Consider the following 283,122-nt stretch of genomic DNA (forward strand, 5'->3'; position numbering starts at 1 on the left):
AGTGCAGCTGGACAGCCTCTCGAGCCTCTCTGCTGGCTGGGAGTCTGAAGACTGGAGGTCCCCCAAGGCCACCCAGGTGGCCGTCAGCTTAGGTGCCCAGGCAGGATGGGGCCCTGGGTGTGGGAAACCAGCTCCCAGAGCTGCGTGGAGCGTGTGGGGGGGGAGCCCATGTGTGCGCGGTTGTGAGCTTGTGCTTGTGTGTATGTGAGCTGACACGTGTGAGCCTGTGTGTGTGTGTGTGTGTGTGTGTACTCATGTCCTCTGTATCTCCGTTTCTGTGGTCTCCTGTCTCAGGTATGAGGCTGCGTGTAGTGGTCTCGGGGTCCACGTCCACTGTCTCAGGTTGAGTGGATCTGGGGTGTCTGCTCTGACCCGAGCTGTAAGGGGGTGTCAGTCTAACCTCAGGCAGGGGACCGACCCCGGAAGTATCACAAGGCCCACGGGTGCCCGTCCCCTGCGGAGCATCACGCATTCCGCCCTCACTCCGACGTCCAGCCAGGTTAGGTGGCCTGCCCAAGGCCACACACCCAGGAGGTGTGTCCATCCAATGTGGACATCACGGTCCTTCTTCAAGTCCTGGCCACGAGGCCCCAGGTGAGGCTCCCTGTTTGAGACCATCCTGCTTTATTTACAGGGAGTTCCCAAGGCCCAGGGAGAGGGGTCCCCAGCCAGGAGAGAGTCCTGAGAGCCCGTCCAGTTGCACTGGGTGTTCCTGGAGTGTGAGGATGTGGGCCCCTGAGACCCATCTGGAGTCCGTGTAAATGTGGGGTGAGCAGCTGCCCGTGGGCAGGAAGTGGGGCCTCCTCCCTGACCCCACACACTCAGACGCCCTTCCACCTTTGATCAGCCTGCCCTGGCCCTCCCCGGTCCCTCCCAGGACCCTTCCCGCCCAGACTGGTGCTGGCTGGCTGAGCAGTGTGGGGACTCAGGCAGGGTGAGGTGGGGTGCTTAGTACCTGGTAGGTACCCAGGTAAGCGGTCCCTGCAGGGCCATGGTCGTCCTCCCCTGCGAAGTGGGACGATACTTCCCCCAGACCACTGTCACTCAGGGAGGGGCTGGCCCCTGATGTTTAGCAAATTATGCACTCTGCTCGTCCCATGCCCCGCCTCCCGCCCTCCAGGCCCCGCCTCCCGCCCTCCAGGCCCCGCCTCCTGCCCTCCAGGCCCCGCCTCCCGCCCTCCAGGCCCCGCCTCCCGCCCTCCAGGCCCCGCCTCCTGCCCTCCAGGCCCCGCCTCCCGCCCTCCAGGCCCCGCCTCCCGCCCTCCAGGCCCCGCCTCCCGCCCTCCCAGGCCCCGCCTCCCGCCCTCCAGGCCCCGCCTCCCGCCCTCCAGGCCCCGCCTCCCGCCCTCCCAGGCCCCGCCTCCCGCCCTCCCAGACCCCGCCTCCCGCCCTCCAGGCCCCGCCTCCCGCCCTCCCAGGCCCCGCCTCCCGCCCTCCCATGCCCCATCTCCTGCCACCTGCCGAGGCCCGGTGAGCAGCTGCAACTCTCACCGCATCCCCTGCCGCTGTCCATTGCCGGAGCCCCAGCCCCTTGCACCTCTGTCTGCACCTGACCTTGGTCCTGCCTGGGCTCCCAACTCCCCTCCAGATGTCTACCTGAGCGACACCCCTCGCCCAGCCACTGCCCTACCTTTCCTCCACTGACCACACAAGACTGAGCCCTGTGGGGCTGCCCTTGTCATGCCCACAGAGTTGTGAAGATGGCATCAGACAGCCAGGTCTCAGTGCCCATAGCAGGGACACCGACTGCTGGCTGGTGAGTTAAAGCTGCAGGATGAGTTGGCAGGAGCCAGAGGGCACCTGTGCATTGTACCCACCACATGGACACACGCACACACCTGCTCCTACACACATGCTCACATGGGAGTACACACCCCATACATGTTCCCCTGCACATGCATGTACACGTGCACATGGGATGGCCCCACACGCTCCCTTACACCCAAGCACACATGTGCACACTCACACATTGTAATACACATGCACTGCTCACTAACACAAACTCAGACCCACACTCACACGTGCACATACATACACATTTTCATGTGCATACACATGTACCCAGCCCCATGCACAATGTGGACACCCACATGCATCGACACAGTGCTCACTGGCACACACATGTTTGCACACACATGCAGTGGGCCCATAGCTACTTCAGTGACCTCAGGAATAAAGGAACCGGGTTGTTTTTCATCCAACACGTGTTCCCACGATAAAGAAAACAGGAAGGGACTTGGGGGCAGAGACAGGAAGGGGAAGCGCCTGTGCACAGGAAGCCGCTCCAGCCGGGTGGACACTGCGCCTGTTTGGGTGGGACGCAGGGCAGACAGATGGACGGCTGCAGGCTGGGTGGTGGAATGCCCTCCAAGGCATCTGGGCCCTGGTGCTCATCCCCACCACAGCCCCCGAAGGTGCCACCCCTCCTGTTTCCAGGAGAGAAACAGGCTGGGACCAGGCTTGTCCCAGGCACCGAGGAGGGCTGGTGGAGATGGCGGTGGACCCAGGCCCGCCTGACACCACGCTCTTCTGGCCCTGGTCTTGCAGCCCCTTGGCCAGGGAATCCAGAACAGGTGCTGCAGGAGGTGACACCCAAGACTGGCCACAGGCCCCTGTGGGACCGGGCATGCCTGGTAGCAGGACTGTGAGTTCCTCCTGCCCGGAGCCTGGCCTGGGCTGGGTACACGGGAGGTTCTCACAAATGCTCTACAAGTGTGGAAACAGGCAGAGAGAGGGCCGGCCACCTGCCCATAGGCCACCAGCAAGGCAGGTCTGACCCACCCCTGCCTGAACCTACTGCAGCTGCGGGGAGAGGGTGGGGAGCTGGGCTGGTGGCTCCGGGTGCGCCTTCCTGGTCCCACCTGCAGCGGCATCTCTGCTAATCCCATAAACCTGAAACCCGCAGGTGAGACTCCTCCCATTTTGCCGGTGAGGCGGCCCAAGCTCCTTCTTGTTTCTTCCCCTGCTCCTGCCCAAGGCACAGGGCAGCAGGGGTTTCCCCTCACTCACCCCCGAGAGGGCTCCTGGGAGCAGGCCAGGCGGTGAGGAGCAGGAGGGGGCACTGGGGGGGGGAGCTGGTGGGGTTCTAGGGTTCCAGAGACTGATCCAGTCTGGCTTTGTCTTTTATTTTCTCACTTAAAATATCAGTTAAGAGGGACCCAGGATGACCACCAGGCCTTCAGGCCTTGCACCGAGGGTTCCCAGGATGCATGCGGGACTTTCAGGGCCAGAACAGGGGAAGGCTTAGGGACACCAGGACAAGACAGTGGTCCGAGAGGGACCCCAAAGCCATTTAATCTAACCCCACTTGATGCTTGAACTCCCTCCACTGTGTCCTCACTCAGTGGCTGCCAGTCCTGCTTACATACCTCCAGTAACAGTGAGCTCACTACCATACAGAACAGCAAGAGCCAACCAAGAGGAGGACACAGCCAGGACCATGCATTGACCATAGTGAGGTAAGAGTGAGCGGAGCACAGGGGACCCTGACCGGCCTTCAGGGGCAGTCACACAAGGCTTCCCAGAGAAAGAGTTGGGGGAGGAGGAGAGGGAATTCCTGACACGCAGGGAACAGCACAGACAAAGGCCAGGAGGCCTGGAAGCACCTCATGCTGTTGGTTCTGATGGCCGCTGTGACTCTGCACTCCCTGTCTCCTGCCTTCTGTCCCCAGATCTCTGAGCAGGTCTCCCAATGCTGCTGGCATTGCTGCCAGATGTCTTGGAGTGCCATTCCACCCCCTCGCTTTCCTGAGGCCCAGGGGCCCTTCAGCACCAGCCTCTGCCCCCTCCTCCAGTCATACCCGTCACTGGCCGGGTGGCCTTGGGTGGGCTGCTTCACCCCATCTGTGACATGGAGACAATGGACATGGCTGCTGCGGAGAGCATAACCCAGAACGGGCACATACCCAGTGGGTGGTATCCCTTGTTCTTTCTCTCCAATGCCCATCCACGACCCTCGCTGGCCTGGTGGAACCATCCCAGGGAGAGAGGATGCAGGCATTCTGGGGTCCCCAGGGCTGGGGCTAAGGTTTGGGGGACTGACCAAGCACCCAGGGGTGCAGCAGTTTCTCAGACACCATTCGGAGGCTTCCCAGAGAGGCCTGGGCAGGGAGGGCAGTGCCCAGATTTATCCACCAATCGCGCGGGCTCCTGGCACTGGAGTGCGTTCCTATCTGCCCAGCCCAGCATGGGGGGGTGGCGGGGCGGGACGCTGCCTGGGGACTGGACTCCAGCGGGGCCGGCAGCCCCAAGCCCCACCAGGTGGGTGACAGCCGGGAGGGCTCCGAGCGTCCCGCAGCCGGTGGCTGGCTGCCCGCGCCCCTCCTGCACCATGTCGGACGGCGAGGGCCCCTCGGCCGGTGAGTGGCAGCGCTATATTTACCCAGGACAGGTCCGGTTGCAGAGTCAAGGCCACGGGTCGCACGGAGCACTGCCCCCCCACCCAGGCTGCAGGCGCTGTGGGCTGGACCCCCTTCCTCCCAGCCTGATGTCTGGAGGGCTGTGCTCCTGGAGGGGGAGCTGACTTTCACCCCTGAGCTCTGCCCCCAGCCCCGCTTCCCGGCGGGGCGCGGGCAGGAAGCTGTGTGTGCTGTGAACTCGCTGTCAGCGGGCGTCCGGAGCTGAGCCTCATGCACCGGCCGCCTGGGCTTTGGCCGGACGCCTGGTGGGCTCAGGGTGCCACGGGCCCCTGGGACGGCAGGCAAATGAGTGTGTGTGAACCTTTATCGGAAGGGGGACCCCACCATTTCCACCAGATCCCCTGAAGGTCTGAGACCTGTGGGAAGTTCTGAGTCCCTGGTCGGCCAGCACAAGATGGGTCCTCCTCAGACCCCCAGATCCTCTAGGCTGGAGATGGCCGGGGACACAGGCAGGCAGAGGATGGTCAGGCGCTGGGGTCTGCCCCTGTGCCCTCCATCCCGCCCCTGGTGACGGGTGGTGGTGGGGACGGGCTGCCCAGGTCCCTGGCCAGCCCCTGGCTCCTTCTGTGATGTGGACAAGCCCCTGAAACGGCCTCAGGTGGGACAGGGCAGGTGACAGTTTAGTCCCAGGACGGCCAGGTTCAAATCCCAAATCTTTCACTTCCGACTTGGTGACCTTGGGCAGGTGGCTCGGCTGCTCTGCACCTCAGCGTCCCCGGGGAAGGGAGACGGTGGTAACAGTGCCCAACCACAGGCGGTGGTAGAGAGCGATCGTAACCGCGTGTGAGAGCGTTTGCGGGGTGGGGTGTGCAGGGAGCACTCTGTGCACCTTCGTGGAAGCATCCGGTGGGGGTCTGGGCAGGAGTCCAGGGGTGCAGGGGCCTGTGTCCTGGTCCGGCCCCCCAGCCGGGCCCCCTGCCTACGCCGCTGCATGGCGTGGATTCCTTATCTGTCAGTCACCGCTGGGGAGAATCGTGGGCACGTCCAGCTGTCCCAGGGGGTCCTGAGCTGGGTTGTGGGTGTTGGTGGTGCAGCCCCACCCTGAACGGTGTCTAATGGAAAGTCCCAGTGCCTGGACCTGGCAGAGTCAGGGACAGTGTGTGTGTGGGGGGGGGTTGGGGGGGCGGACACCCACAAACCTGGCCTGACCTCGCCCTCTTCTGCCAGGCGCCAGTGCGCTGGCTGCCAGGAATTGTCCGCCGTGGCTGTGAAGGCTGAGGAGCCAGCATGGGGAGGGGGGGGCGGCAGACAGGCCCTTTCTGGCTGGCTCTGTCCACACCTGACACGAACCCGGAATAGCTCTTTCCCTCCACCAGGGACACGGCCCTGCTTTTAGCAGCTTGTAAAGCCACCCCATGGGCATGGGTATTTCAGGAAGGCCTGGACAATATTTAGCCTGCCGAGGCCATGGAATGGGCCCCGAGCCTGTGTGTGTGTGTGTGTGTGTGTGTGTGTGTGTGTGTGTGTCCCAGGCGGCTTGGAGGAGACAGCCTTCACTGTCCCTTTACCGGTTAGAAGAGGGTCACCTGGGATGGGGCCTGCAGGCACCCTCCTGGCTCTGCCCACCTGGCTGGGTTTGTCGCCCTGGGCCATGTGATGGTCGCTGGCCTCAGATGTGCTGGGCTTGCAATAGGACCTGGTTGGTAGAAGTGAGGATGGCCCTGGGTGCAGGGGTGTTTGTTTAGCGGGGGGGTCCCCGGAGTGAGCTCTCTGAGTCCAAGTCTTTCTAGGATTCCTCCCCCTCAGAGGTGATGGGGCCCAGGAGGCTGCTGTGAAATACTTGTACCTATTTTCAGGAACCAACCCCTGGACCTGTGTCAACAGCTGCAACAGTCTCAGCTCTCCACCTGCTACCTATGTGACCTTGGGCAGATTACTCAAGGGCACTGTGCCTCAGTTTCCTCATCTGTTAATGGGGACAATAATAGGACATTAGCTCCTCAGGTTCCAGTGCCAATGAAATGACCTGAGGCATGTGATGCTCTTAAAATAATGCCGGGCTTATTGTGAGCAGTCGTAGGTGTTAGTACTCAGCCAACAGTGAGCCGTGGCCCACCGAGCAAAAGCAGGGACCGAATTACCTGCTGTGTCCTGTGACCTGTGTCCTGCCATTTTGGACACACTGTCTGTTCAATCCCTGGAGGGGAAGTGGCATGAACCCCACTGTGTAGCTAAGGAAACTGACGCTCAGAGGGGCAACAAGCGTGTGGCCCAAGCTCGCCCAGCCGGTGAGTGGTAGAGCTGGGATTCGAGCCCAGCTCCTCAGACCCTGTATGCACAGAACCCAGGTTTGAGCCCCTTCCAGAGGGTCCCACCCTGCTCGCCTGAGGGGGGCTGGTGGCCTCGTAGGCCTATGTGGCCCTCAGACCGCCTCATTCCCGAAACGGTAGCTCAACATCGCCTCCAATAATGTGGGGGCTGTGACAGAAATGCGGTACCTTCTTGGGGTGTCAGGAACATCCCACAGAACAGGAGCCCGGGGGTCGGCAGTCGGCTCCGGGATGTGTGGCCCGGTGCCTGGGCCAGGAGCCTGCAGGCTAAGGTTACCGGGAGTCAGCATCGTATTTATAGCAGGAACTCGGCTGCACCACAGCTGGCAGCCCACACGCCGTGCCTAGCAAAGGTGCTGCCCTGCGGTCGCCCAGGTTCTGGGCCTGGCTCCACCCCTCAGTGAGGTGGAGCAGGGCTGGGGCACCCCCATCAAGGCTCTGGGTCCTCATCTGTAGGATGGGGCCCTGTCAGTCCCTCACTGGGCCTGGGGACACTGTCTGAGGGTGGGCACTGCTTGGATGGAGGGCCCCAGAAGGTGCTGGCTCCGTACATCCTGGGTCTGCTGATGGTCTTTTCCTGCCTTTGACCTTGGGACCCACCTGCTCCCCTGTGGGCAGGAAGAGAATTCCAGACTCTGGGCTGTCAGTTCCCCCATGTTTGGGAAAGTTTCCAGCAAAGCAATTAAAATTCCAAGCACCAAAGACCAGGCTGCTATATTCTCAGCAGGTCCATCAGAGCCCAGGGTTGGAGTCTCTGTTCCACCGCTCCCTGGCTCTGTGGCCTTGGGCGAGTCACTTAACCTCCCTGAGCCTCAGGTCGGTGGACACTGGCGCTGCCTGGGAGGGTGTGGTGAAAGGATGGACACCCCTAACCTGAGCACGTGCTCAGCCAGCAGAGTAACTCTCTGTCTCCCCTCTCCCCCTTTGTCACCTCCCACCAGCCCCCCCACTCAGTGGGAAGTGGCTGCCCTTGCTAGTGCTCTGAGCTCCTGGGTGGGGGAGGGCTGACAGTTCTCTAGAGTCCCCCAAAAGGCCCCCACACTTGGCTCTCTAGGCATCTCCCCCTGCCTGAATGCAAGGTTTGCCAAGGACGGGGGGCCTGACACCGGCGTGGGCCACCCATATCTCGCTCACTTTCTCCTGGCACCTCAGGGCTCAGAGAGAGCCAAAGCTTCCTGCCCACCCCCAGGCTTCACGGGGAGGGGGGCCTTGCCAGGGAGCAGAGCAGCCTCTGCCTCCGTCCTTGTGCTGTGTGGGTTTCTTCCCCTTTCTGGTTACTGACCAACCTCAGGGATGGGCCTGTGGTGAAGACTCTGAGGAGATAAAAGCAAAACACTTTCCTTATTTAGGCCGCACTCTGGGGAAGCAAGTCTTCTCCCAGCAGGGGGCTTGGTCTCTGGGCCTCAGCATCTTTCCAGGTGGCTCCCCTCTTGTTGCTGAAGGCTGCCCCCCTTTCTAGACAGGTAACTGGGTTCAGGTTACCTCTCTTGGGCAATAGGGAGCCAGTGCAGACTCTGGAGCCAGGGAGGTACTTGGATTGCTTCAGCGCGGGGGGCAAAGGGACCGGAGCTTTTACACCTCTGACCAGGAATACAGGTTAGAAGCTGTTGGGAAGTCAACAGGCAAACCACAGTCACCCGCTCCTGCTCTTTTAAAGTATCTTGAGTTTTCCTAACATAGCGAGATAGGTTTTACGTTTTTATGTATTGTGTTTTTAAAAAGGAAACAAAGCTGTTAGCGTTTGCCACCACTTACCTGTTTTTTCTTGAAATGATACTGTCTAAATAAAAACATATCCCGAGACGGGTCAGAGATCCCCGTTGCGGTCTGTACCTGCTGATGGCGTCCTTTTGTGTTTATTGGAACAGCCCCTTTGTGTTTTATTGCCTGGATCGCTCAGGACGAGCTGGGTGGGCTGTGGGAAAACTGACCTCGGTGGCTTAAAGAACAGAGGACTGGCCTGTAGTCCCGACAGCGCTCAGGCGGCTCCTCTACGCGGGGGCTCGGCCAATGCCTCTGCGTGACCCCGAGGCAGAGGAGGCAGGAGGAGATGCCACAGGGGCAAGTAAATGTTCCCACCGGGCAGTGACCCCTACGGTCGCCACCCGCATTTCATTGGCCCAAGCAAGTCACCTGGCCACACCTAATGGCCAGAGGCGGAGCACAGCCCTCCCTCGGTGAACAAGCAGTCAGACCTGACCCCACCGGCCTTGTTTCCCACTTGCCTTCCTTTCTTAAGCAGCCGTCTTAATTAGGGGATGCTCCGAGCGTCTCCCACGAGCTGTGGGGCAGGCATCTGAGATGCATGTGCCTCAAGGAGTCCTTCCGACACTCGAATCACAAGGCGAGGGGCAGGATTTTTCAAAACGTGCCCCCCACGGGCTCGAATTTGCATTTAAAAGCACAGAAATACATTCCTGAGAAATTTGGTTACAACACCAGCAGGAAGAAGTGTCACCAAGGGAAGCAAAAGTTGTTAACTGCCAGAAAGCTTCGTTGATGGATTATTTGCTAAGGTGCAGAAGAAGGGGTTGGGATGGGTAGTTCGTGAGCCTGTTTAATCGACACAGTTGACACTAAAAAATGGGGAAGGAGCCCTGGCTGGCGTGGCTCAGCGGGTAGAGTGTCGGCCTGGGCGCCGAAGGGTCTTGGGTTCGATTTCGATCAAGAGCACATACCCGGGTTGTAGGTTCCATCGCCAGTCCCGATTGGGGCGTGTGCAGGAGGCAACCAATCAATGTGTCTCTCTCACATCGATGCCCCCCCCCCCCCCCGCCCTCCGCGCGGGGGGTCCGACCCGCCTGCAGCTCCACCTCTAAGCCAAACTGTTTAGAGAACTCTACCAAGTTTAAACACATCTTCTACTGTTTATTTCTGGTGGAAAAGCATGTCAAACGCTGGTTCGGCTGCAGAGAACACCCTTCCTGCCACTTCTCACTGAAGGCACGAGCTGCTGGGCCCAGGGGATGTGCTGACTCGGCGGGTGCTTACTAAGCACCTACTGTGCGCCTGGTGTCCCTGTGGCCTGAGGGAAGAGCTGGGGGACTCGCCTTCACCTCCCACTTCAGTTTCCTTGTCTGTAGGGTTAATAGACTGAAGTGACTAGAGCAGTAAACTGGGGTGTATACAGTAGGCACTAAATAAATGCGGGCGCCCCTTCCCTGGCGCGGGTTGCTGTGTGAGCGGATGTTCTCACCTCTCTTGGGTGTGCGCCTGAAGGGGAGTTGCTCTGTCATGTGGCGGCTCCATGTTTCACCTCCTGAGGGCCCCGGGGACGGTTTTCCGCGGTGGCCGCGCCGGTTTGCACTCCCACAGTCAGCGTGTGAAGGTCCCGGCTCCTCCCCGTTCCCGCCAACACTTGCAACTATCTTCCTGATTCCATGTGTCCTAGTGGGTGTGTATCTCACTGTGGTTTCCACTTGCATTTATTTCCCTCTTGGCTCATGGTGTCGAGCATCTTGTGCTTATTGGCCATGACCTCTTAGCTCTGGGAACTTAAGCCTCAGTGTCCCCATCTGTAAAAAATGGGGACCAAGACATATTCTGGGGCCCTGACACGGGGTGGCCATCCAGCAAACAGCTTTGCTGCTTGACGTCGCAGGCTGGGCTTACAGTGCCTCTGAAGGCTGGTGGCAGGAGGGAGGGACTCGGAGAAAGCCGGAAATCTGGAAGTTTCTGCAAGTTCCAAACCCACTTAGAAAGGGACACCATCACCAGAGCGGTGCCAACTGACACTGGCCCGGCCCTGGCCAACTCCTTCCCAGCTTCGAAGCTCTGCTTGGGTGGGCAGGCCAGGTGGCCCGGCCACATCGACACAGCCCCGGTGAGGCATGGACGGTGGGTGTCCGGGCCACGCGCTCAGAGAAGACAAGCCCCAGCCTGTCAGTCAGGTTCCCGATAAAGAGGCACCTTTGCATTTTCTTATCTCGAGTTATTTGGCATCCTCCCCTGGGCTGCTCCCGAGGGGCTGCCATTGTCCTTCCTGGACTCGCAAGCTTGTGTCTGTCACTGGAGAGCCCTGGACATAGGCCAGGAGCATCCTCCCCCGAGGCTGGGTGGGAGCCTGCGGCCGGTGGAGGTGCCGATGGTCAGGCCGATTGTGTAGCCGCAGCCTGAGCCAGAGCCGCGCGGGACCCGTCAGCTCACCCGGCCACCTCCGCGGGGCCCACCTCGGTCCTGCCCTGGAGCCCAGCGGGGGACAGGAGAGGCCACCCGGGGCCCTGGGTGTTGCGCTGAGTCTGTAATCCTGGGAGGGCAGGTCCTATCCGAAGGGGACTCCAGGCGCCGGCTGGGTGGAGATGCTGCAGCTCCTCCTCAGCCCGCGCCGTGTCCCCAGCCCTCGGGCAGCAGGTGAGAAGCGGGATGAGTGACTGGGACTCGGACTGGCCTTGGCATTCGGGCTCTGCCACCCGGTGCTGGCCATCTTCGCAGTCATCTAATCCCTCTGGGCCTTTGTTGTGGCCTAGAGTGCAAACTGAGGCCCATGACACCTGTGGGATGGCTGCCGAGCGGGGCGGAATCAGACGATAGGACCCTCCGCAGAGCCCGACCCCCGGGGAGCTCCGACGCGTCAGTCCCGGGGGCCCCTGGCTCCTCACCTCCTCCCGGCCCCCTCCGCTCCCGCACAGTCGGGCAGGCGCTGGATTGGGCCCCTGGGCTGCTGGAACAGCCACCGCAAACTCCAGGGCCTAAAGCAACAGGCAGCTGCTCTCACAGCTCTGCAGGCCGGGAGTCGGGAATCAGCATCCCTGGGCCGAGGTCAGGGGGCCAGCAGGGTCAGGCTCTCCCCGGGGGGATCAGTCTCCGCCTCTCCCGGGCCTGTGGCTCCAGATGTTCCTGTCTCGTAGCCACGTCGCCCTCTCTGCTTCTGGCGTCATATCTGCTTCTCTCCTGCCCTGGCCAGTTTGGCTCAGTGGTTAGAGCGTCAGTCTGCAGACTGACGGGTCCCGGGTTCTATTCCCGCCAAAGGCACGTTCCTCGGTTGCAGACTCGATCCCCGGCCCTGGTCGGGGCTCGTGTGGGAGGCAACCAATTGATGTGTCTCTCACATTGACGTTTCTCTCTCTCTCCCCCTCCCTCCCACTCTCTTTGAAAAGTAATGGAAAAAATATCCTCCGGTGAGGATTTAAAAAAAATATCTGCTTCTCCCCTATGAGTGTCCTTGTGGTGGCATTTAGGGGCCCCAGACAATCCAGCAGAATCTCCCCAACGTGAGACCCTTAACTCAATCACATCTGCAAAGACCCTTTTTCTATCTATGGTAACAGTCAAAGGGCTCAGGGATTAGGGCCTGATACCCCTGGGGCCACACTTGAGCCCCCTACAGGCACCAAAACAGGATTACTCAGAGAAGCTGTGGCTGCCTCCCCTTCCCCCGAGGGGTCTGTCTGGGGACCCAAGGAAATAGCCAAGGGTCTCAGGTACCCTCCTCCAGGTGGCTTTGCCCAAGAGAGAGCCCGGCACCCTCCTTGCCCATGCCCCCTGCTTTTCTCCCACCCTCCCGGCTCCTCCACACCCACTTCCCCATCTCTGTGCCCTCCAAGGCACATCAAGAGAAATCATGATGTGGAAAGAGAAGTTTTAGGATTTAGAAACCCTTTTTGGTGATGAAACCTGGATTTCAAGTCTCCAGAAGGACTCACTCTAAACTGAGCATCCCAGAAAGCCATGTCTGTGGCCTCGGTTCAGGGCCATGACCTCTGCCCCCCAGGGAACGGCCACCGAGGGTCCCACAGAAGCCAGGGGTGCCCAGGGGAGGAGCCACTCTGCTCAGACATAAGTGCCTGGTTCAGAGAAGATGCTGGGCAGGAATTAGTTCCCACGCCTTCCATCTTCTGGGCCTCAGTTTCCCTGTCTGTGGAATGACCCGTCTAGAGCATGTCTCTATAGACCTTCCTGGTGAGGAGACCATGCCGGCAATCATCTACGTGGCCGCCAGTCACGCTCTGAGGACCTGCTGCTGGTCAGGCCGCAGCTGGGTCCTGGAGCACAGAGAACAGCCTGTCGCAGCTGGACAGGGAGACAAACGAGCAGATGGATAATGAGAACCCAACGAGTGTGTGCTGTGAGGATTATGAGGGGTGGGCAGGGAAGGCTTCCTGGAGTAGGTGACCCCAAGCCAGGTCTTGAGGAATGAGTAGGAAGTGACAAGGGAGGAACCTTCCAGATCAGAGGGCAGCAGGGAAGGTGCCGGACACAGGAGAGCACAGTGATCCAGGGCCCCGGGAGACGCCGAGCCCCTGGGGTGCGGGAGACAGCCGTGCGCGTGGGTCTTCCCGTCACAGACTGAGTCCTCTGAGCGAAGCCTGCTGCGTGGAAGGTCCCGGGAGCCCTGGCCCAGAAGCAGGGGTGGCAGCACTTACACTCGGAGGTGGGGAGGGGTCATACGGACAACGGACAAAATAAACAATCCGCGCATGTGCAGTGGTGATGGGGTGGTAAGGATGGAGGTTAGTGAGTCAGGGAGGAGGGAGAGGGCTACTGTGGAGAGAGGCCGGGGAAGGGCTCCCTGGGAAGGTGACATTGGAGAACAACCTGAGGGACGAGCCCTGGGAACATCTGAGGGAAGGTGCTCCTGGCAGAAGAAACAGCAGGTGCAAAGGTCCTGGGGTAGGACTGCCAGGTCTTTTTAGAGAACACCAGTGGGTCAATTTGGGCAGAGCAAAGGGGGGAGTAGGTCGTAAGCTCAGAGAAGACTGTGAAGGGCCTTTTTGTAGTCCCAGCAGGAACGTCGGCTTTGACCCTAAGTGAGATGGGGCCGTGGGAGGGTCTTGAGCGGAGGAGGGGGTGAGACCTCACTTGGGTTTTACTGGCAAGTGTGACAAGTGGGGATGTTAATTTCCAGTGGTTCCGGGTGTCAGGAGATAAGAGATGTCAGACCCGAGGCCTTCTTGCCCAGTGTGCCGGGGTCATTAATCACAGCATCCGGATGGAGTTGCTCCCGAGGCACCGTTACTGGACCCAGTGAGCAGTGGCTGATGTTTAAACTGCCATCCAACCAGCCCATTGGTTCAGATGTGCTGGGAGCTCCGAGTTCTTTGCCTTGAGACGGTGCAGACAGCACAGGCCCCAGGAGACGCATTTCTTCTTATGGACTCAGAAAGACCCTCCCAGTTTCAAGCGTTTGTCCCGATGACACAGGCACAGTCCCCTACTTGTAACTCATGTAGTCAGCACAGGCTGTCAGACAAAACCTCTAAATTTCAGACAATAGATACATTGTTGGTATAAGTGAAAGTGTAACCCAAGTGTTGCTCCTTATGAACAACTAAAGAGTCCCCACCCCCAGTAGCACCTCTGATGATGCCAACCCCCGCCCAGTACCTCCCCGAGCACTGTGGTCTGAGCCCGAGACTCTGGGGATCAGGCCCCCGAGGTTCAGGGCCACAGAAAGTGTCTCCGTCCTGCTGGTGCGGAAGGCTGCCGGTGAGGCGCAGCCCCGAGGGGAGGGTCATCTCCCAGGGAAGGGGGTCCTGCGTCAGGGCTTGGCCACTCTGGGCTGCCCCCTCGGGGCCTCCAGAGCCCGGACCTGAACCCTCTTTGGCTGGTGAATGGCAGGTCGCCAAGTGCAAAGGTCAATGTTCTCCCCTTGGTGTCCTGGCCCCTTAGGAAAGTGATTTATGGTCCTGAGAAAACAGGGTCAGTGGGAGGGTCTGCACAGGGCAGCCTGACTCCCAGGAGAATCAGCTGCCCCCTTTTAAAAATGCACATTTTTTTAAAAAGTACGCATGTAAAAATCAGCAGGTTTTTGTTTTTTTTTTAAATAGTGAAGCCTGAAAAAGGAAAGGAACCCTAAACTGTGTGGCTAAAGGAAGAACTATTCTGGGAAGCTAAAGGCAGGGCCTGCAATGGAAAAAACAGGGTTTTGGTGGGAGATGGCCCTGGCTGGGCCCCTGCTCTGTCACCTGTGGGCAAGTGACTGCCCCTGACTGCGCCTCAGTGTCCCTGTCTGTACCCGAGGCTCCCTCGGTTTGGCTGTGAGAAGTGGGGGAGGTACAGTGGGCACAGAATGTGGGGAGAGGGCTCTGCCTGCAAAGACCTGTGGTGTTTGGGTCTCAACCCCCAGGAAGTGCACCCATTCCCCCCACACACACCTGCCCTTCCCGAGGGACCCCACTCTCGTCTGAGCCCAGTGGCCCGGCATCCTCGACGCTCAGCTAGCGGACCCTTCAGGGTGGATTCTCCTTTGGAGTTAAACCTGAGCCAGCCAGCCTGGCACACATGGGCCCTCCCTGGGTGGTCTGACCCCACGGGCCACCCCAGGCTCCCTGCCCAGCACTGCCAGCACCCACCCCACCCCCAAGGGCAGCCGGGCAGATGGAACTGTGCACGTCCCACGTGTGTCTCCCCTTTCAGTCCCTCTTTCTGGAACAATTCATCGTGCCCAGCAAAACCCACCTCCCCTCCACCCTCGCCTTCCCGCCAGGGAGGGGCCCCCTCTGTGCGCCTCCACTGCTCCGTGTGTCCCCTCATCAGATGGTGACTATCTTGAGGGCAGTGTCTGCATCTGACTCACCTCTGTGCCCAGCATCTGGCACATAGTAGGTGCTCAACAAACGGTCCTGTCATTTCTCTGATGCTGCTGATCTGTGCTCCTCAGGATGGGGACCTGGCCGCAAGGCCCTGAGCACACTGCCTGTGTTCTCCAAACCCCGTCAGCTAGGTATCGTCACTCCCATTTCATGGACAGGAAAACTGAGGCTCTGAGGGGCTGAATCACCACACAGCTAGTCCAGGGAGGTGTGAGGATTCAATAGCAGAGTTGCCAGGGGACAAAACCAGAGGGCTTTCCATTAAATGTCCCCACACGCGGCCCTGTGTCTGAAACACTCCTTGGCCCGGCCCTATGTCACTGGGAGCTCATGGATTAATTCTTTCCCCTCCCTGTGCCTCAGTTTCCCAATGTGTGAAATAGGGGGGGCTGCTGCTGCTGGTCTCTAAAGTGCCCCACCACTGGGGGTGGGGACACAACATCTCCACACCCTGGCATGCCAACCATCTGAAGACATCTATTCGTCCCCGCACTAAGCTCTTTCCTTCACGTCACCTCAATCCTGTGACTGGTGGAGTCCCCATCAGCCGATGGGGTCCGCCAGGGTGGGGACGGGCCCCCATCTCCCAGCCTGGAATGCCTCCCCCCCGCTCTCTGCTTCCCCCCAGGGTGGCACCCAGGACACTTGGAGGCCAGAGACCGTGGGAATGGGTCCGACCTCTGCATGGGGCCTCGACTCAGCTCCCAGACCCGCCTGTTGTCTGGTCCGGGTGCTGCAGAAGGAGGGAGGGTGAGGCGGGGCTGCAGGCCGACCTCCAGGGCGCCCTTTGGTGACCTTGCCTTGGTTTCTGCCTTTGATTTCCACTTGACTGGCTACAAAGTTAGAGGCAGAGGTGGGGGTTTGCACACACAAATTCACTTCTTCCAGGTCCTGTTTGGGGACAGATGAATCAGCTGGGCATCCAACACGGGGCAGGGAGCCCCGATCGAGCCCTTCACCAGCTGAGTGGGCCTCGGTTTCCTCACCTCTGACGTGGCACGGGCATACGGGGCCCAGGAAGCATGGCACATGGGAGCCGATGCCCTCCCCCACCCCCGAGGCCCCTCCGACAGCAGGCACCGGCCCCTCGAGCCCATGCAGAGCTGCAGGAGGGGACAGGTGGCCATGAGGAAAAGCTGTAAATCTAACCGGCAGCAATCCTGCTAATGGTTTATCTCCCTTTCATGAGAAGGAGGACCAGCTCCCGCCCGGGGCCGGGAACAACAGGCCTTTGTGTGCTTTCGGGAAATCGAGATGGAACCCAGAAGACTGCGAGTCAGGTGTTGGCGCCTTATCTTTCCTGGCAGAGCCAGGCCTCTGGGCCCGGTCCCCGCTGGCACCCAAAGGGAGGTGTGAATAATAGATGGGCTGGCGCTGGGCTCCCAGCCACCCCGGCTGTGTCAGGAGCTGAGGGGAGGAACCACAGGGGGTGAACCACAGAGGACAGGCCTCAGATGGCTCGGGGATCCTAGAGACCCAGAGGAGCTCCAGCTGGGCTGATGCCCCTCGGAGAGGCGAGGCGCCTCCATCAGCATCACTGTAAAGCCCTGGGCTTAAACCTCAGGTCTCACAAGCTGTGTGTCCTTGAGCAAGACACCTAACCTCTCTGAGACCTCATCTCCTCACCTATGGCATCTCTCCCTACCTCTCATGATGGTTTCAGGGGCCCCCGAAAACAGCGTAGCACACAGTAGGGGCTTGGCAGTGGCAGCGATGAAAGCTCTCTGGGGGTGGGGTGGCAGGAATGTCTGTTTGTTATGGCTGCAGACCAGCGGTGTGGGGCCGGGCCAGCCTCCTCCGCACCCTGGACCACTCCCCTTCCTGGGAAACGGGACCTCTCCTGATCCCCGCCCCCCACCCCTGGCTTTCGAGACTCCAGTTCTAATTTTCACTGATGTTGACTGGTGCCTCCATTCCCGACCCTCCACCAGGTGCTTCTGGTGGCCAAGGAGGGGGTGTGGCCAGAGGGAGGGCACAGGGCAGGAGCCAGGCCCCGGGCCAAGGGTCCGCACAGGGAGAGGCTATTTCACAGGTGAGGAAACTGAGGCTCAGAGAACTCAAGTGACCTGCCAGGGTCACCTCACCCATCCATGATGCGCTCAGTGAGGGGACAGCGTCTTGCCCCTGGGATTACTTGCTGTGAGAGGAGCCTCAGAGTAGAGTTATCCTGGGTGAGGTCAGCATGTGCCAGCAGTTTGAAGGTGGCACCTGCCCGGCCCCTGTGCTTTCAGAGGTGGCACACCTGATGGCACTGGGGGTGGGGGGTGCTGATCAAAACGAGTCACCTGTGATTTAGGGTGAGTCTCCAAGTGGCGGGATTCCAGCCAGGAACACAGGCAAGGGTGGGGCGCTGGGGAGCAGGGCCCCGGGTAGGGCCCACACTGATAAATAGGAAAAGCAACAGGGTAGCGGCTCTGCGCCTGCCCTGCTGATGCAGGAGGTAGGAGGCGGAGGGCTGGCCACCAAGGCCACTTTGTCCCGCTCGGCCATGAATCACCGCTGGCTCGGGCCCAGGCGGCCAAGGGAAGCCTCTGGCTGGGCTTCCCTGTAGTTGCAGCCTCGGCGCTCAGCAGTTCCTCGGTGTTGCAGGCGGGCTTCTGCTCTTTTAAGAATCCAAACTTCAGATAATAGGGCGGGTGTTCTGAGGCGCAAGAGGTTCTAGGCCTGTCCTTAAGGAGTGCCCCTGGTGTCGTCACCTCAATTATCAGACCTAAAACCCAAGGCCAGGGGTTCTCAGACCTCACTGTGCACTACGGTCACCTGGGAGGGGGGCTTCCTGAAATCACACATCCCTGAGCCCCACGCAGGCTGTGGAATCTGCACCTTGGGGCTTCCCATGTGGTTCATGTGCCCCCGTCTCAGATGCCCTCCGGCACATTCACGAGACCCCCAATGCCCCAACCACATCCACTTTCTCGATTCCCCACTCCCACCGTCCTCACACAGGCCTGCACCCCACAGGGAACACACACCCCATCTGTGAGGACTCACACTCATATTCCCAGGACGTGTCAGGCTCTGGCACCCACACAGACGTGCAGATACACACACACATGTACACGCAGACCCACCCCACGATTTGCAGGGCCCTGTGCATAATGCTCAGGAATTATTAAACATTTCGAGATGGTAGCAGCAGAGCCCTGAGCCCGGCTGGGGCCCTGTGTGACAGCGTGGGTCACCCGTCGACAAAGCCAGCCTGCGGACACTTGGGTCACACACCCCGGGACCCTCGTGCATGACCTTGCCCACACCGTGTGTGCACACGCACTCAGGGGCCCACACTCCCGGGGGTGGCCTGTCTTTCAGAGACTGTTTCCTGGGACAAGGAGTGTGCTGGTCAATGTTTAATTAGCACAATCAAAGCTGAGTCCTGTGCGAATTGCTTGTAAGCAAGAAACACCATACGGAGTATTAAATGAATCACCGTCTTGAGTTTCATGAGTAACTTTTTGGTTGGGTTCTGACTAGTTTGGGAAAACTTTCCGGCTCCCCGACTCCCACCCAAGTCCAAATTAAACCAGCACCGATTTAATGCTTCAAATGCCGTGGAGCTCGCAGTCAGGGGCTTCCCGGACAGACTTCTCTGCCAGACAAATTCCAATGGGTGGCGCACCCTTCGCGCCCAGGAATGAGATGAAGGATTCTCACACTCACTGAGCACCTACTATGTGCCAGCCCCTGTGCTGTGTTACCTCTGCAGCACTGTTTGAAAGTGCCAGGCACAGTCTGGACCACAGCAGGTGCTCAGCCGTATTTCATTAGAGCCCAGGATCCCACCACCTGTGAGATGCACAGTGTCTTTCCCTGAGAAAGAGCAAACACTGCCATCCAAACCCTGACACCAGCCAAGACGCCGAGGAGAGGTGGCACTCCAGTCTCAGAGGTGCTCAAATGAGGAAACGTACGTCTTAGAGTTGATGGAAGGAGGCCTGTGCCTCCCCAGTCAGCAGATGGGAAGACTGAGGCCCAGAAAGAATTAAATCCTGCCAGAGTGACGTTTTGGCTCTTGCCATCGCGTGACCTGAGGCGTGTGAGGGCTCATTACTGCGTTTCACCCGCCGTGTATGCAGAGTAGCATTGGGAAAGGACACCTGCCTCAGTCTCCCTGGAATGCTGCTGGCGTGGCCCCAACCTGCCGCTCAGCCTGGGAGCTGAGGGGTTCCCCAGGGTGGAGGCTTCATTCTCTGCACCGCCCCCTATTTGACCAAAGGCAGGCACAGTGGGGAGAACGCTCTTCAAAGCAAGGTTTAGAGATTGTTGCAATTCTGAGGCCCGGAGGCCTGCCCTTAACCCAGGACCTCCCCTCAGGCAATAATTCATTATGCGAGGATTTTTCACAGACAGCGACTGGCCTTGGAAGGCAATGAGCTCATGAATATGCATAGGCCCATCCTCATAAATTATGCATTTATACAGGGCTTCCTGGGGAGGCCGGGAGGGCTGGAATGGCTCAGTCGGGTGACAGAAGGCTGCGCACAAGGGCTTCTTGTAGAGCTCACATCCCTGCCCGCCCCCTCCCATCACAGTGAGCACAGAGCTGGCCCCAGCTCACTCGCGCGGGATTCTGGCTCTCAGGGAACCTGGGCTCCCTTGGCTGTTACAATGCCGGTGGGTCTCGAGGGCGGTCGGGGTCAGGCCTGCGCTCGGCCTGCACTCGCTGGGCAGCTTGCTTCAGGTCTACGGATCTGGAGGGCAGGCTGACCTTACGAGGCACCAGCAGCTAAAAAAGCTGATGCCCAGGCATGTGATTTACATGTTTCGATCTTTATTAAAGAGCTCATGTTCCTCCGAACTGGGGCCTGCTCGGGTCCAGGTGGCCCTAACATCACCCAACAAGCACTGGGCGGGGAGTCAGGCCGGGGCCCAGGTTCTAGGAGGGGACGGAAGGGGCTCTGTTCCTCCCCCCCCCCCGGTGTCTGTGGCCAGCAAGGGGTGCCCTACTCTCCCCAAAGCCATCCTCAGCCTCTTCCTGGTGGGCAGGCTGGAGTCCGGGTTGGGGGTCCCCTGCAGGGCCTGCTTGGCTGGAGGCTGCCTCTCCCCTGGGGCCCTCCCCGCTCCTGCCCGGCTGCTGCCACACATGCCCACCTTCCCGGTCGCACTGGCCCTGTGGGTCTCTGGTGGTTCCTCGCCCCCCGCGACCACACCTCAGCCAGCCTCCAGTGCAGCCTGGGCCGGCCGGCCCCACGTCTCTGTGCGTGTCCTGCGACTCTCAGCGCCTTGGCTGCTGTCAACAGCCGCCACCCGTGGGCACGTCAGCCTTCTCATTTACCCTCCCAGCTGCCCGGGAGGGAATTCGGGGCACGGCTTACAGTCCAGGCCTAAGCCAGGGAGGCGAGAGCCCGTCCTGGTCAGCGGTAGGGAGGTGGCACTGTGGGTTGGAGCGTGTCACCTACACTTAGTCACCGTCTCCAGTGCGGTGGCTCTGGGTACAACCCCAGGGAGGTGCTAACTTGATGAGACCAAGGTTAATATTATGAGACGGAGGCACTGCCCTCTGTGCTAAGAGGGCAGCTACCAAGATTAACATTGACGTGTGTTTGGGGCTCGAGCCCGAGCAGGGAGGTCGGGAGGAGGCTGGAGGAGGGACGTCGGTAGAAGCCCTCCTCTGGTAATGTGACGTCAGAATTAAGTTAACAGGTGGCTGACAGTCATTTCCTTTGAACAGTGATGTAAAAACCCTGCACAGCAAGGCCTAAGGCAAGGAGCGGTCCATGCATGGCGTCACCGGCCCCTTCACAGGCCGGGCTAACGACACCTTGTGGGACACTTGCCCTCAGCCAGCGCAGAGCCGGGATTTGGACCAGGCCCATCTCCCGCCAGTGCCTCCTGTGTGCATTTTGGTCTCTGCTGCCCGAGGGCCACAGAAACTACCAAGGCCTGGCCCTGGGGGAGCCGCAGTCAGGCGGGGAAGGAAAGAACCGAGGACTCGCAGGCGGGAGCCAGAAGCCCTGGGACCCTAATGCCCGCAAGGCCTGAAAAGCCCTTTATCTGTTTGAAGAGCTTTGCGAGTGTTAACTCGCTCGGTTCTCCCCACACTCAGGGGCACCACTGTCACACCCGCCTCACCGGTGAGGACGCTGAGGCTCAGAGGGGCTGAGTAACTCGGGCAGAGTCGCACAGCTTTCCCGGCAGAGTCCGGATCTGCACTCAGGCCACCTGGCTCCAGAGTCCATAATTAAACCACCTCACTCCTGTGGGCTCTGGAGGGGCCAGTGTCCACCCAGCTCTCGCCCCTTCCTGTCGCTGGCACAGGGCCTTCCCCGGAGGTGCTCAATCAGTATTTGTCAAATGGAGGACCGCTGCCCGATATCCCGCTTGTGGGTAACACGGAAGATAACCGTGGCAGGCGGGCGGGCGGAGCCACCGGGGTGGGGTGCGGGCTGGCAAACAGACGACTGGCATCGGCACCGGTCCATTTGGGTCCCGAGGCACTGCATCCTGCCTCCAAGGGCTACAGCCGGCCGGAGCGCATGGCCTTGGGGAAGGGGGGGGAATGAGGGGGTCAGGCAGGCTTCCCGGGGGTGCCCAGCGGAGGCACTGCTGGAGGAGAGGAGGGAAGGCCGACTGAGGAAGGCAGGAGAGAGGCCGGCACCCGCGTCGCGGCCCAGGCACCCACGTCGCGGCCCAGGCACCCGCGTCGCGGCCCAGGCACCCGCGTCACGGCGCAGGCACCCATGTCGCGGCCCAGGCACCCGCGTCGCGGCCCAGGCACCCGCGTCGCGGCCCAGGCACCCGTGTCGCGGCCCAGGCACCCACGTCGCGGCCCAGGCACCCATGTCGCGGCCCAGGCACCCGCGTCGCGGCCCAGGCACCCACGTCACGACCCAGGCACCCGCGTCGCGGCCCAGGCACCCGCGTCGCGGCCCAGGCACCCGCGTCGCGGCCCAGGCACCCATGTCGCGGCCCAGGCACCCGCGTCGCGGCCCAGGCACCCACGTCACGACCCAGGCACCCGCGTCGCGGCCCAGGCACCCGCGTCGCGGCCCAGGCCCCCGCGTCGCGGCCCAGGCGCACAGCCGAAGCAGCAGGGGCCGGCTGCACGCCCGCATGGTGAACCGAGGCGTAAACTTTCCCGATAGACCTTTGGGCGGCCAGCGGTAAGTCCAAGTCCGCATCCGGGGACCCCCAAACCGCTTCCTTGCCCACTCCTCAACTTTTTTATTGTGACAAGACACACACAATGGAAAAATTACCCTATTAGCCATCTCTAGGTGTAGAGTTCAGTGGCATTAAGTGCATTCACGTTGTTGCCCGACCATCACCATCGTCCATCTCCAGAATCTCTCCATCCTGCGAAACTGAAATTCTGTCCCCGTTAAACGTTAACTCCCCATCCCCACCCCCCAGCCCCGGGTTCCCCCCATTCTGCGCCCTGTCTCTACGCCTTTGACTACTCTGGGGGCCTCACATAGCTGGAATCTTACAGTAGTTGTCTGTCTGCGACTGGCTTATTTCGGTTGGCATGAGGTCCCCAAGACTTATCCGTGGTGGAGCACGTGTCAGAATTTCCTGCCTTTTGAAGTCTGAATAATATTCCATTGTGTGGATGGACCACGCTTTGTTTATGTTTCCTCCGTCCATGGACACTTGCTCTGTTTCCACCTCCTGGCGGCTGTAAACAACGTTGCTAGGAGCGCGGGCGCGGGATCTGAGGGAGCCCCTGCTTTCGATCGCTTCGAGTGTTTAGCCAGAAGCGGAATTGCTGGATCAAGTGGTAATCCCGTTTTTGTGGGGTTTTTGAGGAACTCAATCAGTGTCTTATTTCTTTATTTTTTTATCACGCAAAGCTTAACTAACAATTGCAGGGAAGCCTACCAACAGCAGGATAAGCCAGTGGCTGCGTCCTAACGTTACTCAGGGTTTGCGGGCAGAGCCGCGTTCTAGACGGAGAAACAGGGCTGCACCCTGCACCGCTGAGCTCCTGCTGGGCCGTGTTACTTACCCACCAGAATCCGCACCAGTAATTTGTTCCACTTGGCAAGGAAACGTGTTTAAAATTGAGCGGAGCCAGCAGATATCCACAACCCCGTGTTGCCAAGCAGCAGTCGTGCTCGTAAAGGGCCAACGCTTTTCTTAAGAAGAGACCTGGGTTGGCACGGAGACAGCGGGCCCGCCGCTAATGGAACGGGGCTGGCCGCTGCGTTTCTGTAGGAAGCGGGGCGCCATCCATCACCGCCGTGGAGTGTGTGCTTTGAAAATGCGGCAAGTCCGCTGGGAGTCACAGTTTTCCAAAGGTCCCTTTGCTGGTTCTTGCTGATTCATGTTCCCATAATTCCTTCACTGCATAATATTTTCCCATCGCCATGGTGACTGTGTGAGAAGAAGGCGTAGTGAGAAACTTCAGGGTTTATTCTTATTTCACAGAACAGGGGTTAGACCTTCTGCTGCAGAGTGGGTTGTGTGCTCCTGTTTTACAGGGAAGAGTTGGGTTCCACTAAGCAGAGTTTACTCCAGCCGGGAGAGAGCAGGGGTCCGGGAATGAGACCGCTGGTCCTAGCTCCCGCACTTTCTAGCCGGTTCTGGAACTTTCTAGCTGGTTCTGGCACTTTCTAGCTGGTTCCGGCACTTTCTAGCTGGTTCTGGAACTTTCTAGCTGGTTCCGGCACTTTCTAGCTGGTTCTGGAACTTTCTAGCTGGTTCCGGCACTTTCTAGCTGGTTCTGGAACTTTCTGCCTGTTGTTCATGGGCAAGACTCTTTACTTCTCCGAGCCTCGGTTCTGTTATCTGTAAAATGAGATGGACGATAGGAATTGGGATTCTCTGTAGAACTGATGGAGGAAATGCAGGACACTTAAAAATTGTAAAACCGTACCCAGCCCTCAAAAAAAAAAAAAAGTCACAAACAGAAGACAATTACAAAGCCCCTTAATCCAGAGCAAGTTGCTGTGGCAGGTGGCTTTATCTCGCTTTATGTCGGTAGCTTTCCTTACGGCCTTCCCCAGCCCCCCGTTCACACACACATCCGTCGCCTCCCGGAGGACAAGAACTTTACTTGTATTTATCCCGAACCCTCCACTTTGCCAAGCAGACGACTGCACTCACAATAGGCCTCAAGAAACACTTGAATTAAATTCAAATTTGAATCCAGCAAATGCTCACTGGGTCGGGTCTGCACCGGGCTGAGGAGTCGCAGAGATAACCCAAGGGAGGGGCCTCGGTCACCTGATTCTGAGACCTGCCTTGCATTTCGCAGCAGTTTCTCCTGGGTGTGAGGGACAGGGAGAAGCACCCTTACATTAAAGGTGGGCATCGAATGTCAGAGTCAGCCTTATCTCAGAGACCTTCAGAAGCAAAGAGGTGTGTCTCAGAGTTGAAGAAATGCGGTCGTTACAATGCCTCGCTTTAAGTGAAAAATCTCCGAAGGATGTGCTGTTGGCGGAGGTGATTCGGAGGAGGGAAGGAGAGTTTCGGGGAGCAGCCGTCTGAGCCCGGAGGGTGATGTCCCAGCTGGAGGGTGAAGGACCACGGACTTGACGGAGCTGCCGCAGAGGAAGAGACTTGAGAGTGGCTGGAAGAACGTGGGCGGAGGCACACAGGCACAGACAGCTGACGCCGTTCAAGGAGCTCAGTCGTTCCACGTGGCTGGGCCACAGACAGGGAGGAGATGAAGAGCAGGCGGCCAGGCCCCGGGCCAGGAATGACCACATACGCGCAGCCCTCCACTAGCGGGCACACGGAGAGCTGTGCTCAGATCCTGGTTCAAGGGGGGGCTCAGAAATGCCTTTGAAAGACCCCCCAGTGCTGCTTGCGTCTTTTTTATCAGCAGTTTGGGGCTCCAGGGTGACCCCACCTGGCATTGGTTGGGGCTTTGGACATGGAGTCAAGATAGCCGAGCACTGCAGATCCCCCCCCTCGGGGGGCAGCCTTTCTGGTCCTCCTTTCTCAGCCAGCCCCTGGAGACTCGCATCTGCCCGCAACTTGCCGGGGAAGCAGAGTGGGAGCAGCGCTGGGCATCACTCTGGCAAGTGAGCCAGGCTGGGTTCGCAGCAGCGCCAGGGCCCTGGGGGAGCTGGAGTGTGTCAGCACCAGAGAACAAGGCCCGCTCTACAGATGGCCCCCTGGTCACCTGTGGGGACACTTGACCAGGTGCAGGCCCTCCTGTGGAAAGGACTTATTACTGAGATGCCAGGAAAAGCACCATCCTGAAGGGCATGGCCCTGGGCCCCAGCAGGTGAAGGCCCAGGGGCACATGCAGAAGGCGGCCCTGTGGAAGTCAGCACACTCGAGGTCCACGGAGCCCGTCCTCAGTGCTCAGCATTGGCCCCAGACCTCAGTGACCTTGGCCTCCCAGCAGTGGGCAGAGAGACAAGTGCCCCTCTTATTTCTGGGGGTCTTTCTCTGCCCCCAGCAGTGCATTTAGTGCAGATGGCCCAAGCGTCCTTGGTTACTGTGGCCAGTGTGATGTCACTCCTCCTGGGGTCTCACGTCTAGCCAACGGGGTGCTAACTGTTTGCAGGTCTCCACACTACCCATCCCCACCCTTCCGTGCATCAGTCTGGACCAAGGCATACGTGTGTTCTTGACGTTAATATTGCACCACTTTACATAAAACGTAGGAACTTTGCAACCGTGTAGGTCCACTTATCCTCACTCCCACCATTCTTTACCCATAAAACAAAGCTATAATTTTTGCATCAAACAGTCACAGGTAATTTTTTAAATAAGAGGGGAAAAATGGTCCTCTATACTTCCGCAAATATTTACTATTTCCGATAGCCGTCATTCATTCCTGAAGACCTGAGTTTCTCTCCAGCACCATTTCCCTTCAGACTCAAGAACTTCCTATAGCGTTTCTTCTAGAGCAGGTCTGGGGGTGACGAATTACCAATATTTCCTTTATTTTAAAACATTTTTATTTTATCTTTACTCTTGAAAGATAATTTTGTTGGATATAGAATTCTGAGTTGACAATATTTTTTATTTCGTAACTTTAAAGATGTTGTTACACTATTTTCTGACCTCTGGGGTTTCTGATGAGATGTTCCCAGTCATTCAAATCATTGATCCCCTGTATGTAGCGTGTGATTTTTCTGTGTCTGTTTTTAAGACTTTTTGTCTATATCTTTGGTTTTCAGCAGTTTGACTGTGATGTGCCTAAGGCATCATTTTCTCCATTTATCTTACTCAGATTGTGCTGAGCCTCTTGGAACTATAATTTGTTTTTCTCCAAGTTTTCAGCTAGTATTTCTTTAAATACTTTTCCTGTCCCATTTTCTCTTTTGTCTCTTCTGGCACTTTTAGGTTTCTGATGTTGTTTTACATGTCCCCAAGGCTCTGTTAACTCTATTCCATCTTCTCTCTCTCTCTCTATTTTTCAAATTAGAAAAATTTTCTTAATCTCTCTTCAGGTTTACTGACGCTTCCCCCTCTGTCATTTCCATTCTCATTCTGAGTTCATCCAGTGAATTTTTTTCATTTTAGATAATGTGGTTTCCAGTTCTAAGTTTTTCATGTTAAGTGTAAAACTCAGTGGTTTTTAGTATGTTCACAAAATTGTGTAATAGTCGCCACTATATAATCCTAAAAGGTTTCATTACTCCCCAAAGAAATGCAATACCCGTTAGCAATAATTCCCCGTTTCCTCTTCTTCCTAGCTCCTGGCAACTACTAATCTACCTTTTGTCTTTATAGAGTTTGCTATTCTGGAAATTTTCTATTAATGAAATAATACAATATGTGGTGTTTGTGACTGGCTTCTTTCACTTTAACATAATGTTTTCAAGGTTCTTCATGTTGTAGCATGTGTCGGTACTTCATTCTTGTTTTTTGGACTGAATAATTTTTCATTGTATAAAGACAGCATATTTTGTTTATTTACTCATCAGTGGATGGGCATTTGGATTGTTTCAACTTTCTGGTTATTATGAATAATGCTGCTGATTAATTCATTTTTATATTTTATATATCTCGACGGAGATGTCCTATCCTTCATCTAGACTTATTTTTCCTTATTTATTTTTTCTTTTCTTTTCTTAATTAGTTATTTTAAATATATCTTTATTGATGTCAGAGAGAGGAAAGGAGAGGGAGAGATAGAAACATCAATGATGAGAGTCACTGATCGGCTGCCTCCTGCACGCCCCCGACTGGGGATCGAGCCTCAACCCGGGCCTGTGCCCTGACCGGGAATCGAACCCCGACCTCCTGGATCCTAGGTCGATGCTCAACCGCTGAGCCACGCCGGCCGGGCTGGACGTATTTCTCTTGACCTCACTGATTACTGTTATAACAGCTGCTGTAAAGTTCTTATCTAGTAATTCCAATATCTGGGTCATCTCGGGGTTGGTATCCGTCGATTGACTTTTTCCTGAGAATAGGTTGCATTTTCCTGGCTCTTCAGGTGGAGAGGAATTTTGGATTGTGTGCTGGACGTCGTGAATGTCCTGTTGTGGAAACTGGGTCCTGTGGTGTTGCTTTGAAGTGTTGATGTTTCTGTTTGAGTCGGCAGCTCTCTTGGTTAGACTTAAACTTCAAACCCTGTGACACTTGTGTGCACAAAATCTGGGGTTCTCCTTCCCTGGCTCTCTCCTTTATGAGGCTCCTGCCCACGCTCCTTTCCAGCACCCCGGTTGTCCGAGGCTCCTTCTCCCGGGTCCTCTGGAATCGAGCTCCCACCGCCCACGGGCTGCCTGTAGGGCAAAGCCGCGAGAACGGGAAGCTTGCCCCACGCGGGTTGATTCTTCCAGGTTTTGAGGCTGCTCCAACACCGGCCTGCTTTTGTTTAGGGCCCTCGGGGTGTTGTTGTTACTTTGTCTGCAGTTTGTAGATGTTACCTGCTGGAGGGTTGATTTGTGAAGAACTGACTCCTCCATACAGAAGAGGAATATATATTGTAAACATATTTGAAACAGAAACAAATACATGTATACTTGAAACAAAAGGCTCATGACCCTGCTACATATCCACACACGCTCTCCCGGATGTTTTCTGCTCTGCCCCACAACGCTTCGTTTTTAAGACGCTGGTCTTGGTCTCCTGCTAAATTGATTTCATGACCCATGAGCGGGTCATGGCCCACAGTTTGACTCTCGGTGCCCTAATGGCTGGTAGTCAAGGAGCAAGTGCTCTGTCTGAAAGCTCATTGAAAAGATAAATGCAAGGGCTCCCCCTCCCCCACCCAAGGTTTAGAAGGCTCTGGGTCCTGCACATACTGGGGGCAGGGTGGCCACAGATGGAGTGCACATCTGTGTCCCGTTCCCCATGCCACCTCTCCAGGACCTACAGTGACCAAAGCTCAAGAGACGGTCCTTCAGGGCCCAGGCATCGCTGCTGAAGGTCATTCACAAATTGTGACGTGTCCCTGAGCCCCCAGGGCAGCAACATATAACCACCAACTTCTTATTTTGCTAAATAAGGACACTTAAAAATAATCACCACCTACTCTGGCCACCATTTCATAAAAGAAAGGCTAAGGAAATGTCAGATGGACAATCTCAGAAGACGGCAAAGCCCTAAAATTAAATTCATCTTGTGCCACGACACATCCAGTGGGTAGGTGCTGGGAGCCTCCCACCCAGCCGGGCTCAGGAGACCAGGGCTGGAAAGACGCTGGGAGGCCCCAGCGTCTGCCTCCCTCGGGGGTCGGGCCCCAGCGTCTGCCTCCCTCGGGGGTCGGGGTGGGTACCTGCCCAAGGGCACACATCTGGGAGACAAAGAATGCTTTCCAGTTTTTCGACAGGTAGTCCTCTGCCGAAATTCCAAGTTGCCCTGACTGCAGAGCTGTGGACGCTGGTTCCCAGATCCCCTCTCTGCTCCGGGGACTTCCCAGGCCACAGAGTTCATGTCACTAACTGCACCCTGTCCCCCCAGGGGGCCTCCTCTGCCCTACTTGCCACCACCAGACCCGCAGGGTCTCGGGCAGAGAGCAGAGCGTGGACAGGGAGGGGTCCAGCCAGCGGAGGTGGGCGCTGCTCCCCTCTCGGCCCGCCCCGCTGCCCGGAGCCCTGGAGCCCAAGACCCGTTCGTGCGGGCAGGTGGAGGCCTCCTTCGTCTTGGCCATCACCAGCCCTTCTCGCTTAAAGGCCAGGAGAGCAGCCAGAGGCAGGGACTGCTCACAGGCCGGTCTCTGCCTCTCCACCCGTCCTTGGAGGAGGCGCGGTGGCCTGCTGGCCGGGGAGGACCTGGCCTGGTGTCTTTCTTCTGCCCAACAAATGCTGGGTGACCATCTCCCCCCTCCCAACCTCAGGCCTCCTTGCTGTGAGGCTGGGGTGTGGGGCCACGGGGGGCTCTGACCCGCCCTGGGGAGTGGGCGGGAAGAGCCCTTTGTAGGGCTCAAGGAGAGGCAGGTGGGAGGGGTGCAGCCGAGTTCCACGCAGAGAACATGGGGCTTGGGGGTGAGAGGGTGGGGTTCTAGGGCGGGGGCAGGGGGGCTTTCCCTGACTCTCAGAATGACTCTGGTTGCCAGAGACGGCCGCTCAGGGGTGGCCTGGTGTCCCGCGCACTAACACAGTCCGAGACCCTCACCATGATGTTCTTAGGCACCTTTGGGGCCTGGCAGGGCCCAGAGGCAGCTGGTACACCCAGGCTTGGCCACGGCGATTGTTAAAAGATTCAAATATTTTTGTAGTGCTCAGTATTTCTGTAATGTTACCCCACCCCAGTCCTCCCTGGAGGGCACCCTTTTCTCCTCCTCTGGGACCCCGCAGACCTCCCCACGCCTCGCCCATCAGCGGGCCTCCAGCCCTGGCCATTAGGTTGTTGCCCATTTTTAAGAGCTGCTTGGGGGCCCAGCCTATAGCACGCACTCAGCTGCGGGAGTGAAGGCTGTTGTGCAGCCCTGGGGACGTGCCCTGCCTGCGTGTGGGGCTGATCCGAGGATGTCAGCCATGCCCAGGGGTGACCCGCAAGCCTAGGGACGGGGAGTCATCCTGCTGCGTGTCCATGGGGCACCCGTTGTAGGGGAGAAGCTGCAGGGAGGAAGGGCTGGAAGAGGGGGTACATTGCCAAGGTCCCCTGAATGGGAGAGAAAGTTGAGAGTGAACATTTTAATTGCAAATCCCACTGACAGCTTGACTTCAAGGGAAAAGAGGAGCTAAATTTAACCCAGTTAGTTAAAGAGCCAAAAATGCAATTTACTAATTAGCTTAAAATGGAAGCTAGTCCAGTGATCATAAGGAGCTTTTCTGGTTGCAAAATCCAAAAAAAAAAAAAAAAAGCAGGCAGTTGTTGCCCCCCCCACCGACACACGCGGTACATTGTAAGGCTGTTATATAATTAGGAAGGCAGCTTGCTGGCGCGGGCCGAGGCAGGCAGAGCAGCGCGGCCTTCACAGGAACTCGTCTCCAAGTCAAATCTGTGTCTCAGTCACAGATCACCGCGGGGTCCGGTCTCTGTGGTCAGGGAGCGCAGAGCCCACTGGGTGACGCGGCAGGGCCTGAAGGACTCGCGTCCACCCGGACAGAGGACGGGGCGGCCACCTGGCAGGGAGGGAGGAGGGGTCCCCAGAGGAGGCGGCATCTGAGTAAATGGCATTTGAGATGAACCAGAGTAGGTGGGATACATTTTACTTAATATAACTTTAATCCCAATTTGCAAGGCACGCCTCATACACCGGGATGCTCTAGGAGCCTCTGCTGTGGCCCACGGAACCTCAGGGTGGGGACGGCGGCAAGGACTCTGAATAAAACGCCCTGTAGATTCACCCAGGACAGAATAAGTGGCCATAGCACATAGGTAACATTTGGGAGAAAGAGCATTTTCACAGCGTTTTCACGGTACAGTTAATGTCTATCAATCCTCTCGCAACTAAAGCACGTGGCTCCGCCAAACGATGCTGATCTTGTAGGACTATCTTCCCGCTGCTCTCCCGCGGTGCCATCAAATGCCTTACAGGCAAAAATAAAATCCTAGCAGGTGACACAGTTGTCGTGCCTTAAATATAGAGAAGCAGTTCTCCTCGGTGCCCCCGTAGGTGAGGCTGAAAGGAAGCCGTTATATCTGACACAAAGGTGAGACCCCGCGGAATCCGTGAGCTCAGCAGCCCCGTGAGGGGAAGCTAGCACCTGACTGTCCCATTCACTGGAGATGGTTAGTGTTTAATCATTACACGACATCATTAACAATGTGCAAACGATGACACGTGATGGGGCATTTTTTTCCCCTGAAGGATGGATCGTAAGACCCCGTAAGTCACAAGCTTCAGCCACACGTTGTCCCAAAACCTCAACTGACTTGCAAGTGTACAATTTAGGGTTCTTTGGGAAATTCATCTCCTGGGCAAAACAAAGTAAAAAAAGCACAAAAGTCTTTAACCTCCTTGAAGTGTGTGTTTTTTTTATTGAAAGGAAAGGACCTTTAGGGCAGGAACCGAGGCTCGGTCTTCACCTGGCACAGGGCCTGACCTTCAGAAGGGGGCTCACAGTAGCTGTGTGGGGATGATGAGTGTGAGAACGAACGAGGGAGTGAGAGAGACAACTGAAGAACAAGTGAGCACACGGGAGCTCAAGAAGGTAGATTAAGAAGCTCGAAAGTGACTTTAAAGATGTAAAAAATGTGGGAAAGTATCTAATCAAAAATGAAATCTAAAATATCAGATAATTCACAGTAGAAAAGAGTTAGTCAATAATGTGTGAAGACTCTCCCCATAATTTATATATATATTTTTTCTTCTTTCTATTGTACCTGCCTGGGAGATTAGGATGGTTGCAATTAAGATCTAGTGGGAGTATTTTTTGGGGGAAAAAATTTAGATTAAAATGCACATATGATTTTAAATTTGAATTAAAGTATTATTTTTTAAGATCAAGTAGTTCTACAAGGCTTAAATACCAAAAAAATTAGTTACTTTCCTCATTTCCCATGCCAGCCCCACATTCCCACTTCCCAGAAGCAACCACCACTTCCAAATAAATTTTACCCATTCCTTCTGGCACTCCTTTAACGGGCTTGACTAACATGGGCATGCTGGTCATTCCTGATTTCCCAGGTTCAGGACTTTGTTTTCGCCAATGCCCCCCCGGGGGAGGTGAAGGCTTTCACATCACTCACTACACACCCACACGTGCACACACCGCTCCCATCTTTCCAAGAAAGTTAGGTCATAAAGTTTTATTTGATTGTTGTGTTTATGTTGTTATGACTATAAAACACTATTCATGGTTAAGTCATGTAGTATAAGAAAGAATTTCCTTTCTTCTACAATTTGTAGTTTCCTGGAACAAGTAACTGTCTTCTGTTTTCTTTGTGTCATCACTAAGTCATCAGCAAATACTCCGGCCAATGTGTAAATCTCCTCTCAGTGGTTTCTAAGCTCATCTTCTAGGTGGCAGTTCTCCAGAGCCTCTGCCCTCCGGCTGCAGTCTGGCTGCCTATGTGACAATGGTTACAGTATATTAAACAATCGGTGTCTTGGGATCTCTCCTCCCATTTTCCTAGGGGTCCCTTTCACCTCTCTCCGGGGTTCGATTCCTCATTTCCTGGATCCTGTGTCTTTTTCTTTAGTGGCAACTCCCTTGTTTTGGTGGAGCACATCCTGCAGTAACTTCCTGAGAAAGGATGCACAGGAGAGCTATGTTTTTGAGACTCTGCATGACTGAAAATACCTTTAGTCTATGCGTACACCTGAATTGTTGGTTTGTCTGTTGGGCCTGTGATTGATTATCGGTTGAAAATAAGTTTCCCTCAAATATTTAATTTTTGCATTTCTTATTAGCTTCTAGTTCCTCTCATTGCTGTCCAGAAATGCAATGCCTTTCTCATTCTGAATCCTTTGTCTTAGGCCTGTTGTTTCTCCTTGGAAGCTTTCTGAATGTTTTCCTTATAGCCAGTGCTCTAAAGTGTCATAGAGATGTAAATTTTTCTGTTTTTCTTTCTTTCTGCATTGTGCCAAGCACTTAGTAGGCCCTTTCAATCTAGAAATTCATATCCTTTTGTTCTGGGAACTTTTCTTGGATTATTGATTTTATGGTTTGCCTTCCGCTGTTCACTTCCTATTATTAAGACATTGAACTTCCCAATATGATTATTGAATTTTTTCTCCTATATCCTATATTGCTTTGTGTTTTTGTTCTGTTGTCCTGGGGGATTTCCTTAACTCTATTTTAGAGTTTTCCATGGAGATTTCATTTCTACTGTCATATTTTTAATTTCCAAAACCTCATTTTAATCATCTAATTTTAGCAACTCATCCTTGTTTCCAGGATTCAGTGATAGTTTTATTTCTTCCTGTCCTCTGCTCACTCATATCCCCCTCCCCTTTTCTCCTCTTGTATTCCCACAAATGTTTAGAGATTTTTGGCTCTTCATTCAAATTTTGGAGAGGAGCATTCAGCAACTGCCTAGGAGCTCTGAGTCCGCAGGTGAGACTTGTCCACATGAGGCCCTCCCTGGGATTCCTGACCTTCCATACCTCCGGGTATTTTCCCAGGAGTGTCAAAGTCCCTAAGAAAGGGTCTGCAGAGCAGACACCGCAGCCAGGATTCCGGGAGCTGCGGGTGGGAAGGGCCTGGGTGAGGCGTCATCATTCAGCCTTAGGCTGTCATTGGTTCTTAGCTCAGGATGCCCCCCCCCCAGTATTCTTTGCACAGAGAACCCCTTAGTTCACCTGTTTCAGAGATTAACCCTCCACTCTTCTGCAGGAAGAAAAAGGAGATGGGAAGGGGTTACCTGCGTCTCTATTTGTGACCCTGGGTACTAATGACTGAGAGGCAGCTCATAACAGAATCCCCAGACTGGGGGCCGAAACATCAGAACATTCCCTCTCACAGATCTGGAGGCCGCAGGTCCCAGGTCCGGACGGCAGCATGGTGGCTCCTGGTGAGGGCTCTCTTCCAGGCTTGCAGACAGCCGCCTTCTCGCTGCGTCCTCGCGGGGCAGAGAGGGGGAGAGAGACTGGGCTGGAGCCGATGCTTGGACAGTGACTGCTGCGCTCCCCCAGGGTGTTCCTGTGTGCCTGGCCCCTCCCGTGGTTTTCGCTGTGTTCTTGCAGGTTTGCTCCCCTTCTGGACCGTGAGCCCTCAGGGGTGGACTGGCACTTTATTCGCTCTGTGTCCCCTGTTCCCAGCACAGACTGGGCGCCCGGTGTGTGCGAACAAGTGAAACAATGCTCAGCGCCCAGCAGCCGCCTGTGACGGAGAGCACAGTGAGGAAGCCCAGGACTGGGGGTGGGCAGCCTCTCAGCAGTGACCTCTGATCAGCAGACCCTAAGCCTTTGCCTTAAACAGTGAGAGGACTGGAGTCTGGACTCCACAACCAAAGTTTGAGCAAGGGTTCCCAGACATGTTGTTAATTACAAATAAGTATGTGTATCTGGACCGTTTCTGAGGTTTGCCTGGGGTTGTCCCACCACCCCCATCATGGGGAAACCTCAGAAGCAGGTCTTTTACTTGATTTTCCTGATAAATATTCATATTTCCAGCAACTTCTCTCTATTTCTTACAACGTTGATGCTGAAACGTAGCTCAGGACGGCATTTTAAACACACCTGAACGAATCTCAATAATGTTGTCCATGTTCGGTATGGATAGATTCTAGGGCTTTCTATAGTCGCTAGGATGACCACATGATTTGTCACCCAAACCAGACGACTCCCGAGTCTAAGGGGGTTGGCTGGTGGTCGCCCAGGACGCTGGCAGGCACCCGCTGCCCCGGCGCAGGGATGAGCAGCGGACCTAATATTAGCGTGTTTACTCTGTGGTTACCGGGTGGTAAACCAAGGGCGGCCGGAAAACCTCACAGGCAACACCGTGGAGCGAGTGAACAGGGATTCCTGACAATGACATGGTTTGGTGGACAGCCTGGGGTGGACATTTCGTGTGCAGACCACTGGAGTCCTGTGTGACCGTATGAATTAGAGACAATTAAAACGTTGAGTTTCCTAAATGCAACGGCATTTTAATTTGGGGGGGAACATTTTAAAAAGAGAAACCGGCTGAATGTTACTTTTCAGTTTAGACGTATGTCAGTTCTTTCGATGGATGCAAATCATTAAGGCACTTTTGAGCGAGTAACCTACTGGGGGACAAGCCACGGGCTTCCTAGGTAAGAAGGGGGCCTTATGTCCATTTGGACTATTAGCAGATGACCTGTGGAAGGCTCGGAAGTTCAGGATTCCACAGCGTGGACAACTTAGCGATGGGGTAACGCAGGGGGGGAGCCCCCGATGAGGCTGTGTTCATTGCCCAGCGCTTCTCCCCCCCCCCCCCCAGCCCATCCAGGGCAGGGGGCGCCCAGGTAGGCAGGGAGCCGCGTGCATCAGGCTACGAACGCCTCACCTTTGTGAGATGAGCTGCAGATCTGCCTCCACCTTGGGGCGAGGCTCCCAGGGCGGGGAGAAGACGCCAGGTGGCTGCTCCGGAAGGATGAATAAACACACTGTGAAGAGCAGAGCCCTGGCCCCATGGTGTCCACAGTCCAGTTTCTACAGAGCTTCAGAAGGCAGGCTGGTGAGTGCAGACGGAAGGCTGGTGAGTGCAGACGGAAGGCGCTGGCTGCCAGTAGCAATCGGAGGGGGTGGGGACACTAGCAGGACAGAGGGGAGGTGGCATCTGAGCTGAGCCCACAGACTGAGTGGAAGGGTGTTTCTGCAGGGGAATCATGCAAGCAAAGCCCAGGGGCGGCTTGGGGAGTGAAAAAGCAGCGTGGGCCGCTGGGGGCCGGGGAACAGGCCCGCGAAGGACTCTGAACGCCTGTCCGCATATTTAGGACTTTGCCGGTTTCTTTTTCTCCAGTAAAGAGAATACTTTTAAAACTGGAAAGAGTTGAAGAAAAGGCCCTTATGAGAAATTGCCAAGAGCCCACGACAGAGGGAGACGGCTGGGGACTCCTTGGTTACCGCGAATCTGTTCTCGAGGCCTCGGCAAACCATCTAGGATCTTGCCAGATGGGAGTCGCAGAAGACTGGGAAGGAAAAAGTGTCCTAACTTTCCAAAAAGCAGAAAAGGTTGGGTTCTGGAGAATACAGATGATAAGCTTGATGTTAAGGTTGGTTCTGAGCAAAAACGTGAACAGATCTTTGAAGAGCTGGTGCGCACATAGCGCTTGGAAGGAAAGCGGGTTACAGGAGCCAAAGCCACGGTGTTCCCTCTGCTCGCGGTGTTTACCAAGCGCCACGAAGGCTCCTTCACGAACCCCCGTGGGTGACACAGGAAAACAGGCTGGGCGGACGAACAATTGGGCAGATTTCATATTTAGCTGGACGCACATATTTCGGGTACTGACACACGGATCAACGGAGGTGCCTTGGTGAGGCGTCTGGGAGGTCGCCCGGAGCCCCACCCCGTCCTGTGCGGCGCGAAGAAGACCCGACAGGGTTCGCTGCGGCGCACTGGCCGCTGTCGAAGGTGATGTGTCAGATGCCAGATTTAAGAGTTTAAAAGATTTTGATTGGCTGAAAGGATGGATTAAAACCAGAAAATGTCATTTAACAGAGATAAAGAGAAATCCTGTCTTTAGATTAAAAAAAAAATTAGCTCAGTACAGGCTGGAGAAGACCCAAGAGCAGTTCATTTGCAAAGACGGATTGGTTTCTAATTGAGGGGAAGTTCAAGAGGAACCAACAGTATGTATCCCGGCTGCTCAAAAAAAAAAAAAAAAATCAATACAGACTTCAGTTGCATCAAAGGAAACATAATGTCCGGGTTATTAAAGGGAAATGCCACCTCGAGGTTCCTGTATTCAGTTCTGGGCGCCAGGGCTCAGGAGAGGAGAGCCCCCGTTGAGTGGGGTGGGCGTCTATGCCCACGAGGGGCCGAGAGACAGTCACCTGATGGATACGGAGGAAACGGAGAGCTTCACCCGGGGAAGACGGGCGCTCCCTGGGCATTCGGAAGCCGGGTGTGTAACGCGCCACCGACTTTGTCGGGAGGGTCCCCGCCATCCTCCGTTCATTCACTCATCACCGACGCAGTGCCAACTGCTTTCAACGTTACGTCAAGCGCGATGGGCGGCAGAGGCATCTGGTCCCTGGGACACACACGCACACACGCTGGTCCCCGCAGGCAAGGTGGGCTGACACGAGGTTGATACAAGGGATACAGCGAAGCACCAGCAGGCGCGGGCGGGCCCCAGACAGCATTGCTCAGGGCCGCAGAGGCCACGTTCATGCAGACGCGGGCAGCCCTGCGCCGGCGGGCAGGGAAGGCGGGCACCCGGGGCGGGGCTCGGGCACAGGGCCGGGCGTCGTGAGGAGTTGCCGACAGCGTGGTGTGGCCCGAGCGTGTCGGGCGCCAAAGGCAGCATTTGCGGCAGGAACGGGGACTTGAAGTCTGAGCCAAGAAGCCTGCGGTTCCCGGGGTAGCCCCAGAGAATGCAGCGGCCTCACTAAGCCCTCCGGGGGCAAGCCCACCGCACGGGGCTGTGGGAACCGGGACACGGGCTGTGACGGCCACATCTCAGAGCAGACAAGAGCCCGCGCCAGGACACGGGGAGATTAGCTCGACCGGACAAAAGGAGAACCCAGGAAGGATGTTCTGGGAAGGGCGGTTTGGGATAAAAATAACCAACAATCGTTTTAGCAACCCAAGCTCTTCAACTCTGCGCTGGCCCGAGCGACGTGTCGGGGATGCTGAAGGAAAGTGCCGCTGGGGGGGGCTGGCGGTTGGAAAGCACGGTATTGAATGTTCTCAGTCGACGGTGAGGTTACCTCTCATCTTATAGAGCGACAGTCTTATCATGGGAAAGGGCGTTATCTTTTACAGTCGGTGAGGAGTGGTGTCCTGAGTCGGTGACAATACCCGACTGGCTGCGCTGCTCACAACGGCCTGTGAGCTGGGACCTTCAACACAGACACGCGTTGTCCCGCTGTCCTAGGGGCGGGACGTCCAAAATCAAGGTGTGGGCGGGGATGCTCCCGTCGGAGGGGGAGGGAGGGTCTAGTCCAGGCTCCTCTCCTTGGCCTGCCGACCGACCGCCGTCTTCTCCCTGTCTTCACAGGGTCTCCCCTGTGTGTGTCTGTCCTCAGTTCCTCTTCTTTTTTTTTTTTTTTTAAATATATCTCTATTGATTTCAGAGAGAGGAAAGGAGAGGGAGAGAGAGAGAAACATCAATGATGAGAGAGTCATTGATCGAGCCCGCAACCGGGCATGTGCCCTGACTGGGAATTGAACCCTGATCGTCTGGATCCTAGGTCGACGCTCCACCGCTGAGCCACGCCCGGCCGGGCACATTTACATTGTTGCACCACCATCACCTCCAGAACTTTTCAACACCCCAAATGGAAACTCTGTCTCCATCAACGCCCCCTCCCCCAGCCCCTGGGGCCACCTTTCTACTTTCTGTCTCTATGAATGTTGCCATTTTGTGACCTTATTTCCTTCAGCACAGTGTCCGCAAGGCCCACCCGTGTCGCAGGATGTGTCAATTTCCCTCCTTCTTTAGGCTGAACAGTGTCCCATCGTGTGGGTGGAGCGCATCTTGCTGACCCATTCACCGGGCTGTGGACAGTCGGGCTGCTCCCACGTTCTGGTTATTGTGAGTGGCGCTGCTACGAACACAGGCGCACAAAGGTATCTTCAAGACCCTGCTTTCAGTTCCTTTGGGGATGTACCCAGAGTGGAATTTTCTATTTCATTTTTTAAAGTGCCGATGCGATCCAATTGATGTGTCTCTTTCACATCAGTGTTTCTCTCTCCCCTTCCTCTCTCTGAAAAGCAATGGGAAAAGTATCCTTTAAATCGACCTCACAGCCACCTGCAGTGAGTGTGTCCCAGCCCCAAGCGTCTTTTGCAACTATTTTTAGAGGAAAGTTGAGTTAAACAATAGATGATCATGTCTCTGGGTGATTCTATTACTCCTCAGTGAATAGAGGCTTGGGGACTCCGGTTTTCCCGTCTCTTTCTCGCAGGTGGCATACATGTGCATTCAACGCACGGGACGCTGTGGTTATATCGTCCCGGAGAGCGCACATCACTTAGTACAATGGCAACATTCTTTGGAATTGGGCCATAAATTATCTCAAAATGACGTGGAATAACAGTCTGTTAAAATGTTTGGGCACAACGTCTCACATTATTAATTATCAGAGATTTTTCTTGAACTTTCTCCATAGATCTTTTTTTTTAATGCTGTTTAGATTATACCTAATTGACTTAACATGCATATCCTTGTAATTATACTAAGTTTTGCTTTTTTTTGGTACACTTTTATCATTGTGGGAAAACATAGTTGCTCAGTGCTCCAGGTTAAGTGTAATAATGATTTTTATCATCTCAGAGCGAGTGGGCTGGGTCCTTAACTGTTATTTGTCCTTTTGCTCTAGTGGAAGTAAATCTTCTAAGGAAATCCCCAGCTCAATTTTTCTCCTGTCCCCCTTCAGAATTTTCTTTATTCCCTCACCGTTTTTCATTGGAGCCACCAAATATCATACTTTTAACATGATAAATCAACAAAGCGAACATCCTTAAAGAGAACCATCTTAATCATTTATTCATGGTTTTCATTTCCTTTCCAAGTTCAAGAGGCTACAGTTCAGCTTTTTATATCAATTATCCAGTGTGTCCTGATGCACAAAACCGCAAAGTGGAGGAGAGACCGTGTAAAGATTGTACTGGGGGTGGGGAATGAAAAAGCAGAGAAGGGCAACGGTCAAATGACTACCTGTGTTAAGTTTCCCCTTTCAAAAGCCCCTTCTCCACAGCACCAGCCTCTTGCCTTCCAGATGCAGAGGTTCCATCAGTACTCTGGGGGGACCCCTCCCCTTACGTGACCCTCTGGCACCCTGCCCTCCATGTTTGGCCCCACCTCCTTTCCCTGCCAAAGTTCTTGAACATGCACGTGCAGGTGCTCCCCTTTTCACCGCCCAGCAGCCCTGCTGCCGTCCCCAGTGCTCACCAGGACGCTCCAGGTCACCTGCAAGCCCTGTCAGCAGACGGCAGGGCCCTCTCCCAGCCTTGTCTCCCTCGACGGTTCTGTGACAAGGCCCACCTCTTCGCGGCTTTCTGTGCTCTTAGCTTAATGGATAACACCGCAGGCTGATTTTCCTGCCCCCCTGACTGTGCCTTGGGAATCTTCTCTCCTCCCTTTCCAAGGCTCTGCCCAGCCCCTGCCTGACCTTCAATTCTCCCCCTTAGGCGGTTCATTTGCCACCTCTGTCCACAGCTCCCGAACCCCAGGTCTTTCACTGGCCAGCTGGTCTTGCACCTCCAGTAGCCACATGGCACTTCTAATGGGAGGTTGCTGTCCCCTCTTGGCTTTTCTGAGTCTCCAGCTGCGTGGTCCTCTGGTCTGTCCCTGGGTCTCTTTCTGATTGTCCGTGCCTCAGGGCCCCATTTCTGGAGCGATGCAGACACTCTGGGCCGCTCCAGCTCCAGCTCCAGGCCCCGGCCCCTCAGACTGATTTCCCTAACAGGGCTCTGATCAGCCCTTTACCTGCGTGCACACCTCCTGCCTCCCTCCATCCCCTGCCGGGTCTCCGCCTGACCCTGTTCTCTCTGTCCACTCTTATTTCCCTGTCACATCAGATCAGTCCATTGGCCTGTCAGCAGGCCCCACTCCTTTCCTCCACGTTCACTAACATTGCTCTTCCCACTGTCCTCCAAACACCAGGTCACAGTCAAGCCAGTGGCCCAGTGGCACCTGTAGCCCCCAGCCTCCCACAAGCACCTTTCTCCTTAACAATCCCTCCTGTCTTCTGCGCTTGGCCTCCCTGACAAGGACAGGAAAGAGAGCTCCCACCACGCCCTCTGCCTTCGGCATCTGGTGCCAGGCGAGGCCAACCGCAAGCCAAACACGCCGCAGGCAGGCACAGAGCCCCAGGTGCCTTCTGCTGTGCAGCACAGGCCGCCCTCGGGCTCCGGGCCCCAGGGAGGCTCACAGACTTCCTAAGATTAACTTTTCCCTCCGTCTCCGTTTCACCTAAATGTGCGCAACCTACGCGAGTTAACAGCCACAACTTGAAACCACTCAGATTTTGCTCTGCAGCCAGAAGACCGTGGGGCGCGGGCTGTCCTGGCTTCCCCGTTACCCGCGCCTTTCTTCAGGCCCTGGGTGCAGAAGTCGCCCACCTGGCCTGTGTGCGGTGGGCTGGAAAAGTGGCAAACCCGCGGACGGCCGTGTTTCTCCGACGGGATACAATGAATCCTGACTTCCTCGGCCCGTAACAAGTTAACTAAGTGTGCAATGTAACGAGTCTGCGCCGCGGGCTGCTCGGAGCGGCTGTTGGAACTCCTGTAAAGGCCCAGACTTGCCCCTCTTTGGGGAGGGGGCCGCTTCTCTCCCGCCGGGGAGCGCAAGGTCCGGCGGAGCGGGGAGCCCGGCGCTCACCCCCGGGAGGCGGCCCCGCCGCACGGAAGACGCGCGGGCCCGGGCCCCGAGCGGAGCCGCTCCGCGGCGGGAAGGCGGCGGAGCTGGGCTCGCAATTGCCCATGTTTGGTCCTGCAGCGGCCCGCGCGCCCGGGGGACAGCGCCTCCGGGGAGCGCGGGCTTCGGCGTCCGCAGGATGGGGTTCCCGGGGCCGGGAGGGAGGGTCACGTCCGCGGCAGGGTTCCCCTCCCCCTCCCGCGTCGCCGCGGCTGCCGGCCCCGCTCCCCTTTGTCCCCGCGCCCCCCACGCCCGGCCCTCCCGGAGGAGGCGGGCCCGGCCGCGGGGCTCCCGCAGCATCTCGGCCCCGGCGGGCCGCGCGCCCTCCCTCCTCCTGGGGGACCCGGCAGCCCCGCCCCCGCCCCGGCCCCGCCCTCCCGGGCCCCGCCCGGCCACGTCCCCGCCGCGGGCGCCCCCTGGCGGGCGGAGCCGGTTCTGGCGGCGCGGCGGCGGCGGGCCCGGGGTTGCCGTGGTAACCGGCGGCGGCCGCCCCAGCAGGGCCGCCCCAGCAGGGCCGCCCCAGCGCCAGCGCCGGCCGCGGCTCGGGCGCTCAGTGTGGGGGTGAGCGGCGGCGCGGCGGGCCGGGAGCGGGCGCTGCCCCGCGGCCTCAGCATGGAGGACGGCTTCTCGAGCTACAGCAGCCTGTACGACACGTCCTCGCTGCTCCAGTTCTGCAACGGTGAGCGGCGGGGAGGCCGGGAGGCCCTGCGGGCGGGGCCGCGGCGGGGAGGCCGAGGGGCGAGGCCGGGCGGCGGGGAGGCCGCGCAAAGTTGCGGCGCCGGGGCGCGCGGTTCCCGCCGCCGGGGCGCATTGTGCTGGGCCGCGGGCCCGGGCCGCGCTCGCCGCGCCCCCGCCCGGCTCCGGCCGGTGCGCGCGGGGCCGGCCGGTGGCGGCGCCTCCCGCACGGACGCACCGGCGCGGCTGCGCGCGGGAGGCCGGCGCCCGGGGGCTCCGCGGACGTGTTGCGTTGCGCTCCAGCCTCGCCTCCGCTCGGGGAGGTCCGGGCGAGCCGCTCGGCGGGCGGGTCGCGCGGAAACAAAACGCTCCCGCGAGGACGCGCAGTGCGGCCGCGGGCGCGCCCGGGGTCCATGCGGCTCCGCTCGGGCGCAGGCGTCCCGCTCCCGGGCGACCTGCCTCGCAAGTGTCCCCACCAGTTTTGTTCTCAGGGTGATAGATTTAAAATAAATAAATAAATAAAATTTTTTTAAAATTCTTTTAACAGGAAGGAAACATTAATAGCTACCAATATGGTATCTTTTAAAATTTTAGTCCCACCAGCAAGGTTGAAAAAGGTTTCCGCAGCTCGCTGCCTATTTGATCAGAACATGAGGTGCGGGGATCCACGTACAAACATCAGCAGCACAGTTTTTTTGTATATCTTGGATTTACTGCTTAATCCGAGAGCCCCAGAAGTTTGTACAGGAAAAAAGATGCGTGTGTTTTTAGGATGTACCTGTAGCGCAGCTGGAATCGTTGGGAATTCTAGATGCTTTTGAAAACCCGAGCTTTTTATTTTATAATTGTAACTGTGATTTAGGGGAACTTTCCTGGCTGTTCGACACCTGTTTGCAAATAGGAGGTATGAGCTGTGGCAAAAAGGTTCGTGAGCGTGTCGGTTCATCGTCTGTAATGATATTTTAATCTCTGGTGAAATGTATCACCTTTTCAGGGAAGAGGGTGTATTCTGAGAGCTTTGGCAGCTTATAATCTTCATATTAATCACATGTGGCCTCCCCTGACTGAGGAATGCCCTCCCCTCTTCAGTGGACTGAACGTTTCGACTCTCTTCAAATCTAACACCAGTTTCCCAGGGCAGAACCCCTGTGTTTTTTGATCCTCAGAAGGTGGTGAGGCCAGCACAGGGTATTTGGTACTCCGCTGGGCACCGGAATTCCTTATAGTTTAGTCATGGGAACGGTTTTACTCTCCAGTAGGTTGAATAGATTCTTCAATTAAATTTTGAATACTTTCTGTAATCAACTTATAATCAGTCATATTTGAATTACGGTTTTGGATGTAAACAGTAGTACCCCCTCCTACGTGTCTGTGGGAGAATCCCCCGTGTTAGTTGTGCAAGGCTTGTGGCTGAAAAATTATATTAAATGAAATTTTCCAGGCATAGAGGCTTTTAAACATGAATATGCGATAATGTATGTTGACAGCTTGATTTAGGCTATGAAATGAGCCTAGGCGTTTTTATTTGACCAGTTGTTTGGAAGGTCTGGTCATATTGTTGCTAAACAGCAGTTCAGCCGTAAAGTTGATCTAAACATCTATTCATGAATTTTTAAAAATTTTTCTGCCCTCTCATTAATTGCTAGCGTAGAGATATTGGTAAGGTATTTTGCTGGTAATGATGCGTAAAAGAAAATAAAAACCAACCCTTACGTATCGTATGTAACAGTTTAAAGAAAAAATCACTTTAAAGTAACTAGAAGCAAACAAAAGACATTGAAGTGAATGATGGCTGTTGAATTACTTTTCTCGGAAAGTTCTTAGCTCTGTTACTTCTTATTTTGGGGGTTACCTTATGAATACAGTTTAAAGCAAGAGTAGCCTGTGGGGCGGGAATGAATGCTCACTGATGATGTCTTAAGCAACAGATGTTTCTATGTGAAATTATCCATTTTAAGAGGCCTCCATTAAGTGAAAATGTAAATAAATACAATCCAGTTAATTACTATGGTGATTCAATTAGAGCAGTGGGCCACAGAAACACCATTCCACCAAGGAGGGACTGAAACATTTGGATATTTTATTAGCTACATTGAAACACTTTTCTTCTTCTTAAATTAGAGATTTACATTTCAATGGCAAGACTATGCAGCATCCTGTATGAACTCATGAATTTTCATAGGTTGGGTCTACAGCTCCCTGGTTTTGATAGCGACAGGAACTAAAAAGTCCTAGTTACGTATTAGCTCCAGCAAATACAGCCCTTACGTATTTTTCGGGTGGCTTCCCCTACTGAAGATAGAAGGCCGTATATACGGGAGGAGGGGGGGAGAACATTTCGTTCTCGCGCGTGACTTTTCCGTCTGCACCTTGCGCCCCGCTTCTTGCCACCTCTCCTACTTCCTTTGTCACTGGCGCGACACCTGCAGCCCGGCGGCTGGCCTCCTGAGCGCCCGCCGTCCTCATGGGCTCGATGCGGGCCCTCCGGCTGAAGCAGGGCATCTGTGCGCCGGCTTTTCTTCGCAGTACCTAGAGCCCTGCAGGGTGAGCTAGGAATCACGAACTTCCCTTATCGCTCCGAGAAAGACCGTAGTGGGCGAGCGGACAAAGGCCGTCGTTTGTCGGCCAGTTTACGACTGGGAAATGCCAGCCTTCGCTCCCCGTTTCCGTCAGAGGCTCCCTTTGAGGCAGGGGCACCCCCACGCTCCTCTGCCTGTGAGGACCAGAGGCTCGCGGAGGCTGGTGACGCCGTGAGGCCACACAACTGCGAAGCCTCCGCACCTGTCCGAATCTTTTTTTTTTTAATAGCAGTGTTACTGAGATTTTCACATACCATAAAATCTCTCCCCTTTAAAGTCTTCGATGAAGTGGCTTTTTGTCTGTTCACGGCATCGGGCAAGCATCATCACTCTCTGATTTTCGCACATTTTCATCACCCCAAATAGAAACCCCAATACCTTTGAGCAGTAGCTCCCGTTCCCCCATCACCTTAGACCCTGACGACCACAAATCTATATTCTGTGTCTAACTTAGATTCTGGGTGTTCAGGACGGAGGGAGCCGTGCAGTGATCGGCCTTTCGTGTCTGGCTGCTTTTGCTGAGCGTCGTGTTTAAAGGCTCGCTCGCTTGTCCAGGTGGTAGCCTGTGCACTTCGTTACTATTCCTCCTTCCCTTTTTTTTTCTTTTTGTTACTCCCCCTCATCCTCCCCCCAGGATACTTTTTCCATTGATCTCTAGAGAGAGTGGAAGCGGGGTGGGAGGGGGAGAGAGAGAGAGAGAGAGAGAGAGAGAGAGAGAAACATCGACGTGAGAGAGACACATCGCTTGGCTGCCTCCCGCGTCCGCCACAACCGGGACCGGGGATTGAACCTGCAACCCAGGAACGTGCCCTTGACTGGGAATCGAACCCGCGACCCTTCTGTCTGTGGGTCGATGCTCTAACCACTGAGCAGCATAGGCCAGGGCTACTTTGTTCCTTCTTGTGGCCAAATAATATTCCATTGTATGGACAGACCACATTTTGTTTCTCCTTTGCTAGTTGGTGGACTTTGGGGGTGTCCCCACTTCTTGACTATCCTGAATAACTGCTAAGAACATCCGTACAAGTTTTTGTGGGGGTGGGGGGTGTTTTCATTTATCTTGGGTAGACACCTAGGAATGGAATTGCTGGGTCCCATTGTAACTCTGGCTTTAACACTTTTTTTAAAAAAAATCTATCTTTATTGATTTCAGAGAGAGGAAGGGAGAGGGAGAGGGAGAGAGAGAAACATCAATGATGAGAGAGAGCCATTGATTGGCTGCCTCCTGCACGCCCCCACTGGGGACTGAGCCCGCAACCCGGGCATGTGCCCTGACCGGGAATCGAACCGCGATCTCCTGGATCCTAGGTCGACGCTCAACCTCTGAGCCACGCCCAGCCGGGCTGGCTTTAACACTTTTGAGGAATCCATCTGGATTTTATGATACCTAAGTATCAGTTCTTTTGATTTCACCTTGCTGGGAAAAGAACAGGGAATGAAGGACCCAGGTTTCATTTCACTTTCGATGCTCTCCCCAGTCGCGGCTCACGGAAGTGCCGGTGCACACCCGGCTTCCTTGGTAGGTTATAAGGACCGCAGCATCTGAAGGGACCCGGCAGGTAACCTGATCCCCTGGTTTACTTTCTTAAGCCTTTGACTGTTTCTTCCATGTACAGCTAACCCAGGAGCCCAAATGTAAAGCAGATAAACTTGGAGCTGGTCCCACAGAGGTGAGAAGAGGCAGTGCTCTGGCCTCCTCTCCCGCCCACCGATTCGGTCCGCCCACCCCTCCAGGGCTTGCCCTCTCTGTTTGGGGTGCAGGGCGGGGAATGCTCCCCAGGGTGTTCACCCCAGGCTTGAGCAGTTCCAAGGGCCTGGACACTCACTGTCTCTCCATTCCTTCTTTATACAGTTCAGTCAGTTCCTACATACAGTCAAAATTTGGCCCTAGGTCCACAGAGAACAGCTTTAATCTCTTTTCTGTATACAAGGCCATCACATGTTTGAAGACATCATGATAGCTTTCTCAAGTCCTATCATTACCATTTAAAAAAAAATTCCTCCTAAGACATGCTTGTAGACCCTTCACCACCCTGGTTTGCCATAGCTGTACTTGTTTCCTTTTGCCTACGTGCCTTTTAAAACTTGACACAACTGCCCGGCTGGGTGTGGCTCAGCAGTTGAGCGTCGACCTAGGATCCAGGCGATCAGGGTTCGATTCCTGGTCAGGGCACATGCCCGGGTTGTGGGTTCGATCAATGACTCTCTCATCATTGATGTTTCTATCTCTCTCCCCCTCTCCTTTCCTCTGTCTGAAATCAATAAAGATATATTTTTTAAAAAAAATAAAAAATTAAATAAATAAATAAAACTCGACACAACTGAATGTGGTGTCCCAGGCGCGGCTTTTGAACAGAGCAGAGTCGAGCAGGATACTTCCCCTCCCTCATTCCATAGTCTATGTTTCTAATAATGCAGCCCACGGTCATATTTGCTCTTTTGCTGGTCACGTCACATTGTTACCACTCATTGATTTCCATCTAAAATTCTTGTTTGTTTACATGTATTATGGCTAAACCCTTTCTTTTCTTTTCTTTTCTTTTCGAGCACAACCCTTTCAGATTATAAATAACGCAACTGTGATCTGTGTTCTAATTCTGTGAAGCATCCCAGCCCTCATATGCCACATTCCAGCGTTACCATGACTTTAGAAGTTGGTCATTGCCTTAAAGGGTATGAGTCTGCCTCGGAGAGCGTCATGAGAGCCCTTGTCGTGTTCCCTCTGACGTCTAGAAGTCCCGGGTATAGCTGGGCTCCTCCCGCAGGTGCTGCTTACTCGTTAACAACCACGGCAGGCCGCGTCCACACTGCCGGCTGCTCTCCCTCACGTTTTGAAATCACTGTAATAATCTTTTGTGCTGTGGCCACTTACTGTTCTTTTCTAGTTCTGAAATGGAAAATTGTTTTTATTTCCAAGCATTTCCATTTGGGGAATTAAGAAGAATTTATTGAAAATCCGAAACATCTTTTGGCATCTGTAATACGGATGACTTTCTTTTAACTCGGTGGTAGAATTTTCAAGTTGGCCAACAGTCGGATTAAAAACAGGATCGAGACACTCGTGGGGAGGAAGTCACCTGAGCCCAGCCGTGGGAAGTGTCCTCAGGCCCCTTTGCACCCTCACGGGGTGGCAGGAGGCCGCCGTGGCTTTCTGCGGCGGCAAACTCAGAAAACGCTCCCGTGGAAGAGTGCAGAGCAAGCACCTCGCGCGGCGGGGATTTCTAATTGGCGCACCTGGTGCTCCACCCGGCAAGGAATTTATTTTATAGCCAAACCACAAGTATTTATGTCGTTATAAACAAACCCAAGCATTTTGGCGGAAAATTCACAAGACCGTGTTTAAAAAGTAACCAGTCGTTGGTTATTGTTAATTTCTGCGACAGTGTAAGCCTTTTCCTATGTTCTCTTGACAAAGTAAACATTTTAGTTGAGTGGAGGGTGGATCAGAAAAGAGAAATAACCTCTTTGTTTCTCTGTGACAGTCTGTTCGTGCTGTGTGGTTCCCCTAACCACAGAGAAAGCGTTGCGGATTGTACGTTACAGCGTTGCTCTCGTCAGTAAGGCTTCCTCTGAACACCTGAAATCAAGGGTATTTGGTACTACGTGCAAAAAGTCTTTTCCAGGAGAAATATTATTATTCCTCTTTAAAATCCTAGCTCATTAACAGAGAGAGGCTTTCTAGTATTAGCAAAACGTTCTAAATGAAGTCAGAAACGTTGATATTTAAAAGCAGCCTGCCGTGGCCCTGGCCGGCTTGGCTCAGCGGTTGGAGCATCAGCCACGGACTACAGGGCCTTGGGTTTGATTCCGGTCAAGGGCACGTGCCTCGGTGGCAGGCTCCGTCCCCAGCCCTGGCCGGAGCACGTGTGGGAGGCGACCAGTCGATGTGTCTCTCACACACCGATGTTTCTCTCTCTCTCCCACTCCCTCTGAAAAGCGATGGAGAAAATATCCTCCGGTGAGGGTTCGACACGACGGGGGCGTCGAGGTGCCGGGAGGAGCCAGGCGCTTCCTCTTTGGCTGGCTTTAAAGAGAAGAGCTCATCGTTCTTCAAAGTGCTTACTTTTTGACAAAGAGTTAGGTGGACACACTTCCAGTTGTGTTTCCTCCAACGCTGTATCTTTACTGGAAAATACTGTTGGTTTGGAGGCCACGGTTTTGCAGGGTGCTTAGTTGTGTCTTAAAAAAATGCAATGGTATGTTTTTCCTGCCAGCTTTCTGGAAAAGATTGAAAGCCTGTGTTTTCTAAACTACCCCCACTGCGTGGAGACAGATTTGACCCGCAGGCTTGGATGCCGCGGGAGGGCAAGAGCTCGGAGCCCAGAGCCCGGCCTGGGGGTGGGCCTGACAGGGCCCCGGCACCTGCAGAGGGAGGGGAAGCCCGCTCGGTCCGGGACTGGGCGTGCCCTTCATTCTGGGCACCGTGCTCGGTTGCAGATGATCCCCACACACAACCTTTCAGGGACAGCGGCAGCTCCCGGTTAAAGGCACTGAGGACAGAAACGGGCCGGTTTTCATGGAGAGGCCTTTAAATCCAGTGGGCAGGTGGAACCAATATTCAGCAAATCCCTGCAGTGCCGGGCAATTAAAAATGGTCAGCCCTGGTCGGTGCAGCTCAGCTGGTTGGACTGTCGTCCGGTGCACCGAAAGGTCATGGGTTCGATTCCCAGACAGGGTACATACCCAGGTTGCGGGTTCGATCCTTGGTCGGGGTGTCTACGGGTGGCAACCGATCGATGTTTCTCTCTCTCTCCCCCCTTCCTCTCTCTCTAAAATCAATAAAAACGTATCCTTGGGTGTGGATTTTTAAAAAAATGTTCAACACACCATCTTCCCAGTAATTGTCTCGGACGCCTCTTCCCCCCAAACCCTCCCATCTCAACCGGCTGGGTAGACTCTGCTCCCCAAATGCCTGGTAATCCACCGCTCCTGCTTAATTTATTTAATTTTAACGTGAAACATCTCATGAGTGATAGATTTGTATGTATACATCTTGCTGCTTTTCTAATAATTGTGTTAGCTTAGGTTCCTAGCGGTGGAATCGGCGCGTGAAGCTCGCAGGAGCTTTGCCGCACGGCGTTCGAGGGGCCAGTCACGCTCGCCGTCTGCACGCGCCGGACGTCGTCTGTTTTAAACATTTCAATCAAGTAGGTAGTTTTTAGGCGTCTCACAGGAATGTTATTGTTGTTTTCATTTGTATTTCTTCATTCCTCTGAACACTTTCTGTTTGTCGGCTACTTCTGCTCCCTCCTTTCTGAAATATCTATTCGTGTCCTTCGACCGTCCCAGTAGAGAGGTTTAATGTTTTGTTTGCTGACTCGCACATTTATTCTAAATATACATATTTTTTACTTTCAGTATCCGTTTGTATTCGTTTCAGGCGTGCAGCCTGGTGGTTAGACAGCAGGTGCCTCACCGAGTGTCCCTGCGATGCCTGCAGTGCCCCCCGGCACCGTGCGCAGTTACGGCACTGGCGCCGATGATACCCCGCGCCCTCAGCGCCATTCCGCGGCCGCTCTGCGGCTCACTGTCCATCTGTACTCCCGACCCCCTCGCCGCGCTCACCGGCCCCAGCACCCCTGCCCTGGCAGCCACCAGCCTGCTCTCCGCGTCCGTGAGTCTGCTGCGTCTTGTGTGGTCCTTTTGTCCTTTTGAGCCCCCGGGTAAGGGGAGTCACACGGTGCTTGTCCGCCCGACTCACGTCACTGGGCTGGTACCCTGTAGGTCCCCCCTGCTGCCCCCAGTGGAGAACGGGGAGCCCTAGGACGCTGCTGGCGGGGCGATCTCCTTTCCACGGCCGCGCAGTGCTCCGCGGCGGGACTGCCCCACGGCTGCTTTACCCGCCCGCCTGCGGTGGGCCCGCGGCGGCGCCCAGACCGGGGCCGCTGTACGTGGCGCTGCAGCGGGCACGGGGCGGGCGTTCCTTCGGGTCTCTTCAGATACTCGCCCAGGAGTGGAGTCGCTGGGTCATAAGGCAGCTCCGTCTTTAATTTTCTTTTTAAAATCTTCACCGGAGGATATGTTTAGAGAGAGGGGGAGAGGCAGAGAGAGACAGAGACATCGATGGGTTGCCTCCCGAGGGGAATCGATCGTAACCTAGGTGTGTGCCCTGATCCGGGCCCATCCCGCCCCCTTTGGGTGCCCTGGACGGTGCTCCGACCGACTGAGCCACCTGCCCGGGGCCGTTTTTAGTATTTTGAGGCCCCTCCGTACTGTTTTCCGTGGCGGCTGCCCCAGTCTGCGTCCCCACCAGCAGTGCGCGGGCCCTTCCCAGGGCCTCGCCGGCACTTCTCGGTTGCTGCCTTGTGGATGGAGCCGTTTGACAGGCGTGAGGGGCTCTCGCCCGCTGTGCTTTTACTTTGCGTCTCTGATGATCAGTGACACTGGGCGTCTTTTCCTGCGTCTACTGGCCGCCTGTGCTCTTAGGAGAAGCGTCTACTCGGGTCCTCTGCCCATTTTTTAATGTGTTTTTGTTTTGTTTTTGTTTTGGGGTGGCTTTTTTTGTATTGAGTTGTCTGAGTTCTTTATAAATTCGGGGTATTAACCCCTATCGGCTGTGTCGTTGGCAAGTATGTTCTTTTTTTAAAAAAATATATCTTTATTGATTTCAGAGAGAGGAAAGGAGAGGGAGAGGGACAGAAACATCAATGATGAGAGAGTCATCGATCGAGCCCGCAACCCGGGCACGTGCCCTGACCGGGAATCGAACCCCGATCGCCTGGATCCCAGGTCGACGCTCCACGGCTGAGCCGCGCCCGGCCGGGCGCAAGTATGTTCTTCCGTCTAGCAGGTTGCCTTTGTTTTGCCGACGGTCTCTCCTCTGCTGTGCAAACACTTCTTAGTCTGACGTGGTCCCATTTGTTTAGTTTTCCTTTGGTTTCCTTCGCCCAAGGAGACGGGTCAGAAGAAACATCGCGGAGAGAGACGCCGGAGCGTTTGCTGCCTGTGTCTTCTTCTAGGAGTTTCACGGTTTCGCGTCGTGAATCCGTTTTGAGCTTAGTCTTGTAAGTCACGTAAGAGAGTGGTCGTTTCATTCTTTTGCGTGGTGTCGGTGCGGTTTTCCCAGCACCATCCACCGAGTGTACTCTCTCCGCCCACTGGATGTTCTTGCCTCCTCTGTCCAGTATTCGTCCACCGCGCAGGTGCGGGTTTATTTCTGGGCCTCTCCACGTGCTCCTGCTTTAGCTCAGACCCTCCTCGGCGCTCGTCCGCGTTTCTGGGTGTTTTTTTGAAAACAGCAGCCCCCAGGCTAGACGTTCTGCCTCCAGTCTCGGCCCCTTCAGTCCGCTCCTTTTGATTAATCCGGCGGCGAGTGCCCACGGTGCTCAGGTACAGCGATCCGGGCTTCCAGCCGCACACAGTAGGCCTGCGTCCTTCACCACTGCGTCCACAGCTGGCTGTTTAAAGAGCCCAGGGGTGGGCGGCCCTCGGAGACGCCTGCGGAGCGGCGGGCCCGGGCTGGGGGGGGGTGCTCCCTGAGGAGACCCTGCGCCAGCCCTTCCCTCTGGAACGCGGAGAGGGGCTGGGAGAACATGGCAGTCCGCCCAGGGGAGGCTTAGGAGGCCCTGAGGGACCTTTTGGAAACCGAAAGCGTGTCCTACGGTGAAAGAAAAAGGAGCCGAGCGGCCTGAAGTGAGGCTGGAGTGGGGCGGGGGTCCCGTGCGGCTCCTCGGCCGCGCTAGGAGGGGCGTCTACTCTGGAGCAGAGAATGTGGCGGAGGATTCTGAGGCGAGGGAGTGGCGGGGTCAGATCTGCAGGGGTTTTTGAAGGAGGGTGCGGAGGGTGGGCTGGGGGAGCAGGGGAGGGGGAGCCGGGGGCGAGGCCAGGGGATGCTTAGGGCCACCCTCACCCGGCTGTGTCCTTAGGAGCTGGGACAGGCAGGGTCGGCCCGGCCAGTCCTGTGCCCACCCTGACAAGCGGGTGCTGCGCGGGGCCCGCAGGAGCCAGGAGCGCGGGCGCCGGGGCCCGTGGGGCGGCCAGGCTGAGGGGCGGAGCCGCCGTGGGACGCGCGCTCTGGAGCCGGGGAGACGGCGGGACTGGAGATGAAAAATTTGAGAGCCTGCAGTATGCGGTGGTAACCGAATCCGTGGCACAGATGAGCTCGCCCAGGACACGTCGGGCATTTAGATGCTCCTCTGGAAGACGGATCTGATCCTAGCAGCCTCCCGTCTGCACGTCTTCAGTTCCCTGCCCCCTGCCTTGGCACCGGGCCCTTCAGGGAGCAGCTGCCTGTCTCGGCCAAGTCCCAGCTCCGTCCCTGCCGCCCTCCTGGCTCCCCAGGGCAGTGAACTGTGCTTCCCCGGGGTCCGCGGGTTGCTTAGTATAAACCCCCGTCGTCAAGGTTATCCCAGAGGCCTGCCGCTGTGGCCCGTTTTCAGACCCCCCGTGAGACCCTCCCGGGCGGAGCCTCCAGTGAGCGTCTCTGTCTGGGGCCTCGGCAGCGCCTGACCCCGATGGGTCCTCGGGACTGTCGGATGAACGAAATCAGGAGCAGCCTTCTTTTTCTCACAGCGCCGCCTCGAACACGCAGCCGGCAGAAGGCCACGCGGGACGGGCGAGCCCTGAACTGTGGTTAGAAAGAAAGCACCCCCGCTGCCCTCCCGTGTGCTTGAAACTGTGTGTGTGTGTATATCCACATGCTAAACAGCACGTCTGTCTCCAGGCACGCACACGTATGTGCACACGTGTCTCACGGGTGTGTCCACGTGCACATGCATGTGCTGCGTGACTCACCCCCCATCAGAGAGGCAGCAGACGTGGGCACTCGGAGGGAAGCGCCCCAGGCGAGGAGCGCGGTGGGTGGGCCCCGGGAGCGGGGAGGACACAGTGGGACAGGAGCGGGCCTGGGGGCGGGGCCGGGCCTGAGGGGTCCCACGTCCGGCACACGCATCGCGGCGCCCCCAGCTGGACACCGGGTCGCTGCGATCGATGCGTGGAGAATCTGCAGAAGGCCTTGGGTGGCTTAACAAGCCCCAAACAAATTATTTGCAGCAAATTAGCTGACACAGTGAAGTAGTTCTTGGCAAAACCAGCATTCTTAGCAGTAAAAAAGATCCGACTGTGAAATCAGCCCCCCCCCCCCGAGGTTATTTTATGTAACAGGAATTTGACTGTTCTCAGAAAAACGCGTTCCAGCGGGGAACCCGCGGGGCAGAGCTGGGACTCGCCCGCTCCGGCCTCGCTGGCCGTTCAGCGCCCGTTACAGCGTCACAAACAGGAACAGGACGAGCGGGGCTCCTTCCTCTGCTGCCAGGTCACCTGCGATGCCACATCCCGTGTGTGACCCACGGACGCCGCTCCCGGCGACCGCGTGGGCGCCGTAATGAATGTAGGGACCTGTTGGCAGGGCTTTGCCCGCACTCCACTGTCTCACAGGCTGAACGCTGGCTCCGTGTGTCGTTTCTTTGCCTTCCTTCAAAATTTCATTGAGCTGCTATAATTTAATTATATCAAAATATCTGTTCCATCTGCGTCCTGTACTGGATTGTAGCTCTGCCGCCAGCTGGAGCGTGAGCTCATTGAGGGAGGGCCGTGTCTCCCGGTGCAGGTGCCGTGTGTGCGTGTGTAGAATGACGGGCCCGGGAGGAGACACACGGACAGTCCTGCGATTCTCACCAAGCAGCGTCTAGCGTGTCTCCCCGTTTAATCTTCGCCACAGCCCTTTGAGGTGGCGACTGTGATCGTCTCCGCGCGGACGGGTGAGGGCATGGAAGCCCCAAAGGGTGCCTGACGTGCTCGGGCCCCCTGGGCACCGCTGTGCGGGCTGGGATCTGAGCCCAGGCCGCCGGCCCCACTGTCCACGGCATTCTGGGTGCTCATCCTGTTTGACGACTGAGTGATGGATTAAAAGATGGGAAGGATCCCGGACATGGAGGGGCTGGGGCGACGGGTTGGTCTGCCCCTGGCTTCGAGGCGAGGCTGCACACAGATCACTGGTCCAGACCGGAGTTCCTGTCCCTGGTGCTGCCGGGGTCTCCAAACAAGGGTCTTTGCCTTCGCCACATCTCCCTTCACGTCGCACCACTTTCTAGAGCAGAAGTCTCATTTGTCTCTGAGTCGCCACAGCCTCTCTGAAGTTCCCCGGAGCTCCAGGACTCGGGGGCCCCCCCTAGCTTCCCTGACCCAGGCGGCCTCTCCTCCCCGGCGCCCTGGGGTCCCCCACCCTCAGCCTCTGGTGGTGTCTAACGTGCCAGGCTGGTTCCGTGCACCCTCCTGTACGGGGCCCGCCTCCCCTCAGGGACGCTTCCCCAGCCCTCCGCCACCTGCCCGACTCCAGTCCCTTAGAGCCCAGCTCCTCTGTTCCCCTGCTCCGGACACCTCCCGGCCGGGATTTCATCAGGCCCCGTGGGTGCCCGTGGCGCCCAGGCCGCACCTCTCACTGCCCCGCAGACCTGGGTTTCCCTCGGGACCAGCAGCGCCTGGAGGACCTGCCGGGGGCCTCAGCACCTGCGTGCTGACCAGGGGGTGAGCCCGCGCCGAGTGGAGATGTCAGGCGGCCACGTCGGCCTGGTCGTTGCCGCCTCGGCCGGGCCTCCGGTCACCGGGCCGCCGCTGTAACCGAGCCTGGTGAAACTTGTGTTTCCATCCGCAGTTCTGGATCTTCCCGTTTTTCTCTAGCGGCCTTATTCTAATAATTCGTCTCTTGCTTTTCTCAGAACATTTTTATTTTTAGTTATAAAACACACCTCGAATAGAATTTCCCGTCGTCACCGCTTTCAGGCGCACAGCTCAGTGGCATTAAGCACGTTCCCGTTGTTGTGGGACTGTCACCACATCCATCCCCAGAACTTCATCTTGCAAAACCGAAACTGTTCCGTTACACTCCTCCCCCAGCCCTGGCGACCCCCACGCTCGGTCTGTCCCTGAGAATAATGTGACCGCTCCTGTCCCTGACGAGCGTGCAGTCATGGTATTTGTCCTTCCATGTGACTGGCTTGTCCCTTGCAGGACCCTTTTTCCAAACCGTAGCTTCATGAACTTGGAGAGTCCCAGAGTGAGCAGTGCTGAGGGAGGGTGCAGGGCCCGTGCAAGGAGCGGGGTAAGTGCCTAGGAGTTCCAGGCTGTCAGAGCTCAGGGGGGGTGGCCCCAGGTCACACCCCCACACCCCGCCAGCTGCTCTGCTCGCCTGTGGAGTCTAAGCATCTTATCTTGGAATCCCTGTACTAAAAACTGCATTCTTCCCCCGAGGGGATCAGCACAAGGCTGGCCAGGAAGGGGGGTGCAGTCCTGGGAGCGGGGCTCAGACCCCACAATGCCCTTCACACCCAGCGAATAGCAGCAAAGGGCTCCTCTGACACCAGAGAATGGCGACAAGTGTCTGAGCTCTCCTAGGCATGGGGAACATTCAGAGCAGTTTGGGAAAATGACGAGGGACATATGTTTGCTAAAGAAATTCCATGACACGGGCCCTCCGATCACCAATAGCGCGCATTCCCTCGCAGCCAGCCAAGGGGCTAAGAAAGGAAACAGCAGATGTGGGCCTGTGATCTGGGCAGGGTCTGGGCTGGACGCTTGGAATAGCTCTGATTTTCTGTTTTGGTTTTGTTTTTTGTTTTCTTGAGATTACTGTTGCACATTGGCACAGTCCCTGACATGAGTGTCCGACTGGAGCATCTCCTTTGCAGGACTGTTTAAAAAGATGAGCGGGCACAGGCTACCCCTGTTCAGAATTAATCAGCTCCTGAAAACTAGCGAAAAGATTACGTGCATTTCTTTCAAGATTCCCTAGAATCTATCACTGACTCACTTTCCCTGAGGTTCAGAGCAGGGGCTTTGGAGACAGGCCTGGGTTTAAATTTTGATTCTGCGAGTTACGGAGAAGCTGGGGGAGTAAAGGCCCTGGCCCCTCTCGTCCGTCCCTCCACCTGCAGCTACGTGCCCTGGTGGACACGCCCGGGGAAAGCCGAGAGCAGGGGTGGCCCCCAGCACAGAGGAGGGCAGAGGGTCTGGAGGGCGAGCACCGGAGGTCCAGTGTGTAGTGTAAACACAGACATTACTGTTTAGTAAGACATGTTGCCTTCGTGTTTTCATGGTTGCAACTACACTGATCTATCCCGGTTCCTGTGGCCTAGTAGATACCATGGAAATACAAAGAATTATAAGAAAATACGATGAACTATATGCCAACAAATTGGACAGTCTGGAAGAAATGGATCAGTTCCTAGAAACTTACAATCTTCCAAGACTGAATCACTAAGAAACAGAAAATCTGAACAAACCAATTACTATCAACAAAATTGAATCAGTAATAATAACAAAAAAAACTCCCAACAGACAAAAGTCCTGGACTGATGGCTTCACAGGTGAACTTTACCAAACATTCAAAGAATTAACACCTCTAAGCAGAAATTTCCAGAGGAGGGAAGGGAAGGCTCCCAAGCTCATTTTACGAGGCCAGCCTTATCCTAATTCCAAAACCAGATAAAGACCCTACAAAGAAAGAAAATTATGGGCCAGTATCCCTGATGGACATAGATGCAAAAAACCTCGACAAAGTATTAGCAAACTGAATCAGCAGTAATTACGAAGATCATTAAGCAAAACAGAAACAGACTCAGATACAGAGAAGAGACTGATGGTTGCCAGAGGGGAGGGGGACGGGGGGGCTGGGTGAGAGAGGTGAAGGCACTGAGAAGTACAGATTGGCCGTTACAGAACAGTCACAGGGATCTAACGTACAGCATAGGAAATACAGTCAATAATATTGTAATAACTGCGGCATCAGGTCGCCACTTGAAATATCAGGGGAACGCTTTGTAAAGCACATGATTGTCTAACCGCTGTGCGCACCTGAAACTTTTCTAAGAACCAGCTCTTGGTTTCATTGGCCTTTTGTATTGGTGTTTAGACACTATTTCCTTTATTTCTGCTCTGATCTTTATTATTTCCTTCCCCCCTCTCCCTTTGGGCTTTGTTATTTTTTTTTTTCTAGTTCCTTTAAGTGTGAGGTTAGATTGTTTACTTGAGATTTTTCTTGTTTCTTGAGGTGGGCCTGTATTGCTATGAATTTTCCTCTTGGGACTGCTTTCCCTGTGTCCCATAGATTTGGGACTTTCAGAGATTTGGGGATTTGTGTCTTTGTTTGTCTCTAGGTAACCTTTAGCCTTCTTCCTCGATCTCATTAACCCATTGTAACACCGTTACGTTGGGTGTCTCCCCAGGAGTCCCCTCATTTTTTTTCTCTCTGCCGTTCCGACGGGGTGCTTTCGGTTGTCTTGTCATCCAGATTGCTAATTTGACCCTCTGCCTCCACTCATCTGTCATTGATGCCTTCTAGTGCGTCCTTCGTTTCCGACTGGTTCTTTCTTACGGCTTCCATGTCCTTTTGATGCTTACCTGTCTCTTTGTTGAAGTTCTCACGAAGTTTCTGGAGCACTCCTTCCTTTTTTTTTTTTTTTTGAAGTGTCCATTCACATCCTTTTGCCCATTTTTTTAAAAAAAATTGGTCTGTCTTCCTGGTGTTGAGGTGAATCAGTTCTTTGTATATTTGGGGAATTAAACCCTTATCAGATGTATCGCTGGTGAATGTCCTCCCGCACAGTGGGCTCCCTTTTCATTTTGTTGATGGTTTCTTTTGCTGTGCAGAAGCTTTTTAGTTTGATGTGTCTTGTTTTTCCTTTGTTTCTCTTGCCCTGGGAGATGTGTCGGTGGCCATCCCGCTTTATGAGATGTCTGAGATTTTACTGCCTAGGTTTTCTTCGAGGATTTTTGTGGTTTCATGACTTACATTTAAACCTTTTATCTATTTTGAGTTTATTCTTGTGTTTGGTGTAAGTTGGTCTAGTTTTATTTTTTGCACGGACCTGTCCAGTTTTCCAGCACCATTTATTGAAGAGATTGTATTTATTTCATTGGATGCTCTTGCCTCCTTTGTCAAATACTAATTGACGATATAGTTGTGGGTCAATTTCTGGGGTCTCTGTTCTGTTCCCATACTGATCTACATGCCTGTTCTTGTGCCAGTACCAGGCTGTTTTGATGACTGTGGCTTTGTAGTGTAGTTTGATATCTGGTATTATGATCCCTCCAGCGTTGTTCTGCTTTCTCAAGATGGCTGCAGCTTTTCGGGGCCCTTGAGCATCTTTAGAACCAGCATCTTGAACTCTGTGTCTGGCAGATATCTTGCCTCCATCTCAGTTCTTTTTCTAGGGATGTTTCCTGTCCTTTCATTTGGGACCTGTTTCGTCCTCTCCCCACTTTGGCTGCGTCTCTGTGTCTGTGTCTGTGTGTTCGGTCCTCTGCTACGTCTCCCAGTCTTGGCGGGGTGGCCTTGCGTAGTAGGTGTCCTATGGGGTAAAGTGTCCCTGATCGCCTGAGCCAGGTGCTCCAGGAATGTCCCGTGTGGGTCATGTGTCCCGTCTTGTTGTAGCTGAGTCTGAGTTGCTGTTGGCACGTCAGTGGGTGGGATTGACCTTCAGGCTGACCGGCTGTGAGAATTGGCCACAGCCACACCATATGAGCCACTGTGGAGGGGCTGACCACAGAGAGGGGGGACCTGGTGCTGGCTGAGACCACCCTTTGGGTGTGTCGCTTGAGGTGCTAATCAGGTAGTAGGTGCTCTGCTGAAGCCGGCCATTGGGTGTGTTGATTCCAGGGCCTCTTGGGAGGGGCTGCAATCAACACAGGCCAGTGTCTGTCACTGCCAGTAACCAGCCTGGGGCTATGTGTTAGGAGCCACAAAGTGATCTGCAGTGTGCGTGGGAGAGGCCACCCTGTGAACCAAGACCAGCTTCTACCAGTACCTGGCCTGGGGCAGGTCAGCAAAAGGCACCGGCCCCCGGCCCTGTCCCTGCCTGCCTCTGCTGCTGACGGAGCCTCTCAGGTGGTACACGCGTTGGGCGAGGCAGGGTCTCAGGGAGTCACCAGGGTGGGGCTGGTGGTGGTCACCAGGTTCAGATTTGGCTCCAGTGCTGAGCCTGAGGCCACTCAGCAGAAGGGTACGCTGTGGCCAGCCACCTCCCGCCTGGGGCCTGCGACCTCTGTCGGGAGGGGGTGGGGGCCTCAGAGTCATCAGGGCGGAGCTAGTGGAGGTCACCTGGCTGACGAAGATTCAGATTTGGCCGTGCGGGAGGAGGGCTCAACATAGACGTGATGGCGGCTGTCCTTCCAGCCCTCCTCACCCCGAAGACACATAAATCAGTTTCTCTCTGGAGTCCCCCAAGCGGCCGGCCGTCCGCCAGAGCTCAGGGTGAGTGCCTGCGAGCCGGGCCCTTTAGGGGAACACCCGGGTTTCCAGCTGCTTTTCCTCTCGGCTCACCTGGATGGACCGAGTCCCCGCCGATTTTCACAACCAGGTGTTCCTGGCTGGGGAACTCGGTGTGGGGCTGGGACCCCTCATTTTCCAGGGGGGACCTCTGCAGCTGAGATATCCCTCCTGATTCTGAGCTGCCACGGGGGGAAGGGGGCAGCTCCTTTCACGTCTCTGCCTCTCCTTCCAGCCTCCCCCTGGCTGCTGCTTTATATCCTGAGTTATGGGACTCCAGCGGGTTCTCCAGGTTGGTTGGCTGATAGTTTACTTGTACTTTTGACGTGGACCTGGGGTGGCAAGCACAGTGCTCACCTCCACCGTCGGCTGGAGCTCTCAAGAGTCACATCGAGACTCTTTATTTTAATTTCATTTACTGACTTAGTACATAACCCAGTGTAAAGTAATCTCCACTCTTGTGTTTTATAGCTTTAAAAGCAGCTTCAGGCCTGTTTCTTACTTACCTCTCGCAACCAAACCGTAAGGTTAGTAAGATGCTCTTTTACCACAGGCAGACTGATGGATGTTAGGCAAGTTCACCCAGGCCGCCCAGGGAGTAAGTGACGGGTCTCCTGACAAGACCCCGGCTCTTTGTACAGTGCCACATGCCTCGTACTTGTGGTCTTCACACTAGTGTCTATGTTGACCTGGTCACCTGCCTTTATAAGAGCACTTTATTGTATTTAAAAAGAAAATACGATAAAGACAATTGCACTTTTTTGTTCTGCACATTTTTTTTCCAGCACCTTGAAAATTATTTATAGATACACCTGCTTTAAGAAAACCTGACATTCGCCCTGGCCGGTGTGGCTCAGTGGCTAGAGCGTCAGCCTGCGCACTGCAGGGTCGCAGGGTCGATTCCTGGTTAAGGGCTTGTACCTGGGTTGCGGGTTCAGTCCCCGGCCCCGGCCGGGCATGTGAGGGAGGCAACCAGTCGGTGTGCCTCTCTCACGGTGGTGTTTCTCCCCCTTTCTCTCTACCCCTCTGCCTCCCTCCCTCCCTCCCACTCTAAACATCAATGGAAAAAATATTCCTCGTGTGAGCATAAGAAAACAAAACAAAAACACACAAATAAACAAAACCTGATATTCAAAAGTCTGGTGCATAAAACAGAAGCCATGATACAGGATTTACAGGATTCCACGGCATTTTCTTGAAACCGTAGAGTTCCTTATCTGCCTAAATATATTTACCAAACATTTACCGTCTCCTTCAGGGGCACAGCAAGCCCCCGCCCAGCTGGGCTTATCTCAGGTGCCCGAGACCCAGCAGCCCTGCAGAGGCCTGGCTTCCAGGTCGGCCCGCAGCCCCTCGCCTGGGATCTCGGGATCCAGGAGGCTCCGAAACCAAATGCTTTCTGGTAGCTCGTCTGTTAGCCTCGGCCGGATCTGAAATCATTTCGCCGCGGCGGTGGGGAGGCCCACCTGAGTGGAAACGTGGCTTTTAATGGTTTATATTTATTTCTTTCACGTGGAAGTTCCTCTGCTTGCCTGCGGAGGCGTCTCCGTGTGATGGCAGGTGCTGCCCAGGCCCCTCTGGGGTCTGGGGTAATGTAAGGTGTATGATCCATGCGTCCATTCTGAGGTCAGAACCCGAATTCAGAAGCATGTGAGGGGCTTGGGGAAGGCTGTGTGGGCGAGTGGGACCCGACAGCCAAGCTGACGCCGTGCCCAGGGCGAGTCCTGATGAGGCTCCATTGGGTCTTCCCTGTGTCCTACGTTTGCTTCACTGACCGACAGTGGAAAGCCCGGCTTGTAGGTGGACGGCGCCCTGGGGGCACCGAGAGGCCATTGTACCAGTCACCTGTCGCTGCGTCCTCTAGAGCTAGCCCAGTGCCTCCAGCACCACACAGCCAGATGTGCCAAGTTTTGGCTCCGAGAAAGCAAAGTTCACTGTCTTTACGAAATACCTCCCTCCCTTCCATGGGAATTTTTGTTGTTAATCCTGACCGAGAAGATTTTTTCCATTGATTTTTAGAGAGAATGGAAGGGAAGGAGGGGGAGAGAGAGACATCGATTGGTTGCCTCCCCCACGCACCCCGACCGGAACGGGGGATTGAACCTGCACCCAGGAACATGCCCTTGACCGGGAATCAAACCCAAGACCCGCCTGGCTGGTGTGGTTCAGCAGTTGAGCGTCGACCTAGGATTCAGGAGATTGAGGTTCGATTCCCGGTCAGGGCTCATGCCCGGGTTGCGGGCTCAGTCCCCAGCAGGGAACGTGTAGGAGGCAGCCGATCAGTGACTCTCATCATTGATGTTTTTCTCTCTCTCTCTTCCTCCCTCTCTCTGAAATCAATAAAGATATATTTTTAAAAATAAAAATAAACAACTGCGGACCCTTCCGTGCACGGGCCGACACTCCAACCATTGAGCCACACTGGTCAGGGCCCTCCCGTAGGGATCCGGGTGCCTGCTGCTCCAAGGCCTGGCATTTGGCTTGATTCTTAGCAGTTGGAACAACGGTGCTTCACATCTGCTTACTCTCTGCAGCTTACGGTTTTGTCGTTTCTCTCTCTGTCCCCAGCACAGTCCGTGCATAACTGGGGCTGGCCGTCTTCACCGTGGAGGAGCTGGGGGCCGGTGGTTCCCCGGGACGCGTGGCTCGCGATCCCTGGGTCCTCTGCCTCGTGCTTTTCCTTTCTGGCTGCCCTCAGAGGCCCTTGGAGTTATTTGGTGATTAGGACCAGGCTTCTGTCTTCTAGGACTCAGCTCCAAAACCCAGGCCAAGGAAGCGGTGGCTCTTTTCAGAGTCGGGGCCAGATCCCGTGGCCTCGGCGGGCCTTGGTCTTCTTCGCCATGAAGTGGGCCTGGGAGTCCTTGCTGGCGAAACAGTCAGCGGCTGCTTAGCGACCTGCAGAGCTCTGCCCATCACACGGTGACGTGTTCCCCACTCTTTCTCTGCCCCCATCCCAGATAAGCCTGTCTGGGGTCCCCCTGGTGTTTCCCCATGTCTGTTTGGGGTTCACCTCATAGCCTTCTGTCTGCACTGTCCCCTCTGACATCCTCCAGAGCAAAGCCTCTGCTGTCTTCACGTATCTTTGGGAGCCGCGTGGCCTCCCTCCCTCGGTGAGCAGTGAGTGTGCCAGAAGTCACACTCCAGAGACACGCGGGGGCTGTCGGTGGGCGGCCCGGTCCTGCTGACTGTCAGGTGCCTCGGCAGGTGTCACACGTGCCTGACACCCACACAACTGGGTGCAGACTAAGTCAAGCAAATGAATGTTTAACCTAAATTTCTAAAGGGGGATTTTAGGCAACATCCAGCTGATGGTTGCTTTTCGATACACGGTTGGTTTAAGAACCTTGTGGCCTTTTGGAGGAGCCACACAGCAGTCAGGAGTTTCTCGGAATTTGTCCCCTGCTAGGAGCCTCTGGTGACCCCCTCGGGGCATTACGCGTCCCAGGCCACGTCTGTCCTTGCCCTGTGGGCTCCACAGTGTGTCGGCCTCGAGGTTCCCTCCATACCAGAGGGGCTCAGGGTCAAGACTTAGGGCCCTTTGAAGTGGGTGGGGTGGGAGGGGACGCAGGCCTCTCTGCAGGGTGGCTGCAAGTCTCAGGGTCAAGGAAACAATGTAAACCTTTGAATACAGGCTCCTGAATAGTTTGCTGAGTTCCCAGCCACTGGCTTCTCTGTTACCAAGGGCTTTGTTACAATTTGCTTCTCTGTAGCGAAACATTCTTACGTGGCTTTAAAAGCAAGGGAAGGGATAAAGTGTTCCTGCGTGTAATAATTCTCTCTTCTGATCCGCGGGGAGAGTGGGCAGAGGGGCCATAAACCCAAGACAGGACCTGTGGTTGACTCGGCCAGGACCCCGCTGCACAGCCGTCAGCCCCGCTCTCCCTCCTCGGGGCGGATAAATCAGACGCCGCCTGGGCAGTGGAGTCGCCTGCTTGGGCCCTGAGCCTTCCTGAGCCACCTTCCTCGAGGAAGGACGATTAAGCTCACAGAGCTTAATGCCAGCGGAGGGATTAGGGCTGAGCCAGTTCTGTGTGCTTTGAAATACCAGCCTGTCGATTTGGTTTCTGGATGAAGGAGCAACAAATGGCAAGTGTGCAAGAGAAATGCTGGCTGTTAAGTGGGGGAAAAAATAAAACAGTCGCTTAGCTTTTTTTCCTTTTTTTTTTTTTTTTTTATCTTCAAGGCAAAATTTCAAATGCCCTAGCCTAGACATTTATGTGGTCTTTTGGTTATAGAACGGATAATCTGGCAGATTACCAGGACTGACAACAATAACTATCTTTATCTGTTAAAAAATGGGGAGATGTAAGAATGTAAACTTTGCATGTATAGCCCTGAGCCACAGACCGGATACGCAGAGGTGGTCTCATGAGAGCTGACGAGGCTGGGAAATTCCCGCGGCCGCGCAGCGACGCTGGTGTCAACAGGCAGACCCGCTGCCGGGCGGACGAAACGGCAGGCACGGTTACGCGCAGCGTGATGCTCGGGAACGACCGTGAGCGACCGTGTTGCTGGGTTAAGCGTTCACTATGCTGTACTTCTCAGTGTCATTTTAGTGTGCACTCTTCCTACTTATAAAAAGACAGTTTGGCCCTGAAGGTGTGGCTCGGTTGGCTGGGCGCCGTCCCAGGCACCAAAGGGTTGCTGGTTCGATTCCGGGTTGTGGGCTTGTTCCCCAGGATGGGGCATGCGGGAGGCAGTTGATCGACGTTGCGCTCTGACATCGATGTTTCTCTCTCTCTCCCTTTCCCTTCCTCTCTCTCAAAATCAATTTAAAATCTTTAAAAAAAAAAAATACTAAAAAAGAGTTTGCTGTGAAAGCGCGTGCTGCGCGCTCTGGCAGCCACCTCACACCCCTCGTGTTCCCCGCGTCTCTCGATTGCGTCACTGCCCGGCTGCGTCCATCTCTTCCTTACGTCCCTTCTCTCGTGCTTGATTTAATCTTGTTCTGCACGGCGACGTGCTGTGCAGGCTTGCAGCCTGGGCGCTTAGGATGCGGAGGAAACCAGACCGTCTAGTTCTGTGCACATGTTCTCTGCTGTTCACACAACGATAAAATCCACATTTCTTGGAACGTTCCGTGTTTGGTAAGCTGTGCATCGCTCTGATGATATCAATCCAAATTAACTAGTTAAGAACTAAAGTTAATTAAGCCTTAGGCGAATGGAACACTTACGTTTATGCTCTGGAAAACCTGACCCCAGAATCCCACACCTACTGCGAGGCTGCCAACGCCGGGTGGGCTGCCCCGGCCACCGTGCCTGCCACGGGGACCTTCCTTAGCCTCAGGGCCCGCAAACCGCAAACCTAAGGTCTGCAGCAACGGGAGAGTCCCCGTATCCGACGCACCTGTGGCCTTCAACAGTGTTTGTGGTATTGGAACTTCTAAGAGGTGGCCCTGTTCCTTCCCAAACAGCGAAAAGGAAGGGGGAGCGGGACTGTTATTTTCATGGAAACCTGGAGATTAGAGGCCTAAAAGGACTCAGGGCTGAGTTCATCTAAAAAAAAAAAAAAAAAACCAAAAAGAAGGTGAAAGGAACCCATTTTATTACAAATGAACACGTCATGCCCGGCCGGCGTGGCTCAGCGGCTGAGCGTCAGCCTGTGAGCCGGGAGGTGGCGGTTCGGTTCCCGGTGAGGGCGCCCGCCCGGGTTGCAGGCTCGATCCCCTCGGCGTGCAGGACTCTCGAGGTCAGTGACTCTCACCACTGATGTCTCTCTCTCCCCCTCCCTCCCTCTCTCTGAAATCAATAAAAACATTTAAAAAATCAGAACAGCTTTTTAGCTCCGTGTCCCCCGGAGGAGGAAGGGGCTCGGTGTTCTGTCCGTCGCTGTGGCCTCGCCCCGTGTTTGCTCGGAGCGTGCGGCTAGCGTCGGAGCCCGGGCTCTGGGCGCGCCGAGGGCGAGGCCTGCAGGAGGCTTCGGCGCCCGCGGCTCTCGCCGTCCCCCGTCTCGCTTGGTCCCCGGCGGCTGGCGGGCAGAGGACCGTCGAGGACGAAGAGGAAGACTCTCGGCGCCTCAGCGCCTCCCTGCTCGGGGCTCAGCACCCCAGTTTTACTGTTTGGCTTGAAGCAATTCCTAGAAAACCCGTCCTCCGCGTGTCCAGGTAGCTGGCAACACATCGCACCGAAGACACGGGTCGTTACTTCTCCGTGAACTTAACGAGCCCACGAGTCCCTACCTGCAGCCAAAGGCTGCGCCCCGACATCAGATAGGGAGCCCGGCGGGTCTGGAGCGAAGCGCGTCTGACCTCAGCCCAGGTCCCTTAGCAGCTGCGGCCGGCGTGACGCCTGAGCGGTGGCTGTGCTGTGAGCAGAAGCGCACAGGACACGGGGAGCGCGGGGGGCGGCGCCTGAGGGCGAGTGGGGAGGGAGGCAGCACGTGGGGGGCGGGCGGGGAGGCCGTGGGGAGGCAGCACGTGGGGGCACGTGGGATGTGAGTGGGGAGGTGGCACGTGGGAGCTCCGTGGGAGGCGGCACGTGGGAGCTCCGTGGGAGGCGGCACGTGGGAGCTCCGTGGGAGGCGGCACGTGGGGGGCACGTGGGAGGCGGCACGTGGGAGCTCCGTGGGAGGCGGCACGTGGGGGCCACGTGGGGAGGTGGCACGTGGGAGCTCTGTGGGAGGCGGCACGTGGGGGCCACGTGGGAGGTGGCACGTGGGAGCTCTGTGGGAGGCGGCACGTGGGGGCCATGTGGGAGGTGGCACGTGGGAGCTCCGTGGGAGGCGGCACGTGGGGGGCACGTGGGGGGCGGTACGCACAGGCCCCTGGCGTTCTCAGTGGCGAGGCTTAAAAGGCCGCCTCGGAGGCGCCCTGCCCGCTGTCCTTTGCAGGCTGGAGCAGAGGCCGGGTGGTCGCCGGCGTGGTCACTGCAGGAGGGGTTCCTGCTGTAACCCCACTTTCCCCGCGTCTGCGTGGAGCTGCCTGTAGCTGAGCGTCTCGGCTGTGGCCCTGTGAAGCCGGGTCGTTGTCCCTGTCGTACAGATGAGGAAGCTGAGGGTGGGGGTACAGGTCTTCTCGGGGTGCCAGGGTCCTCGCCCGGGTCTCCTGGTCCGGCTCTTCCCGCTCGCTGCCCCCGCCCTCTGCGCGGGGGATGGGGACTCTCCTCCGCCAGCTCCGGGCGCCTGCACCGTGTGACTGTAGGTGGCGAAGTGGGACAGGAGCCGACCTAACAGTCGCTCAGACTCGGATGCGCAGCTGCACCCCCCCCCCCCCCCCCCGGCTCGCGTGGGGCCCCAGGGTGCGCCTGTGGCTAACCACAGCCCCTTGGCAGCTGGTGTGTCTGCGGTGGGTACCCACGCTCGCCGCCCGGGGAGGGTGGGGAGGCAGGGGGCGCAGCCACCGGCGATGCCATGTCGCCGTGGGCACGGGGAGCCGGAGCAGACAGACAGCCGGGGAGCAGAAACCGGACCCAGCTGCTCTTCCCTGAGCAAAGGCGTCTCCAGCCCGCGAGGTGCTTGCACATGACGGAGGCGACGCTCTGGCATCGGACCAGCGGGCAGGGTGCGTGCGTCTTGTATGCGGTTCACACAACCTCGCATTCTAGCGTCTCTCCCCCCCCCCCCTTGTGGACCACAGTCTCTTAATGGGCTTCTTGAATATCGATGGCAGGAGCTCTATGTAGGAGAACCGATGTGCACACGTGTGGGGGGGACCCGGTAGCTGAGGGATAATCGCCTGACGGCATCCAGCTGTTTGAGCTGACGCGGGTAACAGTCCTTCATAAGGTGCGTTCAGTTTCCACGGTGCCCTCCCAGGTGTCCCTCGTTAGGTCTCCGTGACCTTCTGGTCCCCGTCAGGGCTCCGAGGAAGTTGAGCCCCTAGCTGGAGGGTGGGGGGTCCAGGTCTGTTCTCCCCTCACCCCTTATACCTCTTGTTCAATTTCCCTGATTCACAGTCACCCGTGTCACCCCCTGCCCCCCGGGAGACCACCTCCAGGACCAGGGCTTCCAGCCCCCGTGATGGCGGCCGGCGGCCGGCGTGTCTGTCTCATCTCAGCTGCATCTCTTTTCTCTCTGTCGCCCTGCGTGTCCCGCAGGAAGGCCCGGGGCCTCGGATGTGCTCGCACCGGTCGGCGGTGGAGTTCAGGCTGGAGGGAGTTCGCGGGGTGGACAGCCTGGCCCGCCTGCCCTTCCCTCCCCGCCTCCCATCGCCTTTGGCGTTTCCATTCCTTTGGTCCCCTTTTCGGGCAGCTGGCGCCCGTCTCTAGCCTGCTCGTGTTCTAACACTCCCTCTTCTTGGCCGGCTTCGCCCCGCCAGACGTGCTGGCTGTCACCGGTCCAGTCCATCTGTGCTCCCTGGGCTCTCGCTGGAGTGTCAGAGCCTGGACAGGCTGGGTCCCCGCAGGCCCGCGCGCCGGCCCCTCCAGAAGCCACCTCCTTGGGAAGGCGACCAGGACCCGCCCCCCGCCTGTCTGGTGTGAGCCTCGCCCCACGCCGGGCAGTTAGGGGACTGGGGCGGCCGACGCAGGATGTGTAACTAGCGTCTTGTACACTGACTCGATTTCCTGTCATGAAATTGCCGCTTAGGAGCCCCTGCCCCTCCCCGGCCTGTGCTGCCTCTGGGCCAGCACCCATCCGAGCCCGTGACTTGTTTTCCCGTGTCTCCCTGTTGGCCTCCGAGCTCCGGGGCATGGGACCTGTGCACCCTTCGCACCTGGAGCAGTGCCCGCTCCTCCGGGAGCTTATTCCAGGCGGGCTGAGCTCCGGACCCGCTCCACCAGCCCCGCGTGTTTCCACTCCCGGCTCCCAGGACTCTGCTCTGTAGACGGCAGTGGAAACAGTGGAGTTGGACGTGTTTGGAGGGAAAAGGAGGGAAAGAAAGGTCTTTCACGTCAAAGAAATCGTTGTAGACGTTGGGTATCTGTCCTCAGGAGTCGGGACCTGTTTGAAAGTCTTGCCCCCCGACTTCATGGGGAGCAGCAGAGTCTGTACCCGCAGCTGCGGGGAAACCCCGGTGTGCGCTGTACCCCAGGGCACCAGGCGACCGGCAAGTGCGTCGGCTTCGCGAGGCTGCCCCTCCCCTCGAGCACTGACCGCTCTGCTCTGGAAAGTCAGTAGCGTTTGAAGTGTGAGCCCGTCCCATGCTGTTGAGCAGCGAGGGGACACTCGGTTGGGTGGGTGCACCCAGCGGCCCTCGGGAGGGCGGGAATTCCATCTGACCGGTCCCTGGCCCCCAGAGGCCTGAAATCCAACGCCCGGAGCATCGTCAGGTCCAGCAGTGTGTCGCAGTGTCCCCGTCAGTCTCGGGAAACGAGCGCTGCTGCTCGGGTCCCGTCCTGAGTGGAGACGTTCCTTGTTCACTGCCTCCGGCGTCTCCGCCGTAAACACTATGGTTGTGTCCAATTTTAGTATCGCCTGCTTCTTGGAAAAAAAAAGTCTTGGGGCAGAAATGACTGTGAAGGCTGCTTGAGAATTGCGTGAGTGTTACGAGGGGAAAGGGCTGAAGTCCACGCTGAGGCCAAAGAAACGAGTCGGGAACAGAAGGCTGTTGGAGCTCTGTGTGACCAGGATGTTGTACGAAACAAAGGACTTTGTGTTGAGAGGACAGAGCAGGACTGTGGCCCAGGACGCTGGGCACCAATCAGGGTGGCTCCAGACACTGGGTTTGGTCGGCTGTCAGTAACTGCATCCATTTTCATTCACTCAGAACTGGGCGTGGTACACATGGTAGGTGCAAAATAAATACGACAGCGACTCTCCTGCTCCAGAGAGAGCCTCGAGCAGACTGCAGACTCGCCTGCAGAGCTGCGCGGCCGGAGGTGGCGGTGGGTGCAGATCCCCCCGAGTATCGCGGCCTGAAAGGCGCCGGTGCAGTGTCACGGGCCAGATTGCGCCTCCCCCACCCCCAAATCAAAGAACGAATGTGTCATTTTCCTGAAAGCCAGTCATTCAAAATAGTATGGAGAGAAAAAAATGGTACTTATTTATTGTGGTAAAATATATGGAACAAAATTTGCAATTTCAGCTATTTCTAAGCGTACGCATCGGCTGATATGGATTCGCTCACAGCGCTGCACAGCCGTCACCGTCTGTTTCCAAGGTATTTTCATTGCCCCAGACAGACTCTTACCCCTGAAGCGATTAGTCCCGTTTCTCCTCCCCCCGCCCCTGGTGACCTCTAATCTGCTTTCCGCCTCGGCGAAGATGCGCATCCTGGGTATTCTCTGTAAGTGGAATTGTGTGCCTGTCTTTCTGTAACTGACTTATTTCACGTGGCGTGGTGCTTTCTGGTTCTGTTGTAGCAGGTGTCAGTACTTCCGTTTTTAAATAATGTTTTTATTGATTTCAGAGATGGGGGGACAGAAGGGGGGAGAGAAACGGGTGGGCTGCCTCCTGCACCCCCGCGGGGATCGGGCGGCCGCCTGGGCCTGGGCCTGGGCCCCGACCCGAGTGGAACGGGCCAGCTCTGGGTGCGCAGGGCGGCGCTTCCTTTATTCTTACTGCTGAGTAGTTCTCCGCTGTATGGATACAGCGCACTTTCTCTTGGCCATCGCGATGGCCCTGCTGTGAGCGTGAGCGTGGAAGTCTGTCCGAGTCTTTTCTGTTCCCTCAGGCGCACGCACCCTGGGCGGGAGGTGATTCCATGTGTCGCGTTCTGAGGACCCGCCCGCCGCCCTCCGCAGTGGCCGCGCCCTTTCGCGTCCCGCCCAGCAGGGTGTGAGGTGGTTTCTCACGTCGCACCCGGGTTCCCCGTTTTCAGCCTTGCCGACTGGAGCCATCCTGGGATTGTGAGGGGCGTCTCTTTGCAACTCGGATTTACAATTCCCTCGTGACTGACCCTGTTTAAACATCTCTTCTAGTCCTCTAGTTTCCTAGAAGCCTGATTTTAAAGTATATGTAATATAAAAATATAAATGTATAAAATACACATCACATAATGTAAATACATAATGACATAATATAAAAGTATTATATATTACATATTACACATATATTTACATTATATGTAATATATAATAGTATAAAACAGAATACATGTTAATATGTAATATAACAATATGTAACATAAATAGATAATAGGTAATATAAAATATTTTACGTATTATATAAGTATATAATGTGTAATATAAAATATATAATATTATATATAGATGTACACACACATACTTTCACATGCCTCTACCTAACATAGTCGGCCTTTCCTCAGGCTTCTTTAACATGACACAGTTATAATGTTTAATTTTCCTTGTCTAGTAATCGCATCATGTCATTTCTGGGTTGGTTTTGCTAGGTTGGTTGTCTTCCTGATTGAGCCATATTTCCCTGCCTGGCCCTTCTTATGGGATGCCAGACGTTGTGAACTTTGCCTTGTTGGGAGCTGGATTATTTTACCTCCCTGTAAACACTCCTGAGCTTTGTCCTGGGATGTGGCCGAGTCTCTGGGAAGCAGCTTTGCTAGGGGGCCGGAGCGGTGCTCCGCCTCGGGTGAGAGGCCCGAGCTCCCCAGCGCCTGTGGGCTCCGTGGGTCCCCTCCGCTGACAGGGACAGGAACTCGTCCCAGCGCCGTGTGAGCCCTCGCGTCAGTCCTGTTCTCTCTGGGTAGTTGTTCCCCAGCCTGGGGAGTCCCTCCCACGTCAGTGCCGCCGGTTCTCAGCTGAAGGCCGTTTCCCAGGCGCTCTCCGTCTGCGGCCCCTCTCCAGTACCCTGCCTCGGAGCCCCAGTCCTGGCGGCTCTCCTGGGCTTCCAGCTCTGTCTCCTCGGCTGAGGGGATCCCCCTCCTGCGTCGCTTCCTGGGAGCTGCCGCGGGTCCCCTCTTCCGCTCACCACCTCTGAGCGATCGCTGTCCCTCCCTGTCCGTGTTATGCATTTTGTCTGTCAGTTTTAGCTGTTTCAAGTAGGACAGCTGTTACTCTGTGTTGGCTGGAAGCAGAAGCACCTTTTTGAAAAGTAGTGTCAGGGAGAAAGGCCGAGCCCAGCCGGGCGTGGCTCAGCCAGCGGTTGAGCTTCGACCTGGGATCCAGGTGATCGGGGTTCAACTCCTGGTCAGGGCACATGCCCGGGTTGTGGGCTCGATCCCCAGTCGGGGGCGTGCAGGAGGCAGCCGATCAATGACGACACTCTCATCATGAATGTGTCTTTCTCTCTCCCTCTCCCTTCCTCTCTCTGAAATCAATAGAGATACTTTTTTTAAAAAAAGGCCCAAGGAAAAGTTTTACAGTAATAACCACACAAAAGGGGTGTGGGTGGTGGGCGGTCAGCACTCAGACCTTCCTTTAGATTCTGACCTTAGGCTGTGGCAGCTCCACTTTTTTGATAGGAACCCAACAGGGCGTCAAAAAGCTATTTTATTTTTTAGGTTAACATTCAACAAAATTCCTCTTTTGAGACAATTCTTTGTATTTTTAACACAGTATAGTTGCATGTAACTCCCACTACCATCGGGACACAGAACATTTCTGTAACCTCCCCAAACCGCCCTGTGCTGTGCCCGTCTCCCAGCCCTTGGCAACCACTGATCTCGTCTCCTTCACGAGCTCTGTCCTGTGGAAAATCTCATAAATGGAACCATACAGTGTGTAACCTTACGAGACTGGCTTCCCTTGCTCAGTCATGCCTCTGAGAGCCATCCAAGTTGTTGGGCGTATCCATCGATCGCTCCTTTTTTTAAAAAATGTTCAGATCGTGCATGTCTTTTTTTTTTTTTTAAATGTATCTTTATTGATTCCAGAGAGGAAAGGAGAAGAGAGAGAGAAATCAATGATGAGAATCACTGATCAGCTGCCTCCTACACGCCCCAGACCAGGGATCCAGCCCACAACATGGGCATGTGCCCTGACCAGGAATCGAACCCCGATCGCCTGGATCCTAGGTTGATGCTCAACCGCTGAGCCACGCCCGGCCAGGCTCGATCGCTCCTTTTTAGCACCGTGTAGTACTCCACTGTATGGACGTACCACAGTCGATCCATTCACCAGTTGGAGCAACATGTGAGTTGTTTCCCACCTTTACCAAGTATGAATGGAACCGCTGTAACGCGAGTGTCTGTTTCTCTAGGAGCAGTACTTAGGGATTGCCAGGCCCCACGGGGGTAAGTATCTGTTTAACTTGATAAGAAAGCAAAACTGGTTTCCGGGACGCCTGTACCGTTTCGTGTGGCCACCGGCAGTGCAGCAGAGCTCCATTCGCCCTATGTTGTCTGCGTTTGGTTTGGTCCCTATTTCGTGTCTGAGCCATTGCAGCAGGTGTGTGGCGATATCTCGTCGTGGGTTTAGTTTGCATTTCCCGAGGGGCTAATGGCAGGACGTCTGTCCAGGTGCCCGTCTGTGCTTCAGCAGAGTGTTTGCGTAAACGCCGATGAGGGCTTTTCAGCTCCGCTGTTTTGTTCCTTTTGGGTTTTAGTCATTTTCTCCTCTTGAGACCGTGTTCCGGGTAATCGTGGGTTGCACCTGGGATGTGACAAAGCTGGAGACCGTGGGGTTTTCTCGGGTGAGCGCCGTTTCCTGCGTCTTGGCCGGGACCTTTCTCGTTGGGCTTGAACTGCAGGCTCTGTGTCCAGGGCTGCAGCTCCAGCCTCAGCCCAGATCTTTCTAGTTAGCTGGAGCGCCCGCGTCCGTGTGAACGCGTATGCGAATAGACAGTGTGGGGGTCCCCTCTCTGGCTTTTTCCTTCCTGGGACTTCCCCACTGTCTTCGGTGTTCACTGTTTTTGGATTTCACCTAGGTTTTCTTAGGACGTAACGATGCCAGGGTTTTCCACATGGACCCTCACGTACGTCATGTGCACCGCGTAGCTCTGGCCAGAGGCCACCGAAAAGGGGGTTAACGTGTATCGCGGTCCGTCGGCCTCGGTCAAGCGTGTGTAGACGCCCGCCAGGGCCTCTGTGCTGCTGTGCCCGCTCTCCAGAACCTTCGGGAGTAGTTTTGTGCGTCTCCAGGCTCAATACGTGCTTTCTGCAGGGTTGCTCCCCGAGAGGGCCTCCTACCGGGGGGCAGGGCGACTCCGTGATGCTCCCACTTAGCTGGGAGACTAGGCGGCGAGCAGACACGCGAGGACCGCAGGTCACCGCGATGCTGTGAGGAAAGAAACGAGGCTGAGGTGTCGCAAGTGGCCGCGTTCGGTAAGGCTGTTAGGAAGGAAGGCGCCCTGAAGGGCTCCCACTTGGGTTGAGATGTCAGGAACGGAGGACTTCGGTCGTGGGAAAGCTGGCTGAGAAATGTGCCAAGCCAAGGCGGCAGCAGGTACAGAAGCCCTGGGGCGGGCGAGGGGCCAGCATGGCCACCGCGTGGTGCGCGGAGGCAGAGGCGAGGACGGTCACGCGGGGCCTGGCGCCCCTGGGGAACTGGGCGTCGGCGGTTCTGAACGAGGAAATGGGGTCGCCGTGGCCATACGGGTATGCTGACCGGACAGAGGCGACCATCGCCCTGCTCGGTCAGCCTGGCCGGTCCTTGCAAGTCTTGCCCGGTGGGTGGTGTGGCTCCTGACTACCCGACCTACCTGTGCATCGTTGGAGCAAAAGCTGGGAGACCACGCGGTGGCTTCGGCGCGTGTGGGAAGTTGAAATAGATTCTAACACTCCCTGTACCTCCCAGGCTCTCTGATATTATGGACGAGATAAGTGTTTCCCACGTCGATGTTTCTTTCTTTCTCTCCCCCTTTCTCTCCAAAAATTAATAAACATTCTCAGGTAAGGATTAAAAAATACGTAATGAGCGGCACTAGCACGGAGGAGGGAGGACTGGTAGGATGAGTCCTCTGCAGTGAGGCCCGTGTGGTTCCGCGTGGTTCTCTTGGTTTCTCATTATTTCGTTACGGCAACGTGCTGGGGTGTGTTTGTTGGGCTGCCTTCTCTGGGGAGCACGTCACTCACTTGTCCCTTTCCTTGGCTTCAGATGACAGCGCGTCCGCGGCCAGCAGCATGGAGGTGACGGACCGCATCGCCTCCCTGGAGCAGCGGGTCCAGATGCAGGAGGACGACATCCAGCTGCTGAAGTCGGCCCTGGCCGACGTGGTGCGGCGGCTGAACATCACCGAGGAGCAGCAGGCCGTGCTCAGCCGGAAAGGCCCTACCAAAGGTGGGCGGCGGGGGGGCGGTCTCGGGCGGCCCCGCCCCGGCCCACACTGCCCTCGGGCGTCGCCGGGGACGCCAGCCTTAGGAACACGGTGCAACGGCCTCAGCGGGGCCCGAATCGCCACGCCACGAGGGCAGCGTTTCTGGCCTGACGGCGGTGGTTGGCCCGGAGGGGCAGCCGCGGGTGGTCAGTAAACACTGGGTGGGTCAGGGACGGGACTGTCCGCAGTGAGGACGGTTACTTACCCGGATTCTCTGGAGTCGAGTTCGGCTGCAAAAAACCCCACCCTCCTTTGGGTGCCCGAAAGCTGCCCCTCCTGGAGGGGTTTCTGACTCTCGCCGCCTCTGTGCTGACCGCAGTTGCCTGCGCCTGCGCCGCGAGCGAGGCTCCCGGGGAGGCTCGCCTGCTGGCCACGTCTGCGTTTTGAATAATCCTTTTAAATAACCTTCCTCTCTCTCCTTCCCCGTTACCGAGCGATCAGGGTGTTTTAAATAGAAACCGGGTTATTTTAGGCGTTCTTGACCTACTCAGCTTTCCAAAGGTAATTCTGACGAGTGCTGGATCCGAGAGGGCCCATCTGAAGTAGTTGCTTCGTGTAAAACTTCAGACTTCCGCAGATAAATTAGAGGGAGGTAGTGCAAGAGGGCTGTGCAGGAGTTATCGTTTCTTGATTTAAGAGTCAAGTTTGATTTTTATTAAAACTTCTAGGAGAAATCATTTTTCATCATTAGAGCTGATGTTTCTTTGTAACATTCTGTTCATAAGTGAAAGTAAATCGACTCCTGATGACCAAGGTCCCATCAAGGAGTGGGGGGAGGGTGCGTGCAGGGTGTGGTCTCCCCCCCACCCCACCCGCTCTGCTGCTGGAGGGGGGTCTGCCCCCGGTGCTGGGGGCTGCTGCCGCCGAGGCTCCCTGGTGGCCCCGCGTGTGCCCTGTCTGGGTGGCTGGCACTCCGTAGCCCAGGTTTGGTTGGGGGGCCTTTTAGACAAGATGGATTTTAGGGAAACCTCCTTTGGTTTCTAAAAGGCCCCAGTATTATCATCACTTTACATTATTCCAGTTGCCATCCTCATACAGACCTGAACTGGACTGGATGTCTGGCATTCGATTTTTTTAATTTTTATTTTTTGGTTAAACCTCACCTGTAGATATTTCCTCCATTGGTTTTTAGAGCGGGGGGGGTGGAGGGAGGAGAGAGAGAAACATTGATGTGAGAGAGGCACATCGATTGGTTGCATCCTGAACGCGCCCCGACCAGGGATCAAACCTGCAACCCAGGTACGTGCCCTTGACTGGGAATCGAACCCTCGACCCTTCCGTGCGCCGGCCGACGCTCTAGCCGCTGAGCCACACTGGCCAGGACAACATTCTAATTTTTAAATATTTGATGATTTACCTCCCCCCCCAAGGTTAGTTCTCAAAGCTTAGGGCTCTGCCTTGAGCTCAGGTGCACATCCCTGTGCTGTTCGCCCAGTGACAGGGTGTCTGGGCCGCAAGGGAACAGGCACCCAGGAAGGCAGGCGGCACTCAGAGCTTAGAGGAAGCGCGTGGTGAGCGCTGGGGCCGGCGCCGCCCCCCAACGTTGGACTGCCCTGTCCACTCACCGGCCTCGGCGTGTGGCCCGTGAGGCCGTGTGCGATCGTTCCTTTTCGGCTGTCGTGACCTCTGGGCTGTGACTCACTTGGTCATTGTTTGTCCGACTGAACTAGTGCAACGGTGAGAACTGCAGTCTCACGAAAGGAACCCCCTCGTAGGTCAAGTTTGAGGCTTCCTGAGACGGGGAAGACTGGCCAACCCCACAAAAGGCTGTAGACTGTTTATATAGAGGGGGCTGTGTCTTAGTCTACTTTTGTGTGTGTGTATATATATAATTTCAAGGAGGGGGGGGAGAGATAGAAACATCAATGATGAGAGAGTCATTGATCGGCTGCCTCCTGCTCGCCCCCGACTGGGGATCGAGCCCACAGCCCAGGTATGTGCCCTGACGGGGAATCAAACCGCGATCTCCTGGATCCTAGGTCGATGCTCGACCGCTGAGCCACGCCAGCCAGGCTCAGACTACTTTTTATCGATGATACTCTCCTGTCTCTAGAATGGCCTGTTGTACTAATTAGTTACCCACCTCTCTTAACCCAATGGTACTGGGTCGTAGACTGAACTTGGCCTCCACCCAAGCTCCCTCATTGCCCTCAGATGTGTCTAAATGCAGGGACATCAGCCTGCGAAGTGAGCTTCGTCCACGTTGGGTCTACAGGCAGGTGGGAAGGTTGGCTGAGCTGGGGTCCCCGTAGAGCCGAGAAAAGAGAATCGGACAGCTCATGGGGCATACGTTCTAGAACTTGTGCTAATAGTCAGGTTTCGTCAGCGTCGCGGCTGGATGGGGGCGGAACTCGCTGCTGGTAGAATGAAGTGAGCAGACCCTTACATGTTGCCGTGTGGGTGTAAACACGGAAACCGCTTGGCGAGTGAAGAGGTCACTGTGTCGTTCCGCACAGGGGGGAGCCGATGGGAAACGGAGGAAGGCAAGCGTAGGGCTCGGCCGGAAGGCCCACGGCCCGTGACCGAGCTGCGTCTTCACAGCTGTCTTTGCTGGGTAACGGGAAACGCGTGTGTATTATGTACGTTAGGAGTCGAAAGCATCTAAAACTGCATGTGCCGTCATGTCAACTAAATAAACAAAATCTAGGCAAAATATATCTTTTCCTCAGTGGTAGGCTAATGATGATTTTTTATAGTTCAGTTGGCTTCTGAATGTTCCTTGGAGTATAGTCCTTAATACGCAGAAGACACTTGTGTTTTAGAAGGACTCTGTTCTCGCCACCGAACCTGACCTTCACTGCGCGGAGACCAGCGTCGGGGCTCACAGCGGACTCCCAGGTGGATCAATAGTGGATCCCTTGTACATGTGCATGGCTGATTTCCGTGTCCGGGCCACGCGAGTGTTGCAGAGTTTACATGTAAAATGCGGGTTGATATAGTCATCGCCCCAGCATCTGGGTGTGTGCTTTGCTCGGCATTAGCCAGCAAGTAGCTCCTAGTGCTCATTTTAACTTTGCTGTCATTGGACAACTTTAATGTACCTTTGCAGACTTTTTTATTAGTAGCCCCATTAATGATCAGAGACTTAATAAACATAACCAAACACCTCTGCTAGCCATGCTGCTGAGCAAGTGAGCCCTGGTTACCGTTAATAATGGGGCCTCTGCTACATTCATATTTCACCGGATGTTAGCTGGCTCGAGGCTGGGCTTCCCGGGAGGTACTTGGATACAGGAGCTCATCTCACCTCTGCACTGTCCTTTGAGGGAGGGACTAACGTGCCCATTTTACAGAGGAGGAAGCTGCCTCTAGGAGACTAATCCGCTCCAGGTTACACAGCTCGTTAGGGAGGGTCTGGATCTGGACCCCCCAGGCCTGGCTGGACACTGGATGGGTCCTTTCCGACGAATCCACACTGCTTTGCTCTGCTCGCCTCTTAGCAATATTATTTAAATTAGCATTATTCAAATCAAGTCAAATATTTAAGAAATGAGTAACTATATAACTAGCAATGAGAGTTCTTTCCTCAAGGTCTGATTTGATTTGCAAAGTGTCCCAAAGACAGTAGGTCACATTCAGCACGTAATTGTGTGAAATGCTGTGTTATGGTCCCTTCACAAATTTCATTAGATAGATACAACTAGCACATCAAAAAAATTGGAAGGCTTTTGCAGTGAAATTAATGGATAATGAACTTAGTTCTTTATCCTGGTTAACCACAATTAGCACTTCTCCCCTCTCGCTGTGCTTTCTCCTTACCTGTCGGTTCACTTCAGAGCGTAACCCCCGCCGTCTCTGGGGCGGGGCACACTGCACTTCCCCCCATTTTCTCAGTAATTGCCCTCCCAGTTCAGGTCCGAATTCTTTAGTGATTGATAGAAAAGGGTTAGAAGGTATATTCAGTTTTTCAGAGCCTAAGAAAGATTGTTTTTAAACTTCGTATTATGAAAGTGTTCAAATGTATATAACAGTAAAAAGAAAAATACCTCTCATTTTTTACCTGGCTTCAGTATTTATCAACATGTAGTCGATTTTGCTTTGTGTAGTATCCCTCCCCCCCATTCACTTCCCCTCACCCCATTGATTATTTTGAGGCAGATCTGAGACATTGCATCATTTTATCTGTAAATAAGTCCGTATATAGTTCTAAAATATAAGGATTCTCTTTTTTAAAATCCATAATACCACTGCATTTAAAAATGAATAATATCAAGTCAGCATTCAGATTTTCCCAGTTACCTAATGACTTTTTATAGCAGCCTTATTGAAATATAATTCACATAACATAAAATTAATCCTTTTAAAGCGCAGGGGTAGAGAACCTTTTTTCTGCCAAGAGCCATTTGGATACTTATAACATTTGCAGGCCATACGGAATTATCAACTTAAAAATTAGCTATGAAGAAAGCCCCTAGATTTATTGAATTTTGAGTCCTGCCTGTGGTTGCCTTGGCAGAGCCAGACCTATTCGGCCCTGAGGCCCGGACTTTCCCCCCTCATTTTAAAGTATACAATTCAATGGTTTTTAGTTTCATAAAGTCATACAGCCATCCTCACTATCTAATTTTAGAACATTTTACCACCCCCAAAAAAATACCCCACACCCATTAGCATTCGTGTCCCCCTGCCCCCTCCCTCTACCCTCCCTGGTAACCATTAATTTACTGTCCCCGTGGATTTGACTACTCTGGACACTTCTTATCAGTGGAGTCGGGAATATGAGGCCTTCTAGCACTTTCCCTCACTCAGCACTGTCTCCAGGGCTCATGCATGTCGTAGCTGCATCGGGGCTTCACCCTTTCTGTGGCTGAGGAGTCTCTTATATAGATGCACAATGTACTGTTTATTCCTTCATTTTTGGGTGGAAATTTGGGATCTTAATGACTTTTTGCAATCAGTTCATTCATGTCTTTCCCCCCATAAATGTTTCCATTGTATTGAATTTTTAGGGTTACAGGATTCTTGCACTACTAGACCCATGCCCGAGAATTCACATAAATAAGCACAGCACCACAGACGGCCTCGTCTGTCCATCACGCAATATGTTAAAATGTGATTCACGTGCATTCTGACCTTTTTTAAATGATATGAGTTAAAATTTTACATCTGCAGATTTCTGGCACAGCAGGTAAGAGGTAATGTATCTATACACTAGTCCTGACCTTGCTCTTTTCACTGCAGTGTGTAGAGACTGTCCTTGTTCCTTTTACACCGCTGCATAGTGCTCCACGGTGAGGGTGCGCCGTAGTTGATGCCGGTCCCTATTGGTGGTCTTTTGTTTTACAAATAATTTACAAATAACTGTACATATGGCATTTTGTACTCCAGTATATCTTTAGGGTAGATTCCTGGGAGTGGGATTTCTGTATCAGGATAAATGCATCTGTAATTTCGCTGGGTATTTGTGACAGGAATCTCCCCCAGCACGTAACCAGTTATCTGCTTTGTCTTGCAGTTTAGCAAAAGCAGAGTGCCTTCTCCAACTCCAAATGTAGACGTGCTTTAAGTTTTGAAAAAGATCATTAGGAATCCTAGGTCTGTAATGGTCAGATATGCTAAAATTATACCGTAGATTTCACACATAACCACATACATAGTCATGCTTTGCATACTTAAATTTATTTTTAGGCCTAATGGAGAGTTTACGTATCAAACGTTGCACATTGAGTTGTTAATGTAAGTTAGAAGGGTTTCTTGATCTTCGAGTAAACTTAATATCGTAAGCGTTAGTAGGTATGACTAGCCGCCCTTGAATTTCAGTATTTGCATCAGCTGTAGTTTTGAAGTGGATCCTCGTGCATAGTACTTCCTGAAGCCTGGTTACTCCGCTCCTACCACTTAGAAAGATGGAAAAAATGCCCACTTCAGGCTTAATTGTGCGTCCTACAGACCTGACATTCGGAAAACCCCAGAGCCAGTCCTGTCACCAAGCTGCAGTGCGTGGGGACCTTCTGTTACTAGATGAAAAGCCACCGCTGGCCACGGGCCACCCCTGTGCCTGCGCCTCCATCTCCCCCACCCCGGGGCCTGCCCTCTCCTGCCTCGAGCTCCCCCTTCACTTCCCGTGGGCCGAGAGCCCAGGAGAACCTCCCAGGGTGTCAGAGTCGCATAGAAAGCCGCTGTTGCCTCTCTGAGCACTCTCCTCACGCGACTTAGGATCGTAGGTTCCAGAGCAGGAGGCGCCGCCCCTGGAGCAGTTGCACAGCAAAGCCTCTACTTCCCGGACAGGGAAATGGGCCAGGCGTCTGGCCGGCGGTCACACTGCCAGCGGGGTGTGCCAGGCGTGCTGGGCCCAAAGTAACAAACGGTAGTGACTCGGAAGGGGCAACGTTATGCCTCTTCTTCAAAGCAGGGATTTTGTGATCGAAATTGAATGCAGCCTGATCCTCAGATGCACGCTGAATTCCTTCTGTATGGGCCTCGGCACAGTGCCGCCTACGGGAGCCTCCACGCGTGGAGTAGACAGGCCGAGAAACGGGGACCTGTGCTGGCCTGGACCCCTTCTCCCACTTGGTGCTCCGCTCGGCCACTAACGTGGGTCAGTGCGGACTCGTGGTTATTTATTTTACACTTTGGGCTAGAATCCAATGCGCTTTATTATTTCGGTGCTCACACTGTTCCAGCTTCGGCTCCTGCGTCCCCTTGACTTAGCAGCATGGGCGTGTTGTGTGGACTGGTTCACACTCGACTGTGTGGATGCACCAGGGTTCGTTTACCCACCCACCGGCTCAAGGACATCTCGGTTGCTTCCCGTTGTTGACAATTATGGATAAAGCTGCTGTAAATATTAAGTGAAGGTTTTATATAGACGTAAGTCTTCCAACCGGTGGGTAGATACCCAGCGTCGCGCAGTTGCTGGATTGTGTGGTAAGATTGTATTTAGCGACCGCCAGACAGCGACGGCACAGCTCTGCACCCCGCCGGCCGGCGGCGAGGGAGTTCCTGTTGCTGCGCGTCCTGGCCGGCAGTTGGTATTTTGCCTTGTTTTTGGGTTTTAGCCACCCTAATAGGTGTATAGAGAGATCTCATTGTTTTAATTTGCATTTCCCTGGTGACAAAGGGTGCTGAGCGTCTTTTCATATGCTTATTTGCCATCTGTGTATCTTCTTTGGTGAGGGGTCTGTTCAGATCTTTTGCCTATTTTTTAAAAATTGGGCTGTTTTCTTACTGTTGAGTTTTTAGACTTTTTAAAAAAACTTATATTCTGTATACAAATCCTTTATCAGCTATGATTTGCAGACATTTTTTTTCCCAGTCTGTGACTTGTCTTTTCATTCCCTGAACAGTGCCTTTCACAGAGCAAACCTTTTATTAACGTTAATGAAGCCCTCGCTATCAATTTTTTCTTTCATGGCTTGTGCTTCTGGTGTCGTGTCGTATCTAAAAAAAAGTCATCACCAAACCCGATCTGGGACACAGCTTCCTCCTGTGCTTTCACCTAGAAGTTCTGTAGTTTTGCATTTTACACTGAGGCCTGTGGTCCATGTCGAGTCGACTTCTGTAGAAAGTGTGAGGGGGGTGTTTGGGTTCGATGTCCCAGCGCCGCTTGTCTGAATTGTCCCTGCACCTTTGTCGGTGTTGCTGGCGCTGGTAAAGTCGATGCCTTCCTGCATGACTCCAAGAGTTACTGTGATGCCCGGCCGGCGTGGCTCAGCGGTTGAGCATCAACTTATGATCCAGGAGATCGCGGTTCGATTCCCGGTCAGGGCACGTGCCCGGGTTGCGGGCTCGATCCCCAGTCGGGGGCGTGTGGGAGGCAGCCGATCCATGACTCCCATCATTGATGTTTCTCTCTCTCTCTCTCCCCCCTCCCTTCCTCGCTCTGGAATCAGTAAAGACATACTTAAAAAAAAAAGTGTTACTGTGACAAGGGGCAGGTTCTGATTTCCGCTTCCACTTGTCTTACAGCAAGACCGCTGGTGCAGACCTTGCCTTTACGAACCACCGTCAACAATGGCACCGTGTTACCAAAGAAACCCAGCGGCTCTCTGCCGTCCCCCTCTGGGCCCAGGAAGGACGCTGCTGCGCCGGCAATAACCAAAAGGTAGGCCCGGAGCGCCTTAAAGGGACTGACGCTAAAAGCAGGTCCACCTCGGGTGTTAAATATATGGCACTTCACGATTTCTCATCTGATTAAAGCCTGTGAAAGGACAATGTTTGGTCTGTTGCCATAACAGAAACCATATAGATTTATTATTCTGCTTTGCAAAATTTAATCATATTTTTGACTATTTATTCTTTTATTTTTTTCAATTACTGTTGACATTCAATCTTATATTAGTTTCAGGTGTACAGCACAGTGGGTAGACATGTGATTTATGAACCGTTCCCCCTGATAAGTCCAGTACCACTGACTCCATACATAGTTATTAGTGTTATTGATTAGACTTCCTACGCTGTATTTTACGTCCCCATAAATTTAATCGTATTACTTTCGAAATCATATTAGCCAAAACTGGTGTATCATCTTGTATTTTTACTTACAGTTCTCTTTTGAAAGAAAACAAATGGGAGCATAACCTACATACACAGGAACATGCTGTCCCCAAGCCCACAGTTGACACGTAGCAGAGTTCGGGCTACCATCCCAGCCTGAAGGTTCGGGTCCCGCTTCGCGCTTCTGCACGCAGAGGTTGTTTTCCCTGCACCATTTGTTGAAAAGGCTGTCCTTGCCCCACTGCAGGAAGTCACTTGGCCACATCCGCAAGGGTTTATTTCCGAGCTCTGTTCTCTCCCATTGGTCAGTATCATCTGTCTTTATGCCAATAAAGACGCCACACCAGCTTGATGACTGTTACTTTGGAGCATGTTTTGAAATTGGGAAGCGTGAGGCCTCCAACTTTGTTCCTTTCAAGTTCGTTTTGGCCATTTGGGAATCCCTGAGATTTCTTACGAATTTCAGGAATTTTTCTATTTTTATGAAAAATGCCATTGAATGATTTTGACAGGGATGGCACTGAATCTATAGATTACCTCGGGTAGCGTAGGCATCTTAACAACATTGAGTTCCAATCCATGAAAATGGGGTGTGCTTCCATTTATCTTCTAAAAATCTTTTTTAGCAATGTTTTATAGATTGCTTTTTTTAATTCCATGTATTGGGGGTGACATTGGTTAATAAGACTATGTAGGTTACAGGTGTACGGTTCTATAACACATCGTCTGTATATTGTGCTGTGTGTTCACCACCCCAAGTCACGTCTCCTTCCATCACCGTTTATTCCCGCTTTACCCTCTCCTACCTCCCCCCCATGTATTTTCTTGTACAAGTCTTTCACCTACTTGGTTTTTTCCTAAATATTTTATTCTTTTTGATGCAGTGACAAATAGGACTGTTTTCTTAATCTCCTTTTGGATTAGTTGTTAGTGTATAGAAATGCAACGGATTTCTGTGCGTTGATTTTTTTATCTGCAATTTTGCTGAAATTGTTTATTAGTTTTAAATGTTTTGTGTGTGGAATCTTTAGTAGTTTTTTTTACATGTGAGATTATGTCCTCTGCAAACATAATTTTGCTGCTTCCTTCCTAATTTGGATGCCTTTTATTTGTTTTTCTTGTCTAATTGCACTGGTGGGCCTCCAGTACTGTGCTGAGTATTAGTGGTGAGAGTGGGCGTCCTTGCTTTGTTCCTGTTCTAAGAGGAAAAGCTTCTAGCCTTTCATCACAGAAGGTGATGTTAGCTGTGGGCGTCTCAGGTAGGGCTTTGATTGTGTTACGGTAGTTTCCCTCTATTTCTAGCTTGTTGAGTATTTTTAGCAAGAAAGGACGTTGAATTTTGTCAGGTGCTTTTTCCGCATCAATCAAGAGAAACATTCACTCTGTTAATGCGGCGTATTACATGGATGGATGTTCATGTGTCGAACCATCCTTGCATTCCAAGCGCGAGCCCCCCTTGGCCGTGATGTATGGAATTGTTTTAATGTACTGTTCAGTTCAGTTTGGTCTTATCTTGCGGAGGATTTTTTGCATTGATGTTCAACATTGACATCGGTCTGTGTAGTTTTTTGTGTGTCTTTGTCTGGTTTTGGTATCAGAGTAATGCCGGCCTCATAGAATGAGAATGGAAGTGTTTCCCCCTTCAGTTCTTTGGGAGAGTTTGAATAGTTATTGGCATTAATTCCTCTTTAAATTTTTGATAGAATTCTCCAGTGAGGCCATCTGGTCTGGGGTTTTTCTTCGTTGGGAGATTTTCTATTACTGCTTTAATATCCTTCCAATTATAGATGTGTTCAGAGTTTTTATTTGTTTACGATTCAGTCTTGGTAGGTTGTATGTGTCAAGGAATTTATCCGTTTCTTCTGGCTTATCAGTTCATCGGCATGTATTTGTTCACAGCAGTCTCTTATAATTTCCTAATTTTAGTTGCGTCTTCTCTTTTTTTCTTGCTGTAGCTGAGAATTTGTCAATTTTGTTAATCTTTTAAAAATAAATTGTTGGTTTCACTGACTTTTTAGAACTGTTTTTCTGTTCTCTATTTCATTTAACTCTGCTCTACACTTTGTTTTCTGCTAACTTTTGGTTTAGTTTGTTTTTCTTTTCCCAGGTCCTTGAGGCGTAAAGTTAGGTTGTTGATTTGAGATCTTTTTTCTTTTTAATATAAGTGTTTACGGCTATAAACTTGCCTCTTAGTACTACTTTTTCGCATCCCATCAGTTTTAGTATGTTTTGCTTTCATTTTCATTTGTCTCCAGATATTTTTTTAAATTCTCTAGTCATTCCTTCTTTGATCCAATGGTTAAGAGTGAGCCATTTAATTTTAAGATTGACTTTTTAAAGTAGCAGATTGTGAATGGGGAAAAAATGAGATTCCCTTTTTTCTTGAAGAAAATAGAATTTTATTTATACCTCTTTATATACTTGGAACTTAAATTTTTTTCAGAGCAAAGAAAAACTATGATAAGTTGTTATCTAGCTGCCAATTAGAAACACATGGTTTTCTAGATTGACTGTCCAAGACTCTTGGTGTCTGGTGTAGAGTGTAGGGATCCGTGTGTCCGTCCCCCCACCCCGACTTTTACGGGCCCCTGTGGCTGTGCGTGCCCATCCATTTGGAAGGTGGAAACCCGAACAGTACATCTGATTGTCACTCCATGTTTGTAAAGCTCCTGTAGATCTCTCGTTAGGAGAGAATTCTGAAAACACAGAAACCAGGCATTGTAAATATTAGGATTTAAAACAACTTCCAAACACTTCAAATATGTTTACAACCACGCGGAGATTTTCCTGTCATCAGTTCCCACGTTAACGGAGCCGGGGCGCCTGTGGGGTGTGGATGGGTCCGTGTTTGCTTTCCGTCCCCTGGAGTTTCTCAGCCCAGTGCCTAAGAGCAAAGTCCCCTTTGGAAGCCGTCCGGGACCCGGTGGTTGTACTTTGTGTTGTCAGTTCAGACTTCGACTGGGGGCTGGATTCGGACTCCTTGGGGAAAGCTTTGTTTCCGTTAGTCAAAGGAAGAAAGGCAGAAAATCCGGGAAGGTGGTGCAGGTCCCACCCTGCTTAGTGGGGGTGCTGAGCGGACAATCACGTGACGCTTGCTCGGGCTCAACGCAGAGACGCTCACTCCTCCCCACTCCCGAGTGGGTGTAACAGTCGGGCAGGGCTGTGGGAAGCGAGAGCAGGACAAAACTGGTACAGAGAGCGCGCTGCTTTAAAATCGCTCCGCTCGGAGTGTGAGGCAGGATGCTCAGTGGCTCTTGCTTCCAAGCAGCCCGCCGACGGTCCTTTGGGAAATGGTCACACCTGTTAGAAATGCAGCTTTCGCAGATGCACCAAAGGCACATACGTCCGGTACATGATTTTTTTTTTTAAATATATCTTTATTGATTTCAGAGAGAGGAAAGGAGAGGGAGAGAGAGACAGAAACATCAACGACAAGAGAGTCATTGATCGGCTGCAGCCCACACCCCGGGCACGTGCCCTGACCGGGAATCGAACCCTGATCGCCTGGATCCTAGGTCGACGCTCAACCGCTGAGCCACGCCTGGCCGGGCACATGATTTAAAGAATAGAAAAAAACTGCTTTTAGTTGTTTTTTTAAATGGTTATTTCTAATGTTATTTTTATCGAGATCCATTGAAATGTAGGTGTTAAATTCTCAGTAGCAGAATAGAGATGGAAATATTCTGCTGTCAATAGAGGAAGATGAATTGGCTCCTATCCCATTATCAGGAGCGATGCCCTCTCCTCTCTGGGCTCAGGTAGTTGGCTTCATGTGGCAGAAGAAACAACAACTTTTGATCCGTGAGATTCTCTAAGACCACCGGCCTTCTTAGGAAAGCACTTGGGTTTTGCCACAAAGATGTCTTTACATAGTGAAAGATAAGAGCTGTTCTTTTCATTAATTCTCACCTGAGGACATTCTTTCCATTGCTGCTTAGAGAGAAAGGGAGGGTTGGAGAAAGGGGGAGAGAGAGAGAAATATCAATGTGCGAGAGACACATCCATTGGTGGCCTCCTGCATGACCCCGACCAGGGCCGGGTATCAAACCTGCAACCCAGGTACAAACCCATGACCCCTCAGTGTGTAGGCCGATGTTCTAACCACTGGGCCACACTGGCCAGGGTGAAAGATTAAGAGCATTTCTTTCGTTTTTGTTTTTAAAATATATTTTTTATTGATTTGAGAGAGGAAGGGAGAGGGAGAGAGAGACAGAAACATCAATGATGAGAGTCATTGATTGACTGCCTCCTACACACCCCCTGCTGGGGATCAAGCCCGAAACCCCATCACGTGCCCTGACCAGGAATCGAATCTCGATCTCCTGGATCCTAGGTCGACGCTCAGCCCCTGAGCCACGCCCGGCCGGGCAAGAGCATTTCTGAAGCACTGATCTCCGTCTGCCAGATTTAGCTCACACCTTGTGGGACAAAAGTCAGGTGAGTCCTGGTCCCATGTGGACTCCCCAGTGCTCAGCATGGTGCCCAGTGTATGGTCGGTGCCTAATGAGTATTTGTTGAGTGGATAATTGTTTTATTCTAGAGTGAGTCACCCGGCTGCCATGACATCATCAGAGAATCTCTAGTCATGTACAATAGCTACCTGTCAGATTTCTGTTTCTTCTACTGTAAAAAATTTGGAATCGTCTTGCAGAATTTTGGAAAACTAATTCTTGGTTCCAAGTCACATGTAAAAAGAAAGACATAAGTGTAGCTTACTATGCTTAGAGGTATCTAGCCAGAAGAAGAAAGATTGCCACTTCTCTCTGGTCACCAATTTCCATGGCAGAAATTCCATTAAATTGGCAAAAACCGTTGGGTGCATATGTAAGTGTAAAATGTAGAGACAGTTATATGTCCAGAACTTGGGTTTTGGGGTTGGGAGAGTAGCAGAGACCAGAAGGGAAAAGAAGGAACGATGGTATCTGTGTATTTCTGCACCGGAAATCCTCTACTTGCCTTACGCACTAAAAGGATTCCTGTGGGGCCTAGCCAGTGTGGCTCAGTGGTTAGCGCGTCGGTCCACGACTGAAGGGCCCCGGGTTCGATTCTGGCCAAGGGCACGTACCTCGATTCCAGGCTCGATCCCCCGCCCCAGTCAGTGCAGGAGTGGGAAGCGACCTATTGATGTGTCTCTCTCACGTCGATGTTCCTCCCTCCCTCCCTCCCTCCCTCTCTCTCTCTCCCTCCCTCTCTCTCTCTCTCTCTCTCTCTCTGAAAGAGACCCCTGTGCTATTGCACAGCCTTGCGCACAAGCCGGTCCTCCTGTGGCTTTCAGAATAAAGAGCATTCTCTTTCCCTTGCTGTCCAGGGGAATATGACTTCGTTATGGTCCCTGCTGGCTCCTTAAGGAGGCTCCTCGAGGTGGGTGTACAGTGTTACTCCCTCTGGCCCTGTCTCTGCAAACGTCTTCCAGCTTCATTTTCTGTCCACTCTGGGTCCTTGTAAATCCTTTCCCTCGTAAGAGCTCTTGGCTCTCAAAAAGAAATGTCTTATTTTTCCTATGCATACAACAGTGGTAGATTTAAAAAACAAAAACAAAAAAAAACTTTATATTTTAATGCAAACGTGTGAGTGGCAAGCATGCAGAAGGAGCCGTGATGGATCGCGTCCAGGTCTGCGTATGCAAACCGCAGTGTGCTTCCACTTCAGCGTGTGCCGTGTTCTGTAATTTATGGAAGCTTCCTGAGCCATTTCTTCGGCGTTGAGGATGGCACCCTTGTTTATCCCACTGTGTCTCTGCCTCTCCTGCGTAGGTTAAACAGGTCTGCGAGTCTCCTCAGCGCAGGCAGGCGGAGCAGGCCAGCACCCGGCTGAGGGCCGCGTCGCGCTGGGTAACCCCAGCGCCTCCCCAGCGGCCTCAGCTCCCTTGTAACAGCGGCTTAGAGATCTTATCCAAGGCCTCCTGGTCATCGACTCTCGGATCGTGTAGCCGCATCAATTATTGACACTTGTTGGATTTCTAGATGTTCAACAGGTGCTTAAAACTCCTGTGCTTCGGGGTCTCGTAAATCACGGGGGGCTCCACTAGGAGAGAGAGCGTGTGTGTGTGTGCGCGTGAAGCAGCCTCCGAGGGGTTGCCCTGTGCCTGAATCCGTTCCCTTGTCTGTGAAATGGGTTGTGAGGCTCCTGCAGGGCCCTGCTGAGGTTTGAATTAAATGGCATAGGTAAAGTGCAGAGTCCCTCATACACATTACCTGTTGTTGCCGCTGTGGTTTCCGTCATTACTATTCCCTATCAGCTCTTCCAGCCACCAGGTTGAGTGTTAATGACCAGAAAATTGGGTAAAAAGGCTTTATTTACTTATTTACCCAGCATCTTCTGTGCACAAAGGCCTTTCACGGAATGTTCGAGCCGGGAGGGACCATAGGTGCCGTCTCCGCCTCCTCCACTTTGCAAATAGAGTTCACCGTGAAAGGGACTGAGCGCAGGGCCGGCAAGCTCGTGTCTGCCGAGCGAACGTCTCTTCTGCAGGCATTTCTTTCAGGTCATTTCATCCAACGGCGAGGTTGAATTATTTTCATTTTCGATTTTGGATGAGGGAGCTGAGACTAGAGTTTCAGGAACTTGTCCGAGGTCCCCGGCTCCTCGCTAGCGCCACCGGGGCTCGGTCCGCTTGGCCCTCCGCCTCTGAGACGCGGTCCACACAGCGACAGCGACAGCCAGCGACAGACGGGCTGTTCAAGCATCGGATTCTGCCCTGGTGGGTTTGCGCAGTGGTTAGAGCGTCGGCCCGCAGACCCGAGGGGTCCCGAGTTCGAGTCCTGTCACGGGCACGTACCTTGGTTGCAGGCTCAGTCCCGGCCCCCGTCGGGGTGTGGGCGGGAGGCAGCCAGTTGACCTGTCTCTCTCACATCGACGTTTCCCTCTCTCCCTTCCACTCTCGAAAAATCAGTAGAAAAATATCCTCGGGTGACCATTAACCAAAAAATAATACGGGATTCTGCGGCTAACTTGAGCAACTGCCTACCGTACTCTAGGATCCTGTTGCTTTCTTTCCTTTGCTTTTATTGAATGTATTGGGGTGACTGGTTAATAAAATTGTAAGTTCCAGGTGTACAGTTCTACAATCCATCTGTGTATTGGACTGTGTGTTCCCCACCCCAAGTCTCCTCCGTCACCGCGTCTCCCCTCTTTCCCCCCTCCCCCTCCCCCGGTCTTTAATTGCCGTGAACTCACCATGAACTCCCACAGGGACGCGGGGAGGCTGCCCCCCCCGGGGCCCCAGAGCTTCACCGGCTGAGCGGCACAGGCCCGGCCGCGTTACATCAGCCTGTGCTTTCCGTCACTGAGGATCTTGAACTTCAAGCACAAAGGTTTCTGTAATTCTAAGACGTCAATCCCCAAACTTCAGAAATGTCATGCTCTCCTGAGATCTGTAATTTTCTTCTCCCCAAATTGAGAGTTCTAAAAATTCACGTTTTGCCCTTAAGGCACACCCATGCTGCTCGGGCTGGAGGATCCTTGGCTGTAAACTCAGGGCTTCCTCAGGTACCAGCAGGGTGGGGCGGAAAGTGGATTCAGACCCGCACGGTCGGGGTCGTTTTATTTCCATTTGCTTACTCAGAGAGCCTTTTTCAAAAGCCGGTACACCGTGCGGTTTTTAAAAACATGCTAAGAGATTACTTAGGGAAGGACAGAGGTTGCCGAGGAAGGAGGACTGCACGTCGGCCTGAGGGGGGAACGGACTGAGCAGGACACCCGCTGAGAAGGTGCGGCCACAGGAGCCACCCCACCCGCCCGCCCGCGGGCTGAGGCTTCCCGCAGTCCGTGTTGTAATTATGGAAGTGAGGACACCGCAGCTCAGCCCCGGGGACGCCGTCCTGTCCCCCACCCTCCCCTGGAGCTGTGCGCCCTGGCCACCCAGACCTCTTCCCTCTAGCCTCTCCCTCCCGCAGCACCCAGCACCCCAACTAGTCCTGCCGCCTCTCCTCACTCCTCCCTTCCCTGTCCCTCCGGGTTTCTGTGCCACTCAGGCTCCAGTGGCAGCTTCTCAACCCACAGCCGAAAAAATTGCTGTTACCCTGGGATTCTTCTCAGCTCCTTCCTCTCACGGCGATGCCTCCATGTCTGTGGTTCAGGAGCCACCAGAGGGACGGTTCCCATCCTGAACCACCGCATGGCCGCAGGCTTGCCTTATTACCCCCACCCGCACGCACCTCCACCTGCGCCAGACCCCCCCCCCCCCAGTCTGTGCTGCTTCCCACAGCCCTGCCCTAGGCCTGCACCACCACCCACCCTGCTGCTTCCTCCTTCCGTCAGGGGCAGGTGCTAAATTACAGCCCTCGGTGCCTCTTCCTGTGAAAGGGCCACTTATTTCACCCTTTCACTCAAATATTTATGAAGCTCCTGTACCACAAAGTATACATGAATGGTAAATGAGAGAAGATCTCAAGAAATGTACGGCCAATGAAGATTTTAAAACTTTGCAGGGACACCTGTAATACAGTTGCGTCCTCCAAGAACAGGACAGCCAGCCTACGCCCCTGCCATGGTGATTTACCCTCATGCCTGTGGCTTTCCTGTGTGCAGGCATTTCCCCACTGTGTAATTTCAACACATTCAAGCCTTTTATCTTTCCCAGAAATTCAGTCTTCTGGAGTCTTCCCCAGACACTCCCCCCCAGGTTTCCAACCACTCTGTCACTGGAAAGGGACCCGGCCCTGAGCAGGTCAGCTTTGGGCCAGCAGATGGTGTGTGGGTTCTTAACTTCGTGCAGGAGAGATCTCACAACAGGAGTCCAGGCGATTATGAAAGTATGTTTATTAAAGCTGCAAACAGTGAAACAAAGGAAGGGCTTACAATAGAAGAAGCAACAGGAGAACCTAAGCGGAGCTCTGCTGCGGCTCCTTAGAAACGTTGTAGGAAAGAAGTGCGCCACACAGGGCTGGGTGGACTCACTGAGAAGTAAAAGTCACGACTACAGAAATGAGCTAAGGTGGGGCTGCTGTCAGCTCACTGAAAAGTCAGAGAAAAGGGGGCGTTGGAGACAGGTTCAGGGGGTTAGCCTGAGACAAGCTGCCACTGCCCGCCGCTGGTCCCGTTTGCAAGTCTTGTGGGGACCCTTATTTAGGAGAAAGAAAGTTCACGCCCAAGAAAAAAACAGGAAGAGGGATGTGGGCGTGATCCAGAGAGACCCTGCACTGGGTCCTTTATTTTGAGGGTTCTTATCTGTTTTCTGAAGGTGGGAATCCTAGGAGAGGGTGTCAGAATATTCAGCTTTCCAGGTATGCTCTTAATATGCTGATGTGCCAAAGTGAGCACATAGAGGGACTAGAGTCATTTGCTGGTCAGCTTTGCCTCTGCCTTGGATTCTTTTGGTTTTAATTTGGTTTTTTATTATTTATTCCCTGACTTTTATCAGTCCTTGGGTTCAGCTGGCACAGATGGCACTAATTGGGTCTCTGTTATCTGTCTCCCTGACCAGGGTGATTTAAGCTACTCACTCTCTGATTAGGGAAGAGAGGTGTAAACCATTTGCTCTCAAGTTTCCTTGGTCAGGGAAGATAAGATCTTGCGATTTACTAGCCGGCTATAAATTGCTCAAGTTGTTTGGCCCCATCTGTCTAACGATCTGTCTCAGTTTCTCTTTTCCTACTTGTCAGAAATTCTAACATCTAAGTATCCCGCCTCAACTCTAGTCCTCCAGTTTTCCAGAAGGACGTTAAGTGCTTCCGTGGGCACCACCTCTAAACACAGGCATCTGACACAGGAAGGGATATTTCCGCCATGGCCTGTGGCATCCTGTTCATGTTCCTCCCACATGTGCCTTCAGACCAGACCTCTTCAGCATCAGCTCCATTCACGTTCAGGGCTGGAACGTCCTGTTGTAGGGCTGTCCTGCGCACGGTCGAGTGTTGACAGCATCCCCAGCCTCTGTCCAGTAGATGCCAGTGGTCACCCTCTCCCCGCAGTGTGAAAACCAAGAATGCCTCTGGACATTGCCAGATGTCCCCAGGGGGCAGAGTCAGCCCTGGTTGAGCCCCCCTGGTCTGATCTGAAGCCTGCTCGGGGCGGGATCACTTCCCATTAAGCCTCTGGAGCGCTCTCACGCGGTGCTGTTGGGGTTCTTACCTTCAGTGTCTTCTACGACGCTGATCTGCGCCAATCGCCACAGTTACGAAGGCAGTGCGCAGAGGGGTTGAGTCCAGGTCGTCCTGAAAAGTGGTTTTGGTCTCTAGTTAGGACTTGAGAACCAGTCTGTCTTTCAAACATCCATATGGAGCTAGGATGGTCTGTGTGTATACTTCTATGCTCAGCCATAAAATAAGTCACTCCGTTGAGGATTCGTTGTCATCATCATCTCTCTCACTTCAGTACCATCAAGAGGACCAGCTCTTCCGAACGAGTGTCGCCCGGCAGCCGACGGGAAAGCTACGGGGACTCCAAAGGCAACCGGAACCGCACAGGCTCCACCAGCAGCTCCTCCAGCGGCAAAAAGAACAGCGAAAGGTACAGGGTGCCAGGCCCGCTGGTTCCCGCTGGTCGTTTCCCCAGAGATAAGTCAGAGACCCCCCCCGAACACGCAGACGAGCCAGGGCTCTCGCGGGTGGGTGGGCGGGCGGGCGCCGATCTGACACCAGCTGGGCGGCGACTGTCCAGGCGCGAAGTCCCAGCGGAGCTGCGGCACCGTGGGCAGCCGGGAGCCCCCGAGACCTCGCTGGGCACCGCCGCGGGCTGGCAGCTCTGTCTCTAGCGCCCGCTGCCGCCTGAAAGTTAGTGAATCGTTTAAGTTTGTGAGCAGCATTTTCTCAGGGTGGGTGAAAAGTTGTACCGTTAGGATCGTCGGAAACCATTTTCAATACTGAGCTAACGCCAGAAACGGGAACCTTCCTTTACTCCTGATTTTGAATTTGTCTTCGGGGTTCGTGTGTGATGGGTTGTGGCCAATGTCTACGAAACTAACACACATTTTGTGCGTGAGAGCTACTTTGGGCGCTTTGGTGGCTTTTTGTGTTTGGGAGCGTGTTGTGCAGGTGGGGCTGGTTTCTCCGTGTGGACCTGCCTGATGCACTGTATTCTGTCTATTTAAACATTGTGCGTTCGTTTTTCTCTCTACAAGCGAGGCTCGGGGAGGAATTCCAGCTTCACAGGCTAAACTCTCTTGTTTCCCCCCAAGTACTCATGTAAGGAAAAGGCTTAGTCACGAAGCAGCAGCTCCAGCCCACGTCTGTAAAAATCCCAAACCTTCAAGCCCGCTGTGACTCGGTCCTGCGCAGGCCGCTCAGCCGCGCCTTCAGCTCCGCTCCTGAGCGACGTCCCTCGGAGGAGAGGGGAGCGCTTCCCAGCTGGTCGAGTTCACAGCTGAGTAACCGACCCTCAAAACCCCTGACGGGGTTCCGTCTTCTAATGAAGACAATTAATGCTTCTGATCGGGAGATTATGCTAATTAGGTGGTAACACCCCGGAAACCAGGCCAAGCGGCTACAGTGGCAGCCGGGGGGAGTCGGGGGGCACGCGGCGTGGCCTGCGGGCGCCCCTGAGCTCGGGGCGAGCTTGCGAGTTGCCCTGAGAGGCTGAGATCTCAGCAGCTGTTGGAAGCTTGGCCCCTTCTCGGCGCATCTGCGTTTCATTAAGACTTTCCAAAGGAATCCGCATTGTGCAAGCCCCGGATCGGTTTTATCTCCTAGGCCCTATGGCTTTGTCGAATATGGCTAAGTATTTCCCTGAGAGATCTTCACGAAGGGGGTGTTTTTTGTTTTTTTTAAATAAATCCCGCAGTAGGAAATTCTGATTTGGGAATGAGAGCCTGAGTAAGTTTACTAAACATTTTCTCGGAATCAAGCAAGCAACTGAATGTGTCCATTTAAAAATAAACACTCTGTCCCGTCAGAACCTCTGCCCCACACGGGTCTCCCTCCGTAACAGCTGCCACGACGGGGATGCCCATTCTCTCGGTGCCAAGCGCCGCCCTGGGTTTTTCTACCATTTCTTATCAACTTACAAGATTCAAGGGCGTTAGATATAAAATACCTCACTCACAGAGCAAAACACTGAGGCTTGGAGACGCGAAGTGGCAGAACTGATTTACACACCCAGACCTTCCTCTTCCCCCAGGGCCTGTGCTCTTTCCATTGTTTCTTGCTGCCTGTTTCTGAAACAGGGACAAATCCCAGAAACGTGGACAAATATCAGTGAGTGACGGGGAGAGGAGACCACAAAATCTAAAAGTGGTCAGATGGAAGCTAAGTACTGTAGACCTCAGGGTCCTCACAGTCACTAATGTCACATCAGAACGAGCTAGTCTGTGTTCAGTGAGATGCATCAAACAAAAAGACAAATGCTGTGTGATTTTACTTACATGTGGAATCTAAAAAAACAAAGCAACAAATGAGTAAGTGAAGCAAAACAGACCCAGAGAGAAAACAAGCTGCTGGTTTGGGGGGGGGGGGGTGTCAATTTTTTTTTTTTTTTTAAAAAGGAACCAAGGTACCTGGACACTGAGCTCAGGGTGCCAGTCCTAAGAGCCAGGCTTTGAGGGGGAAAGAAAGAAACAAAATAGGTCACATATAAAGGCTCAGAACACAGACTGGCTTCAGCCTGGCCCTCAGCACCCGGGCAGCTGGAGCGGGTGAGCGAGGGGGTGCCATCCGAGGGAGGGCTCTGGACGTGCGCGGGTCTCTAGGAGGAACGAGTTGTTCACCGGTGGTGCTTTAACTCCTGTCAGTCGCCGGTTATTTGCTGTAAAGCTCACACTCATCACGGGCCACGTGCAATGCTGTCATTAGCACATACGAAGCTTTTTTGAAATTTAGAAAAAAGGCTCCTCTTATTCGAGAAGAACAGTTTCACATCTGCATACATGTTTCATAGTAATAGTTACAGCAAGTATAAAGCCAGCCTGTATAAATCTTACTATTGAACCGAAAATACTGTTTTTGAGACCTCAGCATCACATTTTCTAAGATACAATAATTCATTTCAAAATCTTTCCGTTTTGCTTCCTTAGAAACTCTTATTTGTGAGAGTGTCAGTCTTCTTGCTTCTGTGTCACTCTCTTTGGAAATGGTCACTGGATCTGACAGCTTCCGGGTGACATTGTGGATTTTTATCTTAGAACCCAGCTTAACGTTTTACAGTACTCGGCTGGTAACAAGCCACAAATTAATAGCACTTAATCTTTGCACTGACAAAACTTCCAGAAAAACAGGAGCAATATATAGCAATGTGATGTTTACTTTATATATTATTGATGGCAAATAAATATTAACAATTATATAGTGATTTGTGTCATAAAGAAGCACTGATTAAATAGGGAAGAGACAGTAACTTTCTGATGAACGACCTGAACTAGCTAATGTAGCCAGTCTACTAATCCAATAGAATTTTTTTGTAATTAAAAAGTGTTTCATTTCAGACGGAAAAACAGTTACTATTTAGAATGCACAATTTATGTTAGCTGTTAGGCTGATAAACTGTTTCAATTATAAAACTGGTTCCCCCTTTGTAATTCTGATGGGAATGAGGCATCAACTTTTTAAAAAAATCACTTTGTTTCCATCAAAAAGTTGTTCTAATGGGTTGATTTTAACAAGAAATGTTTCAGCCATCCGCTAGAAACCTTGTAACAAACACATAAGCTGCCCTTCTTTGGAGTCAACCTATATGAAAAAACCTGCAAATAATGACATTGTCTCTGTGTGGAAGTGGTCCCTTAGGTGCCCTGTCACCCTGCACACCCTGCACTGGCCGTGTTACCCAAACTATAATGTCCAGGCCACTGGGCCGGACACTGAGCTCCATCCTTGAGTGACACCTGGAGGCCCCGAGCCTTGTGTGTCTTGTCCTTTAGCATCGCCGATGGCGTGACCTCAACCCCAACCTTCCACCGAGGCCTCCGGCCATCTCCTGACTCGCCTTCGCCTGCCTGAGACCCACGCCTCTCCAACAGCAGCGCTCGCTTTTCCCCAGCAAGTTCTGTTTCTTTTTTGAGGAAACTTATTTATTTCACAAGTAACATGTGTTTTAGGAAACCCAGATGTACGAAAGAGAGGAAATGGAAATCACCTATAATCTCACCCCCTCAGAACTCACAGCAAACACTGCATTACATTTCCATCTGGTTTTGTTTCTGGGGTGTAGTGTATAATTTTGACATAAATTATACCCTTCTGCATGTGTTTTGTAACCCTCTTTTTAATGTGCTCTGTGACCACGTCTTTGTGTCGGTAAATACACTCCGCCAACGTTATTTTAGCCGTGGATCATCGTTTTTTTCTAGGCAGATGCACTTTAGTTCGACATTCAGTTACCAACAAGGTTTTTCTAATTCAGTCCGACCCAGCCCGCCGTCTGGCACAATACCTGGCACATAGTAGGTACTCAAACATTTGTCGAGTGAATCTTTTCACCCAATCAACGTAACAAAAAAGGGAGTGAATCTTTTCACCCCAATCAACATAAAAAAGGTTAACCGATGGGCCGAAACCGCCCTAACCGAGTGTCACTCCCAGCTCTGCCGCTTTCTGTTGTGTGGCTGTGGACAGGTTACTAAATGTTTTGGGGGTTTTTCTTGGTGCCAGTAAAAACAGTTCCTGCCTCCCGGGGTTGTCATGAGGATTAAGTAAGCGTGTACGTGGAATCCTTAGCGTGGAGCCTGCCTGCTGTTGGCACTCAGTAGGTGGTGGCCGCAAAGCGTGGGCGCTGCTGTGGGCGCACCTTTGCCAGCTCCGCTCCCCAGGCTCGGCTGGAGGTCCCTCTCTCCTCTTTGGGACATTTCGGAATCTTCCAACTCCTGTTTCTGCCCCCACCCCGCCGGAAAAGGGAGGGATCTGAAGTTCTGGACATCTCTGTCGCCTTACTCAGTTCCACAGCACTGCCTGACTTTCTGAGCACCTGCTCTGTGCAGAACACAACGCGAGGCTTGGTGGTCAGGGAAAGGACTTGCGCCCACAGACTCATTCTTTCAACAAACACTAATGACACATGCAGCCGACAAGGGCCCGTTTCCTTCATTTCAAAGGACTCGCTCGACACAAACCAGTGAGAGAAAAGGCAGCTCAACAGAAAGATGGGGAAAGGGTTTGAGCAGGCGGCTCACCGGGAAGTAAAGGCACCAGGTAACTAACGAGGTGACCCAGCGCAAGTCTTCATTAGAGAAATGCAACCTAGGAGGACAGAGTGAGCCCGGCCGGTGGGCCCGCGGCCAGAGATCCCGGGCAGCCGGGGTGCACGCCCGGGTTCCGGGTGCCATCCCCCGTCGGCGCGCGTGTGGGAAGCCACTGACCGATGTTTCAAATCAATGGAAACATTCTTGGGTGTGGACTGCAAAAAAGACAGCATGTTTAGAAAAATCTTTATTATAAAATACAGAAAAACAAATGCATAGCTTAGTGAATTCCACTCTCCAGCGCTCTCTCCCGAGTGACGTGTATGTGGAAGTTTGGTGGGGAGCGTGTCGGATGCATTTGCAGGAGCCCCAGCTTATCCTTCCAGACCAGCGGGTGCCTCTTTCCCTGGGAAGCTGCCCTGGCCCTCGGGGCTGAGTCCGGTGCCGCTCCGATGGCTTTGGACCTGCCCCGTTCATTCTGCCGGGAACGGTGGGTGCCCGCTGTGCCCACGCCCACACCCCTTGCGCTCCCTGAGCTTTGGGCAGGAGAAGCCGTGTCACTCGCTGTTCTTTGTGTCTCTAGCACTTTGCACAGTGTGTGGGGTTCACAGTAACTGCTCAGTACATGCTCGTTGACGAGTGAAAGGATGCTATCTTGTTAAACCCACTTGAGAGGTGTGTAAACGGCACCCCCTACTGGTAGTTGGTGGCTTTAACACGACATTTTCGATTCTGAAACATTTTGCACTAGAAATTAGGAGGCTCAAGTTTTCAAATTAGGCTTTTTTTTTTTTTTTTTTTAACTGGAGAGATTGTTTCATTCTTCTGGCCCTGGGGTCGCTTATCCTTTAATAAATATAAAAATAATAAATGCTAGTATTCTTTATGTTGAGTTTTGAGGCTCTTAGGTGAAGAGCCTAGAAATATAGAGACGCCACAGAGACGCTAGTTTTGAATAAGTTAAATAATCTGTCTGAAGGGCACAGGGAAGCAAACAAGCCTTTGTACACGACGGGCAGGGCTGTTCCCATCTTGATGAGCCTCCCTCATCACTGATTTGCTCATGAAGAGCACAGCTCAGGGGTGATGTGGGGGGGGGGTTGGAGAGCCAGGATCATAGCCTCCCACCTGGTTCTGGGCATTTCTGCCCACGCTTGCTTCTCTTTGCGGTTACGTGGTTCTGTTTTCCTTGTTAACGTGTCACTCAATCAGCACCCGTGTGACAAACCAGCTGACAGCTGTGGGGCCTCAGGTGCGGGGGATTGGCCTCCATTAAAATCTGATTTTCTTCTCTCCACAGCAAACCCAAGGAGCCCGTCTTCAGCGCAGGTAAGTCTGGCCCACCCTGTGGCTGCCCCCACTCACCTCCGGAACTGAGGACAGATGAGAAGCGGCTGTGTCCGGGGCCCGCTTTCTACACGCAAAACTGGGGTGTCTGTATGGCGGAGATGACTGTCCGCCTGACCCTGGAGGGCCTTTGGCTCAGATCATACAGAGACCCCCATAAAATGGCCATAAAAACTAAACTGTTACTGACCCCCTTTAAAACCCAATTTAAGGCAGGTCCATAGGAGGGAGGAGATGCCACCGCGGGTACTGCAGGGGGTTCTAGGTTCTCAGACCTCTGCCGCCTCTGTTCGCACCCACAGGGCTCCTCCCACCAACGTTTGCCTTTCTCTGGAAAGTAACGTTTCTGATGCATCAAGTTATAACTTGTCTAAAAGTAGCTTTTTCCCTTTTTCTCTCTTTGATTTCCTGATCTGCAAACTAATCGTTCATCTAGACCTTTCTGTGGATCTCTTTTTAATACATTTCATAATAAGGTAGATGCTATTTTTAGGATATTCACCTTATTTTAAAAGCACATTTAAAATGCAGAGTAATTGACACACGTGTCATTGGGTAAGCCCATTCATTTGGTTTCAGTTTTCCCAGCTTTTCCCTTCGATTCGGAATTGAGACATAGAGAATTCAGAGTTTCGGGTGTACCAGCGGGTGCTCCTGTATTTATTTCATCGTCAGGAAGCATGAAATTGCTCACTGACAGTGTCGCGACCGTAAGCCTGCAGGGAGAGCCAGGCTTGCCTGTGGGGACCCCCGAAACGTGCCCGGGATGTCCGCCGGGGCGGGGGGCAGTCAGCGTCCCGGGGGTGCTAGCGAGCTGTGCAGCAGGACGGCCGGCCCTGCAGTTCTCCCGTCTCTCTGTCCAGCCCTTCTGTCTCTGTCTCCGAAATCCCAAGGGAAGCGCCGGGTGACGCACTGCAAAGGTAGGCCACCTTTCTGCAGCCTTGTAGCTCTCTGAGCGACGCCGTGGCCCGGGCTCCAGAGATGTTTTCATGCGGGAGAACGGATCCCCTCCTCGTATGAAAACATTTTTGCGACCCCCACCCCTTGGCTTGAAGTTGAGCCCCTGAGCGTTGACTCAGGTGGGTTTTACTAAGTAGCTGCCATTTGGGTCTTGACTGATCATTGGCTGATTACAGGAACTTTCAAAAAAAATCTATCAAAACCTCAAGAGAGCTACAGGTCACGCCCTGGGTGCCCACCGTGTGAAGTGGTCCCCGCACCACTGCTGTTACCCTAACATGCCTGGAAAACCACTGCTTTCCCTGCCACGGTCTGACTTCAGATGTAGGGTGTCCGAGTTACCTGTGCAAAACCCCGCCAAGGCTAAGTTCGGTGCCTTTTGCCTAGTCCGGTAGTTGAGATTGTGCGATAAGGAAGCCTCAGCCGTAAGGACTGGGTCAGCGGCGCCCAGCGACGGGATACGCAAGGGGATGGACCTGGGTTGCATTCGTACACGTTGGTTACACACGGCCACACACGGCCACGCGGGCTTTGCGTGTGTGGTAGAAGTGGCACCGTGTTCTTCTACCCCTAGCCTGCAGCCTGGTTCCTCTCCTACAAGGAGAATGGACGGAACCACTCCCAGTTAATTTAAGCTCTGCCGTGCTGGCCCCTCTTTTTTTAAAAAAAAAAATCCTAACCTGAGGACATTTTTTCTGTTGCTTTTCAGAGAGAGTGGAAGGGGGGGAGAGAGAGGGAAACATCGATGTGAGAGAGGCACATGGATTGGTTGCCTCCCACACTGAAGTACGTGCCCTTGGCCAGAATTGAACCCGGGACCCTTCAGTCCGCAGGCCAGTGCCCTAACCACTGAGCCAAGCCAGCCAGGGCTCGGCCCCGCTCTTCACGGCTGTCAGTCCGCTGGACGCTTTTCGGTCCTTCAGTGGGGGCCACGCAGTCTCATGAGCTTGGATCTGGGTGAGGGGCTGAGGAAGGGAAGAGGTTCGTGGCCAGGAGAGCCCGGGGAGGGGCCCGGAGCAGGACAGGTGTGTAGGGTGGCGAAGCGACGCGGCTGGCCCGAGAGGAGAGCCCTCGTGGGGGGGGGGGGGTGGCCAGGCCGTTAGACCTTGGCATCCAGCAGGTGAGCGACAGGCGCAGGATTCCGGGTGGAGACTCGGTGAAGTCCAGTTGGGGCCGCCCTGGGTTCCGCTGCAGAATGTAAGGTGGCTTAGGGGACGGCTAAGAGAGCCTGTGACTCGGCTTCAGATGGGCTCCCCCAGGGGTCCGGGAGGGGAGGGTGCAGTGGAAGCACCCTAGCAGGATCCTAGAGCTGGGCGCCCTGCAGGAGTGAGCGCGCCTGGCTCGTCGGAACGTCCAGCTTCCCGCGCAGAGTGGAGTGTGTCCCGTGCATGCGCTGAGGCCCCGCGGGGCACGCACAGTAACAGGCTGAGCTGGCCCGCGCCGTCGGGCGGCACTGCATGCGGCGTTGCTGGGCACCGTGGGAGTGAGACTGACAAGACTAACTTGTAACCGTGGTACCTGACGGAACTGTAATGGTTTTGTGGCGTTTCCTCACCACCTTCCGCTGTGCATGGTTTTCCTGTGGCGTCACCTACGGATCTCCCTGGGCCCAGCCGCCCGATTTAAGTGCCATGCGCCAGTCCTTCAATCTGCAGCGAAGCGTCCGAGGGCAGCGAGCTCTGAACCGGAGCCGCGTTCCACGGACGCGCCAGAATTCCCTCTGGTCTTATGTCCTGAAAACGCTGGCCGGAAACCCCAAGTTATTTTTTCCCAAAGTCCAGGAGTTGCCCCAAGTCAATATCTTATTGGGTTCGACTTTTGTCCCCATTATTTATTAAAACACTGAAAGTTATTTTACTCTGAAAACGTTTACTCTAGAAAGTTTTGTTTCTAATTTTCTCCCTCTACCGGGCCTTGCGCTCCTTTGCTCTCCATTCCTGGCCTGCCTTCGAGCGTTTTCCTTTCCGCGTGCGTCCTGGCACCGACTGCCGCTGACCTGGGCTGCTTTTCGCCCGGAAGAATTGTCCAGTGTGAACGATACATGAGGATTCATTTTTACAGTGCAGTGTAACAAACCAGCTTAGATACTGAAGGATATCCTCTGAATTTTACATAGAAATTACTTAAACATTGAACTCAGTCAGCCGTTCCAGCAGATTTCTTGGTTAGTTGTAATTTGGGAGGGGACGGTTTTCCCTCCTGATTAAAGAAAATGTAAGCACTGAAATCTCTCGTGAAAAAATAATGGAATCCAGTTCTTTCCTGCTTTTTACAGCTTCTCCTACATTCCCGGTACTTGAGTAAGCAGGATGTCCAAGCAGACAGGGTGAGACGAGACGTTAGTGAGAAGTGGCAGTAACGGGGAGACGTCACCTTTCCGGGGAGAGCCTAGAGAGCAGGTGGGCTGTGGGCGCCCTGACCGGCCGCTCTGTTCTTCTCGTAGAGGAGGGCTACGTGAAGATGTTCCTCCGCGGACGCCCGGTCACCATGTACATGCCCAGGGACCAGGTGGAGTCCTACAACCTGGAAGCAAAGGTGGACCTGCCGACCAAGAGACTGAAGCTGGAGTGGGTGTATCCTCTGTCCGCTGCTCAGTGCTCTGGGCCTGGCGCTTAACTATAGAGACTCATAAAACTTAAGGCCTTAAGCTTCTAAAAAAATATATTCTCTCGCTTAAAAAATTAATTTAACAAGATTGGCCACAAGTCAGCACCCCGTAGACTAGCAAAGTCGTTCCCTAAGAGCTACTGATTGTGGGGGACACCCACTTGTCATTCCTGCAGGAAATATTTGTGGTCCTCGCTCAAATACATATACATCACCTTCCTGAAAAGAGAATTTTAGAATGTCCTATGGTTGTATAAATGATTTTTTTTTTTAAGTTGTAGGAAAATGCATCAGTAGTTTCTGGCCTGGATTTTAATTTTCTTTACAGAATAAATTTAGTTTAAAACGTACATAGAAAAGCAAATTTAGCAAAAATATAATCACAATGGGTGGAATTTAGGAATCTGATGGAAATGAAAGTGCTGGTTATTTTTAACAGTAGCTACTATGCACTCAGCTCTTCAGGGAGATTTACACTTTACAAGGAAATAGCAGTGAAATGCAAGCCAATACTGAACTCATGAATGAGATGAAACTAAACTATGCTGGAAAAAAGTTTCCAAACCTAAAGAAGGAAAGAGCGACACTGCGGAAGGAAGGACTCGAGCCCCCCTCCAACCAAGCAGGGACTCGGCCGCGGGAGCCTGACTCCCGGGCCAACACGCCTCGCTGGGGGCTAATAGCAGTGGATACCCACATACTAAACGAAATCTCCATGTGGAATAGCTGTAATACCACCTTAAAAATATAAAAAGCCCCCCCCGCCCCAAAATCTAGGCCATAAAAATGCAAGTCAGCCATGTGATTAACGTTCTTGCAATTAAGCTGCTGGAGCCTGCGTAGTGTGAGGTTTGGAAAGTGCAGGCGCTCCCGGGGGAGATGCTGAAGGACTGGAAGGCAGAGCCTGTGGAAAGGGGGGAAATGTGTTCGATTTTTAATTTAATTCCATGCAGATTTTAAGACAGAGGAAAAACCCTTCCTTCGCCGCAGATATTTGTTGAGTACCAGTCTAATGCAAAGGCCTAAACACAAGTTATATAAAGTAGATTTAAACGGAAGCTGTTGCAATTTCACTTAGAAGACGTGCTGCTGTACTTGAAATTAGGGAATCACATTCTTTAAATATTTTTAAGAATTATCATCTGTACCTAAATTTCTCTCGCCAAAATATATTTTTTCAGACCCAGATGTCATAAGTGTTTCCCTGCCCCTATCTTGCCATCTATTTTAGCGCATGGAATTGAAGTTATTCGGTTCTTGAAGCGTCATTGTTAAATTGGCTAAGTCTGATCAGAAAGCATTATTGCTCCCAATAAGTGGTTTTTGGTGTGTTTTTTTGCCAGGTTATTTTTTCACACCCAAGTTCATGTGTTTTGCTCTCAAAGTAATTTTCAGGGTTAGGAAGGAGCTGGGAATGGGTGCAGCAAGGACCTAAATTTTTTACCATATACATATATATATACACATATGCATGCGGTTTGCACGTTTTACAAGTACTTTTATAATGTAAAAGATTTAGCTCCAAGGTTACAATAAAAAATAAACTTACAATTGACTTAACAGGCATGTTGAAGTCAATTATCAGCTTAAATTTTTTAAAAAATACTCTAAAACATAAGGAATTATCAAAGTCACTTAACGTTTTCAGAAACTTTTTTTTTTTCCATACAAGCTACAAAATGCACAGCCGTAACAGGAATTCGGTTAATTTCCCAGTGGTGATTCTAGAACCAGGCCAGTCTCTCAGTCCACAGAGCAGTGGCCACCTCAGGTCCTAGCTGTAGGTTTGTGTCTCAGGGTGGCAGTGACACAGACGTGGAAGACGGCAGACTAGTTCCCGGAGTCAGGCCCGCGCCGTCAGGGCTCTGAGGTTCCGGAGGAAACCTGAGCACCCTGGGGACTCTCGATAGTTCAGTAGAACTGACAAGTGTGGTAACGAGATAAACGTCACACAAGAGGCGGCAGAAAGGAAGGAGGGACAGCGTGGTGCAGAATATTCCGGCATTCTTGTGAAATGAGCGTCTCGGCACAGCTTCAGGTGACTGTCATTCTGCAGGCAGGGCGACCTAGCAGAATGTAACGGGACGCCGGCCGGGCAGACTTGGAGGCAGAGCAGGTGTGAAGAAAACGGGCCTCCGCATAAACCGCTAACAGCTCAACAAAGAACGTGCCCGGCCGTTGCTTCCCGGAGCCACGAGTAATTGGCTAAATACGTAAGAGTTCACCCACCAGGGACTTCACGCATGTCTGATCCAGTTACCTTTAGTAAATAAAATAGAAAATTATCACTTTTGATCAAGCTAAAAACTTTAGCTTACAAAGAAATAAAAGCACATCTTGGCAGAGTTAAGGATATGCATTTGCATTAAATCGATGGCCATCTCTATCTCCTGCCTGTTTAGGGAGTCAGGTGTATTCAGCACTGTTTACAATGTAACATTATTTAAATTTGTGAAATGGATGGTAATCGTCACATAGAATTTTATTGCCTGTTGAATAAAGCTGATGTGTCATCAGCAATTCAGAGGGGGAAAAAAAAAAAAGTTTTGTCTTGACACACACGAAGCTACGGGTACCGGGGCCGAGACTGTCGGAACAACCTGTACCTGCTGCCGACGGGCGAGACGGTGTACTTCATCGCGTCCGTGGTCGTGCTCTACAACGTGGAGGAGCAGCTGCAGCGCCACTACGCCGGCCACAATGACGACGTGAAGTGGTGAGTTCCCAGCTGGCGCCCTGGGCACGCGGGCTCCGCCCCGGGGCAGAGAAGGGACCCGAGGAAACGGGGTTGTGGGGGGAGGTCCTCACGTGCTGCGCTGCCCACTGGCTGCCTGGCGCTCTCGCACCTTGGTCGCCTCCTGTCCTTATAACACAGTCTCAGCCGACCGTCTTCCCTAAACCAACAGCCGTAACCCCTGATTAGAAGCCGCCTTAATCTATCTCGTGCTAGCGGCTTCTAGTGGGTCTTTATTTTTTAATAAAAATCAAGATATTTTGCCTCGTGTTCATGGCTGGGCCTAGCCATTCCCATAACTTGTTCACAGCTTTTGGTGGGATTTTATGTGTCTCGGGTGGGTGGGTGGATGAAGCACTGAGCTTACATACTTCTATTTGCCTAGGTCCCTCGTCAGTTACAAAAGTCCTGTTGAAAACAATGTCTCTGCATTCGATATACTCAAAATGACATCTTAATAAAGCTTGCAGAGTAATTAGCTGGTTCTGAGATTGAAATGGTATTTTTCAAGCCAAAAAAAATAAAAAATGCTTTTTCCTTGAGTTGAAAGTTCTCTAAAGATGAAGAAATTAAGATGAGATGAAATAGGACTAATCGTCTAAAGTCATTGGGGTGCTCAGATTTACTGTGAGTCTGTAAGAAGTTACGCATTATATTTCTTATATTTAAATTGTCAACTAGATTATGTTTGATCGAGGAAAAAATAAAACTTGCCTTTAAAGAGTAGGTATTTTATAAATACCTCTTTTTTAGCCTAGCGGTTCATCCGGATAAGATCACGATAGCAACTGGACAGGTCGCGGGCACCTCCAAGGATGGAAAAGTGAGTTACGTTATTTCTCTCTCCGTCTCCTTGTAAGAACTGGTCACACAACGTAACCCTTTGCTGACCCACAAGCCTGCTTAGCTGTAAAGCACCTGAACACCTCTTAATCCCTCCTTAGAATCGTTTATGGCAAATTAAAATTTTTACAGTGATCTTAAAAATCCTTTGAATCTACCTTAATTTCAGCCAATTTTTAAATAACATTGTTCTTGCCTAAAAGCTCATGAATTCTTAAGCTGTTTACATACATGACAAACATTAAAATGTCAAGTGCATGTGTAATACGTGAAGTTAAAATGAGAGAGTCATCTTCTGGATGCGGGCCTCTTGCCTCTCCCGCGATTTCAGGCGCCGTCTCGCGATCCCCGTGAGCAAGACCCCAGCGCCGAGTCTGCGCCTGTGTGCGGCCCACGGGCTGCCGGGCATTAGCCGAAGTTCTGCAGGCACGTAGGCAGCCACAGGGGGAACCAGTGGGATTTAACAGAGGACAGTTCACACTGGTGTCCAGTTCCTCATTTACAACAAGCCATGACCGTTATCCAAAACTCCTTGGAGCTTTTCTTTTTTTAAAATGTTTTTTATTGATTTTACAGAGAGAGGTAGGGAGAGGGAGAGAGAGAGAGAAACACTGATGAGAGAGTCATTGATGGGCTGCCTCCTGCACGCCCCCTACTGGGGACTGAGCCTGAAACCCCAGCATGTGCCCTGACCGGGAATCCAACCAGTGACCTCTTGGTTCATGGGTCAGTGTTCAACCACTGAGCTACACCGGCCAGGCTCCTTGTAGCTTTTTTGATACCTACCTTAGGATAGCTTATTACTGAACAGGAGATGATCTGATACTAACTACGTGAAATACTTCTTTTTTTTCAATTCTCACCTGAGGATATTTTTTCCATTGCTTTTCAGAGAGAGTGGGAAGGGGGGAGAGAGAGAAACATCGATGTGAGAGAGACACATCCATTGGTTGCCTCCCGCACGCGCCCTGACCAGGGCCGGGGATCGAGCCTGCAACCCAGGTGTGTGCCCTTGGCTGGAATCGAACCTGGGACCCTTCAGTCCATAGGGCCGGCGCTCTGACCACTGAGCAAACTGGCCAGGGTGAAACGCTTCCATTTTCATCGTTTCCTTCCAACATGAGTGCTACCATTTTTCAGAAAATATTTAATAGCATTAACTTTATGCTATTTTCCATTAAAATTCTACACTTGAAAAGAAGCAGCAGGAACAGGAAGTCAGACTAGTATATAAATACACATAAGTGGGACAGAATCACCTTTTTTATTTTAATGTTAAATGACCTTAAATGTTCTTTGAAATTAGTAGTCAGCCATTTGTTCCCCCCTCCAGTGGACTGAAAGTGTATTTCTGTTTCTGGCCCTGAAATCAGAACTTGGCAGCCAGAGAAAATGTGAGCGGCTACCTGAGCCACTCCTTTCAGGTTACAGGCAGAGAAATCGGGGAAGTCACCTGACTGCTGCAGCCGCCCCGCTGCTCAGAGACCAGCCCGCACGAGAACCTAACTCGCCTGACCCCACCAAGCCCGCGCGGTGCACCGCCAGGCCTCTTCTCCACAAAGCTGCTGACTGCTCTGGGCTGCTTTCCCCTGTTGAGGAAGAGAAAATTAGTATAAGTCACCTTGGAACACAAGGGAGAGGGATTTGAACTGAATCGTAACAATTCTAAATTTCACTTGTGCCTAATTGATTACCCGTGTTGCTCCTCTGGGGCCCGAGGAGCCCTTAAAATGATTTGGTGGTGACCGTCTCGATGAATTACACCTTATTACTATACGAACTTCATAAGACTAACCCTTATCCGAGGTTCTGTTTTCCTTGACATTTGTCATTTTAAAAATTCAGTTGCGTCCAGATGCACAAATTAGAATGTCGGTTCCTGTAGGATCAAGAATTGGCTATTTAAAATGGAAAACTGGTAGACCTCTCCTAAGGTTAAACTGGCACAAGGGCCGTGACCCCCTGAAGACATTGGGGACCTTTTATTTCTGTTAAAAGACCGAATTCTCAGGTGCAGAAAAAGACCTTTCATTTTGACAGAATTGAAGTAATCGTGTAGCTTCAAAGTAAAGGTAAATTTGTGGGACCGTCACAGTTGGTGACTTTGCATTTTTCTCTAAACAGCAATTGCCCCCGCACGTGCGCATCTGGGACTCTGTGACATTGAATACACTGCACGTCATTGGAACCGGGTTTTTTGACCGAGCCGTCACCTGCATTGCGTTCTCTAAATCTGTAAGTCTGACCCCTGTGGTTAGCGCCCCCTGTCCACAGGGAGGACTCAGCTCAGAGCCGAAGAGGGAGAGAGTTAACGCGCTGGGTGATTCTGGGCAGATGCGCGGGGTGGCTGCCCAGGTGTGTGCAGATTTGACTCTGAAACCTGCCCACTTCCCGTCCCCTCGTTCAGAGGTCACACGCTTCCAATCAGACCTTCCCAGCCACAAGGGCCCGTCGGTAGGAGGAGGCCCTGCTGCAGGCCGTCTTCAGGGTCTGTGGCCTTTTGCCTGCTCTGGCCTTGAATTTCACCTGCGCCTCCCTGGGGACACCAGCATGTCCCTGCTGTCCTCACAGGGGCTCGCTCACTGTTGGTAACGGGCTAGACGGGCCAGTGGTCTCCCAGGCTTCCTCTGGATGTGCCTGCTGTTCCCCAGAGCCACCCTGTCCGCCAGCCAGTTCAGAAGCTTATGTGCAAGGGGCATGTGTGTTCACATCCAAGCAGCACAGGCCTCACCCGATGGGCTCGCTCCTCGTGCACCCTTCCGGTGGCCCTGTTAGCACCAGGCCTGCACTGCGCAGGCCGCGGGCCCGGCTCCTGCAGGGGGAGGGCCCTGCAGCCCCGAGGAGGCTGGTTTGAGTGGACCTGCTGGTGACCAGCTGCCTGCTGCCCCCTCCTCAGCCCCTGGTTTCCTGCTCTCTGTCCAACTGAGCAGGTCTCAGAGGCAGTTGGTAAATTTCCTTTAACGGACATGTGGCGGACTCCTTATTAAAAGTAGAATTATTGTTCATTTTTAATCATGCCCAGCCTGTTTTATTCTCAAATGTAGTCTTCCTGTGAATGTGTTTTTTTCCCCAGAATGGAGGGAGCAACCTGTGCGCTGTGGATGATTCCAACGACCACGTGCTGTCGGTGTGGGACTGGCAGAGGGAGGAGCGGCTGGCCGATGTCAAGGTCTCTCCAAGCCTCACGTTGGCTACGTTGTAATTGTTCCGCTGGGGCCTTCTCCTTCCGCTGGTTGCTGGCCGCTTCCCCGCCTCTCGGTGGGCTGCGGGTCCCCATTCCAAGCAGCCCTCGGGTGACACTCCCCCAGCATCGCTGTGGCCGCCCTGCCCCTCCCGGGATGCCACCCGCGTGTCCCGCAGGGTTTCCTCCTCTCTTCACGACGTCTCCCAGGGCTTTGCTCCCTCACTGGACAGCCATCACCCTTTTCATTCATTCCATCGCTCACTTGTCCACTTTCCCTTGCTCTCATTCGACACATGCCCAGTGTCCCCTGTGGACCCTCACGCCCGGGAGGCACTGGAGGTGTGGCGACGAGATGCTCGCTGCCCAGTCCCTTCAGGGAGGGGAGCGCCCCCAGCCCGGCTGGTCCAGAGCCCAAAGCACTGTGAAGGAGGAGCGCTGCCCCCCGGGTCCCAGCCTCCAGGGGGTCACCTGGGGCTCTTTAGGCTTCTCCTTCCCACCTGTGACTCATTCTGCGCAGTATAGCCGTGGACTTCCCACACGCTTCCTTCTGTGTCCCTCCTGTTTGGTCACGGTTCAACGTTTTCTAATTTCTCATCCTGGCGTCCGTTACCCTTAGGCAACCTTCCTTCCCTCACGTGAAGATTAGTGTTGGGTCACCTTGCCCACCTGACGTGAGGGGTACCACTGGGTCACCTGACTTCCTTGGCTGGGGTGCAGACCCTGTGCGCTAATCTGTCCCATTTCCTGACACCTATCTTCACACTGTCGCCCTGCCTCTAGTAGTCTGGCCACATAGTGAAGTTCCCACTATGTCGCCAGGTAGGAAGTAATCGGGGACACGTTGTTACCCAGGTGTGAGAAGGTGAAGCCGAATCATCACGCAGCAGGAGCGGTCAGGGTCTCGTTCATCCACCGGGGTGCATGGGAATCAGACATCGGGGTGAAGGGTAGTGGGGTACCCCCAAGGAGCTGCTTGGTCATCACCTATCAGCACAGTCCCAGGAATTGGACCAGGAGGGACTCCCAGGGCAAACACTCCCAGGGTGGCAGAAGTGGGCCAGGAGCAATGGAGCTGCATAAAATGCAGATTCCTGGGCCTTTCTCAGAGGTCCCGTCACTGGATGGGGACAGGGCCTGGCATCTGCACGCAACACACACCAATCGATTCTGTTGTTCATCCAGGGCTGGGATCTGTGCTGCGACCAGGAGGGCAAGTTCTTGCAGCTGAGCCCCCCGCTGCCCACTGGGCCTGCTCTGTGCCCGCTGCTGGGACAGGTCCTCACAGAGAGAGCGAGCCCCGTGCTCCATCCTCAGGCCACAGTCCAATGGGGGAGACAGACCAGGAGAGGTTAAGGCCGCAGCAAACAGAAGCCTGGTGTTTATAGAAGATAAATTCAGTGGGGGAAATTGAGAGGCTGGCACTCACCTGGGTGCGTGGTTTATTTGTGGTGGCGAGAGGTTTGCGACAGTCGAGTCTCCTGTCTCTCCCAGTGCTCCAATGAAGCTGTGTTTGCCGTGGACTTCCACCCCACGGACACCAACATAATAGTTACCTGCGGGAAGTCACACCTCTACTTTTGGACGCTCGAAGGAAACTGCCTCTCCAAGAAGCAGGGATTGTTCGAGGTGAGGTTCCGTTGCACTGGTTTATTGTCACTGAGTGTCTGTGATCAGCCGGCTTTACCTGTGGTCAGGGAGCTTCCAGGCATCCAGTCTTAGGATTTCTTTTAATTGGCCAGCGTGGGGGTGTAGTGATAAAGACTAATTCCCAGATCCCTAACAGAGTTGGGGGGCCCCCGTGTTTTGTGGGTGACAGGGGGAAGGTGGGCAACACAGGGAGAGCACCGGGAAAGGATGCCCAGGGAGCGGCCCCACCACGGCCAAGAGCCGCTGAGAAGGCACTCGGGGGTCAGTCAGGTAACTCGTCTTTGCAAAGGGTGACAGACAGCCTGTGCCTTTTGGTCGGGCCACTTGGGGCCTCGTGAGAGCACCCCGGGACAGCGCCCCTTCTCTGTGGGTCATTTGCTGCTACATTGGGTTAAAGGATCTTTATTCTGGTGCCAGGACCCCGTTCCTCAGGCCGTGGTCATGGCAACACCACCCGCCCCTCAGCCCCCTCCGCACCCTCCTCTGCCCGAACCGTCTGCAGCTGCTTACGTCCCCGGAATTTCCCTTAGAGCAGAGAGTCTCGCGGCATAAGTTACGTAACAGGAAATAAAAATGAAAGGCGGGCGGTGTGGGGACGCTATCCAGCTGGCATTCCCGTGAGTCTCGAGAGTTTAACACAAACAAAAGGATGTCTTGACTGAATGTATGTATATATTTACAACGTTCTGCAGAAGCAAGAGAAGCCAAAGTTTGTCCTCTGCGTGACTTTTTCTGAGAATGGGGACACCATTACCGGCGACTCGAGTGGCAACATCTTGGTATGGGGAAAAGGTAACACGTGGTTGTTCCCAAAGCAAACTGGTTTTGGCGGCATTATGGGACGTCACACGGGACTTCTGAGAGAAGCCTGTTAATATAATCCCCAGGATTACCGTTCAATCCCTAGTTATGCAGGACATGCCTGCGCGTGTGGCCTGAAGCAGACACACACTGGGACAGAGGAGAGCGGGAGAGGGAGAGTCCCTGACCGGCTGTCATTCTAAGGGCTCCTTAGGCCGAGGTGTTGTGACGCAGTGGACAGCTTTATTAGGAGCTCTGTTAACAAGTTACGGCGATGGCGTCACCCGTGACTGTCCCTAGCTCTGAGATGTGTAAGGGAGCACCCTGGCGCGCCTAGCGTTTGGCAGGCGTCACTGACCGCCAGAGTGTGCGCCGCAGCGCCGGCCTCCCGGCCAGCGGGTGAGCCAGACCCGAATCCCCGGTGTCGGTGAGCAAACTGTGTGTAAGCGGGAGCCACCCTCGGAAAACGTTCACCCAGATGAATTCACTGGGCAGCTGTGCACCCTCACCACGTGCCAGGAAAAAGGACTGCCCCATCCCTGGCTCAGGATCTTACAGTCCGGGTTGGCGGTGAAGGTGGAACCAGACCCGTCAACGGTATTTCCAACTAAGAGGGTGACCTCTGTGGTGTCCCCAGGACTCTGGGTGCTGGCTGCTTTCCACAGTGTTTTCTTTCCCCCTTAGAACGGGCCTGTGGGGTAAGCAAAGGGGGAGACTGAAATGTAGGGCAGGTCAGTCCCTTGGCCAGAGACACAGCTCCGTAGACTCGCGTCCCTGCGCCGAGCCCATGCCCCTGGGTTCTCCTCACACTGCACCTCGAGTCAGCAAGTTTCCCTTAATCTCAAAGCAGCCCAGCCCACATCTCCCCGGTGCTCCGTGAGCGTCTACAGATCAGACGCTTTGTAGAGTCACCTCAACGATGTTCTAACCAACAACATCAGTTTCAAAACCGAGACAGGTATCACATGGTCTCACTTGTGTGTGGAATCCAATGCACAAAATAAACTGAAATACAAAGCAGAGCCAGAGACATGGAAGCAGGGAAGGGGGTGGGGGAGGAGACCAACCTGAGAACTTAAATGCACACGCGCGTCACCCACGGACACGAACAATAGTGCGGCGAAGGCCCGGGGCGGGGCGGGAGGAGGGGGTCAGTGGGGGGAGAGGGAGACACCTGTGATACTCCCAGCAATAAAGATAAACCCAAAACAGGAATGCTGAGGCGAGCCTCCTGCTGAAGGACTGAGGATGGTTTTCTTGGTGTGTCTAGGTACAAATCGAATAAGCTGCGCCATTCAAGGGGCCCACGAGGGTGGTATTTTTGCACTTTGTATGTTAAGGGACGGCACCCTGGTGTCGGGAGGCGGGAAGGACCGAAAGCTCATTTCCTGGAATGGAAACTACCAGAAACTTCATAAAACGGAGGTAAGACATCGAGCAGGGCTCTCGAAACCCGTTTTGAGCCTTAAACTGTTACCCCGACTGGCTTCCGCGTTGGTTTGAAATCGGTAGCGTACAGTTTTGAAAATCGCTTAGATAAAATTTTATTAAGCGGCATAATACTTTAAGATCCCAGAAGCCGTTCAAGTCGCAACTACTAAAATGGAATTAGATGTGTAAGATTTGAGGTGGTGACGTTGTTTCCCATTGAGGATATTTTTATAACAGAGCCAATCTCACTTTTCCGAGGGAATGTGACCGACATTTTGCTTTATCACTAAAATCTTTCTCCGCCTTTCACTTTAATTTCCAGCGTGTTGCTCTGGAGACATCATCACTTTCAGCTCATATTTATTGGGCAGCTACTTTGGGCCTGGCTGTGTTCTCTGGAGCTCTGGGTCCTTGACTCTGCTTCAGCTCCTGTTGCCTGGTCAGCAGCCTGCGCCCCCATAGGCGGCAGAGGCGAGAGCCTGTTACACCTTCCACACACTCACTGAACTTTCCCTCCAGGCCCCAGGAAACCATGGGCAGGCAGGTGCCGGCACCAGCCTCACGGTTGATGGTGTCTATTCCTAGCTTGGATGGCACACGTTGGGGGACGTGTCCAATCTCCGAGTCAGATGCTCACGACACGGCACCGCCTGTAACACGTGTTCCACCAGAGAGCCGCGGGCACGCACGGTGCTTTGGCTGTAGGAGAACTTGGTTTTGTTGATTATGGCTTTTTTTTTTTTTTTTTTTTTAATTCTCACCCAAGGATAAGTTTTTATTGATTTTTTTAGAGAGAGAGAGAAACATCGATCTGACAGAGAAACATCCATTGGTTGCCTCCTGTACACACTCCAACTGGGGATCGAACCCACGACGTAGGTGTGTGCTCTGACCTGGAATCGAGCCTGCAGCCTTTTGGTGTGCAGGCAACTGAGCCAGTGCTGATTTTTTTTTTATATGTCTTTATTGATTTCAGAGGGAGGGAGAGGGAGAGAGAGAGAGAAACATCAATGATGAGAGAGTCATTGATCGGCTGCCTCCTGCACGCCCCCGACTGGGGATCGAGCCCACAACCTGGGCATGTGCCCTGACCAGGAATCGAACAGTGATCTCCTGGATCCTAGGTTGACACTCAACTGCTGAGCCACGCCGGCCGGGCACCAGTGCTGATTATTGCTCTTAATAAAGGAAGGTGTTCGTCTGAGCTGAGAAACCACTTCCCCTTCACGGAGATTTTAACTGACGTTACAGTGAGACTTGACCGGCAGTTGAACACATACCTGTGTTAAGTGATCAGCACAGTGGAAGCCGCGAGGCCGCCTCGGTGTCACGGAAGGTCCCCGCCGCGTCTTAGTTCCACGATTCTTCTCCCGGCCCGACTGCGGCCGCCTGTCCTCAGCAGCCCAGACCCGCTGGAGGCAGGCTCGGGCCAGGGCCGGCCGCCGCGTCCCCTCTGGGACCGGCCCAGAGCCGAGCACCGGGGCTCGCTGCAGCTTTTGTTATTTTTTATAGAGCAAAAACCTCCGCTTCTGCAAATAGTTCTTTTGAAATTTATTTTTAACATTTGGATAATTCCACGCGTTTACCAACATGAGCAGTGGATTTCAAAACTAAGCAGTGAAGTTGCTGAAGAATCCACCATTTTAAGTCACAGTACATTTTAGAAACTCATCATGACGTGCAGTATAATTTTTATCTCTCAGCTTTTACCTGCTGCTGCTCTGTGAAGTCATCACAAGTAAAGGGTGAACTAACCAGGAGTATTTCTTACTGTTTAATCTTGTCAAGAAAGTGCTTTATTCTTACTTTCTAACAGCCTTACTCTTGCTGATTCTTTTACGGTTCATAAACTGTTTGGAGTTTAAAAGTAAGCTTTGGGGTTTTGACCGTTCACTCAACCAGTACTGACTGCGGACCTTTCTCTGTCTCTCCGTGTGCGTGTACGTGCGAGAGCAACTGGGACAGGAGCTGTCATAGTATATAAACAAGTGTTTTGAATGACGGAGCTCCTCATTTAATGACATCTTACATACCTTTTCCGTGCAGATTCCAGAGCAGTTTGGCCCAATACGGACGGTGGCCGAGGGCAAAGGGGACGTGATCTTGATAGGCACGACCAGGAACTTTGTTCTGCAGGGCACCCTGTCGGGGGACTTCGCCGCCATCACTCAGGTGCGTCTGGGCAGGCCCGCCCCACGCATCCGTGTTGCGGGATGTTAGAGTGTGATGAAGCGCCACACGGAGGTCATGCCTGTGGCTTACGCTGACGGGGCCCGCCTGAGCTGCTGGGTTTCGGTTTGCTGTCCTAGCTGAAGCTGGGGCAGAAGAGAGCTCATGAGGTTAAATAAGACACGTGCAGCAGGCCTGGCTTGTCACCTTTGAAGGCCCCTGGGCGTTGGTTGCAGGGTCCCAGAGAGCACCCATTTGTCTTGGTTCTTGCAGGGTCACACCGACGAGCTCTGGGGGCTGGCCATCCATGCCTCAAAACCCCAGTTCCTGACCTGTGGGCACGACAGACATGCCACTCTCTGGGACGCCGTCGGTCACCGGCCCGTCTGGGACAAAATAATAGAGGTAGCCGTGCACATTACATCCCGTTTTTCTTGTAGAGACTCACCTGGAACATGTTTGTTTGCATGAAATTGAGAATGATATAAAATTGTCCCAACACAAACGTCATTAATTTATCTCCTTCGAATTGTGTTGCTACAAACATCATCGAGGGGTCTCGTCCATGTAATTGTGCAGGTTGCTGTTGAATTTTTCAACAGTGAGTCATCCCCTTGGGGTGGTGGCTGGGTTTCCTGACGGCAGCCGGTCCAATGGCTTCAGTGCCAAGAAGCCCTCGCCCTGAGCCTGCCTTCTGTTCACAGCGCACCTTCAGAATGAGAATATAAACTATTCTAAAGGCATAGAGTTTCTTTCCACAACTTTTCAGTGATGACGGCAACACTTTAGTTTTTCGTTTTTTAATTTTTTTTTAATTTATTGACTTTTTAGATAGAGGGGGGAAGGAAGAGAGAGAGAAACTGATTTGTTGTTCCACTTACTGATGCATTGATTGGTGCTGAACTGTCCTCTCCTGCGTGTAACACAGCCGTGACTGCACACACTGAGCACCTTGCATACCAAGCACTGGGCGTGTATCAATTATCCTTCACCCTGCCCGGCCAGCGTGGCTCAGCGGTTGAGCGTGGACCTAGGATCCAGGCGATTGGGGTTTGATTCCCGGTCAGGGCACATGCCCGGGTTGCGGGCTCGATCCCCAGTCAGGGGCGTGCAGGAGGCAGCTGATCAATGACTCTCTCATCACTGATGTTTCTGTCTCTTCCTCTCCCTCTCTCTCTCTGAAATCATTAAAGATATACTTAAAACATAAAAAAAAAATATCCTTCACCCTGGCAGCAGCCCTGTGAGTTGCAGATTTTTCACCCTGATTCTGTTGATTAGGAAACTGAGGCTTAGAGGAGTCACATCGCTTTCCAAGGTCGCTGAGTTGGTGACAGAGTCAGTGCTCACACCCAGCTCAGCTGCTTCCCAAACCCGGGGTCTCCACCACGGGTTGTGAGCCAGAAGCACATCCCGTGCCCTAATGACATGCATAGTCCTGTGTAAGGGGTGCCCCTCTGTGGACCCACACACTCTCCAGCCCACACAGTCGCATTGCACCCCGTGTGCCGGGTCTGAGTCTCAGCACCTGCATTTTGCTTTCAGAGAAGGTCAGGCCACTGGTAGAGCTGAGCATGAGATGCCAGGGCCTGAGGGGTGACCCTGCTGCTCAGAGCAGAGAACAGGTGTGACCCGAGGTGGCAGGGCGTGGCTGTAGGAAGTGGTGGTGCCCTGCCTTGTAACTGTCCTCAGGTGGGGGCTTCATGCATGAAAAATACAGGAGGGCTTTGTGCAGATCTGACAACCACACTGACACAGCAGGGACAGTGACCGTCGGGGGGGCAGCCTTCCCTGAGGTCCCCGTCAGCACTGCAGCCCTGCTAAAAGCAGTCCCGGTGGCCCACCCCCTCCTGTACCAGACTGTGGGCCCACTTGCCTGGCATAAGGGTAGGGGTGCCAAACCGGACGCCAGGAATAGCTGCAGTTACCTCCTGCCTGCTTTCTCCACGGGCCTTGTGACTTTGGACAGGAGCCCCCTAAACCTGTGTCATCTAAATGACGTTAGGAGCCTCAAATGAATTATATGCTCGAGTCTCAAGTGGTTGTGACCTCTGTCTGTGTGTCAGTGGCACCTCAGTTTAATTATAGCTCGCACTTTGGAAAAAGCATCGGAGTAATGGGATCAATCCCTGAAGAGCTTCGAGTCTGTTTTTTTAGTTTATCCAGTAGGATCTCTATGCCGCCTCCTAATTCCGATCCTACTGCTGCTCTGCTCTTGGTCTTCCTGTGATTAAACCTCTCCCCATTTCAGTTTGTCCTAAACGCCCCACCAAGTGACCTTGTAACACCCAGATTCCATCAGCCACCCTTGTTATTGAAAGAAAAAAATCGCTCACTGTGTTATTTCCTAGTGACCACAGTCCTCAGCGTAGCAGCGCAGCCCCCATCCCTGGGGTCATCCGCACCATTCCCGCCCCTGCCCTCTGTGTCCTAAACCCTCCACCATTTCTCAGCTAGGCCCAGGCTGCCCTGCTTCCCCCTCCTTGGTCATGTTATTGCCCCCTTGCCCCCTAGTGTGTCCACTTTAGCCCCCACCACCGATGAGTCTTCCTGAGCTGGGAGGCCCAGGCAGGCCGTGTGCCCCCACCCAGCGTCCCCACCTGACCTCATCCAGCCCCCCGACCCTGGGGCCCCACAGCTTGTTCTCACTTCTGTCATCGACCAACATGCCATCTCACCGGTATCAGTTAGTGTTGAACACACGATATCCCCAGACCAAAGCCTGCAACGGGCCCTACCCGTCTCGGGTCCTCCTAGGGCTGGGGACGGTCTTGTGCTCACCCAGTGCCGACCTAATGGAAAAGGCGCAGTGGTCACGCGTCAGACGGGTGGCGCTCACCTTTCGGCCTGGGAGTCACCCGAAGGGGCTTCCGAGACTTAGAGGAAGTGCGCTTGCTTCTTGGTCTGTCGCCTGACCACTGTGGCCATGAAGGGATAGAGGAGAGAGAGAGAAAGTTCTGCGTGGTCCACGTAGAAAACACTCCCTTCCCGGGGAGAGAGGAGGCCTTCAAACGGGGCCGCGGGGCCCTGAGGGACGGGGTTGTGCTGTGTGATTTTATGCGGCAGTGCTGTGTCTGGCCATCAATTTACACTCCTTTACAATATTTTAGGGTCCAGCTCAGTCTTCTGGTTTTCATCCTTCAGGGTCTGTGGTTGCGGTTGGAACACTGACTGGGAGGTAAGTCCCCAGCAGCGGGCTGCGCCCTCAGTGCACGAAAGAGGCGCGTGTCTGTGTTTCCCCGGGCCGGGCCCCGGGCCGCATCTCCCAGCTTCTGGGGACTTAGCAACAGTTAGGTCAGAACTCAGAAGGGAAACTAAGACGGTGGGTGGTCCTTCACGTCCTGGGCCTGGGGGGCATCTGAGGAAAGCTATGGCCCCCTCTCCTGGAAGAGTGCCCGCACACGTGCATGCCCACACAGGCGCACATGCACACACGTGTGCACACAGGCATGCACAGGCGCACATGCATACACGTGTGCACACATGCACGCACACGTCCAGTTTCACAGGATGCACAGCTCCTCCAGCCTTCATCTGCTGCTGGTGGGAGGAGCCTCAACTTTGGAATTGGGCAAAAAAGCATTTCAAAGCTCCAAGAATTTAGAAATGCTTTTTCTTGCTGCCCTTTCAAAATTTTAGAAACTCCCCAGATCCTGAGCCTCATACTCACACTCAGCTCACACTTACTGACCACACGCCTCCGACAGGCCAGACAGCAGGTCTGTGCTTGATCCCAGCTCCCCCCTTGGCCGCTGTGCGTCTGAGCCAGTTGCGCGGCCTCTGAGTTTGTCTCCTGTTACAGACTGCGACCGTGGGAGCTGCCTCGCCGCGCTGCACTGGTGCTCGCGGGACGATGCAGGGAGAGCGTTAGCTGGCGTGCCAGCAGGCAGTTTCCATGGTCGTCGTCACTGTTTTATCATTCCCAGTGTACTTTTATGCTGCTTGTCGTGGTGTATACACCTAGTACGGTTTAATTCAGATAGTTTTAGTGGTCTCCTCCTGTCCTTCCGCTAGAAAGCACACCCCTCAGGCTGCTGTTACGACTGGAGTGTGTGTATAAAGGAGTAACTGTTTATAAGCCACAGGTCTAAGCACTGTCTTAAGAGCTGGGCACCTGGTATCTAAGGGAATTCTCATGGAAATGTTTGCACAGCCGCACACGTGGGTGTGCACACACACACCCCTCCTTCCTTTCAATGCTCTTGGAGACACTGAAGGTCCAGCTCAGCAGCCCTGTTGAATGGCTGACAGCCAGTCCTTGCCGTCACCTGCCTGCCGAGTGTGTGTGTGGGGGGGGGACGTGGTGACAGTGCTGGGACGCTCAGAATCACGGACGGTGTCCTGTGGGGCCAGGAGGGGACATGCAGCCTAATCCCTCCCCTCTGCTGATGGTGCCCGCGTCTCTGGTCCCAGCGCCAGGCTTGGCTCTTGATGGGGCAGTTCAACGGGCCTTTTCAGAGGATGGCCTAGCTGGCCCCAGTCTCCCTACTTCTTATGTGTTCTGAACTCTATGAAGGTTAAATAGCACAGGAAAGGTAACTGGACATTGCAGATGCAAGGACTCAAAGCTGAGACGCCAAATCCAAATTTCAGGGGGTTGGCCAGGCCCCCTGGGTGGGGATGGTTAGGGCCCCCAGTGGGAGGCTCAGACAGTGGTGCCGGCGTGGACATGCTCATGGAAAGTGTTGTCTAGGTTTGAAACCACAGGAGCAGGCAACCAAGGACACACGGGCGGGGAAGTGCAGCCATTCCACCGCTTGAGCTTTACCGAGTGCCATGTCCTTAGGGGCACAGGGCACTTCTGTATCTGTGCACAGGGCCTGCACAGCGGCTCTGGGCCCTTACCCCCATTTTACAGCCGAGGAAACTAAGTCCAGAAGGGTTACCTTCAAAGACCGGCCCTCTACTCTCCTTCCATTCCCTCCACCCTTTCTTTCACCGCTGGTTGCACGCCAGCGTTCGTGGAGGCCAGACACTTTGCACAGTTGGCACAGTGGGGAACACCACCCCTCAGGCTGTCCCAGCCCCACCTCCTGGGCCCATCCTGCTTCACCCCTGCTGGGCCCCATGCATGTGGTCCCTTTGCTGCTTGTGTGGCCACCAGCGGGCATTAGATGTCGCCCCGCTTCCCTGCCCAGGGCTGTCCCTCCTTTTAAATGTAAATGACAAAACTCAGCCGTCCAGGAACCAGTCACAGCCTCAGTAACCAAATCACGTCCAGAGGCCGCCAGCGTGCTGCTCCTTTCCAGGAAAAACTCATAGGCAGGAAATTTTCTTTAAAGCTGGGACCCCGCGTCCTTGCTAAGTGCATAGGGAGCATTTATTGAGCCCTTGGGTTACTAGTTTTTACTGTCTTACTAGTATCGTCACAGCCTTCCTTCCCTCCCGCTGAACAGCCTGCTGTCCTTTCTCTCGTTGACAACAGGTGGTTCGTGTTTGACACAGAAACGAAAGACTTGGTCACGGTGCACACAGACGGGAACGAGCAGCTGTCCGTGATGCGGTACTCGCCAGGTGAGGGCGCGGGCCGCCCGCCGGCTCCCCGGGCCCGCGAAACTCCCCGCAGCTCCCCAGCCCAGGCGTAAGCTGCACACGCATCGCTGGCATTTAGGGGGCCGCTGCTCCTCTTTGTCACTATGCTCGTGTGTGTTTTAAATCTTTATTGTGAAAACTTCAAACACCCCCGCCTGGGCAGAAGAGCATGTTGAACCCCATGTATCCGTCACCAGCGGCAGTGACCCCACCCCTGCGCCTCCGTGTTGTTCCGAAGCGGTTCGCAGATGTCTTGTCCTTTCTCCCATTACTGTCGCTGTCTGTGTCTCAAGAACACGAGGGCTCCTTTTTAGCGGCTTTATAAGCGTACAGCTCATTGATTCTCAGTAAACTGATAGAGTTGCGCAACCACAACCCAATTTTAAAACGTTCTCAGCACCCCAGAGCGTTCCCTCCTTGCCCGTGAGCAATTAGTCTCTGCCGCCACCCCCAGTCTGGGCACCCTCTGATCTGCTGGGCGATAAATTGCCTGTTCTGGGCATTTTGTATCAATCGAATCATACAACATGTAGCCAGTTACATCTGGCTTCTTTTTCTTAGAATAATGTTTTTGAGATTAATTCGTGTTATTGTGCATGTATCAGTAGTTTGTTCCTTTTTTGTTTTTATTGAATGTATTGGGGTGGCATTGGTTAATAAAATTATGTAGGTTTCAGGTGTACAATTCTATGATACATCAACTGTATATTGTATTGTGTGTTTATCACCCCAAGTCAAGTCTCCTTCCAGCAACACTTACCCCCCCCATATGTTCCTTTTTAATTGCTATATAGTATTCCAAAATAGACCACATTTTCTCTATCTATTCACCGCTTAACAGACTCTTGGATTGTTTCCCTGCTTTGGCTATTATGAGTAATGCTGCTATGAACAGTCATTATATGTACTTTTGTAAACATTTGTTTTCATTTATCTTGGGTGAATTCCTAGGAGTCAAATTGGTAAATTTATGTTTAACATCTGATGAAAATGCCCAACTGCTTTCCAAAGCGGCAGCACCACTTTACATTCCCACCAACGATGTGTCAGTGGTCTGGTCTCTCCACATCCTCACCAACACCCCCTATTTCTGTCTTTTTTTATTAGAGCTCTTCTGATGGAGATGTAGTGGTATCTTATGGTTTTAAGTTACATTTCTGTAAAGACTATCAGAGAGGTTGAGCATCTCTTGACGTGTCTACCAGTCATTTCTATACCTTCTTTGATGAACTGTCCAAATATTTTGCCCATTTTTAATGGAGTTGTTTGCCTTACTACTGAGTTGTAAGAACTCTTTCTATGTTCTGTATATGAGTTCTTTCTCAGATATATGATTTGCAAATGTTTTCTCTCAGTACATGGCTTGTCTTTTCATTTTCTTAATGGGGTCTTTTGAAGTCTAGTTTACCAGTTTTTTTCTTTTATTGATCTTGCTTAAGATGTCATAGTCAAGGTCATGAAGGTTTTCTCCTGTGCTTTCTTTTAGAAAGGTTATTGTTTTAGCCATTACAGGTAGGTCTGTGATCCATTTTGAGTTCATGCTTATGTATGGTAAGAGGTAAGAGTCTAAGTTAATTTATTCTGCATATAGATATCCGGTTGTCCCAGCATCAATTTGTTTTTATCACGAATAGGTGTTAGAATTTGCCAAATGCCTTTTCTGTACCTATCAAGATGACTATGTGGTTTCATCCTTTATTTTATTATTATGATGCATGACATGAATTTTCTGGTGTTAAGCCAGAAAATTTTTGCATTACTGTGGTAAATCTCACATGGTCTTGGTGTCTAACCCTTTTTATATATCGTTGGGTTCTGTTTGTTAATCTTCTGTTAAGGAGTTTTGTATCTATGTTTATGAGGGATATGGGTCTGTAGTTCTCTTGTGATGGTTTTGTCTGGTTTAGTTATGAGACTGCTATTGGCCTATAGAGGAAATTAGAAAATGTCCCTTCTTTGTTCGTTTTCTGAAAGAGTTTATAAAGGATTGGTGTTATTAAATATTTTATAGAATTCATGTGAATTCAGTGAACCATCAGGGCTTTTCTTTGTGGGAAGGTTTTTTAATTCCTAATTTGATTTCTTTGCTTTTTATAGGTTTATTCAAAGTTTTTGGTTTCTTGAGTCAGATGTAATTTTTCCATTACATCTAAGTTATCTAATTTATTGGTATAAAATTGTTTATAACATTTGTTTTTCATTTTTTTAATTTTCCTGAGGTTAGTAGTGATGTCTCCTCTTTCATTCTTAATTCTGGTAACTTGTGTCTTCTCTCTTTTTTTCTTGGTCAGTCTAGTTAAAGGTTTGTCCATTTTGTTGATCTTTTCAAAGAATCGGGTGGAGGGGGGTAGTGTGTACAGAGACCAGGCAGGAAGGGCTTCCAGGCAGGGGAGGGCCTGAGAGAACCTGGAGCCCAGTGAGGAATGATTGGCCACATCCTGCAGGGCCTTATGAGCCCCACTCAGGAACTGAGTCTCGGTCCCTTATTGGGAGGGGGGAGGCGGCCAGGGAAGGGGATATCTGGCCAGGTACGATTTTTAAGAGATAGCTCTGGAAATGGTATAGTCATCATTCAAGAGCAAATTTTCTTTTTGAAATAATTCATTAATCTGGCTATTTTTTCCTAAATCTGTGATGGCAGCTAGCATCACCCCTTATAATTGATCAAATGTTTACTTTCAACAATTGGATTGTAACCTGTGATGTCTTTGTAGATGGGAATTTCTTAGCAATAGGCTCCCATGACAACTGCATCTATATATACGGAGTCAGTGACCACGGGAGGAAGTACACGCGAGTTGGCAAGTGCTCGGTAAGCGCACTCATTTCTCACACACGGGTCTGCAGTCATCACCCACGTCGGCACCGTGTCGGTCAGGAGTGCACAAGGTGGGGAAGCTCATGTGATGTGTTTCTCTCCCAGGGTCATTCCAGCTTCATCACTCACCTGGACTGGTCTGTGAACTCACAGTTCCTTGTGTCAAATTCCGGAGACTATGAAATCCTTTACTGTGAGTAGCACCAGGAGCACGTTTACTCTGGGAACAAATAGGGCCTCCTGCAAAAACCCCCTTCCCGAACAACTCGGGCCTTGGTTTTGTCCTCTGGAAAATGGAGAAGTTGGGCTGGACAGCCTTCCAGGTCCTTCCCAACGCCGAGGCTCCTGGAGATCAGGTCGACCGTGGGCCCCTGTTGAGGGGATGAGGGCCCTGAGGGGAAGAAAGCCGACCAAGCCCTGCAGAGAGGGGCTGGAGGGGCAGATGTGGCAGAAGAGAGTGGGGTCAGAGCCGTCACAGCGAGAGGGACCCTGTGGGCACGTTATCCCAATGAGACCATGAAGCCTCTCCCGCCTGGGTGACAGCAGCCCCCTGGGACCCCTCCTCCTCTCCCAACCCCTCCAGCCGATGTCAGTGCCCAGGCAGGACTCGGGAACGGTGAGGATGGTAATGGCTGGCACTTACTGAGCACGTGGCACATGCCCCACTCTGCTTCCCCAAACACTTGCCAAGCCCCTGCCACATGCCCAAGCACAGGGCGTCACAGGGCGTGAGGGCCCAGGCTCCACCCGCCGGAAGGTACTGAAAAGCATGCTGTTATCACCGCCATCTCCCCACATGAGCCACGGCACTTTCAGGCTCAGCCCTTTTTGTAGACAAGGAAATTGGGGCCCGGGTATGAGGCCATACGCATCAAGAACCAGGCGGTGGGGTGGGGTCGCCACTTGTGGCAGAGCCAGGGACACGCAGGGCAGCTGGTGGTGGAGGAAAGGGAAATACCTGTGCCAGCACCACGCCCCCTCAGCAGGGAGGGCGGCCTGTGGTCAACCCTCCTGCCCTCCCCAGTTTCTGCCTGACTCGGGGCAGAAACAGGGAAGGTTTTCAGGGACAGTCCCTGGGTCTGGTCTCAGACACTCTCATACTTCACGAGGGAGAGCTGATCTGGGGAACAAACCAGCACCTGGGAGGCTGTAGGGACTGGGTCTGCTTTCCGTAAGCTTCCGTAGCTTGGAGTTAAAGGGATTTGGGGGGGGGGGGCAGGGCTGGGAGCCTGAGTTGTGATCAGGGCTCCAAGGGGGACAGTGAGCAGGCAGAGACCTTGGAACCAGAAGATAGTCAAAGAAAAGAGAAGCGAGACTGGGGAAAACAGACCCGGAGAGGGAGATGTGAGGAAAGCGAGGAAGAGGCGGGCTCCTCCCAGGCCTGGGGGCTGGGCTCCGTGCCGGCTGGGAGCTCAGTTCCCATGGGCTGAGAGGGGGACCATGTCCCTCTCCTGAGGCTCTGTCGCAGATGAGGCTCTCAGGGCCCAGCCTGCCCCTGGAGGAGAGGGGGCTTTTGCTCAGATGTCACCAGACCTACATTTGCATTTTCCAGGGGTTCCCTCTGCTTGTAAGCAAGTTGTCAGTGTGGAAACTACGAGAGACATCGAATGGGCTACATACACGTGCACCTTGGGATTCCATGTCTTTGGTAAGTTTCCGCAGTCCTCACGTGGTTCAAATGTAAGACGTGTCCACTTTGAGAACATTCCCCTAACAGGACACCTCGTAGTCACAATTCCGTCCAAGCGCTGAGCTGCCGCAGAGCCCCACAGGACACTGCCCCCAGCCCCCAGGGAAGGGCTGGGCAGGAGAGCCAGGACACGGTGTTCACCCTTTCCTCTTGTATAAAATGGGTCCTGGGGTAATTCCCTAGAATCTTCTCACCTGCCCGAGCTCCTAGATAGATGGGCCAGGTGGCCCTCAGTCAATTCACTCATTATTTGTTAGAGTTATCACTACATCTTCCTGGTCCTTAAGCTAAAATTTCCACTTCCTTCCAAGTTCAGATTCGGAATATATTCATAAACTATCTAAAATAAATTGCACAGCTCTAGCTAGTGTGGCTCAGTTGGTTGAGTGTCATCCCATGCACCAAAGGTCGCCGATTCGGTCAGGACACATGCCCGGGTTTTGGCCTCGATCCCCAGTAGGGGGTGTGCAGGAGGCAGCTGATCTATCTCTCACATGAATGTTTCTCTCTCCCTTCCTCTCTAAAATCATTGAAAACATAATTAAAAGACAAAATGAATTGCCACAATGTAGTAGAGCAAAAGCAGTATTTATCATCGCTTTCTGTAAAACCATAGGTCAATAATTTGGTCAGAATTCCACAAGTCTCCTTAGAGCTGGCATTGTACCATTTTCTGGTATTAAATGCCAGGACCCCCAGGTTTACTGAAGAACTTCCAGCTGAGAAACTGATGCACATACAGCTCTCTCAGATCCGAAGTTATTGGAACCAGAAGGGTTTCCTGGAGCAGTGGTCAGGAGACACCACCCCCAGACCATGCTTCAGGCCCACCTGGGCACAGGGCCCCAGAGCTAGAGCTGCTGCCTTGCCCCGCCCACAGCAGGCAGACACCACATCTGCCAGGTGTCACAAAGCAAGCAGCAGCCACGAAGAGCTGACACCAAGAAATGCTTGAAAGGCACACTCAGACCCAGGGTTAAAAAGTTCTTTGCGGAGACTCTCACATGTAAAGAGTTACCTAGAAAAAAGAAAAGTTAGGAAACTGCATGCTTGAGGACTAGTCAGCTTCCCATCAGACGCTTTGGGACAGATGAAAGGCATTGTGTCCAGAAGCAGGGTTTCTGGCCCACTTTGTGCTGTATTGTCAAGAAGGGGCCCAAAAGAGGTGGGAGCCCAGTGAGCTCGTTGTTCGTTGCTCCTGTCCTGCCACAGAGCAGGGCTAAGCCTTGAAGGGGTTCCTGGGAATGGCCTGGAGTGAGCCACTCGCAGAAACAGGGAGAGGCCTGGAGCAAGACAGTGCTTTCTAGGCCCTAGTTTCTAAGCCCCGGACTTGGGCGATTTTATTTTGGAGAGTTTAATGCAGTCCCCACACAGCATGGCCCAGCATTTCTGGTATTTCCAGCGCTCTGTCTCCGGTCTTTATTTTAGGAGTGTGGCCCGAAGGCTCAGATGGAACTGACATCAACGCCGTCTGTCGGGCCCACGAGAAAAAACTCCTGTCTACTGGCGATGACTTCGGCAAAGTACACCTGTTCTCTTACCCTTGCTCGCAGTTCAGGGTAAGGACGTGTCTTCACGAATCTCACCCCTTGTGCGCTGTTTGCAGCCTGATGTAGCTGTTTGGGAATTAAATAGAAAGGCATGTGCGTGAATGCCACCAGTCACAGGCGCAGACCTGACCCTGTCACCCTCTGCCCTTCGGGGGCTCCCACTGCCCTTTCCTGACACCCCTCACCCTCCACCCCCGAAATCTCTGGGATTGAACATATCCGCCCAGGGCAGTCGCTCATCCATGTCTGCCCCCCGACCAGACCCAATTCTTGACGTTCAGGACACTGTGGGTGTGTCTGTGTCCCTCCTGTGTCCATGCAGTGTAGCTAAGTGAGGGAGGAACAAAAGGAATTCGGGAATGAACGCACAATTCCAGGACTTTCCAGCTCCCAGGCGTGAGCTTTGCATTCAGGTCCCTCCGTGTCTCCCTCCCAGGCTCCCAGCCACGTGTACAGTGGGCACAGCAGTCACGTCACCAACGTCGACTTCCTCTGTGACGACAGCCACCTCATCTCCACGGGCGGCAAAGACACCAGCATCATGCAGTGGCGGGTCATCTAGTGCCCGCAGGGACCGCGGCGCAGAGCAGGCCGGCGGCACGGACTCGGTTCCGCAGTCACTGTGATTTCTGTCTTGTTTGAAAAGTCCTCACAAACCTCAGGAAAACCACTCCCTGTACCGGTTACCTTAGCGTAGTGGCCACGGCGGATCAGCAGTTCAGGTCTCTCTGTTGTACAATATAGAAAACACGTTTAATGTTAAACAAAAAAAAAGCCAAGGTTTACATTATGGTGACATCGACAGATTAACTGGTGTATCCTTCGTAGCTTTTCTATGAACCCTGAAACGGTCACAGAATGCCTTTTCAGACGCTGCGTGTAGGCTTTCCTCTCGCCACCGAGCCCGCTAAGCGGGACATTTATGCCGAGGTGCTGGATCGCAACGGGTCGCTGTGGATGAGCTGGTCCTAAAGGGACACACGGATGGAGTCGCGAGAAGAAGCCACTGCACAGCTGAGTCAGGAACTGCAGCTACGACTTTACTTGGTTCTCTTGTGTATGGTTCCCTTCGGGCCTCCCCCGGGAGGCTGGGGAGGGGGCTGATTAACGCTCAGCCGGGCATTCGGGCATTTCCCAGTTGCAGTTAGACCGCCTGCCTACCCCACGCAGTCAGCCGCTTACCACCCTCGTGAGTGGCGCCCCCTTCTGGTCGCCGTTCACCTGCCCCAGGAACGGAGACATTCGGCCACCTTCCTCTGTATATTCATTGGCATGATACGGTATTGTACTTGTATAGGATTTTAGCAACTCATAATAAATACGTAAGGCTAGGCTTTACTATTTTATGCTTATGGACATTGTATATTTGTATTTTAAGACCAAGTAGACCAAGTCAAAAAGATACCACCAGCCCGCAGCGGGGGGAAGCCTGGGCGGCTCCGCCAGGCCCTCAAGGCAGCTGCTTGCCTGTCTTCTGTGCCTGGACGGCTCATCTGGCTATGAAATAAGGTTGCGTTCTGCTCGGGGAAACGGAGGTGGCACCCATTTGTCAAGAAGGCCTTACCCATTTCGATTGTGTGACAGACTGAAATGTATTGTTTACATTGGGGAATGTATCTCAGATTTTAAAATAGAAGAGTAATAAGCAGACGTAAAAACAAATATTAAGATCTTTACTTGTTCTAGGCAAGTAAGTGAGCTGAGCTATCTGAACTCACAGCCCTGGCTGTTGAGCTGGCCCCCTGGGTGCGGCATCGGGAAGCGTTTCGGTGACAGCTCCAGGCGGCTGCGGAGTGCAGGGCACCAGTGAGCAACATGTATTAAAGGTGAATCTGTTTCTATGTATCCTTATCAAATATATTCTGTAATGAAATAAAATCTGAAAAGTGGATTTCTTATTGACCTATAATCATGAAAGTATATAAATTAAAATATTTAAAATTAGCTATGATTCACACTATATTCTGTTTCATACACAGATATTTTTCTCCCTCACCTGGGGACTATAGTTTGCATATGGTATGTAAACATTTATCAGAGTTGCAAAGTAATCATTTTAAAGTTAATAACTGAAGGAATAGATCAGGGAAGGGAAAGGGACCCATTAGTAACTTCTGAGATCTACTTTTATCTCTGTATAGTGCCACTGTTGTGTGTGTTTTTCTGCCACTGTTTTTTAAGCTCAGTAATGGAAAAGGGGCACCATGTGAACTGTTATTGCTCTCTTCCCACTTGCCTACATTTAAATGAAATTATTTAAACAGCCCAGTATTAGCCTTGAGGGTGTCCAGCATTCCCTCCCTCCCTCATTAACATGAGCCAAGGCGTGGCCACGTGGGAGGAGCCCCCAGAGCTCCTGGCCTCTGGCACCTGAGGCTGCCCCCCTCGCCTGCAGTCCTTGCGGGTCCGTGGCACCAGGTGGTGGGAAAGCATTTTCAGAAACGCAGCCACTAAGGGAAAGGCTTCTCCCTTGTTCTGTGGGCATGTTCACTCCACGTCTCCTTCCCAGGCTGAGGCAGCTCCTGAGCTCAGGCCTCCGCTGGGAGCAGAGGCTGGAAGGGCCCGTGTGCTCGGAACAGCCCTGGGTGGTGGGGAGCCCAGGAGGGCAGCCAAGCAGCTACCGAGGTCTCCCCTCTCCCCAGGTCCCCCAGGTGCTCTGCGGGCCCCACGGAGGGACGTGTTTCCAAACGCCTCACAGAATGGCGGAGCTGCAGGGGAGGCCGGGGGCCGTCTTGAGGGAGTATTTCCCAAAGTGTGTTCTGTGGAACATGGCTCCGCAAGCCTCGCTGGCAGTGAGCGAGTTTTCTAAATAGTTGCCGTTGGTTAAAACCCTGTAGTGGCTCAGGGGACGCTCCTTCGCGAGGGCACAGGGCCTGTTTGGCGGGCTCCAACTCCTTCACCTTCTCTGCTCCTGCTGTGTGTCCTGTGTGAGCTGCGTGTCCTGACACTATAGCCCGCCCTCTGCCGCCCCCAGCCTTTCCTTGGGCTCTCGGCCCTAACATTCTTCCTCCCGTGTTTCCTCGTCAACCACCAGAACGTCATAACTCAGCTTACAGGTCGCTTCCTCCAGGAAGCCCTCCGGAAGCACCTAGCCTGGGTCCTGGTCCCTCTTTGGTGCACCCGCTCGTTGTACTTCCCTTCTCACGTTGAATTGTAAGCCTGGCGCAGCCCTCGGTCCACAGGCTCCGTGAGGCACGAGGCTCCTGCCTCCCACGCTTGGCGCAGCGCCGGGAGTGGCGGGTGCTCAGGCCGCGGCGGTGGGCGCATGACTGGGCTGCGGGCGGCAGGGGAGCTGCAGGGCTGAGATTCCTCACCCTTCGCCCTCAGGCCGTCTGCTTTCCTGCCTCCCCGCCTCCCTTTCGCCCACAGCACTGCGAGGGCAGCTTTGCCCACCAGCCTTTTTCTAAAGTTAGCTTTGCGTCCTCAGGGCAAATGCGCAGAGCGGGATGGCCCGTTAGAGGGCGCGGGCGTCTTTCTGTGCCAATATGTTTTGCAAAAATAACTTCCAAAATTATGGTAGCAATTTGGGAGCCGTTTTCTTTTTTAGCAAATGAACCCTCTCCCTGGGTAAGCGTCTCCCCGGCGGAAGCTGCGCGAGGCTATTTTTGCCGTGGGCTGTAGACCACGAGGTGCCCAGGAGGGAGCGGGGGCCGTGCGGAGGCCGAGCCCCGCCAGCGTCAGCCCCGCGCTCTGGCCTGGTTCTGGGCCACTGGGGGAAAGCAAGTGTAGGTTATGTTCCGGATTAATCAGTGGTTTTGTAAAAAGGGGAAAACACACATTATTAACTTCTTCAAAATCCTAACAGACCAGGCAGGAAGTTACCAAGGCAAAGCCGCTGAACTGCGGCAGGTGGAAGTCACGAAAAGCTCAGAGCTGAAGGCAGCGTGGGGGCTGCGGTCATCGGGCTTCAGACTGTTTCAGCAGCAAAGCTTTCTTCAGATAAAATCGCACGGGAAAATCCACTCGGTGACACTGTTGAGAAGGCAGCTGCTTTGGCTGAAGCAGTCCGGGTGGAGGTGACCAGAAACACTCTCATCCTGTGTTCCTTTCTCCCTCCCACCCTCCGGCCACCTCCAGCTGCCCGGGGACACCAGCGTCTATGGTCTAGAATCCAACTCGAGGAAGCCCAAGCCCAGCAAGGGCCAGGACATGTCCACAGCCACACAGTGAGGGAGGGCAGAGCAGGGTCACCTGCCAGGCTCCCGGCCTCGTCTCCAGGTGACTCTACCTTGCCAGGAACCTGCTGGGTCGTTCGGGCACAGGGCGTAACGTTTCTCCAGGTTGGTCCCAGAGCTGGCCGGCTCCACAACCCTCACCATCCAGATGCCCCAGCTATCAGTTTGGTTTTAGGCAGCGATTGTCAGCCACTGTGCCGTGAGAATTGTTAAAACGTGCAATACCTGACTATTCAGTCAGGGGCACTGACCTCTTTTCCCTAAGACTGTCAAATAAAAAAATGACAACAGCCGAGACAACAATAGCTGTCGAGTGTGGATGAATCAAAATTATATAATTTTTTTGTTGTTTGATCAGCAAAAAATATATTTTCTGGTGTGCCACAGAAGTTTAGTAATTAGTTTATGTGTGCCATGAGATGGAAAAGGTGGAAAATCGCTGGTTTTAGGGTTCAGTCCAATTTAAGTTCTATTACCAGCATTTCTGCCTGTATGGCTGTGATGCAGAGGATCAGGCCAAGTGTTGTGCCAAGGACTGCGCCACCTGTAGTGGCCACTCAGGGCCAGGGGGGTTCACTCTAGATCCAGGGACAGTCGGAAGAAACACTGGAGCTGAAGGAGAACGCGACATTTTATTTTCAGGCTGACGTGCAGAGAAACCGTCTTCCCGGTGGCAGCCGGCCGGGCATAGTCACACGGGGGGCACCCGCACCCGCGAACCCACAAACCCGCAAGAGCAATCCGCACCTCTGAAAGTCCTGGACCAGTCTCATAGGAACCCGGACAGGGGTGGCGCTCGGCCAACTATGGGTCAGACAACTGACGGGGCATCTGTCACGACGATGCTGTGTCATGTTTACGAAACTGTGGCCTTCTGCCCCGAGAAGGTGGCGAGAAAGCGTGTCTTCACTTTCCCTACGGTGGTTTTTTGGTGTGTTTTTTAAAAATCATCCATTTCACGTGGGTCCTCAAATGTGCTGAAAGAAAACTGCCGTAATATCCTTGTAATTATATGTAGGTTCCATGGCAAAGGGGGGTTCAGGTAGAATTGCATTTGCAGACAACCTGGTGGCGTGAGGTGGCGTCTCGCTGTGCTGTTGACTTGCGTTTCCCTGGCAGCTGGTGAGGCCGAGCATCTCTGTGTGCCTGTGGGCCGTCGGTGTATCTTCTTTGAAGAAATATCTATTCAGATCCTTTGCCCGCTTTTTAATTGGCTTCTTTGTGTTATTGAGTTGTAAGAGTTCATTATACTCTGGATTCCCTTTTCAGATATATAATTTGCAAATGTTTTCTCCCCTTCTGTGGGTTGTCTTTTCACTTCCATGGTATTATTTGCAGCAAAAGTGTTTTATATGGATGAAGTCCAGTTTATCTACTTTTTTTCTTTAGTTGCCTGGGCTTTTGGTGTCATATCTAGGAAGCCTTTGCCTACCTACCCCAAGGTTATGAAAATTTCCACATACAGGGTGGGGGGCAAAAATAGGTTTATAGCTGTGAGTATGCAAAACACAGAGTTTATTCTTGTATTAATATTTATTAATTATTGTATTATTTTCCCTACAAACACCTGTAAACCTGCTTTTGCCCACCCCGTATGTTTTCTTCTCAGAGTTTGCTAGCTTTAGCTGTTACATTTAGGACTATGATCCATTTAGGAGTAATTTTTGTATATGATGTAAGGAAGGGTCCAGCTTCATTTTTTTTGCATGTGGTTACGTACTTGTCCCAGCAACATTTATTGAAAACTAATCTTTCCTCCACTGAATTATCTTGGCATCCTTGTTAAACCTCAATTAACCATAAGCGTAAGGGCTTATTTCTGGACTCTCAATTCTGTTCCATCAATCTATATATCTGTCCTTATGTCAGTACCACACTACCTTGATGATCACTTTTCAATAAATTTGGAAATCAGGAAATATGACTCCTCCAATTTTGTTTTTCAAGATTGTTTTGGCTGGTCTAGGTCCTTTGCATTTCCAAATGAATTTTAGGATCAGTTTGCTAATTGGAAAAAAAATTTTTTTTGATTTTTAGAGAGAGAGGAAGGGAGAGGGAGAGAGAAACATTGATGTGAGAGCAGAATATCCAGCCTGCCTCCTACACGCCCCCTACCAGGGATCAAACCTGAACCCCCAGGCATGTGCACTGACTAGGAATCGAACTGGCAAACTTTTGGTGCACAGGGATGTTGCCTGACCAACTGAGCCACACCAGCCAGGGCTCAGCTTGCTAATTTTTGCAAAAACAAAAAAAGCAGTTAGGACTTTGATAGGGATTGTGTTGAACCTGGGAACTCTTGTCATTTTAACACTGGTAAACCCTTCAATTCATGAAAAGGTGTCTCTCCATTTATTTAGGCTTTTAATTTCTTTCAATGATATTTTGTAGTTTTTGGTGTATAAGTCCTATGCTTCTTTTGTTAAACTTATTCCTAAGTACTTTATTATTTTTGAAGTTACTGTAAATAAAACTGTTTTGATTTCATTTTCAGATGTCCAAAGCAAGTGTATAGAAATGCGATTTTTGTATATTGATTATGCATCCTGCAACCTTACTGAACTTATTTAAATTGTTTTTTAGTGGAATTTTTAGGATTTTCTATACACAAGGTCATGTCATCTGCAAATAAGAGATAGTCCTACTTCTTGCTTTCTATGGGGAATGTCTTTTCGCCTAATGGCCCTGACTAGAACCTCCAATATAATATTGAGAAGCAGTGGTGAGAGCAGATAACCTGTCTTGTTCCTGATCTTAGGGCAAAATACCCAGTCTTCTGATGAGTTCTTTTAACTTAAAAACTCTATTTTGTCCTCAATTATGGCTCTCCTTCCGTCATCCCTTTTGGAACTACTACTATGAAAAGTTAGGTCTTTTGAACCTATTACTGAAATGTCTCCTTTTGTCAGTGATAATTTCCATTTCTTTCTTTTTCACTCTGCTTTGTGAAGGAATTTTTTTCATTTGATCTTCTAGGTCCCGGATCAAAACTATGGCCTGCAGCCCAATCTGGCCTGCTGCTATTTTTATAAACAACGTTTTATTGGAGCACAGTCACGTCTCCATTTATGAATTGCCTGTGGCCGCCCTCAAACTGTAAGGCCGAGCGGAGTTGTTGTGAAAGAGACCGAGTGGCCTGCAAAAAGCCAAAGGTATCTACTCCCTTGCCCTTTGCAGGAAGTGTGTTGGCTATTTCTCATTGCCCCTAATTACATTTTGCATCTTAAAAACAATGTGTATCCCTCCCTAGATTATCTGTTGTTTTCAGGTTGCTCTCGTGCAGGATCTTGATCTCCTTGTAACTCTCTATCAGTCCCTCCGTTAGCCTTGCCAACTTCTGCTTGGCAGAACATGGGGGGCTCACAGCCTTCAGGCTTCCCAAGTCCCCTAAACTTATCTGCTCACACATTCTGAGGCCCAGGCCCCATGTGGGGGTGAGATCCCTCGGTCCCCACAAAGGGCTGGCTGTCAGGGCCTCCCAGGCAGGTGTGAGACGGCCAACAGGGAGTAGCCAGGCAGCTCCTCCCCAGGGCTGATGGTGAACGACCCCCATGGCCCCCACCCCCCACCGTGCTGGGACCTGATGACTGAGGCTGGGAATACCAGAGGATGGGCTTTCCGAGTGGGGGCACAGGGTGCATCGCTTCCCAAAGTCCTGGGCTCCCGGGAAAGGGCATAGGCCCCCGTGGAGTCAGCAGCTCTCTCTGGGACTGCTGGCTAGGCTGGCCTCAGGGATGTACTTGGCTTCGTTTTCTTAATTAAGTGGGAACACTCAGGCCGGCTGGGGCGGCAGGGCTCGGCTCGGGACTCCTCCGGAAAGGCAGACCTCCTCCCATTGCCGACAACGGCACTGAGAAGTTGTCGTCTGCTGGGCGAGTACCCAAGGTCCCCTCCACATCTGGCCAAGCTTCCACTTCATTGGTCCAGGTCTTTGAGTTACCCCAGCAGGAAGCTGGCGGAGTTCCCCCAGTATGACCCCAACAGGCCCCTTTCCCAAGAGGTCCCCCTCCTGAGCCTTCAAAGCTGGTGATACATAATCTTAAGGAGAGTTGTTTTTTGAGCCAAAGAGCCCATGAGGTGGAGTGAAATGAGAAGCTCCAGCTGTGAGCCATCCCCGAGTGGGAGGAAGGCAAACCGGGCTGGAAGCCCCTTATATTTCCTTCCAGATGGAACCAGAATACAGGCAGGAACTCCCGCCTCCAAAATGTAACGCCTGCTCCACAGGCTGGTCCCCGACCCCTGCCCCCCGCAGGCACTGCCTCGCTGAGGATGACCCTCAGCGGGGTGTCTTCCGTTCTTCCCTGTAACCAGCAGGGGGAACATAGAGGCAGAAACAGGCTCGCTGCCCCCAGGAAGTTCAGAGGCTATTGGCGGGGCCAGCAACTAAGAAGACGGTCCTGGTAGGGTTTGAGCTGAGCCCGGAGCCCCAAGGCAGCGTGGAGAAGGGTGCATGCAGCCCCGTGGGAGGGGCGCTCAGGGTTCCAGCGGGGAGAGCACATGGGTGGGGGTTGAAGGTGATTTGCCAGGTAGACTGAGGCAGTGGCCTGCCTGGGCGTGAGAGGAGGCAGAAATGTGTAGGTGCTCAATGAACACGAATGAATGAATGAATGAATGAATGAATCAATCAATCAATCAATCAATCAATCAATCAATGGAGGGATAATACAAATTGGGTTGTATTTCAGGAAAACAACTGTTGTGACTCAAAGTCACTGACTTCACTGAGCCATCTTTTCAAATCCAAGAACTGGTGACCTCCAGAAACAAGTCACTTGGGGGCCACATGTCCCCCAAAATGTTAATTTTCTTTTTATCAGAAGAAAGGGAAACATGAATTCATATACTTTTAAGGAAGAACACCTCTATTCAGTAAATGGGAAACAGGCTAAAAAGGCTGGTTTCAAAAGATGCATAGGTAAGGAAAGGGGGATAGAGAGGTGAGGAGGGTGCTGGGAAAGGGCCGAAGGGCTGCTTTTCAGGAGCTACTTTGTGCTGATCCTCAGCAGCGCCTGCAAGACAGGACCAGGAGTCCCATCTGTCGAATGATAACGGAGGCTCAGAGAGGTCTGCAAGCTGGGTTAAATGTGGAGCTTCTGCCTTCCCAACACCCTTGGGCTGGTTTTTCAAAGACCAGCGCCCATTCGTGGGGAAGTGAGGCTCAGCTTAGGGCGCAAGTGGTCCCTACCTGTCCTCCCTGACCCTTCCTGCTGCTCATGACACCCTGAGGAACAAACATCAGATGTGAGAAATGACCTCTTCGGGAGCCCAGCACAGCTAATCTCATGAATTCACTAAGTGATGTTGGGCCACTTTCCCAGTGTTCTGTGCCACCCCTCCCACCCCGCACCCCCACCCTTAACTGAAAGATTTGCAGGTCCCTCCTAGCATCACTGTTCCCTGGTCCCCTTAAAAGGAATGTGAATGTCTTCATCGTTCTAGGGACTTGGTAGTTAGCAGGAAAGGTTCGTTGGGGGTGTATATGCCCCTCGCCTTTGGTAGTAGTGTTCTATAGCAAATCTACCATCAACATGTCCCAGCATGCCTGGCCGGGAGGTGGCTCAGCCGCTGAGCATCGACCCAGGATCCAGGAGATGGAGGTTCGATTCCTGGTCCAGGCACATGCCTGGGTTGCCCGCTCCACTCCCGGTGGGGGGCATGCAGGAGGCGGCCAATCAATGACAACTCCCTCTTCATTGATGTTTCTCTCTCTCTTTCCCTCTCCCTTCCTCTCAAATCAATAAAGATATATTTTTAAAACACCCAACCAAACAAAAACATGTCCCAGCAAACCTTCTTCCAGTTGCAGGATAGTAGCAACCTGTCCAGCTCAAAAACAGCAGGGAAAGTGCTTGATGTGAAGGTCAGAGTGGGCCATAGGCTCCAACAAACCAGGCTGGGAACAAACAGGCCCATATCCCAGGGAATCTTCTCAGAGGACTTTGACAAGCACTGACCAGGGGTGACCCTGCCTCTGCAGGGCACACCTAGATATCCCCAAGTGACCCGGGCTTGTCCCTGTTAGTAGTTTTTAGGGCTTAACAAGTCTCTTCTGCAGTAGAAAGACCCACCTTGACCCTGGGAAGACAGGGCCAAATCAGGGTAGGAGGGTGCGACACCCTCTGGGCAGCGAACAGGACCTTGGGGAACCAAGGTGCCCTCCTGAGTTAAGACTCGGGGCTCAAGCAAACGGAAGGAAAGTGGAGATGGGACAACCCATCGCCAAGGAGCTCTGGCCGGTGGGGGTGAGCGAGGGGGGGTGGACGATCGGAGGCCCAGCCTGCAGCGCCTGCGAGGGGCGTCCAACCGCGGGAAACGAGCATCCCGGGTCGGGAGGACCCTTGGCTGCAGCGCCTCCTGCGTCGTGGGCAGAACCCGCATCACTCGCAGCGCCCGCTCCCAGGCGGGGCGGGATGGAAGCGCCCCTGCCCCGCGCGCCCCCGTGCGCCCGGCGCCGCCGCCGCCGGGCCGGCTCCCCTGGAAGGAGGCGCGGTCTCAGGGCCGCGGCGAGGGGAAGGGGCTCCGGGGAGAGAGCGCACGGAGCTCTGTCCGTCCAGGCCCGGCAGCGAGGCCGCGAGGGCCTCGGGCTCCAGCCAGCAGGAGGGTCGCCAGCCCTTAGACGGGCGGGGCTTTACAGCCCGAGAGAACCTGCGCACCTACTCGGTTCTGTGTCGATGGGATTCTTTCCCCCACAGGTTTCGGGGCGTCAGCTGGGGCTCTTGTTGGGTTGCGGGAAACCCTGCAGGTGCACGGACGGGCCCAAAGCGGCGGCTCCGGGCCCCAGCCTCGGCCCTTTCTTTACAAAGCGGGGAGGCGGGAGGCGGGAGGCGGCGACCTCGACGCCCCCCGGAGCCGGGCTGCCCACGGCGGCCGAGCAGGCGGGGCGCCCGGCGGGGCCCCAGGCCCGGGGCGCCCTCCCGCCGCCGCGCACACGCGCCCGCGCACGCGTCGGCCTCCGTCCGTGCAGGGGCCGCCCCGCGCGGGGAGGGGCGCGGCGCTCCACGTGCGGGCCAGGCGCGCTCCTCCCGCTCGGCCCCGCCCCCACGGCCCGCCCCGCCCACATCCGGCCCAGGCCCCGCCCCCACATCTCGCTCTTCACCCGAAGCCCCGCCCAGCCTCTCACAGCTCCGCCCCGCCGCCCAAGGCCCCGCCCCTCGCGTCCGGCCCCGCCCCCTAGCGTGCCGCCCCGCTCCCCTCTCCCGGAGGCGCGGGCGGTGGGGCCCCGCGCCTTTTGTGTGGGGCTCGGGCCGCCGCGCGCGCTCTCTCCTCAGCGGCCGCGGGCGGAGGGGCCCAGCTCGCGCACCGCCTCAGCGGGCGGAGGGACGCGCCCTCCGCGTCGGCCCGGGGGCCGAGCTCGCCCTCGCGCCTCTCCGTCGGCGGACCCGGGGCCGCCGCCCCCTCCCCTGCCCTCCCGCCACCTTCGCCGGCGGCGCGCGCACACGCCGGCCGGGCACGCGCCCGCCAAGATGGCAGGGGCCGGGGCCCAGCTGTCAGGCGCCGCGGCCGCAGCCCTTCCCCACAGCTAGCGGCCCGGGCGCCCGCCCCGAGAAGATGAGCCCCCGTTGCCCCCCGCAGCCCAGCGAGACGCGGAGCCGCCGCGCCCGGGGCCGGCTCCCCCGCTAACGCCCCGCGCCGCGCGCCCGGCCCCGCGCGCCCGCCCGGCAGCGACAATGAGGTGAGCGGCGCGGGCGCCTGGGCGGGAGGGGACGCGGCGGGCGGCGGGCGGCGCGGGGCGCGGGCGGGCTCCGGGGGCAACGTGGGGGCGTCGAGAGCGGTGTGGGCCCCGGGGGCGTCGCGGTGGGGGCGTTCCGGGGCGAGCGGGCGCGGCGGGCCTTGCGGGGTGTCGACGACCGGGGCAGGTGTGGCCGCGCCCCGGCCGCGCGGTGGCACATGGTGGCCGAAGCCGGGATGAGGAGACCGGCCCGAGCCCCCGCCCTCCGCCTCCGTCACCCGGGCTCTACCCCGGGCGAAGCGGCCCCGGTGCAGGCGCCGGCGCTCAGGGCCGCCCCCCGGTTTCCTAGTGAGGCGGCGCTTTCTCTCCGCGGGAGCCGCGTCCGCCTCGCTCCCCGCTCCCTCGGCCCCGGCCTTTCTTTCTGAGCGCCCGCCCTGAGGTGCAGGACCCGGATCTACCACCCGGGGCTCATCACCCCCGGGGGCTGCTGGCCACCGGGTCCTGCAGCCGGAGTTCCCGCTCCAGAGGGGGCCCAGCCCTCACTTTTGGGGATAATCACTTCCTTGCCGCGCGTGTGTGTGTGATTTTACCTTCTAAGCGCATAAAAACTATAGTGTCTGTCGTTTTCTGTGTTATTTTGTGTCTGGCTTCTTTCACTCGAGATGTTTCTGAAATTCATTGTGTTGTAACTGTTCATTTTTTATTGCTCTATGGTATTTGCGTTGTACGAACGCACCACAGTTGATCCATTCCACTGTTGGTAGACGTTTGAATTGTTTCTAGCTTTGGGCTGTTCATGCTGTGAGGACTATTAGGTGTCTCCGGGTGCATTCGTTTCTGTTGGGAATATACCAAGCAGTGGAATTTGTAGCTCAGAAGATACCCGTTATCTTCAACTTTAGCAGCTAGTACCTTACCAAGTTTGCTAAAGCGTTTGTAGGAGCTCACACTCCTACCCGCACGCGAGCGCGAGGTCTTGTGCGCCACATCCTCGTCTGCACTTGGCATTGTCAGTCTTCAGTTTTAGCCATCCTGAAGTTGTAAGTGTGAAGCGTTGTCCCGCTGTGGTTTCCGGTTGCGGTTTCTTGCTAAGGAAGGGGGTTGAACATCTTTACGTGTTTATCTGGTATCCTCTTTTATGAAGTGCCTGTTCAAATGTTTTGCCCAGTTTTCTTTTGCGGTGTACATGTATTTTTCTTCCTTAGTTGCAAGAGTTCTATATATATATATGTGGATCGAGAAGATAGTTTCCTATAATTATCATCTTCTAGAAATCTTACTGTTTTGCGTTTCAAATGAAGATCTATATATTCCACTTGGATTTGATTTTTGTGGAACTTGGGAAAAATGGGTCAAATTTTATTTTTTATCAGCACCATTTATTCAGCGCTGTTTATCAAAAGAGTCATCTTTTACCCATAGCTCAGCAGTGCTGCATTTGTCATCTTCCATTTGGGGTCATTTTCTTTCCGCCTGAAGAATACCCTTTGGGATTTCTTTAATGCAGGTCTTCTGGTGACACAGTCTTGTAGTGCTTGTTTGCAGATGTCATTATTTATCCTTTATTTAAAACAAAAACAGCTTTATTTAGATATAACTGACATACTATAAAATTTACCCATTTAAAGTATACAGTTCAGTGGTTTTTAGTATTTTCACAGAGTTATGCAACCATTACCACAGTCTAATTTGAGGACATTTTTTCTCCACTTTTGAAGGGATTTTCGGTTGGTACAGAATTCCTGACTTGCCGTTGTTTCCTTTTAGCACTTTAAAGATACCTCATTATCTCTGACTTGGATTATTTCTGTCAAGAAGTCACTTGTCTGTAGTCTGCCTTTTTTTCAAGATGCTTTTAAAATGTTGGGTTTGTGTGGGGTTTTTTAGTCTTTGGTTTTCATCAATTTTTAAAAACATGTAATTAGGGTTCTTTGGGCTTCTTGAATCTGTGGCTTCATATCTTTCATTATTTGGTGACGTCATTGGCCATTAGTACTTCAAATATTGCTTCTGCCCTATTCTCTCTCACCTTTCCTTCTGGGACTGCAATTGTACATGTTAGAACATTTCACTATATCTTCTCTGTCTGTTAACCTTCCGTGTTTTCTGTCCGTCTCTCAGTCCTTCATTGTTGTAATAATCCCACTTACCTCTTTCTCTTCGGCTATGAATAATCTGCTATTAAACCTGTCAATTGAGTTTTTAATTTCACTTACATATTTTTTATTCTTTAATTTTTACTTGTTTCTCATTTTATCGTTTCCAGTTATCTGCCAAAATGCTCAATCTTTTCTGTTATCTCCTTGAGTGCAATGTGTATGATTAAAGTTTGATTATGGCAGTATCTGTAAGTCGTTTCCAGTGTTTGCTTCTGTTGGTTTTCATTCATATTGTTGTCTTCTTGCGTGCCTAGTTGTTGTTTTTAATTGTGTGCTGGACATTGTATTTGCAAAATTGTTTGTAGAAATAATTTGAGGGCTAAGATGTTTTTCTCTTTTAGCCATAACTCACATTTGCTTTTTTAGGCAAATGGGGCACTTATGATCTGGAGTCACTTCAGCCCAGTTGCAGGGACTGAGGTTTTTCTAAGCTGAGCCACAGTCCTTGTGAGAGCCAGCCCACTCTGTTCACCCTCCTAGCACCTCTTCCCAGCACCTTCACTCCCCAACCCAGCTCCCAGCTTTTAGCATTCGCCCCCAGGGAAAGTAGCCTCAAACACTGAGTTCACCTTTCAGAGCCTGTGACATGCCTTCTTCCCCCAAGCCTCTAAGCATATATTTTTTCTATTTTCCCCTGCTTTTCTAGTTCTCTTCAGCTGGAGGATTGTTCAGGTTCACTTCACCCATAGTTACTGGAAATAAGAGTCCCTGCTCTTTGCATTTTCAGGGGGAGGCTGAGTCTGTATTTAATTCTGGAAGAGATTTAAGTTGCCAGGTTTCAGAAGCCGCAGAAATAATATTACCTATTTTCCTGTGTTCTGTCAGAACTGTAGCAGGTTGCCTGTGTCCGTGAGAAGCCCTGTAATTGAGATAATTTTAAGAATAAATTTTTAGTTCCTCTTAATATATAATTAATTGAAAATATGATAATTTAGTTCAGATGATTACTGTAAAGCAAAGGATTTTAGAAGTGGGTGCTTTCCTCTTGTTTCCATATTTCTTTCTCCTGTCTTGATTTCCTTTATCGTTTATTTGATAAAAATTATCATTTATCAGGTTCTCTTGAATAGAGCATTTAATTTTTTTGTCAACAATAGTGGAATAGCATTCTCAGGTTCTATTCTTTTGGATCAGATTTTAAAAACAAAAATAAAAATGTGGCCGTAGAAATGAAAGTTCTTAAGTGTTTTTTCCAAAAGGAGTCAGCCAGTTTTTTTTCCTTTAAGTCGTTTGTTTTTTTGTTTTGTTTTGTTTTGTTTTAATACTCACCTGAGGATAATTTTTCCATTGCTTTTCAGAGAGAGTGGAAGGGAGAGAGAGAGAGACGTCAATATGAGAGAGACACATCTATTGGTTGCCTCCCGCACCCACCCCAACCCGGTCCAGGGATCAGGCTTGCAGCTGAGGTACGTGCCCTTGGCCAGAATCGAACCCGGGATCCTCAGTCCACCACTCTAACCACTGAGCCAAACCGGCCAGGGCAAGTCATTTGTTTTTTACACAGACATTTTTAAATGCTGCTGACAGTTTAACATGGTTTTTGGTTGCAGACTGTTTATAGTTAAACATCTATGCAGGTCTATTTACATGGACCTCAAGTACTTGGCTTTTGCAGATGGACCTAAATGAGTCGAGGGGGTCTCTTCATTATGTCTATTCATTACATCTATAGTCCGCTCATTTGATTTGCATACAGATACGCAATTTGTTTTATCTATGCAAAACAGTTCCCTCTTTATTCATTTCTGAATTTTTTAAATGAAAATAACACATCATTCTACAGAGGTAATCTCCTGAGAAAACCTGGGTGTGACCTACTGATAAAGGTCTGGAATGTAGCCTCCAGACTCTCCCTTTGAAGGAGTGTCTCCGAAAGGCCTAGACACCCTAACAAAGAAGCTGACCACTTGAGGCACGGGTCCACATTTGTGCAAAAAAGTCCTGTTGAATTAGTTACTCAGATAATTAAGGCTGTTCCTGAGTTTTTCATTGTTTGCTAGCCTACTGCCTAAATTCTTTTTGTAACAGACCTTTTTCTAACAGAACCTTAAAGCACTTTCATATCTTCATTCAAAAATCATTTTTAAGGGCTTATTGTTGCCTGTTACTGGATTATATGGGTAAGGAGGTGAAAGGAACCAGACCTTCCCCTCTCCCAAATACCTCCCATCCCTAAAAGCTTTACAGACATTTACTAGATCCTCTTCTGCATCCCTTTTCTACCAAAAACAAACAAACAACCCACATACATAATATACAATATGTTTCTGTTTATATACTTTAGTTATTTGTCTGTTGGGAACAGTCTATTCTGTGAATATTCCCACTATCTTTTATCTTTAAAATTTTTTTTAATTGATTTTTTTAAGAGGAAGGGAGAGGGAAAGAGAGAGAGAAACATGGATGAGAGAGAAACATCCATTCCCCTGCCTCCTGCACGCCCTCTACCTGGGATCTAGCCTGCAACCCAGGCATATGCCCTGACCTGCAGTCGAACCAGCAACCTCTAGATGCATGGGACAACACTCGACAAACTGAGCCACACCTGCCGGGCTCTCCCCTTTATCTTTTAAAGATTTAATATAGCCCTAGCTGGTTTGGCTCAGTGGTTAGAGTGTCCACCCACAGACTGAAGAGTCCAGGGTTTGATTTTGGCCAAGGGCCCGTACCTAAGTTGCAGACTTAATCCCCAGCCCTGGTTGGGGCACGTGCAGGAGGCAACCAATCTGTGTTTCTCTCCCATCGGTGTTTCTCTCTCTCCCTCTCTTCCACTCTGTCTGAAAAGCAATGGAAAAAATATCCTCGGGTGAAGATTTAAAAAAAAAAAAAAAAAAGATTTAATATAAAGAACTTTGAGATTTTTATGTCATTGAATCTTTTCCTTTGTGATTTTTTTCCCCCCATCATTTCTTATGTTTAGAATAGCCTTCTTTTTAGAAGATTGGTTACATATTAAGATGTTTTTCTGTTTTATATGTAAGAATTTTTTTTTTAAGTTATTCAAATTGGAATATGAGCTAAAGGTCAAAATTATATTTTTATTCAAAATTGTTGATCAGATACTTGACTATATCGGTAGAGATATCAGCCATGTTTTCTAAGTTGAATGGCTGTACAAACATCTGGATGCTAAAATACTCTCCAGGGTAGTTGCAGCTGGTAATATCTAAGTGAGGATCACCTCCAGTCCCCAGAAAGCTTGCCTGCCCCTGTCAAGGCCAATCTTGTATGTAAGTCATGGCCAGACTAGCATATCGGAGGTCTGGAGTAACAGAGTGCAGTGTGATTGCAGGGTACAGGACATAGTCTTTGTTCATCACTGTTAGCCTGCTGGGTCCAAGTACACTTCTGAACTTAGTGCTGCAGAATGGGAGCAGGGGGGCATTCTCCAGAAGTTTCCTCTTTAGAAGTCAACGTTAGGAAGACCAGCTATGGGGGCTGTGGGACTTCTCCGTGTATATCTTTCCAGGCTCTCTTCTGTTGTTCCGTCTACCTGTTTCTAGACCAGTGCATCATCATATTTACCTTGTGGGTAATGACTTTTTAATTTGAGCAGCTTCATCCTTTTGTTAAAGTAATGTCATTCTGAATTTTACTTGTTTGGTAGTTTTGTTTGTATCTAGTTATGTAAACAGAAAATTTAGACCTAGTTTTATAATTGTACATAAATAAGCTCCATGAAAATAAATTATATCAGCACTGTTTCTCATAAAGATTGCTTCCCTTTAAAGGGAATATGTGTAGTACCTAGGTTTAAACCTTGCAGTGGACTCTAAGCTTGATGACTCCAAGTTGTCAGATGACTCTATCAGAATTGCTATAGTAACATGCTGGTAACTTTGAAAATAGCATGTCTGGCACATCAGGGTTGATGTGGGAAGGGCACTGGTCCCCTCTCAAAGGTACAGTTTTTTCTTTCCTAACCCAAAAGGAGAAAATCCCCGTAGAAATAATTTCTGGTGGCAATTTTCTCTTTTAAAAAATAATTTTTGTCTGATTTAAATGGCATATATGTTGAATGTAGAGAATTTAAAAACATAGAAAGGTATAAAGAAGGCAATAAAATGCAGCAGTGAGGGTGTTAACTAAACTTACTGTGGTAATCATTTCACAGTATATGTAAGTCAAATCATTGTGCTCTACACCTTATACAGTGTTGTGTATCAATTATATATCAATAAAACTGGGAAAAGTTAGTCACCACTTTTTAAAAATCAGCCTTGATCCTGCCAGTTAGGGAAAATCACATAAAACAAGGGGTTCCGTTCCTTTAATCTTTTCATGTGTAAGTGTAACATTTTTACAAACTTCGTATTGTACTATGCATTTGTATTGGACATTTTACTTTTTTGTTGTTGTTAATCCTTACCTGAGGATATTGTTACCCATTGATTTTTAGAGTGGAAGGGAGAGGTGGGAGGAGAGAGAGAGAGAAACATCGATATGAGAGAGTCACCATCGATTGGTTGCCTCCCGAATGTGCCCCAACCGGGGCCGGGGAACAAACCTGCAACTCAGGTATGTGCCCTTGACTAGGAATCAAACCCATGACCCTTCATTGCATGAGCTGATGATCTATCACTGAGCCACCCTGGCCCAGGCTGGACATTTTACATTTAATATGTATGCATTTCTCTGTTGTAAATATTCTTTGAAAACATTTTAAATAGTTGATAATAGTCTATCACATGATATACCATAATTTATTTACCAGTATCCCAGTGTCAGGACAGTTAGCCTGTTTTTAGCATTCCCTCATTGAAAATAACATGATGGTAAATGTCTGTGTCCATACATCTCAGGATGCATCTCTGATTGTCTTCTTAAGGTAAATTAGCAAAATGGTATTATTACTGATACCAAATGGTATAAACATTTTTAGAACTATTGGTACATATTGTAAGAATGTTAATTTTAAACAAAGAAGAAAGGGGGAGAGAGAGAGAAAGTTAGTGAAAGGAAGTTTAACCCTGGTCTTAACTTGGAGGTTCCACCTACCCCCCTCCCCCCCCCAAAAAAGGCAAAGGAAGGACTAGGAAAGGAATCAAAGGAAATGGTGTGGCTCCCTGTGCTCACCAGTTGGGGGAGCCCTGTACCTGAATTCTCTAGCTCCTGAGTATGAAGATGGACTGTCTTTGTCTTTAAGGCTGTGTGAAAGACATCTTTACGCCTGGCTTTGGGGTTAAGGTAGCTGTGACTCAAGTTTGTGTTTTCTTTAACTCCGATTAGCCCACATTTTGCCCCCTGTATTCTAAGCAGGCTGGTTTTAGAGTCAGACAGACCTGGGTTCTGCCCAGAGCCACTCCTTACTAGCTGGTGGACATCCAGCAGGTTACTTAACCTTCTCAAACATCAGTGAGAAGGTGTGTAAGGGGCTTCCTACACCAAGCTCTTGGTAGGTGAGCTGTCCGTTGTCTCTAACGATACTCAGAACACGTATCTTTAGAGCTCTACAAAGAGCATCTGCACCCTCACAGGGCTTGTGAGGGTCAGATGAGGACACTAGAACGTTCTTGGCTAACAGTGTTCAGTAGAGGTTAGTTATCTGCCTCCCCGCCCCAGTCTGTTGTGTCTGTGAGAAAGGTAAACCCTGGAAAACCTGGGACAATTCTGATTTCAAATACCCTGCCTTTCTTTCAGATCACTGTATAACTTATCGACCACATGATCATTATTTGGTTTAGAAACCATTGCCATTGATGCAACTTCTAAAAAAAATTCAGGGACATTGTCTCTAAGAGACACAAAGTAGAACTACTGAAATAAAGACAAAATGGGAGGCATGCTGTTCAGGGGTAGAGGTCATTGTACCAGAGTATTTACAAATAGTGACTGTAATTGAGTGCAGTTAGCTATGGAAGTCATGGAAGCCATGGCAAAGGGGGAGGCATGAGCCAATGTGTGTGTCTCGTTCTAGAGTAAAACAGGCATGCCTGTGTAGAGCTCCAGAGACACGCCTTCTGGTGCCTTTAGAAACATTGGACAACCTACCTTACGGGAGCTTGGATTTGGAAGCCCCTTACGTGCCTTCTCCAGTCCTCTCCCCCTAGTGATATATTTGCCCTGGGTCCCTTCCTTAAACCTTCTCTAGGGCCTGCCCTCCGCCCTGGCCTCTCTTTGGGGAGCTGTGCCTACTGCTCTGATCTTAGTTCTCTCTCCAGGAATCCTTAAGTAAGAAAAGATCTGATGGACTAATACATGCATTCACCAAAGTCCACCCCCTTTCCCTCTCACCTTGCTAAACTTCTTAGCCTCCAAATTTGAGTGTAAATGCCACCTCCTTGAGGAGGCAGTGCTTGGCCCCTAGCCTGGCCAAGGCCTTTCCCTGTTGTCGTCTCGTACTTCCTCTTCTGTGGCCGTATTTGTAATTACATTTTCTCCTGTGCTTCATAAAGATTTATGCCATATGGATCTCTGTTGGATCCCTAGAGTTTAGCACTGTACCTGGCACTTGCTAGATGCTTAATAAATATTGACGCTGGCCCTGGTATGTAAAATGGACAGTATATCATGCCATTCATTCTGCTTGGCCTGGGTCCTTCCAGGTGCAGCATTCCGGGCAGCCACCCCCAATCAGTCGAAGCTGGCACCCAAAGTGAAAGCTGTTTCATTGCGTGCCTAATGGATTAATGCAGTGCTAGGGAGCAGTGCTTTTGTCTTTTGTTTTCATACGCTGCCGTGAGACATGCTGTGTTTGCTGATACGTGGAGGGTTTTTTCTGTTACTTCCTTGAAGGACATGTCCTATAAACTCTCAGTGTCCCGGGTATTTCTCAGACTTTACTGTGCATAGGACTCACTGCATGTATCTCTTTCCAAATGCAGATCCCAGCCCCCACAGCCAGAGGTGGAGGGAAGTTTTTTAAAAGCTTTTGTTCTTTTTTTATTAATAGACTTTGTATTTTAGAACAGTTCTGGATTTACAGGAAAATTGAGCAGATACTGCACAGAGTCCCATACCCTGCCCACATATACACAGTCTCCCCTGTTAACATCTCACATGGTGCATTTTTTATACTTAACTAATACTGATATATTATCATTAACCAAAGTCCATAGTTTGTTCAAGTTTCCTTATTCCCCACAGTGTTCTTTTTCTGTCCCAGGGTCCCCTCCAGGACACCACATGACATTTAGTTGTTATACCTCCTTAGACTCCTCCTGGATGTGGTACTTCTCCAGACTTTCCTTGACGATTTGAAGGAGTGCTGGGTAGGCATATTGTAGGGAGCCCCTCAATTGGAATTTCTCTCGTGTTCTTCTCACGATTAGACTGGGTGATACGTTTTAGGGAGGAGGACCACAGTGATGAAGTTCCATTCATCACGTGTGAGGGAGGTGCTGCCGCAGGATTTATGACTTGGTGTTGACCTTGATCACGTGGCTGAATTCGTGTTTGTCGTGTCATCGCTGTGAAGTCATTCATTCCCCTTTCATACTGCCCCCTTTCCAAGGAAATCACTCTTCAGTCCCCACTTAGGGAGTAGGGAGGCATGCTGCTTCTCCTGAGGAAGGCTTTTTAATTTTAATAATGAGGTTTTTCTTTTCCTGTGTATTAGAAAAAATTAGTTTGTTAACTCCACGGTGTTTTAACTTGGTTTCCCAGAAAGCTGTACTTGAGACAAAGGCTCCTGTGAGAGTTTAGAGGGCATGGGACCTCTGGGAGCAGGAGCGGGGAGGGGAATGAAGTGGGAGGAGGAAGAGCCGGTGCAGATGTCCATTATGGGTTAGGACTAGTGTCCAGGGAGAAAGGAAGAAGCATGTGTCCATACTGCTGTCCTGTGACGAAGGATTGTCCTCACTACAGGAGTTCCTGTGGGTGCCAAGAGGGCTCCCGGGGCAGCAGGGCAGAGCCTGGGCAGCCGGGTTCCGTCCCGCAGAGGTGGCCGCCGGCGTGCTGCAGAGGGGGCTCTTAACGCTCGTGACTTTGTGGGCCTTCTTACCAAGCAGAAAGTAAACAGGTTTCCTCCTCCCAGTCTCTCCACTCACTGCCTCTTGCTGGAGACTTTCCTGTGCTCCTAGGTTGAATTCACCTGTTTTTTCTAGTACTTGTGTATACACAGTTTTTTTCATTTTTTTCAAACATTTAAATGTCTGCCCCATTTGGAATTAGCTATGTGGTTTGAGGGCCAAGCCCAATTTTTCCTTTTCTGTCTGATTTTTCAGCTATCCCGATACCACTTATTAGAATTCCTTTTTCACCCTGGCTGGGTGGCGCAGCTGGTTGGAGCAGTATCCCATGTACCAGAAGGTTGCGGGTTCCATCCCCGGTTGGGCTGGATAGGGGAGGCAACTGATCAGTGTTTCTCTCTCACATCAGTGTTTCTGTCCCCCCCTTCCTCCCTCTCCCTCCTCTCTCTCTAAAATCAATAAAAATATATCCTCAGGTGAGGATTAAAATAATAATAATAATAAAATTCCATTTTCTAGGCGCACCCTTCTAGCTGCTAGACAAGATGCTGCCCGATTCATGAATCACTTAATAAAGCCAATTAGCTCTTCACAGTCAATCAATCAATAAAAATTCCATTTTCTCCCAGTGTTTTGAGATGCCATCTTTCCTCATATTTAATTAATTTGACCTATTTCTGGGTTTCCTATTGTGTTCCATTGGTCTGCGTTTATTCTTGTGCCAACATCTCACTTTTAATTAAAGCCTCTGCGGTATGATTAATATTCAGGAGATCTAACACTCTTATTGTTCTCCTTAGTTGATTTTGAAGAAAAAGGTTAAGTAAAAGCATTCATGCTAAACAGACATGACAAAAGTCATGAATGACCACAGCTTAGTAAGCAGTACTTTATCCCAGAGGGACAATCCAGAACAGCAGGATTCAGGCATGCATTGCCCCTTGGGGGGGAATCTCGTTTATGACCGGATGCCTGTGGCTTCTGAATTTGAATCCCAGGAGGCAGAAGTGAGGCTAAAAGTCACTCAGGGGCAATACTGCCTTCAGAATAGGGTTGTTAGCAGGCAAGGCATCTCTTACCCTTAGTCACCCTTCCCCAAATTATTAATGAAACCACAGGGTTTTTTGGGAGGCTTTTGACCTGTAAAAAAAAATCTTATTTGTAAAATCATAGAAAATTAGATTCAGAAACTTAGAAATCCTCCAAGTCCAGTGTTTTTAACCCTCTCTGGGCATCAGAAACACTTGAAAAGGCCTCTGCCCGGACCTCCCCCCAGTGTCAGGGCCCTAGCTCAGAGATTCCGTTAATCTGGATAGAGGTGTGTTTTGTCTTGTTTCGGCCCAAGGCTGTTAAATGGGCAGCCAGAGTTGAGGACAGCTGACCTGGTGCTGAGGTCAGGAGCAGGGCTGGCTTGTTCAGCACTGTAGTCTCAACATCTAACCATGTTCCTGGAATGTAGGAAGCGCTCAGTGTTTGCTGAATTATGCACAGTCCCTTGTTGCTCAGATAGGAAAATGCACAGATTCCAGAAGTCGCTTGCCTCAGGCTCACAGGCAGTGGAGTGGTAGGAACATGATGCTCAGGTTTCTTATCTGGCGGTCTAGTCTTTCGCTGTCCTCCGTCTTAGTCCCCTCTGCAGCCCTGGCCAGTTTGCTCAGTGGTTAGAGCGACGGCCTGCAGACTGAAGGGTTCTGGGTTCGATTCCGGCCAAGGGCAGGTACCTCAGTTGCAGGCCATGTGCGGGAGGCAACCAGTCAATGTGTCTCTCTCACATCGGTGTTTCTTTCTCTCCTTTCCACTCCCTCTGAAAAGCAATGGAAAGAATATCCTCAGATGAGGATTAAAAAGTAAATTAATTAAATATTTCCCTCTTCAGTTATAGGCAGAAGCAGGCAAGAGTATTTGCTGTCTGACTCATGTGTCGTTTGTTTTTGTGACCTTGACCCCGGATCCTACTCAGTACAGCGGAAACGGGCCTGAGCTTTAGACGGTGGTAAGATCATTGGACTAGGCTGAGACTGCAGCCCATGTTCGGAGTCCGCCTGTAGGTGGGGAGGCACTGTGAGCCAACGTTGCTGCGTATCTTCCGTGTGAACCCAGGAGTCACCAGCTCTCTCACTTATTAAATGGAGCCCCACGTCCCATTTCCGGCAGTAAAGCATGTTAGATGGTAGCGTGGAATTCATGATGACATTGCTTTTGATTAATGCTTTGTTTTCATTGGGATTTCATGGTTTTCCGTTAGTCAGCAGTAATTCTCTGTTTTCCCGCTCCCCAGATGGTTTCATCCAGTCTTGATATGGGTAGTTCCTTGGGAAAGACTCAGATTTCAAAGCTGCAGAAGTTGCAGAGACCAACTAGAGTGATTTGCGTTGGAAAGGTCCCCTCCGGGTCAGTTGTAACAAAGGTCGTGTTAAGTTGTGTTGGATTTGGGGATTCTGCTTCCGTCGAGGGGTTATCAGCTTGTTTGGACTAGTCCTACTGAGAAAAAGAGCAGGTGAAATGTTAAAGTCAGTTTGAAGGTGTAGGAGAACCACGCAGCCGAAGGACTCGCAGAGCCGGGATTTGGGAGGGTGGGCAGGTAAGCCTGGCATTTGGCACCACTTCTTCCCGTGAAGCGCTTGTCAGCTGAAAAGATGATTAGAACTTTAGGCAGATTCATGGGACTGGGAAGATAAATATTGGTGTTTAGGCCCTGGCTTGGTGGCTCAGTTGGTTAGAGCATCGTTCTGGACACCAAAATGTTACAGGTCCGATTCCTGGTCAGTGCACATACCTAGGTTGTAGGTTCAATCCCCGGTTGGGGCACATATGGGGAGGTGACTGATTAATGTTTTTCTCTCACATCAGTGTTTCCCTCCCCCACTCCTTCCTCTCTCTCAAAAAAAAATTTTTTTTCAATAAAAAATATATACTCAGGTGAGGATTTTAAAAAAATGGTATTCAGGACCTGCCCAGGAGGCGGAGCCCTAGCAGACACCCCTGGTTTAATGAGGGCTCTGTGTAGGGACAAGGGTGAACCAGAAGCCAGCCGGCCCTGGGAACTGGAGCACTGCTCTGAACCATCGCAATCTCTGATTGCATTCAGGTGCCCTGGGGTTGTGTTTAACCCCGCCCCACCTGCCGGTCAGAGCAAAGGAAAATCCTCTCTAGAGGAGCCTCAGATCGTCTGTAGAGTTTTCATGTACAATGAGTGGCAATAAGACATGGTCCAGTGTCTGAGAAGATAAGACTTATCCAAAACCAGGAGAAACAGACAGTGGGAATGGACATGAAATGATCAGACTTGGATTTTAAAGGAAATGAGAGTATTATGTTTAAGGAAACAAATTGTGTGGGACCTTTTCTTGTTCACCACAGCCGTCTCAGCTTAGAGGCTGACTGGATCCAGACAGGAGGGTTTATAGTTTGTGGTAGACACGTGTGAGCAAGTTTGTCTGCCACTGGTCCTCAGTGTGTTTGACCGGTTGTAAACATTTTGCTTAGTCTCAGAGTGGGTAGCTTAGAGGTGGGACAGGAGAGAAATTGGAGTGATGGTCACAGGCTTTTAGACCTTTGAGCTGGAAGAGCCCCTGGAGGTCAGTGCTTTGGCCTTATTATGCTTTTGTCTTTGAGAGAAATGTACATTGTGATTGGTTTAGGCAATGTTAACACATATGGATATTATTTTACACAACAAAGGTAGTGTGAACTATTTAATATTGGCATAATTTCAGTAAATGTGAATTTTTTAAAATATGTCTTTATTTCAGAGAGAGGAAGGGAGAGGGAGAGAGGGAAAGAAACGTCAATGATGAGAGAGTCATTGATCGGCTGCCTCCTGCATGCCCCTTCCTAGGGATGAAGCCTGCAACCCGGGCATGTGCCCTGACCTGGAATCGAACCGTGATCTCCTGGATCATAGGTTGATGCTTAACTGCTGAGCCATGCTGGCCGGGCAAATAAATGTGAATTTTTTTAAGTGTAGACTTCTGTGTTATAAATATATTATTTATTTGTTTTCCTGTATTATATCTGCTGAAATTTTTACATGCAATGTGTATATTAGTGCCTAGCATGTGCAAGACAGTGGGGCTAGGATTAGGGCTACAGACAGGAGCGAGAGTTGGGCCTTAAGGAGTATAAAGTCCAGAAGGGGCACTTGGGGCATTAAGGTGAAAGTGCCAGAAAAGAGGTGTGAAAAACACAGTTTGACTCATTTATTTTTATTTGGATAGATTGATTTGCGTTTACGGTGGGCAAGGCCAGGGGATGTTACCTCCTGCTCTGGTCTTCCCTGTTGCACTTCTTTGAACCGGCTTATTTCTTCCAGGTGGCTTTTTAGTTCCTTGAAGATGGTGGTCTTCAGAAAGTCTTGCCTCTCCTTACTCAGATCCCTCAGTTCTTCAGTTACTCATTATATAGCTCTAACTAGGGGCCCCTTTGAGGGCCTTCATTTCACTGAGTTCTGACCGGCCCAAGTCCATTAGCAATAACATTTTTAAATTCTCTAACTGTGACTTGCACACAGAAAGACGCCAGGCCTGGCATTACAAACGAAACCCTTTATACGAAATAAAAACACACTACACCTTGGAGCCCATGTGCCTATGGACAGATCAAAATCCAATGTGTCCACTAGCATTGCTTTCTTGAACCGGCTGTGATGTCTAACCAAGCACCTCTAGGGCACTGTTTATAAACACTTCCTTTCTTGGGAAGAAGGAAAGTGCTCTCCTCAATTTGTGTCACTATGCAGATAGAACTGTAAGCAACAGAGTGAATCAGGTAAAGAAAGAGTCCCCAGTAGAAGAGCATCACTAAACAGAGAACCAACTGGTCCCTGCATGAGAGCAAAGAGGGTCTGAGCCTGTGGGTGATGAGGCAGCATAACTGTGAACCACAGGTGGATAGTCATCGTTGAGCTCACTCTGCTGATTCCTGAGCTCCACGTAGAAGAGATGGTTCCCTACACGTGGAGCTTAGTCCCAAAGCGAGAGCGCACAGCGACCTCAAGTTCAGCGTGCCTGAAACGACTCACTACCACTATATATTTATGAGCAATTGGTTTTTGACAAGGACTCCATTTTTCAGTGGGGAAAATAGCTTTTCAACAAAGGCTGGGACAACTGAATACCCACATACAAAAGAATAAAGTTGAACCCCTGCCTCACACCATGTACAAAAGTGATCTCAAAATAGACGACAAACTTAAATGTGAGAACTAAATCTCTTATGGAGAGAATATAAGAGTAAATCTTCATGGCCTTGGGTGAAGCAGTGGTTTCTTAGAAGGGACACCAAAACACAAATGATAAAAGAAAAAATAAATTGGCTTTCATGAACAGGTATGAGGACAAAGTGACCAAGACCTTCCATGGATGGCTGATACTGGGCTGGGATTCGGTAGGTAGCTGATTAAACTTGGAACTGTGGTTCTTTTTAAAAAGATGTGCACTTGCTGACAGGAGAGAAGCCCTTGGTTATTTTCTAAATCTCATTCTCAAACCATTCAACTCTCCTACAGTACTACCTTCCTTGGATCCCACAGTAGATGGTGAACAAAAGAAAGAAAGAAAAAAGAGAATGGAAAAGTCACAGGCACTGAACGACCCAAACTTCAGGAACTACTGTGTTGTATCAGAAGAACATGGGCTTGGAAGGGTTTTTCAGAGTTCACTAATGAGGCAGCGACCTGCGAAAAATGCCAGACCCATCTTCTCATTTTGATCAAAGAAGAAAATCATAGCGCCCTTTCTAGGGTCACACGACTGCTGTCAGAGATGGAACAGGACAAACTCTCCCAGTTTCTAAGTTGATGCTTTTCCTTCACACCAGCGGCTCTCAAGAGTCAAGGAGCGTCAGCATCACCTGGGAGATTTCTTATCAAATACGAGAATTCTCAGCCCCTATCCAGACTAACTGAATCATACTTGGAGAAAATGGAACCCAGCACTCTGTGCTTGAACAAGCTCCCCAGGGAATTCTGATGCACAGTCAAGTTTGAGAGCCACTGGCTACTCTAAGGACACCTCTGATTCTCAACTTGGGGTCATTCTGCCCCACCCCAGACATTCAGCACTGGAGATATTTTTAGCTGTCACAGATGGTGGTGGGGGAGTGCTATTGGGTAGCAGTCGGGTACGAGGCTAAACACCCTGCTCTGTATAGGACAGCCCTGCACAGCAAAGACTTACCTAGCCCCAGTGTCAGTAGCAGGAGGTGCAGAAACCCTGCTTTCTACCTGCTGCTAGGAGGGCAGAGGAGAATGGAGAAGTTCAGTATCGCCCTATCTTTAAGTGCCTGTCCCCTTGAATGGAGAGTTAGTGCATCCACCAGGGAAGGTGGGCTGGCACCTGGGTCCCTTGGCCACCAGTGGCGAGAGCCCCAGCCTTAGGCCAATCACTCCCACTGCAAGCAGCTACATCCAGTTCCAAGTGAGGCACCCAGACAGTATCATTTTCCAGGAGGGCCATGATGTGATTAAAGGTTAGAGGTCAGCACCGATCTTCAAAACACCACTCTGAGCAGCCTTCCCTTTCCAGTAACAGTGAGCGAGGTGTTTTAGATCAATGCTGCTAGTGAAAATAACCACACACACACACATACCAGGTTATCTGCTAGTGTGGGAGCTTTTTGTAAGAAGGAACACAAACACACTGCAAGACTCATGCAGATGGTACTCTTTTGGAAACTAAGACGCAGTGCTATTTTGGATGAGGGGAAAAACACCACCCTTGTATATTTTAGTACAAAATCAGAAATAGAGAAAGCCTGAGTTTCAGAAATAAACTGTGAGAAAGGAAAACTAGCTTTTTGAGGGGACAAAATACATGTATTTAAAGCAGGACTTCTCAAACTACAACTCTCATAGGCATATATCCTTGCAACTTCTTACCATTGCCTCTGGCTTCCCCCAAACTCCTCGGCCTGTCAGCAGGTGTTAAATGACGGTTTTCCTTTTTAGCTTTTTATCGCATGCAGTGCAAGTGTAGGCTGGGAACGGGTTGCACGGTCATGATTGGTGCCTAGACGCCCTGCCTTAGGTTCAGACAGGGACAACTACTCCCTTTGAGGGTACCAGAGGTGCCTTCCGATCTGTGTGGTTGAATTTCAGAAATACACATTTATACCTTTCCTTTACTTCCCTACCTTCAAAACAACGCGTCTTCATCCCTGCCTTGCTAGAAAGCCCCAGTGTTCATTCACTTGGTCTCTACTATGGCCTGAATGCTGTGCTCCAACCCCCAAATTTGTGTTTTGGAATCCTAACTCCCGATGTAGGTGATGGTGTCCGGAGGTGATTAGATTACAAGGGTGGAACCCTCATAAATGGGATTAGTGCCCTTATCAAAGAGACCTGGCAGAGCTCCCAGTCCTTTCCAGGATGTGAAGACACAGAAGCCTTCCACCTGGAAGAGGCCCTCCGCTCATCTCAGACTCCCAGCCTCCAGACTGTGGGAAATATGTTTGTTTATAAGCTCCCAGTCTGTGGTATTTTGTTGTACCATAGCCTGGACAGACTAAGACAGTGTCCATCTCTGAAGGCTCCCACTGGACTAGTCCCCAGAAATCCCCTTTCCCACTTGGCTTCTTGAAGTACTCGTAACGCGCCACAGCCCTCGGAGCCCAGCCACACTTTCAGTTCCCAGGTCATTTGGTGGATTTGTTTACTCTGGTTCCCGGCTCTGTGGGAAACACAGACTTCGAACAAGACATTCTCTGATTCACTAGATTTCCTCTTTGACTTCATATTACTGCACCTTTAGTGTGGGTTGGGTTTATATGTGACTGTTGTTTGTGACTTTCAAGCACAGTTATATTGGAAAGAAGGGGTGATGGGGTGGATCTATGAAGTTAAGAAATTAGAGTTAATTGTGGTAACTGCCTCAGAATAGCCAGAACCGGGGGAGGGGCTCTGAATCAGCATCTGAATGAGACGTTCTCTTTCTCCTCTTTGAGAGCCCCCCATGTGTGATAGCTGGAGAGAATTCAGAGAAAGGCTGAAAGTTTTGGAAGATAGGGCCCCCCCAAATTTCAGGAAGACTAAGCAATAATTTAGAATTGACTTCAATCATTTGAAGGATTTTCACAAATTAAGAGGCTGTAAATAAGGCAGAAACAAAAATGGACCAGACAGGAAAGAACTTATCATGCAGTTCACAGGAATGGCTAATAAGCTAGTTCAGGTATGTAAGAGGTATTTTAGGGAAAAAATTACCCAAAACTTGGAAAAAAGGCAAAAAGAGTATTGTGTGCCTTTCAGTATCACCCAAGAGCATTGTGTAGCAGGCTCATCTAAGGGACATTCTTGGAGACTTACTTTTGTAAAGTTAAATGTTAACTTGTAGAAATTGGTAAGTTACAAATGATTTTTTGTCCAGTGGAGATCTAAAATTGATTTCTGTTGGTAGACAAGATAACCTCAAAGGTTATGGCTTAATTATTCGGTGGTACATTTACATTAACCAGTTTTGTATCTAAAGATTATCGCAGCTCTCTTTCTGTCCACCGACTGTGTGTGAATTTCCTGTATTACCTTTCATCCAGCCTTGCCGTCCTGCTGGTTCCCTCCCCGGTGAGACAAGTCAGTGCTTGACACATGTAAGCTATTTGTGTGAAAATTACGTTTTTAGCTCTTTGAAAATTATACTTTGACAGAACGAGAATATGTTGAGGAATAAGCATCTTGGGTGGTGAGGCTGAGTAGGGTTTGAGTAATTTGACTTTAAGGTCATCTTAGCCCTGACTGCCCACAATTATGGGTTTTTATTTAATTTCTCTCTTCGTCACTTGGGTAGTAAGTAAGCATTTTGGGGTTATCTAACTACATGGCCTGGATGAATACTTAAAATTCCTGCCTTATCAGAGGCACAAAATAGAAAAGGGTAATTTCCTTTGTTGTTAATAATAGTGTTTATTTATAAAGCGCTGGTAATTTACAAAACAGTGGCACACCTGCTATAGTATTTGGCACTCAGAGTTTCTTTGTGAGGGAGCAAGGCAGGGATTGTTATCCACATTTCATAGGTGAGAAGACTGAGACTCTGTCTAGACTCTGGCAGTTGTCAAAGGGTACTCGGCTGGTTAGGAGTGGAGCTGGGACTGCAGCCCAGCTCTACACTCCAAGCTTGTGGACACCTGCATGGCTGCATGGTGGCACCAGGGACTCAAGGGGATCTTGAGCACAATGAGTGGAAGTGGGAAAACAATCCGAATACTAACAGAGTAACTATAAAACCCTCCTGCACGCTGACTCACCATCTTGGACTCTACAGAGTAACTATCAGCCTGCGCCACAGCTTCAGACACGCGCACGCCGACTCAGCGTCGCCGACTTTCCCTTGTGTCCTAAGCATGTGGTCTCTTCCTGGCTGTCGGCAAGGCCGGACCTGGGCCTGATTTTCTTTGCCCTCCCTTCCTTGCTGGGGGTAGAGTGGTGCAGACTCATAGCCGGTGCCCAGGAAGGACTTCTTGACTGAATATGTGAATTTGCTTTCCATGCTTTTGTCGTCTTGGCTCTCCCTCTATTCCTGGTAAGATTTTGTTGGTCAGTTTCTGCTTATCCGAGTGACCCTGGAGCAGCTGTGTTTATTCAAAGGATAACCTGCCCTTCATTGGACTCTTGCACCAGAAAGAGGCCTGCTTAGTCCAGTCAGTTTCATCTTTTCATGACATCTTCTCTCTAAACCTACAAAATGCTGATTCACTAATTAAGCATATTTATTGAGTAATCCGGCACCAGGCCCTGGATAGAATGAGAAAGATGAGAACTGTCCATCCATTTGCGGAGCTACACTTTGGCCTCTGGTCCTGGTGGTGGGCTTAGCGTTTCTGTTGAAATATTTCAACCTTGGCTCTTCTTCACAAGTGATCTAAGAACCACACGAAACAACTGAGTTATGAGAAAGACCGTCTCTAAACCCTACCTAACTAAAACCCACTGGCTTCCCCCTTGTCTCCTGGTGCCACCGAGTACAGACCCCCTCACCGCCTACCCGACTGGTGCAGCAGCTTCTGACTGGTCTCCCTGCTTCATTTTCCTTCCAACAGTGAAAGTAAGGTCAGGTTACTGCCCTCTCAGACTCTCCAGGGCCTCCCTAGCTGAGAAAGCCCCGCTTACCACTCTGTTTTACCTTCCTCCTCTCTTCCTGGCTTCTCGGGTCCAACCACACTAAGAGAGGGAGGGATGCCAGGCTCCTGTCCTCCCACCGTGGGCCTTTGTACCAGCTGTCTCTGCCCGCAGTGATCTTTCCCTGATGTTTGCATAACTGTCCCCTGCTTGTCATTCCCATCTCAGCTTAAATATCACTACCTGAGGGCCCTTCCTATCCCCTCATCGTAGCCCCGTCACCCTCTGGCACATGGCCCTGTTTTAGCATCCATCTCTCGTTCATTCAGCCTCTGACTTCCTTCCTCAGAGTGGCTGCTCTGTGAAACTGAGGGCTTCGCATATTCACGGCTGGCTCTCTCTGCACCTAGAACAGTATACAGCACGTGGTAGCCCTGCAAGCGTTTGCCAAGTGAATGCAGTAACCTGGGGCAGATATTTAGAGAGAGCTTATTTGGGGAGAGAGATGGATATGGATGGGAATGCAGAAATAATTAGCAGTAAACTCCTGCTTTTGAAAAGTGGTAGACAGAAAAATGTATTTGCTTTATGGTAGAATGCTTTGGGGGCTAGCTTTCAGTTAATAGAGGTAAGGGATGGCTTATTTAAAACTTATTTTAAAGTTAAATATCACTGTAGAAGTTCAGTTGAAGTATGTAATCTAGGGAAAAGAATTAGTTCAGAGTGTAGGACTCACACTTTTATCAGTTCAAGAAGCATTTGTGTGTGTGTGTGTGTTTAATTTTTGAAAAGGTTAATTCAACTGGAATGAAAACACATTCAGTGAATTCAAAAAGGTTTTGACCAGAGACCTACTATGTACCTAGGAATGTACTGTGCCTGGGGAAGGTTTAAAAGGGACTGAAAACAGCCCAGCCAGTGTGGCTCAGTGCTTGAGCGGCCACCCATGCACCAAGAGATCACAGGTTCAAATCCTCATCAGGGCACGTGCCGGGGTTTCGGGCTTGATCCCCAGTAGAGGGTGTGCAGAAGGCAACCAATCGATGTGTCTCTCTCACATCGATGTTTCCCTCTCTCTCTCTCTCTCCCCCCTCCCCCCCTCTGAAAAGCAATGCAAAAAATATCCTCGAGTGAGGGTTAAAAAAAAAATGGGCAAAGGATCTGAATAGACACTTCTCCAAAGAGGACATACAGATGGCCAAGAGACACATGAAAAGATGCTCAATGACCCTAATCATCAAAGAAATGCAAAATAAAACCACAATGATTAAAATCACCTCACACCTGTCAGAATGGCTGCCATCAACACATCAGCAAACAACAAATGTTGGCGAGGGTGTGGAGAAAAGGAACCCTCGTGCACTGTTGGTGGGAATGCAGACTGGTGCAGCCACCATGGAAAACAGTATGGAGGTTCCTCAAAAAATTGAAAATGGAACTGCCGTTTGACCCAGCGATTTCACTGATGGGCATGTATCTGAAGAAACACAAAACACTAATGTGAAAGAACATATACATCCCTCTGTTCATTGCAGTATTATTTACAATAGCCAAGATATGGAGTAGACAAGTGGATAAAGAAGCTGTGGTACATAAATACAATGGAATATTACTCAGCCTTAAAAAAGAATGCATTTCACCATTTGCAACAGCATGGATGGACCTAGAGGATAGTATGCTCAGTGAAATAAGTCAATTGAAGACAGACAAATACCGTATGATTTCACTTACGTGTGGAATCTAAAGAACAAAATAAATGGACAAACAAAATTGAAACAGACTCACAGATGCAGAGAACAGACTGATGGTTGCCAGAGGGGAGGGGGTTGGGTGGAGTGAGAAAGGGGAAGGGATTGAGAAGTACAGATTAGTAGTTACAAATAGTCACGGGATGTAGAGTACAGCACAGAATACAGTCAGTAGTATTGTGATAACTGTGCATGGTACCAGGTGGGTACTGGAGATATCAGGGGGAACTCTTTGTAAAGTATATGATTGTCTAACCACTGTGCTGTACACCTGAAACTAATACAAAATAATATTGAATTTCAACTGTAATTGGGGGAAAAAATATTTTAAGGCCAAAAAATAATCATATAATTGTATTTGCTGTGGGTGAATTGTTTTTCCTAAGACTTGCGTAATCTGTACTACTTTATTTTCTAAGTTAAGATTTAGGACAGTGATTTTATACATATATCCATACATATTATATGAGTGTGTGTACGCACATCCATGCACACACATTCCTTGTCACCCTTCCCTCTGAAAAAAAAATTAAATGAGCCTGCCAGTAAACAGACAGACAGCACGTCAGTGAGGACGATCACCTCACCATAAGAAGCTCTGTAAACTGTCAGCACTGCCCCCGAGACCGGTGGTGAGGTAGTAAGGGTGATGAAGATTGTCCCTGCAGCATATGAGTACTTGATAAAGACCTTCACAACTCCATAGTCCTACCTGTTGGGCCCTTACAGCCGTCCTATGAGAGGCTGGGGGGTCTCAGCATCATTCCAGCTGTACATTGTGGAACCCAAGGCTCAGGAACTTGAGCAGCCGGTGATCACAGTGTCACCAAGTGGCAGACCTGAGACTTTAGCCCGGCTATTGAATTACTCTGACTCTCCTGTGTTTCCTGTTATATCATGATTCTGCCAAGTAGAGGATCCCAGGCAGAGACTTGTCAGGAATGCCATGGAAGGCATTCAGGATCAGCTTAGTTGCTGATCGCTATATGGTTTGAGGAACCACAGGATTCCCCAAAATTTCTTACTAATCAGTCCACCTCAATTGGCTGTTACCGTTTCATTTCTTTGAGGCAAGTTCTGGACTTTCACTTGTCTTCAGACAGAGATAATGTAAGAAGAGGGGTTGCATTCATCCAGGGCACCTAATACGAGAATGAGATCCCTCTCTCGGATGGAAAACGGGGCAAAAGGAGGTTCGTTCAGCAGATTTTATTGATTAGTTCCTCTTTGTCTTGCTTTGTACCAGGCACAGCACACAGAACTTAATCTCACTTAGCCCTGTCCTCAGGGACCACAGGGATGTATGGGGCAGGGAGAACAGCTGTCCTGGGGATGGTCAGGCTCCTGGGGACTGAGAGCCAAGAGAACAGTGTGGGCCTCATGGAAGGGTGCAGGTCGTGGAGGGAGCAAGGAATAATTTAGGCAGTTGGCCCATGGACTGAAGAAAGGAGGTCTTGGCATATTTGGGGAACTAGGAGTGTCTCGCTGGATTTGGGGGTTTATGAAGACTTTTAATAGAAAAAAAAGAGTTGGAGAAAGAAGATTCTGTATCTGGGCTGGGGTTTTTCCGTAACACTGAGGAACTAATGCAGGGCTCAAGTAAGGCATCAAAATCAGACTTAGAAAAATTGCTCTGGTAGAGTCTGAGAGAAGGGACGACAAAGGATGGCCAGTTATAATGCCACAGACCAGGTGTGAAATGCTGAAGGTGGGTGCTCAGGCAGTGAAGGGAGTGGGCTCTGGGCCAGATTCAAAGGGACCTTTTTGAGGTAGAATCAGAATTAGTGGCTGCTTATCTTTGTGGTGTGGGGGACCGGTGTGAAGAGCGACACAGGTTTTCATTGAGATCTGTCCCCCTTATTTTATAAAGGTCCGTAGGCCAATACTGAAGGTTCTCCATAACAGCAAGTTTTAGAACACAGCTTCAGCCCATTTGCCACATTTTGCCAACTTGAGCTTTACAAACTGGTAAACATTGCTCTTTTTTTGGCTGACATCTCTTTTCCTTTTTTTATTGTTTTTAACTTCTGTTCTGAAATTATTACAGCAATTTTTATACTTCAAGGAATTGGTAAGAACCTGGTATACATTAGACAGTAAACAAATAATCAAAGAAAAGAGATCACCCACCGTGACTGACTGCAAGGATATGTTCACAGTGAAGGATGGGCATAGGCCTGACTTTAGGGCTCCACAGCAGTTTATGCATTTGTGATAAAGGAAGGTTTGGTAGTGGGCGGGTATAATACAGGATTCTGCAGAGTTTTCAGTAAAATGAAGCCAGGTGCCAGCCTGCACTGTATTCACTGACCACACTGGTCACAGCAGGTCGTTTCAGCAGCGCAGCCGCAGGAAGGTGAGATAATCACGCAGGTCGCAGTGGAACCGGTTGTAATCTCATCCCTTTAAGCGTTTACCCCCCTAGAAATTCTGGCCTGGAGGTGGATGTGATCTGTGGTTTCCCCAGGACCCCAGGCGTGCCGGTCCGGCCAGGAGCCTGAGCGCGCACTGCATTAATCAGACTTGCTGGAACGATCACATGGTTTTCTTGCTGCCTCCCCTTAGCTGCCGCTTGTCAGCAGCTGGCGGAGCTGGAGGCTGCAGGCCCCTGTCTGCAGAAAGCCTTTTACTTCAGAATATTGGGGGGAGTGGAAACCCCGCCTCTTTTTTCTGCACTTTGCACCATCTGACTGACTAAATGGTTGTCCTCCAAACCAAAAAGGCTACCAGACAATCTGAGGAAATTGTCTCTGACTAGGTCATGTTCGCATTTGAAGAATTCAGGTATGCTCTGGGTTTCCTGCATCAGCCTGCCGCTGGGTTTTTGTTCTCGCTAGGTTTTTGCTGTGTAATGACAGCTTAGGTTCTGGCTGGTTCTCAGGCACAAAAAGGGTTCTTTTCTGCATCTGGGGGGGGGGGTCTCCAGCCATGGGGGTGGAGGTGTGGAGGTGGGCAGGGCAGGATGCTTGCTGCGTGCACGAATGCAGCGAATGCAGCGTGGATGATTGTTTGCTGGTGTGTGAATTTGCCGAGGACCCCACCTTGTGCCTCCTTTGAGCTGCTGTTGCAGGTGTAGAGTTATGAATACAGAATAGCAAACTGTTTATCCAGAATGAGTGAGTCTCTTGCTATCTTTTGTTTTTCTTTCTTTGTCAAAGTAGTGAAGTCGACTGCTTTCTTAGAAAATGCTCATCATAGCAGGGAAGGTGAAAAATTCTGCAAGTCCATCTGCTTAGTTGAGATTTGGTTTTGGCTCTGATTTTCTTCATTGTCAATAGTAAGCTCGTGGCTGGGCAGTTTTCTGGGAAGTGCCTTGATAATGTCCTGTTAACAGGAGCCTTCTTTGCTTTTGTAAGCTTTTCAGCTGCTGTAATTATTAGTGCTCCAAATTGGAGTCTTTTGTGAGTCTTCCTGCCTGTGTCCTCCATCTCGTCTCCAGGAATCTGTGTCTGGGTGTGAATGTGGGAAGGGATGCTCCAATAGAGAGAGTGTGGAAGCAACGAAAATAAAGGAGGTGGGATGGGAGGGCCAGCCCATCATTCCTGTGCACGTTTCCACATCTTTGGAGCATATGGAGGGGAGTATATATGTGTGTATGTATTTCTGACCTCAGACAGCTTCTCATTTCTCACATGGGATTTCTGTGTATTTTAGAACTGAGTGTAAATACCATACTGATGGGCAAAGATGGTGTGGGAACCTTAGTTCTTTCTATCTTACAGGCCCTTTTTGTCCCTCCAGATGTTGCTGCAGTAGACATTAAAATGATAATAGAATACCCACTTTTCATTATTTGTAACAGGAAACTCGAGACCTTTTAATCAAAATCAAGGGAGTAGCTGAGAGACTCATCAGATTTCCACGGAGAAAAGCAGGCCACACAGGTCCCCGCCCTACTGTAAACTTGGGGCTCTGGGTCCAGGAAGTTATCCTTTATTCAGGAGTGTGTCCTGTATTATTGCTGATGGCCAGGCTTTTGAAAAGGACAGTCCTTCCATGTGGCAACATGCTCTGGTGACATGGGGCCTGCGCCCTTACACAGGGACCAGACTTCCCAGTTTATAAGCACTCCATTAATAACTAACAAGAATTTATTTAATGCTGGACAGGTTGTAGTAGATGGGTCCTTAAAGAAGGAAACAGGAGCCCTGGCCGGTGTGACTTGGTTGGTTGAGCGTCCTATGCACTGAAAGAAAGGTCCTGTTGTGATTCCTGGGCACATGCCTGTGTTTCCTGTTCCATTCTGGGTCGGGGTGCGTGCGGGAGGTGGCCGAACAGTGTTTCTCTCTCACATCGATTTTTCTGCCTCTCTCTCCCTCTCCCTTCCTCTCTTAAAAAATCAGTAAAAGCATATTTTTTTTAAAAAAATGAAACAGGAGTCCTGGGTTCTAATTCCAGTTTCAAAACTAGCTTCTGTGATCCTTGTGAGAGTTACAGAAGAGCTCTATGAATTGTACAAAGTAGTATAACTGGAAGGTTCCTATTTTATTGTTAGCATTTATTCTAGATGGAGCAAGCCTTAGCTTCGGCCTTGAACAGGGCTCAGGACCCTTCCCTGCCTTTCATAATGAGGGAAGGGGATGGGTATCCACAAAGCCAGTCCCCTTGTGGTGGTCTCCTAGCCCGAGCTGGGTCTGAGGAGGTGGGAAGGGATCAAGGTAATGGCCACCCCTGCTTCAGGCTCCTGCCTGAGCTGGTCCTGAGCGCTTTGCTGGGTGTTACTGCATTTTATGACCACTGCACAATACCAAACAAATGGCATGTGTGGGGCCAGTCCATCACAGTGGGGCAGTATGGGCACTACAGAGGAGCTTAGCTTTTCAGCTGAGGCCAAGGTGGTTCTCAAGCTGTAACAGGCAGGAGACTCACCTGGAGGGCTCTGAAAACCTGGATTGCTGGGCCCCCTCCCAGGGGTTCAGGTCCAGTAAGTTGATATGGGAACCAGACTCTGGGAACCATTGCGTTGGGAGAAGCAGGCAGATTGTGGTTGAGATGGGGAGTCTGAGGCAAAGGCCGAGTGGAGGTACAGGAGGAAAGAAATCAGGAGCCAGAGCAGCATACAAGCAGGTGGACCAGAGCTGGCTTGCTCGTGGGGAAGTTAAACTAGGACCCCATTGGTCACAGCCCTCCTCCTGAGAGGCCTCAGAGCGGTGGAGAGCGTACTGGGGTGAGGGTATTAGGGTTTTCATCTGGCTATAAGCCTGGTTCTGCTGTGTACTGTCTCTGGATCTTTCTTTGTCTCCATTTTCTCAACAGGAAAATGGGGATAGCAGTTCTTGCCAAGCAGATCTGTAATGCAGTCAGCATTAAATGAGAACGTAAGCTTGGTAAATTACAGCACTCTTTCTGCATGATCATAGGGGCGGAAAGGGCGCTGGGGGTGACTCCATCCTCTTATCCTCAGACATTTATGGGCCTCCAGACACCCCCCCACCCCGGGAGTGCAGGGCTGCACTCATTTTTAAAAGGAAGTCTTAATTTTGACACTGGGTTGAGGTTCAGACTCCAACTAATTCTGTCTTTATTCATTCAAACTTATATCTGGTTTTGGGAAATGTTATACCTTTCTTGCCCCCTCCCTGGAATATTGAAATGAGTTAAAATGAGTAGTATCAGGGAACACCTGAAGTTTGCAAGCCAGGAGTCCACCTTCCCATTCCCCAGGGACTTACAATGCTTGAAGAAACAGGTATTTAGGTCCAGTGACTTTGCACTGTGGTGTGGAAATGCACCTCAGATCAACAGGAGATGGAGCCTGGACTGGGCAGCACAGGGAAGGTATACAACTTGATATTGAGTATCTGCTGTGCACCAGACACTGCTGGTTGCTTTGCCTATGAACTTTAACCCACATAGCATCTTATAAATGAAAGTGGAGACTCAGGGGGACACACAGCCCTCAAATGTATACCTTTACCAAGGCCCATCCCAGGATCACCGGGGTGGAGGAAGTGGGCAGAGGGTGGAGAGGTGGAGGAGAGGAAACTAGAGCAGGCTTGGGGGAAGGACAGACACATCTCATGGACTTGACAGCTCCACCTGTTTGTCCGACAAGCCATGGCAAAGCAGGTATATTAAAATACCAGTTTACTCTCCATTATTAAATGTGTTACAATTATTGATGAGTTCTACTCAGAGAAGCAGTGTTGGGGGATCAGAGTCCAAAGGTTTGACTTCACTTTGTACAATGTAAACGTAAAAGCTGTGACCTTGTTAAGTCACTTTATTTCTCTAGGTCACACTTTCTTCACTTACAGGAAAGGGCTACTTTGAGGATAATATGCAAGAAAGAAGTGTATAAATTATAAAATTTTGCTGTAATGTTTGTATTTATATTGTGGAATCAGTGGAAGGTTAATCAGTTAATATTTGACCAGTTCAGCCTCGTCCCCAGTCCCCACACCTCTTTGCGTAGCACAGTAGTCATCTCTTATGTTAAAAATGAATCAAAGGAAAACTAGGAGGAAAGACTTTAACTGGGCTCAGCAAGGAATGAGTCTGGGACAGGATACCAGCCCGGGCCTGTGTGCCACTTGTACCTACTTAGGATAGTTGCAAAGGTCCCGCCAGCTGTGTAGGTTCTGGAAATTCTGTCATTTTGAAAGTGGGAGGGCCTTTTTGCTAATAGCAAACCATTTATTCAAAAAGCACTTCGTAGCCCGGCCGGCGTGGCTCAGCAGTTGAGCATCTACCTAGGATCCAGGAGATTGAGGTTCGATTCCTGGTCAGAACATATGCCCGAGTTGCAAGCTCGACCCCCAGTAGGGGGCGTGCAGGAAGCAGCGGCTCAATGACTCTCATCATTGATGTTTCTCTCTCTCTCCCTCTCCTTTCCTCTCTCTGAAATCAATAAAGATATATTTTTTTAAAAAAAGAAAAAAAAAGCACTTCCTACATCTACTAAGTGTAAGCCATGGTAAAAAGTGTAAATATGAGTAATCCTTAGCCCTCCCTTCACGAATTTGCTGTCCTAGAAAGGTGCTGAACCGACACCAAAAGTTGGGTGGGGCAGCCAAGGCACAGGAACACAGAGAGGCGGAGTAGGTCCCGTTAGGGGCCCAGGTGATGTGCTCTGCTTCTGCGGCATGGAGGGCGTGGGAGAGTTTCAGGAGAGGGTGAGTCTCGGAGAAGCATAGGGTTTGGGTGGATGAAGGTCAAGGGCGGGGCTGTTGGGAACAGTGCAGGACTGAGACAGGGAGCGGGCTGATAAGGCCCATGCAGGAGAGATTTCTCTCCTTCTGCTCAGGGTAACCCACGTCTGATTTGACTTTTCCTCGTGATTGGTGACTTCTCTTTGCCCTAAAGTTCACTACCCTGCAGAGGTAAACACTTGGCATTTAGGGAATATGCAGTAGTCACAGGACACACTTCTCGGTGCTTTGCAGGGCTGGCACCTTGATTTTTCACCAGCCTTGTTACCTTGAGCAGCTTGTTTAAGCTCTTTGTGCTTCAGTCTGCTGCTCTGTACAATGGGGCTATTACCTACCTCCCAGAGTCACTGCATTGATTAAATGAGATTACTTACATAAAGCATCTAGCAAGGTGCCTGGCACTTAGTAGATACTCTAAATAAATTCCTTTAATTTCCCTCAAGTAGCAAAGCATTTAATTAGACTAATTGAGTCCTGTTCTAATCCAGTCCTGATTAGAAATTGCATATGAGCCGGGAGAGAGGCCTGCCATTCAGGTGGAGCACCCTAGACTCCTGTCTCCCTGAGTGTTCAGATGCAGAATGCCGGACACAGTCCTTGGCTGACAGTCCTGCTTGTTGAAATTTTGTAACACAGGGAACCGTGATGTGACTAATCAGCTGAGAGCTTGGGTCTGGTCTTGATTGACATGCAGATTCACTGGTCTGAGATTAATTAAGTTCCTTGCAGTTGACAACTGGGACTCTTGTGCTTTCTGTCTAATTACGATGACACAGCCAGAGCCCACCACCAAGTGTTGACACTTCCCCAGGGCTGGCATTGCAGCACGCAGCCCAGCACTCGTTGTTCTGCCCCTTGGCATCATAGTTCTTTGTTTCCGGAACCGGCATGAGATGTAAATGTCTGTTGAGCTAACGAGGACTGTGTTGACAGTTTGATGTGTGGTCTCCTCCATGAGGGGGACAAAGTGAATTACAAGGGAGAACTTGGTGGTGAGCACCCTTCCAAGCAGAAGCAGCTATTGTAGAAATGATGGGATCCATTCCGAATGGTTTTGTGGGGTGTCTGGGAAAGCCACTGAAGAGCTTCAACTTGAGGATCCTATGGAATGGTTCTTCACGGGAGGGTACGTCAGAACCTAACATAGGTGCCCAGGCTGCTTCTCAAACCTCTGGAGTACCAACACTCAGGTGGAACCCACGTGTGTACACTGTTCTGCGCTTTCCTGATTATTCTGATGCACACCTGCAGTTAGAGTTTGGGAAGAGTCTGAGCTTGGGAACCTGGGACATGGGTTCTAATGATGCGAACTGTGTTCCTTTAGATGAGTCTCTTAATTCCACTGGAACTTAGTCTGTCCACTTGGAAAACAAATAACATTTTATGTACAGAGATGTGGCTCCGAGAGAACAAGATGATGGCCATGTGGGAGCCTTTCAAGGTCAAATGCACTGGCGAGTGAAAGGTGCTACCACATGTGCTTCTGATCCGGGGGCACCTCCTAAGCAGACTGTCCAGCTGTGTTAACTGGGTGACTAGTCCAGACTACAACATTTGGTCTGGAACTTAACTCATGCTGGTCCGTGGTCCTTCCTGGGTTTGGTAGCTGCACAGCAAGTCATTTGGCTTTCAGAAGTTTGTTTTGTGACTCCTGACAAAACAAGCAGGAGGATTGTTTCCACCCAAGTCAGCCCGTTCAGAGCCTGCTGTTGTGCCCCAGCGTGGACTGCTGAAGCAGTTTATTTTCCGTTTTTCTGACATATCCCTGGCAGCAAGAAATTTTTGGACAGTTCCAAAGTGGTAGATTTCATTCAACTGTGCATGTGTTGTGTGTTTTGTTTTGTTTTACACTGCTCATTCCTCAGATGTGCCCATCTGTGTGTGTGTGTGTGAGTGTTGAAAGGAATTCTAATGTACCACCCTCTTGGTATAATTACCCCTGATGTTTCCGTGATAAGTCAAGCTCTTTCTCAGGACCGCCAGGAGGAGAAACGGCTGCGGTGTGTGAGGGCATTCTTCACCCACCGAAATCAGTTATTTGTTAGCACCCTGGCAGAGATAGGAGTTTGAGATCGTTCTAATACGTAAGACACTGTACAGAGATCAAGAAATTTTTAAAAAGAGAGGCAATGAAATAATTTCTAGCATGCCTACTTGTTTGCTTTACTAGCATTGTTATTCCTAGAAAGATACTGTGTTCTGCTCAGCAGCCAGTTTAGAAAGGAGGGGTTCAGAAGAGGGGAACTAGCAGTCCATTCCACAGTGCTCTGACCTGTCCTAACCCCGTACCCCTCTTTGGGGTTGGCACATGAGCCAGTCCTGGCCTTGCCAAGATTCAATCCTTTGGCTGTGGTGATTGGTTTAGCGCAGAGGTGGGGAACCTTTTTTCTGCCAAGGCCATTTGGATATTTTTAACATCATTAACGGGCCATACAAAATTATCAACATAAAAATTAGCTATGAAAAAAGCTCCTAGATTTATTGAATTTCAAGTCCCACCTGCGATTGCCTTGGCAGGGCCAGACCAAATGATTTTGCGGGTCATATCCACAAGCCGAACATTCCCCACCCCTGGTTTAGAGGTAGGTCTGTCATCCGAGCAGCCTCCATAGGACTTGGGCTTGAGCTGTGAGGAAAGATGCCGTTTTTTCTGGGATCAAGAGCTGTAGGGATAATGAAAGCCTTGTCATTGGTGGTGGCCTTTTAATGACGAAGCCAGCAGATGGCAGTAGAGTTCACTGATGGCCAAAGCACCGGCTTCTCATGGCATCATTGAACCTGGGCTGCAGACATTCAGCCGTGCTTACACCACGCTTATCCACAAGGGTTGTTTTTTGCACTATATGAAATAATAAATTCCAGTTTTTTCTATTAGAATCTGTCGCTTACAACCTAAAGAATTCCAAGTAATACAAAACTGCACAGGATAAATAAAAAGCAGACTAAAACTTGTACCATTTTTTTGCTTCTCCAGAGGTGACCATACTAGTCATCTTCAGAATCTTCAGACCACATGGCAGTGTTGCATTTCATCCGGTTTTGAGCAGAGCCCTGTGGCCTGAGACAGTGGTTCAGACTGAGTTGTGTCCCCTCACATTTATATGTTGAAGCCCTAAACCCTCAATGTGATCACTTTTGGAGATAGGGCCTTAAGAGGTAGTTAAGGTTAAATGAGGTGAGGAGGGTGGCGCCCTGAACCAGTAGAGCTGATGTCCTTATAAGAAGAGGAAGAGACACCAGGAGCTCAGAGAAAAGGCCTTATGAGGACACAGCAAAGAGGTGGCCCTCCGAAACCCAAGGTGAGAGGCCTCAGGAAAAACCAAACCTGCTGACACCTTGCTTTTGGCCTCTCAGCCTCCAGAACTGTGAGAAAGCACATTTCTGTTGCTAAGCCAGTCAGTCTGCTATTTTGTTATGACAGCCCAAGCTGATGAATACAGACAGGGAGGGAGGGAGGAGGGTGGTGAGGGGACTTAAGACTGTGTCTGTGGGCTTTTAGAAGAAAAGGCAGAGTTAGAGTTAAAATGGCTCTTCAGGTAGCCTCTGGTTCAGAGCCCTAACAGGCACTTTTTTGGACACAGCATCTGCTTTTCACTTTCCTGAAATAGGCATGTCAGGGCCCCCTAAGGCACTTCCAATGGGAAAGGGAAGTAATATTTACTGAACACCCTCTTTTTCTCTTATTCAGAGCTAGGCCTTAGAGATGCAGCAGGATTGCTTCCGTCTAATTCAGCTGGTAGGTGCCAAGAGCTCTATTTACAATATGTTATTTAATTAACATCACACTCAGCACGTTAGGAATGTACTCCCTGTTACTGCTGAGGAAACAAACCTAGAAAGGTTCAGAGCATGGTCATGGTCCCAGGGTTAGCAGCAAAGCCAGGTCTAGACCTCAGGTCGGCTGATTCCTGTTCTGTTGCTTCTGTTCCCTGGCCCTGTGGGGAGGGGAGGCTGGCACAGAAATCAGCCCTGGGTGACTGCCAGCGGATGGGAAACTGAAGGTGGCCTGGGGGTCCTGGGCACCCACTGAGAGAGCTGGAGACACTGTGGTGTAATGAAGCACCACATTGGTCATGCCCAATAGAATTAGAGGAAAGGAAATTAAAATCTAAAGAAGTCGTGGCAAATAGAGAGAATTGTTAAGCACTGGCAAAACACGTACAGCAGGTTTTAAACCAACTGCTTTTATCATGTCGTCTCTGGGCACACTCCAGCTCCCTTGGGCTGTGAGTACCCTGCCTACTCCTCAGGAGCCTGGACCAAGACAGGCAGGTATGGTGGGCCGCCACCTCCCTATGTTTGATGCCCAAGCCATCTGGATGGCTGGGGCCCTTAGGCACAAATCCTGACTGTCTTAAAATGGAGAGCAGGACCAGGCCTCATTTTCATTTCACTCATTCCTCTGTACCCTTAAATTTTTTTTCAATAAGATGGTTTTAGCAGTTGAAAATTAATAACTGCTTATAATAAGTTCAAAGAGGGTAATGCTAGAACTTCACCAAGATCCTTAAACACTCACCAGAGGCCACAGCTCGGGTGGGAAGCCATCTGGGACAGTCTCAGATACAACCTACGAACTTGTGTGCCCTGGGATTTCATGAGTGTGTGTGTGTGATGCTGTAAAGACAGAATATGGCTTTTGATTTGCAAAGAATAGAACATTTCCTTTTTTTTTTGACATGTAATTGGCATGCAGTGTTATATTACTTTCATGTGTACAACTAGTGATGTGACATTTGTGTGCATTGGGAACTGATCCCATCTGTCTCTGTACAGAGTTAGTGCAGTACTACTGGTGTATTCCCGCGCTGTGCATTATACCCCCATGACTTAATTTATAAGTGGAAGTGTGGGGATTAATCAGTCATCGCTGAGGGTAGTGCCTAGTTTCACCGAGTTCTCTAGAGCAGCCCTGCCCAGTAGGAACATAACATAACCACCAGTGCGAGCCACATGCGGAGATTGAATATTTAACAACCCTGTTAAAAAAAGCAAAAAGAACAGACAAAAGTAATTTTAATAATGTATTTACTTAAACTGCTATATCCAAAATACTGTAATTTCTACATGTGCATTATGATTAAGCTGTACTCAGTGACTTTCTTGTACTAAGTGTTTGAAGCCTGGTATGGCTTTTACACTCCCTTCCTTCACTTTTTGTTCAGACTGGCCACATTTCAGCGGCTCCTAGTCACAGTGGCTTGAGGCTGTGGTACTGGGCAGTGCACTCCAGAGTCCCAGAGAACTGAGACTAGGAAGTAACTGAGGCAGAGATCTCTGTTGCATCATTGCATTTAGCAAATGGACTTCAGAGTGCTGGGCCAAACAATTTCCAGATGCGTGCAGTGTTCCTGGCTCTATATCTGATTTGCACTGATATCGGAAGCTTCCCCATACTCTGTGCATTGCTCCTAGCTCCTCTGTTGTGGACCAGTGGAGATGTCGCCTCCTTAACCCCCTCATCTGTGGGCTCAGTGGTCCCCAGCAGGGGAACATACTGTGACAGGGCTTCAGTAGCGATCCCTGGGCTCAGGGCAGTTCATACGCTTTTCATGGAGGGACAGTCTATTTTGGGAGGTCAGGAGCACCTTTGAAAAAGTGCAACGTGCCTAAACCACAACATTGCAGACAGTTTTGGGGGTTGCGTGGATCCCTGAAGGCCATCTGTGTACCTTAGGTGTAGAACGGTAGGGGGTGGTGCAGTCCCATTTATGAGACAGAAAGGGGCTGGGAGCCTCACAGACCTGCCTGAATGTGCGAAGGACGCTGGGAAAGAACCAGTACCAGCAGCTGCCTCTGGAAGGAGCTGAGAAAGGAGGGAGAGATTTTACTCTGCATCTTTTTGAATATTTTAATTTTTCATGACATGCAACATTTCCTAAGCATAGAGATTTTGCTTAAACACACGACAACAGCCCTTGGCTCCAGAGTCCCATGTCAAAACTGTCCAGAAAGCTTCAGCCAAAAGCTGTGGGAAATAGACATGATTGGACACTTTCCGTCCTCCAGGTGCAGGGAAAGACGGGGATAAAACATGGTGGCTCCCCTCCCAGAGCCCACAGTGTAGACAGACACATAAATAGCCCCTTGTGGTTACAGTGTGGAACAGGCCCAGGAGAGAGGTGAAGGATGTGCCTGGAGTCCTGCTGCTGCTAAAGGACCGAGCGGGGACTTGTCTGGGTCCTCGGGTTCCAAGGTCAGCCCTGCCGGGGACTTGCTGTGGCCTTTGGACCAGTCACTTCTCCTGGGGCCTCCATCTCCTTTTAACAGGTGTTCTCAACCTCAGCACAGTTGATATTTGTGGTGGGAGCATCTCTGGTCTTACTCACTAGGGGCAGCAACACCCCCCATTGGGAGCCACTGCTTTATAATACAATAGGGTAATAGTAAAATTAGCGCCCACTCTGTGGATTGTTTTGAGTATGAAATAAAATAGGAAGAGAGAGATATTTTCTAGAATCTGGTACACTCCTCCTCTTGCCTTAATATTCTGTTCACTCCCCATCTTCACAGCCCTTTCTCACTGCCCACACTGGTGGGGCCCTTGCTGTGCTTACAGCACTCTGCGCTTTCCCATCCTCAGCCTTGCCACACTGTGTCAGAGCTGGCTGTCTTCCTGAGTGCAGGGTCTGTGTTTTATCAGCTGTATACCCATGGTGTTTATCATGGTGTATGTCTTTTAGCAGGTGCCCAGCATGTGTTTGCTAAGTGAATACATCCTCACATGGGTGCAGTGGTTTTCATTTTGCCAAGCACTTTTCCCCCTGCCATTTCCCTTTGATCCTCACCAGAACTCTGTTCTCTAGAAAGGACTGGCATGGTTTCTGCCCTTTGTAGGTGAGCACACATGAGAAAGGAAGAGGTGAGACTGTGAACCAAGGTGCTGGCTTACTTCTGTAGCACCCTCCCCCTTCCTACCCCGGAGGAGCTTGGGGGGGGGGGGGCGTGGTCTGGGGGACCAGCAGTAAGCTGAAGCGTGACTTTTTCTGCTGTGTGCTGCCCTGGGTATGTCGGACTAAGTCAGCCAGTGGCATTTGCTCTCCCTGCATGTCTGTGTTTGTGGTTCACCAGTGGAATGAATTATGGGATGAATCAGTGAATTCCTGGAATGTTGAGGCCAGTGTGCGCATTGATGAACTTAATTGGTCTTGACAACTTTTCCTCCAGCCATATCCTGAACATCATGAAAGTCAGGTTTACTTCTAGCCTAATTAGAGCAGTAGGTCACCCCAAAACAGCTCAGAGCAGAAATGAAATCTTCAGAAGAGACTGGTTTGATTTTATATGATTTTTCCCCCATATTGTCATTGAAAAAATAAGTGTGTTAACATTTCAAATTGTAGGCTGCTTTTGTCTGGCCTCTGTGACAGTGAGCCTGCAAAACTGAAAACCCAAAGAGTCAGGAGATCCAGGAGACAGTGTACGTAAGAAGCGGGCATTGGATTATTTGTTCCTCAGCAAACATAGTAAAACAGAAGCCTGAACCAAGCATCAGGAGGCTTGGTCTCCAAATTCAGTTTTGCATTTACTCTTTTGAGACCTTGGGGGCAGATAATAAAGCATGGGCTAGACTCCATGTTTCCTAACCTCTGGCAAGAAATCTTTCCACATTTATTATTTCTTATAATTTTACTCAAGTGCCTTATGAAAGCTAGGCAGTAGAGTTAAAAGAATGCCCCCCAGCACTGGCTGTCAGGAGTTAGAGCATTGGCCTACACACCAAAGGGTCTCGAGTTCAATTCCCAGTCAAATGCACAAACCTGGGTTGCGGGTTCTATCCCTGGCCCCAGTTGGGCGTGTCAGGAGGCAACTGATCGATGTGTCTCTATCACATCAGTGTTTCTCCCCCTTCCCCTCACTCTCTGTCCCCTACCCCCCCTCCCTTCCACTCTCTCTAAAAATCAATGGGAAAAAAATCATCAGGTGAGTATTAACCAAAAAAAAAAATGCCCCCCCGCCCCCCCCCCCCCGGAAGTTCACTCTTACCTGTTACCTACTTATGTAACCAAGAAAAGGTAGTTGTTAATGTGTGGAGCACAGAGGAAATGCGGGATGAAAGTGAAAGGCACATTCTCAGAGTGAAGGTGTTTACACTCAGGCTGACATCCTCAGGATATCCTCAGAAAATGAGAAAGAATACCTTTTGGTGGTTCAGTTATCATAATCTACTTCTGCTTCTGGCCATGGCAGAGTAATGGTAATGGACTTGCTCTCTTGACAAAACAACTATGAAACTGAACAAAATATACAGAGCACCTCAATATCCAGAGGGTAGTGAAACTCACAAAAAATATTAAGTTCTTGCTGTTTCAGGCATTGAACAGGCAGCACAGGACTCTGATCCTTGAGTAAAGACACACATGATAAGCCCCACAGTGGCTCTGGCTTTCTGCCTGGGGTCTCTTCTGGTCTTGGCACAGAATGGTGGAGCTCAAGCTAAAAGCTAATCTTTTTCTTTTTTTTTAAAATATATTTTTATTGATTTCAGAGAGAGGAAGGGAGAGAGAGAGATATCAGTGATGAGAGAGTTGTTGATTGGCTGCTTCCTGCATACCCCTTGCTGGGGATCGAGCCCACAACCTGGGCATGTGCCCTGACCAGGAATCAAACTGCAGTCTCCTGGATTATAGGTCGATGCTCAACTGCTGAGCCATGCCAGCCTGCTAAAAGCTAGATAGCTGGACATTGCAGGACAAGGAAATAGAGAGGGCTTCCTGGTAGGGGTAAGGATAGCAGAATTTGTATAGGGATTCACTTTGGGCTGTTCGCTAAGGGCCAGCTATACATGTGTAGAATGAGACTATCCATGAGACTTAGCACAGATTGCCCACTGTAGGGCTAAGAGCTGGATGATGATGCTTAAGGTCATGAAGGCTAGGAGATGTTAGAGATCCCAGTCAGCCTGAATGAAGAGACCCCACTGAGCACCTCAGGCACCTCAGAGCATCCAAACCTTAGCAGCCAGGACTGTGCCCTTGAGTAGGGGGTCACACCCTAGGGCTAAGTTCAGAATGGAAATAGAACCTAAGAAAGAATTAATCCAAGCTCCACCACATCAAAAGGATCTGCCAATAATTTACCTGCCTGCCAGGACAAACTCGGTACCTTTAAAGGAAAACACTATAACCCAGACTCTATGCACTGTTTAATAACAATGTCTAACATACAATCATAAATTAGTGGACAGTAAAGAGTCAGAAGATGTGACCTATACTTAAGTGAAAAAAGCAATTAGTAGACTCTGAGGTGACTTTGAAGTTGGAATTAGCAGGCAAGCACCTCAAAGTTGCTATTATAAATATGTTCAAAGACTTTAAGGAACAGGTAGCTAAAATGAGCAAATAGATGGAGAATCTTAACAGAGAAATGGAATTTATTTTTAAAATTTACCAAATGGAAATTCTAGTTATAGAAATGAAATTTTAAAATTCACTGGATGAGGTTAAAAGTGAGTCAGAGACTGTATTAGAAGGGGTTAGTGGACTTGGAGACTGAGCAATAGAAATCATCTAATCTGAAAACCAGGGAAATAATAGGGTGAAAAATAACAGCGCCTTGGTGACTTGTGGGTAATACCAAGAGGCCTGCATATGTGTAATTGGAGTCCCAGAGGGAAGGGAGAAAGAAGGGGCAGAAGAATAATTCTCAGAGAAATAATTTCCAAGAATCTCACCAAACTCCTAGGAAGACAAATATAAAGAAAACCACATTAAGCCCATCAGAGTCACACTGCTGGAAACCAAAGGAAAAGAGAAAATATTAAAAGTTACCAGAGGAGGCAAGAGAAACAAAGGAAAAAATAAACATATGGGACTACATCAAACTAAAAAGCTTCTGCACAGCAAAAGAAAACAGCCTCAAAATACAAAGGAACCCGACGGTCTGGGAAAACATATTTGCCAAGGATGTATCTGATAAGGGGCTAATTTCCAAAGTGTACAAAGAACTCATAGCACTCAGCAAGAGGAAGACAAACAACCCAATTAAGAAATGGACAAAGGACTTAAATAGACACTTCTCCAAAGAGGACATACGGATGGCCAAGAGACACATGAGAAAATGCTCAACGTCTTTAATCATCAGAGAGATGCAAATTAAAACCACAATGAGGTATCACTTCACACCTGTCAGAATGGCTGCCATCAACAAATCAACAAACGACATGTGCTGGCGAGGGTGTAGAGAAAGGGGAACCCTAGTACGCTGCTGGTGGGAATGCAGACTGGTGCAACCACTATGGAAAACAGTATGGAGGTTCCTCAAAAAATTAGAAATGGAGCTGCCGTTTGACCCAGCGATTCCACTCCTAGGAATGTATCCTAAGAATCCTGAAACATTCATCAGAAAGAATATATATACCCCTGTGTTCATAGCAGCACAGTTTACAATAGCTAAGATCGGGAAACAGCCCAAGTGCCCATCAGTAGATGAGTGGATAAAAAAGCTGTGGGACATTTACACCATGGAATACTACGCAGCTGTAAAGAAGAATCTCTTACCTTTTGGGACAGTATGGATGGACCTGGAGAATATTATGCTAAGTGAAATAAGCCAGGCAGCGAAAGACAAATATCATATGATCTCACTTATATACGTGGAATCTAAAGAACTTAATAAACTGATGAATAGAATAGATTCAATGACATGGAAGCATAGATGAGACTGATGAATGTCAGAGGGATGGAGGAGGGTGGGTGGGTAGGTGGGTGGAGGGGGAGAGAGTAACCAAAGAATTTATATGCATATATGCACAACCCAAGGACATGGACAATGGTGGGGAGAGGGATTGGGGAGGGGGAAGAGAAGGGGTGGAACGGGTCATTGGGGAGAAAAAGGGACATCTGTAATATTTTAAACAAAAAAAAATTATTAAAAAAAAAGCTGTTAGTTTACTTAGAAAAATGTAAGAAAGAAGGAAGAGGGAAACCAAAAACAGATAAGACAGATAGCAAAATGATAGACCTATGGCCAACCATAACAATAAGTTAAGTGTAAATGGATTAAATATTCCAAATAAAAGATAGAGATTATCAGACCAGATGAAAATGCAAGACTCAATCATATACTGTCCACAAGAGATGCTCTTTAAATACAAAGACACAGGTAGGTTGAGGATCAAAGGGTGTGCAGTAGGCAGAGTAATGCTACCGCTCCCCCCACCCTAATCCCCAGAACCTGTGATTATGTTACCTTACGTGGTGAGAGGTACTTCGCAGATGTGATTAAAGTTATGGTCCTTGAGATGGGGCGGTCATTCTGTGCTATCTAGAAGGAAATGTAGCACTTCCAACACCTGGGGTCTATATCAGACTTCTGACCTACTGTTATCTTACAAAACTAAGATAATCAGTTTCTGTTGTTACAAGCTATAAAATCTGTGGTAATTTGTTACAGCAGCAATAGAAGAACAATACAGGATGGAAAACGATATACCAGGCAAATAGCATTAAAAAGCTCAGATGGCTACATTAGTGTCATATAAAGTCAACTTAAAGACAAAAAGTGCAGCTACCAGTGATAAAGAGGAACGTTTCACACTGTTCAGAGGGCCAATGCATCAGGAAGATATGAGTCATAAAAAATATATGTATCTAACAAAAGCTCCAAAATACCTGAAATAAAATGGACAGAATTAAAGAAATAGGCAAATTCACAACCACAGTTGGAGATCTTAAACTTTTCTCTCAGCGGTTGATAGAACAGTTAGACAAAAACAAGCAAATCCACAACAAACCAGTAGGTAGGGATGTAGAAGGTCTGAATGACCATGCTGATTGAAAATGTCTGATTGACATTTTTAGAACACTGCCCCTAATTTCAGAATACACATTCTTTCCTGTGCACATAGCACATTCACCAAGGTAGACCACACATGCCAGACCATAAAACAATCTCCATGAATTTTAAAGGCCTGAAATCACACCAGGAAAAACAAAACAAGAAATTATACCAAATACGTTCTTTGGCCACAGTAGAATTAAATTAAAAATAAGTAACAGTAACAGATGTAGGAAAACATCAAATATTTAGGAATTAAAATCTAAACTGATGCATAAAAGAAGAAATCACAAGAGAAAATAGAAACTATTTTGAACTAAATGAAAATGAAAGTCATTACATGTTAGAATGTGGGTCTGCACCTTGGGCAGTGCTGAAAGGAAATGTGCATCTTCGAAAGCCTTCAGGATAGATGTGCGTTCAGCATTCGTCGCCCTTTCAGCTCTCCAGTTGGGACTACCCTCTTGTATTGTACTCTGTACACCTGGTTTTACTGTGTCAATAACAACATTGTAATGCACCTGTTTGCTAACACATTAGTCCCTTCCTTTCTAACCCGGAGGAGCCGCTTTTGGACAAGTACTGCACTCTCTTCTGTTTTGTCTCTAGTTTCTAGCACAGTGCGTGACTCTGTGTGCTCAGGAAATTTTGAATGGAACACTGGGGACAAATGGATCTCATCTTCATGAGGACCGTGTGCATTCCCATTTCACACCTGAGGAAACCGAAGCCCCAGGTTCACCTACTGAACAAGGGACAACGCCAGGTTTCCAGTGTTCCCCAAACATTCCTTTCAGGCCCTAAGTCACTGACGAAATATCACCATTCGAGAGAAGCCTCTCACCAAAAGAAGTGCAAAATGTTTACCAGGTAGACTATTAAGTAAAATATTAAAACATCATCACGTGGTCTTCTCCTCTGGAAAATGAGCGAGGATGCTCCTGAGGTCTTGGAGCTTTTCATGAAGGCCCTTAGGAAGCATCCGTGCTGACCCACCACCCAGGCCTGGACCTGTCAAATGGCTCTGAGACAGGGCTGCAAAGTTAGTGGAGTCAGCACCACAGCCTGGTCCAGCCCCTGTCTCTGCCCTCGCCCTTGCTCTTGCAGGAAGTGCTTGGAGGCCTGAGGTTGCAGCCTTGGGGGAGGTTCAGGCCCCACGGTAGCTCTCAGCCACCCACGCTGGTGGGGCTCTGCCCTGGGAGCTTGTTTCTCCATTTTCTACCTAGGTTTCGGTTTCCAACTGGGGTTTGTTTCCCCTTTGTCTCTGGTTCAGCCTCCTTTTCCTGTTTGGTTTTAAGTAGAGTCTAAAAACCAAGTTTTTAGACTGATCAGCGTATCCTGGTGGGAGTATAGGACTCAACCTCTCCAGGTTCCCTGTGCCGAAAGCCTTCCAGCCATGGCGTGAGTATTGGGACCAAAAAGGGGACAGAGGAATGTCAAGAGGAAACCTAGAATCATAATGATGTAGAGTTGAAGGGGCATAGAAATCATCCCAGATCCCTTGTTGTACAAGGGGGAGATCAAGGAGCAGAGCATTAGGGCAGAGGACATACCCAAGGTCACACAGCAAGATAGTGACAGCCTGCTCACTCTCCATCTGCTGGTCCGTCCATTTCACGGCCCATGTCTCGATGCCTGTGATCTTTAACGGCTTCTGTGTGTAGAGGGGGGTCTGATCTGTCTAAGGGGGTCGTGGTTTGGTTCAGGTGGTTTCGGTGGCTCTTCTCTCCAGAACAGCCTGAAAACATTCAGATTGTTTTCTCTGAGTGCTGAGCAGGAAGGGAAGAACTGAGGTTCCTTTTACAATGGAAACCTCATGGACTGTGAACAGAGTCCTGCCCTCAGCTTGAGAGACTTGGACTGACTGGGCCATCGGTCACTGGGACTGCTGCTGTTTAGCACGTATGTATAGTAGCAGCGGGTCAAGGTCTGCACGCCCAGCTCTGCATAGTCTTTCTGAAAGTGATGTTACATTGGACATGACTCTCCCCTGCCCTGCACCTAACTCTGTGAAAGATGGAGATGATCAGACAGAGTTTTACCTTCTGGGGTTTGGGGCATTTACTGACAACTCATTACAGCTTTGTATCTTAGCATAAAATTATAATCCCTCACCTTAAAAAGTTCTTAACGGTGTCCAAAGTGCAGTTTTACCAATTTTCTTATTTTGGAGAAAGAGAGAGAAACATTGATTTGTTGTTCCATGTATTTATGCACTCATTGGTTGATTCTTATATGTGCCCTGACTGGGAATTGACCCCACAACTGTGGCCTATCGGGACAGCACTCTAACCAACAGATCTAGCCAGCCAGGGCCCAAGTTTCTTGCTGGGTTCTTTTCACCCTGTTGGGCAGATGGGGAAGGTGTTACCACCCTGGCTTTGTGGCTTAGGAAGCCCAGCCTGTGCACTTGCTCAGTCACTTGACTGGTGAGAAAGGACTGGAGCTGGAGCCAACCAGAGTGGCCTCAGCCAATGTTTTTCCAGGACACACACAGGCTCTCTGGAAGCATCATCAGTGGGTTGTTAAAATTGACGTTACAGCAGGTAGAACTTGCCCGATGCTCCTAGTCAGCAGCCACAGCTCTGGTGCAGGGCAGAGCTCTCAGCCAAGCTGTCGGGATCATTTCTTCCAGACCCAATCTTACGGGGCCAGGAATACACGCTGGTTTTTAACAATTGGCTTTACCCCTGCTCCTTTACAGCTAGTTTTCTATCATTTCAGTAATTTGCCTTTAGCTTTACAGAATTTATAGGTGCAGCTGTGGAGAACAGAAAACTTCCCATTTCAGGGGCATGCTAACTTCCAGAGTGGGCAAGGACTGAGTCACTTTCAGTCTTAAATGTCAGCTGCCCACTGCAGAGTATGATCTCAGAAGGGGGTGGGGGGCAATGCAGTGTTTTTAAAGGTCTTTTTAAACTGTAGGAATCTGAGAGGTCTCCACCTTGTAAGGACCTTGGCTACCGTCCACACTAGATCATCTAGGTCAGTGGTGCATTAGGGCCTTACCCTCTATTTCAGCCAGATTAACTCTCTTTTATCTTTTTAAAGTATTCCTCAATATTTCTTTGAGGAAAATAGTTGCATTGTTCTTGGTGATGAATTTGAAGCCTGATTGCTACCTGGCTGGTCCAGCTGTGAGGTGCGCAAATCAGGAGATTGAGGCCGGAGTCGGACAGGACCCATCCTCAGAGGTCATGCTGTCCATTTCCTCTTCCCCAGGGATGTGTGGCCAGATCGTTTGTGAGCTTCTTGGAGCTTCCCTGGCTTCTCTTCTAGAGAATCCTGTGTGCCTTCCTTTGAGAAGCATTAGCATAATGGTCCTAGGTCATTCTTATGAGAGCGTTTGTGTTCCTAGCTTTCCTCGGCACAGCTGGTCGAGAACTGGCCTCTTCCAGTGGCTTCACTTAGGTAACTGAACCCATAAAAGAGAGAAACAACAGCAGCTACGCTTGTTTGAGTGTTACATCCAGCCACTGCGCTGATTATGTTGTATACGCTGTGTTAACTCTCCTCCTCCGGGTCTTGTGCGCTGTTCGCATTTTATAGACGGTCAGCAGAGTTAGGCTTCTCGTCCCAAGCCCCACTGGTCTTGCTGACAGAGCTGGGATTTGAAGCCAGGCCTCCTGTGTTTCCAGAAGCCATGCTTAGCTATAGCCTCTCGAAGGAACAGGCCCAAAGTTGCAGAGTCAGAGTTAGAATCAAGGCCTCCTCATCTGTCACCCTTTGCAGTCTCTGACTTCACACTGTAGATGCACAGGACACAGACCTTCCCTGTCCTGGAGCACCCGGCCGTGTCGGGGTCATCGTCCATTCACCGTCTCCCCTCCCTGCCTGGACTCTTCCGGGCAGGACACAGGGTTACTCACTTCTGTCTGTCCCTGTACCTGGTAAATGCTATGCAGCCACTCAGGTGTCTATTGAGCTGAGCCGAGTCACTTTGCTGATGAACAGAGATGTTAGCTGGGCTCAGCCAGGTCTCATCTCCAGGCTGTTCATTCACCCTCAGAGATGAGCACGCTGCCCCAGTCCTTGGCTCAGACGGCTCTTTACAGCTGTCCCAAGGCTGTTGAAACCCATTCCACTTCCACATTGTCAAAGTCACAGACTCTGAGGACACCAGCATATATTGGAATGTGTCATAGTAGCTCTAATGTCCACCTGGCCTATCAGACGGAAGGGCTGATGTGGGGGCCTTGAAAGAAAGGGCTATGTGGGGGCCTTGAAAGAAAGTATGGGAAGTGGTGGGAAACAGGTTCAATCTGAGAATATCAGACTCTCCCAGCAGTTGATGGGTGTTTTCCCGGATCCCACTAGACTTCCCAGAAAGACAGAGACCAGCTGTCTGAGCATCTGGGACGGCGGCGTTACAGTAGAGAAAAGTCAAACATCTTGGCGTACGTGGCGTGCAGTCTGATCCTCCCAACCAATTTGGATGGAAGGAAAGATGTCTGGGTTTAACCCTGAATTTATTCTTCATTTACCAAGAGCCTTTCTCTAATTCTGATGCTCACAAAAATGGGGCTTACACATCACCATTCAAGGTTCTGCATGTTAATATATGTGGATCTAATTTATTGTTTTCATGGCCTTAATGCAACAATTTTCAAAATGTGGCCAGGAGACCTGCCCTTTAGGGGTCTATGACTCAAAACTTTATGTATAACAATACCAAGACATTATTTGCCCTTTTCACTCTTATCTCAGGGGTGCACAGTGGAATTTTCCAGCAGCTATATGACATGTGTTGACATTGTCGCTGTGGCAAGTGATGAAATGTGTGCTTGTGTTTTAAAAATTCTTTTTTAATTTCAAATATGGTAAATGTGGACGGACGTAGCTGATACAAACAAAAGCTTTCTGACACCCTCAGTAATCTTTATGGGTGTAAAGCAGTCCTGAGACCAAAATGTTGTGAGACCTACTCTGGGAATGTTCAGTGGTGTGACTACTACGGCATGCACAGTGAAGGTGGTGGGAGGGAGGAGGGCAGTGAGGGGCAGTGGGACCCCAGAGGGGATGCAGAGGCTTCCCTTGAACTAACCCACATATGAGGCAGCCTGTGTGCTAGACTCAGTGGTGGCATTGGGAACCTTCTCACAGGTGTGAATTATTTCAGAACAAGCATTTTCTGTTTAGAATACAGTATAAACCTGTTTCAGGCCTGTTCCCATTAAGGAAACAGTCCCCCTGTGGGTGACTCACTAGTTGCCCAGAGGAAATGGACCTTTCGGTTGCAGAGACCTGACCATCACACCTTAACCCACCTGGCCTCTCAGAGAGAAGGCAGCTGGTTGGCATCAGGGGCTGCCTGATGGGATATGACAGAATAAGTCCCCACTGTCACTGGTGTTACGTTCTTGCTGTTTGCTCTGAATTTAATCAGGGGAAACAACCCAAAATGGGGACAGCTTACAAGACAGTTGGCCTAAACTCTCCACATAAAAAAATTAGTGTCAATAACAAACAAAAACATGGCCTGACATTCCAGCTTTAAAAAAGAGGGTAAGTAAACAACCCAAATGTAACATGTGAGCGGATCCTGGATCCATAAAAATCAAAACACTTTAGGGACAGTTGGGTAAATTATTAATTTTCTTAGGTGCAATAATGGTATTTAAGTTACATATTACAGTGTCATTATTTTGAAGAGTGTAGGCTGAACACCTTAGGATTGAAGTATGATATCTGCAACTTACTTTCAAATGGTTCTGAAAAAATGACGTAAAAAGCGATGTCACATGCAGTAAAAATGCTTTATTTTACAAAGTGAAGCAGGAAATCCCTATTGTACAGCAGAAAGTAGGACCTTTAACCTATTCCTGGCCCTTCCGCATATTAGCCACAGGCATTGGCTAATTCCCCTCTGTAGGCTGCTTCCTCCATCCAAAAAATGTACTTGAAAATATTCTCAGCTCTAACTAGGCTGTATTCCCCAGCCTCTTTCTCAGTCACTGACAGGCCCTGTTGATGACGTCTATGGTGTAGGTCTTTCGTTCCCCTTGGTGAGCCTTCAGCAGTGACAGGGGCCCAGGGCGATGGCTGAGGACACTGCTGTCCTCTCCAAGCTTTTGCTGCTGCTGTTCTCTCTGCCTGAAATGGTCCACTCCCTCCAGGCAGGATGAACCATGCCCTTTCCCGTACCCACAGCACTTGGCACACACCTGGACACCATGGACTATTTGTGTGTGCACGTGGGCCCTCCCCTTGACAGAGGCCACATCTTTTATTCAAGGGAAGGTTGAGTTTCGTCTTGAGTACCGGGCATGCCAGTACTCAGTAAATGGGGTGTTGTCTTGGTTTATTTTTTAAACAAATGCAGGAAAAGAGATGGAGAAAAATGCGTGGCCAGATCACAGGTGAGTTGTGGTCCCTCCCACCCCCCAAGGAATCCTTGAAGGTGCAGAAATAGGACACCTGGCAAAACAAGGCAAATTCTAAAGCAAGCTTTTTTCAAAGGCAGTTGTGGAGAGATCACTGGGTCCCAGTTACCAGGGCTACAGAGATGAACAATATTTTTAAATAAGCCCCAAAAACTTGCCTTGTGGAGAGAGAGGAAACCAGCTGGCCTCCAGGACAGTGGCAGGCATGGTGATGGTGAAAAGTCAAGCAGCGTCTTCCAGTGGGGGGGAAGTCTCTCCCAAGAGGTGACAGACACATGAGGAGAGGCTGTGCACAGGGCAGGGCTGGAAGGCCTATTGTTGGAGACCCCTCCAATGGATGGGCTCAGCCTGAAGTGTCCACAGATAGCCCCCAACAGCCCCATACCAACAGCTTCGCACGTAGACACCAAAGGCGCTAGGACGGGCTCCACCCGAAGTCTCTCCTCATGCACATCTGCTGTGATCGAGCCAGCACTTGGCCCATTCATGATGGCAGTCTGGGCCGAATCGTGGTTGGTTAAGTGCACTGTCTCTCAGACTTAAAGCTGATCCCCACAGACTTAAAGCTGATCAGGAAAGATGTTACCTCGTTCTGCACAGCCATGCTCTGCCACCCCATGGTCTGAGCTCTGCCCCAGCACCCCCTTCCCTTACTACACTGGCCCCCTGGCGGGCACCGGGCTCCCCTCTCCCTCCGCTCCCTGTCCACCTTGGGAGAGACAGCGGTCAGGAAGGCACAGTCCAAAGAACTGAGCTGGTGCTGTCGCAAGAGCCAACAGAAAGGTTTTAAAGGGGGCTAAGAGGATAAGACCTGGAGGGCAGTGGGTGAGAGGGCCTGAGCTCTGGGACCTGGGGACATGGTGTGACAGGCTGAGGGAGATTGTGAGTAGAGGGGGACACTGAGGGAGCGAGGTCCGAGAAGCCGAAGGGGAGGCCTCCAGAGAAAGAAGGAAGGCGGGTCGTGGCCAGGGATGTCTCCCTATCTGGGGGACTCTGGACAAGTCACTTAATGTAAAGTGGGGTAAAAGTGATCACTACCTCCTAATGATGGTTTTGAGCATCACATGACCTGCAGGGGCCACTGAACTGGCAGGCGCTGTTCCCTGCTGTTCCCAGCGCAGTACTGGGAGGGCAACGCGAGCACGCCCTGTCCTTGAGCCCCAGACAGGTGGGCAGAGCCTGCATTCTGGTGCCGGCCTCTGATTCTCAGCCTGCTTTTCAAGTTCACTTTCGTGGCTTGCATATTGAAAGTAAACAAGTCAGGTCCTCACAGGCTGGCTCTGTTTCTGCTTGGCTTTGGGAACATGTATTTATAGCCACTTCCCTCTGGCCTCCCACTGTTCCCTCATTCACTTATTAACTCTTGGCAGCTACTGAGCCGTGCCTGTTAAAGTGGAGGTCCCATGCCACCCTGAGGAGTGTGTAGTGGGGGACCTGACGGTCAGACCTGGGCCTGCCCTCAAGAGGCTGGCGGTCTCAGGAAGAAGATAAGCTCTAAGTGGCCACCACCAAGAGTGGAGAGTGACCAGAGGGCCACAGGACCTTGGCATGGGTCTGGCTGCAAAGACACACACCTGTTAGGCACACAGACGTGCCAGCTGGGTACTGGGCACCTTCATACAGAAAAATACTTAAGTTTTGTTAGCTTGTTTTATAAATGAGAATACCTCCCCCAGAACCCTGCATTTTTCTACAATAGCACTCTCATGTACCCATTTTGTAACTCTCTGTTTTTCCTACTAGATGAAATCTTCAGGGCAGAGACAGGCCACGTCCATTCCCAGGCCCAGCAGAGGGCCTTCCTCTTGGTAGTTATTAAGTCAGTGGGAATGAGTGAACAGCTGTTTTCTGAAGGCAGTGACATGACCTGAGCTTTGAGAAACAGTGAGATGCAAACATGTGGATGTAGGAAGGAGGAAGCATCTTAGGCAGAGGAAGCATCTTTCTTCTTCAATTTCTTGAGTAACCCCAGAAAGTCATTTTAATTGGCCCAAATGTCCGGAGGATGCTTTTGCTGTCAGACCCAGCCTTACCACTGACTGCCGGTTGGCTGTGCAGACAGATCGCCCTTCCCTCCCTGATCTGCATCAGGCAAGGGTGTGGACAGGTCAGTTCCAGAGGAGCAAGGACAGAGGTCCCTGGGACCAGCAAAGAATCTGCCCCATTGTTTTAGAACTCCAGAGATAAATGAGGGAAGGGAACTGTGGCCTAAGCCCTTGTCACCCTGCAGGGCATTGCTGAGCTGGACCACTGCCAGCACTGGGGAGGGACAGGGAGACACTAATCCTCGTCTTCCCAGTAAGAGATCCAGGCAGCAACGAATGAGACTCCTCGGCTGACCTTCCAGAGGGGCGGAGGGCAGATGGCGTTTCTGCACTCCCAGGCCTGGACCCGGCCACGGAGAGATGCACCTTCAAAGGCAGCAGCCTCCCCGCTCTGCATAGTAGGCCCACCCTCAGAGCTGCGGTTTCCTGACGGATCCCAGGCCTTGGTGAGACAGAATGCTGATGGTAATCTGTAGCAGGTGCTTTGTTTGGCAGCTGCTCTCTGAGAATAGATGGCGCAGGGTTCTAAAGGCACGTCCTATTGGGCACACCATCATAACTCACCTCTTCACACTTAGAGTGTCATTTCTTAAGTGAGCAGTTGTCAGTGCCCACAACATGCAAAGCCTGGGTTTACAAAGGGGCACACGAGTCCCCACCATCAAGGAGCTCACAGTCTGGTGGGGCAGATAGGTACTCGTGCAGACATTGAGAAGCAGGACACACTGGTGAGTTCTGTGACAAGAGGCAGAAGCGATCACAGGACTGAGTGCTGTACTTTCTCCAAGGTCAACCCTGGGCGTATGTGTTCCATCCACAGCCTCTTGTGATCAGACCTGTTCCTCTTGATCACCTTTTTGGCTTTACATCCTCTGCCCACTTATGAACTTACACTGCTCTTCAGGTTTTTTAAGTGCCTGACAAAGCCCTGAAAGGTATCTCCAGGGCAGAAAGGGATTCCAAGGTAACTGTGCACAGGAAAGAGCATGGCTGGGCTGGAGTGTCTGTCAGCCTGAGACAAATTCAGAAATTCATCCTGGTCAGTGGGGAGGGGCAGAGTAAGAGACCGTCCGCTGGTGGACCAGGAACCTGTGCTTTTCCAGAAGGGTTAGACAGAGGCTGAGACTGACTGTTGCAGATGAGACTGCTCAGAGCAGCCTGTTAGGTCCCATGGGGAAATGCCCATCAGGCTGGTAGTTCAGCACCAGGAGAATAAGCCAGACTGTAGTTTGACCAGTTTCCCACTTCTCAGCTGGTTGTTTTGATCATGTAAAAGCAGCTCTGCAGCTTTTCTCGGCCCTGCATGGTCCAGGGGTGCTTCAGAGCCAGATGGGGTGGGGAGCGCTGAGGCCATGTCTGCACAGGCACAAACTGTATGGGACCTGGGGGAAGGACATGGGGACACACTTTCTAAATTTAGTAAAGGAATTTTATGTGGCCATGTAAAAAAACCAAAACAGCTCAGTCATTCAAAAGTAGTTTTTTGCTTTTTTAATATATCTTTGTTGATTTCAGAGAGGAAGGGAGAGGGAGAGAGATAGAAACATCAATGATGAGAGTCATTGATCAGCTGCCTCCCGCATGCCCCTGACTGGAGATCAAGCCGCAACCTGCCCTGACCTGGAATCGAACCATGATCTCCTGGATCCCAGGCCGATGCTCAACCTCTGAGCCACACCCGGCAGGGCCAAAAATAATATCTTTAAAAAGAAAATCCTTCTCTATCAAATGTGCTTTCCTCAGATGATACATGATTTAGACAGATGGAGTGTCCGGAGCCTTTGGGCATGTGTGCAACCCAGTCTGGTATCATCCAGGAAGACTGCTGACTCCCCAGAGCTGAGAGGCACTGCCCAGGCTAGGTAACAGTTAGGATTTTATTAAAACAAAACTGAACCCCAAAGGGATCATAAGCCAGATGAGTCTGAAGCAGAGTAATGGATCTTTCTTGCACTTAGGTTTTGTCAGTGGGAATAAAATAAGTAGAGGCAGATGAGCACTGAGCACTGTTCATGTGGGGTAAAAACAACAGGGTTTCTGGTTAACCACAGGCTCAACTTAAACCTAGTGTTAAAAACAACAGAGAAAGGAACCCACCGCTGTAATTAAAATAAGTTGTTGGTGTTTGAGCACCTACTAAGGGCAAGCACAGCAGTCGGTACTTTCTTTATGTCATCTCCATACAAACACCCCTGAAGGTATGTGGGGTACAGCATGCCCCAAGTCCACTTGCGCTTCCCTGCACAGCACCTGGCCCCCTCCCTGCCTCTGCTGCCTCCCCCCAGGTCCCCACATCCCCTTCCTGAAGTCACCTGGCTGGAAGCCCTTCATCTGTGGCACTCAAAGACTTTCCTCAGAAAGGCTTCTGGCTCCCCCATCCCTCCAGGCCTGGTAAGGTGTTCTGAGGATGGACTGTCACACTCAGCTCTGCATCACTAAGTGTTTTTGACTCATCGGCATGCGTTTGTCAAACTAAGATGCAGTGGTCATATCCAATCATGGACCAGACATTAAGAGAAAATGTGACAAGTTAGAACTCACTAGAGCAAGTCACCAGGGGCCAGTCTCCTAAAAGCCACTGATTTGTCACCCACTCACCACTGGGGCTGGGAGTGGGGTCTTTTTCAAATATTTTGTTTCTCTGCCTTAAATATGGTAAACTGACCACAATTTGACTTTTCCCAACAGATTTGTCTCATTTTATGACCATCTGTTATTGTACACACTTTTGCTTCTACTAAATTATTTGGGCCCAAATTGTTGGGCTTTAACTTTTGCTTTTAATTCTAATTCAGTTGTGTTCATGTGCCTCCCTTTCGGATAGTGGCCACTCCTGGCTGTTGTCAGTGCGCCTGCTTTTGACAACCACATCCTACCTTTTTTTTAAAAAAATATATCTTTATTGATTCCCAAGAGAGGAAGGGAGAGGGAGAGAGAGAATCATCAATGATGAGAGAGAGTCATTGATCGGCTGCCTCCTGCACGGCCCCCACTGGGGATCAAGCCCGCAACCCTGGGCATGTGCCCTGACCGAGAATCAAACCTTGATCTCCTGGATCCTAGGTCGATGCTCAACCGCTGAGCCACGCCGGCCGGGCCACATCCTACGTATTTAACTTGGGAGCTCTCATGCGCTGAAGACCAAGAAAGATGTTGAGGATGAGTAGGCAGATGTGTAGATGGGCGGTGGCAGTTTTTTTTGCATTTAGTGGCAGGAGTGCCGGGTTTTAGCCATGACCATTTCCTCTCTCCAGGGGCTGCTTTTGCTTCTGCTCTAGTTTCCTGTCAGATTCAGGACAGATGAAGTGGTTTATTAGTAACTGTCTGCAGCACAGTAGGGTGCAGCCAGGCATTTATTTAGATTTATGTCGCTCTTCAGAAGACCACCTCATGTTTTGTTGTCTGCAGAGCTGTGTGATGGTGCCTATCATAACATCACCAACTGAGAGTTGTGTTGGATGTTGTGAAGAAGATTGTATATGTCACATGCTCCCCAGTTGGACAGAATTGGTTGGAAATCCCAGATTTAATCACGGAACACCTGTGTGAATTGGTAGCCATCTTTCCAGGTCTCTAAGCCACTATTGTTTCATCTGCAAGGGGGGTGCTGGTGGCTACTTCCTCAGTTATGAACTCCTGTGCTCTAGTGCTTTGCCTTACTTAACACAGAGCCTAGGCTCCTGGGGACAGCCAGCCAGTTGTATTTCCTTCCATGCCCAGGCGCCTTTCCCTCTAAGAGGAAAGCTGTGCTTCTTGCCTGCGCTGTTAGGGATTTTGGCACGGAACACCCCTCTCCATCCTGTGGCCTTTAGAGAATGGTGGAAACCCTCCACCTCACAGAGCAGCCCTTCCACAGACAGTGGGAAGCTCTGACAATTAGGAGGTTTCTCTGCAGCAAATAGCAGTTGGCCTTGGATCCAGAGAAGGGCAAAGCCAGCTCCCACTCTTCATGGCTGATGCTGACACTTAAATTTTCTCTTGCTCTGCAGTGAACAAAGTATCTGCCAAGCCCGGGCTTCTGTGATGGTCTATGATGACACCAGTAAGAAATGGGTACCCATCAAACCCGGCCAGCAGGGTTTCAGCCGGATCAACATCTACCACAACACTGTTAGCAGCACCTTCAGAGTCGTCGGAGTGAAGCTGCAGGACCAGCAGGTGAGTGCCAGGGCCACAGATGATGCCCGAGCCTGTGCCACACATGCACACGCGCGTGCGCGCACACACACACACAGACATATAATGAAAAGAGGTCAAAAAATAAGGTCAGGATTTAGACCTTATCTGGGTTCAGATTCTGACTCCATGTCCTGCACTGATATATGAGACCTGGAGCAAGCAGTCTTTTCTGAACACCATTTTCCACATCTCTCATCAAAACAGTAACCCACGCCCCGCATATGTCACTGTATACTGTCATACTAGGGTAAAGTAGGTGTGAAACAGTTTTGGGAACTATATTGCACAAGTGCATCAGTTTTACTCTGTGCCTACATATCCATAAGTAATGTGACAATGAAGATGTTTGGTTCATCAACCCCCTAAGTCTTACTCTGAAAGGAACAGCAAGATGACTTGAAGACTGGGCTCGTTTCTCTTCCTGATGTACACCCCGGACAAGTCAGATAGGTGGTCTGTGAGTGCACCTGGTGAGCACCTCCACAAACTCAGGGTAAGCCCACCTATGTCAGAAATAGCCGTGTGTACACGTTAGACGTAGTCTGATGTGACAGGGACCAAAATAGAGACGTGGAAAAGGATTGTGTGGCCTGACCACGGGGACTGGCTAACGCCTCAGTGCTCTCCTTCCTGCTTTCTTTTTAGCGATTGACAAGGACTTTTTTTTTTTTTAAATATATCTTTATTGATTTCATAGAGAGGAAAGGAGAGGGAGAGAGAGAGAAACATCAATGATGAGTCATTGATCGGCTGCCTCCTGCACACCCCTGACTGGGGATCGAGCCCTCAACCCGGGCATGTGCCCTGACTGGGAATCGAACTGTAACCTCCTGGTTCATAGGTTGATCCTCAACCGTGAACCACACCCATCCGGGCGACAAGGACATTTTTAGCAGTGAAATTGACAGATTGTTAGCATTTGTGAAGAACTCTACCTAAATAGCATCTCTGGCGTCCTGTGTTGTTCAGGCTTGGCTAAGCTGAGCAGCAGATTAGCTGCTATCTGCAAGAATCAGCATGTTAGCAATTAGAAAAGAGAGATCAACCTTGGCCAGTGTGGTCCAGTGGTGAGAGCATAGGCCCATGTGCCAAGGGTCACAGGGTTGATTCCCAGCACGGTCCAGGCACGTGCAGGAGGCAACCAATCAATGTGTCTCTCTCACATCGATGTTTCTCTGTTTCTCTCTCTCTCCCCCCACCCCACCCCCGTCCCTCCTCCCTTCCTCTCTCTAAAAATCAAAATATCCTTGGGTGAGGATTAACCAAAAAAAAGAAAAGAGAACAGAAACTTAAGACTATTTTTAGTGGGTTGCCAGTTGAATGTGTTTCTGCTTTGACCCAAATAGCCCTATTAAGTTTCAGATTCTTGTGGCTAAAAGGGACATCCCCACTTCAGGACCCCTGAGGAAAGGCCGTCTGTCTGACCTGGAGCTCCTGGTACCTTCAGGGGCTCCTTTTCCCTTGTTGACAGGCCTTACTGATGGGAAGGTTTCTCTGAAACCCTTCCGTAGCTGCTTCCCTGTTCTTCCTGTTCCTCGGTTTTAGCTCTGCCTTTTAGAGGCATACTGCACCATGCATTGAAGGACATATAGCACCCTTAGTCCCAGTTGTGGTGACAACCAAAACATCTTACCCGTTTTCATAACACCCATGGGTGGAGGCTGACGTGGCCATACCACCCTGGCACTTGGCTTTGACATAAGGTCCATTACCTAGTGCATCATAGTGCATGTTCCTAAGTGATTGCTTTTATTAGGACCATTCCCTTCATGCCTCTTGGTTGCCCTCCAGGGCACACTGGGAAGATGGCACTTGTGCTGGAAGAGGCACAGGACTGGAGAACAGGATTTCCGGAAACCAACGTGCACCGTGTTCTCAGACTCAACACCTTGCTGCCTCCTGCAGAGGAACCACATGCTGGGGCTCATTTGGGAGGAGGACTTCCCCATGCAGGAGACCATGGCAGCAGTCCTCAGTGAACTCCTGGGTAAATTCAAAGAGGCTGTGTTGACTCTAACTTGGAGATCTCCTAGAGTCTGACAGAAGTTACCAACACAGCCTTGTGCTTGGAATTGCATGTTCAAGACACGGGTTTCTAGAATGTGGTGAGACTCTCCCCAGGTAGATGGGGCATGTTAGCTAGGAACATAAAAGAGATTCATAGTAAACCAAGGCATTAGTGAAAGGGGCAGGAACCTGGTTCATCATAACTTTATGGACCTCAGGAGAAAAGGCTAATTTTCACAGGTCTGTTTCCCAGTGAGTATGGATTACAAAGTTAAACATTTTAGGGAGACAGAGATTCCTGGTATATAACCAAATAGGAATATCTTACATGTTGTATCTCTTTATGTCTTATGGAGCACTTTTCATGTCTATTATTTCAGTCTCCCAATAACCCCATGGGGATAGTGGTAGAAGAATCATCCCCAAATTGTAGTAACTGTAGTTATTTCTAGTATTTAACTTTTATGTCCTGATTCTGTCTGTCACTTTTGTCTTTTTGCTTCAGGTAGAAGAACTTATAATACTTCTTGTAATGAAGGTGGTGTGTTAAATTCCCTCAGCTTTTGTTTGTCTGGGAAAGCCTTTATTTCTCCTTCATATGTGAAGGATAACTTTTGGGTATAGTATTCTTGGCTAGTGGCTTCTCTCTTTCAGTATTTTTAATATATCATTCCTCTCCTCTAGCTGGTGGGGTTTCCTTTGTATGTTACTATCATTTTTCCCCTGGCTGCCTTGAGAATTCTTTCTTTGTCATTAACTTTTAACAATTTATAATGTGTCTTAAAGAAGGTCTTTTTGTGTTGAGATAATTAGGAGTTCTGTTGGCATCTCATACTCAAATAGCTAATTCCTTCTCTACATTTGGGGAATTTTCCTCAATTCCTTCTTTGAATAGACTCTCTGTTCCCTTCTCCCTGTCTTCTCCTTCTGGGTGCCCATTTCATGTTGCTTTTTCTAATGGAGTCAGATAGTTCTAATAGAGTTCTTTTATTTTTTAACTCTTAGTTCTCTTATTCCACTGAATGATTTCTAGATTTCTATCTTCGAGCTCACTAGTTCTCTCTTCCATCTTGTCTGCTCTATTTCCAGTGCTCCCTAATGCATTTTTCATCTCATTTATTGGGTTCCAGAATTTCTGTTTGGGTTTTTTATATAGATAGTTTCGGTCTCTTTGGTAAAGTACTCCTTTTCATTAATTTTATTCCTGGGCTCATTGAACTGCCTTTCTGAATTTCTTGTATCTTGTTGAGTTTCTTCATTACTGCATCCTTGAATTCTCTGTCATTTACATCTCTGTCTTCCATGGCTTTAGATTGGCTTCTGGAGACTTGTCATTTCTGTACACTTAAGATAGCAGACTCTTGTTTAGATACTGTTTTGATCTTTATTCAGCAGCTTGATAGAGATCTTTCTTTTGTTTTCCAGTAGATGGTGCTGTAGAGTAAGTTTTGTTTTCTCTTACCAGCACTACATGTGCCTCCTGGGTTGACTTGGGGGTGTTGGTGTTGTAGAAATTGACTCCTGGGTGACCAGATGGTGGGTGTCCCCCCTGCGCCCGGGTTGCCTCAGTCTCAGGGTGCCACCACCGTGGTAGGTGTGGGGGAACCAGGTTCTCAAGCAGCAGCACTGACTCCTATACTAATGGCCCTATGGCCCCAGGCACCACTGTGCTATTAGGTGCATCTCCTTAACCATACCCACTGCTACTGGGTTCTGTAGCAGTGGGGGTGGCGGGAGAGGGAGGTGGCTTCACAGGTACTAGTGCTGCTTCGGCCCCTCTTACCTTCCACTGGGCCATAGTATGGGGGCCACACCCTGACTCCTCCACTGCTACTGCATTAGCTGGGGCCTTGGCAGCTGCCAAACTATATCTGCCGACACTGTCCCGGAAACTTCCTTCTGCCCCACATCCCCTGCATGTTCCAGTATGTCCAGCTTCAGATGTACTGATGCATGGATCTCTCGCCATGTGTGTTTGCTGAGCAGAGAACCTTTATTGGATTCCAGATCTTTGACTTGTAAAGTTAAGGGGAGCTATAAAGGGTTCTTCCCACTCTGGCATGATGCTGATGTCAGCTGGAAGTGTAAGCTGATGATAGATCCTCTCCGAAAAATGGTTAGACAGACCATACCAAAACTCAGCACACACCTGTGTCCACTGAAAAATATGTATGAAAATACTCATAGTTTTATTCATAATAATAAACAGGTAGAAACTGCACAAATGTCTATGGACAGGAGACTGGATTAGTTATTTGTGGTATATCAAAAGATGGAATGAGCCCAGCCGGGCGTCCCTCAGAGGTTGAGCATCATTCTAGGATCCAGGAGATCGTGGTTCCATCCCCAGCTGGAGGCATGCAGGGGGCAATCAGTGACTACTCTCTCATCATTGATGTTTCTCTCTTTCTTTCCCTCTCACTTCCTGTCTCTGAAATCAATAAAGGTATATTTAAAAAATAAAAATAAAAAGATGGAATGAGCCCTGGCCGGTGTTGCTCAGTGGTTAAGGGCAATAAAAGGTCATGGGTTCGATTTCTGGCCAGGCACATACCCAAGTTGTGGGTTCAACTCCAGCCAGGGTGTGTGTGTGAGGCAATTGATCAATGTTACTCTCTCACATTGATGTTTCTCTCTCTCTCTCCCCCTCTCCTTTCCTCGCTCTAAAAAAAAAAGAAAGGAAATACTACGTAGCAATCAAAAAATTAAATACTTGTAAATGTAATAACACGGATGGATCTCATAGACATTATGTTGAGTGAAAGAAACAAGAGTATATACGTAAGAATCCATGTCTATGTAGTTCAGGAATAGGTGAAAGTAACTGATGGTGATAATAGTTAGAAACATGGTCAGAAACATGAGCAGTGGGTACAGGGACATAGAATAATGGCTGTAGGCCTGCCATGCTGTCGGTGAGCCCTACTTGCTAAATAATTCTGATAAATGTTTGAAGGGGCGGAGTTTAGAGGTCAGTGAGGCTGATGTGGAATTCCTGCCTACTTGTAAGCACCTGAATGTCTCGATTCTGTCTGCTCTTCTCTGTGGCTTTCCCTGCTGGGCCTGGCCTTGAACCTGGCAGTCAGGTGGTATCTCTCAGTTGACCAATAATAAAGATATTAATAATGATCTACACTGGTGTGGCCCATTTTAACTTTTCCAAGTGATCCTTTCAACTACTAACCCATTTATTAATGTATTCCAAGTACTCAACACTATGCAGAGGGTCCTGGGAGGCATAAGTAAGAATTTGAAAAGATTTACCCTTGGGATCTCTGTGTCTAGAAGTCTAGATAAGATAGGTGTCACAATGTGACCTTTGCAGTAACCCCATGAGGTCAGTAGAGCCAGGATTATTATCCCCGTTTTATTGTTGGAGAAACTGAGCCCCAGAGGTGCAGTGACCACCTTGGGTGACATGGCTTGGAGGCAGGGCCAGGACCGGAACCCAAGAAACACGACTCCCAGCTCAGGTCTCTCATCTGGAGGCTGTGACTACAAAGCATTATAGTTAAATGACATAACTGGTTTTTAAACCATCACTGCTCTAAAGACCATGTGGAAAAACTACCTGGGCACATGCTCCCCTTGTGACCCCACCCATCTTCCTGTCCTCTGGTAGCCCCAGGGGACACAATATCCATGCCCCATAGCAGCTCCCTCCAGCTCACTTACCTTTTACTTATTTACACATGTCTCTTTCTCCAGGTTGTGATTAATTACTCACTTGTGAAAGGGCTGAAGTACAATCAGGCGACACCAACCTTCCACCAGTGGCGAGACGCCCGCCAGGTCTACGGCTTGAACTTCGCCAGTAAGGAGGAGGCGACCACATTCTCCAACGCCATGCTGTTCGCTCTCAACATCATGAATTCCCAGGAAGGAGGTAAGCAGGGCTCTGCCCTGGCTGCACCGAGCTCCTCTCTGGTCCTCCTAAGCCCCCCACAGCTCTGGCTCCCCGACTGTGCTGAGCTGGCATTATAGGGGCTATCATAGGGACTCCTGCCTATCTAGGTTTAAAGGGAGATTAGCAGTTTGCAGGAGGAGGGAGTGGTGTTGACATCTCTTGCCATTGGTGAGGTACAGACCTGCTCTGATGTGTTCCTAGAGGATACGTCCAGGTCTGTGTCACATTGGTCACCTGCTCCTAGGTCCTAGATCACATATTCAGCAGAGGTGGGAGGGATCGAGCAGCCATGTATTCTTGAATTCAGTTACTTAAGCCTAACAAACTTTTACTAAGTATTGACCAAATGTAAGAACCTAATAGGTAGAATATACAAGAAATGAATAGATGAGTCATAACCTGCCAGTTGCACTAATTACACTGTCCTGGGCTAAGTGCTCTGATAAGGTGTGAGCAGGGTCCTTGGGGAACACAGGAAGGGAGGCAAGTAACTGCCTATCTGGGCTGCCAGGGAGGCTTCGACGGGTGGTGACATTTGAAGGGGGAGGAGGTCACAAGGCAGAGGTCAGCGTGGGCCACGGGCAGAGGGAGCAGCACATAAAAGGCACCTGGGCATAGAAGTTCGGCGTGTGTGCACTAGGGTGCACTAGGGCAGGGGCTGGGAAGGAAGCCAGAAGGTGGGGGGACTCATAGTGAAAGGCCCACAGACCTGGAAGACTTGGGTGCTCTTGGTACTTGGTGCAGACAGTGGGAAGGGAGAGGATTGCTAGCAAAAGTTCATAAGCAGGGCCGTTAGAGCAGTGAGCAAAAGTACATGTGGCTTTTTTTGGAAATTTGCAGCGTTAGCAGAGGGAGGGTGGGGGCTTTCCAGGGCGTGGGTGACTCAGTGGCCACGAGTACGGTCCTGCACTTGGCTAGGATCTTGGGGAGCCTGGTAGTTTAAAAAAAGCCTGTGGACCACTGCTGGGCATGAGTCCTGGTTCTGCTGAGGGGCTCTGGGACAAGGGACGGCATTCCTCTCAGCTTCATTTCCTTATCTGTGAAATGCGGGGTGGCATGGGGTTATTTTTATAAGCTAGAATGTAAAATATTTAGCTGCCTGGTACGTATCGACCCCCCATGTTAGTATTGTGGGTATTGTTTCTGTCACTGCTGTTGCTGGGGTAGGAAGTGGGGAGACGTGGTACTTAGAACCAGGGGGGAGGCAGCTTTTCAACATCTCTTGTCTTGATGTACTGCAGCTGTGTGATCCAGTTTAAACCCTACAGAAGGTTTTTAAGTAAATAAAGGGCTTGTTTTGAGTATGCTTCCCACAGGTCACACACAGAACAGGTGCTTACAGAGGGCTCTCCCTCCATGGACTGGCTCCAAGGTGTGTGGATTGTCTGCTGTGAACTTGGGGTGTGTGGTAGGAAAGCTGCTCACCCACAGCACGTGGAGTGACTAGCACAGGGCCTGAAACATTGTAGGCATATAAATATCCATTAAACTTTTTCAACCCAAGAGCCGTGAGCCTCGCCGTAAAGTGAGCTGGGTTTCCAGTTCCGACTTGACCTCCGTCACCTGCCCCGAGATGCAAGAGCTCAGTTTTGCTTCATCTGTACACCTGGGTGCGCTGAGGGCAAAACACAAGGAAAACGTTTTAATCAAATTGGACAACTAACTCTCAAAGCGACCACTTAAACGAAATAAAACGTCTAGTCACTTTATTAAACTCTCCAGTCACAGGGAAATGGTTAACACACCTCGTGTCCACTAGGAAACCTGTGACCCTTTAGAAAGAACTAACTTACCCGTGTCAGGACCTCGGATTTGGGGCCCAGACCTCCTCCACTGGTTGAAGGGATGTCTTTGGTGGGGTGGGGTGGGGTGGGGTCACCAGCTGGTTTGGGGTGTGTGGTCAGTGTGAGTGGCCTGGTTGCACAATTGCGTCCTGAGTAGCGGGTGCCTGTCTGGGCCCATTGTCCGTGGCTGGTCTGCCTCTGCGGGTGGGCAGGCTCTGGTGGAGGGGCCCTGGGCCCACTGAGAGCTATGCTTTTCCTTCACCTGAGCAGAGCCTGTGGATGGTGGGTGCACAGGTCTGAGGTGGCAGCTGGGGGCTTCTACACATGTGCACCAGGACAACCACATGTTGAGTCTGTGGCACACGGTTTTGCAGGTGTTTGAACTTCACTGCGTGTGCGCTCCATGCAGTTTCTTCCACTCAACACTGCATCTCTGTGGTTGGTTCCTGTCACTGCAGGTGCGACTCCCTGGTGCAGCTGTGCACGCTGATCCAGCCTCCCTGCTGTTGTGGTTCAGCCTTCAGTGCTGAACTGGCACAGGCAGCCTCTGCCCCACCAGCTGCTGCACACAGCCCTGCTGCCAACTCATTGTGACGTTTTCTGTTAAGTCCCCCAGCAAGAAAGTGCCCCCTTCCCTCCTTTGGTGGAAGGCAGTCTGCTGTAGTGGGAAAAGCATTTGTTTGGGGGCAGCTGGATCTTATATTCAGCCTCTGCCACCTGTGGCCTTGGGCTCGTTAACCCCACTCCCTAGGGTTGTTGTGAAGGTTAGATTTGAAATGTTACAAAGCACTTGGCGAATAGTGCCCAGTGTGTCCTAAGGGCACAAATTACATTGGTTCTTCCCATTTTGGTCTTGTTAAATGTGGTTATCTTCTGTGAGCTTCCATGTTCTTATGTGAAGTATGGTCCTGAGTCCCTCTTACAAAGGTGTGGAGAAGGTTCCAGGGCTCTGGGGGCTTGAGCCTTCGGGTCATGGTCTTTTCTAAGCTCAGTGTCTCCGTGGGCTGTGTCTTGCTCAGCATTCCCATGTCTTCATCCTCGTGTGGGGGCAGACACAACTGTGGCCACCTCCGGGTTTCTGAACCTGCCAGACATGAGACGCTGAGATACGAACCTGAAAGCAACTCAGACAGTCACAGGTGCGGAGACTTAGTGCTGAACAGCTTTCCCTCCCCCTTCTCTTACCTGAGCCTCCCCACAACCCTGGAGACAAGTCCCCAAGTAACACCACTAGGTTAGGAAGCCAGGACTCAGAGAGGGAAGTGACTTCCCTGCAATTCCACAGCCAGAGAATTAGTGGGAATCCAAGCCCAGAACTCACTCACACAGGTAGTGCATCTGCCTGCTGAGGACAGGCGGAGGCTGTGATATGTGTCTATCGTTGTTCCTCTCTGCCTCTCAGCCTAGTGAAGCCACTGTCGGGCCAAGATTCCCAGCACAGTCTAGAGAGAGAGTGGGCACACAGGAATGTTTTGCTGCCTAACTTCCACATGGCAGAGACAGGCATTTGACCCTTAAGATCTGATTTTCTGATGTTGTCACTGTGACCATAGCTAGGAGCAGGTAAGACTGTGAAGAACCTGGAGCAGCAGATGCCCTGTACCCTGCACATGAAGGAGGCAGGCTCCCACGTCATCCGTGGTCATGGAGTGAGGCACCCTCTTTTGTTATTGAAAAACAAGAAACACAGACAGACAAACAGAAGTACTTCCACTCCTATAACCCAGAGATAGCTAGTAACACTTCATATCCTCCCAGACACATGTGTTATGTGAATGAAGAGCTGTTTCCCAGAAACAGGCTCTACATACGGTCTTCTAACCTGCTTTCCTCAGCACTAAGGTATGAATGTTTTTTTGTGTCCAGGAAAGCAGGTCACCACACCATTTAAGTGGCCAGAGAATGGTGTTGACTGTTGTATAAAGAGATACTATAAGGTAACCAGTCTTCTGCTTTTAAACGTGTAGATTTTCACTGTTACATTCATGGAATAGAGGGCTCTCTCGTATGTTTATATGTGTATTTGAATGTACGCTTTATATTTTGTACGTTCATCTTTGCACACTTGTCCAGTTATCCTTGGGCATATTTCTGAGTCAAACAATGTATACATTTTAAGGTTATCATATACCTTGCCCAGATGCCTTCTGGAATGAGTGTACTGGCTTATGCTCTGCTGAGCCTTCCCCAGCACCAGGCGTGAGTACTCTAGTCAACCCTGGTAAACATAAGAGAAGGGAAAACACATCATTTTAATCTGCATTTTGGTGTACTAGTGTGGGTGAACATTTTGCAGACATTAATAGCAATCTCATTTTTCCCTTATTTTCAGCAGTAGTTTAAGTGCAGTAGAGCATGGAGGAATGCAGACTTCTCACACCTTTAGTGACACCTGTGTGATTTCCCACTCCAGAGTCTGTGCGTCCTCTGATGTCAAAGGATCTCCTATTTCCCTTGGCAAATGCATGGAGGCGGTCTGGCACCATGGGGTGTGTTTCAGGCTAAGTGACAGATACAGACACTCCTCCCTTCCTCTGAGCTGCTGTAAAGTGGTGTCTGTGTTGTCCACCTGTCCTCCAGGGCCCTGACCAGGTGGGGGTCCAGTCATAACCCTTCCCATTTGCTCGGGTGAGCTGCATCTGCAGGTTGGGAAGAGGCCTCGGTGAGGGAGTTACCAGACGCGATGCTGGTGGGCACACGTGGCCCGGGGAAATCACTGCCACTGTCTGGGTCTCATTTTCTTCATCTGTAAGATGGGGTATTGTCTGCCTCAAAATGAGAGTATGAGGAGCTAACAGGTAAGGAAGGCTTCCGAGGCAGACAGCATAGCATAGGTGTGAGGGGCAGTGGTGGCTTGGCCAAGTCCCAGCAACTGAGGTGCATGACTTCCCTGCCAGTGACTGAAATCTCCGGGGCAGTTCAGCCCTCCGGGTGTTCATTCAAGTCGGTGGGAAGAGCCCAGCCTGGAGGTCAGGAGTCGGGTTCTCGGCCCATTAGCCACTCCACACATGGCTTCAAGCACGTTTTACCTCCTGGTAGGCACTGGGGCTGCACTAGACAGGAAGTTCTTAGCAGGTACGGCATGGGGATGTCCACCAGGGACAGAGGGGTGCTGGATATGCTGAAGTGTGCTGGGCAACGTGCACCGTGAAGTCTTGTTTTGCGTATCCCCCCAGCACATGGAGGAGAAAGACTTAATTACCTGAGCCAGAGCGGAACTCTGTTTTAAGAAAAGCATTTCCCTTGTTTTTTTAATATGTGCTAAATCTGGGAATGCAACTACCATGTACTTCAAAAGGAAATTGTTTTCTGCTTTGGAAGCGTTATTGCTCGTGAGGTTTGTCATCATCCACACAACTCCCTTTACCGAGTCTCTGCAGCCTTGGCGTCCTGCGAACAGGTGCGCCTGTGACATGAGCAGTGTTGCAGCTGTGGCGTCCTGCGAGCATGTGCGCCTGTGACAGGTGCAATGTTGCAGCCTCAGTGTCCCGTGAGCAGGTGCACCCTGTCTCCTGGTGCCTGAGCTGTGGCATGTGCACTGTAGGTTATTACAGAGTCGTCCTTATCTCACCTGCACAGTGCACGCAAGGCAATAGCTCTTCTAATTTATGTATGTAGGTTATATAACCCATGAATTTCACTTCCAGATAATGCAGGGAGCATTCCAAAATGTTTGTCATGCAAAGGGGTCATTGTGTCTGGAAGGATGGACTGGAGGTTCTGGGACAATCAGACTGGTCCCTTCTGGCGTCACATCTGTGATCTCATTTGAACATCATGTGACAGAGCCGGGTAGGTAGATACACCGTGTCTGCCTGTCTCACAGCCGGGAACACAGAGCCTGAGAGGGGTTCCGGCGTGGCCCCATCTGTAAGAGATGCTGGGGTAAGAACACCGTTCCTCCTCCAACCAGACTCCGAGAAGCAACATGATGCTAAGGGTGCTCCCTCCTCCCAGGTTCCCTCTGCCCTCCTCACCTCACTTTTGAAACCAGAGTGTGGGTTTCCTGAGGTTGAGGGCTCAGTCTCACAGACTGCCCCTCCCCTCCACCCCGCTTACTTCAGATGCCAGTCACAGATCCAGGCTTTCCCCTGTGCTTCTGACCACCACGCTGTAAACCGGAGGTTCCCACGGCCCCCTCCTGGGGTTCAGTTGATTTACTAGAGTGGTTCACAGAGCTCAGAAAGGCATTTTACTTACTAGATCACTGGTTTGTTGTAAAGGATATAACTCAAGATGCATGGGCAAGGTGTGGGGAAAGACTTAAGCATCTGTACCTCTGGGTGCTCCACTCTCCACATGTGGGGAAATTCCTGCTCTACCACTTACAAGCATTGTGGCCCTGAGCAAGTCACTTTGTGTGTAAAATGTGTGTAGGATCACATATTGATGGTTGGAGGGTTACCTGACAATACCTGTATGAAGCACCTTGTTGGTGTTCTATAAGTACAGCTGGTTTCCTTCAGCTGCCTTGCCCTGCCCAGCTTTGCTCCCAGATCCAGTAGTCTTCTCTGAAACTACTTGAGTTCTCTGAAAACTTCCTGCTCTGGTGGTAGAACCATCTCCATTGTTCCAGGAGGGCAGAGCTCCCACTACACCCCACGGAACGCTTTCCAGATCAGAAGATCCAGCAGACCCCAATCATCACTGTCATAGATACTCCCGGGAGGTGACTGGGAGTGACGGGAGCTGGCACATTTCAGGTTGTGACCAAGCCTGAGTGTGTCGGGGAGAGTGGAGAGAAGGCCCTAGAGCCCCTCCACAGCATACAATAGGCTGTCAGCTCAGAGCACTGGGGCCTGGGCCCATGGACACATCTCGTAGGCCCATGGTACCCAGGGCTGGAGGGCAGGAGGTGCTGGAGTACATGTCCCAGCGCCTGGACTTCTGAGCAGCACTGGCCGCTGGACAGTAGCACGAAGTTCACTCACAGGGTCGGAGTCAGAGCCACCTGGCTGTTGCAGATAGGCTGGCTGATCCTGGGCAGGACTCTCTCCAAGCCTCAGTTTCCTGTCTGTAAAATGACATCATGATGTTTATCTCAAATGATGCCATAGGTGTGCAGCAAACCATAGTGCTGATGGCAGGGCAGCCTCGGCCAGTTAATACCTCATTGCGGGACGTGGATTTCCTTCTGAGACCTTAGCCAGGCATGCGCGCGATTAGTTGTGGGAGCCTCAGGGTGCTAAAGCTAGTGTGGGGGGCTGGGCAGGGCAGGAGCAGAAGCAGTACAAAGGCACCTTCATTTCCAGCTTTGGGGTGAATGCAGTGAATTTCAAACTGGTCATTTTGAGGAGTCCAAGGGTCCATGCCCTAGTGCAGCCAGAATTGTTTCACTTCATGTTACCCATTGGGCTCTGAGAAAAAAAACAGAAGGAACACTTGGTGGCTTAGCGGAGTCACTTGGGTGACTGAAAACACCCAGTGATGTGTTTATTTCCAGCAGCCTGGAGTTGAACAGTGCAGCCGTTCTCGCATGGTTTGCTTGTCATAACGTCATCAGTATGTTTCAAGATGTGACTGTCCTGGGTGGGGTGAAAGATATTTTCCCACCTTTTCCAGTGTCCCCATAACCCACGCCCAGGTAGGACTCCTGCCCAGACACCTAGTTCCTCACCTTGGTCCCCTCAGAGGCTCAGAGTCATGCTGAGTTTGCTTCCTGTAAGCCTTTCTTGAAATTTGGCTGCCTTTTTCTCCTAAAGACAAAGGAGTCCTGGGCTGTCACCCTGACCGGGAGCAGGCCCAGCACCACTCCTCTGCTCCTGACTTCCCTCTAGTGGCCACTTCCTGAGCGCCAGGCGGGCTGGGGCTGGGGCTGGGGCTGGGGCTGGGGCTGGGGCTGGGGCTGGGGCTGGGGCTGGGGCTGGGGCTGGCGCAGCCTCTGCCCAGAGATCACTGTGGGGTCCGGCAGGCCCTCATTCGCCTCTTGGCCAAGTCTCACGGGGCACAGGGCCACTTTGAAGAATGCCCCCCCCACCATCCCCTCTCAGGTCGCCCCACACCTTCATGCCCCCCCACTCCTGCTCTCAGAACTTGCTCCTAGGTGAAGCCTTTCCAGCTACATGACAGGAGCCCCTCCCTGCACCCCACGTGCTTTACCTGTGCTTCCATCATTATGATTCGCACCACTGGGTGGTCCTTTTGTCCAGCATGGGAGTCCAGTCAGGCCTCAGGTCCTTCAGGAACCAGCACTTGATCTAGCCTGTGGGCTTTTGCTGCACCCATGCCAGGCGGGTGAGCAAACCAAGACCCCAGGCTTGCCGGGTCTCAGGGCTCTGAGGCCAGGCCCAGCCCTGTACTGGGGCTACACCACCTCAATCCCATATACTCATTAGCTCCCCCCGAAGGGTTGGAGCAGGACCCTAACTGATCATCCTCTTTTCCCCCCTTCACACTGTCTTCTCTGCTCGCACTTCTGATGTGACCTTTGTAAAGAACCAAGGTAGTTCCCATCAGGCCCTTCATGGCCTGGCTCCGGCCTCACATCAGTCCTCCCCCTGCCCTGTGCCAAACCACACAGGCAGGCCAAGATCCCCATCCTGGGTGCTGTGCTCCCCGCTCCGGGTACCCTTCCCGCCTGCCCTCACTCCCAACACTGGCATCCAGTGGGTTGGGACTCGTGGTTTGCTTTTTAGACTGTGAACCCCTCGAGGGCAGGCGCCCTGAAGAAAGGCTGCCACATCCTGGGTGTTTGGTGAGGGGGGCTCACTGTTTGTTCCCGTGTCCATTTCATGTGTTCGCACGCCTGGCGCTTCCTTTCGTCACCCCATCCTCTGCAGACCAAGGCGACAGTCCTGAAGCAACACCAGTCGCAAGCCTGTGAACCTGGGCATGAGGTGAGGGGTGCTATCTGTGATTGAGGGACATGGCAAATGGAATTGTCTCACACAGAAATCGCACCCGTCACCTTGGCCCAACTCGCATCGCACCACCCCTGACAAAGGAGCACGCCCGCCCCAGCCAGCAGCCTTGTGTTCGCGGACCTGCAGCTGCAGCTGGCTCTGAGGTACGTGCATCAGACATGGACTCAGACCTCAGTTCAGGTACAACTTGTTCAAGGGTTTGCCCTCAGACAAGTCACTGCCTTCCTGAGACTCCATTTCCCCATTTGTGCAATGGGTTAGTCATACCTACCTCACAGGGTTGTTGTGAGGATGGCAGGAGATGGTGTTTGTGACAGTTCTTTGTCACCTGTAAATTACTGTAGCTATTTGAAGTTACTCCTTGTATTAATATTTGAAAGTTAACCATATCAGCTCCTGAGGTGGTGCCAGCAGCCCATGGTTTGGGATACAGGATGGCGGGCTGCGGGGCCTGAGATGGTGAGGGAAGCGGGGCCTGTCCCAGGCCTGCAGGACTGAGGGCAGGCGGGGAGGACCGATCGTAAGGAGGATTCTGGTGGTACAAGCAGATCTTGGTGGCTTGGAAAGATCCCAGGAGAGGCTCTGTCTGACCCTTGGGGGTCTCCCTCTGCACATTGATGGACTCTGCGTCCCTCCTGGAGACCCCTAACTTCTGAGCATCCTGCTGCCGTGTTACCTTCCTGGAAAGAATACCAGCTGCTTGCACTTCCGTCCTGGAGAAGGCCCCTCCACCGGCCGTGATTGGCAGGATTGGCTCCCTGGCACTAAGTGGAAGGTGTCTCCGGGGCTTCCAGTTTTCTGTAGAGCGGCCTGGACACCACGCCCAGTCAGGGCCCGAGATACGAATGGTCCCTGAGGGAACGCGCCTCGCCCGGCCAGCCTACTGCGCGACGGGCTGGGCGTGATGAGCAGCTGTGGGCAGTACAGGTGACTGACAGGATGACACAGACTCCGGGGGCAGGTGCCAGGGTGCTCCCAGCTGTAAGCATAGCTCTGTGAAGACTTGAGCAAGCATTTCACCACCCGAGCGAGCCTTAGTCTCCTCATCTTTAAACTGGACTTACTAAGCACCCACGAAGGTGTGAGGCTGAGGTGCTGGAATAGATGGGACGGCTTTCTAAGCGGTCAGCACCATAAGAAGTCAGGCTGTTGCTGGAGCACCCAGTCCCGAGACAGTGTCCCAGGACCTCACCCTTCCACAGGGCCAGAGTCACAGCTGGTGAGGGAAGAGGCGGTGACACCCAGGGCTAGTTCCCTGCTCCTTGAAAAGAGGAGCAGGTCTGCTCCGGCTGGGGGCTCCATTGGTTGGAGCAGCGTCACATCCACATCCTCACCAAGGCCTGGGGGACCTACCTGGCCCTGACTGCTTCCTGACTCATGTCCTCCCCACTCTGCCTCACCCACTTCCAGCCACACCAGCCATGCAGGCCCCTGGCTCGGGGCCTGCACACCCAGTGTCCCTTCTGACTAGGATGCTCTTTCCTCTGCTCACTCGTCACCTAATCGGAGAGGTCAGACCCGCATACCTGCCACTCCAGGTCTCTTCCCCACATGTATTCTTCCTCATCTCCTCCAGAACCTGAGTCCAGGGAGCAGTGTCCACAGCAGTGTCCCTGTGCCTCACTCGGTGGTCCCTGTGTGATGGGTGAATGAGCACCTTGACTGAGCGTCTGCTTGGGGCTGGGCACCAGCCCACAGGGACATGGTTCCTGCATTCACAGAGCACAGTCAGGCGAGGAAGAGACTTGAAGGACAGTGTGACAGGCGCTGTGACGAGGGAGGACGGGGCCTGTGGGGGCCTGGGAGGAGCCTGGCAGCAGGGCTGTCAGGAAAGCCTCTGGGCCGGGCATGCCCAAGCTGGGTTACAGGATGGGGAGAAATTTGGTAGTTGGAGAAGACAGAGGAGGAGTCCACGGGGCAGCCGCACACAGAGGCTGTCTGAGCCTGTCGCCATTCACAGGGCACTGCCCATCCTGGGTGGCATAGAGGATGGGTGAAGTTTCAGCAGCAGGCAGGAATAGGTATTGAAGTGCAGCCTTGAGTGTAATATTCTAGGGCCTGGACTTTCCCCCTGGACCTGTGAGGAAGGAGCCCGCGAGGCCTGAGGCCTCCATAGCCTGGTGTCCCTGCCCCAGAACTGTGGCTCCTGCCAGGGCTTAGAGCATGGGTCCTGCCTGCCACTTTTTGACGCCCTTCCTCCCCACCCAGCCATGTCCTACAGCCACGACTTCTTCCTAAACAGAGTCAGCAATGGCCTGCACTGTGCGTGGGTGGCACCCTTGCCTGCTCCCACTTCAGAGAAACACCATGCCCTGTTTGGGTGGCAGAAAGATATCATTGGAAGAGTTCCTGCAGACCTGGCTTTACTGCTGGTCAGACGGGTGATTCATGCCTCTGAGACTCCGTCTTCTGATCCATTTTGTGGAGCGATACAGCCTGTCAGATTGGTTTGAGAATTGGACATGGTGCCATGAAGCCTGCATATAGGGAAATTCTTTTTTGTTCACTGTCACAGTAGACAAGCAGTAGACAAGCACCTTCCCAGCTAGTAAAAGGCAGGGCTTGGAGGGGGCACTGTCCCTGAGCACATCGCAGAGGGGCTCCAGGAGGCCCCTGAGCAGGCAGAGGTGGAACATGCCGCATCACAGGCGGGGAGCCACCAGAGGAAGTCAGGGAAGGAACAGACGTGTCAGGAAAAGGCAGGCAGCCCACTGGAGAGCAGCCGCAGTTGAGTATGCTCACCTAGGGCTCTGCCCGGAGTGTGTCGAGTGGCCTGCCTGTACCCTGTCTGCTGTGTGTGGGACCTAAAGTGACCCCGGTCTCCAGAGTCCTTGAAGTCTTGTGAAAACTCATGCAGATTTTATTCCCTGCCCTATGAATATTTCCGTTCTGACTTACCTGCCATTCAGTAGAACTCTCCCCCTAGAGAGATGGTCAGTGCTCTCCCTGTTTCTCCACATACCCCCAGAGCATGCCACGCTGTTCGGGTGCCCACCCCGAGGTGGAAGGGCCGTTCTAGCTCAGAAGCAGAGGGCAGGAGTAGACTGGCCTCTGCATCAGAGGCAGTAGTGGCCAGCATACTTTACAGGGCGTCTCAGATCTGGCCTGGGAATAACTTCCCTGCATTGCTTCCCTCCATCTGAGTAAAAAATTGGAAATAAGTACTTGTTAAAGAAACAAATACGTTTCATTAACAAATTCATAGGCTTGTGGTGTGAAAAAGGGTCTTAGGGGTCCTATCAGCCGAGACTCTCATCTTAGAGATGGAGAAACTGGCTCAGAACGTCGGGCTCCAGCAGAACCGGGGTTCAGATCCTCTAGCTGCCTGATCTCCATAGCACTCATCCCTCCTGACTCCTTTTTGCAAACACCGATGTTGAAATGTCCTTACTATCCTCCTGCGGTGTCCAGCAGCTAGAGTTGGGGCAGCTCACCAGGTCTGAGCCCTGGTAGGGTGGGTGCTACCCACCTGGGAGGGCAGGAAAGTCTGTGATCTCATCCAGCACGGCTCCCCTGGTCAGAAGTGATGGAGAATTAACACGGGGATCTGCTGAGCCCCCATCCTAGGCTTGGTTACAACTTCACCTTCAGTTTCCCCAGTGGCCTTTTCCTAACATACACCTGTACTGCTCTTGGAAGCAGAAGTGGTCCGTTGATGCCGGGCAGGTCTTGAGTTGGATTTCTGACCACCGGATACTGCTCCTGAGGCCTCTCCTTTGGGCAGTTTTCACAACAGAATCCATTGTAGAGGTGGCCTCTGAAGAGTCAGAGGAAGCTAATGTTGACAGCGTGGGATTGATTGGAGGCTGCAGGGCCTGGTTCTGGTTCCAACAGTCACTAATTTGATGCAGGCAAGTTTTTCATCTCTCAGGGCATCCGTGGCCCGGTGGATAATGATAACACCACTCCTGGCCCCTTCATGGGATGTGTGATGAGAATTTAGTAGATAGTATTTACTTTAAAGTGCTGATCACTTAGAACTACCTAACGGGGAGAGAGACAGGCGTCGTTGAGTTGCGCTGTGTCTGTTCTGGGCTAATCACTGTGTCATCGACCCACATGCCAAGACAGGTGGTGCTTTTGTTAATTTTCAGACAGGAAAACAGAGTTAAAGAGGTTCAGCAACGTGCCCAAGGTCAAAGAGTAACTGACAGAGCCAGGACTCAGTGTAGCTCTAAGTGGCTTCAAGTCCACGTGCTCAGAACAGCGCCTGAAGCCTGGTGAGCAGTCAGTAAATGGTGAGCGCTGCTGCTGCCAGTACCTGATGCTTCCTCCCCAGCGCAGCCCTGCGGGGAAAGTGACCAGCTGCCCAGGGTGCAAAACCTACTAGAGTCAATGTGCTGATTGTCTGGGAAAGGATTTGGACAGGCAGGACCTGTGTGAGCCCCGAGTCAGGGAGAGGAAGTGCCAGCCTCAGATGCCCTTCCCAGGCAGCAAGTAGGGAGTCTCCAAATTCCTTTGAAGTCCGGTCTTGTACCTTACACATTCCTGCATATTTTGCACTTTTGCGTTTTAGTCCAGGGAGGTGAAGAGGGAACAGTTGGTATCCACAAGAGATGACTGTAAGGGAGACAGTGCCTAGCCCAAGCAGGTTACTAGTAGGGACAGAGGGGCTGGGGGCTGGGTCAGGCAAGTCAGCATGTAGGGGGCCTCAGGTCCTAAAGTAAGGGTTTCCGGGGGACCCACTAGCTTCCTGGCTGGGGAGCAGCATGGAGGCACTGTGCTTTCTGGTGTTCCGTGTGAGAGCATGGGCTCAGAGTCACAAGACTGAGGCAGAGACCAGCTGCGTGCTGTTGGAAGGCCTCCCAGTAAGAGAGCATGGGTCAGGGATCTAGGCAGAACAGAGAAGGTGACCTGACAGCTTGTGGGAGAAACAGCATCTCCTGGGGACAGGTAGAGGGCGGAGAGCAGGAGAAACCACAGCAGGACTACAAAGCAGCCATTGCTTTTGTGAAAAGGTGCTGACTTGGGTTTCTGACAGAGCTGGGGGTGATGCCGAGTTTGGGCGTGTCCCACAGCTTTTCTCTGTGCACTTTGTGCCAGGCCCTGAGCAGGGTGCTGGGGTCCAGAGGAGGGTCAGGCGTGGACTTCGCCCTCAAGGCCCACAGTTCAGGGGAGTAAACAGCAGCTCCAGTGTGGGCAGTGAGCACAATCCTTGGGACACAAAGGAGCAGGATGCTGCGGCAGAACAGGTGGACAGGAGAGGACAGAGAGTGCTCCATGGGGCAGAGGCCCAGCCTGGGCCCTAAGTAACTCCTGTGGGTCCTGCAGGTTTGCCTGTTAAGGCCGTGCAACTGAGCTTCCCGCAGAAGGAATGGCCACTGTGCCGGCCTCTGCATCCACAGGTGTGGTGACAGTAAGCTTGCTGGCAAGTTGAAGGGTCCATTTCCTGCCGGCCTTGGAGCTGGTCAGGCTGGTAAAAAAAAAAACTAGCAAGAGCAGGGTAAGAGAGCAGCATGATGCTGAGGAAAGGAACACCAAGGAACAGCCACAGGGATGCCTGGGCGGAACGGGTGGCCAAGATGAACAGTGCCCAGGGTTCTTTCTTTGGCAGGTCACCTGTTCCCTTCTGGCTCTGCACCCACCCTGTCTCAGCCCATCGCCCACAGGGGACAGGAGGAGAGCAGTGGCAGTAGGTATCCTCTGGCAGACCCTCCCTGGGCCCCCAGTGCTCTCTGGAGTCAGGTAGGCAAGAGGGTTCTGATAGGTTAGCTGGGAAGCCGCATTAAACATTGAAGCGTGAAGCCCATCTGACGGGCGCCCGCGGATCGGTTTCCCACTGCAGGAGCCAGGCAGCTGAGGAAGGAGAGGTAAGTGGCAGGATGCGAGGAGCGCGCCTCCCGGACTGCGCCCAGGGGCCTGCCCGTAATGGTCAGCAGGGAGTGGACCTTCCACTGCTTCTGCTTCTGCCACTGCGACTGCACCGTGCTTTGCAGAGTGAACTGTAGGTGACGGGCTCTCCCTCTCCTTCCTGCTCCCCAGGACCTCATTCCGCCCCAGCTGCTGGGGGTGGGGGGGGTGGGATGGGTGGTGCGCTCTAGCTCTTGAGGCCAAGCACCTGCCGTTGACCTGTCAGAGGGCTTGGATGCTGTTTGCACTGAGGCCTCACAGGAGGGGTGGGCAGAAGCAGCAGCAGGCAGACTGGGCATCGGGACATGTGGGCTCCTGGAGACGCATGTGGCCTTGGGCAAGTTACTCATCCTTCCTAAGCCTCAGTTTCCCCACCTGTAAAATAGGTCTTATGGGCCCTGCCTTGGATAGTTGAGCAGATTAATCACAAAAACTGATGCACAGGAGCATTGTCACACACGTGACAGATTTTTATTGCACTTGATTCTGTTTCAGATTGTTTTCAAGGTTTGTTGGGTGTCCTGAAGTGACCTTATTAGGAAAGAGAAACTATTTTACTAGGAAACCAACTGGCCTGAGGACCACAGCCTCAGGGGGACCAAGTGGGCTGGCTGGCAGTGTCCTGGCCTAAAAGCTAGGAGACCTGGGTTCTAGCTGCTCACCCACTGTTTAGGATGTGGTCCTCCCTTTATCTGGGCCTCAGGACCCCTCTGGACAAGGAGGAACCTGGGAGGGGTGCTGCTCACTAGCACTCGGGGGGCACAACTGGCCTCCTGCCATCATTGTCACGTGGAAAGGCCTTTTCTCTAGCGCACCATGTGGGTGCTGGGGCAGGGCCGCAGGCACTTTTGACTGTGGCCTTGGGCTTTAGCGCCACTGAACTACAGCCTCTGCCTCTGCACACTGACCTCCCAGGCCTGCAGGTCAGGCAGACACTGGCCTCTTAGATGCAGCTGTAGCCATCTGTCACCATGGGGTTGCACTGAAACTGTTGGGCCCAGGGGACGATCTCCTACAGGGCTGCAGTGGGTGACACATCAGCTGGCTCTGCTGGTCCAGATTAATCAGAATGCTCCACACATTGGCCACTGGGAGCCTATGCTCGGTAGTAAGGACCGGCAAGGGGGCACTAGGCAACACCCAGGGTGACTTTCAGCAAGCAGCGAAACCGGCACTCAGCGTGGAGATGGTTGGGTTTGCCTGCTGCTGACCTGAGCTCAGGAGCAGGAGCAGCTGCTGGGCACAGCATGCTAGGGTAGACAGAGCCCTGGGCTGGGTGACATTTATCCTGGGCACTGGTCCGAGCTCTGCCACCAATTCCTGTGTGGCCTTGGCGAGGTGACTCTGAAGTCATAGGCCAGATCACAGGCTCCATTCCCACACTGACACTTACCTGCTTGGCAGCAGGAACCTTAAGACGAGAGAGGAAAGGCATGCTAAGGAATTGGCCTGGGAAGTCTACCAGCTGCCGTGCCCCCCCCCCCCAATGTCAAGTGTTTCTCTCAGTCCAAAATGGAGGGACCTTCTGGAGAAAGGAGAGGAGCCAGCCAGGGAGATGGCAGGAGGGGGTTGCTCAGAGGGGCTTGGAACTGTGCCCAGCCCAGACCAGGTGGCTGTCGTGTGCTGGCCAGGAAGTCCATCAAGCCTCACTGAGCAGGTGCTGGATCCTTTGTCTGGGGAACTCCTGGGAGCTCAGGTTCCATCTTTTCAGGAGGCCCAGGGGATGCCTTTCCTGTAGAGGCTAACTCGAAACCTAGCTGTCCCTCTGTCCCAGAGGAGCGGGGCGGGTGTCCCCGAGCCTCATCAATGTTAATGAGTAGGCGGAAGGATGGTCTGTCTCAGGAGAAGGTGTCAGCAATGGCTTGGCTCATCTGCCCACCACAGGCTGTACCTGCACCAGCCAGACTCACAGGGATGGAGTCCCAGAGGGCCTGTCCTCTTGGTGGGGACTCTGCCATTTGTGTCTTTATTATAAGGTAATGAATGCATCCTTCATTTGCCTAATTTGGAACCTGAAAGAGGAGAATGATCCCACAATCCAGAGGTGGCGCTGTTACATTCTGGTGTGTTTCCTTCTTTGTCCCTTCAGACTGTAGGGATTTGGAACTCAATGGCCTTGGTTCCATCCTCTCACTTTACAGGAAACTGAGGCCCAGAGGGGCTCCCCACTGCACTTGACTGTAGCAGAACTTCAGCAAAACGGGGTCTCCTGGCTCCCAGCCCACTCTATGGGAATTTGTATGAACTGGAGCAGTCCAGAAGAGGCCAGCCAGAAACGGGGAGGGACTGGGAACAGCAGTGAGGGGCAGTGGGAAGACCAGGGCTGTCTTCCTTGGTGAGGACTGGAGGGGCAGGAGCACGGTCCTCACCGTCCACAGCCACCAGCCACCACCACTTGAAAGACTGACCACCTGTTGGGTCCTGGCAGGGACCATGGGAACAGTGCTGGTGAGTTGGGTTTCAGCGCATGGGGGGGAAGACACTGACAGCTAGAACCGCCCTACATAGGACACCTCCATGGTCAAGTCTCATCACACATGTCTGCCCTCGGCACAAACGCCAGACCTGTGCAGCCCCGAGAGCCTGGGCTGCAGACCTTTTCCCGCAGGGGCACTTGTCTGCACACACCTTGTCCAAGCACTCCGTGGATGGAGAGCACCGGGGTAGGGACAGGCAGGGTGGCAGCAGTCAGGCAGACCACAGTCTCACTTTGCAGAGGTTAGGTGCTGAGAGGCTGCCGGTGGGCCGGGCTTCTGCCAATAAAGGAGCACCAGGCCCATCCAGAGCGGATCCTGCATACCAGGGCACCCACCTCCCTGCTTCCCCCCCCCCCCCCCCGGTGGTTCTTGTGCTTAGCTCTTCCTGATCCCCTGTAGGACTCTGTTCCTTCTCTCCCATCTCTTCTACCCCCCCCCCCCTTCCTTCCTCTGGAGGTAAAGTCCAACATGTGCTCCACGTGCCCTGAAGTCAGCAGAGGGCATTCCCTTCAGAGCCTCTGTTCTGGGATGGACGCTGGTTCCACTGGCTACTTACGTTCCCCAAGAGCTTTCTTATGGATCAAATAGAGATGAGTGTGAGGATTGAATGAGTGCTTCTCCGTAAACTGCTCAGTAAACCTGAGTTCCATCTTCCCTGTCCCTTCCGTGCCACCACGTTGGTGGCCTGCTGTGTCCCACCTGCTCTGATGTCTCGAGGCTTATGGGGCACAGTCCCTGGCCCAGGCACAGACTATTTCCAGCTATGAGGTGAGAGCTGTAAGAATGTGTCACCTGCTCTGGTCTCAACAGTTGGTTGGAGATCTTCAGACCATTTGTCCTGGGCCGTCATTTATTTCAGAGGCAAGAACAATGTGGACCGGAGGGAATCTGAAGAACAAAACAGTTATGTCCCTGGGGCAGGAAAGACTGCTAGGCTTGCCTGGGTCCTTTCACTCCTCCCGAGTATGTAAAGGTGCGCAGCAGATGTCCTGGGAACAGACCAGCACTGGCAAAGTCCCTGTGAGGAGGGCTCCCTGCATGGCCAAGTGTGACCTGGGCCCATTCGGGTGCAAGGGTACAGTAGGTTCATGATTAGCTAGAAGTGTTTGACTCAGTGGTCAACCAAAGAATTTGCTTTAAAAAGAAATTAAATTTTTTCAGGGCTTTATGGTTTACCAAGTGCTTTTTTCATTGTGTACTTCTCACAGCAGCTTGGTGAGGTGCCATGATTAGTATCACTATCACTATTAGTATCAGGAATCCCCTTTCACAGACAAGCAACAGCTGGATTTGCCAAGGAGGGCACAGCTAACAGCTGGGGGCAGTGTCTCCCCCCACCCAGCCCTCTCGCTCCCGCTGCCTGCCCAGGTCAGTACCTGTGGGAACAAGCAGTTAGTGTGATCTTTAAACGAGTGTCCACCATACAGTCACCACACAAAGGGGGCACGGCACGAGCACAGGAGGTAACTCCAAAAGTCCGCACACAGCCATGCGCAGAGCCGGGCCTTGTCTTCTGCCAGAAGCCACATGGAACCAGAATGTCTTGTGAGGGTGCCTGGCTCAGCAGCCCCCTCTCCTAGGCTGGCCCGTGGGCTCCTGGCATAGGCAGAACTAGGTAGCCAAGGAACTAACTCTCCCTAAGTCAGCCGCCTCTGAACAAGCATGAATTTGGGCCATCCCTTCTAAGCCTTGGATTTCTGCTGCTCGTTTCTTAGGTTTTCTTTTCATCCGAACCAGTTCGGGCCCATTCCTTCACCTGTGCTTTGTCCTGCCAGGCCTGGTGATCACGAGTCCCTCTGACTTTCCCAGCTCAGCTCAGTAAAGTTCAACAAGTGTTTGACATGAGCCTGGCCTTCCACTCGATGAGTTTGAGGTGTGGTCTCCGCCCCTAGGAGGCTCACACTCTCGTAGCGAAGATGTGCCCTCGGGTCACTGTGACATGGTTAGAGAGCCGCGTGGTGAGGAGCATGAGAATATGGAGTTGGCCTTGAGACGTGGCAGGTGGAGAAGGCACAGGGTGGAGCAGTCCACAGCGACAAGGCTGGGAGGCAGGCATGCGTCTGTGCGGAGGTGGGTCCCAGAGGAGTGGCTACGGGGTGGCTGGAGTCTTGGTCGGTGGAGCTTAGACCAAACCCCGTAAAGGTCAGGCCTGTGTTTCCTGAGCTCATAGGCTGCGCGCTCAGTGTGGAAGGCAGACGGGAGAAGGGAGGACATGGGCTTCCGAAGTCTCAGTCAGGAGGGAGGTGCTGAGGCAGCCATGTGGGGACAGAGAGGCCCGTGGATGCTGTCAGGATCTGACACAGCAGCAGTAAGACTTGGTGACCAACGAGATGTGGGGGTGGAAGAGAAGGAGCTGGGTCCCCGCCCACTCCCTCGCCTGGGTCCTGGAAGTGAGACAGGGCTGGATATGACTTCGTGACACAGGAGAACTGAGTGGCCTCCACTCTAGCTTCTGATGCTCCACTAGGGAATCATTACAAGTGACTCGACACTGGGAGAGCCACCCAGCACCCCGCCCTGAGGCTCTCTCACTGAGGAAGCACCTACAAGTGACTGCACCAGGGCTTTCCCAAGGGAGCCTGAACAGTTTTTGGGGAGTGACCCTCCTTCCTGTCTCTCTGCCCTGCCTCTGCCAGGGGCAGCCAGGCCAGTGAGGGGATAGGCCAGGAGACCTGGGAGTCTCACGTCCGCTGCAGATACTGTGGGCCACTGGACAGACCCCTCCCCAGGCGCGAGCTCCCACCTCTAAAACAAAGGGAGGAACTGTCCTTATGTTAAGGACCCTTGGAGCTCAAAACAGACCAACATTTCTCAGTTTAAGAAGAATGGATGGCAGGCCTATGCAACCAAGTGTCTCTTCCCTCTGTACTATCTTAAGATTCCAGCTGTCTAATTTTAAACATGTCTCAAGTGCAGGGGTCAGAGCCCCTAGGAACAGCGAGGGCCCCTGTCACATCCCCCTCCCTCTGGAGGACCAGGCTGGGGAAGAAGATGGGAGGAATCCAGCTCAACAGGCAGAGTGAGGGACCCCAGGACAGGACCAGTACAGACCACTGTGTGGGCAGCTGGCTGCCATCTGGGTTCCTGACAGATGGTAAGCAGTTCCCGTGACCAGGCCAGTGCCCCAGACGCAGAGACCTTAGAGCAGCTAGTATTGCCCAGGCATTGTAAAACCTCAGTCCTAGGGTGGGGCGTGATCAGGGTAAGGGTGGGCTCCAGTCCTCAGACCAGGTGCTAGACACGGTCTCAGGACAGGGCTCAGCCTCCAGAGGAAGGCAGACTCCAGGTTCAGGCTGTGGGCTCAGCAGCAGGTGCCAGGGCTGGGACACCTCCTTCCCTCCTGACTCTGCCAGGACGAGTGGGTGGGTCAGAGTTGGGGCCCTTGTCCACCGTGTGGACATCAGGCAGAGGCTGCGCTCCATCTGAGGCTGTGGCCCTGTGCTCATGGCTCTGGCAGTGGCCAGCCTGCACCCTCTCCTTGCTTTCTCCTCCAAGCTGGTCTCTGTGCCGACCCCTCAGTGTGATCAACTTTAAGAAAGAAAGTTGTGTTTCGCTCGTTTGAGTCTGGCTCTGCCATCTGTGAGACCCTGAGCGAGTCACTTCCCCTTTCAGGACTGTTCCTCGCCTGTTACAAGTCCTCCTGGCGCTGTCTCCTAGGGCTGTGAGAATTAGAACCAGTAAGTTAAGATGAGTGCCTTGATGCCACTGAAAAGCAGTGTCCTCGTGTTCTCGCTCCAGTTTCCTGAGAACCGGAAGGCGCCCTGAGGCCTGGGCCTGGCCCAGTGAGCGAGGAAAGAGCTTTTCCCTCTGGATCTTTCTAACTGGGAATGTTTCTTTTCTTTGTTAAACTTTTAAAATTTTCTAATATACCTATTAGACTGAACACGTATTACATGTTATAGTCAGAAAAACAAATTTTTTAAAGCACATAGTTATATGTTAAATAAATAAAGCAAACAGTGTATTTAGTGACAGGGAAAGAACACTAGCATGTATTTCATACTACACACCAGGACACCACACCAGACATTAGCCACCTCTGTGAAAAATCCGCAGGCACTGCCCGCTCCATCCCTGAGAGCAGCAGGAGGGGTGGAGCCGGAGCAGGCCCGGGGTGCACCAGGGAGTTTCCGGTCTTCCCCCAGCAGCTGGCCCCGCGTGCCATCCGCGTCCTCCGCACGGGGGCCAGGGGAGCTGCAGAGCATGGCTCACAGGAATCGTGTTGCAGGCAGATAGATGCTGGGCCCAGGACAGTGGGGCTCAAAACTGTCGAATATAGAGGCTAATTTCGGGTCTGGAAAGGGCTGTCGAGCAGAGAAAATGATTCAGCCCACATTGTGTCACACCATGGAGGAAGTAGGTCCCTTGTGATTGGGTAGGTTTGGCACCTCCACGTAGGAAAGCCCTTGCTCATGTGGGACACAGTGGCTCCCGTGGCTGGGACTCCGTTCCTGCCTGGGAGGCACACAGGGTTCCTATGGAGGTAGGAGGGGACCCGGAATCAGATGGGACAATCAGCTTTTTCTCTGGTTGGGGCAGAAGCCTGGCCTTTCTTGTAAATGTGACACAGCATCACCCCTGTGTGGACACGGGTCATGCCTTCAGGGTCCAGGGCAAGGGGGTGGCCTGGGAGGCTCTCCGGTGACAGCCTCTACTACCTCTGCCTCCACCCACCACTCCCACCCCACAGCTGCAGGCTCTTCAGTGCAGGCAGGAAGGCAGAGGGACAGACTGGGTAACCGTTCAGATAGACGGAGACTGACCCTGGCTCTGTCACTTACCTGCTTTAGGGTCATTCCTCTGCTCAAAGTTGGGAGAAATGGTCTGCGGGGTTTGGTAACATCAAGTGTACTGGTGATTTTAGTTACAGCAACTTCGGGGGACATGGGAGGCCAGGTGTTAGACTGTCAGGGACTGACAAATGAGGAAGCAGAAAGGTCAGGTGTCATTTGAGAGAGGAGCAGAGGTGTCAGTAGCCAAAAGGGATGATCTGAACCGTCTGAAAATATGGTTTGTTTCTTGGCTCTGAGGGAAGAGCCACGAGAAAGGGTGAGGGGTGATTGAGGGGATGAGGTGGGGCCAGGGTTACACAAGTGTGAGAACCCCTGTTGAGAGGTCAAGGACATCTTGTGTGGGACCGACCAGAGGGCAGAGCCAGGTCCTTGTTTCCAGGTATGTTTGCTGGGGCCTTTCCTCTCCACTGACCGCCGTGCTTCTGTGCTTCTCTGCCCCACAGGCCCGTCCACCCAGCGTCAGGTGCAGAATGGCCCCTCTCCCGATGAGATGGACATCCAGAGAAGGTAACCCCCCCACCCAGCAGGGCCCGCCTGGTGGCCAGGGGTACCAGTCAGCCACCAGAGGACACGCTGCAGCTAGGGCCAGGACTCGCAGAGGCTCCCGCTGGGACAGGGGAGCAGGCCTGACCAGGAAGGAAGAGGGAGGGAGTTCACTGTTGCTTTGCTGGAGTGAGGAGTGTCTGTGGTTTCACACAGAGCACACTGCTGCCCCCCCGCCCCCGCCCCCGCCCCCGCCCCCCTTATGAAGCCTGGCAGCGTCCTAAGCGTTTACTCTTAGGGCCCCTCCCAGGTGTATGGGGAGGGAGTTCTCCTGACGGGAAGGGATTCGGTAACATGGTCTGTCAGACTGAGGCCCTGGTCTTGGCACCATGCTGTGCCCTCTCCTCTCACTCTGTCTGAAGGCCTCGTGAGACCTGGCCCAACCGCTCTCCACTGGAGGCCTTGGACAGGTGCCACAACCTTTCTAGAGAATCTCAGTGCCCAGCCCACTTGTCTCCCAGTCAGATTGAGACGGCAGAGGCCATGAGAGCCTGTGTAAGCCAGGGCTGTGTCGATGTCCTTGTGGGGCCAGCCTGTGGAGGAGATAGCCCCTGGAGGCATGGGCCCTGGAATGACACCCCACCCCCTCCGAGCTGCTCCTACAGTGTGAGAACTGGGAGGAAGGGCCAGTACTGTGGTCCTGAAGTTACAGGAGAGATCATGGTGGCCAAGGAGGGCGTGGCCTCCCCAGTTCGTGTTGCCAGGAAAGGCAGGGGCCAGGGCTTCAACCTAGATAGCCTCGCCCTTCAGGAGCCCTGCCTCTAGGTGAGGCTTTGCGTCCAGCTCAGTGGGAGCTGTGCCAGGAGGTTGGCCTGGTACCCACCACGCTCCCCAGGCTGGGGGTGGGAGGGATGTTCCCATAGCTCACTGGGCCATGAGACACCCTCCGGATATCCTTTTCTCCAGCCTCTCCCTCACCCAGGACAGAATGATCTCTGAGCGCCTCTGGCTCTCACATATACTTACAGCCCTAGGCAAGTTCCTAAGCCTTAGATTCCCTTTCCCCCTTTGAATATAATGGGGTTTTTGGGGTGTGTTGGTTTTTTTTCCAAAATAATACTATTCTCTTATGTGTGTGTCTATTTTTAATTTAATTTTTATTTTTTAAGTATGTCTTTATTGATTTCAGAGAGAGGAAGGGAGAGGCTGAGAGAGAAACATCAATGATGAGAGAATCATTGATCTGCCTCCTGCACGCCCCCTGCTGGTCATCAAACCTGCAACCCAGGCATGTGCCCTGACCGGGAATGAAACTGAGATCTCCTGGATCGTAGGTTGATGCTCAAACTCTGAGCCACGCTGGCCAGGCTTTAATTTTATTTTTAAATTAAAGTTTACATCAATATTATTATTAGTTTCAGGAGTACCACATAGTGGTTAGACAATCATATACTTTACAAAGTGGTCGTGGTCCCTGCCCCCCAGCCCCCCGATATTTCCAGTACCCATCTGGCAGCATACAGTTATTACAATAATATTGACTGTATTCCCTATGCTGTGATCTACATCTCTGTGACTACTCTGTAACTGCCGATTTGTACTTCTCAGTCCCTTCACCTTTTTCACCCAGCCCCCAACCTCCTCGCCTCTGGCAGCCCTCAGTCACTTCTCTATATCTGTGAGTCTGTTTCAGTCTTATTTTATTTTGTTTTTATTTCACTGAGCACAATGCCCTCCAGGTCATGCGTGCTGTGAAGATGACAGTGTTAGTCCTTGCTCTGTTCATGTAAAGCAACGAGGGAAGGGTGGGAATACACTCCCTAGAGACTCCTTTGCACTAACTCCCACGTTGAATGATTCCTCGGGCCTGTCTTCTGGCCTCTCAGGAAAACCAACTATTTACAAGAGCTCTACCTCACTGCTTCATTGTGATCTCCACATTGACCCTCGGGGTGTGTTATTGCTGGTGCTGTTTCTCACAGAAGCCAGCTGGAGCTCAGGGAATGGTAGGACTCACCCAAACAAGCCAGGAATTAGAGGTAGAACCAGGACTGGTGCCTCGTCTGGCCCAGCTCAGCCCTTCACCAGGTCCCAGGGCTGCCTTGGCCCAGAGGAGGGCATGACTGACCCCTACCAGACCAAGATGAGTACACCAGGGGCATATGGGCCTAAACAGACCCTTCCGTTGCTCTCTCAGAACTGGTTACACACAACTGCATTATCTTAACCCACCACCCAAGTCCAAGCCGTGGGAGTCCACTGCAGTCAACTGTCTGCAGCCCGGAGCTCCCCAGGAGGTCAGTCTGTGAACTGCAGGCAGCAAACCAGAGAGTCCTTGCAGGTGCCTGTCTCTTAACACAGAGGGAGGCCCAGGGGAGAGGTGACTGACACAGGGCCGCACAGCAAGCTAGTGACTCCAAGCACAGGGACCTTTTCATTTTCATGCAGATAGTATAAATTCACACCTGATTTTTAAATATCTCCAAACATCCTCATTTGCTGAGGGCTTGTAAATGTGGATTCTGCTGGGGAAACTGGAGTTTTGGGTGATGTTTCAGCAGTTTGGATGGAGAGGCTAACGCAGGTGCTGCTGGGAGCGTTTCAAACATCTTCCATGCCAAAGGGTCTTCTCCATTATTTTGTAGGTGCCAGGCATAACTCTTAAGAGAACTCCATGAAACAGGTGTTATTATGCTTATTTTATGGAGAAGAATCTGAGGCCCAGGAAAGGGAAAGATGTGCCTGTGATCACGAACCAGGAATCCCAGAATGGGGACCAGAGAGCTCCCTCCCTCTGCATGGTCTTTGCAGTAAACTGTGGGTCCCATTTGACCTTCTTCTAAGATGAGGGCATCTGCACTTACTGAGCAGTTGCTGCATGTGGGACCTGGTGCCAGGCACCCCGAGAAAGGCCAGCTCGAGGTGCACAGGGCACAGACTCACCCCCCACAACCTCTCGCCCTGCCGGCCGCCCTTCCCACTGCACCCACCCCATCTCACCACCACCCTGCCATGCAGGCACCACCTCCAGCTCACTCTCCCCCTGAGCTAGGGTGGGCGTCAGAGCTCCTGCCCTCATGCAACACAGCAGGTCTTTAGGGTGGGCACTGCACCGGTGAGGCCTGCTGCCATCTGTGGTGCATGATTCCTGAGCACCTCCCGCTGCATATTCTCCGTCCCAGATTCCACAGAAGTGTTTGTGGGTCAGTCGACCGGCCTCTAAGAGCACCCAGAAACCACCTGCCCTGAGGAGCTCGGTGTTGGTTCCCAGCGAGGTGCACAGCCTGCACTGCCTGTGATGGAGGCCAGGCCTGCGGTAGATCTGTGCTGAAAGAGTGAGCATGTGCTGCCAGAGTGTGCACTTCTCCTGACACCCCACAATGCCCAGAAGTTGTCCCAGGACTTAGCCAGGTGCAGTAGGATCAAGAGATGTGAGGTCGGGGTGGCTGAGGACACAGGCCCACAAAAGCAGGGGCCCATCCAGTCTAGGGGGAAGCTTGCTCACTCAGCCACATATCGCCTGAGCCTCCATGGGAGGCTCCCTGTTTAGGGGTGCCTGAGACTCAGGAGGCTGCTGGCACTCACCTGTATGGAAACCTTGAACCAGTCACGAGCCCTGCCTCTGTTAAGTGGGGACAGCAGGCCCGGAGAAGTCAGACCTGCTCACTCCTGTTGCTTTTCAGACAAGTGATGGAGCAGCAGCACCAGCAGCAGCGCCAGGAGTCTCTAGAGAGAAGAACCTCGGCCACAGGTGAGCCCGCAGGGCCTGCTCCCATACCTGCTCCCGGTGGTAGCCCCCTTATCTAGGCAGTGCCAGGGGCATGTTGGGCCCTCTGTGAAGAGCTGCCAGTTCCATAGATCTCACAGTTTGCCTCTCACCTTCAATGAGGATAGGGGAAACAGAACAGCAGACGGTCAGGGGTTAGCTCAACTTGGCTGGCCCCTCCCCATCAGCCTCTGGTGCTGGGACATTGAGGGGAGATGGGCAGGGGACTGCCCAATACTCAGCATTGCTCCCTGACATACACCCCAGCCAGCCCTGCAACCTGCAGTTATCTGCCACAGTTCCCTGAGGCCAGGGGTCCCTCACAGTCACATCTCGGACCAGCGTCTGCCGATGCCCAGGGTGGTACAGGGCACTGAGGAGGAACAGGGGAGGGTTACAGTCTGTGACACCAGAGACCTTCCACTGGAGACCCACAATTAGAGAAAGACAAAGTTAGCTGGACTCAAGGGATGTTAGGCAAGTATGTGGCACTGTGGGTCCAGCCAAGCCCCCGAATGCTAAAGAAACCAGGAATGGCATAGGGAGTGACCGGAGCAGGGCCACACTCACCCCAGGCAGGATGGAAGAGGCAGCCTGAGCAGTTCCTCTGTCCCTCCTCTTCCAGGGAAGCACAGCGCGGGGCTGGGGACTGACTGAGCCCCTCTGTTGTTTCAGGACCCACCCTCCCACCGGGGCACCCCTCATCTGCAGCCAGCGCCCCCCTCTCGTGTAGTGGGCCTCCACCCCCACCCCCGCCCCCTGTCCCACCACCACCCACGGGGGCTACTCCCCCTCCCCCACCCCCACTGCCAGCCGGAGGAGCCCAGGGCACCAGCCACGACGAGAGCTCCGTGTCAGGACTGGCCGCTGCCCTGGCTGGGGCCAAGCTGAGAAGGGTCCAGCGGGTAAGCGTCCCTGTGCACAGGCTGGGTGGGCTGGGATCAGTTTCTAACTGGCTAACTGCCAAGTGGACAGAGCCTTGCGTGTCCCCAGACACCAGGCAAAGCCCCACCCGCCCCAGCCTGGACGCCACCTGTGCAGCTGTTTACGTGAGAAAATCACAGGACTATGTGAAGACCGTGAGGTGCTCGGTTATGTAATTTGCTGCTGACCCTCGCCATGACCTTCACAGGCAGGGCAAGTAGTTCCCCTTATCAGCTGCAGTTTGGACTTGGGCCCCGGTTTCATCCGGTCCATCACTCCTTAGTGTTTATCGTGGAAAACGGCTCCCTCGGCTCAGCCTTACTCCCAGAGCCCTCGACCGTGTGTCCTGGAAGGCAGAGCTTCTGGAATGAGGCCGAGTGGCTGTGGCTCTAACACCTGGTGGAGAAGTCGGCCTCCTTTTCAAGAATCGTCTCCTCCCCCTTGGGTCGCGCTGGGCTTAGTGAGAGCACTGGCTCCGCACCAGTAGACCTAGAGAGCATCTGCTGTGACTGGCCAGGCCTGGTCCCTCTGGTTTTGTCACCTGTGGGGTTGGGAGAGATTGGCCTAGAAGACCCCTCTGGCCTCTTCCTCGCTCCCCTCATGGGATCACATGTCCACTCTCACGTCCCTGCCGTCCCCTCAAGTTATGTCACCGAGAGCAGCAGACTAAAGCACTGGTCCTACCTCCGCAGCCAGAAGATGTGTCTGGAGGCTCCAGTCCCAGTGGGACCTCCAAGTCCGATGCCAACCGGGCAAGCAGTGGGGGCGGAGGAGGAGGCCTCATGGAAGAAATGAACAAGCTCCTGGCCAAGAGGTGGGCGTTTAGGGTGTTTTAGGATATTTGCACGACTCAGTGGCCCTGTTCAGGACGCTCCTGTTCCCCAGCACCAAAGGAGAGCCCTTGCCTGGGCCCCTCAGGGACTGTTACGTTTTCCCTTCTCATGTGGTCAGTGTGAGGCGTTGGGCTGAAAGGAGTCCTTTGGACTCTGAATCCCTCTCCATTTCAGTTTAACAAGTATTGAAGCATCTTTCCTGTACAGCCATCCTGAGCAGAGAGAAATTTGTGATAGGTTCAGAGACAAACTCAGAGGGAAAGAGGAATGTTCCCTGCACTTAGAATCCCAACACAAACAGACGTGGCCCCAGGGCTGGAGCGCGTCAGCCCACCCCGGGTGAGTGCAGATGAGGGGCCATCGTAGAGGACACAGGAAAGGGATTGTGAGGTGTCCAGAGCCCAGAGGCCGTCATGCCGGAGAGATGGAAGAACAGCTCTGTCCATGTCCTGGTCAGGTCCTGTGGCCGGTGCCTGCCACCTACTTCTCTGTACACACCAGCAGGTGTGGCTCTGGGTTGTTCCCTATGTGAAACCTGAGCAGGTGGAGAGATCACACAGCTCCTCTAGGGAGGTTGCAAAGCCTGATTTTACTTGTTAATGTGGCATGGAGGCAGGAATGCACTGACAGGCCCCTGATGCCATGGCTCAGCTGGGCACCAGAGGGCCTAGGAGCAGGCCTCACCTGCCAGAACACTCCCTGTGGGCCAGGAAAAGCTAAGGCAGTGACCTTGTTCCAGCCGCAACCCCTCCTGCCTGCTGTTGCCCTCCGGGCCCTTCCCTCTGCCCTACCAGTCGGCTAACTGAGTGCGAACTCTGTGTGCCCTGGTCGTCTTGTCCTGGTTCCCTCCTTAAATCCACACAGCTCTGTGAGGATGCAGTGGGAGCAGAGGCCCATAGCATGCAGGTGGCCAGTCTGCCACTTCACGGCAGGGCCAGGGCCAGCGTTTCCTCCCAAGGCCTTGCACACATGCGGGTAATCCACAGCACAGGGCTCTCCTGAGCCTCCAGCTGGGCCTGAGCATACAGAGATAGCCAAGATGGGGCAGACAGTGACGAGAGGTGTGCAGGGCGACTGGCTGCACCAGGGTGGGAACAACTCCCTGGGGGAGAGAGCGAGAGGGCTTCACAGAGGAGGCTCCACACGAGCTCTGCCTTGAAGGACGAGAACCCTTCGCAGGCTGAGGTGGGAGAGGAGAGCAATCCAAGCAGAAAGAAGAGTGGAGGCGTGGTGGCAGGGTTAGTGCCTGGGACGGCTGAGCCATCCTCTGGAGCACCGGGTGTGGAGGACACCACCTCATGCAAGCGCGTTGCGCCCATCTCAGATAGGTGAACGGGGCCTCCTGGAAAAACAAGGTGTTTCTCAAAAAGAAAATATTCATGCTTTCCCACGTCCAAAACCAACACCTTAGTAACAGCTTGGCCTAGATGGCCTAGACTAAAGGGAAAGGAAGTTCCTGAGAACAGGAAAAGACTGCCGTTGCCAAGAGCTGGTGAGACGCCCAGATGCTAGTGGGTGAGTCATGGTCCTACCGAAAACAAACATATTTGCACAATTCAACAGGGATTACTTGAGAGTTGCTTTCTGAAATCACCTGGGTGGTGGATGCTGAGTGGAGCCCACTTTTTTTTTTTTTTTAACATATGGTGCTTTTATTTTTTTTCTTAATTTCCTTAGATATGTTTTTATTGATTTTTTTAGAGAGGAAGGGAGAGAGAGAGAGAGAAACATCCATGAGAGGGAAACATTGATCGGCTGCCTCTTCCATGCCCTCTACTGGGGATCGAGCCTATAATCCAGGCACGTGTCCCAACCAGGAACTGAACTGGCAGCCTCTCGGTGCACAGGATGGTTCCCAACCGAGCCACACTGGCCAGGCTGGAGCCCACTTCTTTTTGCGGGTTATGGCAGATTTGGCCTCCTTCTGCGACCTCCCTGCAGTGCCACGGGGTGGAGATGGCCTGGCCTGCTTTAGATGGGAGTAGAATGTACGGGGCAGAATGGTGGCAGGCAGGCCAGTGAGGACACCGCGTCCAGGAGCAGTGGTGGCGGCTTGTCCAAGGTGAGGTGGCAAGGGGCAGGTTCAAAATGCGGAGAGGAAAGCACCAGCCGTGCTGCCGAGGGCAGAAGATGAGGCCTGAGGGGCGATGGCGGGCAGACCTATGCTTCCTGAGGCGAGGAGACTGGACACGGAGCCCTGTGTAGCTGAGGAGCCTACGGTGTGGCCCCATCACCTGACCTGTGATAGCCACCCGTGGCCCCTCACAGCTCACCAGGCCAGCTTCCTTCTCAATGGGCCGCTCACCCCGCAAGTTCTAAGAGTTTGTGCTCTGGCAGCTTCACAGAGCTGAAGGCCCCCAAAGGCGTGTCTTGGGAGTATTAAGGGTCTACGGGCATAGATTTGAGAGTCAGCTACATACAGGAGACCACTTGGGTAAAAACACAGGAATGAGTTTTTAGAGTGTGAAAAGAATTCATACCTGTGGGCAATGTATGAGCCATCTAGAGGGCATCAGCTCAGGCTGGTCAAAGTCTCCTTCTCTGAGCACAGTGGGTTCTTAGTGGTGATCTGGGTTGGCTCAATACAAAAAGGGTCCTCCCTCCCATGCGGGTCCGCTCGCCCAGGCAGGCCAGCCTGCAGACGGAATGTTCCCGCAACCCTGACTGACAGGTGGCAGCCCAGAGTGGCGCCTCTCCCCGTCCCATAGGGCCTGGCCTCAAGCAGCCTGGAAGATAGCTGCCACCCAAGCCAAGTAGGCCCCCAGGGACCTGGACACTGCAGACCAGCTTCTTTGGTCTACCCTCGGGTGCTACAGAGAACAGTGTCCCCAGGCCCCATCCTGCCTGCCCAGGCCAGTTTTGTGTCCAGGGTCATGTGACAAGCACAGAAGGCCTGGACACTTGCCGGGCATTGCCACAGACCAATGGGTGCTTGGACAAAGGGGGTCAGATCCCCCACAGGATCCTCTGGGAACCAAGCCGTGTCCACACAAAGTAGGCATCTGGATAGGGGCAGAACCTCCAGGAGCTGATTCATGTCTTCCTGCCCTGTTTTAGGAGAAAAGCAGCCTCCCAGACGGACAGGCCGGCTGATAAAAGGGAAGATGAAAGCCAGACGGTAAGCAATGCCCCCCCCCCCGCCCCGCTTCGTGGATGGGTCTGGAAGGCTATCTGGCCCCAGGCCGGGCCTTCGGGGCACTGAGGTTTGGACATACACGAGGGACACCTCACCGGGAGGTTTATAGGATGGATAGGGGCAGGAGGAGGGGTGAGTTAATCCACCCGCACAGTACCCTCTGTGTCACCCAGACACCTCATACCAGCCATCAGAGGCAGGAGCCAGGCCAAAGGAGCATAGGTTCCGGTGGGTCCCGCTTAGCTGCTCCCATCACAGTGGACGAAGCAGAAGCTGCTCATGGGCCGTGAGTGTAGGCACAGCGCTGGCACACCCCAGAGCTCAGGCCCATTGGTTGTGCTCATGGGACATGCGAAATGTTGGGCCCATGTGGGCTGTGTCAGGTTGATGTAGCCACAGAGAAGGTCTGCCCTGTTCGGCAGGAGCTTGTGTCTCCCCGCAGCCCTCTCTTTCCTTGACTTCCATGGGCCAGACCAACTCACCCCAGGGCTTGGGGTTTTCATTTATTAATAACATTCATTATTTTGCCAATTATAAAAGTAACATATGTTCCTTTAAAAAAAAAATGCGGTTTTATGGATGACCCTGGTCAAAGGCATCCTGCCCCTGCCCAACCAGCCTTTGTAAGCAGACTGATGGCCAAGCCTCTCTTTCCCATTTTAGGAAGAGCCGAGCACCTCTCCATCTCCAGGGACCCGAGCAGCCGGCCAGCCACCTAACTCCTCAGGTAAGAGGCACCACCCTGCCCTGTGCCAGCCAGGGTCTTAGAGCAGGAGGCACCCCTATAGGTCCCACCTCCTCACTTTACTGATGAGCAGAGACAGCCAGAGGGGCTGCACTAGCGGGGTCTCTTTCCACCTCCCCTGAAGTTGCCACTCTGGTGAGCCCCAAGCTTTCTCGACAAGCCCAGGGTGGGCTGGCTGTGACCTCCACGCTGAGCTCCAGTAGGGGTACAGGAGTGCTGGCGTCCCAGGGGATGGCCTGCCTGTGGGCATCAGAGCTGCCACCTCTCCTGCCCTGTCCTTTTCCCACCCGAGAGGAGCAGCTGCCGGCCAGCACCTGTAACATGGCAGTAGGTCCTGCCTCGGGCCAGGGCTCTGAAGAGGGATATTTATATGTCACATTCATGTCCCCCTGCAAAATGCCAACCAGTCGAAGTGACAGATACCACCATGGAGTCTTGCTCCACCAGCAGTCCCGACCCTGCTCAGAAATCCCAGTCTAAGCCCTGGGACATGGGGAGGCAGTTAGAAGAGTGGGGAAGAGATGCTGGGGTTGGTCGCTCAGCAGTGTGTGGTGTCTGCTCAGAGCGGGAGGGAGAGGCAGAGAGGAAATAGGCTGCCCACCCCAGCCGAGGAGGCTCTTACCACATTGCTGTCTCCCAGGGCCTGGGCCATGGCTTTCACCCCTGTCCCAGCCTTGCGTCCTGGTGCTCTGTTGGTGCATCTGCCTCCCTGGTGGGACTGCTCCGTGTACTTTCCCAGGCGATGTCCATGGACTTTTGGTGAATGAGGTGTGAACACCTCACGCCCAGGGCATGGGTCTGGTGTGGTCCCAGTGGAGGAAGGCGAAGCTCGGTATGGTTCTGTGGCTCATTCAAGGCCACGTGCCTGCAGCGTGGATCCCTGGGGGTGGCTTTCAGGGGACCTGCCTGGGGCCTGCGGTCGGCCCCTCTGCTGCCTGAGCATGTTCCCTTCTGCCTCTCTGCTCATCCTGCAAAGTCAGTGAGTTCAATTCAGTTCAACAAATCTCTTGACAAAAAAGGAAATACAATTTAATACCACTTAATGTAAAAAAGAGAAAGACAGAAACAAACCAGCCCTCAACGCCCAGGATGGGGAAAGGCAATTGTCATGCAGGGAGCACCAAGGCGTCAGAGGACAGCAGGTGCTCGTGGGGCCCCAGGGGCCAGGCCCCAGAAGCAAATGTGGACTCAGACTGGCTGAGCATGTCCAGTGAGGGCCTCTGCCTACTCAGCTGCTGCTGGAGCCACTGCTGACTCTAGGGGTCGTAGTTGAGAGGCTCCCTGACCGCATGGTTCACGTTCCAAGGAGCTTGGACTTTCCATGCTGAGGGGTCAAAACCAGACCACAAATCAAGGTCAACCAGGTCTTGAGTGGGGGAGACACAGGTGACAGCAGTGTCATCCACAGCCCTGCGAGAACTGCTGGGCCAAAGGGGGCTGAGAACAAGCCAGGCGCCAGCTTTGGCCAAAGCAGAGCTTTCTGACGGGCACTGGGGGGCTCCTGTCAGGGATGTTGGGCGGGGGCCTGGGATCCTCTCAGCCCTGAGGCTCCTTGCCCATAACGTGACTTCACAGACGCCAGCCGGAAGCCCTGGGAGCGGAGCAACTCCGTGGAGAAACCCGTGTCCTCGCTGCTGTCCAGGTGAGCGGCCCCGGGAAGGCTCGAGCTGTGCACATTGGCGGGGCCCAGGCGGCCACGGTGCCCATTCATGTTCTGTTTCATTTCACTGCCGTAGAACCCCGTCTGTGGCAAAGAGCCCCGAAGCTAAGAGCCCCCTTCAGTCGCAGCCTCATTCTAGGTACCAAACAGCCCCTCGGGGGCCTCCTCTGTACCCTGCCTGTGACTAACACCCAGACCCCATCCGTGTCCTGTCATCTAACAGTGTACTCTGGGAAAAGGGATCGGCTCTTCCTTCAAACCTGGGGCCAGGTGGGGCTGGGGACCACTTCCTCTCCTCTCCTCTCAGAGGGAGACGGGCCTGGGAGGGATGACTGCCCAAAGAGGCACGAGCGGACTGAGGTCGAGCCCCAGCTCTGGGCGCACTAACCGAGTCATCGGGCAAGCCAGGTGACCCCTCCTCACATCCACCCCACCCCGTGAAGAGGTCTGTCAGCCTCGGCCTCACAGGGAGGTCGCATGGACAGCTGTGTGGACAGGAGCTGGACATAGGACGTGCTCGCTGGCCATGGCTGCACCCTACAGCTCAGCCATGACGGCACCGGCCTAGTGCCCCATCCTCGCCTTCCTCTGCTTTGTCACACAGCCAGGCTTCTGGGGATGCTGACCGTATTTCCCAAACCAAAAGCTGTTGTGACAACAGGACAGGATATTTGAGACTGAGGTAGCCTCAGAAGTCAGAGACAGACAGCTCTGTAGTAGCCATAGGCCAAGTACGACCTGAATCTGCAGGCCTCCAGAACCCATGGTTTCCATCGCCCACCACAGATTGAGGGAGACCACTCATCACGAGCAGGTGGCCTGTGAGCCTGGTCTCACCGAGTGAAACGGGTGACGAGCAGAACCTCTGGCCTGGCCCTGGCTGGAGGGGCAATGACAGACTCGGTGACGGACAGCCAGGCTTCGACAGGGCCTGTAGTCTGCCAGGCTCTGGGCCGGGTCCTACATGTCCCTCCTGCAAGGAGCTCATCTCTGTGTTGGAAGACCTGCGGTTGGACAGCTGTGGGTTCTGACAGGCGCTTGGGAGACCCAGAGGGTCTCATGGGAGACAGGACTGGGGACAGGCGCTTTAGCGAGCAGGCTGGATAGGCCTCTCAGAGGTAGCATTGGGGTGGCCCTGAGGGTGTGGGGACAGCCTTCCAATCTGTCGTGAAAGTGCTGAGGCCCTGCGGCGGCTGGAAGGGAAGAGGAAGGAGAGGTCACGGGTAGGGAGGAGTCGCATGGTGAGTTTGGATTTGATTCTGTGTGCAGGCCCAGTCAGCCAGCTCTAAGCACAGGGCCCCGTGCCGGGTCGGCTCTTGAGGAAGCTCACTGGGCTGTGAAGGGAGGTGGGTGGAGGGGCAGGAACCGAAGCAGGCCCAGGAGGAGGCAGGGCGCCCGGGGCCCAGCTGGTCACTTCCTGCTGCTGGAGGAAGGACAGGTTGCCAGCGTCCCGCTCAGAAGGGGGCTCTCCAGCTCTGAGACAGATCTGTTCTCTAGTATAGTATGTCCCTCCAGAGTGTGGCTGTGTCACCACCTGGGCACTGTCAGGTGTACACATGGGGAGACCACAGGCTCAGAGGTGAGGCGGTTGGCCCAGGTGACCCGGAGAATTGCTGTGGCAACAGGGACTTGAGCCTGCAGGATGGGCGTGATGGCCCAGAGTCTCAGGCTAGACCCCTCTCCCCATGGGGACCCACAGTTACTTACAAACTCATTCAGGACCACATTTGGCCTCTCGAGCTCATCTGGGAGGGTGTGGGAGCATCTTATTTATTCATTTTAATTCAGTTCTGTGCACTGGACCACTGAAATTTCATATAGCATTCAGCGAGGTCTCCCAGTGTATTGAGCTATGATTGACATCTCCCATTGTGCAAGCCGAGGCGTACAGCATGGTGGCTTGACTTAGGTGTACGTTGTGCGGTGATTGCAAAAGGTTAGTTAACAGCCTCACCTGGTTTCCTTTGTGTGTGTGGGTAGTGAGGACTTTCAAGATCTGCTTTCTTAGCTCCTTCCAAGCACACAATACAGCGTTGCTAACCAGTCACCATGCTGTGTCACGGCCCCAGAACGCATCCATCTCCTCCCTGGAAGTGAAGTGTGTGCCCTGGATCACCCCATCCATCTCCCTCCCCTCCCCCACAGCTCCCGACAGCCACCAGCCTAGTCTTCGTTTCAATAAGTCTGGTTTTCTGAGATTCCACATATAAGTGAGATCACACAGCGTTTGTCTCTCTCTGCCTGGCTTATTCCACTTAGCATAATGCCCTCTAGTCCATCCTTGTTGCCACAAATGGCAGGAGTCCTGTCTCGAGGCTGAATCATTTCCATGCAGGTATGTTCCACGCCTTCTCTGTCCATTCGTCTGTCGTTGGACACTTGGGTGGCTTCCATGTCTTGACTATTGTGACTGACGCTGCAGCGAACATGGGGTGCAAGTACCTCTTCAAGATTCTATTCTCCAGTGGTTTTACCTATGGATAAAACCCAGAAATGGGGTTGCTGGCTCTGTTTTTCATTTGAGGAGCCTCCATGCTGTTTTCCACAGTGGCTGCAGCAGCACCGTAGTTTTCTGCTTCCTTCCTCACTGTGGACAACACCAGTCCTTGATTTCGGCACATGCCCTCATCTGTCCAGTCACTCTGTCCACCAGCCGTCACACCACAGGCCCCACAGCGGCTTTGCCACATCTTTGCCCTGAACTCACAGGCCCCGCCAGCCTTTCTGTCCACGTGAGAGAGAAATCGGCTCCAGAAAGTGCACCGCGGTCTGTTGGAAAAGGCCGGTAGTTTAGACGAGCTTTTTCTGAGATTTTCCAGGGAAGAGTTGTGTGCAAGAGACATTAAATTTCAAACGAGCCAGCTTCAGTTCAGATACTTCTCAAAGACGCAGAGCCTGAGAAACGGAAACCTCCTCAGGAGAGCAGCCATGTCCAGGCCGTTGCCTGGAGAAGCCAGTTTAGGAGGCGTGTTAGCTACGCAGAGGTTTTGAGTTTGCACTGTGCTCAACGCCACGATTGCTAGCTTCCCCCACACCTCTTTTGGCCAGGAATCCCCAGGCTGGCCTGTTACCCATGTGTTTTCTTTCTGGGGGAGGTGGTGTGTGACCTGCAGTGCTCGCTGCCTTCTTGGGTTGGGAAATATGGTCACAGTGTCCCTGAGGTCCTGGAGACAGGCGTTAGAACCCTGCTCACGAAGCTAAGGAGTGGCCAGAGATAAAAGCGGAGAGCGTTTGAAGGGCGGCGGGAAGGGGGCTGTGCTCATCCTTCAGGAGCCGTCCCCATCCTCGAGCAGGAGGTCCTGGGGCGCCCAGGCTCCGTCCCACACCTAGTCCCTCCCCCATGTGGTCCACGTGGGCCCGGCCCTGTCACCCACTCATCCCCTCCCCAGGATGAAGCCGGCTGGAAGTGTGAACGACGTGGCCCTGGATGCCTTCGATTTGGACCGAATGAAACAGGTGAGTGTGTCCTTTCCTGATAGGCCATGAAGGAGCCAGGGGCTGGGGACAATCTCGGGGGCACATGGCAGGCAGGAGGCCCATTGGAGCCCTCACTGGTGCAGAAGTCAGGAGCCAGCTGCAGAAGGCGGTTGCATTTGTCCCCAGCCCCCACCAATGCCCTCGGGGGGCTCCAGAGGTGCCTGAGGTGCAGGAGGCTGCAGGGCAGGGCTGGCCAGGGCATCACACCCCCCAGGCACACTCCATCCTTCCTCCGTCCTTCCTCCCATCCCCCTCCGGGGCGTGGGGGAGGGTGACAGTGGGTGTGCGCTCCAAGGGAGGCCCAGGACACCCCTACCCCTTCAGACACACCACCCCCAGCCAGGCCAGCTTCCCTCTGTTCCTCTGAGGCTCTGCTCCCGCAGGAGATCCTGGAGGAGGTGGTCCGGGAGCTGCACAAGGTGAAGGAGGAGATCATCGATGGTGAGTAGGGCACCCAGGGTCCCAAGGGAGGGCAGAGCCAGAGGACCCCACCCTGAGCCAGGAGGCATCCAGGGCCCAGGAAGCCTTGGCTTTGTAGTTAGGAGGGGTCATCCCCCCCCCAACAGCCTGCAGCACCCTCCCCATTCTCTCCGACCAAACGGAGGCTCAGACAAGTGAAGGGACTTGCTAAGTAATCACAGCTCCCTGGTGGTGTGACTCCTGAATCTGCGACCCCCACACCACGCATGTCCCAGGGCAGCCCCGGTAGATGGGAGGGTGATGAAGGGTGCACCCCAAAGCCCAGGGCAGCGGAGCAGCATCAGTGAGATGCTCTGTCTGCGTCAGCATCTGCGGACTTAATTGACTCATTTTATCCTCCTGCCCTCCTGGGGGTGAGGGACCAGGAAGCCACGAGACCACTGTCTGGGCCTGACCCAGCTCACAGCCTGCTGGGCCTTGGGCTGGGAGCAGGTGATGGCTCTCCCCAAAAGAGCCTCTGGTTCCAGGGGGCAGGGCCTTGTCACCGTGAATCACACCGTCCCAGCTCCCACCAGAGCCTTGGTACGGCTGGCTCAGATCTGGGCCAGGGAGACGAAAGGTCTGATCAGGCAGGGCCAGCTCAGCCCCTGGACGGAGCAGTGAGGCACCTCCTGGGCGCCTGTCCTCCCCCACCAGAGGGGGGTGAAGCCACACCTGGGGATGGCAGAGGGCTGCCTGGACTCTGGAGAGAGAGGAGAGGCGAGGGTGGGGGCCTACCTGGGGTGCCCGCAGACCCAGACCCCTGGTCGGAGCTGGGTGACCGAGCCACTCCCTGTCCTGGTCCCCAAGCAGAGAACACTGGGTTCCTGTTTGTCCAGTCGCCCTGCAGGCCTGAGCGGCACAGATAAGGAGTTAATGAATGAAGAGAGTGAGACAGAGCTGGAGCTAGAAAGGGGACAGAGGCCAACTATTAACTCAGCCTTACTGCTGAGTGTCCCCCAGGAGGGCTGCCAGGGTCGCCAGGGCTGCTTGGGACTGGAAGCGGCGTGTGCACAGGGAACAGGCAGGTGGAGGCAGTGGGTGCGGTGGGCCTGGGTCTCCGTCTGTAGGTGCAGCCACAGGTGGAAGCTGCTTCGTGGCTGGGTGGGCCCTGGGGAAGTGGGGGCTCCAGAAACATCCCCTTGTTACTTGACGAGTGCCCAGGCCTCAAACTTTTTCTCTTGGCCTTTGGCTCCAGGCCAAGTCCAGGGAAAGGCCCAAATTTGAGGGGAATCCTAGGAGTGGGACAGGAAGAAACAGACGCCCCTGCCCTCCCTGGAGGGCAGCACTTAGGCCAGGGAGTGGGGGCAGATGCCCAGCTGTCCAGACCTGCCCAGGGCTCCTGCTGGCGGCCAGCCCCTCCTAAGCTCCGAGCACAGACACCACCACCACCCCCCCACACACACAGCTGGTCCTCTAACGGATGCCAGCTGGGACGTGTAGGCGAGACCCACTAGACCCACAGTCTGTGCCAGAGCCGCTGCGCTGCTCTACTCCAGCCTGTGCCCTGATCTCTGGGAGCCTGGGTGGGGCTCAGGAGACCAGAGGCACGGAAACTACCTCGACCTCACCCAGGGCATGGGGACACCTGGGGCGTGGGGACGGGCCCTGCGGAGGAGGAGGGTGGGCTGGTCCCCATCACATCTGAGCCTCTCCTCTCTCCTCTCCCCTTCTGTCCTGTCCTCTCCTGTCCTCTCCTCAGCCATCAGGCAGGAGTTGAGTGGAATCAGCACCTCGTAGGGCGCACGGCCCTGCCGCCCGAGCCTCGCCCCCCACGGATGGCAGGGGACAGTGAGGACACAGCGGCTAAAGCTTCGACGTGCTTCACTTCAAGTCTTAATCTGTGAGAAATAGTAAAATGAGGAAAGCGTTCAGTTCCTGGATTTTTTTAGATTTTACCTGACACAGAACACCAGGTCTACGCGCCTTTTTTTGTATTTTATATTTGTCTATTTAAGTGTACATTTCTTTTGGTTTATAGAGAAGACACCCCCAAATCACGCGCTTCATTAGATGGTTCCGAGTTTCCCCCGGTGGCGCTCGGCACTGGGCGGGCGGCGGGCTGTGCAAGCGCAGCTCCGCCCGGCGTCAGTGTGAAGTCTGCCCGCGCCCGGGTGTCTGTGTCCACGTGGTAATAAACGCTTCTGTCCACACGCCCGGCTGCCGCTCTCTCTCTCGCTGGCCTGTGGTCACTCCTGGCTGGGACACCCCTTTTAGGGGGAGGCCCACTACAGAAGTGACCAGGAGTAGTAGGAGCAAGCTGGGCGCCGTGGGGGTAGCTGGGCTGGGAGGACGGGAGGGTGAGCAGGCAGCTCAGGCACTTCTGGTGGGGTCCTGGGGAGGCCACGGGAGCCACACCCACAGGGCAGTGGGAGGTGGCCAAGTGGCACCCTTGCCTGCAACATCAGAGAGGGTCCCTGAGCGTTCTGACTGGCAGGGCCAGATGGGGCACTGCGACGGGCTGGGTTGGCCTGCCCCTGCACTGGGCCCGCAGGGAGGCCCCGAGGCACTCGCCGGCCCTCCTCAGCCCCTGCGAGTTCCCATGATAGCCAGGGAGGGTCTGACTGGGCCCAGCCAGCGGCCAGGCCACCTCAGACTCAGTGGGACGCCCAGCCCCTGGCCCAGCGTCCTCTGATGGCCCCGGGGGTGGGGGCAGGGCCCCACTCTGGCTGATGACAAGGGGACCACTTTTTGTGGCCAGGCTCTGGACATACTTCATCTCACTGAGTGTCCTCACAACCCTAAAGGGCAGGAAGAGGCCTGTTCTGCCCCCTAGGAGGTCGGCTCGAGGCTCAGATCCGAGCGGCTGGCCCTGGTTCAGGCGGTTGAACTCATCTGCTTCCTCCGCCGCCCAAGTTCTGCGGGGTGGGGTGCCCAGGAGCTAACGGGGAAGATGCCCCCGAGGTCATCTGTGCCATCAGCCCCTGCCAAAGTCAGGACAGAGCCCTGTCCCCTTCACAGAGACACCAAGGACACCAGCCACTTCCCTCTGACCTGCAGTCACCTGTCTGTCCAGCCACCCCATGTCTGGCCTATGGCCCCTGTTCTGTGAGAATCTCAAGTCCCACGTCTAAGCTGGTGGGGGAGACAGACCCTACATGTCAAGCCTGCACCCTCGGGGCTCGGAAGGCTTCCCACAGGGGAGCAGGCTCGAAGCTGACCCGGAGGAGGGGGGCAGGAGCCTTCTGCCTACACCCCCGAAGGCTGGCCCCCACAAACGCAGGGCCCTCAGGAAATGCTGCCCAAGGCCCAAGCGTGGGAGCAGCAGCAGTGCCAGGGTGGGAACAGGTGGGGTGTGACCTGGGGACTGCCCACCTCCAAGGCAGCCAGGAGCCTCGTTCTCAGACCCAGGCTGGAGCTGAGACCACCCCCTCAGAAGCACGTTGTGGACGTGGAAACAAACGCCGATTTAATTCAGGGCATGGGGACACCAGAGAAATCGGCCCCGTGGAGACTGGGCGCCCTGTGAGGCCCAGGAAGGGCAGCCTGGCCTGCGATCAGCAGTGAGTCGGGTGCAGACCCAGCTTCTCCAGGCTGCGGCCGCCCAGTGTCCCCAGCATGGGACCAGGACCTGGGGGCAGGCAGCCCAGCGTTCAGGGACCAAATGCAGCCAAGCCGGTTCTGAGCTCTAGGCCGAGGGGGACAATGACAACCAGCTCTGCGGGGGGCGCGGGCAGGACACCGCAGGGTCCCTCCACTCCAGTGCCAGCAGGTCAGGCTCACAGGCTGTCCCCTGCCAGCTTGCACACTCGCTTCACCCTGGCATAGGGCCCCAGGGAGTCCTCGAACACGAAGTCCCAGAGCACCTTCATCCACGAGTGGTGCTGCGGCAGGTGGTCATAGTACTCGGGCGCGATCTTCCGCACCTGCGGGGAGGTGAACGGGTCAGAGGCCACGCCTTGGCACAGGCGCGCCTGTCACGCACGCGCACGTGTACACACGCTGACACGTGAGCATGTACACAGGCACCGAGCATGTCCACAGAGACAAGCGAGCGTATGCACACACGCACGAGCACGTACCCAGACACGAGTGTGTGCGCAGACACCCTGTCACCCCCCAGGGCGCCCGTGTCCAGCTCAGCAGGCAGGAGGCTGGCTGGCGCTGGCCCACAGCCCAGGGCGCAAGCCCCCTTCCCCGGGTTCGGACACCTGGAGCCCACGCTGGCGTTTCTGATCCAGGAGCCGGGGGGAGGCCGGGCTCTTTCCCTCCAGCACCTGCCCAGTTGAGGCACAGCCTGGTTGGTGACCATGCTCCTCCTCGCCCGCTTCCAGTGCCCTCCCCAACCCGCCAGCACTGGCCTCGGCTCCCACCACAGCCCCGCCCATCGCCCTCCTCCCAGCCTCGGTTCTTGTCATTTCCCAAATGCCTCTCTTGCACCCTCTCCCTCTCCAGCTCCCTGCCCCCATCTGCACACGACACCCTCAGCTGCCTCCTCCAGGAAGTGCTCCCAGCCTCAGCAGCGCATCAGCACCACCACCTGCCCTGCTGTCCCAGCGCAGGGGAGGCCCTCCGCTCCCCCACGGCGGGCACGCCGGTGCTCAGGGCCTGCATTACGGCTGAGACGGGCTCAGGGACAGGAGGTGACCTGCATGGGAGCAAGCAGGGGGCTGTTCACTTTGCTCAGAAGTAAAGACACGTTTGTGACCAGCTTGGGTCCAGATTCCGGCTCTGCTGCTTCCTATGGTGGGCACCTCCCCTCTCTGAGCCTCTGCCTTCTCGTCTGTGAAATGGGGATCCTGGGCAAGGAGGGACCTGCCAAATCGGCCTGTGAGGATTAGGTGAGATGGTGCCCAGCACCGAGGGACCTCAGGACCTTCAGCCGGACGGGGGAGGGGTTGAGAGGGGGAAGGAGGGGTGGGGAGGCAGGGGCTACACACAGGCTGTCGGACTCGTCACACGGGCCAGGGCGCCAACACCCACACACCCGGACAAATGCTCACACGCACAAACGTACACACCGGGCACACTCAGACACACATGCAAACTCTCAAAGGCATGTGCACACCCGTGCACACACAGACCTCACTGCCCCTCCTGCCCTCCCCAGTGCCGAGGGCACCTCCGCTCTTCTAACCACACGCCAGACCCCACTCCTCCTCCCCCTCCTTCAGAGACTCTCCATCCCGGGTCTCCCGAGGCACAGCCACCTGCCCGGAGGCTTCCACTCTGCTCCAACTCAGGCGGAGTCCCTTGGGCCAAAAGCCCCCCCTGTCCTCTCTGTGCCATGTGGGCCCCCTAGAAAGTCACAGGGCAGGGACCAGAATGAGCAGGGAGCCAGGAAGGGGAGGTGCTTCACACGCACTACCGCTGGCTGCTGCCCCATTTACAGAACAGGAAGGGGGGCACAGAGAGGGCAAGCAGTTTGCCCAAGGATGCACAGCTCAAACAGGTTTTCATTACACCCAACGGTCTGAACTGTCAATGCCCCCAAGCCCCTGCCCTGCCTGGATTCACCTCAACCTCCAGGCGGCACTCGCCTGTACTCTCCGCCTTTCCCTGTGCTGTGGGGACCACAGCTGAGAACGTGGCCACCCCGTGATGAGCACGAAAGGGAACGGAGGTCCGTGTGCCTCAGGTACCCTCCGCGACACCTCCCCGCCGCCTCAGACTCCGTGTACCCCTCCCCGCTGCACCCCGGCCCGCGTGGCCACATACCAGGGGCAGGTTGCAGCCCGGGATGCTGGGGAAGTCGTGGTGCTCCATGTGGTACCCCACGTTGAAGGTGATCCAGTTGAGGGGCCCGTAGTAGGAGTAGGTCTCGTGGCCCTTGAGGAACATGTAGTGCTCAGCCACGAAGTGGCCGGAGATGGGGTGCAGGCCCAGGCCCAGCAGGGAGCTGGCCAGCAGGTAGACCACGGGCTTGAGCCCCCAGAGGGCGAAGAGGGCCGCGTCGGCCGCCAGCTGGACCAGGGCGTTGAACACCTCCATGCGGGTCAGCGCCTTGGGGTTCACGCAGAGCGGCCGCAGGGAGTAGAACAGGGGCTGCAGCAGCAGCCAGAGCAGCTTCCGGGCGGGCGTGCAGAAGAGCCAGCCCTCCAGGCGCGTGGGCACGTCCACGTCCAGCCCGTCGCCGCCCAGGTAGCGGTGGTGGTCCACGTGGTACTTCTTGAAGGAGGCGGCGTAGGGCACGCCCACGGGCAGGTTGGCGAAGATGGCGAACCAGCGGTTGTGGGCCGCGCGGCCCGTGCCGAAGGCGGCGTTGTGCGAGATGTCGTGGATGGCCAGCGTCAGCGAGTGGTTCACGCAGCCGCCGAAGGCGTAGGCCCAGAAGAGCAGCCAGCGCCACGCCAGGCCCCGCACCAGCCAGCAGGCCAGCAGCTGCGCCAGCACCAGCCCCAGCACCGTCCACTTGAGGTGAGGGTCCGGCCGCATCAGGGCCTTGATGGCCGGGTACTTGGCTGCAGGTGGGGCCGGGAGAGAAGGCAGTGAGGGCGCCGTGGCCGCAGGGCCCCCACCGTCTGCGGGTCCTTCCTCCCCCCCCCCCTTCACGCCCCGTCCCACCTTCTGCCTTCCGCGCAGCCCCCAGGCGGTGACCCTGGATAATTCGCTGCGTGTCCTGCTAAGACCTTGCCCTGGACTTGAGGGCCTAGGGGCAGCCTGGCCTGTGGGCGCAGAACCGGGCCAACCTGCCTCCCCACCCCCCGGGGGCTCTGGGGCACACTTCCCGGAGGAAGGGGGGGTCTTTGCCACCAGCCTAAATAAAGAGGTGTCGCCATGGGTCACAGAAATGTAATGTCAGAAATCAAAGCAGCTGCAGAGCCAGGAGCTGCCGGCTGCCCAGGTGAACCGCACACGGTGCGGGGATTGTGAGGGGACTGACGCCTCAGCCCGGACGCCCCAAGCCCATCAGGAACCTGGGAGGGGCTGGGTGGCCAAGGGAGGGCCCGCGGAGGGCTCTGGCTTGCTCTCAAGTGTTTCCGTTTAAACAAGATCTGAAGGAAATCAGATAAAACGTTGAACGCCTTCATTTCGGATGATGGGTGTTATGGTATCTTTTGTACTTTTCTGTTTTGTTTTACAGAAAAGGAAAACGAGGGGGGGAGCTGGCCAAGCCCACGGGGCCCTCCCGGAAAGGCACTGGGACAGCTCCGGCTGAGGCGGGGGCAAGGACGCAGGTTAATCCTGCGCCTTACGAGGGCTCATCAGCAAACAAGGCCCGCGGGCCACCAGAAGGCCACCTGCGCACGGCTCAGGGCTGTGTAAAAGCTTGAGGCTGGGAGGTGGAGACCACGCTGAGGGACTCCCAGGCTGATGAACTCTCCCCCTGGCCTGCCCATGCCGCCCCGTGGTGGCTGCTTGTGTCATGGCTGCACAGTGGGAGGTGACCTGGCTGCCCAGTAAAGGCCAGAGGCCCCATAGGGTGCTGGGAGCCCCAGCATCATCCCACCAGGTGGGGCAAGACTGGGGGGCCCAGGCAACTTGTGGGACCCCTTGGGGGGGGTGCAGGGGGCAGGCCTCATCCAAGTTTGTTCCTGCCCCAAAAGGGGTCAGAGTGAATGGGACACTTCAGAGGAAGTTGCGTGGGCAGATGGGTGCCTCCAGCGGGAGGTGGGAGCTTGGGGAGTGGGAATCCAGCAAGGGAAACAAGCGTCCCCATGATGGCGGCGGGAGGGGGAAGGATGTGCCACAACCTCCGCCTCAGGAGAGCTCGCTCACAGCCTCACCCACAGCCCAGTGCCAGGCAGTCGCATGCAAAGTGCCCTGAACCTTTGCCTACCTGGCTCTGGGGCTGGCACCAAGACCAAGAGGCTCTGCCAGCCTCCCGCTCACCAGCCGTGGCCTCTGGGCAACAACCTCCCCTCTCAGGCAACCGGGGCCAGGCCCTCCCCTGCCAAAGCGCACCTGGGAGCCAGCCAGCCACCAGCCTCCACAGGGTGGGCCTCCCCAGCTTCCCCTTGGAAGGGGGCCAAGCCTGGGGCAGGAGGGCAGGGCAGGCTACACCTGTGCTGGGTGAGCACAGCCTTGCAAGCTCTGGGGCAGTGGGCACCAGACCCTGGCTCTGGGATCCGGGCCAGCACACAGACCACGCCCGTCCCAAGCCCGCCCCCCCCCAGGCAGAGGCAGTCACAGAGCTGCCAGCCGTGACCTTGTGGGCTGCCAGTGGGCCTCAGGTGCCCCGTCATCAAACAATAAGTCCTACCTGGGAGGCAGGTAAAGGAGATCCCTGCAGATGCCTCCCCCGCCGGGCCCCTGCCCGGCCCACCTTCGGGGGGCCCAGTGCCCCATCCCCCTTTCCCAGTAGTTTCCCACAGACTCAGCTGCCCTGTCGGGCGTAGGGTGCCTGGTCCCCAGCCCCTCCCCAGGCTGACCGAGTAGGCCCCGCCACCCCACCGCCCCAGCCTCGGCTCCCCATCTGAGGCCCCATCAAGGCCTGAGCCCTGGGCACTGTTATGACTGTTGTCAAGCAGTTTTCAGACCTGAAAGTAAGCACATCCCGTTCCTGCCCTCTGGGGCCCTGGGCGCTGCTCAGGGAGGCCAGCTTCGGGCCCCGGGCTTGCTCTGACCCGCGAGACCAGGCCCAGCGCTCCCAGGCCGCACGGGTCGCTGGACCAGGCCATCCTGCCAGAAGCAGTGAAATGTGGGACCAGCGGGTGAGGCAGCTGTGCGCTGGGCAGCTCAGGGGCAACCCCCGAGAAGGGGCCAAGCGCGCAAGCCCCAGGAAGGCGCCTGGGAGCACCTTCCAGACCACAGAGCAGGAAGGGGCCCCCGTGCGTCAGGCAGGCCCAGCACGGCCATCGGGGAGGCCTGCACAGGCGCTGAGGCCGGCAGCATGGTCCCGGGGGCCCTGGCTAAAGGTATGGGGGGCAGGACCCCACGGGCTCAGAGAGCAGCGGGGAACTGGTGCCCAGTGCATTTGGAAGTGGTACCGGCTAGGAGGCCTCCCATGGAGACGCCAGAAAGGCCCCTCCAGGAATGGGGCTCCTCCAGACTGTCCTACCAGCCCTGCTGACCCCCTCCCCCCCACCCCCACCCCGTCTCCCAGATGGAAACTCAGTCCTCACTCAAGGAAATCGGATCTCTAACTGGTTCAATTCTAGAGCTTCCGGCTCCCTGGGGAAGTGGGAGGCCTGGGGGACTCCCAGGGAGCCGCTCTGAGGACCACCAGCCACACAGACCACCAGAGGCTGAGGTCACAGGGCAGGAGTTGGGGTAACTGGAGCCAAGGGTTTGGGGTGTCAGCTGAGGGAGGTCAAGGAGAGTTATGGACAGGAAGAGGGGTGAGATGGCCAAGGGGTGAGGGGCGAGTATGGGCACTGGGAGGACATAATGCCAAGGTGGGGTCATGGAGAAGGCAAGGGGTGCAAGCCCAGCAGGAAGGGCCTCTTCCAGGGGCCCAGGAAAGGCGGACAGAGGGCAGGGTGTGAGTGGGGGGGGGAGGCCGTCTCTGGGCCCCAGGAGAGGCGGAATGCCTGAGGAGAAAGAGAGAACCGCATCCCCCAACAGCCCCAAGAGGAGCCCTGGGCCCTGGCTGGATGCCAAAAGCTGGCCCCGCCTGACCAGGCTCTGCCCCCCAGGGCACCTCAGCTGACTTCGGGGACCCTGCCACTCAGGCCTCCAGCTCAAAGGACAGGAGCAGCTGGGCTAGGACCTGCGTGTAGCCCAGCGTGGATGGCCACCTGGAACCAAAGACAAACACATCTGTGCAAACATCTCGGCCAGAGCCCAGAGCAGCTGGGCAGCCGGCCATGAGTGACAGCCATCGCTAGAAGTCACGCTGTCCAGGCACGACACAGAAAGGGGGGTCTGAGGCCCAGGGAGGCCCGGAGAAGGGTCAGACGAGGCAGGGCGATGCCAACGGGGCCAGGCGGGGACCTTGGGACCCGGAGTCCAGGCCTGCAGGATGCAAGCGGGGACCAGGCCTGGATACAGACATCAGCAGGGGCCACGTGCCCGGCGTCTGACACACACCAGCTCTGTCAGCCTTCACCCCCCTGCCCAGGAGGGACCAGCCCCCATCATAGAGAGAAGGAAGCGGGCTCCACCTCCAGGTGAACCACCAGCCCCTCTGGAGAGGGAGGGGGGCTTCGCAAGGCTGCCTCAGCCCCCAGAGGAGCAGTTTCCCCGAGCTGGGGAGAATCCGGGAGCAGCCCACGCTGGTTGCCCTTGGGCAAGGCCCCCTCCCCCTCTAGGGCTGCTGCTCACCTTCGGTCCCCAAGGTGCCCACTCGGACAGCCTGGGCTGTGAGCCCATGGAGGTGGGTCTGCCCTGGGCCACCTGGGAGTGGGGGAGGGGAGGCGGCGGCAGGTGCTGAGGGGTGGGACGCGCACCAGCAGGTGCCTGCATTTACATGCATCACATCTATTTACATACGGGACGGGCTCGGTCCTAACGACCCAGAGAGCAGAGCCGCAGGACACGCTGCTGGGAGGGAGGGCACCCTGACCCTACCCACACGGATCCCACGGAACAGCGTCAACTGAGGACCACGGTTATTCCACCACTTCTCACAAGTGCTGCTGGGCCAGCCGGCTGCAGGGGAGATGGCAGCTGGCAGGGGAGGCTGCTGGGCCCTCACCCCCCGCAGGCTGCGGGGTCCCAAGGCCTGCCCCAGGCTCCTGCCCCAGCCGCAGGCCTTCCCCAGTCGCTGTGATGAAGTCCCTTCCTCCGGGTCTCCAGCAGGACTCCCAAGAACACTAGGGCTCCTTCCCGCTTCCACCTGGACCCTCCACACACGGGCCCCCCACCACCTAGAACTGGACACCCCTCCCCCAGGGCCTCGACGCCCTGCACGCGGGCCTCCTGTGACACAGACTCCTGTCACCCATGTCTCCCAAGTCTGGGACATTCCCGCTGCCCACCTGCTTCCCAGCTCCCCGCTGACCCTGTACCCACAGGCTGCTGCACGCGGGCGCCAGGAGCCCCAAGCGCCTCCCCTCACCTGTCCACACCCGCGGCCCTGTAACCTTACCTGTGACAACCTCTCCTGACAAAGGCGCCCGACGCCCTCCTAATCCCCGCTCCCTAGCGGCTCCCAGGAGCCCAGCCCAGCGCTTGGTAAGCCACCTCCCCCGGCTCACCTCCGGCCTTTGCAGACTTGGAGCCACAGGCGAGTCTCACCCTGTCCGGCCAGAATGGGAGGCGCTCTGCGGACCCGGTTCAGCAGAGAACATGTGGGAAGTGGCCCAAAGTGCCTTCAGGAGTCACTGTTCTCAGCCTCACCTGCCTCTCGCTAAACCTGCTTTTCATTTGTTGACAAATATTTGCTTATGGTCTATGGCAGCTGGGCGCCAGACCACAGAGATGGAAGGGGTTCCCAGGGGTGGGGGTGCAGGGCACGGGCAATGTGCCCCACACTGAACGCACCAGGGGAAGGCCCCACACACACACACACACACACGCACGCAAAGGCCCATGACATTCCAGCTAAACCTCGAGGATGTAAGCCCTGGCCGGGTGACTCAGTCGGCTGGAGTGTCATCCTGATGTGCCAGGGTTTCGGGTTCAGTCTCCGGTTGGGGTGCGTGCAGGAATCTACCAGTGAATACATGGGTGGGTGGAGCAATGGATCGATGTTTCTCTCTCTCTCTCTCTCTAAAAATCAATAAACATTTTTTAAAAAAGGATTTGGATTGCCCAGCTGGCGTGGCTCAGCAGTTGAGCATCAACTTAGGATCCAGGACATCGTGGTTCGATTCCCGGTCAGGGCACATGCCCAGGTTGCCGGCTTGACCCCCAGTCAGGGGGCTTGCAGGAGGCAGCCGACCAATGACTCTCTCATCATTGATGTTTCTCTCTCTCTCTCCCTCTCCCTTCCTCTCTCTAAAAATCAATAAAGACATTTTTTAAAAAAAGACAAGACAGGACAGAAAAAAAGTACTCCAGTGAAAAGACAAAGGACAGACCGGGGAAGGTACTTGTAACCTGTTGCAAACACTGTGCCACCGTAAGCCGTAGGAACAAAATTCTCACAGATCAAGAAAAAGGGCATCGATGGAAAGGAACCAAGGGTGTGAGCAGGACACTCATGAAAGCAGCAGAGAAATCGGAAGAAAGGCTCAGCCTCATTCATCAGCTGAGAAACGCCACTAAGACAGGGTGTCTACCACCATCCACTGGCAAGGACGGAACCTCGCGCTACGTAATGGGGAACGCTGGGCCCCTAGCACCCCTCGAGCTCCTGGCAGGCGCTGGCCTGGAGCCAGAAACATGCCTGTTGCTTCATGGGTTCACTCCGCCTCCCTGGGAGGCCAGAGCCAAGCCAGGCCCGGAGGGAACAGCCCAGGTGGAGGTGGAACTGGGCCTGGGCCTGGCCCTGCCCGGGAGAAGCTCAGAGCTGAGTGGGGAAGGCAGACGGTTGAAGCAATCACGTCGCACACCAAGGCAGGACTGAAGACAGGGCAAAGGCTGCCGGTGAAAGTGCCCGGCCCACGGGAGCAGCAGGAGCAGGGAGGAGCTCGGAGGGGAGGTAGGCAGTGGTGTGGGCCTTAGTTCACCTGCCGAAGGCCAGCGGCTCCTCCCCTTCCCAACGCCACCATCAGCGGTGATGATCTGTGCCTGTCGCTTGAAATTGACCATGACAGGAATATTGACAGATCAGGGCCCTTGCTCCCTCCAGAGACTCAATCATTTCACGTTGACCAGCATGCCGTGTGTGTGTGTGTGTGTGTGTGTATGTGTGTGTGTGTGTGTGTGTGTTTAGAGAATGTTTCCAAGAAAAGGGACATTTAGGCTGAAGCCTGAAGGATGCATAGGAGTTCGGTAGGGGGAAAGAATTCAGGCAAAGGGAACAGCATTTGCAAAAGCCATGAAGTAGGAAACAGGCAGGTGGGGCACATTCCACAAAGTGGCTAGAGAGCAAAAAGGAAGGAGAAGGGACAGGGGCCAGAGCCTGGGGGTGCCCCAAAGGCCAATGCAGAGGCGGGGACTTGAGTAAGGGAGGGCCTTGGAGGCTCTGAGCAGAGAGAACATAATCAGGTTGGTCAGGGTCCAAGAGGAACCCCGTAAGTATCACCTGTTATCTGCGCTGCTGTGGGCGGGACCAGCCAGCACCCCGCCCCTCCTCCCCACCCAGCTTAGGACCCCAGCTTTCCTTGGCCAGCCCTTCCCATGTCCATCACGGCCCACTGACCAATCAGAGGTCACAGCTCTGGCCAGATTAGCTGGCTCAAGGGGAGGTCACGCTACTCAGGGCAGGAGGGGTGGGAGGCACCCCTCTCTCTTCTGTGGAATCTCCGAGCTGGGTGGGCACAGGTTGGGCACCGCCTGCAGGCTGCCTGGTAGAGGAGGGCAGGGCCTCTGTGCCGACTGCAGCAGGGACAGGGGCACGAGAGAATGGCCCTGGGACCAACCTGCTCCCCCCTGCAGCCTCATCTCTGTGGCTGGGTGGGGACGGGGCACAGGCTCCCCAGCGAGCAGAGCGGAGAGCTCGGCCAGCTCTGGTCTGGATCTCACCGCTTTGCCACTGGGCGATCCCCGGCCAAGCTCTTTCCCAAACAAATAACTCAGCCAGTGCCAACAGTCTTACTTCCTTGTTTTCCCTTGATTATTTGAACTTCTTTTTACTACGTGTGCGCCCTATTTTTGTAAGTAAAGATCAAAAACAAAATCAAAAAGCTATTTGTTCTTGAAAAGACAAATCCAAAGCCTGCTTCTCCCTCCCCAGCCCTGTCCACGCCTGGCTTCAAGTCTAATCTCACTGGGACCAGACTCCTGCGGGCTCTGTTCCCACCCTCACAGTGCAGGAAGCCTCAGCCCCGCCCGGGACACATGGCTCTCAGGGACTGCGCGGGGGTCCCCTTTTGCTAGGACACCGTGCCCTGGGGAGCACGTCCCCACCCAGGCGGGCAGGAGCTGCACCTGGACTTTGGTCCCGCGTAAAGCACTCGGCCAGCTCCCTGCCAAGACTTTCTGGGTCCTGGCTCCGAGATTAGCATCTTTATTGAGCATCCACTGGCCCTGGCAGGTTGGCAGGGGCACAGCAGATACCCGGGTGAGGCCGCAGCACGTCCTGAGCGGGAGTCTGCCTGAACCCCAGCCTGGCCTCTGTGGCCTCCAAGCTGTGTGGCCCTAGGCAAGCCGCCTCCCCTCTCTGAGCCTCACGGTGCTGCCTCCCCTGTGAAGAGACGCTGGCTGGCGGGTACGCACACACTGTCTCTCCAGCTGGGAAAGGCACAGGCCCGTCCCCGCGTTGGGGAGAACTCGGACCTAACAGCAGGAGGTAATAGTTGTCAGGCAGGTAACTCTTACCCTCAGCACCTAACGTTGCCTCCATTTAACCTGCACAACTCTGTAAATAAAGCACTACCGTGAACCCCTTTCAACTCCAACAAGCCTCCACTTCCTCATCGGTTTATTGACTTGCCTGGGGTCACCTGGCTAACGAGGTCTTTGCCAGGTAGTCACTCCACAGCCACGCCCTGGACCCCTGCAGACTGCCCCAGAGAGATAAGGGCCCGTGGACAGATGCCACGGAGCACCCTCACCCAGCCAGGGTCCACAAGGGCAGCCAGGGGGGCTTCCTGCAGGAGGTGGAACTGGGCAAGAGCTAGCTGGACAAAGCAGGGAAGAGGGACATTCAGACGGGAACAGCTTGTATAAATGCCAGGGAGGGAGGGAGAATGGCACATTCCAAGTTCATTAGTTCACAACTAGATACAAAGGGAGGGATCCACAGCACCCGGTGGAGACAGACTTGATCAAGGGTCCCCGGAGAATCAGCCTTGAGGTCCCCGCCCTGGCCAGGTCGCCTCCCTCCCCAAGTCTTCCAGCCTTCCCGGTCACCCTGTCCAGCAGCTCCCAGGATGGGTTCCAGGCCTGTGGCTCCTCTCTTTAGAGAGGTCCTTCACCGTGACCTGGAGTGCTGGGTACCACACTGGGCACCTTGCCATCCGAGATCTCCTTTCCTCCTCATGTCCGCTCCGCCAGGCCAGGATGAACGTGCCCACTGTGAAGACGCCACGACACGTCCCCCAGCCTTCTCTACCTGGGGCCAGGTGCCCAGTGAGTCCTGTGAGGGGAAGGTGGCGGGAGCCGGGGGACAGGACAGACACATAGCCTTGCCTTGGACCTGCTGAGGGGGCAGCAGCCACGAAGCCTGCTCTCCGGTGGGAGCTGGTGGGAGGGAGAACCAGATGATCACCAAGGCCCCTCCCAGCCACCCCCACGAAGCTCACGGGTGTAGGGACGATGCTGCCACTGGTGAGAACACACACAATGCTGGGTTGTCGCTCACTTCTCAGGAGAAAACCGCAAAGTCACAAACCCACCCAGGCGTCTCCAGCCCCTGGTCCCCCAGCTAGAGCAGGGTGCAGTCATGCACTGACCACTCGACGCATCGGCGTCTGGGAGGTTTAAAAGTCACAGGGAGCATTCACCCTGGCCAGATAGCTCAGCTGGTTAGATACGCGAAGGTTTCGGGTTCGATCCTTGGTCGGGGCACATCCGAGAACCAACCAAGGAATGCATAAATAAGTGGAACAACAAATCGAGGTCTGTCTCTCTCCCCTTCCCTTTCTCTCTCTAAAAATCAATAAAAAAATTAAAAAGTAATAGGATGTGCCCGGCTGGCGTGGCTCAACGGTTGAGCGTCGACCTATGAACCAGGAGATCACAGTTCGATTCCCAGTCGGGGCACATGCCCGGGCTGCAGGCTCGGTCCCCAGCCGGGGGGTGCAGGAGGCGGCCGATGGGTGACTCTCTCATCATGGATGTTTCTCTCTCTCTCCCCCTCTCCCTTCCTCTCTCGGAAATCAATACAAACATATTTTTTTTCAAAATGTAATAGAATGCATATTTCCATAGTCTTGGGGTGGGGCAGGGAGACACCAAAGGTCCAACGCTAAAGAAAAAAGCCAGTCCATTCAAATGCATTAAGAAAACAGTTTCTGCGACAAAGACAAATTACAAAGAAAACTGATTTGCAACATATAAGACGCAGGGTTGAAAGTCTCCAGCACAAAGAGCTCTAACAACCAACAAGCAAAAGGCCAAGCTGAGAAAAAAAAAAAAGTTACGCCGGCCGGTTAAACACGAAAACCAGTCACCCAATAAATGCGCATTAAGCCCAGGGCGAGCCGGCAGCGCTGCCTCGGTCCCGCCGGGAAGGCGCGGGGCTCGGCCCGCCCAGCGGCGCAGGGAGGCGGGTGCGCGTCCGCCCCGCCGGGGCCGCCTCGCGCCCGGGGGCGAGTTGGGTGGCATCTAACGAACGCCGTTTGGGAGCTGTGGGCCCTTTACCCCGTAATCCTGGGTCCCGAGGACGCCGCTGGCACGAAAGCGAAGCCCCAGGACGGGTGGCCATGTGCGTAAAAACGACCTCTCGGGACACTAGACGGCAGAGGGGCGGCCCCGCGAATCCGGCCACGACGCGGGACGGGATGGGCGGGATTCTTTGGGACAATCTTTGGATTTTGGAACAGTCGTAGCCCCGGTTTGGCGTTTGCTGCCTTCGAGGTGCCCCTTCTGTCTACCCTCGGGATGGGCTTGGCGCAGAGGCCCCGCCGACGGGGCGCCCGGGGGCGCCCGGTGGACGCGCAGGGGCCGGGCTGCGTCCTGCGCGGGGGGCGGCGCGTTCCCCGCACCCGGCCCCCGGCGCCCCCCCTGCGCGGCCGCGCCCCCGAGCCCGGGTTTGCGCGCGGGACCCCCGCCCACGGACGCGGCAGGTGAGACGCGCTCCCCGGCGCGCGGGTGTCCGGGTCCTGGATCCCAAGTCCCGGGCGCAGACGGGGCCGGGGGCGCTCCCACCCCCCGCGGGGCATCGCCCGGCGCTCACCCAGCATCTCCTTCCGGCGCTGCGTGTGCGGCTGGTCGGTGTAGACCCACTCGAAGTCGCTGCGGCCCGCGCGGTTGCCCATGGTGGGCCGGGAGCGCGGCGCGGAGGGGGCTCGGCTCGGCTGCGCTCCACCTGTTGCCGGCTCCGCCGCGCGCGAGGCGGTTCGAGGCTCCGGGGCGGGGACTGACTCGGGGGGCGGGGCCGCGTGCGCCCCGGGACTGCCAGGCTTGGGGTGGTGCCAATTCAGGTCCCCTGCAGCGCCGCCCAGGCCTGCGGTGCAGGGCGCGGTGGCTCTTGGAGCCGGTGTTACCTCCGTGGGACAATGAAACTATGAGCGCGACCCGCTGGAGTGCCGGGCCCCCGGGTGGTGCGGGACCCCGGGCGCGCACAGCCGCGCTCCCCGCCCGGCTCCCCAAGGAGCTGTCCTGCGTCACGGAGGCCAAGCAGCGGCGGAGCACCTGTTCCCCGAGGCCCGGACCCACTCGCGTTCCTGCTGCTCGCGTCCCACTGACGAGGGGCGTTGGGGGCGGAATAGAAACGAATGGTGCCAGCAAACAGGTGCTCAGAAAGACGCGGCACAGCTATTTCCCTTCCCACACCCACTCCTTGAAGGCAGGGGCGCGGACGGCAGATGACACGCCTCCGACAGACTCATGGTGGAGTCAGCCCCCAGCCCTGCCTTCAGGGAAGCCGAGGGACACGGGGACGCAGGCACGGAGAGGCCTGGATGACTCAGGGGGATGCTGCTGTGACACAGGCAGGGGAAACGAAGGGCCAGCAGAGGGGCCTTTTGCATGGGGCCTTGAAATATGAGTAGAAGTTCAATAGCTAAAAGGAGAGAGGGCAAAATTAAAAAAAAAAAAATTTTAAATAAAAAGGGGGAGGGCATTGGTAGTGGAAGAAACAGCATATGCAAAGGCTCAGACGCTTGGGAGAACGCTGACGTTTTCTGAAGGGAGAGCCCGGGTTTTTGGAGAGGGAGGGTGCAGGGCTCCTCATGTTCACCTTCTAGGGACGCCTCTCTTCCTCTCTCCTGGGAGGGGGCGCCTGGCGCGCCTGAGGACCGCGGCCTGGCCGGTGCCGGGAGCTGCCCGTAGCAGGCGGGCCTCGCAGCCCAGGGACCACAAGGCAGCCAGGTAATTGGTGAGCTTCCCTGCAGCCTCCCGGGAGTCCATGGTCCAGGGGTGTGGTCCGCACGGCAGGCCTCCCTCAGCCCAGGGCAAAGGCAGTCCTGGCATGAGCTGGGGAATAGAACGACCGTGCCCGGGCATCCTAGATAACCAGCCACCTATCCGAGTCAGGTGTGGGCAAGACAGCAAACAGAGATGGGATCCCCCATCGGCAGGAAGGCCCTCAGAGCCTATGGTTGCCAGCACCCCTTGCGGCCCCTGGGGTCCCCGGCCCAGCTCACACAGCTGGGAAACAGAACTCACCCCTCCCCAGGGTAACCTGCTCTGTTCCCAGCCAGAGGGACCCTCCCACCAGCTGGCACTTTACAGATAAGGAAATTGAGGCTCAGGGCTGACCAGGGCCTCCCCTAAGGTGCACTGGCATAAGCAGCGAAGCGGGACAGCCCCAATCTTCGACCTGAATGCCCAGAGTCCGAGTGTTGGCCCCATGCTGCAATGAGATCTAGGTCCCAGTTCTGCCCTGGGACATGACCGTATCTGCCAGCTATCTATGCCCCAGGAAAAGGCTCAGATAAGTCACCCACGTCTACTCCAGGACTCAGCATGTCCCAAGAAACCAGCCTAATGACTTCATGGTACAGAGAAGGAAACTGAGGCCTAATGGGGGATGAGTCAAAGGACACATTGGAGACACTCCCAATCCTGGGCCCTGACCAAGTGCCCCCAAGGCCCTGAGGTCGGCCTAGACCATAGAAACTCGGAATCAGGTGGGCAGCTTGCCTTGCCTGGAACACATGGGATAGCTCCCCTCCCCGACGGCCCAGGTCCCAGCAAGGAAGGACAACACGTATGGTCTGTCAGGTGGTGCCCTGGATGGGATCTTGGGGCAGGAAAGGGGCATTAAGGACAAACAAAGGGAACCTGAATACAGTATGGACTTTGGTTAAAAATAGTGTGTCGAGCCCTGGCCAGGTAGCTCAGTTGGTTAGAGCATCATCCCCATATGACAGGTTTGTGGGTTCAATCCTGGGTCAGGGCACATACAGGAATCAATCATGGCCCGGCTGGCGGGGCTCAGCGGCTGAGCATCGACCTAGGATCCAGGAGCTCGAGGTTCGAGTCCTGGTCAGGGCACGTGCCCGGGTTGCGGGCTCGATCCCCATTGCCGGGCATGCAGGAGGCAGCCGATCAGTGACGCTCCCATCACTGATGTTTCTCTCTCTCCCTCTCCCTTCCTCTCTCTGAAAAGCAATGATAAAAATATCCTCCCATGAGGATTAAAAAAAAAAAATCAACCAATGAATGTATAAGTGGAACAACAAATTGATGTTTCTCTCTCCTTCCCTTCCCCTCTCTCTCTCAAATCAATCAATAAATTAAAAAATATATATATTTTTATTGATTTCAGAGAGAGGAAGGAAGAGAGAGAGAGACAGAAACATCAATGATGAGAGTCATTGATCAGCTGCCTCCTGCACATCCCCGACTGAGGACTGAGCCCACAACCCGGGCATGTGCCCTGACCGGGAATCGAACCCCGATTGCCTGGATCCTAGGCGGTGGATGCTCAACCACTGAGCCACGCCCGGCCGGGCTCAATAAATAAAATTTTAAAAAATAAAATAAATAATAGTGTGTCGGTATTAGTTTACCAATTGTAACAAATGCACCATTCTGTTATAGGATACTAAAATAAAGAAAATTGGGTGTCGGGAGCACCTACACCCAGAGGTCTTGACTGTAGTGTTTGCTGCCCAGTAGGAAGTCCCCTCTCTGCCCCAGATTTGCAGAAAACAAGCGGGAAGTACTCCCATCGGGTCCAGCCCCTCCCAGCCCCGCCTGAAGCCAGCAGAGTGTGACAGCCTGAGACCCAGAGTCAGCCCCCTCTGGGGGGGGTCAGTGAAGGAGGGAAGAGCTTGCCAGCCGGGGACACAGAGCTATCGGAGGCGCAGAGCCGGGCTGAGGGTGGAGAGTGACCTCTCCTGAGAAACCAAAGGCTGCTTCATCCTTAAAGTGAGGAAATAAGTAAACAAAGCAGAGACAGACAAGAGCGTTGTCCTGTCCACGGAAAGGTCAGCGGCTCGATTCCCGGCCAGGGAACAGGCCCGGTTTGCGGGTTTGATCCAGGGTCGGGGCACATGGGCACCGACGAATGTTTCTCCCTCTCTTCCTCTCCCTTCTTCTCTCTCTAAAAATCAATTAAAACTTTTAAAATATGTATATATATTTTTAAATTAATAAAAATTTAAAAAAAAAGAAGAAAAAGAACATCTATTGCAATGAAAGGAAAGAGACAAGGGCCCCAGGGCTCAGTCGGTTGGAGAGTCATCCTGCGCACCGGCAGGTCGTCCTTAAAGCCCTGGTCGGGGCACGTGCAGGAGGCAACCAAGCGACCTGTCTCTCTCACATCAATGTTTCTCTCTCTCTCTCTCTCTCTCCCCCCCTCTCCCTTCCACTCTCTCAAAAAATCAATGGAAAAAATATCCTCAGGTAAGGATTAACAGCAACAACAAAGCCAATTAACAAAATAAAGGAAAGAGACGAGGGAGACAGAATCCATGTAATGAGATTTCTGGGACAGAGAATGGAGGAGGCGCCTTTTGTCCTTGCACTACCTTGTTTTCTTTATGGAAGGCATCTCTCACAGAAACTATAATTATAATTTAATTATATATAACTGTGGTTATCCTTACCTGAAATAAATTTTTATAGCCTGTATTTATTTACTTGTTTGTGGCCTGTTCCCTCTTCTAGGGTGTCTGTGCTCTTGGAGTCATGCCTGGTATCCATAATGCCCAGAACAGGCTCTGGCAAAGGAGATGCCTTAATAACAATTAGCTCAATGAAAGAAGAAATACGTCTTGTCAAACAAGTAATAAATGAGGGTTCCCCAGAGCAGAAGAAAGACAGGAGTCTGTAGACTGAGAAGCCTCGAGGGTCTCACAGGACTCACACTTGGTTCAAGCACTTTGGAGCCTGAAGCAGGGTCTCCTAACACTCCACGGATGTCCACCTGGGACCCAGGCATTTCCTCCTGGGCACAGAGCCCAAAGGAATGAAATTATGTACCCACTGCGGGGCCAGTGTGGCTCATTAGTTGAGCATAGTCCTTTGCACCAAGAGGTCACTGGTTCGATTCCCGGTCAGAGCACATACCCAGGTTTGGGGCTTAATCCCCAGTAGGGGGCGTGCAGGAGGCAGCCGATCCATGTTTCTCTCCCATTGATGTTTCTCTCTCTCTCTCCCTCTCCTTTCCTCTCTCCCTAAAAAATCAATAAAAAATATTTTTAAAAAAGAAAAAGAAAAAATGCACCCACCAAAAGACATACACAGGACTATTTGGAGCAGCTTTATTGGTAAGAGCCCAGCCATGGAGACAGCCCGACCTTCCACCAGGGAAGAGTGGACAGGCGCCTCGCGGTGATGGGCACGACACAGCGGTGTGTGGCCACAGAACAAAAGCTGGTGCCCACACCACGTAGTGTGTCATCTGTGCCTCTTTATTTTCTGCGATTCTGATGCTATGACATCTTGGCGCGTTGCTGACCCTGAAGAGACTGCCCCTCCCAGGGCTAGCCAGTCCCAGGGAGTAAATGCCTAGCCTGGGAGGGTGCCCTTCATGTGCACACTGACCAGTCCAGAACCCACGCTCAGAGCCAGCATCCCCTGCCCTAAACCCCAGGCCCTGGCACCGCACACTGGACAGACAACTGCAATAAACCTATTCAAACAGGCCCACGCTAAGCTTGCCTACCCTGCCCCCCTTTCCTTCTGAAACCGTGAGAAAGGCTCCCGCCCATGCTGTCCCCTCACTCCCTCTGCTCCTGGCTCCCCTGGCTTCCCCGTGTGGCCCCGCGAGGAGCAGCGTGACCCTTCCTCCTGGGAACTGTACCTAACATGCCATCTACTCAATGGCAGTTGTCCCCTAACCTGTTGATTACATGTAATTAAACAAGAATAATACCTACGCCGCAGTGCGCAGGTGGCTGGGCCTCAGGCGGGAATGAAAGGCCACTAGGCCGCTCTTGGCCCAGCAGGTGGTTCCGCCAGATGTCCCTGGCGGCCTGGAGGGGCCGCCGCCCCCTGCTGGCCCCCGGGTTGCTGCCCCGGCCGGGTGTGGCTGCAGGTTCCCTTTCAGAAGGGAGGCTCGGCCCTCCTGAGGCCCGGTCTGAGCCTGCACTCTGGGAGCACGTCCGTGGGCACCCCTTCTTCCTGGAGGACTAGCTGAGTTTAGGAAAGGCCCTGAGGGAGGGGTGTGACCTCCCCCCGCCCGCAGCACTGAGCGGTGGGCAAACTGAGGCCGCGTGTGCCGCTCCGCCTGCCCCCTGCACCCCAGGGAGCCGCGCAGGGTGCTGTCGCCACACAGTGAGTCAGTGAGGGCACCTACCTCCGGGCCATGGCACCCGCAGCTCCTGTGGGAAGGGCCCTGTTGCGTGTGTGTCTCGCTGCGGGTCCTGAGTCTTCCCGCCCGACGCAGTGGGGAGGTGGGATCACACCATGGAGGCCTTGGAGGGAGGGAGGCGACCGGGAGTGGGCGCAGAAGGGACCCTCCTAGGCAGAGGCAGGCCGCTGGGCCCCTTCTCCCTGCCCCTTCCTTTCCTGTCAGCCCCAGATAGAAAACAAAAACCACAGCCTCAGGCAGCTAAAAGCTTTAAAACAGGAAGAAAAAAAAAAGGGTTGAAAGAGAGGGGGGAAAAAACCCCTAGCTATAGGAAAGAAAGCAAAAGGTTAATAAATAAGTTACAGATTTTATATATTTATAAAATAATATGATAAATAAATTTTACATATCTACATAAAACAAAAGTCCATAATTTGAATGAATTGGAAAGCAAAAGTCTATACACTAATAATTTATAATAATATAAATAATAATTATATGTAACAAATATACAACAGCGTTTATATACTACAATCAGTTATATAACTGACTGTTAAAAGTGCCGACTGGCTTTGGTGCCTCACGACTGAGGTTCTAGATTATTTGCTAAACGTGCCCGTTGACAAACCTATGGAGTAATCAATACTGGATATCAACTGATAGTGATACCGGGGATCCCACTAAATGTAAACCCTGTAGCTCCTATAATCTTAGGGAAGTAAATATAAAATAGAGGGAAGAGACATACCTCATCTAAACTGCAGCTTCGCCTAAATTCCCCACAGTCTTTGCTCCAAAATACCCCATATTGGGCAAAGATGCACTAACAGAATGAATAATAAATTGAAATTAAAGTCTCTGCTGTGGCCGGCTTGGCCCAGTGGTTAGAACATCAGCCCGACGACTGAAGGGTCCAGGTTTGATTCCAGCCAAGGGCACGACGTACCGCGGTTGCAGGTTCGATCCCCAGCCTGGGTGGGGGCAGGGGCAGGTGGCAACCAGTCACGTCTCTCTCTCTCTCTCTCTTTCTCTCTTCCACTGTCTGAAAAACAGTGGAAAAAATATCCTCAGGTGAGGATTAAAATAATAATAATAATAATAAAGTCTTAGGCATTTACCAATCGGCTTACCTGGACCTCCAGTTAAAATAGTTACTATGGCCCAAGGTAAGTTAAAATGGGGCCTTCAGGGAAACTTATAAAACCTAATTAACAGCAGGCCCAGGCCTCCGAGGGAGCTCAGCTGCCAAGAGCCCCACAGACCAAAGACCTGGCAGCTTTCCCGTCACCAACGCCCACAACTGAGGCAAAGGTGCGCAGCAACTGGCCGGGTCGGAGGGTCCCCTGCAGGCTCAGCCCCAGGAGCAGGGCCCACACCCCCGAGTGGGGACCCGCCTGGCCCAGCTTGCTGGCTGCTGGAGATGACAGAGGAAGCTGCACCCTGACACTCCAACCTCTGTCCCCGCAGCCCCCGTGGACTGAGGCACAAAGAGGACCCACAGTGGCTGCTTTTCTTCCTTCCGGATGGAGGAGTCTCTGTTTTGAGCTCCCTGTCTGCTCAGCTTTGCTCCTGGTACACACTGCTCATGGTGGGGACGGACACGCCCACACACACCCCCCACGCCCAACGGGAAATCTCGTCCAGGTGCCTACTAACTGCGAGGCTACAAATTCATGGAGATACTGCTGCCCCGGGGCACCTGCCTCACAGCAGTCAACCCCTGGAGTCCCGGCGAGAGGACCACCCACTCCCCAGGGCCACCCACTCCCCAGTGCCTTCTACAACCCCCTCCCGCTTTCCACCAAGACCTCCCAAGACGTCTTGGGTAAAGCCACCTAAGTGAGGCTTAGAAGGGCCCGTATTCTAGTGGTGTTGCCCCTTTTCATTCTTGTAATAAATAGGGACACTTATGCCTTCCTCTCTGAATGTCTTCTCTGTCACCACCCCAAAGATCCCTTCACACGATGTCGAAGCATCCGAGGGCCAGCTGTACTCACGGGCCCTTTTACTTTCTGTGATCCCAATGCTGTGACCTCCAGGGACTTTGCTGACTGGAGAGACGGCCCCTCCCAGGACCAGCCAGTTCCCAGGGACAGTAAATGCCTATCCTGGGAGGGAGCCTTTCCCATGCAAACCAACTGATCCGGAGCCCTGGGCACCACAGTACTAGGGAGTAACAGAGATGGAGGGTTCATATCACCAGGTTTCAAGACGTACTACAAGACGGTGTGTTACCGGTGAGGGGCAGACACAGAGCAATGGAACCCAACAGAAACCCAGAAAGAGACCCACACAAATAGTCAACTGACCTTGGACATGAGAGCAAAGTCAAGTCCACGGAGAAAGAGCAGTCTCTCCAGTAGACGGTGCGGGAACTGTTGGGGGCCGGGAAGATGAGATGGGCCCCGGGCGCTAGACCCACGGGTCAGACCAGACCTGGGCACTTAAGTTCTGGCTAGGAAAGAATTCAGAGCCGAGACTCAAACTATAAGAGAACATTTGGGAAATCACAGAGGTAGAGGAAGTAATTCGTAGAAGAAATGGGCTTAGGAAACAAGTTACAGAGGCAAAGGAAGGTAGAGGTGACCCACCTCGGGGATGGAGATGGGGAGGAGGGAGAGCAGGCTGGGCCCTCTTCCTGAGGGTTTTAAGGGTGGAGACTTTCAGGGAGGTCTCAGGGGAAGATCTCCATAGAATATGCAGAAGTTTTCCAGGTGTGTCCTTTCAGGGTTGGGGTCTTCCCTGAAATTGGGGGGGAATGTCGGTCATTAGTCAACGCAGCCGGTGGTGAAGTCAGCTGTTGGGTTGCTTGTCTGGTTTTGCTGCTTTTCTGGGCCTGGAGCTGAAATACAACTGTTATCTCTAGGGAGGAAAGGTCAGGGGGTGACCAGCAATATGCTAGGGGAGGAAAGGTCACCCTGGGAGCAAGGTCCCACCTTACAATTGTCCTCTGCTAGGCACCTGGAACTTTTTTGCCCTGGTGACCTTCTGTACCTGGCCCATGTCCCTGCTGTGCTCACATCTGCCTAACTGCCCGCCACGGAACCACTGGATGGCCACATGCAAAAGAACCAAGGAACCAAGACGCCAACCTTACTCAGAAATTAATTCAAAATGGGTCATAGACCTGAATGGAAAAACACAAAACAGCAAAACTTCTGGGAGAAAACAAGGGAGAAAAATCTACACGAGTTGGGTTTGGGGATGAGTTTTTAAATACAACACCAATAGTACAATCTGTGAAAGGGAAAAAAACATCGTTTCATCTTATTAAAACTGGAAGCTTCCGTTCCGTGAAAGACACGGTAAAAAGAATGAAAAGACGAGCCACGGACTGATAGAAAATATCTGCACAACACATGTCTGATAAGGGACTTACATCCAAAATACACAAACGGTTCTTAAACGTCAGCGGTAAGAAAACAAATATCCCAGCTAACAAACGAGCAAACGATCTGAACAGGAGAGGCACAGATGGCAAGGAGGATATGAAAAGATGCCCGTCAGCTGTCACGAGGGAAATGCAAATGCGAACAAAAACGGGACGTCACTATGCCCGTTAGAGTGGCTGCAGGCCGGAGCTCTGACAACATCAAGTGCCGGTGAGGTTGTGGAGCAACGGGATGCAAAACGGTGCGGTGACTTTGGAGGACACCTGGGCAGTCGCTTCGTCACGAGGTGGGCTCCCAGGTGACTGACTGAAACCACGTACAGAGAAACCTGCAGGAGAACGTCTGCAGCGGCTTCTTTATGATCCTCTAACACGAGGCAGCCGAGAGAGTCCCCGGCAGGTGAATGGATGAAGAAACCGCTCCATCCTAGCAATGGGGTGTTGTTCTGAGATACAAAGACATGAGCTAACAGGTCACGGATAGATCTCACGTGGACGCGGCTGGGGGAGAAGGCAGATGGGACGATCTCTGCACGCAACACTCGGGAAAGGGCGACGCTGTGGAGACTTAAAGGGAGCGGTCGTTGCCGGGGTCCTGGGGTGGGGCTAGGGGCTGAACGGGCGAAGCACAAGGGAACTTTTAAGGAGGTAAAATTACTCTGTCTGAGCCTGTAATAGTGAACATAAGGCCTCGGCACTTGTCAAAGCGCGTGGAACTTTATATCACAAAGAATGGACCTTAGCATGTACAGAATTTCAAAACCCACGTAGGAGTCAGGGGTCCAGGGTAGAGCGCAGAACGTCACAGGGTCGAACTGCATTAGAAATGTTCGGAACAAGCCCTGGCCGGCTTGGCTGGGTGGTTAGAGCCTCGGCCCGCACACTGAGGGGTCCCAGGTTTGATTCTGCTCAAGAACACGCACCTCAGCTGCAGGCTCGATCCCCGGCCCAGGCAGGAGGCAACCGATCCATGGGTCTTTCACATCAATGTTCCTCTCTCTCTCCCCCCCCTCCCTTCCACTCTCTCCAAAAAGCAATGGAAAAAAATATCCTGAAGTGAGGATTAAAAAAATTGTTTTAATGTGGCTTAGCGGTTGAGCATCGACCTAGGATCCAGGAGATTGCGGTTCGATTCCCGGCCAGGGCACATGCCCGGGTTGCCGGCTCCATCCCTAGTCGGGGGATGCAGGAGGCAGCCGATGAATGACTCTCTCATTATGGATGTTTCTCTCTCTCTCTCTCTCTCTCTCTCTCTCTCTCTCCCTCTCTTTTCCTCTCTCTCTGAAATCAATAAAGATATATATATATTTTTTAAATGTATGGAACAATCTCACTGAAGGGCACAAGGAAACAAGGTACTAAGGTAAGTAACTCTGAAAATGAGTGGAGACCAGAAGACTGAAAGCGAAAGGACTGTCCTCTAGTTGGTCAAGCTGACTATCAGGGACAGGAGTTAACAATTCTAGAAGCACCCGAAGTACACTGGAATCAAACAGTTAGGTCAATAAACAGCAGATGGGGAGAGCCAGGTGTCTGGCTGTGGGAGTGAGATCTCAGATAAGCAAGGGTCATAGGTTAGAGTCGGGAACATCAGTAGAAACTCACGTTTAGCTTAACACAGGTATAAATAGTTATGTGTAGAAACAGTCACAGATGTGTATGCACAGGGGTTAGTGTACATTCATACATCTCCTCGCTTTGTCAGCTGAGAGCGCCTAGAGGCAGGGACACCCCAGTGGCCGTGATCATACCTGGTCTCGGTTCCTAATGCTCCTCTCCGGTCAAAGGAACCAGGGCCCCTCCGAGAAATGACAGTTTCTAGGACGAGGGCAGGGAACATACCTGATGAGCCTGGGGCATCCTGTTGTTGTTTTTAAATATGTTTTTATTGATTTCAGAAAGAGGAAGGGAGAGGGAGACAGAGAGAGAGAGAGAGAGAAACATCAATGATGAGAGAGTCATCCATCGGCTGCCTCCTGCACGCCCCCTGCTGGGGATCGAGCCCGAAACCCGGGCATGTGCCCTGATCGGGAATCGAACCGTGACCTCCTGGATATAGGTCGATGCTCAACCGCTGAGCCATGGCGGCCGGGCGAGCCTGGGGCATCTTGTAATGTCAGAAAGGAAGGACATGCTACACACACACACACACACACACACACACACACACACACACACACACTGATGGGGGGGGGCAAAGGAGGCAGGAACCAACTGAAAGAGCTTCCAACGGCCAAAACTGGGACAGTGTGAGCACCAAATAAACAGAGCAGCGCCGGATTATAGCCCAAAGTGTAAAATAAGTACCCACAAGTCCACACTGGTGCAAATAACTGATCGAGGAAATGACCAAATGGGAGAGAAGAGACAAATGTCCACGCAGAAGTCTACATACCCGATGTAGAAACTGCACCCTGGGGTGTGGGCTGAAACCTCAGGTGTGGGCTGCACAGGGACAGCCGGCCGTGGAAGTCGGGGGCAGTAAGAAACCCGACAAACTACCTCAGCCGGAGGGCCAAGGTGCACATCACAGAGACGGGGCCTGCTGCCAGCACGCACCCTCGACGGAGGGGATGGAAACAGGCCTTCCCTCGGCGCCTTCCTCCCCAAACCCGGGACTCCACTCCGACTGTGAGGAAAACATCAATCAAGTCCCAGCTGAGGAATATTCACAACGCACCCGGCAGCCCGCCCCAACGGACCATCAGAAACAAGGAGCGTCTGCCCCCGGGGCTCAGCGGCTGAGCATCGACCTGGGATCCGGGAGACTGAGGCTCGGCTCCGCTCAGGGCACAGGCCCGGGCTGCGGGCTCGATCCCCAGTGGGGGGAGTGCAGGAGGCGGCCGATCAGTGACGACTTTCTCATCATTGATGTTTCTATCTCTGTCTCTCCCTCTCCCTTCCTCTCTCTGAAATCAATAAAGATATATATTTAAAAAAATAAAACTAAATAAAATTTTAAAAAGAAGAGTCTGAGAAACTGTCACAGCCAGGAGGAGCCAAGGAGACTTGGATGGGATCTTGGAATAGAAAAAGGTCATCGTGGAAAACTGAGGAAATCAGTATAAAATACGGATTCTAGTTAGTAATAATGTATCAATATTTGTTCATTAATTGTAACAAATCTACCATAATAACATGAGAAGTTTATCGAAGGGGAAACAGGTATGGCTATCTTCCTAGTAACTGGAAATCCAAAACTGTTCTAAAATTTCAAAGTTTACTTTTTGAAAAAGTATGCAGAAGCATACAACTGTATGTTTCCGTTTCCATGAAGTTCAAGAACAGGCCAAACTAGTCAATGTGCTCGAGGTCAGAATAGAGGTTTCCTCTGGGGATGGAAGGGAGCCTGCTGGGAGCAGGAAGGGGGCAGCCTGCATCTGGACCTGGGTCGTGGTTACACGAGTGTAGACGAATGCAAAAATTCAGGTAAAAATTCAACGAGCTGTATTCTTCAGATGTATGCATTTTATAAATGTTACACTTTCCTGAAAAAGTGGACACAAAAAGAAACACCAACAAAAAAGCCAGACATCACCATCTAGAAACACCGTAGAGAAATTTCTAAGCATCCAAATGAAAAGAAAAATCCCAAAATCTTCCAAGAAGAGACAAAATAAATTACCTGCAAAGGAACAAGAGCCAGCCTGGCCAAGACTTCTCCTCAGTCTGCTCTGGCTTCTCTCCCACCACGCCCACCGCAGCCTGCCCCAGCGAGACCTTCCAGCCACACCCCACAATTGCCCCCACCCCTCCCTGTGTCCCCAAATCTCTTATCCCGAATGTCTTCCCCATCTATCTCCAAATCCTTCATGTCAAGCCCAAGTGCCACCTCCTCCCAGAAGCATCCCTGATCTGTCAGCCTGACCTGAAGGCTCATCTTTCTTCCACCCTCTTCCCTAGACACTGGGCACTGTGTCTGTGGTCTGTGTGTTTCCCACCCTGCCCAAGGGGCAGCACTCCCTCTGGGCACAGACAGATGCAGCTGAGGCCATAGCTCCACCTCTTACCAGCCAGGTGGCCTTGGGCAAGCCACTTCACAAACTCTAAGCCTCAGTTTCCTCATCTGTAAAGTGGGGATAGCTAACCTACTTTCTAAGGCAGTTGTGAGCAGAAGCCTGTGTGGGAAGTACCCCAACACCTCACCTGGCACATGGTAGGCCCTCAACCAACAGCAGTGGTCACTGGGGCAACCAGGCTGCTGAGGTGACAAGTGCTCATGGGACCAGTGAGGGGTCACCCACTGTCCAGGGATGCTCACCAATCATCCTGGGGCCCTGGGAGCTAGGCCTGTCAGGAGCCAGGCCCTAAGATTCAATTGATGACACCTCTTTGACTAAGTCATTTTCAAAAGTGGCTTAAGGACAAAATAAAAACCAGTTGGAGAAGTCTGCCCTGTTTCTAGGGAGGAAATTCCAACTGCACACCACACACAAACAAAACCAGTGATCATGGCCATTTGGAGCAGGGGATGTGGTACCAGCCCCACAGGCCCAAGCAAACTCCAAGCCCGAAGTTGGGCCCTTCTCCAGACCATGCCAGGGCCACCCCTGGGTGAACAGTAATGGGTCTTGCCTTCCTGTGAGCTTGACAGTGAAGGAAACAGGCTCAGCATCTGGCCAGGCCTGTCTGGCTTGCGCGCACTCCAGAGCTGAGGTTTCCAAATCAGAGCTCTGGAATGTTCTTGGTCTCCAGCCCAGGCCCAGGTGTGACAGTGTGGCACCAGGCACAGGGGCAGCCAGGGGTTGGCACATTGATGACTCAGTGCCTTCCTGTCTCCCTCCCAACCTCTCTGTGGGTCCTGTCAGGATTCACCCCTGCAGGGCCACCCGCGGGACCTGGCAGCCTGCAGAGACACATCCTGAAGCTCAGATCTTGTTCTAAGTGAGGCCACTAAGTGCCTTTGCTGCTGGCACCACCCAATGGGAATACCTTCCGAGCAGGGGCCTGGAGCTAGTCCCTGGACAGAAGAGACTGAGGGTTAAAATGCTGGCAGGGAAGCAGCAAGCTGCTCAGCTTCTCCCACCCAACATACATACCCACGCACAGTGGGCGTCAGTGTCATCAAGTCAGCACCACTGGGGGTTCTGTTGGGGTTAGGGTCACCCCCCCCAAAATTGGAGCATAGTGGTTTTGAGGAGGAAAACTCCCCAGAACTCAACAGAGTGTGTGTGTGTGGGGGGGGAACAGTGGAATCCCAGGCAGAGTGACAGCCCCCCAATGTGCTCAGATACACCAGAGACTGGATGTGGGAGAGCCCTCTCCTTACGGGCATCTTAGGAGTCTGTTTATAGTTCAACATGATCACATTTTCAGGGAATAATCAATGTTTGTGGCCCATACAAATCCAAGAGTCCCAAAGGTCCCAGACATGTCCCTCCAGAAGATCAGGGGTCCACCCTGGTCCAGCTGCTGGCCTCTGACTTCTCCCCTTGGCTTTGCCCTCACACCCAGGGCATTTTCCTGAGTCCCATGCCTACACCCAGGGCACCCAAACAGCCCTGCAATGTGCCCTTGGCTGGAAGAGCTGAGACACAACTACTTTGCATCTAGCAACTGCAGCTGGGCCTCACCCACTGAGTGGAAGATGGCATGGAGACATGAAATGCTTGTTGATGGCACGGCAGGAGAGGGCTGAGAAACGAGGTGAGGTTTCTTACAGCAAATCCTGCAAAAATGAAACATACATAGATTAATCATTAGAGACGTGTCTGCATAAATACACCCACACCAACCTCTTCACCGAACCCAAGTGCTCCCACTTGTGTCCCTGAGTGCCTCGGGTGGATGTGTGTGTGTCTGTGCATATGTCCGTGCATGTCTACCAGCATGGCATCTGTGTGTGGGCACTTGCTCGCGTGACACATGGGGTGGATGCTCCCAAACCGGATGCAGGGATTACTTCTGGAAGGTGGGGCTTTGGGTAGTGGGTAGTTATTTTAATGTTTCTGCTCTGAGTTTTACAAGCATGGGTCATTTAAAAAAATAAGAGATTGCTCAGCCGTGCATGGCTCAGTGGTTGAGCATCGACCTAGGATCCAGGACATCGAGGTTCAATTCCTGGTCAGGGCGCATGCCAGGGGCTGTGGGCTCCATCCCCAGCCGGGGACGGGCAGGAGACAGCCGATCAATGATTCTCTCATCACTGATGTTTCTCTCTCCCTCCCTCTTCCTTCCTCTCTCTGCAATCAATAAAGATTTAAAGAAAATAATTAATTAAATAAAATTTAAAAATAAGAGATTGCTGCAGCATTTGGGACCTTGCTCCCTGGCATATGTCGCCAACTTGGCCCAAATAAATTCATAAAAATTAATACCAAAAAAAAAAAAAAAAAAGAATAAGCGATTTCCAATTTAATGTTTTAGAAGTAGTGGACTCCTCCGGGCCAGCATCCCTCGGGCTCGCGCTCCTCCACGCCCGCCTGCGCCCCCTGCTGGCTCGGAGGCCCGCCAGCGCTCCCCGAGTCAGTCCCCCGCTCCGAGCAGCCCCCGGCCTCTGCGCTCACGGTCCCACCCCTGGGAGCACTGCCCTCTGACCCCCGCCCCAATCCCGGGGCCCTCCAGGGGCCGGGATGTTCCTGCGGCGCGTGGGAGGCGGCGCGGCGGCCAGAGCGCCCCTCGTCCCCCCTCCGCCAGCTCGGGCCGAGAGGAGGCCCCGGGGCCGGGGGGCGCGAGTCCAGCGGCTCAGGGCGGGCGACAGGAAGGGCGGAGAAGTTGTCCTGAAATTCTCCTTTTCTCCGGCGCATCGGTCCCCTGTCGGGGGGAGGGGACGCAACAGGCCCCTCCTGGGCCACCATCCAGGCTCCTCACCGCCGCGCGGCGCCCCCGAGCCCGGCGCGGGCGGCAGAGGACGCTCAGGGGCCGCGAAGGGTTCACGGCCAGGGCGAGGCGGGGCGGGCTGGGGGCAGCCCTGAAGGTATGGGTGCCGGCCTCCCAGGACTAGGAAGCGGGGTTCCCGCCCTGAGAGGAGGGGGAGGGCCGGGGGGCAAGGAGGGGCGGGGGCCCGGGGGCTCGGGCGTCACCCTGCGCGCGGGAGGTTGCGGGTTTGATTGCGGGTCAGGGCGCACGCCTGGGTCGCCAGCTGATCCCCGGTAGGGGGCATGCCGGAGGCAGCCGGTGGAGGTTTTCTGGCACATGGATGCTTCTCTCTCTCTAAAATATATATATATATATGAATTAGAAAGTCTTTTTTTAAATAAAAAGAATGAATCCTCCTCTGACATTTCTTCTTAGCCTCTGCTCCTGGGGCCAACTCTGCAGGAACCAGGGCAGTGACACTTCCACCTCCTCAAAGAGCAAAAGGACACTGGGGACTCTAAGTTGGTCACAAGTTGGTCACTGGTTGAACCAGGGGAGGTGGCCCAGTCTCTGGTCAGCCCTGCGGAGGCTGATCCCCTGAAAGGTGGAGTGCAGGAATGGCGGGCTCCGGGAGGTGAGAACAGAGAGCGTGACTAATAACAGTAGTTCCCCCTTATCCTCATTTTTGCTCTCTGCAGTTTCAGTTACCTGTGGTCAACTGCATTCCAAAAATATTAAATGGAAAATTCCAGAAATAAACAAATTATAAGTTTTAAATTGCACACCATTCTGAGTGGCCTGATGAAATCTCACACCATCCCTCTCTGTCCTGTTTCTGATGTGAATCATCCCTTTGTCCAGTGTCTCCATGTTATACATGCTACCCACTTATTAGTCACTTAGTAGTGACACGATTGTCCTGGTATCACACTACTTGTGTTAAAATAACCCTTATTTTACTTAATAAGGGCCCTAAAATGCAAGAGGAGTAGAGACTGGCAATTCCGATATGGCTAGGAGCCTGGCTCCAGGGCGGGAGCCCAGCCTACCTCCCAGGCCCTACTGCAGCATTCAAAGCCTATTCACTGACTCACTGCCCCACCCCCCATTCATCCACAGAGAGGGCTTACCGGAAAGTCAGCACAGGGTCACACAGAGGGTGGAAGGGAGGGCCTAGAGCCAGGGTCCTGCCCCTGCCCCAAAGGGAGTCTCAGGGTTCACCAGCACCACCCCAGAACAGGGTCTTGGACCAGCTTCATCCAAGCCTCTCCTGATTGCTCCTTTCATCAGTGCAGCCCAGTCAATGCCCTTGACCCCAGTCACGCTGCTAGGCCCTTGCTCAGCAGTTCCCTCTGCAGGGAGTGCTCTCACTCTGACTTGGCAAAAGTCCACTCACTGCCGAGCCGGTGTGGCTCAGTGGTTGAGCATCAACCTATGAACCAGGAGGTTACGGTTCAATTCCCAGACAGGGCACATGTCCGGGTTACCGGCTCTATCCCCTTGGCATGCAGGAGGCAGCTGATCAGTGAGTCTCTCTCGTCATTGATGTTTCTATCTATCTCTCCCCCTCTCTCTTCCTCTCTCTGAAATATAAATAAGTAAATAAACAAACAAACATAAAAAAGTCCCACCCACCCTGCAAAGGCCACCCGCTTGCTAAAGCTTTCCCAGGCCCCTCCCCTGAGCATGGCACTGCTTGGCCAGGGCAGGTCGGCTTCTCTCTGGGTCCTCAGTGCCAATTCAGGGCACACTGTAGGTGCCTAATAGGTGCAGGCTGAGTCCGTGCCCCATTCACTCACTAAATAAAGACTCAGCCTGCACTCTGAACCTCAGTTTCCCACCTGTGGAAGGAATGATGGGAAGAGCAGTCACAGCTTGGCCCTCCAGGAGTGACCTGGTGCACAGGAGTGACTTCGGGACCAATGGGAAACCCTCCTGGGAGACTAGGGGCTACAACATCAGCCACAGATTTCTCCCTGGGGGCTCTGGACCAGGATGAGGGATGCTTTCTCCCTTTGGGACCAAGCCCAGGGCACCGTGCCTGTCACCTCCTGGGTGCCCACCCAGACCACAGAGGACAAGAGAGGGGTCCATGTGACAGGTGGAGACATCAAGGCTAGGCAAGGAGCGGGCACTGGGCCTAGGGAACCAGGGTGGAGTGGAGGGGCAGGGACCAGTGAGCCCAGGGAGGCCCGCAGCCACCAGCCTGAAATGACCTCCGGATGCTGCCAGGGGTATTTATAAACAGCCCAGCCAACCGTGGGTGTCGCTGACCCGTAAAGTGAACTCCTGGGCACCCTCCACTGCCCTGATTTGTACCTTCAGTGCCTTTTCAACAATGGATTTGACTCAGGTCACATTCTAGTATCAAAAAAAGCTGAATGGGTCAAGTTCCCTTCACCAAGACTCACCATTAAGTAATCACTTGCCATATGCCAGGCCCCAGGGGACGGGGAGAGAAATATAATTGTTATTATTACTCCAAAATATGGGCAAATAACATGTAATAACGCTGAGTGAAAGAAGCCAGGCCTGAGAGAGCACACACTGCATGATTCCACTTATAAAAAGTACAAAAACCAGCCCTGGCTGGTGCGGCTCAGCTGGTGGAGCATCATCTCTTACACCAAAAGGTGGCAGGTTCAATCCCAGTCGGGGCGTGGGTGGGGGGCAACCAATCAATGTTTCTCTCTCGCTCTAAACTTTTTTTTAAAAATAATAATAAAAAAGTATAAAAAACAGGCAAAGTTAATCTATGGTGGTAAAAGTCAAAATAGCAGTTGCAGCCCAGCCCGTGTTGCTCAGTGGTTGAGCATCGACCCATGAACCAAGAGGTCACCGGATTGATTCCCAGTCAGGGCACATGCCCCGGTTTCGGGCTCGATCCCCAGTAAGGGGAGTGCAGGGGCTGCCGATTGATGTTTCTCTCTCACCAATGCTTCTATCTCTCCCTCTCCCTTCCTCTCTCTTTATTTTTAATTTTTTTATTATTACTTTTTAATATATCTTTATTGATTTCAGAGAGAGGAAAGGAGAGGGAGAGAGAGAGATAGAAACATCAATGATGAGAGAGAGTCATTGATAGAGCCTGCAACCCGGGCATGTGCCCTGACCGGGAATCGAACCCTGATCGCCTGGATCCTAGGTCGACGCTTAACTGCTGAGCCACGCCCGGCCGGGCCCTCTCTCTTTAAAACCAATAAAAACTTATTTTCAAAAAATATCAGTTGCCCTCAGTGGGGGTTCCTGAGGAGCTGAAAGGAGCTCTAACTTGGTCTGCATGGAGCCACAGTGAGGACATGGAAATATTCACCCGAATGCTCACATAAGATTTTGGCCTTTAATGTAAATAACCAATACAGCTAATACAATAATAACACACCACTAGTGCTAATGATAGTTCCTCACCTGTGAGCCCCTCCGTGCTGGCAGGTAGGGCTGGCTCCCCCTCTGTGTCCCCAGTGCCAAGCACAGGGCGGCTACATAGCAGATGCCCAGGCCCTGGGAGGCAATTCTCCCATATATCGTCAATATCCCTATTTTACAACCACGGAAACTGCAGTTCAGTGGAAGTGGGCCTTGTCTGACTCCAAAGTCCTTTCCGGAAAGTTCCGTGGCCACCCAGCTGGGAGGGGAGCAGAGACATGAGCCAGAGGATGGAGCTCAGCTTCCAGACTGTGAGGCCGGAGGAGGGAGGGACTGATGCTTCCAGCAAGAGGTGACATTCGTTCAGGCTGAGTCTTAAGAATGGTGAGCTTTAGACCATCAAAAGCGGGAGTGAGGACAGCAGCCTGGGTGGAAGAAAGAGCAGAAGCCAAGACGTGGAGAAAGGCGGGCACAGGGTGTGGCTGGGAAGGGGTGCCCTGGTAGGGCTGGTGCACAGGAGCTAGAGGAGGCTCAGTGGGGAGGGCATGCCTGGCACAGCCAGGGATTGACACCAGACAATGCTGGGTGCTTCTGGAACTCTGGGATCCTCCGAAACTTCCAGAACGCTACTTATTTTTACATTGCTATGGCACGTGACCTGTAAGTTGCATTGAGTGCCCACCACCCGCAGTCAAATCGTCTTCCTTCACCGTGTATTTGGCTCCCCTTACTGTTTACTGCCCCCAGCCCCTTCCCTCTGATAACCACCATACTGTCTGCGTCCATGAGTTTCAGTTTTATATCCCACATATGAGTAAAATCACGTGGTTTTTAGCTTTTCAGGCTGACTTATTTCGCTTAGCATAATATTCTCAGGGTCCACCCATGTTGTCGCCAGTGGCAGCGTTGCATCCTTTCTCATGCCTGAGTAGTATTCCATCGTGTGCACGTCCCACACCTTTACCCAGTCCTCTCTCCAGGACACTTCGGTTGTCTTCATGTCTTGGCCCCTGTGAATGATGCTGCAGTGAACATAGGGGTGCATATACCTTGTGAATAAATGTTTTCTACTTTTTCAGGTAGATACCCAGGAGAGGGATTGCTGGGCCATATGGTAGCTCTATTCTTAATGTTTTGAGGAACGATCATCCTGGCTGTACCAGTCTACATTCTCACCAGCAGTGAATGAGGTTCCCTTCTCTCCACAACCTCTCCAACATTTATTACTTTTCTCGTTGGTAACAGCCATTCTAACAGGTGTGAGGTGGTATCTCATCGTAGGTTTTTAAAAAATATGTTTTTATTGATTTCAGAGAGAGACAGGGAGAGATAGAAACATCAATGATGAGACAGCCATTGATCGGCCACCTCCTGCATGCCCCACACCAGGGACTGAGCCCGAAACCCAGGTATGTGCCCTGACCAGGGCCTGTGAGATGGGACAGTTTTCTCACCCTTCAAAGAGCTGTTACTACATCAGTGGAGTATCTTAGACACAAGGTGACATCATAGACACAATCAATATATTTATAATACATTATTTATTATTTTATTTACAATAAACTCATGTATTTATCCTGATGTTTATTTTCATCTAAAATTATACTATGATAAGGATGGTGGAGGGAAGGAAGGAGGGAGAAAAAACAATAGTGTCATTAGTACTCATGGTTGGAAGTCAAAAGGTAGTCTTTAGAGAAATGAAGGAAGGATTAGTGAGTTATGTAAAGTTACAGAGGTAACCGCACGTACACAGCTACAAAACTTCCAAAATATCAGGAGAAACACTTGCACCCAAATTAAGCAAATATCTTATAACCTACAAAAATAGAAAGTATTGAACAAGACGACTTCATTGAGACTAAGATAGGTTTGTCACATGGATATATGCAAATAGGTTAACTCATCTGTAAAGGGAAATGCCTGTCAGATGGCTTACATTCAACTCCGAGCTGGAGGTAAAAAGACGCTGCCCAGACAAGCAGACCTGGAAAGAATGGGCATAAAAAGGATGGTGCAAGAGGTAACAGGCAAAAGCCAACAGAAAGCAGGGGTCAGGTTCAAGGCAAAACATTAGAGGAGGCCAAGAGGAGCACTTTAAAACGAGAATGAATGCAAGTGACGCGGAAGAGATCACGTACCTGCTACATACCAAAGGGCCTGCATTACTATTTATGCATCGAGAAACAGAGTGAGGACATAAAATGGAGTTACTGTAGTCAAGCTGCTAAATTATTAATTTAGGTAGGTTGAGATATGAGGAAATAATTCTGTTCTTGTTCTAACTAGTCTGGGGACTTAAACTTTCAAACTTTCTAGTCCTGTATCAATGCCTGGGTATACATATATCAAATCTCCAGATAACCTTGATTCCCCCCTTAAGGACTCGCATATCCAGACCACTTGACATTCATTCATTACCTGGACCACCCAATGTGACCAGTCCTTGTGGTGCCCATCTTCCAGGTGTCTGACATATGACTGATAACCATCCTGTGCTAATTCTAGGGCTAAGAGTACAGAGTGATAATTCTCAAAACTGTACTTTTTACTATAAGAACTCTTAACTTTTCTTTCTTCTTTCAAACGCTTCTGGGTTTTCTCTAGTAGTGTTCATAGTTTGCAAACTAAACTCTAAGACCCTTGAATAAATATCAACTCTGGTCCGGTAGCTTAGTTGGTTAGAGCATCATCCCAATATGCCAAGGTTTCGGGATCTATCTCTGGTCAGGGTACATACAAGAATCAACCAATGAATGCATAAATAAGTGGAATAACAAATCGATGTTTCGCTCTATCTCCCGCTCCCTCTTTCTCTCTCCCAGTCTCTCTTCCTTCCTCTCTCTCTGAAGTCAATAAATTTAAAAAAATTTAAAAATACCTTTATCATTTATTTCTAGCAAAGCCTCCAGACTTTTTCAGTTAGTTTGACAGCATTAAATAATGCAGTATCTGCATTCTTATAATGAAAGGAAGACAAGGAGGAAGAGTGAAAAGCACAATTGTAGTAGGAAATTTTAATTCACCTCTTACAGGTTTGTGTACAAAAAACCAAGTAAGGTTAGAGAAGACCTAATAACATAATTATTGTGATTTAATTAATGTATATTAAACTCTCTACCTTATAAACAGACTACTCCTTTGCAGATGGACATCTGAACATTCACAAAGATTGACCACCTATTAAATCATTTTTAAAAAATCAATATATACCAAAAAGTAGATATAGAACAGACAACATTCTCCAATTAATGTAAATCAAACCAGAAATTAATACCAAACTACAAAACAAAAAAAGACCTTACTACCTGTAAATTTTGAAACTCTGAAACTGTCTTGGATCAGGAAAGAAATCAAATTGAAATTTCAGAATATCTGGAAAACAACCATAATTGAAACACTGCATAGCAGAATCTATGGTAAACAGCTACAGCAGTACTCAGAGGTAAATTCATAGCTTTAAAATTCTCACATTAATAAGGATGAATACAAATTAATGAATTTAGTATAACTCAAGGTAGAGGTAAATGATGACAAAAACCCCAAAACAGAAGAATAGAAATAATAAAAATAAAAGTGTAAAATGATGATTTAGAAAAAAACAGTAGAACTAATCTAAATAAAATATAGTATAAAGAAATTCTTTAAAATTGAAAATAGCTAATTCTGTAGCTGATCTAGTCAGGAAAAGAAAGGAATAAAACGCACACACACTAGCCTTCTCATTGCATACCTTCAATACAGTGATTTATAAGATATTCGGTCTTCATCCACAGTTCCCAAAACCCTTGGAATTTCCTAAGTGTTGGAAATAATAAAGGTGTCTTTTGAGGTGAATGGAGTTTGGACCCCACCCAAGGGTGAGAGATGGAGGCCGGGAAAAACAACCAAGTGTTTAGAAATTTGGACCTTTCAGTCCCACCCCAGGACCTCAGGCGAGGGGAGAGAAGCTGAGATTGAGTTCAATTGCCAATGGCCAATAACTTAAGTCAATCATGACTGTGTCATAAAACCCCCCAAAAGGGACAGCTCCTCGGCTCTTTTTCCGAGACCTTCCACACAGGGGAAGCACAGTGCTTCCAGGTGCCACCATGCGGGCCCCAGGCTCCGTGAGGACAGAAACTCCTTCATTCGGGACCCTGCCCTCTGCATTGCTTCATCTGGCCGTTGATTCGTATCATTCTCATACGGTCCTTTGTAATAAACCAGTAATCCCGTGAATGGATGGATTTTCTTGGGTTCTGAGCCACTCTAGCAAATTAACTGGCCTAGACGGGGAGAGGGGGCGCAAGGAGACGCATCAGCAAGGTTTCATTCCGTGCGCCTTGTTTTCGCGGGCTGAGCGGCCACCGCCCAGGGCCTGTGCCCTCCAGGGCAGCCTGTTTTCCCGAAGCTTTGGAAACCAGATAGACTCCGTCTTCCCAAACCCCCACGCCTCCCGACCATGGGCCTTGGCAGGGGGTCACCCCCTCCGCATCTCCTCCCAGTCAGTTGAGGGTAGTCCCAGGAGATGGTCCCGGGCAAATTCAGCCCTTCACCTCACCTTGAGGGACCCCCCTCCCAATGAGCCTGGGGCTCTAGATGGGGAGGGGCCCCTGCCCAGGCCCTGACCTCTGGGACAAACTTTAAGATGTTTCTAGTCTGAGAACAGCGTGGAGCCCTGGGAGCACGGGGGCCGGGTGTGCGTGGGGGTGCCCCCTGGAAGGCTTCCTGGAGGCGGCGTGCACGCTGGAACTTAGAGATCGAGAGCTCACAGAGAGCGGGGTCGTCGGGGGAGAAGAGACCTGAAACTCCCATAGCCCGCTCAGGACCCCCTAACCTCAGAGGCCCGGCACTGAGGCTCCGCAGAGCAGGGTGGGGCGGTGACCACGTGCTAGACCACAGGAGAAAAGATCACTGCCGGGCGGGTGCCGGGGGCCGGGGGGCCTCAGCCAATACACGCGTCCTAGGAAGTGGACAGCACTTGGTCCCTTGGCCGAGGGGCCGTCCGGGAATTGCTCATCGCAGACCCCGCCGCAGCCGTACCCCCGGCCCCCCCTTAAGGGCGAGTCCCCGGGCGGAGCCGTCCACTGCCGCCCCCTGCGGGCCAGTCTGTTCCCTGCTCCGAGCGCAGCCCCGGCTGGAAGCTGAGACCCGTGGAGCCCGGAAGCCACCGCACGGGCCCTGGCCGCGCGGGGATTGGCCGGCCCGGGTCAGGTGCCCCTGTCGCCGGCCAACCAGAGAGGAAGAGTCTCGCCCGCCACCTCCTCCGGGCCTGCGGCGGGCTGGGGGCGGGGCGGCGGGAGGCCAAGTGCGTGTCCCCCCCCCCCCCCCCCCCCCCCCCCCCCCCCCGTCCCTTCGCCCCGGAGCTGCCGCCGCCGCCTCCCTTCCCCGCCCAGCGGGCCGCGCGAGGTTTTCAAGCCCCGAAGTAGTGCTTCGTAGATAAACACACAAATTCTTTCCCCGCGGCCCCTCTCTACCTGCGCCTGCTCCCTCCTGCGCCAGGCCTTTGCGCAGCCCGCGCTCTCCGCCTGGCGGCCCTTCCCCCCCACTTCCCCTCCCCCCCACTTCCCTCCCCTCCCTCACTTGCCCCCCCTCTCCTAGCTGGCTGCATCTGACCTTTCCAGACCCACATGGCCTTGGGCCAAGGTTCCTCCGGGGGCTTCTTCAGATCCTGTGCACATTCCTGTTCCCGCCACCGACCACCCTACTCTGGGCTGCGGGCCTGCCCCTCTACAACTGCTGACCTTTCACTTCTGTACCCCCCACCGCGCAGAGCCTGGTACACAGTAGGCACTTAATACCCGTACGATGATCTGAACCCAGGAGAGGGATGATGGCTGAGGAAGCACATCCTTGGGCATCATCGGAGTACCAGGCCCCATGCCAGGTATAGACAGGGCCGACTGACAATCAGTTTCCCCATAGCCCTGGAAGTGAGGCTTTGGGGTCCCCTTTTCCTGGGTAGTCAGGGGGCTCCAAGAGGCTGAATGGCCCAGGGTTCCTCACCTCAACTGGAGTGGTTAGGGGCAGGTCTGTGGGGCTAGGGACGCCTCCATGCCAGGCAGCCTGGGCCTGAGGGCAACTGATGGGCAGGTCCCTCTGAGAGTTCTCAAGGTAAGACAAGACATACGTAGAGAAAAGAAAATTTTGGGTCCCCAACAGAGACACACAGCTCAACGCATATTTTTAAAAAGAGGATAGGTGGGTTGGGATGGGGGCTCAGAGCTGGGCTGCCTGAATTAAAATCCAGACTCGCCATTCCTTTGAACAGTGGCTTAAGCTCTCTGTAGAGTAGTATGTACCTATCCAGGTAGTTCAGGCAGGTTATTATATGCATTTTTAAAGCTGGAAAGAAATGCTCCAATCCATTGGTGGGATTCTAAGTGATTTTTAAAAAATTTATTGCTCGTCTGCACAGTGCAGGCTGCTTTATTTCCCACTCACTGGATGGTTCTGAAGTGGTTGGAACTGCGCCTTAGTTACTGATGCATCCCAGCACCCAGCATGGTGCCTGCTGCACTGGATGTGTTTGTTGACTGAGTAAGTGAATGATCATAAATGTACACCTGCCCTCTCAGAACACCCACTTCAGTACAGAATAATTCTACCCAAAGTGGTTTTGATAATATGCAGAAATACAGAGCTGCAGGGGGAGGTACCCTGCAGCTAAAGGGGAGGAGGGGCAGGCTTCCTGTTGGAGGCAGGGTTAGTGGCAGGAGAGGTCAGGATGGGACAGACTTTGTGTCCATCTGCTTGGGCAGAAGCTGTGGCACAAGAAGCCCAGGTGTGGCAGGAGCTCAGCAGGGCACAGGGGAGGGGAAGGGAAGGGGGGACAGGTGGTCCAGCCACAGCTGAGGGTCTTGCTGTAGATCTGGATTTGACCTCAGATCAGTGGGACCAGTAGACGATGTGGGGCAGGAGAGAGCTGGGATCAAGGTGGAGCTTCAGGAAGACAGGCTGGGGAACCCCCACACAGTGACCCCTTAGGGTGCCCAGGGGTCCAGCTGTGCGGTGGTAACTCTGGGAAGATGGGGAGGAAGGGATGAGATTTCTAAAAGTGAAAGTTGATCAGGAGTCAACCTTCCCACAGAACAAACTTCAGTTTGGCAAGGTGACACAACTTCAGTTTTCCCTGCACCAATCACCCTACTCTGGGCTGCTAAGCCTGCCCTCTGGGCCTCACCTCTGGGCATCACATGCATTTAAGGAACAGGCAGTTCCACTTATAGAAACTCAATGTAAACAAGGAGGGAACTGCCCAGCTTGTCCTGTGAGGCAACCATAACCTTGACACCAAAACCTAAGGGAAATGTGAAAAAGTACAGGGCAATCTCACTCATGAAAATAGATGCAAAAATCCTACACAAGTCACTAACTGAATCCTGTGAAGACTAATGCACAAGATGGGTTCTGTATTGGAAAACAGCATGACCTATCACTTAACAGGAAAAAGGAGAGGTCATACATCCTCTCTGCGGTTGCAGATAGATAAAACTCAAGATCCATTCACAAGGAAAACATAGCACACTCGGAACAGAAGGACTTCCTTGCCATGATACAGGGCAGCTACAGAACCCGCTGACAAACATCACTTATGGTGGTGGAAACCTGACAGCTTTCCCTGTGAGAGTGGAAACACGACAAAGACACTCTTTGCCACCACTTCCAGGATGGCTCAAACTGTACTGGAAGACCTGGCCAGGGCAGTAAGGCAAGGAAAAAAAGGGCATAAAGATTCTGAAGGAAGGAACAAAATTCATGATTTAGAGATGATAGAAATGTCAAAGAATCAATAGATAAGTTACTAGAACAAGTTTTGCAATGTGCAAAAAAACCCCACAAAACCCTACGTTAAAAGAATTCTAGCTATAACAATGAGAAAATGAAGAACAACCATTTACAATAACATCAAGCATAGGTCTCTTAATAAAACATGTACAAGCCCCAGCCAGGTGGAGCACTGTCTTGTACACCAAAGGTTATGGGTTTGATCCCTGGCTGGGGCACGTACAGGAGGCAACTGATCAATGCTTCTTTCTCACATTGTTGTTTCTCTCTCTCTCTAAAATCAAGAAACATATCCTTGGGTGAGGGTTAATTAAATAAACAAACAAACATGTACAAGAGCTCTTTGGAGAAAAAGCTACTGTGAAAAAGGCCTCAGTAAGTGGTGATGTACTATGTTCATGGATTGGAAGACTTACTATAAGGAGGTCCCCGGTCCCATGTGATACCTAATTCAATGCAATCCCAGTTAAAGCCGAGCCGTATGAGGGAACTCTACACTGGGCTCACCTGCAGGGAGAAGGGAGCATCATGGTCAGGACCCGGCACAGCCTCTGTGGTGGGTGCAGCAGTGTTTCTGTGGAAGGGGCATTATTTTCAGGTGAACTGGTCCATTGCTGCTGGCCTTGTAAGTTGATGCACCCATTTGGGGGCAAAATTTGATAATTACATATCAAGATCTATGAACATGCTCCTATGCTTTGACCTTGTAATTGCATTCCTGAAAAATCACCCAAAAGAAAAGACATAATTTATTCCCTGCCAATGTTATTTACAACACTGAAAACTAGGAGCGTAAAAACCCCATATCCAGCAATGGTTTTGAATTCTCTGCCACTTACTAGCTGCTTGAAATGGAGGGAATAGGTCCCAACAGCCCCTTAAAGCCGTTCTGGGGTAAGAAGGAAGGTTAGATTCCCTTCCCTTGCTCATGTCTCTAGGAGACAACTCTCCTGAGGCTGATGCAGCCAGCTGGGCTCTGGCCACCACTACAGGTGCATTGGAGGCAATGTCACCATGGTTCCAAACCCCCCATTCTGCTCTTCTCAGCACCAACCCCAGCTTCCTGCCTCTTGCACCCAGTGCTGCCGTACCAGTCACTTTAATTTGCACCTACCTGCAAGCCCCATGCTGAGTAGACCCCAGCCAGGCCCAGCTGTGGGCCCCAGGCAGGTCCAACTGCCCAGCAAAGCCTCCTGTAATTGCTGCCATGGCTCCCCAGAGCAGGCAGTAGCCCCTGTCCACACACCTGCTGGGCCAAAGTTAGGCCTGGCTTCAGTGCAGCTGCCTGCCTACCCATGTCACTCAGGTCTGTTAGGATCAAGTACCATTTCATGCATTTCCTGTGCTCTGGCTCGCTCTGGCAAGGCACATGATGAAGGAGAGATGGTCTCTGTCCCCAGGTGCTAATGAGCTCCTGGGTAAGTTAGCGACCAGTCTCCGGACTGATGGCTGTCTCCATGAAGACGGCCTCCACGGCAGGTGACCCCACCCACAAAAGCAGGAAGAAGGAGCCTCTGCTCCTTGGTCTGCAGTCTCCCCACCCTGGGTCCTGAACCCCTGGGTGCTACAAGTTATAAAAAAACCCTGTAAGAAATAGGAGAAATGGGCCACATTGTGACTTTCTGGGGGTAGTTTTACAAACATAAAAGACGTAAGTCCCTTTCTGCCCTGGCTGGTGTGGCTCAGTTGGTTGAGCGTTGTCCCATGAACCGATGTCGCCAGGTTTGATTCCGGGTCAGGGCACATGCCCAGGTTGCGGGCTCCATGTCCAGTAGGGGTCATGCACGAGGCAGGCAGCTGATATCTCTCTCTCTCTCTCTCACTCTTCCACTCTTTCTAAAATCAATAAAAACGTATTTAAAAATAAAGAAACCCCTTTCAACCCAGGGGGCTCTTGCCTAAGGTCACAGAGATTTAGCAGCAGAGATAAGAATCAGGTTTCTGACGGTGGCTACTGGCCCCTTCCCCTTTGCTCTGCTTCCACACAGAGGGCTGTGCATAGGACACACAAAGACACACTAAATCAAGGTGGCAAGCTAAGGTGCTGTATATACACAACCTCACGACATTCTCATTGAAAGCCAGGCCTCTTTCCCCACTGGGACTCAGAGAGGTTAAGGCACTTGTCTAAGGTCACACAGGCAGTAAGGAGCAAGGACCGAAAATGTTCTTCCTACTGAGTTTCCAGCTCCGAGAGCACTTAAGACACAGCAACAGAAGCAAAGAATTTGAGAGCTGGAGGGGCAGGCCTGGAGAAGTCCAGCTAAGGATGGTCAAAGTACCCCTGCAGTGTTTCCTGCCACACCCAGAAGGTGAAGCAGAGTTGGGCCCCAAGAGCAGATCCAAAGCTGCAGACCAGACCCTCGAGCCCACAAGTGAACAAACACTGGCTACTGGCTGCCTGGCTTCCTTCTCCCTTACCTGTGGGTTAATCTCCTTTTCTTCATACTTGTTCCAGGGAACTCTGTGTCTACCACAAACTTCAAGTTTAGGAAGCCGGACACAGGGCAGATTCCCACAGAAAGTAACTGCGGAGTCTTAGCCCCAGGAAGTTACCTTCATCCAAGCTGGGTAGCCTCTTTCCCTCCCCTTGATCTTGAGACAATTGTTCCACTTTAGAGAAAGCAGCGACTTGTTTTACAACTTTTAAGCTGATGCTGAATCCAGCCTCATTTAATCTGCCTGTGATGTAGGCCTAGAAATCTGCCCTCAGGACAGTCACAGGAATGACCCAGGTCCGGGTAGAGATCCTGGATTCCAGGATGGGTCCGGGTTGTTTGGGGAGCAGAACCTTGTGAAACCACCCAGCTACTTGGTCTCAGGAAGGGACCTGGCCAGCTTCTGCCACCCCAGGCATATGCACTGTATAAATTACAGGCTGAAGTTACAGGAGTAAGTGGCAGTACCAATGACCGAGTTGGTTCTCCCCTAATCACAAGACCTGGGAGAGTGGTTGCTGGCCACCAAGTGCAGCCACAGGTGCTGCTGTGGGCGGCTGTGGCCCTGGACTCCTCAGGTGGCCTCAGCAGGCACAGACAGAGCCCTGGGCAGGAGGCCAAGCCAATACACAGCGCCTGCACCCCAGTACCTTACAACCAAATAGCAGAGAAATGAGGCACCCAACACCACTCAACTACACGCTATGATGTGGGGGAGGGAGAAGGGGTCTCCGGGAAAAGGAAGGCTGTCTTAGTCCATTCTGGCTACTATCTATAGGGAGCATCACAGATAGGGTGCTTATGGAAACAGGTATTTCTCAGTTCTGGTGCCAGCTCTCTCCTAGTCACAGATGACCGTGTTTTGTGTCCTCAGGTGGCAGAAAGAGCAGAGGAGCTTGTGTGGTCTTTTTAATAAGGGCACTAATCCCTTTTCCTAGGGCTCCACCCTCAGGACCTAATCAACCCAAAGAC

The 283,122-nt window shown here is 52.6% G+C and overlaps 3 protein-coding genes across 14 annotated transcripts; 2 read left to right on the forward strand and 1 right to left on the reverse strand.

The window, feature by feature from the left end:
- Window positions 1-4,192: 4,192 nt before the first annotated feature.
- On the forward strand, window positions 4,193-129,711 carry EML1 (EMAP like 1). Of its 6 annotated transcripts, none has more exons than XM_081155196.1 (23): window positions 4,193-4,358; window positions 74,739-74,921; window positions 82,867-83,002; window positions 93,709-93,843; window positions 99,741-99,769; window positions 100,651-100,707; window positions 103,191-103,320; window positions 105,921-106,070; window positions 106,842-106,911; window positions 109,056-109,166; window positions 110,005-110,100; window positions 111,607-111,741; window positions 112,455-112,554; window positions 113,834-113,988; window positions 116,041-116,166; window positions 116,437-116,568; window positions 119,274-119,341; window positions 121,589-121,677; window positions 124,410-124,507; window positions 124,619-124,706; window positions 126,066-126,161; window positions 127,632-127,762; window positions 128,190-129,711. In XM_081155196.1, the coding sequence occupies exons 1-23, from the start codon at window positions 4,331-4,333 to the stop codon at window positions 128,313-128,315; spliced, it is 2,469 nt and encodes an 822-aa protein (XP_081011322.1). In that variant the 5' UTR covers window positions 4,193-4,330; the 3' UTR covers window positions 128,316-129,711. The 6 variants fall into 6 exon arrangements, with proteins under 6 accessions (XP_081011322.1, XP_081011324.1, XP_081011326.1 ...); XM_081155201.1 differs by lacking the exon at window positions 4,193-4,358 and adding an exon at window positions 41,975-42,133 and having other exon boundaries at window positions 128,190-129,698; XM_081155198.1 differs by lacking the exon at window positions 100,651-100,707 and having other exon boundaries at window positions 4,200-4,358.
- A 9,407-nt stretch (window positions 129,712-139,118) lies between these two features.
- On the forward strand, window positions 139,119-238,318 carry EVL (Enah/Vasp-like). 6 transcript variants are annotated; one of them, XM_081118283.1, is made up of 14 exons: window positions 139,121-139,600; window positions 192,812-192,980; window positions 198,717-198,894; window positions 221,126-221,189; window positions 224,849-224,916; window positions 225,607-225,836; window positions 226,548-226,669; window positions 229,746-229,806; window positions 230,488-230,551; window positions 232,145-232,211; window positions 232,306-232,368; window positions 235,619-235,685; window positions 236,031-236,147; window positions 237,868-238,318. In XM_081118283.1, exons 1-13 carry the CDS (start codon window positions 139,596-139,598, stop codon window positions 236,127-236,129), a joined length of 1,257 nt encoding a protein of 418 aa, XP_080974409.1. In that variant the 5' UTR covers window positions 139,121-139,595; the 3' UTR covers window positions 236,130-236,147; window positions 237,868-238,318. The 6 variants fall into 6 exon arrangements, with proteins under 6 accessions (XP_080974412.1, XP_080974409.1, XP_080974413.1 ...); XM_081118284.1 differs by having other exon boundaries at window positions 139,123-139,600; window positions 236,090-236,147; XM_081118285.1 differs by lacking the exon at window positions 139,121-139,600 and adding an exon at window positions 181,546-181,795 and having other exon boundaries at window positions 236,090-236,147.
- Window positions 238,113-253,026, reverse strand: DEGS2 (delta 4-desaturase, sphingolipid 2). 2 transcript variants are annotated; one of them, XM_081118354.1, is made up of 3 exons: window positions 252,877-253,026; window positions 241,824-242,566; window positions 238,113-240,031 (listed from the first exon to the last, which is right to left on the reverse strand). In XM_081118354.1, exons 1-3 carry the CDS (start codon window positions 252,956-252,958, stop codon window positions 239,885-239,887), a joined length of 972 nt encoding a protein of 323 aa, XP_080974480.1. In that variant the 5' UTR covers window positions 252,959-253,026; the 3' UTR covers window positions 238,113-239,884. The 2 variants fall into 2 exon arrangements, with proteins under 2 accessions (XP_080974480.1, XP_080974481.1); XM_081118355.1 differs by lacking the exon at window positions 252,877-253,026 and adding an exon at window positions 247,187-247,326.
- Between the last annotated feature and the right edge of the window lie 30,096 nt (window positions 253,027-283,122).

This window comes from Miniopterus schreibersii, assembly GCF_964146895.1.
Source record: "Miniopterus schreibersii genome assembly, chromosome: 1".
Taxonomy (NCBI): domain Eukaryota; kingdom Metazoa; phylum Chordata; class Mammalia; order Chiroptera; family Miniopteridae; genus Miniopterus; species Miniopterus schreibersii.

What these genes read in the sequence shown, in the direction of transcription:
- EML1 (XM_081155201.1), top strand. Translation starts at nt 42,067, where the DNA reads ATGGAGGACGGCTTCTCGAGCTACAGCAGCCTGTACGACACGTCCTCG. An exon ending in AGAAGCAGGGATTGTTCGAG is followed by an intron (nt 111,742 to 112,454) that starts GTGAGGTTCCGT and finishes AACGTTCTGCAG; the next exon opens with AAGCAAGAGAAGCCAAAGTT. An exon ending in CGTGATGCGGTACTCGCCAG is followed by an intron (nt 121,678 to 124,409) that starts GTGAGGGCGCGG and finishes ATGTCTTTGTAG; the next exon opens with ATGGGAATTTCTTAGCAATA.
- EVL (XM_081118283.1), top strand. An exon ending in GAGATGGACATCCAGAGAAG is followed by an intron (nt 221,190 to 224,848) that starts GTAACCCCCCCA and finishes GTTGCTTTTCAG; the next exon opens with ACAAGTGATGGAGCAGCAGC. An exon ending in GTGTCCTCGCTGCTGTCCAG is followed by an intron (nt 232,212 to 232,305) that starts GTGAGCGGCCCC and finishes TCACTGCCGTAG; the next exon opens with AACCCCGTCTGTGGCAAAGA.
- DEGS2 (XM_081118354.1), bottom strand. Translation starts at nt 252,958, where the DNA reads ATGGGCAACCGCGCGGGCCGCAGCGACTTCGAGTGGGTCTACACCGAC. An exon ending in GCGCCGGAAGGAGATGCTGG is followed by an intron (nt 242,567 to 252,876) that starts GTGAGCGCCGGG and finishes CCCCACCTGCAG; the next exon opens with CCAAGTACCCGGCCATCAAG. An exon ending in CGGGCTGCAACCTGCCCCTG is followed by an intron (nt 240,032 to 241,823) that starts GTATGTGGCCAC and finishes ACCTCCCCGCAG; the next exon opens with GTGCGGAAGATCGCGCCCGA.